Raw genomic sequence first — 280,866 nt, forward strand, 5'->3', positions numbered from 1 at the left:
GGTTACTGCATTTGTATGGGAAAATATGAACTCGCTTTGTCGGATGGATATACACCCAAGGTCGTGCAGTATTCCATCCGAAAAACTCGTTCATATTTTCCCAAACAAATGCAGTAATCTATAAATATTAGACTCTAACTCTCCATGTGAAGCACACTTGAGTATGTGCTATATATTAGACTCTAACTCTAAATGTGAAGCTTCAGCATGTGCTACATATTAGACTCTAACTCTCCATGTGAAGCGTCAGCATGTGCTACATATTATACTCTAAGTCTCCATGTGAAGCACACTTCAGCATGTGTTATATACTAGACTCTAACTCTCGATGTGAAACACGCTTCACTATGTGCTGTATATTTGACTAGAACTCTCTATGTGAAGCACGTTTCAGTATGTGCTATATATATTAGACTCGAACTCTCAATGTCAAGCACGTTTCAGCACGTGCTATATATTAGACTCGAACTCTCCATGTGAAGCGCACTTCATTATGTGCTATATATTAGACTCGAACTCTCCATGTGAAGCGCACTTCAACATGTGCTATATATTAGACTCGAACTCTCCATGTGAAGCGCACGTCAGCACATGCTATCTATATATTAGACTATAACTCTCCATGTGAAACACGCTTCATTATGTGATCTATATTAGACTCTAAGTCTCCATGTGAAGCGCACTTCATTGTGTGCTATATATTAGACTCGAACTCTCCATGTGAAGCGCACTTCAGCACGTGCTATCTATATATTAGACTCTAACTCTCGACGTGAAACACGCTTCATTATTTGATCTATATTAGACTCTAAGTCTTCATGTGAAGCGCACTTCAGCATGTGCCATATATTAGACTCGAACTCTCCATGTGAAGCGCACTTCAGCATGTGCTATATATCAGACTCAAACTCTCCATGTGAAGCGCACTTCAGCATGTGCTATATATTAGACTCGAACTTTCCATGTGAAGCGCACTTCAGCATGTGCTATATATTAGATTCGAACTCTCCGTGTGAAGTGCACTTCAACATGTGCTCTGTATTAGACTAGAACTCTCCATGTGAAGCGCACTTCAGTATGTGCTATATAGTAGACTCCAACTCTCGATGTGAGACAAATTTTATCTTCGGTCCACAATGCATATGAGCAAGCATACTTTATCAGAGTTTATCAGATACAAGTCACGAACTCTAATTAGAGTTTGGGGCCCCGAGTGGCCGAGTGGTCGAAAGCGCTCTCTCTTACGGATCACTGCCATCTCACCTCTGTCTGCGTGGGTTCGAGTCTCGGATTCGGCTAATGTGGGTATGAGAGAAAGCTTGCCAGTAGCTTCTCGTGGGTCGGTGGTTCTTTCCGGGTTTTCTCGGGTTCTTCCTCCACCATTAATACTGGCCGCCACGTATAGCCTATCGTGTGCTGAAAAATGGCGTTAAATTCTACAACAACTAATTTGAGTTTTATTAAATTCCTGTAAAAAATATCGTTTCATCAAATTTGCTAAGTGAAACGAATTAAGAATGAAGAATCGTGTTAAAATTTCTGCAATATCACCTTTGCTCTCTTCTCTCTATGTTCTTTGAAAGCATTTTGAAATGTATCGATTTTTTCTTCAAGAAAATTCATTAAAATACAACACTTTCAGAAGGCTTACCAAGTCAAATCAATTTTCATTTCATTTTCTCGATACTTGAGGTAACGATGCATTAAGCATGTATATTGTAGGTCCTGTGGGCGATATAAACTGTTATGATCAAACTCTAATCGCTAAGTGCTGTATTTTGTGAGATTTCTTTTCAACTTTCCTGTTTCAGTGATGTTTTCAACTTTAGCTATAGGGAAAGGAATATGTATTTTGAATGTTACAAGTTTAGACATTCTTTCACGCAAATGTAGCACAGAAAATGGCAACACTATAGCTGTCAGAATTGCATGCCATGATGCACTATACAAATTGGCAGGGAATATACCAAAATAGCGGCGATGGTGCAGAATGAGTTATTGTGATAATATCCGATGCGATCGGCACACTACTTGCCTTTTCTAGCAAACTTCATGTCGGAAATACTTTGAGAAGCGATGTAAAAACGGGGGAAATCGCTATAAAATGGCCAACAACTCAGTCGCATGCTGAAACAGTTAGGCAAAATATAACTGTGTCGTACTTTATGAAATTATTTGCTAAAGTACAGCGAAATAATGTTCTCTAGTGAGTTCAAATTTTAAAAAAAAAAACGCTGAGAATGTTTCGGTCAAGAAAGGTCATCTCAGTCGATAAGCTAATATAATGGACACTGCAAAGGTGTGTCATAATCTAATCTAGTAAACATGATATATGCATCTGTTAAGGCGTCTACTGTGCATTTCGTACATGTTTTTCCAATCATCGACGAAAAGAGTACAACGTGTTCCATTTGTATCCGATATTATTGACAATTACTGATTTGCATTGGCACGGGCGCAATATTTTAATTCGGAGCAAAACAGTGTAATAAAAGTTATCATGCAATACGTTGCATAAATGTGCATACAATTTGAAATTATTTCATAATTGGCATAAGGCAGAGTAGTGTCATGATTGGCGTTTTAGAGCTACTACCTGAGATAAATCACACATATAGAAGGACCATACCCCATGAATTTACCTCGAATCACACTCAGATGTATTATTTAAACCAATGGTGAACCTCTACCAAAATATGAGCGAGAATGTTAAATTACTATGCTGTAGATGCCGCAGTCAGGCCGATGCACTGTCAGACTGATTAATACACATTGGCAAACAGTTACTTAATATATACTATCTGTAAATACACTACCTGTTTTTGCCCGCTAACGCCTGGTTTAGTATTTGAGCGTAGAGTCCCGGTTGTTTTCTATTTCTACCAGCACAGTCTCCTCGAACTATACCATGCGAATTAAGTTATCCTCAAAAGAGATGGAGTAAAGTATATTACAAATACTGAGACTGCGTTGTGCTTCAGCGAGAATTTCAGATTAAATACGTATTTGTAAATGCAGTTATTTATCCAGCACCTCCCGCGACCCGGTTACTATCGATATTGCATCATCAACGATTCCGATTGGTGTACCAATAATAGCTGCAGTATTTGCGAATCCCGGCACACCCGACCAACGGTTGTTGCCACTGCGATTCCACAAATCCCATCAACAAGCCACACATGCTTGTATTTCACAAAGAACGTGGTTCTTTTGGTGATTTCATCTCGCAGTTGTTACTCTGCTTCAATTATTTTTTCACGCCAGTAACAGTGAGTGTCAATTATAGGTCTTCTGTTAGTATGATCGCGTTCTGTAATTGCTCGACAGGCTGACATTGGTCAGGTGCAACACGCAAACGCACTTCCAACCAATCACCTTTATTACTGGTACAACTGTGACGCAGTCATAGAAAATATCTACTGGGAGACTATCTGAATTTCCTTCGATTATGTTGTCCTTTATGTCTGGCATTGCTTTTGTGTAAAATCATTCAGATGCACCAATGAATAATACTTGAAGTATTGCTACACGAACAGTCGCATCCTTTATTGAATAACATTCGAGATATTTCTTTTCTCAGTTGAATTAATGTTGTTAAAACAAATTTGTTGGGAATTCAGCTGCTAATTCCACTAACTCGTTGTCGAAGTGTGATTTCATACCTGATTGTGCAGTCAACGTTTGGGTCTTTTCACGTGGTATTGCAATAATGCCAACCTGGCTTCGAGTTGGTAACGGACCATTAGGGTCGTCGAAACTGCGGATTTCTGTTTGGTCCTTAGTAAGGCTATTTTTCAGTGTATAATATCTTTTTCACACAGATATGCAGCCATAAATGAAACAAAATCACTATTAATATTTACATTATGGGTCAGCTGACACAACACCAAATTCCGCAACCTCATCACCGCGTTCAGAATCCATTACTTATATGTAAAATAGTAAAATCTAATCTTAAACATAAACACCAAAGATGTTAACAACGCTACGGTCTCATTTATCCCATGAATTTCTATTCTTTCGTCCTTGTTAATCTTAACGAGTCTGGAGACAAATAAGTTTGAAATGAGTCGTCAGTAGTAAATGTAGTATTTCTTGGTTTAATATTTCGACTTTGTCATTTGGGATCCTTCAACGAATATCCCGATTCTACTAACTGAATAGTAAAAGAACACCATGTGGCAGTCGACGCGTAACCAATAAGGAAAGAATATCCAGGTCTATCAGCAACAGGTCAAAAGTCACCACTGTGATGAAACCCATGCAGCTTTTCATATTTAAAAAGAGTTTAATGTCTCAAGGCCAATCGTCATAATCTTAATATATTTATACACCAATTTAAGGTTGCCAGTCACCTAGTATTTGATAAAACCGGAGTGATTTTGCCCGAATGCGCCTCTCAGTCCCACAACAGAATCAAGAATATCCACGTTAAACGTTTAAAATTGTCTAGTTTTATCTTGTGAAAATCACAAGTTCGCCTGCGTCAAAGTCAGTAACATCCCGGCTGTAACGTGAGCTAAATTCGTTTCAGTGGAAAACCTGTTCAGATCTGCATCAGCGCCGCGTATAGTTGAGTAGCAACCATAAATATTAATAAACATTTTCTATGCTGGTAAACGTACTTTAATGTAAAATCGATAATTCTTTGCGGGCTTAGGCTTGGCGAAGCTTTGCTTCTCGCGGATACATGCAACCCTATAAAACAAGATGACCGCAGATTACCCCGTCCAACCAAATTTGTAAACGGTGCAGAGACAAAGAAAACTGTAGTAGACAAATCTGCCCTTCTCGGATTAAATAATCGACAACTCTAAGTGGTGGTGCAAATCCGTAAACTGTTGTTATCATGTATACGACCCATCAAATCCAAGTTGATGATCCTAGTTTTCCTTGTAACAGAAATGTTCGATGCAAGTTCATCCCTCATAGAAACATCGCAGAAATGCTTGACTGACATGATTATCGCAAGTAAATCAAACTTTGTTTCGTGGCGAGGCCTTCTGCGTGTTGTTCCATGCGGTCAAAAGGCTCTGCCTGATGGCAGTTTGCGATACCTCTTCCTTTTTTATTCATTTACGAGACAACAGAAGTCATAAATTTTCCACCAGTCGCTATTTTTTCAGAGCCATTGCAGATGCAGTTCCAATGGCCCATAATGCAGTTGCTTTTGCAACCGTGGCACCCTCAGCTGCCAAAGCCGCTGGAATTGCTTCGAGGTATGAAAATATTACACCGGTATTTTTTTTCTTCCACGGTTGCATAACCTCTGCCTTGGATAATTTTAATATCACCTAGGTGTTCTTTCATTTGGTCACATTAAGCTGATTAAGCACTGTTTGAGTCAACCATACGGGGCCAATTCCAATTAACATTTTGTTATTTTTCATAAGCTAGTTTTTGATAAGGCGAACCTTACTTCGTGATAGGAAATTATTATTTAAAATACGTAAAAGATCTAAGTACTATCTTACAATTTTATCAATTTTCCACAGCGCATCGACTCACCCACGCCCTCCAATGGCAGAGTTTTGGCTGACCTGATCACATCTTAATATCTATAACCACCGGTGTCAGCCGCACCTTCACGTGCATGAACGTAAATGTTGACCACAGACTGCCGAAGCAACTATAAGTATTCCAATGAAAAGTAATAAATAGGGTACAATGTAAGTCGTGCTGGGGAATTTGAAATACCGTGTCTATGTTTTGATATCTATCCAGAGACGACCATATTGGGATTTGATTTTCTGTGAATCCAATCAAAAAAATTTCAGATGGTTTGACGATGACCGTTTAACCGCAAAGAAACGTCAATCACTTCTAAATCGTCAATTATCATCTTGCTACAGGTTTGTTTATTATCTCGATTTGCATTTTAAACACTACAATCACGCATTTTGGTGTGGTAAGACCGTGCTAGGTACTCATTTATCATTAAACCGTATCATAATATTAGTTACGGGTGTGCGTTGTAGTGTGCGCGAGATACAATAGCGTTGACGCGGTTTCAGACTTCATAAATGGTCTTGTACTGTCAGCGTGGGTGTTAGCACATACATTCATAATGTCCATGTTGACAATCTTTACCGTAGCGCCAAATTGCAGAGATGTTGTTCTTATAAAATAATGTGACTGTGTGTTTGGCCCCAAAAACAACATTGTGGACATCTACGTAAAGTTATATGAGTGAGACGAATCGCACACGAAAACTTTGATGACCCTCAACATAGCTGTGCTTGATGCTTCACACAGAAACCTTTGAAACAATTATTAGTGCCCATGAATACGTATTCTTAATCTTAATCGTTAGCATGGGTGTTTCGTAGTTTAGGTTGCCTATATGTGTACGGTTGAGAATCTGCATTACAGGATGTATCTTTGATAAACATCTTATCTTGGTCAGCTGATCTCGCGTTATCAGCGCTCTATCTGGTGATTCCAATGAACGTAATGGCAATGGCAATTTTGTTAAGAATAGCTTCCATTTCCTTACGTCGATGGAATAATGTGCGCTGTTGACTTACGCCATAACACTATTGGTAAAAGTTCCAACTGTGGTATTGATGGGATAATTGTCGCCGAGGGCTTCGTTTTGCGTTTTCCCTTAATTTCCCTAAAAACCTCACATGGAAGAAAAAACCTAGACGTCTTCTGCACTTGTGATTGTTGTCTTCATATATTAGATAGCCTAGGCAGGTACGAATAATCCTAAAAATATATTTTCTTCGATCTACCAACACAGCCTTTTTCAGTGTCAAACACGGGATCGGATATATCTATGAACTGTGCCATGGTGAAACTTTAGTTCCCACTTATGCATTATTGGTTTTGTTATAATACCTTTCTGCTTGTCAATTTTGCCGTCCACAATCGTAATCGGCTCGCCGTTGCCAGATTTGAAATCACCAAATGGGACAGACGTTGTTGAGCGACTTCATTGATAATTTTACCAGGGATGGCATTGTCGATGGCATTGTCGCTGTCTATGGAAGTGTATTCGGTTTTGGAGGTGCTCGAGTGTCAAATCGTAGTTGATCTTGAATCGATTGAACTATTTGCAATCTCAGATTTTTTAACCGATATGCGGCAACGTTTTTGATACTATCAACGACTCGCATCGTAACGTTTATAGCGGTTGGTACAGCGCACGAATATAACCCGCAATAACATTTGATGCGCCTCTAAACAGTCCATGGACAACAACATAAAGGATAGTTCTGTCATGTAATCGGGTTTCCTTTAGTTATCAACACGCACTGGTATCACAGATCCATGTACATGTATCATTTTATTTAAATATGAGGACGATCGGTAATGTATCGCTATATTGTTAAGGCCACCGCTCAAATATGTACCAACCGATCATTATAACATGAAAGATACACGGGCTACGCAGGGGTAATTGACATCAAGTCACCTGGTTGTACAGTTGGTCAAATCCAAAGAGTATGTAAATTTGAGCAGCATCATTAATAATTTCAGATGTGTTGCTGCCACCGCGAACCGATCCAACAATTGTTTTCAACCGATCCGTAAGGTCGTTGGGGTCACACAGTCCACCAAGACCTGTTTGTTCCTTTGGATATTGGTTTTCCAACTTTGTATTTGTTCTGTTATACATTCGGATGCAGGTTGTAGCTCTATCAACTTTGTATTCGCTTATAAATTTGGCTTGTTCCATTTTTGTATGTCCGCATGTGTTTTATTCCCGTGTATTTGTTCTATTAATATGGCTTGTTTTCTTTAATCGTAAATGTTTGCACTGCATGCTTGTCTTGCTTTGTCTGTCCTCGCGACCGACGATATTGTCTTTCCGATTTTACTAGTTTTATAAAATATTAACGATCTTCATAGGATCAGGAAATGTTTCCTGACTGAGCGAGAGCAAATATTTCCTTCCAAAAATCATGTAGTCGGTCAGAGGTACGTCCGTCTCTAGTTATTTCCCTGTATACCCACTTGGTCATTACATCAGTTATATTCACTGTTGGTCATTTGGTTACTACTTCTTGGGCATATCAATATCGAGATACGTAGGTTTGTTAAGGATACACTGGCGAATGAGGTCATTAAATGTTGAGGGTCTGTTTGCTCCGTTAAACCATGGGTGAATTGTGTTGGCATTGGAATCTTTGTAATTAAGCATTTTATGGATTTGCTTCTGTGATCTTTTCAACTTCTTTGATCTTTCCTTTGATTTCCGCAATCGCTTCTGACAAGTGTACTATATTATCCGCAGTTGCCCTCGTGGTTCGCTTGTTATCTTTCGCGAATTTGTTATCTTACGAACTGGGTGCAACCGCTTCGGTGGCCTAGTGGTTAGAGCGTCCGCCTTGGATGCGAAAGGTCGTCGGTTCGATCCCCGGCCGAGTCATACCAAAGACTTACAAAACTGGTACTAACAGCTGCCTCGCTTGGTGCTCAACATTAAGAGGTTAGTGTTAGGACTGGTCGGCCCGGTGTCAGGATAATGCGACTGGGTGGAACATGATGCTACATGTCTGCGGCATGATGCTCCAGCGCTAGACATCACTATAAACTACCACATTGCAGACATCGTAGCGATATGACTGAAAAATTGTTAAAGCTACCTTAAAAATCCAAATCACACACACAGACACACACACGAACTGTGTCTGGTATATCTTCTTTTCCTCAGCGCTACCAGCTGTTCCATAGGTTTTATGGCTTTTATAAATATCATCAACACGTTCCACAGTTTCCCCTATGGGTTTAATCGGTTGTGCAAATGTTTGTTCAAACTCTTCTGTGATATCTTCCCGTGCAGCCTACATCGACTGTAACATATCTTTGACACTTTTGCGGCTGGCTATAACAATAGGATTCAGTTTCTGGCTTTTCTGTTTCGGTCTTCATGCTTTATTATGTCATCACTGGCTATTTTTTTAAAAAACACTTTGGCCCGATATTTTCCGGAAACGGGTCTGATACTTTCCGGAAGTTCCGGTTAAGTGTGTTGTTCCAACGACAGGTCGCGGATGGTCGCCAGAATTTTATTAGGGTGGCAAAACTCATAAAAATGTGGAAACGGTATCGTGAGGGTCAGAATAGCTTTATTTTAGGGTCGCAGCCAAAAAGGTTCAGAACTACTGGGTTAGGTCAATTGTGAGGAAACTATACGGTTCGTGGGTAACCTCCGCAAACATACTCTGAAACTCATTCCAAAAAACGTCTGCGCACACCAAGTTCAATGAATGTTTGCGAGACCATGCCTGTGAATACCATGAAATATGATCAACATGTTATAGTTGTCTCTGACTTTTTTAGCCAGTCCTGCGTGGTGGTGTAACATAGATCACGTCTGTAGGGGGTGGGGTGGGGTGTTGGCGACTGGAAAATATACTCGAGGAATAGAGTTGGTTTTCAAGCATCACATCGTCGTATTCGCGCTTGTATTAATGCTGTATTGTTTCTCAATGATGACTGAAGTCCTTTTTTGAGAACATCAAAACATGATTTGTCGTCTACGCAATCACATACGGGCAATCCCAAGTTAGACATCTCTTAATCCGATTCAACAACAGTTGAGTTTCTCCTGATCCAACTGGGCTAGTGATTAACGTGCAAACTGAGTCTGGAGATGCCACCGTACTTGTGAGGTTTTCGCTTTGCCTATGCAGAGAATACATTGACAGAAAAATCTTTTTACTTTTTTCAGATCGGATCTTTTTCATTTTTGTGCTGTCATGTCAATTTCTGAATAATAAAGTTTTTGTATAAAACTGTGGTATAAAAAAATATAATTTTCATATTTCATTCGATAATATGAATCTTTATATCCATTTTTCCCGCCGTAGAAGGTGATTTGCAATCTTACATCAGGCTATCAGACTCTAGTAAATAAACAGATTAATCTCATATGATCCAAATAGGTAACTCAGATATAAATCCCGCCAAGATGCGATCAAGATTTAGTACTCATAATTCTCCAGGGAAAGCTCGTATACCAACTACTATAATTTGAATTTACATATTTATATCTAATAATATCAAAACGTTTTGTAAATCTGACCGCTCCAGTGGCCTAGTGGTTAAAGCGTCCGCCTTGGATGCGTGAGGGCGTGGGTTCGAACCCCGGCCAAATCATATCAAAGACGTACAAAAATGGTACTAACAGATGCCTTGCTAGGCTCTCAGCATTAAAAGGTTAGTGTTAGGACTGGTCGGCCTGGTGTCAGGATAATGTGACTGGGTGGGACATCGTACTGCATGTCTGCGGCATGATACCCCAGTGCTACACATCACTATAAACTGCCACACTGCAGACATCGTAGCGATCTGACTGAAAAATTGTTAAAGCTACGTAAAAATCATAATTACACACACACACACATAATCTATGCTGTACATTATTTTTAAAATATATTATCATTGGTCAATTTACCACATGGAGCCAACAATTTTGCGTCAACCTCGTTGTTTATATTTTCTAATTCTTTTCGCATGCGGTAACTCTGTATGCCAGCGTGATATTAATACTAAAAACTTCTCTCTAATTGATATATCCTTGGTGGTCTTCACTACTCAGGCTAATATATTCGCTTCTGGTTTCATTGACATCATCATCATCATTACAATATTCATTTATTTCGTTATTTGTACTAAGTGGTCTTGTAATCGACTTCATTGTTCCTTGCAAAATATCATTTAATGTTTTTGTTTCAGTTTTTTCCTCATGATATTTACCAAGTTTACATCGTTGCTACTCCAAGATAATCCCTGGTCTGATTAATTATTGTATCCTCCAAATATGTGTTTAAAAAGTCATGCAACATCTTTTCGGCCTCTTTGACAAATCTGAATGATGCAATAAGCGAAACATGGATGCAAAATGTTCTGTTCATTACGCGCACTCCACTGAACTGGCATAGTTACGCCACAATTGGATATATCCATAAATGCTTTTGCAATAATATAACCAATGATCTCTTAATTCCTTGTCATTTGTATGCACCGCAGTAATTGTTTAATAATAAAATATTCTCACACCAGTTCTTTCTATATATGGTACCAAATATTCTCTAACTATGCCACAGTAAAAAATAAGTTCAGTATAATATCTTGCACAGAGTATCTGTGATCAATAGTCATATTCGTGAAGTAGTGAAGTTCCAGTTAATAATATTGGCCTGACTGTGGCACCTATAATTTAGTAACGACTTTCTCGTGCATAATGGGCAAAAGGGATAGGGTATAGGAGTCTACCCATCTCCGTTACCAAATCTAAACCGCCCATTATAACACTACTAAAATTCAAGCATGAACACTTACTTGTTAAGGAAAGATAAGAAGTTAATTTATTGTACTTTTCATATGTAGAATTCCATTCAATGTTAGAATAAATCGATGGCGGTGTTGACAATGTATGACTGACTGACTGACTGACAGACTGTATGTATGTATGTATGTATGTATGTATGTATGTCTCTATATATCTATCTATGTATGCACGTACGTACGTATGTATCCATCAATCGATCCACCATTCTCTTTCTCTGGTTATACATGCACCGATATATCTATCTTTGCATATTTTACATTATTTGCGTCCAATTTACTGTAATAGATTTACGGTACTGGTGACAAGGAGGAACCAAATTGGTCTTGGTCTCATACGGGAGATGTCGATCGACACCAGATAACGGGAGATGTTGACTGACACCAGATAACTTCATCAACGTTCTATTCAACCATTAAACTAAAAACGGAAATACTCGTGGCAAATTAATCATTGTTGGATGGGATAGCTATAACAATTTCTTTACTGTTTGTGTCATGATTATTTTTAATAACAGGATTAAAATTGTGTAATATAGGGCATAATAATGTTACCTCAGATTCTACTTTAGCATCAAATTGATGCCTAACAAAGCAAACGCATCTCTATTATTTTGTATACTATTGTAATATTTTTTTCCTTCATTTTAATATTTGACAAAAGCCAATATTTTTGTAAATAAAGAAACTATTTAACAAAAGATTTAGTTAACTTGTACAGAGATTTACAGGAAAATTTTGGATATTGAAAATAACATTGATGTACACATGTATCCATTATGATCCGCATGGACCAACATATTTTTAGATTGAATTATAGTGATAAACACGTAAAGTATGTCATAAAGATCTAGGTTATATACGTTTCTATACGAGCAAGGATCTATCTTGTATACGTATGTGTACGAGTAAGGCTCTATCTTGAATACGTATGTGTACGAGTAAGGCTCTATCTTGTATACGTATGTGTACGAGTAAGGCTCTATCTTATATACTTATCTGTACGAGTAAGGATCTATCTTGTATACGTATGTGTACGAGTAAGGGTCTATCTTTTATACTTATGTGTACGAGAAAGGATCTATTTTTTTATACTTATGTGTACGAGTAAGGATCTATCTTTTATACTTATGTGTAGGAGTAAGGATCTATTTTATATATGTATGTGTACGAGTAAGGATCTATCCTATATTCGTATGTGTACCGGTAAGGATCTATATTATATACATATGTGTTTGATTAAGGATCTATCTTATATACGTATGTGTACAGTAAGGATCTATTTTATATATGTATGTGTACAAGTAAGGACCTATCTTGTATACGTATGTGTACGAGTAAGGATCTATCTTGCATACGTATGTGTACGAGTAAGGATCTATCTTATATACGTATGTGTACGAGTAAGGGTCTATCTTTTATACTTATGTGTACGAGAAAGGATCTATTTTTTATACTTATGTGTACGAGTAAGGATCTATCTTTTATACTTATGTGTACCAGTAAGGATCTATTTTATATATGTATGTGTACGAGTAAGGATCTATCTTATATACTTATGTGTACGAGTAAGGATCTAACTTAAATACGTACATGTAGGAGTAAGTACCTAACTTACATAGGTACATGTAAGAGTAATATGTGTGTGTATAAGTTAGCGTTTATATAAGTCTATGTGCGTGAATTAAAGGATACTCTACATGATGTCAAATATTTCTGTTGGTTATTTCAGTGTACAACAATAAATTAAAACACACTCTCAATAAATCGACTAGTGGGTGTTTGTTATTTTACTTTCAGCAGTTCAAAACTGTCGTGTTTCTTGATGTCTCTCTATGTGTGTATGTATCATAAAATAAAAGCACATTCATGTATGATTTGTATCAGTCTGTGTAAGCCTAGATTTGTGAGGGTGAAAGCATTAAACATTACCAATGAAGTCAGCAAAGTCGTGAGTTAAAATATGTTTCAATGCAATCAAGAGTCAACCTCGTTAATCTGTGTACAGTTACATTGCATAGACCATACGTTAGTACCAGGTTTGCCTTTCACATGCATGTTTATCTTGTACACGGTTTCACATGCAATCGTTACACTGAATGAAAGTTTGTTAGAAGAAGTTGGATTTGTTTTGTGATCTCCCTCAATGAATATGAAAACAGACAGGCAAGCATTTAACTACATGCATTTATAAGAAAGACATCGATCATTACACCATGTCTCTCAAATGGGATGATAGTTATCGAATATGCCACTCACAAAATGCAGGTAGCTGATTAGCAGAGGCTTCCATTATCACACTGATCAACATAGCTTGCATCGTATCGCTACACTACGGCCAATACACTTTATTTTACACTCTCGGCATGAGCAAGAGACATCTGCTACGTAGTTGAGTTAGCAGATCTACAGCATACAGTGTGCTTATATGTGCACTTTTTCGGGGCCATTTGTCTTCGGCTTAACACTTATGGTGACGGACATGTCACGTGATCGCCAAAACATGGTTATGGGCGGGCCTAATGCCTGCATGTGAGAGACAACAACGGAACACCTTGATTAACTGAATCGGCTCGGGTAAAGGTAGTCAGCTAACTGAGTAACTCACTACCCTGCTGCTATCGGAGAGAAAACCTATTGTACACCAGGAACACCATACACATATTCAGTGATTTGAAAGGGTAGGAAATACGTGGGGCATAGTTTATCAGCAAAAGAATTTTGATGCATCGTTTTTCATCGAAAGAGTTCATAACGAAATATTTGGAGGTATTTCCTTCTGGAAATAGATTCGGAGCTTGAGATGCTATAACCAAAGTTTCGCCATACTGTTAATGCAACTTTTTATTCAGAGTTTGCGAAAGTGAAATATCTTGAATATATCATAGGAAACTAGATATTTGGAGCTTAAATTTTTTTTTGAATTGCTACTTCAGATAATAAATTGTAAAGGAAGCAACAGCAACTGTTTGCCTGCGTATATAGACGACATTTATTTAATTTTTTGCTTACAAGGGAGCCTATAACTGAGTGTACCAGAATTAATTTACAGTGAAAATATTGTTTACTTGAAGGATAAGTTTCCAGTCAGTTCATCCGCATTCTTCAGAGAGTGAAACCAAAGCTTTGGAAAAGTGGATTTCTTGAGGTGCACAGCGTGTCCGAATATCTGTGATTAAGTTCATTTTATTGATCTATGTTTGCGCGACAGCTGAATCATGAATCAATCTCTTAATAATTTATAGCTAATGAGATCAGGTGTGATTACGGGTGGATTTGTTACTCAATTCTCATGCAGGGATTCGCATCGAGTTCAGAGACAATACATGCATGTGATTTGGACACAAGAGGGTAAGTTCAAACTTCCTTTCATTGTAATTTTGGTCACTAAAGCTCAGTATTGGCAATATGATCATGGTTGTGCTGATGTGTAGCATTCCTCGCCTTACAGTTTCATCAAACTTTGAGTTAAGCAGCTGCAAAAATAATTTAATCGGTAATATTTCACTTTTGACAGGTTTTATCATGTGCGATTTTGTGACGGTACGGCTGATATTAATTAAGCAAAGTGGGAGAAGCTCAGGCCCACAAAAAAACATAGCTGAATTCTTCATTACAACTTATCATTTTTCCACCTAATTGAAAAGACATGTGTGCATATCTGTACAGATATGTCTCCCCATTATCATTTGTGTGCGTACAAATTACTTCTTTATCTGTTTTAAGAGGGAACCTTTCTTACATATTTACATGCATGTATGCAACCTTTCATCCCTAACTCAAGCCAGCCGTACATACAGTTTACATACGCACGTACATATGCACGTTCATATGTCTAACGGTAAGATTGTTGGGTGTGTGGATGGGTCGGTGAATAGATGGTGCACAAATTGATGCAGATATGTTACTTTTGGTTTGTTGATTTACGGAATAGCAACGCATGTTGGTTAATTAGTATCGACGCAAGGTTGGGGTAAAGTGATTTGCCCAAGACAAAAGGTAGCCGACTTGGGCTAATTTGATGGTAGAATTCAAGCCCGAAAGATGCCGGGAAAATTCCTCTTTCGCGGTGACTCTGTTGTGATTATTCTGTAATGAGGGACCCCTGGCCGAATAGTTTAAAGTGCTCGCTTTCACAGGTCACTGTTATATCACCTGTCCACGTAGGTCCGAGTCTTAGGCTCGGCCAATATGGGTATGTAAGACAGCTTGCCAGTAGCTTCCAGTAGGTCAGTGATTCTTACCGGGATTTCCCGGGGTTCTTATACAATTTATACTTGCCGCCATGTATAACCTGCGCTGAAAAATATCATTAAAAAACACACCAAAAAGCCCCAACGAAAAACAATAAGAACAACAAGCAACAACTCTGAGACGATCCTTAACTTTACATACTAATTCTCGAAATTAAGTACAATCTTCTAATTACGGTAAATTTTCTTCGTGACACATACATGTCTTCATGACACAGACATTTCTTCATGACACTGACATGTCTGCATGACACAGACATTTCTTCATGACACATACATTTCCTAATGACAGACATTTCTTCATGACAGACTTGTCTTCATGACACAGACATTTCTTCATGACATACATTTCTTAATGACACATACATTTCCTAATGACAGACATTTCTTCATGACAGACTTGTCTTCATGACACAGACATTTCTTAATGACACATACATTTTTTAATGACAGACATTTCTTAATGACACATACATTTTTTAATGACAGACATTTCTTAATGACGCATACATTTTTAATGACACAGACATATTCTCATATTACGGACATTTCTAATGACATTTGATATTGTATCAAAGGGAGGAACAGACTGAAACACGTTCAGTTTTCTAGCTTAATCGGCAGAGTTCATAAAGACATCTGGATTATCAGCTGTGTATATGTTAGGAAACATCAAGTACAGTTTAGTGAGGTGTTTAAAACGTAAGTGAATACCGTGTAAGACCCTTGATTGCTATCAACGCCATTAATAAGCCATGATTTTTATGCAATAAAAACTAGATCGATAACCTCGCCGAATGAAAGCAGTATTCTTCAGTTCATAAGCCATTCTTTTTAAACTAGGAATCATAGCGATCAGTCGGAGAAGACGAGGATAATACCGTAGACTTTTATCAGGGTATTTTGGAATGTGACATTAGCGATAACTTTTTTCACCCCTCACATACCGATTTGTAAACAGGTAAGATAGTGAATGGGGTATGAATTCCATAACTAGGCAAGATAAACCACCGTTCACATTCGGGTGAGAAAATGAGAACACTGTGTAAATAGTTGTATTCAAAGGCGTGGCGTGTTTTTCATGTAACAGACTGTCACAATTTTAGTGGATAATTTATCGTGTTACAAAGCAGTTTACAACAGAGATTTCCCGCTTGCGGACATGCAACAGACATATCTATGTCTGTTTCTTATTTTGTTTTCTTTTCTTTTTATCTTTAACATTGCGTTATTTTTTAATACTAGATCACAAAGTTTATTTTAACTTACATCTACCAGTCTCGTAACGTCATCGATATAGGAATCGAACGGTACGGGGGGGGGGGGGGGCATAATGGATATAGTTGGACTTATTTGACACATTGACTTTCAAGTGGGAGAAATTTTCCTCACCGCTTACAATTTTATTTATATTATGACAAATGGCTCCATTTTTGTCAATTCGGGGCATTTTCATTCAATTTGGGCCATTTTCATTCAAATCGGACCATTTTCATTCAGTTCGGGCCATTTTCATTCAAATCGGACCATTTTCATTCAGTTCGGGCCATTTTAATTCAAATCGGGCGATTTTCATTCTTCTAAATCATTTCTCCTCATCCAAAACTCCTGCTTACTTTTTTATGTATTAACTTCCTTTTATAATATAAAAAAGAGATTAAGGTTATTACATTTAGTCCAAGCCATACACGTTCATTAACATAGTTACACCCACCACCAATTCATTGGTGTATGTACACTGAAGTTTCGTTTATTCCAAAGAGAATTATGACAATGCACTGCTCAGTTCACAGCTGTTTCGTAGGAAATTATGTTATTTCCCATGGGATTCATCCATGGTTTTGCAAAGAGATAATTTGTGTTCACACTGTGAATGCTGTACATATCATTTACAGGTGAATCATCGCGGGACTTTGTGAATAACATAATAAAATATTTCGTGAAATATATTATAAACAAAACAAATTGCAGATAATCCGATAATTACAGTAACTAATATAAAACAGGTTGAAGGGTTTATAAAATATTAATTAAAGGTACTTTATTCCGTTCAACATAAACAGAAGATCCAAATAGACAAGTATTTTTCTTTTTCAAGGGTGTATGTAAAATTAATTTGGGTTGTTATATTCTGTATACTATTTTAGAAGTGGATCAATCCGTGTACAAAGGACATCTGACAGTAATATGATTAATTACGTGAATATGCATATAAAAATCTAGCTTTACATTATTTTCTAAAAGCGTTTACACCTAACTGAAAAGACGTGTGCATATATGTACAGATAAAGTATGTGTCTCCCCACTTCATACATATGAAGATCAACGTTTTTCACAAATAATGCAAATGTTTCTTATCGTATTCAAAACACACACACATACATATATATATATATATATATATATATATATATATATATATATATATATATATATATATATATATATATATTTGTATGTATTTATACATACATACATACATGGTTATAAATACAACGTGTTAAGATTGAGACATGAAACTGTGTTGACGAAATGAGTGAATTCTTCACATACAGGCCCAGTGTCCCGGCCTAAATTTGTAGTTCTGTCTCGTTTGCGGCTATTCACAGTCATCTTTGCAAATTGATAAATTGCTTCTCTGTTTGTTTTACTTTGTTTAGCTTCTATTTTAATTCATATTGATTAAATAAATATAAGACGCGTATTATTTAAAACTGAAAGATGGTTGAAATGAAGAATGTAGAGCACCACAAACACAGCAGGGTTAGCAGCTTGACCACTGAACGCGCAGTCAGTCACCGGCGAGTATATTTAAAACAAGTGAGAATATAGACAAAGCGAAATGATTTATCAGCAAGATGTAATTTAAGCTTTTAATTATTTATTTTATTTTACAATTTGTCTAAGTCATTATTACGCTTTAATTAACATTGCTACCGACCGTACGATTGTTTTTATACTCCACCTCTGCCTTTCTGTTTCCGTTGGTCGGCTTGTCCCTAAATTTTACCATCATGTATAGGGTCAGAAACATGGTCACGTGACACTGGTCAAAATCCGTTAAGCGTGCTTCTCAGGGATTTTCGCCCGTAGCGTGTAATGACGGTCCAGAGAGAGAGAGAGAGAGAGAGAGAGAGATGGTGGTAAACTGTGGTAAATGGTAAAACTCATATGCCGACATGCCAACCTGCAGGGAGAGAGAGGGGGTGGGTGGATGGTGAGACTTACAATGAGGTTATTTTTTTTTGCTTTTGTCAATTCCGAAAGGTTACGATTTTTATCAAGCTCAACTTCTTTTAAAATCACACCATATATTTTCATGTATTTTGTCTATATATATATATATATATATATATATATATATATATATATATATATATATATATATATATATATATATATATATAATTACATACATGCATACTGGAATGCATAGGGGATTTCGAGTATAACGTGTACCATGCTCAGTTCCCTTAGAAGATGGGGATTATTAATATCTTTTCGTCCTATTTTCTTTCTTCGCTAATGATTGATCGGTAGAAATTCATCACTCATGTTGAAAATACAGAAGCAGTAGCCTGTTGGTGAAACAATATTTATATATACGTATTAATGCGCCATGCATGGCTCACAATAATATATACCAACAGTATTGGTATATTATATTACTTTATACTAACACTTTAACAGCCGATATATATATATATATATATATATATATATATATATATATATATATATATATATATATATATATATCCACTTAAGTTCAGTGGGCCACTAACTCTTCTTTGTCAAAACGACCTATTGACTTTGAATTAATAGTTCTCAAATACATATATTCTGAAAATTCCGCAGGGATGCAGTTTACCACTTTATCTCATTGAGGGAGTTAATCAACCCATTAGAAATGGCAGACAAGCCAGCTTGCAATGCTATCGCTATCTGTTATGGCTGGGTTTCTACAGAGGTCCTGGCAAAAATTCTATTCTTCCGTACAAGACCTGCATTTGCTACTAACTAATAAGCACGTGTTTTATGGGGCAAATAACCGTATGCTATCATTAGTTTAACTCTCTATAGAATGCCATTTTTATCAGTGACTGTTGAAGTCGATGCTGCAAAACGCGTCGGCCTGGATGAAGACATTTACACAACGCTGGGATTGCTAGGAAGTATTTAATCAAAGCCACCATTCCTGTGGATAGAAACATCCGTTCCCCCTTTGCTTTTCATGTATAAATACGGTCAGTGGATGCAGAGAAAATGCACTTTGGTTTTTTTAAAGCCAGTAGGAAACTTTAATGGGACGAACGAGAATTGCCTTCTGTATTAATCGATCAGCAACAAACGTTTCAATCGCTCTTATGGGGATGTGCTAATATATATTATGTACGCTTACATTCACTCAGTATCAGGCACAAAGTTGATTGGAATCTGATCTTATTTAGTTTTTTGTGAACGATCGAGAAAGCATAGTGGTGACTCACTATTGTGTCAGGTTTTCCAGTTTAAATTTAAACATTTTTAAAATGGTATCAATTCCATGATGTGCGATCAGATGATTTTTGTCATGTCGTATTCACTGTCATAGGCCTGGTCTTAAATTGATTCAAAGGTCAAGACCCAGACTAGGACTGTATTCACTATGTCATGTGCCTGGTCTTAAATGGATTCCTAGGTCAAGACCGATACTGAGACTGTATTCATTATGCCACAGGCCTGGTCTTAAACTGATTCAATGGTCAATATCGAGATACTATATTTTAGCTTAATACATAATACAGCAATCGTATGATATGTGTTATTTGTATTTTCGTCTCCGTTTATTGTGTTGATGGGCTTGAGTGACTATATGTTGGATTATTTGGAATTGGTGATGGGACGACAGTTCGCCGAGTTAATAACATTCTGAGCCTGTTTACTTAACTTTTATGAGAGTGTTGGTTAGTTTCGTTAAAATGAGCATTGCTAAAAATTTTAATATTTGCATTCATTTAGATATTTTGTTTATAAGCGCTTTGGTATTTAGACATAAAAGTAAGTCGGTGGCATGAAGTACCGATCGATCTACGGCATAGACGCGTACGACATAGACGAATACGGCATAGACCCGTACTGATCAGTGACACTAATGTGTAATAAAAGAAGTCCGACAAGTGTAAAAGTAGAGTCTCGTGAATGTGTGGTCGTTAATTAGGTGACACTTCGACATTGTTTTGGGTGGGTGTGTTTCCTCTCGGTTTTGATATAAACAGATGACCCAGATTTTTTTTATACATCTGACGTTTTACAATATTTTAAGCCAGTTCCATTAATGCTGCATTAAAGTAACTATTCATTTATTCATATTGAACAAGATATGGTCAACTGTAGTCTGAGTTTTGCACGAACCATTGACAACGATAGGGTTTCTTTTGTTTACATAAAAGAAGTCATCCGGAGACGCCGATTGAGAATAGAACCAGGCACGGGCCTTATAGCCACTGTTTCGAAGAACACATTGGAAGTTCCGCACAAGCTGTCATTGGCATAACATGTACCTTGTTTTTATGTTGTTGTTGTTGTTGTTGTGGGGTTTAACGCCATTTTTCAGCACGATAGGGCTATACATGGCGGCCAGTATTAATGGTGGAGGAAGAACCCGGAAAACCCCGGAAAGAACCACCGACCCACGAGAAGCTACTGGCAAGCTTCCTCACATGCCCACACTGGCTGAATCTTAGACTCGAACCGCCGCAGACAGAGGTGAGATGGCAGTGATCCGTAACGAAGAGCGCTTTAGACCACTCGGCCACTCGGGGCCCCCCCTTGTTTTTATGTATTTTTATAAAATGACCACACACTTGCATACTAATCATCCGAGATGACTTTTTCTTGCCTGAAGCATCCCAGAGCACTTTCTCTTACTCATTACGAGCAAATTATTCCATAAAGATATCATAATGCTTCTGACATGATTCTGTTTTACCTGTATGTGCCTGAGTTCTCTGCCATTTTCCAGTGGTTTCCTGCTTTATCTGCTGTACACCACGCCATAGAAAAATTTCCGACATGACTTTTGGTAGAAAAACCACGAGGTGCTCTTATTTATTGGCCGAGGGCAGAATAATCAAAATCACAATAATTGAGATTTTAGAAGACTTTTACGATGCATTGAAGATATGTACAGTATAACAGCCATTTCAGGTAAAAGAGATGATTATGGTGATGGACATTGTAGCCATGTTGGTGTTCATTTAGCTAACAAAAAGTAAATCGCACAAGCTGGTACTGGATTGAAAGGACAGAAGAATATGCTGTTTTGTAAAATCTGGAGTTGACTTTGTGCCCAAAACAAGAGATCCGTTATTTGAAAGCAAAACAAATATTCAAGGAGACGCATAATTTCTACAGAAACTTAGATGTTTCCTGGACAAAATGACAAGTACTAGTATTTTATCCGGCATGAAAACTTTCCTCGCGATGATTTAAAATAACGTTTATATCACTGATTGTGTGACACTGAAGAACAAAGCATGAAATGGGAATAATTAATTTATGATTGGCGGGATCAATAAAATTTTCTTGCGAAGATGCAGAATCACATAATTAATTCTAACACACAGCTTCGGTTAACATTTCGAATACGTTTTGCAAAAAAGAAAAGAAAAGAAAACACGTATTTGGTTAAAAGTATACACTAAATAGGTTCACTCAGATTTCGCTGAATACTGTTTTGGCTAAAATATTTCGCCCACACGCATATATTTTCAATACAAATCTAGTAAATCGTACAGTTTTAAAGATTTCTCTTACGTAAGATTATTGTTATAACTGCCTGAATTTCAAGTCGAAGTTTACTTTTGTACTTGAATAGCTTTCCATACGTCATATCAACAACTACTTCTAAACAGTGGATTAATCATGTAGATGATTTAATAGTGCACGTCGTAATATGAAATATAAAATAAAGTCATTTTCTAAAATATAACAAAAGTGGCATCTTAAGCTATATTGTTTTAAAATAATATTATTTTAGGTCAGGAAACAACAATTTATTTTATTATTAAAAACGATAATATAGACTAAATGTGAAACTGCATAAAACCGTCCATCCTTGTCTGTCTATGGTAACTGTGCACTGTTTCCGTAGCCGTTCAACATAGTCCGCCATCTTTTAGAAAGGCCTGGCAAGATAGGTGCACGAGCTGATGGACAGGGCCTAAAACTAGATTAGTCTGCAGATCCCAGTCTGGATAATTTGGTTCGTTATCTTGTCAATCTACCTATATTCAATCAAAAGTTGCCAAAATAAACCTTCTCGTGGGTCGGTGGTTCTTCACGGTTTTTCCCCCCTGGGTCTTCCTCCACCATTAATACTGGCCGCCATGCATAGCCTATCGTGTGCTGAAAAATGGCGTTAAATCCCACAACAACAACAACAACAACCAAAACAAACTATCAATCTACAAGTCATCAACAATCAGCGGTCTATTTTAAAGTGGAAATACATACATACAAAGGATTGCTATTTATTTAGGAAACGTCATAATGTCGACAAATTGCAGAAACAATTAATTTTACAAGCTACTAACTCTCCTCTCCGCTAAATTTGTAGAAAGGAAGGCATAAAACATGCCGGGCCCAGAATGGGCGATGATATATATCAAAAGCAAGAGTATAAGTAAGTAGAGTTAATGAAGTTTTAACGATCGTGGTGTCGAATTATGTTTCATTCCGCTTATTTTTCGCAAGTCTGATCCGCTACATATTTACGAGCACGACAAATGGCAAAACACGTAAGGAAATCCGAGATGAGAATAAGTTTTAACATCTGTTTGCTTTCTCGTGAAAATCAAGGAAACTTCTATGGCAGAGTGTGGTGTACAGATTGGGTTGTACAACCATCCGTAATCTTAGCCACTACGCAAAACAAATCGTCCCACAAATGCATCTGATCCGCCAATTAAAGATCAACACGCGTTGAAACGTATTTTAAAAGTTATCAAACGAGGTCATTCATAATTACGAACCAATTTGGGATCAAATGGTGTTAATAATAATAATAATAATACCGGAAAATATGAAAGTATCTGCTTTGATGAACGATTGTGTCCAATTTATAACGGTGACATAGAAAATGAATTCCAGTTTTTATTACTGCTTGTCCGCTGTATGGAGAAATAGGAAGAAAATACTTACCCACCTTTCTATATAAATATCCAACTTTAGAAAAAGTTAGGTCCCTTATACACAATGATACTAGTAAAATTTTGATGACTAATTTAGAAGTTTGCAATAAAAGCCTTGTGGATTAGAGAAGCCGTTTTATCAACGACTTCTGCTACATAAGACTTTAGATCAATATCACAAATCTTGCACCACACAAGTTTTAGGGTTACCCTTACATCCGTTTGTTTGATTACTGTGCAGTATATACTTGTATCTCACCTATATCCGAAAAAAGCAATAATTATTACTTTCATGTATATTACTTCTTATAAATACGATGATCTTTTGTTTCGCACTATAACATCTTTTTGTACCGCATGATGTATGTTTATGTATCATGGCCAGTGGCCTATATTACAAATAATAATAATAATAATAATAATAATAATAATAATAATAATAATAATAATAATATTATTATTATTATTATTATTATTATTATTATATAAACCTTTTTCAACACTTCCAATTTGTATACAGTATTCCTCTTTTATAAATCCTTTCAAAGAGCCATAATAGTGATCCATGCTTCGAGTCAGGCCACTTGATACTGATGGAACCATGGTGACTCGGTTGAGAGTCTGATTTGTATTCCAAGGGTCAATGGTATAATACCCGCCTGGGTCAACTGCCTCTTTTTGTTCTTGGGAAAGGCACTTAGCTCCCATTTCTTTGGCATGATACAGCAAGCAATGTGTTAAAAGTGCAGTTAAAACAAACAATCAAGCAATCCATATTGAACTGAAGAAAGTTGCGATGATGTTGTCTTATGACAGTGTAAGGCAGCGATATCCGACATACTATATCTTGCAACCAAACACCATTTGTACCTCTCATATAATCATGCCGAAGTAGAGACGATAACCTGGGGCTATCTCTCTCTCTCTCTCTCTCTCTCTCTCTCTCTCTCTCTCTCTCTCTCTCTCTCTCTATATATATATATATATATATATATATATATATATATATATATATATATATATATATATATATATATATATATATATATATATATATATATATATATATATATATATATATATATATATATTAACAATCTTTCATGCTACCGTCTCTACCACAGAAGAATTTTTCTAACTAGTTTCGTTTATCAAATCACCGGAGAAAAATAATAATTTTACAAAATGTTGGCAGAACTCTTCTTCTTATTGTTATCATCATCATCATCATTATCATCATCATCATCATCATCATCATCATCATTATTATTATTATTATTATTATTATTATTATTATTATTTAGGTATGTTAACTCCTGCATGACCAAGAATCATATATGTATATGTACTATGGTAGAAATGTGCGTGTGTGATCAAATCGCTTTACGCTAATTATATTTTTTAATGTACTGCTGTAACTCCACGTTATTACCAAGTAATTTATTTCTTTTAATTTTCGAGATGCACTGCACCAAAATAACTATTCCTGCTCCATTTTGTTGACCCTATAAATTTAAATGCCTATAAGAAAAGTATTATGCTTTATTTTAGAATATTTAACTTGACTTTCATCGTATCAAAATATAATAAGATAATCTGTTTGTGCATATATATGTGTCTGTCTTTCATTTGCGGATCTAGTTCTCTCTCAGTTACACAACTTTTGATTAGTTTATACATTTTCACGGCTCCGGTGGCTTAAGCGGTTAGAACGTCCTCCTCGGATGGGGGACGTCACGGGTTCGAACCCCGGCCGAGTCATGCCAAAGACATAAAAATGGTACTAATAGCTGCCTTGCTAGACGCTCAGCATTGAGAGGTTAATGTTAAGACTGGTCTGCCTGGTGTCAGGAAAATCTGACTGCGTGCGGCATGATGCCCCAGTGCTAGACATCACTTTAAACTGCAACGCTGAACAATGTTTGAAGCTACGTTAAAAATCCATATCACACACACAAACACACACACACACATGTGCGCGCGCGCGCGCACGCACGCACTCGTTAAGACAAAACATTGAAAGCCCGTAAAAAAGCCGCTGGAAAGTTTCATACTTTCTTGCACGTGATTTTTATGCACCGTAGTAATAAGAAATGATAAAAACCAATTTCCAAGAAAGAGGGAACTCAGTCTACCATTTGCCGTTTTAATTATCACCAAAGGATTAAGCTGGTTCAAGAGGATGCTAGTGAACATGTAGTTAGTGGTGGTAAATAAAAAATAAAAAGATTAAATTAAGTGTAATTATTCCTTTACCAGCGATAGTCTAGCTGTGTTAGGTCAACTATGACTAATTATGTTAACCACAGTTTGTGACCAATTCAAACTCGTGACTTGGAATTAATTAACATCCACCTGCACATTTTTTGTCGATAAATAATTCCCAATTACAAGCTAACAATGTCTATAAATAACGCGCAATGTATTGTCGGGATAATACAGGCATTCGAAGCGATGACCATTATACAGTATTCATTGGGTAATTACCATTACCTGGGTTTTCCTTGATTTTAGGTCCAAAAAAATCAGTTAACGTCCGTCATGGGCAATTAACACATTAACAGGATATATAGTTTGCACATGCGCATATGTATCACTTTCTCGAAGCTAATGATGACGACGGGGGTGGGAGTCAGGGTTGGAATCTGCAGTAAAAGGCGCGAAGATCTGAGTTTGAGAGCAATTGCTTGTTCTATTTTATTTTATTTCTTGTTCGAGAAGTTCTGACAAACATATTCCCAAACAATGAAACATAGATGCCATTTTAGTGGAATGAGTAACTGATCAAAACAACCCCTTCCCCTATAAAAACCACAAAAGACAACATATATGGCGGCATTTGGGATCAAATCCTGGACCATCCGCATCACGAGTCATCAGTCACTCAACACTCTACCATTCGGGTGATAAACATGAAATGATAATCTGGTTTCCGCTTTGGTACTGCTTCAAACACGTTTACATTCTACCCAAATTTCCAAATTAAGTAAGTGCTGTTTCCTTAGTCATACCGATAAAGATTCAAATTTCCGGCATGGCTAATAATTAAATCTTGTATCGTATATACCAATTATAAAAATACGCCCTTTTCAATTTTTGACTCGAATATTGGTAAATAGAAACAATTTTACTTGTAGAACTTGTACTATGTTAAAAAAAAACGACGCAACAACGGCAAGTCATATAATGGGAAAAAATGTTGATTTCAAGTTACATCTCTGTTAAATGATCTAGGGTTTTCTTGCCATTGGAACAATGAACTTGATATTGTGATTCCAATGAGTAAAATAAATGATAGTTTTACTTTTATATCAGCTTTAGCAAAAATGTATATTCTCTTTAAGGTCATCAAACAAACTGGAGTATTATTGCTTATACAAAGACTATTTATCATTCAAAGATTACTTGATGTGATAAAGGAAGTTCGTTGAAAAGTACTTGGATGTGATAAAGGAAGCTCATTTGGAGAGTAATTGGATGTGATAAAGGCAGCTCATTTGGAGAGTATTTGGATGTGATACAGGAAGCAGTAGATTACTTGATGTGATAAAGGAAGTTCGTTGAAAAGTAATTGGATGTGATAAAGGAAGCTCGTTGAAAAGTAATTGGATGTAATACAGGAAGTTCGTTTGGAGAATGCTTGGATATGATACAGGAAGCTCGTTTGGAGAGTACTTTGATGTGATACAGGGAACTCGTTTGGAGAGTAATTGGATGTGATACAGGAAGCTAGTTTTAAAATTGCAAGAAGTAGATTTAAAGCAGTATCTCATAGCTTGAATACAGAAATGGGTCTTGATGAGGGCGTACCAAGGAAAGAGCTGCTGTGTAATGGGTGTAATTTAAGAGAAATCGAAAATCGATTATCATTTGTTGCTTGTATGGTCCGTTTCATAGGGAATTAAGAAGAAAATATTTGTCACGATATTATTGTTTACGGTCGAATATCGAACAATTTGAAGCCAATGTGTATGCAAATTCAAAAATAATCTTACATGCATTGTTTACATTTTATACTTTGCGCAACAGAAGAGGTCAGAAAAAGCAAATGGTGTACAAGTAATTATGATCATATCATATTCTAAAACTAATACGATTAATTATACTTTTGATTTACATTTATGTTTTTTTTTTCTTTCTCTCTCACTAAATAACAACAATTATGTTGCTTGTCCTCTCTGGTAATACATGTTTGAATCATCACGTCTGTAACTGCAAATTGATTTTGCCTTTGAATGCTAAACAAATAATATATATATATATATATATATATATATATATATATATATATATATATATATATATATATATATATATATATATATATATATATATATACCAATTAAACTTAACCCACGCCAATCACTGAGTTATTTCTAGATGATTAACACATCTGGTAAGTGCAACAAATGTTAGTACGGTGATCTTCTATCAGATCTGAAGCACGAGCTGTCGTCTGTAGGCACAGCGTTTGTGCTGAAGAGGATGGCGTCAGTGTCTAACAGAAGCTTGCCTTAATAGCAAAATCTGACACTGTTTAATGCAAACATAATGAAAAACGAGGAAAAGTACTACGATAGAATGTTTCACAGTAAATTTGGGTTATTTGCAAGAAAGTGCGACGGTTAGTATCTTCATCTTGTGACCTTTACATCAGACATACAAAGTGTATATACATTAAAATTAAGCATAAACGTCAGTATATGTTTTCTACCAAGCGTTGAAAAAGAAAACAGCTAGGAAGAGAAAACCTAGAAAGGTAGAGAACTTGGAGAAAGCCATGAGAATGAAGTCAAAACAAATCCCTCATCCTATGAACTGGTTTACTCACATTACCGTTGTTTTTGTGCTAGATCACATTCTGTATTTCTTTTATCGGTGTAAAGTCGGCAGATAGTGCATGTGAACAAGTTAGAGTTTATGTTCCAAATCAGAATGTTTACAACGTCATTATTGTATATCCCGGTTCAGTTTTATAGAGTACATTATGGTTTTCATTTTAGGAGCTCGTCAGTTTTATTTCTATTAAACGAGAACATCAAAACCATATTTAAACAGCCTGTGTATAAAGTTGCATGTTTTATATTTTCTGATCACCTGTATGTATTGACCCTTGACATAGAACAAGTGCCACCCATATGTCACTGAACGGTTAAGGGTGCAAGAGACAGCATTTATGCACAAAGTTTATGCTACAGTCACCGGCCTAATATAAAAATCATCAAAAAAAAGAATACACAAGTGAGGTCAAAAAAGTCCATATTTTTGGATAGCTATATTAAAACAAAACATAAGAATACTATTCACTTGACGAGAGAAGTCAATCAAAAGTAGTTTATGCATCCCAACCCCCAAATTGTTACTTGCATTTTTCACGTTCGAAGGTCACTTTTGACACAATGTGATACTCATGGTGCAAACACAAGGCCTTTTCCTAGGTGATAATTCAGAAAAAACATTGTGTACTTAACAGGCTGATGCAATCGAAAATAGTTGTTATGCAAGCCGTTTTTGAGATATTCTACTTGCCCTGAACCATGAGTTTACTGCTATGGGGGTGGGTGAGTGGGATGGCTCTTCTTCTAGCCGACTATTGGTACATCACTATCTACATACTGCAAAGCAACTATGGGAGGTGTACATGCCTTAGATAAATTTCAAGACCAACATAAGTCTGAAAAACCTGGTCCACAAATATATAAATATATTTAATTAGTAAACAATAATAGCTGAAAAAGTCACACCATAGCTTAAGTCAGTGCTGTCCAACCTGCGGCCCGCATGATTTTAAATGACCCGCCAGATCTCGAACATTTTTTTGCATTTATGTTTTTAAAAAAAGTAAATGACCTACTTTCATAGTATATCTTCTTAACCAGGTAAACAATTGTGAAGAGTTTTTATAGTCGTTGCTTTTAAGTTTTCTGCTGCGGCCCTCGGCTTCAAGAAAACTTTGTTAGTGACCCATGGTGTCAAAAAGGTTGGACAGCACTGGCCTAAGTTAAGAAGTTTGACGAGGACCAATTTACGAAAGTATCCGTGCCACCTAAATGACTTGAGCTCTTGGCCATAAATCAACTGCCATTGTTATGCAAAATAGAACGGGATATCGGCCATGGGATCGGAAATCTTGCATGAATCTCAGTGCAATATACACTTTCACGCTGCGCATGCCTGATGCCATATCGAGTTACCAGGTAAATAAACCGTTACCTTGCATCTTGTCCTTGTGGTTGAATAACGTAGATCATAGTTAAGATTATTTATAGCATGGAAACGTAAACTAGCATATGACTCAGTCCGGAGATCATTAGTCTTCAGGTTACTATTTTCTTTTGGGATTAAATATTAGTCTCTCAAAAATGACATTACATACGACACATCATCACAATCAAGATTATTTAGCACAGAAAAACATTATCATCCCCCAAAAGGCAAATAAAACAAAGCCTATTTTCGCTGCACTCTTTTGAAAAGGCCAAGACCTTCTGAGGTAGAAGATCATCACGGGGCGCATCCCAGGGCAAACACGTTGCCTTCATTCGTCTCCTCTTATGAGAAGCAGGAGGACGCATCTGGACTGGTCTGCATTTCCAAGCCAGCGGAGAGGAAGAGCTCATGTAGTTAGATGAGGTTCGAACAATAGCAATTCCTTTCCCAAAAAATAAAGAGGTCCCAAAAAATAAAGAGGGGATATGCACAAGGAAGAAAATAATTTCGCCTAGATTGATAACACTAAAACACACAACACTGTGTGCATGGATAAGCATCTAAAACCTCATTACGTGCGTCTTTATTTATTTGCATCGCCCGCCATCCGCTGTTCAACCAATCATAGTAAAAAGTTAACTCCATATCCATGCACACAGTGTCGTCTGTTTTAGTGTTAACTCTATATCCATGCACACAGTGTCGTCTATTTTAGTGTTAACTCTATAGCCATGCACACAGTGTCGTCTATTTTAGTGTTAACTCTATAGCCATGCACACAGTGTCGTCTATTTTAGTGTTAACTCGATAGCCATGCACACAGTGTCGTCTATTTTAGTGTTAACTCTATATCCATGCACACAGTGTAGTGTATTTTAGTGTTAACTCCTATTTGGTAATGCAACCAAACCTAGCAAACGCGCAGGAGTAACTCAAACGCATATGGATTGTAAGCGCACGACGCACAATATTGATCCAGTAATAACCAAGAACCTCAGTAAGACAATATGACCAAGAACCTCAGTAAGACAATATGACCAAGATAACCACATACAGGGACACTAACAAATCTTGATTTTTGTATTCGTAACAAGGATTCATATTTGTCGATGACGACCGCATTCCCCTCTTCCCATTTTTGTACTGGATACCTCAAGGAAACATTGCTACACACACACACACACACACACACACACACACACATTCATACGTCGAGGATAACAATATGAAATGTATCTCATAATCTGCCTTACATATGTACATCTCCGTGCAGCCTGCCAATATATTGTCCTTGAACACACACATTGAATAGATACCATGATCGCATATCCATCGGGATTAAATGCAAATGCATTCTTCCCTTTTTCTTCCTCTTCTAAATGCCAACAATGGTCAAAGGATTCTTACAAATTTCAGTCGTCATCAAAACATACTTTAGACATATATTTCCTGAAAATTGTAATGGATTCATGAAGAGGCAATAGGGAAGATTTTTTTTTTTTTTTTAATTGAACACACTCCTATGTTAATACAAAGATATTTGGATTATGTCGATAGAGCATGACCAAACATAAAAAATGTTCAGTTTGCGTATTTGCAAGATTGTCATTTATTATAACCAGAGGAAACCATAATGACGTTAAAATATATCTGTCGGTATATTTATGTACAATTCTGAGTAATTTTTACGAATATGTCTGGACGCGATGAGTGTGATAAATATGTATGTACACGATCTGTATGATAAATAGGTCTGTACACGATACGTGGGTGGTGCCTTTGAGCAAAATCCAGATACGTTGGTAGACAGCATTGATGATAGTCTAGTTCCTATGACCTTGTCTGTATGTGTTAAACATTTAAAAGTTTGAAAATAAATTCTTGCCGTGATAGTAACATTACGGAATCAAATAAATATGCAAAACGATTGATTATTGTCAAAATCAAACTATATTATCTGGACAGCATGTGCATCAAAAGTGTTTTGAAACGCTGCAAATGTTTGGTAAATTAGTGCACGCACATGCAACTTGAACAGTCTTTCATTTCCACTTGTCAACTGTTAGCTAAATTGTTTCGGACTTTATCAGTCAGACGATGATCAGGCTGTCAATAGAGACTGCAAATCAATTCCATGTTTGAATCTCACTGCAGCCAAACTATCGCTGAAAAAGAATTGGTTCCATTTTAAACTTGGAAGCTGTGATGTTTTCACTTTTCTCTGGATTTTGAAGTATTTCCCCAGACTTCCAAAATTTACTTTCTTAACTGGAGACAATAAAGCCACTAATCTGATTAAAACGAGATCAACTAACAATGAGCAAATCGGACAGCTATCGATTAAATCGAGATCAACTAACAAAGAGCAAATTGGACAGCTATCGAATAAATCGAGATCAACTAACAATAAGCATATCGGACAGCTATCTATAACGGTTCATATTCTACCGACCCGTCCACATATTTTTAGTAATATGTACGTGTATTTCGTTCTAGGGTTGTTAAAACCAATATGTTCCGACATAAGATGTTTACTATCGTTAGTGCGGATGCTGTAATTTGACAGTTGCCTTAATAGTTAATGGAACACTGCCTCGTATAAATGCCCGTATGTCGGAGATCTCGATTATAATCGCAGAGGAAAGACACACGTGATACCCCCCTACCCACCCGGCAAAATAAGACTATGGTTTATTCTATGTGATTTTTCCTTTTTGAAAATGGTTCTTGTAACATTCTTAGTCATCAATATTTTAGCAATATATATTTTGACATACAAACCTGGTCTCGGTTTCACCAGCAATATATCTATTGATATACAAACCTGGTCTCAGTTTTACCAGCAATTTATCTATTGACATACAAACCTGGTCTCATTTTCACCAGCAATATATCTACTGACATGCAAACCTGGTCTCGGTTTCACTAGCAATTTATATATTGACATACAAACCTGGTCTCAGTTTCACTAGCAATTTATCCGTTGACATACAAACCTGGTCTCAGTTTCACCAGCAATTTATCTATTGACATGCAAACCTGGTCTCAGTTTCACTAGCAATATATCTATTAACATACAAACCTGGTCTCAGTTTCACCAGCAATATATCTATTGACATACAAACCTGGTCTCAGTTTCACCAGCAAAATTTAAGTCTATATTTAACTAATAGCTCAGAATGTAGCAGTCAGTTTAAGTCAAGATTTAACATAAGACTTGTCTTGTTGAAACTGAGGTCTGGTTTATTTTGTTAATACAACTGTTATTTTACATTGATTGATAACAGTATAAGTACAGTTTGTGACTTCTCATTAGGCTTAGCACTATTTTGCACATAAATTGGAGACAAATCGTGTGCTTCTCCTGAAAATTGCCTTAGGATCCAGGCCCAGGGGTATTGTGCAACTATCGGAGACATTCATTACAACGTGGAAGATGAAAATATTTTGCACCATCATCATAGTTGACATAAGACCATGATCATTTAGGAGGAAGTATCTTTCAGTATTACTAGGCTGTCTTCGGACATGTAGCTTATGCATCACATATTTAAAGTAGTCAACGAATATTCGTAAAATCATACTATGAGCAACAACACGTTTTATGTGTGCATACATTCCAATGATTTCTTCTTGGTTATCAAGTTCTAGTCATCACAATTATTATTATTATTATTATTATTATTATCGGTACAAGTCAATTTAATGTTAATGAATATTTTGCTAAATACACGAATAATTAATACTAATGAATAAACGTAACAATACATCTAAATACACTGATACTGTTGTACACTAATTCCATAACTGTCTTATCACTGATACTGTTATGCACTAATTCCATAACTATCGTATCACTGATACTGTTATGCACTAATTCCATGGCTATCGTATCATTGATACTGTTATACACTAATTCCGTGACTATCGTATCACTGATACTGTTATGTACTAATTCCATTACTATCGTATCACTGATAATTATTATGCGTTAATTCCATGACTATCGAATCAGAATTTACTGTTATGCATTAGGTGCATGACTATCGTATCACTGATACTGCTATGCATTAGGTGCATGACTATCGTATCACTGATACTGCTATGCATTAGGTGCATGACTATCGTATCACTGATACTGCTATGCATTAGGTGCATGACTATCGTATCACTGATACTGCTATGCATTAGGTGCATGACTATCGTATCACTGATACTGCTATGCATTAGGTGCATGACTATCGTATCACTGATACTGTTATGCATTAGGTGCATGACTATCGTATCACTGATACTGCTATGCATTAGGTGCATGACTATCGTATCACTGATACTGTTATGCATTAGGTGCATGACTATCGTATCACTGATACTGCTATGCATTAGGTGCATGACTATCGTATCACTGATACTGCTATGCATTATTTCAAGCTACATAGACCATTACTTACTAGATCTTAGTGCTGACCTTGACCTTTATTCCCATGCACCATTATGTATCTCCGTCTTTATAGACACGTCAATGATAAGTTCAAACAAAATAATTATGTACATCTTTAAGCAAATTCGCAGAACAGTAAAAATATTGCTGGAGATATGAGAATTATTTTGGGGGGGGAGGGTACATTGTACCTCCAAATGTGACCGTTACCTTTCAGTTAAATATGACAAAAATGTTTTCAGGTTCTTTATGACATAAGCTTTCAAAAGTTGTATGTTGCTAACTTTCCTCATCAACATCGCACACGTGAGTGCAAATGACCCTCAACTACATAGGTACTATATATATATATATATATATATATATATATATATATATATATATATATATATATATATATATATATATCTGTGTGTGTGTGTGAAACAAATATTATTCAATTTCTATTTCATGGTTTGCATAAATAATACCATCAGTGACTTCACAGCCCTGACTTTGTTGCTACTTTGTCATTAAATAATATTCTTTACACTTTGCAGATTATCTGCATATACTGATATTGATATGGAAAATGTATAATTGACTCAATTAGTTTTTACGAAAAGTGCAAGAATATGAAGAAGCCCTGCTCTATAAATAATGAATGCCTCTAACTAACCGTTTTTCCACAACCTGTTGTAGATGTTGTATCACCTGCATCATCAACATCACCGAATGTTCCAGTTTCCTATAACTATAGCCCGGAAACTGGAGCTATTTTTGGACGCCAATTGAAATTACTAATACCCTATCCCTGTTGACGAGAAGGTAATATTTTGTTATGGATTCGAAGCAATTGCATTATTTAAATGATTGTGGATAGTTTCGAAAGTCAGACATCATTACAAGTCCAACAGTCATTTTGGCAGTGTTTAAAAGAACGGTGTAGTATCCACCAGGTGTAACGTGCAGATCGTAGTCAATCTTTGAATTTCCAATTGTCTGCGTCCAGTTAATATAGTGAAAACGACGAATTTCCGCTGTGCGCAAAGCTGATGAATACCAAAATCAGTCCATAACGTGCATTAGCAAAATTCTTCACAACGATAGGGTTCAAGTCATTGACGCTGACGATTAGAAAATCCAAGGTAAACACGCTCATGAGAATACATATGCGTAACCTGTACAACAGTATATCTGTACACGTTATGAGGCGCATCACCATTACTAACCTTGTTACGTTATGAATCTAGTTCCAATAATTATTGAAAATAAATGGCTGTTTTTAACGGATGTATAATAAGGCATAAGAAGTACGGTACTTTCATCGGTAGAGCAGTGTCATCTCTCATCACGAACATAAACTGATCATACTTGATGCTTTGCCTCTTGTGATATTGACGCATTTTGCATTGAAAGGTTGTCCGCCCCCTTTTTGTTTTAAAATTAATATTTTGCACAAGTTTCCATTTATATTATTCTTTAGTTCGTTTTGTTGCTACCCGTTTCAGGAATTTTCCTCAAATATGGTTTACATGTTTATTTTATGCCAAGTTAATAATATTATCCTATTTTTAAGAAATATAGTTTTCCCTCTGTTCCTTGAAAAACGTTTCCATCTCTGAGAATATTATATCCAATCTGGAAATATTCAACATATTTTGCATCCAAATTATATTTTCTTTGAAAGTCTTCAAAGTGAACAAAATGACCATTTTGTTACATCACGTCATGGAAGTTTGTGATTGCATGTCCATTCCAATTTTTGTCGTGCGATTTCTTGGGATAAAACATAAGTTTATAACGAACCTTAAAACATTTTTGAAGCTGTCGGTTTGTACAGATCCATCGTCGTATATTGTAGGATCACTTGCCACCAGAAAACACGATGCTAAAAATACATCTTAGAAAAATCGATTACGTTTATTTACTATGTGACGAAGTCTATTTCGATAATAAGTTAGTACATCTATACCACCTATCTCGTAGAAAAGAACAGCATTTTACATGTGGATTTTTCAATGTGTCAGATATTTTACTAATATAAATTAAAAATTGTATTGGATACATCAATATTCTGAGACAAGCCTCACCAACATAAACTGTAATTATGGATCTTTTATTTACACTCCTTTATTAACTCAGCATAAACTGCAAGTAGGGAGCTCCTTATTTTATACCCATTTATTAATTAATCCATATAAAATGTTATAATGGATCTTTTTTACACCCATTTATTAACTAATCCGTATAAACTCATATCATGGATCCTTTACACCCATTTTTTTAAAAACTAATCCGTATAAACTAATATTATGGATCCTTTTCGCACCCTTTTATTAATTAATCCGTATAAACTGTTATAATATATATTTTTTACTCCCATTTATTAACTAATCCGTATAACCTGTTATAATGGATCTTTTCTACACCCATTTATTAAATAATCGGTATAAACTGTTATTGTGGAGCTTTTTTACACACATTAACTAATCCGTATAAACTGTTATTATGGATACTTTTTCCACCCATTTTTTAACTAATTCGTATAAACTGATATTATGGATCCTTTTTACACCCATTTATTAATTAATCTGTATAAATTGCTATTATGGATACTTTTTCCACCCATTTATTAACTAATCCGTATAAACTGTTATTATGGATACTTTTTACACACATTTATTAACTAATCCGTATAAACTGTTATTATGGATACTTTTTACACCCATTTATTAACTAATCCGTATAAACTGTTATTATTGAGCTTTTTTCACATCCATTTATTAACTAATCCGCATAAACTGTTATTACGGATCTTTTTTTTTACACCCATTTATTAACTAATCTGTATAAACTGATATTATGGATACTTTTTACGCCCAATCATTAACTAATCCGTATAAACTGTTATTATGGAGCTCTTTTACACCCATTTATTCACTAATCCATATAAAATGTTAATAAGGATATTTTTTGACGTCCATTTATTAACTAATCCGTATTAACTGTTATTATGGATCTTTTTTACACCCATTTATTGACTGATCTGCATAAAATGTTATTATGGATCTTTTTTTTACACCCATTTATTCACTAATCTATAAAATGTTATTATGGATCTTTTTTTACACCAATTGACTGATCAGTATAAACTGTTATTATGGATATTTTATTTACACCTATTTATTTACTCATCAATACAAACTGCAAGTATGAATCTTTTTTTATACTTATCTATTAGCTTATCAGAATAAACTAAAGAGCTTTACACCTATTTATTGACTCGTCATTATAAACTGCAATAATGTAGCTTTTATTTACACCTATTTATTGACTCATCAGTATAAACTGCAATTATGTAGCTTTTATTTACGCCTATTTATTAGCTCGTAAGTGTAAACTGTAACTATGTAGCTTTTATTTACACCTATTTGTTGACTCATCAGTACAAACTGTAATTATATTGCTTTTACTTACACCTATTTATTAGGTCATCACTATCAACTGGAGCTTTTATTTACACCTATATATTAACTCATAAACTATAAGATGTAACTATGAAGCCTTTAATTACACATATTTATTAGTTCATCAGTATAAACTGTATTTATGGAGCCTTTAATTACACCTGTTTATTAGCTCATCAGCATAAACGGTATTTATGGAGCCTTTATTTACACATATTTATTAGCTCATCAGTATCAACTTGAGCTTTTATTTACAACTGTTTATTAATTCATCAAGTATAACTGACTAAGGAGCCTATAATTACACCTGTTTATTAACTCATCAGTATAACTGTAATTACGCAGCTTTTATTTACACCTCTCTATAATTCATCAGTAGAAACTGTAATTATGTAGCTTTTATTTACACCTGTCTATAACTCATCGGTATAAACTGAAATTATGTAGCTTTTATTTACACCTATCTATAACTCATTATTTACACCTGTCTATAACTCATCAGTATAAACTGAAATTATGTAGCTTTTATTTACACCTGTCTATAACTCATCGGTATAAACTTTAATTATGTAGCTTTTATTTACACCTGTCTATAACTCATCGGTATAAACTGTAATTATGTAGCTTTTATTTACACCTGTCTATAACTCATCGGTATAAACTGAAATTATGTAGCTTTTATTTACACCTGTCTATAACTCATCGGTATAAACTGTAATTATGTAGCTTTTATTTACACCTGTCTATAACTCATCAGTATAAACTGAAATTATGTAGCTTTTATTTACACCTGTCTATAACTCATCGGTATAAACTGAAATCATGTAGCTTTTATTTACACCTGTCTATAACTCATCGGTATAAACTGTAATTATGTAGCTTTTATTTACACCTGTCTATAACTCATCAGTATAAACTGAAATTATGTAGCTTTTATTTACACCTGTCCATAACTCATCGGTATACACTGTAATTATGTAGCTTTTATTTACACCTGTCTATAACTCATCAGTATAAACTGAAATTATGTAGCTTTTATTTACACCTGTCCATAACTCATCGGTATACACTGTAATTATGTAGCTTTTATTTACACCTGTCTATAACTCATCAGTATAAACTGAAATTATGTAGCTTTTATTTACACCTGTCCATAACTCATCGGTATACACTGTAATTATGTAGCTTTTATTTACACCTGTCTATAACTCATCAGTATAAACTGAAATTATGTAGCTTTTATTTACACCTGTCCATAACTCATCGGTATACACTGTAATTATGTAGCTTTTATTTACACCTGTCTATAACTCATCAGTATAAACTGAAATTATGTAGCTTTTATTTACACCTATCTATAACTCATCGGTATAAACTGAAATTATGTAGCTTTTATTTACACCTCTCTATAACTCATCGGTATAAACTGAAATTATGTAGCTTTTATTTACACCTGTCTATAACTCATCAGTATACACTGTAATTATGTAGCTTTTATTTACACCTGTCTATAGCTCATCAGTATAAACTGAAATTATGTAGCTTTTATTTACACCTATCTATAACTCATCAGTATAAACTTTAATTATGTAGCTTTTATTTACACCTGTCTATAACTCATCGGTATAAACTGTAATTATGTAGCTTTTATTTACACCTGTCTATAACTCATCAGTATACACTGTAATTATGTAGCTTTTATTTACACCTGTCTATAACTCATCGGTATAAACTGTAATTATGTAGCTTTTATTTACACCTGTCTATAACTCATCAGTATAAACTGAAATTATGGAGCCTTTAATTACACTTGCATATTAACTCATCAGTACTTTTCATTATGTCGTGCAATTATGATATTAACCATTGAAAGAAAGAAAAGTAGACCGTTCCCTTAAAATCCCGATATTTTGGGGTTCGCTATTAAATCAATGCATAAACTAATTTAAAATATTTGTCTAGGCAGGATTTGCGTAGACAGATACAGGATGTGTATAGATTTCAGCGAATAATGCATACAATATTCGCTGAGAGAAATCCATTTTATATACTCACTGATAGTTTTCAATAATTAAAGTTTCAGATATGCTAATTAGCTGTTTACAAAACCCCTGTCTGCTTTCTCGTGTCGGAATCGACTAAAACTTGTGTGTCATTGTCGTATAAACGGACGGAGTACTAAAGTACCGTCATGGCTATATCAAATGTTATCCCACTGTAGTGTTTTTCTTTCTTTTAAGGTTCGTGCGTCTTTTTTTTTTCTTATTTAATTTAATTTTCTTAATTAATTTATCAACTACGCGTTCTTGTGCACTTATTGTTATTGTAAGTTTTCACGTACCTCACGCAAAACACTTGCTTACTGTGGTTTTCAAAGTGTAGGAATTAACATAATGAATCTTTATCCATCTTTTACCGAGGACGATACATGTGGATGTTGCGATATATTTGATTGTCTGTTTATGTGCCAAACTTAACGTGTTTTGAAGCACATGTTTTACAAAGAAAAGAAGAACTCTAAATATTTTTAATACATCCAACGTTTCCGCCCATTATTATTATTATTATTATTATTATTATTGGTTTGTGGGCATCCGCGGCGAACTATGACTTACCCCCCCCCCCCTTAACTTCAGTCTAATCTGTCGCCCCTTAAAGTCTGGCTCCCTAGACGACCATCTAGTTCGCGTATATAGTCAGGCCGGCCCTGGTCATAGCTTTAGTGGCCGTTGACCTGAACAAGCTTATGGAATGGTCTGTTGTCTTTCGTCTATCCGACGTCCATCCGTCGGTTAACACGTTTGTTATCGCTACTACTCTTAAACTATTTGGATGGTTGTCTTAAAACTTTAAACACAAATTCATCCCATGGTCTAGTTCATTGGTTTCCAAGCCCAGGTTGCGACCCTAATCAGGGTCACGGAGGGTCGCCAGGATTTTGTGTTTGTTGAGGGTGTCAAGTTTATCAAAATTTGGAAACAGGATCTTGAGGCAACGACAAAATCTTTGTTCGGGTTCGACCAAAAGAGGTTGGGAACTACTGGTCTAATTTGTCCCTAATATAAATTGTGCTGCTCTGATATCCATTATGGCCCCCATAGCGGATATTTTGAAAATCTTGTTATCCATACTCCCCCTGAATGGATATTATATCAACATGGGGTTTTCACTGAACGACTTCTTATAATGTCTAGTTGTTCTCCAATGAACATGGTACCAGTCTGAAGTCCAGTATGACCGCCACGACAGCCTGCTTGAAGATCACACCGACCATCTTGAAAAACTTGTTACCGCTAGTCCTACGGAATGTATGGTCATGTCAACATTTGGTTTCCACTAAAAGGTTTCTCATGAGATCTGGTTGGTTCTGAACGATAACGGCGTTGATCTGGGTCCATCTTCAAAATATTTTTTATCGCTCCCTCACCTGAATAGACTGTCATATCAACATGGGGTTTTCACTAGAAGACTTCTTATGATGTGTAGTTGGTCCTCAGTGAAAATGATGCCGATCTATCGTCTAATATTGTTTGCAGAGCAGACATCTTGAAAATTTTGTTATAGCCACTCCATAACATCATGGGATTTTCACTATTATTCTTCGAATGATGACAAGCTGGTCCTAGATAAAAATGATGCCAACCTGGTATCCACTATGGCCGTCATATTAGCCATGTTAAAAATACTGCTGCTACAACTCTACTTGCACATATTAGTCATATTGGCGTGAAGTTTTCGCCAGAAACCTTATTATAATGTCGAGTTAGTCCTAAGTGAAAATGGCGCAGATGTGCCGTTCATTATTGCCGCCATAGCAGCCATCTTGAAAGTCTTGCTGTTCCAGAATGAATGGGTGGTATTTTTGGAAAGGAGTGTTCACCAAATGACTTATAATAATATCCACTTTGTCCTAAATTTTTCAAGGTTCTGACCTGGCATCCAAAACTATTTACCACAGCAGCTAATTTAAAAATCTTGTTATTGCTATATAAAAAACCCATTAGAAACGGTTTCAACACTCAGCAGTTAAAAGGATGAAATGGTCTTATCTTGAATTCCTATCAACTCCAACTCTCTCTCTCTCTCTCAGGTATTCTTTTGTCGTCGTTTTTATTAAGTAATGGTGAAAATAATTTCATTTTTAATTCAGTCGGGCCTCGCTTCAAGTTTATCTCTTTAATTTAAATTCGAAAAAAATAACTTAATATTAGTTAATGAGTAAGATTATTTCTAAAAAATTAAACAGAAGACAAATTAAACAAAGGATGCTGACAACCACACCCACTTCCCCAGTCCCGTGTATTAAGTGTATATGTTAGTACGTGATACAGGAGGAATGTACAGAAAATAGTAAATTCTCGATCTTTTTCAGGTAACAAGTTAGAACCATGCATAAGTACACCACCACTTCTAAATTCACAGTCTTTCGCGCATTTAGTGTAACATGGTTCCATTTATATGTAAATGTATTCATTATAAGGGAGAGTTAAGCAATATCATGTACATATATGCTACGCACCGACAGCAATTATTCCCCAATCTCAATTTTTTTCTCGCCATGGCAGTACTACTACTACTACTACAACAAGTACTACTACTACTACTACTACTAATAATAATAATAATAATAATAATAATAGCGTACTGTTTCTCGTAAAGGAAAGAAACACGTATTTTCCATTAAATGATTTACTTCATAAAAATAAAAATAAAATTACATTTATCAGTTGTATCATTTACCTCGTGTAAATTTCTCCTGAATATCAAGTCTTTGTTACCCCAACGGTAGACATATTAACTAGGGAAGACATTCTAATTACACTTTTCCCTTAGAAACCAACTTCTCACTTGCAAACTGATTAATTTAAAACAGCCTTTAGGTGTCTAAATACACGTAATTGGGAGCGTCTAGCCAAGATAGCACTAGTTACACACATATCGCACGAACGCATTCTTCTCATAGTTATACAATGTTAGAAGGTTGATAAACGAAACAAGGGGGTATTACGTACTGAGATTTTATCTCTCTCGTGTTTGAAGATAAATGAATTTGTATAAAAGTGAGAGCTGTTTTGAACTCTGTTGCCTATGTCGTACTACAGTAAATAAAAAGTTTTATTCCGTAGGGGCTATTATATTCTGTGTTTCTCTAATGAGTTCCTTGTCGACAGATCCTAATTTAAATTTTAAATGAAAATTATGTCACCACAGTAACCAGATCAAACATTCCAGTAGCTTTGTTGATTTCTTCGGTTTATCTCAAGCATGTCAATATTTGTTTCGCATATATTATATGTAGTCCAGCATTGTTTTTTGGAGTTTTTTTTTTTTGTTACATGTATAATCAAAATGCCGTAATCCATTTGTACTGTAATCCATTCATACCGTAATCCGTTCATACTGAAGACGTGTTACATTCAATCGAAAGGAGACTGAAAATCTCTCTCTCTCTCTCTCTCTCTCATTGCATTTGATGTTCATTGTTACATGCGATGTTGTAATGCTATATTGTTGTAAAGCGCTCCTATGGCGTGGAACCCAATTTGTGCCGAAAATATATGTGTACGTGATGATTCGTCAGGGGGGTATTACTACACACGTAATAGTGTGTGGGTCTGGGAAGTGATGACACTTTACTCTGCACCATGGGTGTCCTATTACAAGGCAATTATGATTCGACAAAATGCATTTAAGTGAAACGGAACACCTGCCTAATGCACGCATGCTGACATAAACATTCGATGATCAAAGCTTACGCCTGACGACGATTACCCGGATGTTGAAATTAGGCTCTCAATTTATTAGTCTTGAAAAATTGATACTGACTTTTTCAGCTGTTAGGCACAAGACGTATTCAATTAATACTTATTAATATTAATGTACTTAACTGAGTATTGATGCATGCATGTTACTGATTCATTAATCAACTTTTCGGGGTTACTCTTTTGCATATTTCGTGTATGGAAGTTGGTCCTGCATGGATTTTTTGTACTTGCTTCATTCATGCTTGGTTCATTCTTTCTTTCTTTATCTTCAACGCGTCCACCAAATCGAGAGAGCCAGTAAGCTTAATCGTGCACTATGACTTCGTCACAGGCGTAGCAGATTTCAATCTATATCTTTTTATAAACGAGTTATTTGACTTTTCAGTAGACTTTATTTACCATAATAAACCATTATTGTAGCGTTAATTTATTTGACAAAGCAACCTGTCATTTTATGCCGTTAACGAATGCGTGTTGCAAAACTGTAAACATTTTAAGTTTTGTCAAAGTTTTGAGAATCATTTAGCAGAATGAGTAAAGGTTAGTATGTAAGGAATTCATATATCACAGATTCACTTACTGATATTATTCGGAAGAAAAACTTTAGAAATGGTTGTGTTTTTATGAACAGTGTTTGAATGAGGTAACTTTAAATGTTGCATTGCTAATTAAGGAGAACTTTAAATTCAGCATTGTTAATTAAAGATAACTTTAAATTCAGCATTGTCAATCAAAGAAAACTTATACATAATGTGACCTGTATAACCATTAACTTGGCGTTAAAACGCTGTTAAATGTTTTAATTTGATTTCTGTTTAGTGGTAGCAATTTTTTTAATTTTTTTTTCTTTTTTTCTTCAAATGATAGAAAGGCATTTGAAATTAAAATCATATATTTGCAAAACAAATGTTCTGTGCATAGTATAAAAGGTAGGGCGTGTGTTTAAACCACCTGTGGTTTGAATCAAATTTCGCCTGTCATTCTTCACATTGCTGTGTTAAATTATTACAACAACAACACCCAACTAAACTACAGAATTTGTTTAAGAAAATACGCACCGTGTATCGCAATAATTGCCAGACGTAGATGAAATCTCGGGTTTACTCGTTGCTGATGATATCGTTTAGTAAGGAATTCTTATCGGAACAGAATCCAAGACATTCGAATATGACACTTCATTCTTTCTTTATGACATTTAAAATCTTTTTCTTTTTATTTCTTCCAATCCATTCTTTCTATTTATATCACTCTTTCTCATCTATTCTTGTTCTTGTTGTTGTTGATGCAGAGTTTAACACCATTTTCAGCACAATATAGGCTATACATGGCGGCCAGTATCAATGGTGGAGGAAGAACCTGGGAAAAACCCCGAAAGAACCACCGACTCAAGAGAAGCTAATGGCAAGCTTTTTCAAATAACCATATTGTCCGATCCCGAGACTGGAACCCACGCAGACAGAGATAAAATGGCAGTGATCGTAGCGGTGAGCGTTTTAGACCACTCGGCCACTGGGCACCCCGTTCGTCATCTGCAAATGTTAACCAGCCATCTTCTTGGCATCCGTCTGTCTAAGGGAGACGAGGATGTAGCTTCAGAGCAAGTTATTGTTTCACCTTCTTCCTGACTCTCTTTTCAGCGTGCTTTATGTTCCTGTCTTCTTCGGCTTTTTGAACGCCCTGTCTGACAGCTAGGCGCTAGGTGGAGCGGTCGTTAGCACAACTCTCCCAGTCTTTGACGTTGATGTTGGCCGTCTTCATTTCCTTCTTGCAGACATCTTTGTAACGCAGACGTGGCCGTCCAGTCGGTCGTGCACCTTCTGCTAGCTCGCCGTATAGCAGGTCCTTGGGAATGCGGCCTTGGTTGATTCTCTTGACATGGCCGAGCCGGCGAAGGCGCATCACGCTGAGAATGGAGAACATGCTGTTCCTGTTAGCGCGTTCCAGAACCTCTGTGTTGGGTACTTTTTCCTGCCTGTAACAGTTCACCAGCTATACATACATACATACATACATACATACATACATACATACATACACACATACTTGCTCCTTGAATCCACTGAAATCTTGTAATAGTTTGCAAAAAGCATTTCAGAAAATAAGCGTGTATGCGTGTGTGATTTGGGGCGTCATGCCGCAGACATGTAGCATCATGTCTCCACCCAGTCACGTTATCCTGACACCAGGTCGACCTTTCCTAACACTAACCTCTTAATCCCTAGCGCCAAGCAAGGTTGCTGCTAGTACCATTTATATATGTCTTTGGTACGACTCTGCCAGGGTTCGAACCCGCGATCTCCTGCATCCGAGGCGGACGCTCTAACCACTTAGGTCACCGAAGCGGTCAAAGAGAGCAAAAAAGTGTCGAGATAAGTCTCCAGCATGTCGATGAACACATTAGTGCTTATACATTGTGATATGAAACTGGCTTTTTCCCCCTTTCTTTTTGCAATGTTTGTGCTTATATGTAAGTCACTGCGACATGAATTCAGTTATAATAAAGTAATTACTTTATTTATTTGTTGACTTATATTGGTTAGCCAATTCGCTCATTCGTTCCATTGCTTCCTTAAGTTATTGGACTTGCATTATAGTACGTTCATTAATTGGACAAATGGATACAGATGCAAAATCTGACGACGAAACAGATGAACGCCGAAGCATAGTTGGATCGGCTGTCAACGGATTCCATTTTCTAGAGCTACACTTTGCTATTATGGACTCATTTTACAACAGTCCTGTGGGACTCGTAACCCAATGGTCGCTGGATTCTAAACCCGTCCGGGCCAGTTAATGTCGTCTGGCTCGGTGTTACTTTGAGAGAAAAAAACTTTGCTCTCATTTCTTCGGCATAATATAATCATGTGCCATTAAAACCAACAACAACAACAACAATAAAACATTCCTTAAAGCAAGTTAAGTTAATTTGCTTCAAAAGAAAACACACAAGCAAACAGCTGTTGTGCTATGTATTGTGTCATTGCTCACCCTGCCGCACAAAACTTTAAACTAATACTGTATGCAGTAGTGTGCCACGGTCACGTCAAATCCGGTAGTAATTAATTTTAATAAACTACGCATAGGCAGTTCTTTTACATGAATGTCACTGATAGTGTATCAGCCAGACAGATACTTAACAGCCGGTGGCCATTTTCATCAACATTTGACCCGGTCTTGCTTCCCAATTATCATTAATTTCACTCAGACGTGTTCCACTTACTGTTGTGTTTCCTCTGGTGTTGAGAAATGTTCAGCTCTCAGAGCAAATATTGAAAGTTTTATTTTTTTTTTATTTTTCCAATCTCTTACCAAGGCTGGACTGCTAAAATTAAATGTTACTATTAGAAATGCGTAACTTTCCAAAAGACTGCCAGGATCTTTTGAATTTCAGCCCTGTCAGACACATACACGACAGTAAATCAACTTCATGTGCTTTCATGCGCAATAACCAAACTCTGTACAATACTGGTAGTATTTTAGGACAGGTGTACATCATATTTTGACAACGTTACCTTGGATCACATGCAATAGTGAAGTTGCTAGAGGGGTCAAGTAAACCGGTGAACCCGTGCAAAACTGCCGATCTTAAATTATTGATCACTCTTTCCTCTTGCATCTGCTGTTACTGCAAAGCTAACACGAAATTTGCAAATGTACAAAAATGGCATCATTCTGACTTATGACATAATGTGGACACGTTTAAATTACACTTAAATTATGTACTAAAATTTATTTTCATTCCAATCTATACATTCTTGCTTTCTCTGTTATTACTTAGCAATAAATTTGTAGCTTGAGACTGAATATACATGTACTGTATATTACAACTGTATTAACAACATCTGTTTTAAAGATGCTTCTGATAGATAGTGTCTTCAAAATGCTCGTGCCATTGGCGAGTACTTTTCCCTTAAACATCTAATCCGATGTGGTTGTTAGCCTGTTACCAGCCTACAGATTTTTATTTCCAAGACGGAAGAGGGACAAACGCTTGGTACATTGGGAAGTTAAAGACAGTAAAAAGACTACTAATAGAGGTATTTCAACAGAAAAGCACAACGAAAAGACATAGGAAACGAATGCCGATCTTGCTCACGTTGATAGTTTCACAATTAACTCGATAGTTAACAGTTATGTTGCCTCAAGGCCACGTGGCAACTGTTTAATAAATCATGGTTGAAAGCAGTTGACGAAGTTAAGGAATACATTATAGGGATAGGAAAGGTAAGGATGTTTATCTCTTCTCACATAAAACTGTAAGATACTTCATGTGGTGACATCTTTGTCAGGCACTTATGTCTCATAAAGAATGTCTGAATGGTCGTATTGTAGCATTTGTCAGGACTCGCTGCAACACTCGTGTTCATAGCTGCGTTGTCGTAGCCTACGAAATGAACCTAAACCTTACAGTGGAGCAAATAAAACTATTGTCAAAGACAAAAAACTGACTAGTTAAAATCTACTACCTAAGTAGAGCTATGTTTTTCAGGAAGCTTGGCTAATGATAAAGTTTTTGAGCCATTGTCAGGTGAATTATATTGGTATTAGGTTAACTGCCCATCCTAGGACGGAAATTTAAAACAAAGTTTTAAAACATTGGGATTAGCGAGTTTAAAAGAAAGTTTGAATGTAAAAAGAAAAAAGCATTAAACATTTGGGATGCCGCCCAAGTTTTGAACTTGCGACCTTTTGTTTTGCAGCTGGGACACACATAAAGAAAGACAAATGTTGGTGTTGATATATAAGATGTGTACGCTAAACGTACATTGCCCAACATGACAGATAACATGATATTATGGCGGTAATTCGTTTTCCAAATAATGCATGCTTCTAAACTATATTTTTCACGCATTTCTACAACAATATGCAGCAATTCTGGTATTAAATAAGATGACTATTTTATTTGTTTCAATATGTGTAACGAACGTGTCCACCAAGTAGAGGTACTTGTATTAGTATTTTCTGTTCACAAAAACTGGTACTAAACAAACGTCCCTTCTGGTATAAAATGGATATTATTAGTTCTTGCTTATTTAAAAAAAAGCAATCTTTCCTAAATAAAATGATGTTTATTTGCCGCAAAAATTAATTTAGATACAATGGTTTGAACGTGTAAAATGTAACCATGCTATGACGTAGTAAATTGTTCTTGAAAGAAGGTAGAAATATGTATATGTAAGAGGGGTTGATAAAGGGAAGAAGCTATATTATAGTATTTTTACAAGAAACGTGTGTGTGTGTGTGTGTGTGTGTGTGCAGGAGTTGAAAATGGGCGGTAATGTTTCCAGGGAAAAACTTCATGCTGCGATAAATGTTGTTTTTAGTGGTAAGTTATCACGAGTTTAGTTATGAAGTCAAGCAAGAGTTTAGTGGTAAATTCAAGGAAGAATTATGTGGTATACTTAATTATTTGTTCAAGTTATGAGGTAATATTGTGGTCTGGCATTTATTGGGGGTTCATTAGGTGGAGTTTACTACCTGAGTTTACGCTCGGAAACATTTTATCCGTTGTGTTTTGTATATCTAAATTGTTTTTAGCATCTGGTACGTGATTTTGTCTAATTTTTTAAATATTTAATAATGGCTATAAATTGTAATGCTTATCTATATCTAGCTTATGAGCGCTCGTAGAGTCAATTTTTAGATATTAAAGAATGTAAAATTGCATTGGATCTATAACTAGCTGCATACCTAAAAATATCTGTAAATATGCTTACGAAATTCAGCCTTTTCCCATTGGACAGATCTGTGAGTCGGTATCTTAGAAAATTAAGCTAATGTCCATTGGATGGGTTTGGTCATATGAATAGGTATTTTGAAAGATTAGATTGAGCAGTATGATCTGTCACGATGGGTATATTGCGACATACAGTCGTACTTGATTATTGAAGGTATATATAAAAGGAGAGAACTGAGCAATTAGATTCATTCCTATTTTTAGTCATTGTTATTTCTTGTGTTTGTATCGAACTTTATATTATTTGAGAGGAAAAACATTTGTTTGGACAGTTCAATGGAAATAGAAAGTGCTAATTTCTTAATTTTTTTTACTATAATATTGTTCTACAGCTACTGTGAATTACTGAAAAGAGTTCTGGATAACGCCATTTTGACAACGTCACGATTCTTAGTGGATCAATACATTTTCGGTTCTGAAGATTAAACAGAACTTTTCATTCTTTTGGACTTTAACATAATTTTCAGGATTATTTTGGATTCATTTCATAATACTGTAAGTTCCTCTCACATTTTGATTTGTAACTTTGATAATTCAATTATTTATTGAGTTTTACCACTCTTGTTGGTTTTGTTTCTTTCTTTACTTTGTTTATGACCATATAGTCGAAACTGTTGTCAAAATGGTTCTTCTACCTATTGCTAAATAAGATAATTTAACGTATTGAGTTCTGAAAATGCTCATAAAGGGTTCTTTTTATTGGTTGTTAAATTTGAAGCTATAGCCCCGAGTCAAGTACAGCTAAATGGAAAAATTTAATATTTAAAATCGCTTACTAGCTTTTCTCCAGTTTTCTTGTTTTTTCTTCAGTGCGAATGCTCAATTCAAAAGTAGGGACACAGAAATAGTAAGCGGAAATTTAACTGAAATGAGCAAAACACATCATTCTTGCAATTTAATCTTTATCTTCCACAACAACCATTAAATCAAACTGCTGGTAACAAATGTTTATATGTAACTACATTAAACCTATATTCCTATAAATAAGTTTTAAAATTACAAATTTTTTTCCCCGTTAAGTTATCAAGTTGCAAGTAAAGCTGATGATGAAGTATAAAGTCAAAGCGAGTTAAGTAAGCGTGTTAAATATTGCAAAAACGATAAATGGTTGGTCGAGTGGTTTCGTTATTTTAAAAACAGAAACATTGGTATGGCATAGTCATCACATTAATAGCCATATTAAACCGAGGGCAGCTAAGTGCATTTCCCAAGGACAAGACAAGACAAGACAAGGCAAGATTACACTCATGTTGTAAAGTCTACAACATACGAGGTATATAAGAAAAAAAAAAAACATGATTATAGCGCATGATGTTATAACATAAATATAGTGTGTGATATCATAACATGAATGTAGCGCATGATGTCATAAATATATCGTGTGATATAATTACATAAAAATAGCGTGTGTGATGTAACGTGATTGTAGCAGGTGATATCATTACATGAATATAGCGTGTGATGTCATTAAATGACTAAAGCCTGTGATATCAGAACATAAATATAGCGGGTGATGTCATAACATGAATCTAGCATATGGCGTCATAATATAATCCTTAACAAGATTACAAAATTCGGAAAATGCAGTCCAAGAACCTGCAATACTTTTCGAGAATTAATTTTATTTATAAACGTTAGACCTGGAAAGGTAAAAGTGTGTAAATAAATTGTCGTCTTTCGTCATGAAAAATAAGAATACGAGAGGAGATCGTGATATCGTTATGTATACATTTATTGTGTGCTCAACTCTTGTCCGTACTTTAAGATTATGGTCATTCGTAAATAAGATGATTGCATAACTATCTTTTGTCTATAATTGTAAGTTGTAAATATGATGTTGTCATTGATATTTGAGTTCAGAATATCCTACAGACAGATTTTTGCACAATTTGATTGGAATTTTCCATTAGAATCGCTCACATCTAAGTAAAGTGAAATGAGTATAAATAAGGAATTGATAAAGAAATGATTCATTCCATTTTTTAAGATCAGTCTGTGGAATCGATTTGTTATCAAGGTTTACAGTTTTGTTCCGAGATAATATGGGAGGAATTATTTTTTCAATTATTAATTGGATTTACTAAATGCTCATTGACTTTGGATTAATACATTTGGGAATTGTTATGAAACTCAGAGGCGTTTTGGATTGCGTCGTTGTGGTACTTAGGACATTCAAGACTACTGGAGTTCATTCGGAAAATTCTATACTTTAGGTTTTGTGATAGAACATTTAGAAATGTCTGTAATTTAATTCACAATACTGTAAGTGCCTCTTAAATTTACACTATGTATTGTAGAGAAATAAACAGCTTGTTGATTCTACTCAACTTGTGTACTTTCTGTTGCATAGTTTATGAACCTAGAATCGTAACAACATTTTTCACTTGTATCTTATTACTGACAGTGTATAAAATCTCTGTCGTTATAGGAAACATTATTAGTCCATCTACCGTTTCAACGGGATACCTGTGATTTGATGTTCTAAACTTAATTAAGCTTTTATACATGTTTGGTGGTAACTAGAGATCTTTTCTAAATTCAGGTTTTAAATAACTTTTAATTAAGACCTTTAGATGACGTATTGATGTTAGCTGATCGTTCAGACGTTGTTCTACAGAGTTTGGTAACCATCTAACTGATAGAAAGGTTTGATTTCTCCATTCTTAGCTCAAACCGACATGATCTAATATATATTTTGCTTCAGTATTCATTGACTGTCATAGGAATTATCCCAAAAAATGTTTGCATAAGAGAGAATACATACGATAAGACATATGATAAGCCATTTTCTTCTTGACCACCAACTAGCCTTGCCCAATAGTTTATAAAACGATTTTTGGTGTTAATAATTAAGCACCTAACACCGATACCGTATATAGAGGGGTATGTTTTTTGACATTCAGGACACTTTTATGGAAAGAATGATGAGTTTTTCAACTATATCATCTCTTACAAATCCCCAAAATTTACAACTGTATGTTAAAATCGGTACCTTTATTAGCTATGGATACTACATGTGTGAAATATAAGGCCTATTTGTGAAATATCAGGCCTATTTGTGAAATATAAGGCCTATTTGTGAAATATCAGGCTTATTTGTGAAATATAAAGTTATTTGTGAAATATCAGGCCTAAGCATTTATATTCATATACAACATCAGTATAGGCATTTTTACCTTAAAGTTGCATGTCACATCATTCTTTTTTGACCAAATACAATTTGTAACAAAAAATCTGAATTGTTGTATCTTTTCAGCTACCGCAAACTCTACTAAACATATCAAGGATATATTGCATGTAGGCAGGATTATCTGCGCCAATAAGTGTCATCAACATCAGTATGTTTGTAGGGTGCAGGGTAACCTATACAACCATATACTAGTAATACGAAAGATTCAAGGTCATTTAGGAATAAAGAAAACAATAATGGAGGTAAATTTTTCTCCTGCCTTTCACATTTTCCACACGAGAAACAAACCGGAAAATGCATTATTTACACAGACACATGATTTTATATCGTTATAAATGCATGGTATAACATTAATTCATTTTCTCCTGACGGCTACCGACTTCAATTTATGACACATTCCAACTCTTCATACATTACTAAAGACAATTTTAACATCAACAAAAGTATTTTAAAAAAAGTTTCTTTTTGCAATGTCTAATAAATTTGAAAAGGCTGTATGGAAGAAAATACGTGTTTTCCTTTACAGTAATTCTTTATAACGAGAGTAATGATTTTTATGAGTTTATATAATCTGTCTACTAGCTGCTAGCATAGTAGCTTTACTTTATGCGGTTTTTCTAATTTGGTGAATTTTCATCTACAAGTGGTAATATTTTCTTGGAAGAATGTTACTTCTATCGTTGATGGTTCTTTTTATATCATCTCGTGTTATATTATTTTTAAATAAGTTCCCGCAATTCACAGCCAATATAGTTTAGATTTTGAATATTTATATTTGCCAGTTATTCATTTTTTCTTCTCAAATCACACAATCTTCTAGTTATATTACCTGCGATAGACATCCGGTACGTGAAGCTGATTAGTTCTAATTTAGTATGCTTCAACTCAATCAATGTCTGAAAACAAAGGATTAAATTCAAGCACCTAAAAATGTTGTAATAATGGGAAACCACGTTAAGTCGTGACAAAAGAATCACTTAGGCTCTTGTCAGCGTATGTAGATAAAATATATACATAATATTATGTATACAAAACTTAAATGTACAGCGTACCTATTTCTGTATTGTGAATATTGGACCTGAGTATACTTTATTTGTCAGGACGCTCGGACCCCGCTAGGAAATTCCTTTATCGTTATCCAGACTGAACATTTCAGCTTGGTTGTATTATGAAAATTAATACAAATATCTGAAAAATTGGTAGTTCTGGCATTAAAGTCTCCAACGAGAAAATTCTAACTGGATCCATTAGTAAAAGGTAGCATTTCATTACATGCTTCGTCTGAGTTCTACTCCAAACGTTAAGGTGGCTTTTACAATGACCCTATTATGACAGGATCGCCATCAGATATTTCTCTATTTACGTTCCAATGAGTATATTCTTATTCAGATTCTCCAACATCCGCACACTGAGAGAGAGAGAGAGAGATTAATAAGAACTGCTATAACTGCTGAAGACACCAACGTATTTGCTTCCTTCTTGTAACTATCTTGAAACCACTGACACTGACAAACCACACACACACATTATATATATATATATATATATATATATATATATATATATATATATATATATATACACACACACATCCTTATGCTTACTTTCAACAATTTAAACAATGTCATAAGAATGAATACATTCAAAAACGTAATGTAATAATAGTTTTTGCATCAAACCACAAACCTTTACAAAAGCAAATTTCAAATAGTTTGGTTGTGCATCATCATATTACACAGGTTCGTATTCCTGACATCTACTCCCTCAACACAGTCAAGCCTTTACTGGATCAAATTCCGGGTTAATATTAGCTAATAGCTAATAGCGATTGTCCTTGTTCAGGTACATGCTGACCTTTTGTGGGACAACTATATGGTCACTTAGCTAGTTCATTCTTGACGATCCTCGAGAGGTCTCAAATGGGATATTTTAGTCTGGAGCAGAAATAATGTAGGTACTGTATACATGTAAGCTGTCGGCATGGGGTGGGGGTGGGATGGAAAATTAGTGTGTCCATTCACATATGTTGCTGCTTGCCGTTCGTTAATTAGCTTGCCATTAATGTAAATGCTGTCCGCGATACGTTTAACTCCTGAACGCTGTCAAAAATAGTTTTCGTCTTTCTACAGCATGTTTTGGAAACCGTTCATTGTGCCACATGGTTTTAATTTGAGATATGCAGCTCGTGCTTATCTTGCAGCCTCACGATCATTCTAGCTAGAGAATTTAACAACAATCTGTCGAAACTTGGGACCCTTCCTTGCCTGCGTATCTACAGATGTTCCCTTTATCTACGTTCGAATTCAGTGTTTTGTGGTTAATTTGCATGTCTTGTTTGATGAAATCTTTCAGCACCTCATCAATATTGCGATCCTCATTTTCCTTTTCTGCCATTCAAGTAAATACCAAATTGTCTCTCATGCTTATGACATACATATCACTGATCTACCTGTTTTATCAGTGTAGTGTAGCTAGTGATTGTTCATTCTTGTCTGTTCTTTTGTGATCTTTCTGCTGTGTGACTCATAAAATGCAGAGATTGTTCAGAAGTTGTATATTGAATCTTCATTTTTATAAATTGTTGCATAACATAGTAAAGTTGTTTTTGTATTTTTCCATAAAATATTGTGTGACAAATTTCAAGTTCATAAAAGCCTGTTAAGATTGTCCATCTGAATGTCGATTCAGAGGTGTAGCTTGGGTAAGTATGGGTGAAGTTGCTAATGGCCAACATTCGGGTAGAGGCGATGGTGTGTGAATTTGTATTGCATGGCTTTTTTTTTTTATTCACAGAAATGCTTGACTACTCCATGAAAAGGTTGGTGGAGAAGCGAAAGAACCAACAGTATTCACAATTTTCTGAGTCGTATTTGAGATTTATGAGTGGATGAGATTGTTATATTGTTTTGGTTACAATTTTATACACCACTACCGCCAGTTGAGCTTTTCGATTTCTTACGTTTGTTTTGCTTTTTTTCTAGCAGGTACTTGAAAGTCACTGCTCATGCATGGTCATACATATTCAAAAATCGAATACAAATATTTGAGAATGATATCTCTAAACATCATAAATCGTGAATTTTCTTCTTACACTGCATAGATGCTGAGAAAAACAAACTTTTTTTCTTCACATATGCCGACGTATTTGATCTGATATGGTTATGGTTAGGTACCAAATTAATTCTGAAAAACTCCTGAAACCGGGGGATGCCTCTTATTATACAGGCTTATATGTTGGACAGTATTCATGGCCATGTTAACTGGAATAGATTAAATTGCCAAGTCTTCTGCCAAAAAGGACCCGGTCGATTTTACTCAAAATGTATATCTTGTAAAGAGAATGTGAGATACAGAGAAACAAAAATCATCGTTCCAGAATATTACCCATGGCGGATGACACCCTGATCTGCCAGTTCATTCAGTTACATTTTATCTGCATTATCCTTTTTCATCCGTTAAAAAAATCCGAATCGTGTCCGTTAATAGCCAGATTTTTGTGGTTTATATATATATATATATATATATATATATATATATATATATATATATATATATATATATATATAGAGAGAGAGAGAGAGAGAGAGAGAGAGAGAGAGAGAGAGAGAGAATTTATTTTGGACAGGGCTTGTCCTCTAACAGGTTGTAATTTACATGATTATAATTGTCTTCTAACAGCGTTGTCATTTACCTGATTATAACTGTTTTTAACAGCGTTGTAATTTACATGTATATAACAGCATTGTCATTTACCTGATTATAACTGTTTTTTAACGGATTTGTAATTTACACGATCATAATTGTCTTCTAACAGCGTTGTCATTTACCTGATTATAACTGTTTTTTAACAGCGTTGTAATTTACATGTATATAACAGCGTTGTCATTTACCTGATTATAACTTTTTTTTAACAACGATGTAATTTACACGATCATATCAGCAATGAGTGATCCATCTTCTGTTACATTTGACCAATTCTTCTTTCTTGAAATGAAACCTTATCGTTCTGCCTTACCTTAAAACCAATGTGTCATGCCTTGTTTAAAATAGAAGAAATGGTGGTTGCAGGGGGTCCTGACACGATGCCATATTGTAGCGGCTAAAGATTAGTTGTCGAATTAACTCAAAAAAACGGCCCAGAGCTTTGCAATGTGATAAGATAGAGAATATGTTAATCCTGTCTTCAGACGTAAGTTAATCCACCCTTAAGTAAGCAAAAAGCCCCACCACTACCATTTATAAAAAAAACTACAAACATTACGTAAAGATATTTGATTTAGACCTGCAACCGTCAGCTACGACTTAAGACGGGGAGTGTTATCGAAGTATTTCCAGAGCGAAAATATGTGCTGAATGACTGGATCACGAAAAATGGGGCCTCCGTATATATTTGCAGGTGCGCCGCCATAAAGACTATCTGAGTTGACGTCTGAGGCAGGCATTGGCGATAAATTTACCCCAACCACCGTCTCCTTTGAAGTCTGAAATAATTTGAAACAAATCTCACTGTGTCTCGGGCAATTAATCATTCCCCTTTCATGCTCAAGTCGAGACGCGGTCTCTCGGCAAGAGCCATGAGGGAAAGGCTGCACGACGGTTTCGAGACTCTAACTCGAGAAAGGTATATTTAGCCTGGCGTTTATTAAATATAACGGTTCAACTTAAGCCATTATTGGTAACGGTTTTGACAAAATTATAGAATTACTGGAAGGGAGCGATGGTATCTTGTTGTTTAGATTAATTAGACTTAATTTTGCTTTGCTCTGACTATGAATATATTTCATTTTTGATGTTTAGTTGACCGTCCGTTTTGTTTACCAATGAAGACACACGACGAACAAGATATCGCCATATTTGTTTTAACTTGACTGTTTTCATACGATACATGTTTGCTCCAGACAGACGCATTTGGCTAGGATGTCTGAAAACATCGTTGATTACGAGCATAATTTGTTCTCAGATTACTGTAATCATTACAGTAGATTGTCATATTTTTACAATAGATTGTCATATTTTTACAGTGGATTGTATTGTCCTTTCGTATAAAGTCGCCTCCTTGGTAATCATGTTATCACTTCGTCGAACTATTGTATTTCTTTACTCTCAATCATTTTGTTTTTGCGTGTTGCATGAACATAGGGACAGCGGGTGGCTGAGTGGTATACAACGCTCCCCTTTACCGATCAGGGACGAGGGTACGTGAGAAAGGTTGCCAGTTGCTTCACGTGGGTCACTGGTACATCACAGGGGTTGCCGGGTAGTTTCTTCACCAGATATGTAGACCGCTATGTTTATCCTATTATATGCTAATGTTGTTGGTTGAACGCCATTTTTCAGCACACGATATGCGATAAATGGCGGCCAGCATAACTGGTGGAGGAAGAACCCGGTAAAAACCCCAGTAAGAACCACAGATCCACGGGAAGCTACTGTCAAGCTTTATTACATCCCATACTGGCAGAGCCCAAGACTCAAACCCGCGCGGACAGAGGTGAGATGGCAATGATTGGTATAGGCAGGCGCTTTTAGATCAGTCGGCCACCTTTTGCCTCTGCCCTCCCCCTCCCCATGATGTGTTGCAAACGGCATTAAACCCACAACAACGTGGAAATAAATTCATACCAGATGAGACTGCTGTATGAAAAGTTGTGCATAGTTATATGCCAACATTTATTATCAAGCGACCGTCAGGTATAGTTCATAAGGAGTTTCGCACTAGAAACTAAAACCACATAGAAAACTCTCAGAAGCATAAAATGTAAGGAACACAAGGGGAAATCTTGTTAAAATATAAGCAAAAGCTTTAATCGAGGCTTCCGAATTATTATTTTTTGTATTGCATTTATTTATGTCCACTATTAAATATCTGAGCGAAAATAACAAATTAGTCAAAATATTAGTTGCTTGTAATCTATAATTAGTTGGTTTTTTTTTGTTTTTTTTTTGAGTAACTGGTTTTACGTTAACGGAAAGCCTTCACAAAATGAAGTATCTTTTACTCCCCATGGGGGCATGAGATCATCCCGTCCTCCGTTTATCAGATCATATGAACTATTTTTGGTGCTATTCTCGTACGCAGCGACGCCGATGGACAAAGGACTTATTTAAAATGCAGGCTTGCATGCGTTTCAGGGTGTCCAGACGACGACTGGATCTGACTAAGGCAATCTTTGACTTTGATATATTGATGTAGTTTTGTTTTAAAACGACTAGGTTGGAGACAGAGAAAGAAAATATGGAATTACTACAATTTGGGTTTCTTAGGAGACGTTGTAAGTCTAATTATATGAACTGACTAAATTATTTCTGAATGTTTGAAATTTGAGCACGTGGTTGTGGCACAGCATGAGCTGGACTGAATGGTTTGAATTGTCTGGCCTAATTTTATGTTGACGGGATATGGGGGTGGGGGTGGAATATATGTGTGAAACGTACGACTATGGTGGGTACATGGCTAGCTGCATGAACCACTTCAAATCAAAGATGCCAAACTCGCTAACAACGTAGATGCAAATCTGAGTGCATACCGGATTAAACCATTTACATTAAACTTGTATTCTTGGGCACTGTAGTGTCTAAAGTACAAGATATCCAATTTGAAACTTCAAGACTAGAAAATATGAAACAGTTCTTGGAGTCATTTGACATCAGTGAAATTTGATAAAATATTTAAACCCCAAACTACTACCCGCATTCTGAGATGTATGTGTGTCTCTAGGTTTTTTTGTAATCTGTATTTAATCATGGTATAGTAATTTAGATGTGTCCGTATTTATTCAGGTTATAATAATTTTTTTGTGTTCTGTATTTATTCATGGTACAGTAATTTAGATGTGTCTGTATTTATTCATGGTATAGAAATTCAGAAGTGTCTGTATTTATTCATGGTATAGTAATTTAGATGTGTCTGTATTTATTCATGGTATAGAAATTTAGATGTGTCTGTATTTTATTCATGGTATAGAAATTTAGATGTGTCTGTATTTATTCAGGTTATAGTAATTTAGATATGTCTGTATTTATTCATGGTATAGAAATTTAGATGTGTCTATTTATTCAGGGTATAGAAATTTAGATGTGTCTGTATTTATTCATAGTATAGAAATTTAGATGTGTCTGTATTTATTCATGGGTATAGTAATTTAAATTTGTCTCTGTTTATTCAGGGTATAGTAATTTAAAGCCTGTATCAAAGAGCCTATCACCCTCTTTTTCTTGGGGGGGGGGGACTGAGAAGTTTACTTAAGTAAGAAGAAGTGGATTTAATACACTGCGTATTGGACATGAATCTGCTTACATAATTCAAGAACGCATGATGTGTCAACCTATGTCTACATTGTATTGTTATTGACATATAACCATGTGAAGACAGAAAAATATTTTGACTGTGCGGCTTCTGAGAATTTTGCCGAATACTGTATTTTCGTGCATACTGTACGTCGGCACGCACAAATGTACCAGCATGTGGGGGTGTAGTGGTTGTCTAGGGGTGGGGTTCTTCTTATAGACTTTAACGAATTATGAGAAGTTCCCCTGGTCCTTATTCAGAAGGTTAATTCTGGACACTATATTATTTATTGACTAAATATATTTATGGCTACGAGCCCCCAGTCAGCAATGCCGACAGTTAAATTAAAAGAAATACAAAGATGAAATTTAAACAATAACAATTTAATAAATGAAATTTAAAAGAATTTAAAGTAATCAATGTCTCTCTTTCACCCAATGATCCCTTTGATCATCATTTGAGTTCACAGTGTGAGGAGATTTTTCCCTTCTTGAGTGCTACTCATCTAAATCTCTTCGTTCCCTTGTCTTTCTCTCCTTTCGTGATCTCCACTTCCGCTTCCTCTTCTATTATCCTTGTTCCTTGCCGTTATCTTGACTTCCGGTTCCTCTTCTAGTATCCGGAACCCTTGACGGTATCCCTTGAGGTCACCCGAAATTCACTCGGTATCTCTCACCGTCACCCGAAATTCTCTGAACTTCTCTCGTCCCCCGAAATTCTCTGAAATTCTTTCGTCCCCCGAAATTCTCTGAGATTCTTTCGTCCCCCGAAAGCTTCCTGTTGAAAGGTATAATGCATTAGCATAGGGTTATAAAAATCTTCCCTCACACTACGTCACTGAACTGAACCATCAGTTTAAGGCGGGACATTTGGGTCGCGCATGCGCACACATCGAAATTCCCATACACTTCCGCCGCTTACAAAAATGGCGCCATAACACAATCACACAAAGGATTCAAATATCTACATACTGAGCCCTATCAGTATATACATACAAAATATTTCAAATATGATTGTACTAAAATATTACTACGATTAGTAATATGACTATCTATATATTTATATATATTTATATATTTCCTACACAAGCGTACCAAATCCACAATATTCACATTCAAATGGTGATAAACGGCAATCCGTTACTCAATGGCAAAATCTATCATTACGTAAACAAATTTCTTGTCTACCAAAATATAACTACGCAAAGAAATATTAATTCTTATAGCGGCTAGCGAGCAATACAATTCTTCACAAATACAAATCGTCCTTTCAAAAGGGCGTAAACGTAATAATCCACGAAATAATATGCACACATATTACTAGCGAAAGAAGAGAACATTTTCGCCTCACAAAATAAGGTGTACATAGTAACATTATGAATAATGATGCAACGAATCAACATCGTAATCAATCGTAAACAAAAGTACTAGCTAAAGTCATGAAAAAAATGCAAAATATTAAGGTCATAATTAACTATTCATACTTCAATACAAGTAAAATGTATACATACGACAAATTCTCTTCAATTAACAGCAGTCGTATCAAGCAGAATCAACGTAACATCAAACTTACCTGATCGAAGCTATTTCATGAATTTCCTAAATTCCGCCAATTTTTACGAATGGCTAACGGAGTGTGTGTCACTGCGACTCTTAAACACCAACTGACGAATTTCAGGCTTGTACAAGTCTTATTCCAGCTTCTCGAATCAAGTCCCACCTACAACGCATCCCGATTGGATGGCGACGGACTCTGGTCATTTGATCGAACTGTCAATCATAAAAATGTCAGTCTGTGTGTCCCCATGTACTGTCCAGCCTACCATTGTCGGCTTCCGGCTCTTTGAAGTTGTCTACGTCACGTGTTCCCATGTACAAAGATTCCCGCCAGATTTCCACTCAAGAGCTCAAACAAAGACTGGGTTACGTAAGAGGATTAGCCAACTTAGGCACTTGGAAAAACAAAGCTTACCTGGCTCCACTTACAGACTTATAAATACATGTATAATACAAGGGGTTGGGGTAAAACATCACATCCCCCCACGCTTGAGAATAAAATCAGGATTTTATTCACTCAAACTAAAAAAGCAAAAGTGTTACACGATATAAAGAACAAAATCAGCAAAATGAACTAAATGCTAAACTGAGTATGAACACGAAAATATAACAAATGATCTATATCATTTCGGCGCTTCTACTCATGAAATCTGCGCCTACGTTTTCAGATCCTTTCACGTATCTGATCTGCATCTGGTACTGCTGTAAAAACAGCGACCATCGCATCAATCGACCATTGGACAACTTTGCCTGCGCCAGATAGGCGAGTGGTTGGTGGTCGGTCTCCAATATGAACTTACGTCCATATAGGTATCGCTCGAACCGTGATATGCCGAACACGATTCCGAGACATTCCCTCTCCGATACTGAGTAATTCTTCTCGGCAGCAGACAACTTCCGGCTGCCGTATGCGACAGGAAAAAGCGTCTTGTCATGCTCCTGGAGCAGTACTGCTCCCAGTCCCGTGTCGCATGCATCGGTGCGCAGAACGAATTCTTTATCCAAGTCCGGTAGACGAACAACTGCGTCGGATGTAAGTCTATCCTTTAGCGTTTGGAATGCGTGCTCACACGCATCTGTCCAAACGAACTTACTCGGGGTCCGTTTCTTGGTTAGGTCAGACAACGGGCCCGCAATCGCGCTGAAATTAGCGACATACCTCCGGTAATATCCGGCCAGTCCCAGGAATGACCTCACTTCCGTTTTCGTGGTGGGGCGTGCGGCGTTTCTCAACTGCTCCACCTTCGACTTCTCTGGAGACAGCGTGCCTTGGCTCAGGGTATGTCCTAAATAGTCTAATGTCCTGAAACCAAGGTGACATTTGGAAGGGCGGGCTGTCAAGCCCTCCTGACGTAGCCGCTCCAAAACGTCAGCTAACAGAGCGAGGTGTTCACCCCATGTCTCTGTAGCTAACAAGAGGTCATCCATGAAGTTGTGGACACCCCTATCGCGCAAGGGCTCCAACAACTTCCGCATCATTCTGGTAAAGACGCTGGGCGCGTTTTGTACCCCGAACGGCATCACCAACCATTGGTATGTCCCGTCGGGAGTAGCAAAAGCAAGCTTCGGTCGGTCTTCTTTCCTTACCGGAATTTGCCAATACCCCTTGGACAAATCCAGTTTGGAAAAATATTTCGCTTTCGAGACCGAAGCGAAGATATGTTCGGGGTCAGGTAGCATTTCAACTTGAAATTCTGTCACCTGATTCAGCTTCCGGTAGTCGACGCAGAACCGATGGGTGCCGTCCTTCTTCTGCACTAAGACTACTGGTGAGCTGTACGGAGAGTCGGCAGGTTCGATTACTCCCAGAGCAATCATCTGCTCGATTTCTTCCCTTACAACTTGTCGTTTCGCGTGGGGCAAGGGGTAGGGTTTACGCTGAACTGGTCGGTCGTCCACCATCTTTAACCCGAACTCGACAAGCGTCGTCCTCCCGGGTTTTTCTGTTAGCACGTCGGAATATCCGGCCAGCAAGGTCTCTATCTCGTTCCGCTGCCCTTCAGTTAACATGGGGTCACACTCCACGTCCGACGGAGTCTCGGCCCTCGTTAATGGACAGCTCGGGACAGTGTTAGCACCTTCCGTATCGCCTTCGATATCCTCGGTGACTATCGCTGCGACAACAAAATCGCTGGCGGTCTCCCTTTCCCGGTACCTCTTGAGCAAATTGGCATGGTACAATTTCTCTTTCGTCGGTAGCTGTATCCGGTAGGTTTGACCTCCGACCTTCTTGGTGACGACGTATGGACCCCTCCAGGAAACTTGCAACTTGTTGTGTTCCTGGGGCAACAACAACAACACTTTGTCCCCTACCTCAAACTGACGTGGTTTTGCGCGCTTATTGTAATTTTTCGCCTGTTGCGCCCTAGCTCGTTTGAGATTTTCTTGCGCGAGAGAACAAACCTCTTCCAGTTTGTTGCGCAAGTCCGCGACGTACTGGTAGGTAGTGCGTACTTCCTCTACAGCGTGGTCGTCTGTCCACAGCTGTCTCAGTACGGCGATTGGGCCGCGTACGGTTCTCCCGTACAAGAGTTCAAAGGGAGAGAACCCCAAACTCGCTTGCGGTACTTCCCGGTATGCAAAAAGCATGGCCGGAATATACCGGTCCCAATCCTTGGGGCGGCCTTCGCACAATTTCTTGAGCGTGTTTTTCAAGGTCCCATTAAACCGTTCGACCAATCCGTTACATTGGGGGTGATACGGTGTAGTCGTGAGGTGTTTAATCGACATGAGACGATTCACCTCCGCCATCACACGACTCATAAATTGTGTTCCTTGATCGGTCAAGATCTCGTCGGGCACTCCGACTCTTGACCAGATCGCAAACAGAGCTTCCGCGACGGTTTCCGTGTCAATGTTACGCAACGCAACGGCCTCCGGATAGCGTGTAGCATAATCGACAACCGTTAAAATATATCGATTTCCGTGCGCAGACGCGGGTTTTATCGGTCCGATTAAATCCATGGCAACACGTCTAAATGGTTCATCGATAAGGGGCGTACTCCCCAAAGGGATGGGTCGCTGATCCGTTTTCGGTGCCATTCTCTGGCATTTGTCACAGGAGAGACAGAACCGTTTTACGTCTCCCTGGACCCCTGGCCAGTAAAACTCTTTTACAAGACGGTCACGCGTCTTAGCAATTCCCATGTGTCCACCCATGAGACTCTCGTGTGCAAGTTTCAGTACTTCGCAACGCTTTTCCTTTGGCACGACGACTTGCTTGAAGTGTTCGTTGTGTTTCCTGGCGTGGCGATACAAGATTCCCTTCTTGTAGACAAACTTCACCGCGCCGTTCGGAGTTTCCCTTTCTGTTCCCGCTTCTGCGTGTTTGTGCAACTGCGCCAGAGTTGCGTCCTCCTGTTGCAGCTTCCTTAACTCCGCTGGAATAACATTACTAACCGGTGTCGATGTAACTTGGATTGGCTTTTGTTTCGGCTGTCGACTCATGGCCCTGGTTTCAACAGCACTCACTGGCATAGGTGTGCAGGTTTCGGGGTTCGGCTGGGGTAACACATAACGGCAACCCAATATGACGTCATGTGATAGCCCCTCCAAGCAAGCAGCTTCAATTTTCCCCTTCACGTATGGTGAATCGAGGTCAATGACAGCTACTGGTAATGAGTCACGCGCGCAGTTCGCGTACTGAACTTCTATTACCTCCCCTGTATAGTCCTCCGGCTTGACATATTTCTTGTCGACAAGCGCGGGGACGCTGCACCCAGTGTCATACAAGATGGTGGCGCCTTCACCATTGACAGTTGCGGCCGCAAGGTTGGCTGGGTTGCGACTCGCTTCCGGCACACATTCCTTCTTAGCTACGACATTCACCTGGGTCTGCCTGCCCTTGGGACAGTCCCTGGCAAAATGCCCCAGGCGCTTGCAATTAAAACATGTCGGCGGCCCTCGCCGACTTGCAAGTCCTGGTTTCGTGGGTGAGGCCTGTCCAGGTCGATAGGCGGCAGCCCTACCTGTAGGTGCCCCTCCGACCTTCCCGTCGCCCTGACGGTTACGGACAGCCGGCTCAACCTCCCCCATACGACGCGACTCAGAGGGTCGGGGTCGGTCAGCAACCCCGGAACCTCCACTCTTCGAGTGCGCCTGCTCGTATCGCTCCGCCATGTTAGCGATCTCTTCGAGCGTCCGGTGTTCTCTTTCTGCTAAGAAAACTGTCAACTCGCGACGGTAAGTACCCAGGACATGTTCCTTGAGTATTACCTCGCGTAGCCCTTCGTACGTGCGTTCGACTTCGGCCATTTTCATCCACTTCTCAAATAAACCTCGAACACGGTTGTGGAATTGAGAGTGGGTCTCTGTTACCTTTTTCACCGAGTCCCGGAAAAGTTTCCGGTAAGTCTCGGCGGTCAGCCGATAATGGCAGAGAAGCGCCTTCTTGAGGGCAGTGTAGTCATCAGCCTCTTCTGCAGTTAAGCCGTGGTAGACTTCCCGAGCTGCACCTTGCAAAAAGGCTGAGACATTAATGGCCCAGTGCTGTTCAGGGACCTGATGAGCGCGTGCGAGTTTCTCAAACTGGACGAGAAAATCGTCAATAGCCTCCTCCCTATCATTGAAGCGTGACATGTTGATCTGGACTATCCGGTGGTCGATGAAAGGTCGGCCGGTTGTTCCAGAGCTTGTACTGGCGTCGTCCCGTCCGTTGGTCCTAACTTCAACTCTGACCTTTTCCATCTCCAGAGTGTGAGCGAGTCTGGCTAGCTCCAGCTCTTTCTGGGCGTCTCGGTCCGCTGCTTCTCGGTCCGCGGCTATCTTGGCTTGATCCGCTGCGATCTTGGCTAACTCTTGGTCCGCTGCTATCTTGGCTAGTTCTCTCTGGGCTTCTCTTTCCGCTGCTTTTTCGGCCTTCCATTCCTTGATCCTTTCTTCTATAAAGGTTGCCAGGCGATCTCCCTCGTATCCAAGATCTTCCGACCCCATGGCGCGGTATTCCTTTATCATTTGTCGTTCGGTAGCCATTATACTAATGTAAAGTGATACCTTGTCTCAAAATTCAAACAGTATACAGATATTTGTAATACCAGTTTAAATACTTACCTGTCGACAACAACTAGTTTCGTTCAGGTAAGATATTTGTTCGATATCTGCTTCACACGTACTGCTATGAATGGAAGATCTACAAAGCCTGCACATATGACAATAAAAATACAAGATGAGAAAATCACAAAATTTCAGATACAAAGAATGGAAAATATCTCACACTGTTCACTAATACTTCTACCAATAACTTTAAGTCCCAAAATAATATATATGTCTAATTCATATCCCGGACGAAGCGCCCACTGTGGGGGTGTAGTGGTTGTCTAGGGGTGGGGTTCTTCTTATAGACTTTAACGAATTATGAGAAGTTCCCCTGGTCCTTATTCAGAAGGTTAATTCTGGACACTATATTATTTATTGACTAAATATATTTATGGCTACGAGCCCCCAGTCAGCAATGCCGACAGTTAAATTAAAAGAAATACAAAGATGAAATTTAAACAATAACAATTTAATAAATGAAATTTAAAAGAATTTAAAGTAATCAATGTCTCTCTTTCACCCAATGATCCCTTTGATCATCATTTGAGTTCACAGTGTGAGGAGATTTTTCCCTTCTTGAGTGCTACTCATCTAAATCTCTTCGTTCCCTTGTCTTTCTCTCCTTTCGTGATCTCCACTTCCGCTTCCTCTTCTATTATCCTTGTTCCTTGCCGTTATCTTGACTTCCGGTTCCTCTTCTAGTATCCGGAACCCTTGACGGTATCCCTTGAGGTCACCCGAAATTCACTCGGTATCTCTCACCGTCACCCGAAATTCTCTGAACTTCTCTCGTCCCCCGAAATTCTCTGAAATTCTTTCGTCCCCCGAAATTCTCTGAGATTCTTTCGTCCCCCGAAAGCTTCCTGTTGAAAGGTATAATGCATTAGCATAGGGTTATAAAAATCTTCCCTCACACTACGTCACTGAACTGAACCATCAGTTTAAGGCGGGACATTTGGGTCGCGCATGCGCACACATCGAAATTCCCATACACTTCCGCCGCTTACAAAAATGGCGCCATAACACAATCACACAAAGGATTCAAATATCTACATACTGAGCCCTATCAGTATATACATACAAAATATTTCAAATATGATTGTACTAAAATATTACTACGATTAGTAATATGACTATCTATATATTTATATATATTTATATATTTCCTACACAAGCGTACCAAATCCACAATATTCACATTCAAATGGTGATAAACGGCAATCCGTTACTCAATGGCAAAATCTATCATTACGTAAACAAATTTCTTGTCTACCAAAATATAACTACGCAAAGAAATATTAATTCTTATAGCGGCTAGCGAGCAATACAATTCTTCACAAATACAAATCGTCCTTTCAAAAGGGCGTAAACGTAATAATCCACGAAATAATATGCACACATATTACTAGCGAAAGAAGAGAACATTTTCGCCTCACAAAATAAGGTGTACATAGTAACATTATGAATAATGATGCAACGAATCAACATCGTAATCAATCGTAAACAAAAGTACTAGCTAAAGTCATGAAAAAAATGCAAAATATTAAGGTCATAATTAACTATTCATACTTCAATACAAGTAAAATGTATACATACGACAAATTCTCTTCAATTAACAGCAGTCGTATCAAGCAGAATCAACGTAACATCAAACTTACCTGATCGAAGCTATTTCATGAATTTCCTAAATTCCGCCAATTTTTACGAATGGCTAACGGAGTGTGTGTCACTGCGACTCTTAAACACCAACTGACGAATTTCAGGCTTGTACAAGTCTTATTCCAGCTTCTCGAATCAAGTCCCACCTACAACGCATCCCGATTGGATGGCGACGGACTCTGGTCATTTGATCGAACTGTCAATCATAAAAATGTCAGTCTGTGTGTCCCCATGTACTGTCCAGCCTACCATTGTCGGCTTCCGGCTCTTTGAAGTTGTCTACGTCACGTGTTCCCATGTACAAAGATTCCCGCCAGATTTCCACTCAAGAGCTCAAACAAAGACTGGGTTACGTAAGAGGATTAGCCAACTTAGGCACTTGGAAAAACAAAGCTTACCTGGCTCCACTTACAGACTTATAAATACATGTATAATACAAGGGGTTGGGGTAAAACATCACACAGCATTTCCTTTTGTCGCCATGTTCTTTCACAACGGGTTGATTCATTTCAAGGGAAATGTTATGGCGGAAAGGTTTGTCTGGTTTAGTGCTTTAAGCTAATGCAACACATGCTGCTTAGTTAGTGACAAGGCAATTGGAATAAAGTGCCTATCCGGTGGACACGCCAAGGTGGCCCAACCCAGACTGATCCGATGATTGGATTAGACAGTTTTCTGTGTTTAATGCCATCTTTAAGCACATGATAGGATATAATTGGCGGCCAGTATATACGGGCTCCTCTCTGACTGAACCTTCCTCCTCGCCACCGCCGGACATTAATAAACGTGCATAGCACATATTAAATACATGAAGGGAGAGGCACTTTTCCCTCTCTTCATGAACAATTAATTAACCCTCCACATGGGAATAACAACCTAGGTGTCCTGATGTGACGTCATAGTGGCGAGCAATCGCTACAGGCGTCACATACTGCTTGGTTGACACCTAGCGCAGCTAATGCAGACTGAACTCGAGTGTGTGCTGTGTCTATCCCCACTCGAGTATAGCCTTACATTCAGGTCGCTAGGGTCTATGAAGCCATTCACATTGACCCAAGACCTGACGGCTCAATTAAATAGTGCCTTTTATGCAGAGTAATGACTGGAAGATGAGGCTCTAATTCCTTCCCCCGGGATCAATTAAATAGTCCGCTTATGGACATTAACCAGACGTACATGCCCGTATGGGCGAAAACGTCTATAATTTAAATGATGATGAGAAGATAACGGAGAGAACTACTAACCCCACGCGGATAGAGATGAGATGTCGGTGATTGACAAAAGCAAGTGTCACCCAGGGTCCTTGTAGGATTAAAACCCGCGCCCTTCCCATCAATATTCTTGTTTTGTTCACTTTGTCAAAACTGTATTGCAATCTAGTTGAAATAAAATGTTTAATTTTTAAATCCAATTTGGTCACCATTAACTGAGACCAGAAGGGCGTGACAATTGGAACAGATAGACACTTGTCTATGTGAATATTACTTGACACCAATATTTCTATGTTGTAAAATCTGAGCTAAGGCAAATCTATCAATTTATTTTATAATATTTATGAAATATACACCCAAGTATGGATACTACTTGCAGACGAGATTAAATTGATAAAAGAGTCCAACTCTCAAACGATAGTGGTGCATTTAATATTACGAAATAACAATGTCTGACTTTCGACATAACAGAACTAAGTCCTGCAGAATATTAGAAATAACCACCAATGTCAATGTAAGTCAAGTCATTCTGTAGTGTTGTCGATGAAGTGAGTACATGGTACGTGTTAAGATCTGATGTACCCTCGAACATATTTTTCATCAATTTCTCACAGTAGAACAAGCGCTGACGTCATACGATGTCACAGGAAACTGGATGGGATATATAAATTTCGAGTTTTGGTAATTGTTTTGTATAGGGCGAGAAAACTTATATATATATATATATATATATATATATATGCAAGTTAATTAATAGTGTTCAACTACTGTGTAAATATCAGTCCGACTATATATTTGTTCAGAACCACGTGCAACATTAGAGATGTGTTTGTCTAAAAAAAATTGCACAAAAATATCAACTGCTCATTATACCGGCTGTTAAATCCGCAAACGACATTTCACTTCTAACAACGTATCAGGATGTCAGTTTATTAACAAAACCAGTATTTCTCCTTAAAACACACCCTATATATTAGGATGCCAGTTTCATACCTAAACCAATTTGGTTCATTAAAACGTATCGTATGCATTAGGGCGTCAATTTAAAACCCTAATATGTATTACGACGTCAATTTAAAACCCCAATATATATTACGACGTCAATTTAAAACCCCAGTGCCGCCGAGCAAACAGTCGTATATGTCAAATCATCTGAATAATGCTGAATCTTTAAAGTAATTGGTTTTAAATGTCGTTGGGTTACATTAAAAACCAGACAATATCAACATTTCATTGCAGTATGAGCCATGTAATGTCTCCCATAAACCCTGCCATTTTTCACCTGTACGAATTGATCCAATTTTGATCGGCGACATCTGTGGGTCAACCCATTTCAGTCGAAAGCTGGAAAATAAGATTTTATGAAGTTAGGGTTGTATACATAAAAATACATAAGAAAGACACCACCACGCTATCCTGGATTGTCTTCAGCCAAAGTTCAGTCATCATAGTGTTCCAGAGCACCAGCTAACCACCAAGATTTACCCGAGTCTTATTCTTATCTGATGCGCACGTTTTCTTCTCCGATGAGCTTAAAAAAGCTGGCTTTTCTCTCTTCATTCCCTTTCAAATCAATTTGTGCGTCACTTGTGAATGTTGTTAGTCACTAACGGAATTTGTCTAGTTTATGATTACTACTTTTGGAACACTCCGGAAAACGAACGGAATTACAACCACTTCGTTGACTGAACTAAGGGGTGGCACCTCTTAATTCTAAGCTGAATATTTGAACGTTGTTTAAACATAACATCTTGATTATTTCAAAGAACCGTTCATGTCAGATAGCTTTTTTGACAAATCATTTTCTTCCTTCAAAACTTTGGTTTGATTGGAAGAATGGTGAAACTTATGATAAACGGCAGCATGGGGGCTTTAATACCAAAATCGTTATGGCTTCTTTAAACATACCATATGCATTACGATGTCAATATAATAAAAAAGCAATATTTTAACAGACTAGAAACCGAACGAATTTGGATCAAGTGAAAACACCTAACACAATGTATGTAAGTGAGAAGAAAAAAAACACACTGACATGAAGTTCGCGAGTCTCACAACTATCACCATGAATATTAAAGTAACAATCGCCATGAATATTGATGTAACAACCACCATGAATATTAATGTAACAACCACCATGAATATTAATGTAACAATAAAATGGAAATAAATACGTAACAACAAATAAACACGTCTACTCTAATAGTGAAGTGTTTTGCACACTGTGACACCGTCTAAAGCTGAAACGAAACTCATAAATACGTAAGAAATAAAATAAAAAAGAATTATTCACCAAATGATATGATATCACCATACTCTGAGTATGCAATAAATAAATCAGTGGGGCCCCGAGTTGCCGAGTGGTCTAAAGCGCTCTCCGTTACGGATCATTGCCATCTCACCTGTCTGCGTGGGTTCGAGTCTCGGATTCACCCAATGTGGGTATGTGAGAAAGCTTGCCAGTAGCTTCTCGTGGGTCGGTGGTTCTTTCCGGGTTTTTCCCGGGTTCTTCCTCCACCATTAATACTGGCCGCCATGTATAACCTATCGTGTGCTGAAAAATGGCGTTAAACCCCACAACAACAACAACAACAACCTCTTGATCCTCTATTCTCTTTTCAGTAATACCACTGTTATTCTGTTGTCAGCTCTAAGTCTATACTGCCACTAAATACGCCATCACGCTGCCAGCTATGATATCATATTACCAGCTATTCTGCCATATTAACAGCAACTCTGCCACACTGCCAGATATTTTACCACATTAGCAACTATTCTGCCACACTACCAGTTATGCTGCTACATTAATAAATATGTTGCTATACCAAGAGCTATGCTGCCACACTACAGGCTATGCTCCACGTTAAGAGCTTCGCTGATTATGCTGCCACATTAACAGCTACTCTACTACACTGCCAGCTATGCTACTACACCGCCAGCTATGCTGCTACACTGCCAGCTATGCTGCTGCATTAACTGCTATTCTGCCACACTATCAGCTATGCTTCCACACCATCAGTTGTGCTACCTAATTAAACGCTATGCTGCCACACTGACAGCTATACTACACATTAAGAGCTTCGCTATTATGCGGCTACATTATCAGCTACGCTGCCACACTACCAGCTGGGGGCCCCCGAGTGGTCTAAAGCGTTCTCCGTTACGGATCACTGCCATCTCACCTGTCTGCGTGGGTTCGAGTCTCGGATTCAGCCAGTGTGGGTATGTAAGAAAGCTTGCCAGTAGCTTCTCGTGGGGCGATTGTTCGTTACGGAGTTTTCCCGGGTTCTTCCTCCACCATAAATACTGGCCGCCATGTATAGCCTATCGTGTGCTGAAAAACAACAACAACAACAACACTACCAGCTATGAAACCACACTATAACTTTGCTAATACACAAACAGCTACGCTGCCACACTGCCAGCTATGCTGCTCTACTCCCAGCTGTGCTGCTACCATACCAGCTATCCTGCCACATTACCAGCTACTCTCCCACACTACCAGCTACGCTGCCTCACTACCAGCTATGCTGTCTCACTACCAGCTATGCTGCCATACTCCCAGCTGTGCTGAGACATTACCAGCTGTGCTGCCACATTACCAGCTATGCTGCCACATTACCAGCTATACTGCTACACTACCAGCTATGCTGCCACACTGTCCGCTCTATGCTGCCACACTGTCAGCCCTATGGCTGTAATACATTATATAAAGTAGACACCTAATCGTCATTACACATAGCAAATACATCCTAAAAGTACTTTAAGAAAATACCTGACAGACGCAAGGATAAAGTACAAGTGCACAGCATGAAATAAGAGTATCTCGTTGCGAGCGTTCTGCAACGAGATGCATCTATTTACTCAGTCACTGTTAGTCGAGGGAAAAAAATACTCCCGGTAACGCTGGACGCGCCAACAAAATCAATTACACATAATAGTTCTGATGCATTACCAAGTTATTTTATTGCCATATTTCGTGACAAATGACTCCTTAAAACGTACCGCATGTATTAGGGTGTAAATTCAATACTTAAAGCAACATGTGTCCTTAAACCATAAGAAAAGTCGCACATACCTTTTATGTCTCTTGCCTTATATGTAAGTTACTGATTAAAGGAACCCTGATCAGTCAAAATCCCAAGGTACCTACCGATCCAAACGTTTTGTTTATGAGTAGTTTTCGAGATCTAATCTGAATGTGTAATGTAGGTTTGTGCATTATTCTGCACAAAATAACTATTTTGTAAAAGATGCCTTTCTCCCTAACCGCTGATACTTTACGCGAAATTGGATTACCGAGGACACAAAGACCGTTTTCTTCTTCATATATGTTCGTTTTCTCTTCAGATATTGTTTTTGTTTGATTTATTTTTCTTTTTAACTTTTAGATTTAATGGCCATATACCAGAAAAGCTTATATGGGAGTCTTTTATACATTGTTTTACGTCGGTCCTCCTCGGCTAGTGTGGGTACGTGGGAAAGCCTGCCAGTAGCTTCTCGTGGGTAGGTGGTTCTTTCCTGGGTTTTCCAGGGTTCTTCCTCCACCAGTTATACTGGCCGCCATATATGGCCTATCTTGTGCTGAAAAATGGCGTTAAACCCTAGAACAACAACAACAACAACGTCCGTCCTTCGGTTGGCACACGTTTGCGTTTGTTCTCGCTAAGCCTCCTAAACTACTTGGAGGATTGACAAGAAACTTCACACACACACACACACACACACACACCATGATCTAGTTAGTCCTAAATGAAATTTTAGTGCTACTCGGACATACAATAATGCTGCCACTGCGACCATCTTGAAATCTTGTTATTGCTAATCGTCCTGATAGCGTGCTCATACCATCATGGGATTTTCACTAAAAGACTTCCTGCGATAACTAGTTGGTGAAAATGAAATTGATGCCAATCTGACGTGCTATATCGCCGCCAAGCAGCCATATTTAAATTTTTATTTTCGCAACTCTTTATGAACTAAAAATTTTATTGATATGGAGTTTTTATCAAAGACTTATTTTGATATCCAGTTGTTCCTAAATCAAAATGGTGCCTATCCATTCTGGCCGCCAAGCAGTGGCCATCTTGAAAATATTTTTACCGCTACTCCTTTTAAACTAATGGTGATATAGACATGTAGCTTTCACTAAAATACTTCTTATGATATGTGGAAATGAAAATTGGTTCCAATCTGACATCCAATATGGCCAATACTTCAAAATATTTTTTTTCGCTATTTCTTTCTAAAGGAAAGTCATATTGACATGGAAATTTCAATAAATGACTTCTCATGATGTCTAGTTGATCCAAAATGAAAACAGTGTCAATTTTGAGGTCCAATATGGCTGCCACAGTGGCTAGTTTGAAAATATTTTTATCAGTGATTCTAAAAATTGGATGGTCATATTTAAATAAGATTTTCACTGAAAGACTTCTTATCATGTTTTGGTTGACGATGAATTAAAATGGCGTGGATCTGACATCCAATATGTGGCCATCATGAAAATCTTGTTTTCGCTAGTCCTCCTCGGTTGGAAGTCATTTTGACATTTGGTTACATCAGAAGAATTCCTGTGGAGTCTAGTTGGTCCTAAATTGAAAATGACTAACCCTCAATGTGGTCACAATAGTATTTTGAAAATAGTGTTCTGTCTTTTCATCTCAAATGGATGGCTGTATAAACCTGGCGTTTTCACAAATAGGATTCGTATGATACCCAGACATATGTTAATTTTGCCTGTCGGTAGGGCAACCTTTAAAATCGTGTTGTCACTATTCCCTCTTGAATTAATGTTTACCACACAAAGTATAATATGTCTGCGTTGTCTTGAATGAAAATAGCACCAGTCTGACATCCAATATGTCCACCACAGAAACTAATTTGAAACTATTGTTATCACTGAAAAATATCAGAGATGGTTTCAACACTCGGCAGTTTAGAGGAAGAAATATTCTTATTTTGAATTGTTTGAACATTGGTGCGCCTAGTACAACTCCAGTCTCTTAGACACTTTTTTTAAGGTCTTTTCTCTGGTGTCATGATAGCTTTGGTTTACATTGACTGATTCAATGTACAAAGTAATTTAATGCCAAGAGATAGATTTATTGCAAGCAGAATAATGAGATGGTTTCCGTAACATGGTACAATTAATAGAGTTTGCGTAACGTGGTGCACTTAATAGAAAGATTTCTAATGAAAATTGATTTTCTGCAAGAGATAGACCAATGCCCCCCCCCAAAAAAAAACAACAACTAATCGCAAAACAAAACAACAATATGATAAAATGCCACGTGAATATAATGATTCCTAGCTTCGTTGTATAATAGTAGATGCAGCTTTCAAAAGCCTCCAGCTTTCTGTATATGACCTCCAATGAAGCTTGAAATAAATAATTATTGGGTTTTGACAGATGAGCATTTCAGTTGCTGACCATTCTTAATAATAATATACTTATTAGCATTCATTTAATACGAGACCAGGCTAAGCTTGACAGTTTGGCAAACAAACCAATGAGCAACACACATCATTCACTACAATGTAATTAAAATCAGACTGTCAGGGTACCACCACTCACACTAACATGAAAATAAAATGCAAATAAACAACGTACTATTATTAAATATTTTGTTCTTGACCATTATCCATGATCAAGGATAGTTGTTGTTGTTGTTGTTGTTCTAGGGTTTAACGCCATTTTTCAGCACAAGATAGGCTATACATGGCGGCCAGTATAAATGGTGGAGGAAGAACCCTGGAAAAACCAGGGAAGAACCACCGACCCACGAGAAGCTACTGGCAGGCTTTCCCACGTACCCACGCTAGCCGAGCCTTGGACTCGAACCCACGCAGACAGAGGTGAGATGGATGATCAAGGGTAGAGTTTTGGCGTAACTTTCTATTGTAATGTAATGTCTTCTTGACGTTTGTCATGATCCTAAGTGGTAAGCAAGACGTTTTTATAAAATGAAAGTTCAAGGCCTAACCTTGCTTAAGTGCAATGTTCCAATAGTTTTTCGTAATATCTATTGTGTCATAGGTTAGGTGACAGTTTGTATGTAAAGAGATTAGGTAAACAATTGTTCATTCCTGTTTCGCATGAGTGTCTGGGAATCTATGACCAGAAGTTTTAGTTGTGTTCAGGTATAATTTGAGAGGAATAATTTATTTAAATTATTGATTGGAAGTACAGAGTACAACTTGACTTTTTGGACTCAAACAAAACTTGGGATTATTGTAAATTCATTCAAAGACATTCTGTATTATATCATTGTGATATATCAAGACAGTTGGTAGATCAACACAATAAAGACTATTTTAAATCAACACATTCAAAAGTATTGTTATTTATTCGGAACATTCCATACTTTTGGAATTGTGATAGAACATTTAGGTTTAATTGGGTTTTAAGTTTCTTTAGAATTTTTACTTTCAATTCAAGGGAAATAATTTGTTTGTTGAATTGTACCTAAATTGTTGCTTTCGCTTATTTCTGTTACTTTAAGATCATAGAGTCGTAACTGTACGAAGTGCTGAAGTAGATTTCGTAACGATTACTAAATGCAATTTTCATGGTCTAATTGATATGCTTATTTATCCCTTTATATCATTCATGATATATGTCCTTACCTGTCAATGCACCACATGTATGGTAAGTATTAATGACACTGGTATTATTTATATTCCGTTGATCTTTAACTGAATGCTTTTTTAAAATTTTCCAATGAGTTCATACAGATGAACATGCACTAAATGTTTCCTTCAGTAATTGTAACATGACGAGTACGATATCGCAGAGTCGTATACGTTGTGTCTCTAGGTACCTCAAGTTGTAGGCGAGTTTAACTTTATCAGGGCAGGCAAAATTAGCACAATTCTACCATAACTTCAGCTTGGTGCAACGCAGAAAAGGCATCGAAGGTTTCTTGAATACAAAAATACACAAGGAATAAAACGAGCCATAGATTATGGCCGAGTGGCTTCACGGACAGGGAATAGCATACTGAGATCGAGGGTCGGGTGTGGAACGAAGTTTTTGGAACATATTTATCTTGTCTCGTATATAATATGATAGAATCCGGTATCAGAACAGGTCATAAGAGTAATTCTGACACGGTATGATTTTATTCCTTTTGGTTATTGCAACATGTTCCGTCAGCTACCCGTGGCGAAGACCCGCAATTAAAACCAGATGGTTACCAGTAATTAAGACTGCCATCTATATAAAGCAAAATTAGAAACCTGTGGATGAAATGTATTCTTGCACGGGGAGCTGGTTTCGAGCATGTGATACTGTGATGTCAGTCGCTTGTAACAGACTGACGTGCTATTTAGAACTACGTAGCTTGCAGATGCGTCTTAAAGCAAACCATCTGTGATGAATTGCCACAAACGACCTTGAACAGAACAATAATAAAACGGGCAGAAATCTTGTTCGGGTGAACAGATTTCTCTAAAACTGTCAACATATGACATTCAGTAACTTGTTAATATTTGTTTCATTTGTTTCATTGTTAATATAATGAAGTATGCATACCGATTATACAGCGTTTTCAGCGTTGACAACATCTACTAGCACAAGTGAATATAGTTTATATCAATTTCCGCGTAGAGGTTCAGAAACTTTGTGTTTTATAGTAAAACGTTTAAGCCAGCAAACATATATGACACCTCTCTCTCTCTCACACACACACGCACGCACGCACACACGCACACACACGGATAGATAGAAAGTCCCACATTAAGTAACCTGTCTTATATTGGCCCTGACAATTGCAGAAAATTTGATCGATGTCCTTCAATCAGAAACTTTCTGTGTATTATAGTAAAACGTTTTAAGACAGCAAACATATATGACATCTCTCTCTCTATCTCTCTCTCTCTCTCACACACACACACACACACACACACACACACACACACACACACACACACACAAGGACCGATAGAAAGTCCCACATCAAGTAGCCTATCTTACATTGACCCTGACAATTGCAGAAAATTTGATCAATGTCCTTCAATCAATATTTTCTTTAGAATTAGCGAATAAAACACGCACTTTTTTCGTACCATATATTTGCCTCTCGTCAGTATAGCTTTTTTCTTCTTCAGTGTTACCAATAGTCGAATGATTAGTAACACAACAAATTTGGTATATTTATCAAAGACATTTTGACTGCTTTTCGTACTATGATGTTGCATCCACCAGAGGTGTTCAAGCTATTTTATATCAGAGGATAACGTAGATCCATGGCCTTTCAACTGGGTCTTTACGGTATTTGCATCCATTCTTCATCTTTGATTGGCATTCTAATTTGTAACGGCATGCTGGCAGAAGCAAGGATGATATGTTGAATGTCAACTTCTCTTCAAATCAGCTCGCAAAGGAGTGGCTTCGAGAGACAAGAAAACTTCAAAACAATGCCGGCAGTTGACTGAAGAAACGTGATTATATCAATTACCATATTTGCTTACCTAGAACTTGCACCTAACTTCAAGCAGCATAATGCTCCGACAGCCCAGCATTTACCTTTTCTTATACTGGACATTATCATTAAAATGGGCAGAGACGACCCTGATCTGGCGGCTTATTATGGGTCAGCTTTATGTAATCGCAATTTAGTTGCCGTTATGCACGGTGAAATGAGGCAAAAGTGCTAATAACTCGATTCCAAGAGCACGACAGTATGCTGTTAGCTGCAACTTGTTCGATTTCTGTGATTCGTTATTTATACCGTTCTTTACTATTGCTGGGCTGTCATCACCATAATGACACTCATTCCAAGGATGCTGAAGTGAACCAGAAGCAAATGGCAGACGGAAATAAATAGGACCCTTGAAAGAATCTTAACTAACTTTTGTTTTTGTTAAAGTCTTATATAACAGTGGAAACAAATATGACAAAGCACGATGCAAGAAGTCGGAGAAACTAATAAAGTGCTTTCGTGACCTAGAAATCTAGAACAGCCTTTTCAAAAAGACGACGAACGATGCTAACAAATAAAAATTAAAAACATACAAACACCCATTTTTCGTTCATGTTAGCTTTTCTTTGCAAGTGTTTGACATTATCCTGACGGGAATATCTCATTGTAAAAACTGGAAACTAGAAATCATAACAGAAAAGAAAACATGGGATTCGCCATCTCAGCAGTCTCAACCCAAGCGGCTTCAATCAAGAAGAATATACATGTTTTTCACGTATGTTTACATTCATTTGGACGAGTTTAATGTCCCTGGGTTGGGAACTTTTTGTTTTAAGTAGCACAATATATAGCCATTACTGTGCGCATGTGCCGTTACACAATAATACGACCTAAGATAGCATTTCACTCTATAAAGCTTTTGGATGTATGTTAGAAGGCCATTACCATTTAATTGTATACATGAGCATTTGTTTAGAAGGGTTTTCCTTTCTTGAGATTTTGTATTAGTCTTGGTTTGCACACTTTAAAAACTTTACTTTTGATTGACATCATATGGACTGTGTTGTGATGGCGTGCCGTTGGGCGCTAGTGCATGCATGCATATCGTCTCCTTCTTAATGTATTTAATATGCACATTTAAAACCTATTCCCCTCTTCATGTTTACGTTTGTTTTGAAGGGGGTATCTTGCTCTGGTTTTTTAATTTTGATTGACATGGTTTGCCTTCCTATGGTTTTTGTGTAACTCTTTCTTTCACATGTTTTGAACTTTACCATTACTGGCAACATATAGCCATTACTGTGCTAATGTGCCGTTAAACGCAACATACGTATCAACCGAGTCTTCATTTTGAAATCGTGTTATCTTTACTTTTTAGATTTTAGCTGTACAATAAATTTTATCCGGGAACTCCGTGATGGTACGGTTAGCCATTTGAAATAAGAATTCATGCAGTAAAGTTTCTTAGTCGGGGAGACAGGTGGTGGTCACTTCCTGTATGTGCATATGTTTGTCTGTGCTGCAGACTGTTTTTGTTTCCTTCAGACATAAAATAAACTATGAAATAAGAAAGAAATATTATTTTCAAGATATCTTATGTACATATGCGTTTCTCGGATACAAAGACAACATTATAGGTTTGCTCAAAAAATATGATCCATATGGAACAGGTGCATGGGGAAATTTGTACGAGTTTACCTATTCGTACAAGTTAATGATCCCAACACTCGTAGCATAGAGATTTATTGCATGTTTTTGTTTTTTTCTCCTATCAGATTCGTAGTAAAAGAAACTCGTTCTATCTGATCGCTGCAAATGCAAAATAGTTGATGTCAGGGCCTTGCGAAATTGCAGCCTATTATGTTGAATGATTGATAGCATGGTGACATGGAGGCCGCCTTGTTGGAAAAAATTTAGAGCTATTTTTAAATGAAAATGCTATTAAAAATGTTAAATGGTCACATATGAGAAAACGGTTGATCAAAAGACTTTATTGGCCCCAGGTGTACCCATTAGTTAATTGTCACATTTGCATGGCTAAGTTACTTAATACATCCTTAAAGAATTTAAAACATTCCGGGGTGCCTACAGGGTATATTATTTATTCAACATGTTCACAGATACAATACAAAGAGGCAAACAGTGAAGGAAAGAAAACTAGTGAGAGGTAAAAAAGGACGATAAGTTGTCAGACTACCTCTTTTATTATGTAAATAGTGTTTGAAGCCTGAAATATTCAGCATGTCTTATCGGTGTCCTCAAGAAATACGTTACATGAGTGTTTTCGCTAAGGACGTCACATCGATGTCCTCAAGAAGTACGTTACATCGATGTTTTCCATAAGGACGTCACATCGATGTCCTCAAGATGTACGTTACATCGATGTTTTCCATAAGGACGTCACATCGATGTCCTCAAGATGTACGTTACATGGGTGCTTTCCATAAGGACATCACATCGATGTCCTCAGGAAGTACGTTACATCGATGTTTTCCATAAGGACGTCACATCGATGTCCTCAAGATGTACGTTACATCGATGTTTTCCATAAGGACGTCACATCGATGTCCTCAAGATGTACGTTACATGGGTGCTTTCCATAAGGACATCACATCGATGTCCTCAGGAAGTACGTTACATCGATGTTTTCCATAAGGACGTCACATCGATGTCCTCAAAAGTACGCTACATTGGTGTTTTCGATAAGGACATCACATCGCTATCCTCAGAAAGTGTATTATATTTTTTCGTGGAGCTGATTTCTAATTTCAGTGACTACTCGTGTTTAATTTGGCCTGTGTTCATCAATAAAAATGTACTTGTGTTTAATTGGGCCTGTATTTATTAATAAAAATGTACTTGTGTTTCATTGGGCCTGTGTTTATTAAAAAATGCACTTGTGTTTAATATTTTTTTAAAGCATTATACAGATTATTGTCCTAGTTGCGCGCGTGTGTGAGTGTGTGTGTGTGTGTGTGTTTGGATTTTTAACGTACCTCTAACAATTTTTGAGTCATATCGCTACGTCTGCATTGTGGCAGTTTATAATGATGTCTAGCACTGGGGCATCATGCCGCAGATATGTAGCATGATGTCCCATCCAGTCACATTATCCTGACACCAGACCGACTAGTCCTAACACTAACCTCTTAATGCTGAGCGCGAAGCGAGGCAGCTGCTAGTACCATGTTATAAGTCTTTGGTATGACAGAGCCGAGGTTTGAACCCGCGACCTTCCGCATCCGAGGCGAACGCTCTAACCACAAGGCAATCGGAGCGGATTTACGCTTTTTTTTTTTATCTCCTGACTCTTCTAACAAAGTGTTCTTTTTAAAGTTTCATTAGTATATGAAAATATTTCGAGCTGCAGGAATAAACAACAGAAAGACTACATTAAGATAAATACATGTTTTTGCATGTTTATTTTGCTGATTTGTTTATGATATCTTATGACTGCTGATTGTATTCCTTGACTGCGGACAAATATAAAGATATATTTCTGATATGTGTCGTAAAAATGGATGGTAAAACCGAGAGGTATGAGCATTGCAATAGTTCTTGCTAATCGGTATTGTTGACCAATTGCATGGTAGTTTTGCCTATTCGATGCACACGTTTAACGCCATTTTTCAGCACGAGATAGGCTATGCATGGCAGCCAGTATAAATGGTGGAGGAAGAACCCGGGAAAACCCCGGAAAGAACCCCGACCCACGAGAAGGTACTGGCATGCTTTCCTACATACCCACATTGGCCGAACCCGAGAATGGAACCCACGCAGTCAGAGGTGAGATGGCAATGATCCCTAACGGTGAGCGCTTTAGACAACTCGGCCACTCGGGGCTCCCATACGATTACATAAAGCGAATAAATTCACACATATATGAACAGATGGAAACATTTTGTTTATGTTACAGAGATATAGCGAAGCTTGTAAAATGTACAAACTCTGTGATATTATGTGTATTGCACATGCTATTTGCACAATACATTCTTGAAATGCCAGTGTTTCCAATTTAGAAGTGCAGATACACGCAGTTTCATCATACGCATTGCACGCTCCAGATCAACGACATCACTTTGAAGGTGAGTCGGTGAAGGCGTAGACGGGAACTTGATATGAAAAATGTTAGTGGCGAGCAATATCGTGTGATAGCTATTTATTTCCTTTGTATGTAAATCGTCTGATGACCTCCTTTCTTTCTGCTTCGTAACATATATTTCCTCCAGCTTTAATCAATCACATATTGTTTAATCACTGAAAGAGATTTGAAAATAAATGTGCCTTAAGCAACATAATTAAATGCCTAATGCTCACTGAAAAAAATATTAGAATTATGTCTGCTAATCCTGCCCCTCCAGTCTCATAGAAAATAAAAAATGACACTTCTTCCGCTGTTTTTCAATTTAAGTGATTAGGTTCGTAATTTGGGAAACAATCAGTGGATGCAGTCATGCTGGTTTATTTGAGAAATAGAGAACACTGCTGAGTATTTTGCCTTAGGTGAATATGTTTGTTACCATGGTGTCGTCACGTTCAGTGAAAGGCTGAAACTAATGCAGTAACAAAGTTATCAGTTTGTTTATTTACATCTGTGCGTTAACTCCTACAGTGAGTGTTAATTGTGTGTAAACATTCTTTACACAATTTTTCACAGCTTTTCATCAATGGATTCGGCATAAATAAATATTTTGTTTAGTGTTCTCTCCATATTTCTTTCGCAAAAGAATGTGTTGAGAAAACTATTCAAGGACACGGACACGAATTTCCATCATGTCTCTGCAATTAAAAGTAAACAAATTCGGATTAAACAGAATTTAATTATGTCTGTTTTATTTTCACAGGTGTGCGTCAAGCCGTTTGATCAGCAATTGACAAAAGCAAGGCAGGCGAGACAGGGTCATTGACAATACAGTGACCAACACGAAAACAGAGACGGACAAAAGCGGGACGACATAGGATTTACCTTAAAATATTGGATTTGATGTCTAATTCTGTCGTGCTTTATTGGAACTATTTTCTTCAATATATTGGATAAAGAATAGTTTATTAATTAACTCGGATTATTATGAGGAAATACGAAGAGCTTGTATCTTGTAGATTCGATATCCATCAGAAAATTAGTTCAAGCTGAAATGTATAAATAGGCAGTTTGATTATATTTTTATTCCTTGGATTTTACGAATGTTACACTCTAATGTGCCACACCCAGTATGACCTGGGTTTGAAAGTTATCTCTGGGTCTCATGGAAAAACGCTGGCAAGCGTAGATTACCTGAGATGAGCAAAATGGGGATGACAGTCCTCGTGTTAAAGTTATATTTCCTTATTACCCTCCCGGTCACAGTTTGGGGACAGATTCTAGTGCGGACAAATGAGTTGACAGTGAAAATTGGGAAGACAGTGTACCTAAATAAAGATGATATGGTATTCAGAAGGACTAGACGAGGTGAAATATGCCGTGGTGAAGTAATGCAAAATGATCCAATTTCTCAGAGAGTTGGGGAGTTAGAACCTAAGGTAAGACCACCTGTAATATTTTATTTGTATTATTTATCATGCCTGTTGGTTTGTATGCTTTAAATTCAATCTTTAGGGACTACCAGAACTTATATTTGCTAGATATTTCGAGCTAGAAGCTCGAAATCGGATTATGAGGCCTACAGCTTGGAAAAAGTAGGGCTACCAGAATATAAAATGAAATTTAAAAAACAAAAAAAAAAAAACAACTAAAATTAAGTAAGAACCTTGGGACTTGACGAATCATCTTATCTTTGATTGATCTGCTTTCCTCTGTAACATACCGTCAGTAGCTTGTCAGACGTGGGTGTTTGGGTTTTCGAGATAAGCGCCAAAAATTTCGACTTTATTAATATAGAGCAAGCAAAATTAGTTGTTGTTGTTGTTGTTATTGTAGGGTTTAACGCCATTTTTCAGCACACGATATGCTATACATGGTGGCAAGTATTAATGGTGGAGGAAGAACCCATGAAATCCCCGGAAAGAACCACCGACCCTCTAGAAGCTACTGGCAAGCTTTCTCGCATACCAACAGCAAAATCAGTAGTTCGTGTTAAGAAAGGGTTTATAGCTGGAGGAGATTAGCAGTAATAATACTAATACTAATAATAATAATAATAATAATAATAAGAAGAAGAAGAAGAAGAGGAGGAAGAATAGGAGTCATCTAGGAACAAATCGCTTGGCAGAGATTATTTTGATTTGTTTAAAGAAACCTCTTGATGCATCACCCTCTGTTTCAGACAAACCTGAGCTCTTAAAAACGTACATAATTTAGCACTGTTACCTCGGGAATATACACAACATAAAAACCATATTTAAAAATTGTTTCATAAATTTATTTGCAGTGATAATGATACCGTTTTCAGTGATCTTTTGCAACAAAAATAACTGAAAGATGAATTATTTGCATATGCTGAAAGTTAATGTGTGGAACTTTTCTAAAAAAAAACAATCGATGAATCCAGATGTGTCAGTTCTTTTCGTCATTAATCAGTTTTACACATTTTCCTTGAATTACAGTTTTCATTTTTGTAAGATATTGGTATTTATAGTTGTGAATACTACCTTTGCACATGGTGTCGACGACGACTGATCCGTGTGTAAACTATCAATGGAATTAAACATAATTTGTTTTCGGTTAGACCATGGAATAGCTTTCATATGGAGCAAAGGTATGCTTGAAGAACAAAGAAAAGTACCACTGAAAAGTGGTTTACACTCTATTCTAAAGGCTGTAAGAATATTATGATGTATTTATCATATTACATTTGAGATCTTTGTAATCTGGCAATTGCTTCGTCCTTGTTTTCGGACAAAGTTGTATAGTAGTTTTGATGGTATATATTGGTTTTTACTTCTTCTAAAGTTCCAGTTGTTTCACTTACCCAGCAGTTTAGGATTATCTTTCTTTCAGTATAAGCGATTCCTTGACATATTGATATTGCACAGGATTTTACCAAGTCAGAATCTCGTGTATCCTTCCGCTGCACGTGCAGTATCTGTTTTATAGATTGCTTGTATCATCTAAGTACCGTAGCTCCTCTTTATATCGTACGATACAGATTTTCATAAAATATCTTCCATCCAAACTGCAGCACATATAAGCACTTGAAATTACGTAATTCTCATTTTTTTGCAATATATTTTGATTGTTCAAGCCTACCAAGACCTTCCAACAGTGACCTAAATAGAACATCCATTTAACAAATCCTCGAGATCAATTCAAAATCTTGTGGATATATATATATATATATATATATATATATATATATATATATATATATATATATATATAAGGAAATAGATCCGTACCAATCAACACTTTTAAGTCTTTTAGAACGACCCACACGTTTAAGTCTTTCAGAATAGGGTTTTAAAGGCAATAAATCAGTACCAGTCAAAACTTTTAATTCTTTCATAATAGTTATTTTAAAGGCAACTGATCAATGCCAGTCAACACTTTTAAGTCTTTCAGAATAAGTCAAGACTTTTAACTTTTCCAGAAAAGAGTTTTAAAAGGCAATAGATCAGTACCAGCCAGCATGTTTAAGTCTTTCAGAATAAGTCAACACTTTTAAGTCTTTCAGAATCGGGGTTTTAAAGGCAATATATCAGTACCACTCAAAACTTTTAAGTCTATCAGATTAGCGTTTTTAAAGATCACTACCAGTCAACCATTTTAAGTCATTCAGAACAGGGGTTTAAAAGGAAATAAATCAATACCAGTCAACACGTTTAAATCTTTCAGAATAAGTCAACACTTTTAAGTCTTTCAGAATAGGGTTTTTAAAGGAAATATATCAGTACCAGTCAATACTTTTAAGTCTATCATAAGTGAACACTTTTAAGTCTTTCAGAATAGGGTTTTTAAAGGCAATAGACCAGTACCAGTCAACCCTTTTAAGTCTTTTAGAATAGGATTTTAAAGGCAGACAATATCAGTTAACACTTTTAAGTCTTTCAGAATAAGATTTTTTAAAGGCAATAAATCAATTCCAGTCAATATGTTTAAGCCCATCAGAATGTTAAAAACACGAGATACAAACATATTTTCTCCGCAAGTCACTAGTCTTAAATTGCGGATTTTGATCCAGATGTTTCAATATTGTTTTCATCCTTCGATAAAAATATATTGCGTCGCTGGACATCTAAACTGGTTAATTTAAGTATCAGATGTCCACAGATTTCAGCCAGAGTTAATTATAATAGACTTTAGATGTGTATCGCCACTGGTCTTACGATACGATGGACAGCACGATACGCAGATCATGATACGATAGGTATTCCGATACATAAAATGAGACAGCTGTAATGTAAACAACATAAAATGTGTTATCTTTTCATGACAGATTAGTGCTACGTTTGTATTTTTAAACACTCAGTAATAAACACAACCTGTTATCATTGCAAACACGAGCCTGTGAACCGCCGTAGCTCAGTGATCAAAGCATTAGACTCTGAACCAGAAGAGTGTGGATTCGATTACCACCATCAAATCAGCCAAGTTTGGCTTCCTTGGTACAATATACCCTCTAAGTGTTGGTGTGACGTAAATCACAGACACCAAGCTCCCCCCCCCCCCGAAGAAATAAAAAGAAGAAAACCATACTAACTATAATATTACAGAATTTAGGAGAATATCAATAATGTTAGAGCTTGACAATTTAATAAATCGTAGATATTGTCCACATTCAGGTATTAGTTAATTTATAAAATTACACGATTGTCTTAAAGTCTCAAATTAAGTCATGCGTATTGCGACACAGGCTTTATGAACCATATATCGTCACGAAACATATGTATTTCTTATAGGTATTCATTGTATCATTACGTATTCACCGTATCCGTACATTCATGTGCTGATACAAATTACATAGTCACTGTATCAGTACATTCCTATCCTAATTGAAACTCACCAGATCAGTCAGCAACCCGACAAACCGAATACAAATGCAGCAAATATTACATTTGTAAAATGTAGAACACTCAGTTATAAAATCAATATCCATCTGATTTCGACCTGAAAACTTTAACATGAATTGAAATAGCATTCGTACACTGTATTGAGTATCCCACTGGTTGGCTCTTTAAACAAGATGCTCTCATTCTTTCTGACCGCTCCAGTGGCCTAGTGGTTAGAGCGTCCACTCCGGATGTGGGAGGTCGTGGGTTCGAACCCTGGCCGAGTCATACCAAAGACTTATAAAAATGGTACTAACAGCTGCCTCGCTAGGCTCTCAGCATTAAGAGGTTAGTGTTAGGACTGGTTGGCCTGGTGTCAGGATAATGTGACTGGGTGGGACATCATGCTACATGTCTTCGGCATGATGCCCCAGTGATATACATCACTTTAAACTGCCACGCTGCAGACATCGTAGCGATATGACTGGAAGATTGTTAAAGCTACGTTAAAAATCTAAATCACGCATACACACTCACTCATTCTTTCTGCTCTGATATACTTCGTTTTCCTCCATGAACGTGTCGAACACTACGTTTACAAATTATTTTGGGCCATGAAAAAGTAGTCCACAAATGGTGCGAACGTCCAAATGATTGCACACGAGACTGACTGAACCATGTTTAAATTCATCATTCCCCTGATGAGACCAGTAATGGCCCCACATTTATAGCAGCACTAATTAGTGTGGATTAGTCAACTATCCGGAGTAGACAATTGATATATCTGCTAGAAATAGCTTGAACATAAGAACTATCCCCGGGAGCATGGATAATGTTTTGGACAACAATACGTCATGGTGCTTTGAGATTTGTTTAGGTGCCAAGTACATGTCATCTCCATCATCCCTAAAGTAAGGGACTTATTTAGAGAAAAGACTTCGTATCACTGATTAAATTTTATAAGGGATGTCAATATAAAGTCTACACAAATTCCCAACTGTTTCCTGGCATGCGCGTTCGGTTGGTCTCTATGAGGAGAGAGACCAATCCGTGACCATGCCGAGTCTATGAATGGATTGGTTTGTTTTGGATTTTTTTCTTCCGTTTTAACGCCATTTTTCAGCATATGATAGGCAGCAATTTGTTTGGTGGAGGGAAGAACCACCGACCCAAGGGAATGTTCTGGCAAGCTTACTCGTCTATCCTTTCATGGGTCTTTCAAAACAAGAGGGACTAAAAATACCTCCAGAATACTTGATTTACTCACGCACTGTTCATGTCAGAATCCTAAAAAGAACAGCACAGCATACTAAATCAAAAGTAGCATGTGCTTGATGTAAATTAACCACACTATTTTCCATTTGAAGTGGTCGTACATATTCATTTATAAATGATCAAACATAATTATAGATGAAGAATTGTCTGAACCATTAAATTCCGTTATAAAATCTCAGTTCTCAGGGTTAAAAAATAATCGTGGATTCTCTGCAGCTCGATTGTGCAGAAACATAGTGACCATTGTTATTCAATGACCCAGTGACATTATCGAGCAGTCTTAAACCATCTCTCTCTCTCTCTCTCTCTCTCTCTCTGCGTAGGGACCATATCAGAGGCATTCGGAAGGCCAAAGTTGCTGCAGTAAGATCAAAACAATCGGAAAGAACTGGATTGCTGTGGATGATATTAAGAACGGTTAATATAACATGTTTGCTTTGTGCACAAAAATCTGTTTACCAAGGTGGCATGCCTTTCCTTTAAAATAAGTTTGTATCTTGTATTTTGGTCACGTGGCAGGATGAACGTCTTCATTAAAGGGAGGTAAAAGGCAATGGAGAGCAATGATTTGGATTGGTTTGGTGCTTTACGTCATAACAACACAAGTTGGTTATTTAGTGCCGAGGCAGTTGAAGTACAGTGTCTTGCCCAAGGACATACATAGATAGATGACCAAGTCTGATCTAATGGTAGGATTCGAACCCGTACCCTTTTGGTCGTGAGTCTAGCATGCAGACCACTGAGCCACCGCAGCTCCGATTCTTAGTGGAAAATCCGACGATAGCATATGTTATATTGGTTTTAAAAGCATTTTAAAGACATTATGGGCTATACCATGCCTAGGAAATGAGAGCTAAGTGGCTTTCCCAAGGACACTACAAGGCAGCGGAAACTGGCTGGTCTGTGTAGGTATCGAATCCGCTGCACGTAAATTACGAGTCTGCTGCTCTACCACTAAACTACCGCGCCTCTCCAGTATTATCAAATTTAAGGTAAATTTAATCATATTCAATGAAATACCTTCCCGAAGAACAGAACCCGTGAAAATTAAACTTTATCCAATTATGTATACGTATTATTATTAATGGACAAGCACTTAAAATTTGATACAGATGACCAATATAATCCTTGAACTCCGCCTTAAATTCTGTCATTGCACCTTGCAGGTAGCTTCAAATGACTATATACAAACTGCATTCGAAACCTGTCAACGATTCCTTGTTCCCCACTGATGCTAATAAATCAGTTATGAGATGACCCGTATACAATATGGCATGTATGATGAAGAACACGGGGGGTGGCCTCAATATAACAATATAACAGGAACACGCACAACAAGTAAGATAAACTGTATACATAGAGGAGAAGAATGGACTTATAATCAAAAACTGGGAGCATTTTAAAACCCAGCTGCTAGTACCTCCATTTTGCAGGTCGGACATAAATTTGCCAAGCATATCTACTCCCAAAGGACGTTTTCATTATAAATGGCATAGGTCTATCTTCACCGAACTTTAAAACAATTAATGTTATTTGTTCAACCTCACCGTTTATCAGCTTAATTAATTTTTTTTAAAAGAAGCAAAAAGCTGCTAATATTCTAAATCCGACCTTGAATAAAGACTAAGTTAATCTTATTCATTGACGACTACTTTGCAGATAGCAGTTTGTATTTGGTCTCTCTCGGTAGGCAACCTTTAAAATACATACAAAATTACAAATGAAGTGCTTGTAATGATTCGCTCCCTTTAGAGCAAATTTTTCGTATAACCCAAATGTATAAAATTACATGGGCACAAAGAGGTATTATTTGAAAACGCTGACACATGCATCATTTAGTGCTTATGGGATCGTGTTCAATTCATTTCAGCTAAGTATTAAACGGATATTCAAAACAAATTTATTGATTCCCGATGTTGGTGGCCACAATCCTGTTGATATCAAATAATAGAAGCAATAAAAATTAGAACAGGTGTTTTATTAATTTAATTAATAATTATAAATAAAAATTTGACATTTGGCAAAGTCATGCCAGGTGCATGTTCCTCTTCCGATTAATATGTAACAGAACCCCATCTTTTTACGTAGAATCTGGATAAAAGATTCAAATTTATGGCTTAATTGCATGGAAAAACAGTGTTTCCACCACATTCGAAATGGGCCTGTATAGTATCAATACGGAGGAGGGGTTGCTTCTTTGGTGTGAGTAAAACATTAAAATATACTATTAAAAAGTAAGTTTGGCAATGTTTCAATAAATCATAAAACACCATATGCTGTGATACAACGTTTTGTATTCATAAAACAAGAATATACAACGATAACTTAGTCTCTAGTCTTTATAAAAAATAAAATTTTAAAATTTCGTATTTTTGTGTTTATTACACACATAAAGGTTCAAATTTGTAATAAATTTTTCTTGAATTATTCAAATGTTGCGAAACATGTGGTCACTGGAATGGTATCAAGAGTTTATTCTCATCATAATCAAAACTTAATATAAAACTGAATAGCCAAAACTATTATTTTAGTCAAGTTTTACGTATTTTTACAATCATTATTAACCCTCACACCGGCGCCACCAAGACGTACTGATCAAGTAGAAAACTCAGCTCTACGTGTGTCGACATTGTCACCTTCTCTCCTGGCTTAATATCGTGCTGCGCAAAGCAAACTCGTTGTTCGGATTTCAAATGTACATTTTTGGAGTATTCCATATTCATATCATGTGTTCAGTCTATCCAAAATATTGCATGAAAAATGCAAATTTGGTGGTGGGGATCTATTTGAGTATTCGGATAGGTGTCTCCCCTATGGTTAATGATATGTAATTGGTGTGACCTTTGACCCGAAACTCTTGTGAACCTACTATACGGCCACACTTCAGTCTAAACTCCTCTTTTACCTGTAGCCATACAAATTTTCAGTCGTTATTTTCTGGTGCTAACTTTTTCCATAGAAGACAGTCACAGTTTGGTGAGCATTTACCGCTTCACCCTCCATTAAATAAGCATTAAATTTTGATTATATCAATTTCGTTTTATGGTCTGAGCGTCGTGTTATTAAATAAAATGACTGGATATAGCCAAACCATTCTGGAAATTTAGTACATGGCAATCATATACCGTATATACTCGCTTATAAGATGAGTCTAGCTGCAAACAACAAAGATCCTGGTCTGCCGTATCATAATGTAACTGCAGATCAGGATCTGTCTTGTTTGTTCTACTGAATACTCCAAACACACTGCACAGACCCAGAACTGCCGGTGCAGATTTGGGTCTGTGCAATTTGCATTGGACTCGTTTTATAAGCGAGTACATACCGTACTTACATGAGCGATAAATAAGATCCATTATATAAACATACATCATCAGCGCACGACTAAAGGCAGACTTAGAACGGCAACAATATTTTTGACATATGTTCCCAAAAGTGCCTGCTCAAAATATAAAATTGATTTCCTTCTTAAGTTTCTTACATGACCTGTATGCGCTCAAACATTATTTCTACTACCAAACATTTTTGGCCGAGTGGTCTAAAGCACTCTTCGTTACGGATCACTGCCATCTCACCTCTGTCTGCGGCGGTTCGAGTCAAAGATTCAGCCAATGTGGGCATGTGAGAAAGCTTGCCAGTAGCTTCTCGTGGGTCGGTGGTTCTTTCCGGGGTTTTCCGGGTTCTTCCTCCACCATTAATACTGGCCGCCATGTATAGCCTATCGTGCTGAAAAATGGCGTTAAACCCCACAACAACAACAACAACAACCAAACATTTTTATAAGGGACGTGTGGTAGTTCCTTTCTTCTTCTGGTCCTTGTATTTTTTTAAAACAAGATTATCGTTGTACACGACCTTTGAATTGCAGACATTATCATATACATAAAAATCCAAAACAAATACACTTCTTATTGTCGTACATTGACAATGAAGCACAAACTTAGTCCAGCTGATGAAGACGGTCAAAACTGATAGTGTTAAGTAATAGCATTTTTATTTTAAAACTGTCTAGTGATATATAGTTTATGAGGGAAAGTATTATCAACGGAATCATAACGTTTAAGCCCGGCATCAGGTGGACATTTTATGTGAGAAAGGGCAAGCAGAATCAATGGAATCATGACTATCAAGATTGCCACCTCGTGGAAATTTGATGTTAGAAAGAGCAAACAATATTAATGGAAACATAACTTCCAAGCCTGCCATCTGGTAGAAATATTATATGGTTGTAAATATATCACAGCCTAATGCAGCAGGTGAATGCATGTGGTATGTAAGCTGAGTCTTTATTGGTAGTGGAAATATGCAAAATTTGTACATAGCGATGGTACAGTATAATGATGCATGATGGGAACATGAGTTGTAAAGTAAAATGTGTTTACTCTCTACAAAACTAGTGTTGACTGCTTTAAAACTGATTTGACCATATTTATACGACAATCTAGCTAAATACGAAGTACATTTTGATGTGTGCCAGATATTACGATACATATTTTTTCTTTCGTAGGAAAAAGTTATTTGATGTAAATCGGTGGAAATTTGAAAATTGACGCTCACCATCATGACATTTTATTTCAGGGAAGACTACTCTAAAGCCTCTTATTTAAAACATGAACTCACTCTTAATGATACAATAAATTAAACGAGCTAGATATCTGAAAGAAGAAAAAAACGAGCACATGGGTGTCTAAGCAAATTTAAGAACGGAAGACCGCGATCCCCCCCCTCCATTTGGAGACAAAAAAAAACAAAAAACATATTGATATAAGGTTAAGAGCGTTCATATTGTGCCTGGGTACGAACATAAAATCCAGGGCTTTAGTAATAATATGTCTGGTCAAACGCTTTTGAAATGGGATTTTAAATGCAAATCGGACTGCTCCGGTGGCATAGTGGTTAGAGCGTCCGCCTCGGATGCGAGAGGTTGAGGCGTTGAACCCCGGCCGAGTCATACCAAAGACATGAAAATGTTACTAACAGCTGCCTCGCTAGGTCGGCTTGGAGTCAGGATAATGTGACTGGTTGGGACATCATGCTGCATGTCTGTAGCATATTACCCCGGTGCTAGACATCACTATATACTGCCTCACTGCAGACATCATAGTGATATGACTGAAATAATTGTTAAAGCTACGTTACAAAATAAAATCCAAATCACACACACACACACACACACACACACACACACACACACACACACTTAAATGCACATATGATAAATCACAATGGCACGCAGGGCAGGAAAATCATAGACATGTTTAATGAAGATTGCAGACAGGTAACTAACAAGCACAACTCTTCCATGTCACTTTCAACAACAGTATCAGCTGAGCAAATAATGAAGTTAATTGCTGGTCGTATCACAAATGCCCTCACAATTTATTATGAAGAGACGGCTATGAATTTTCCTAGATCTATTTCCGATAAGATACCATTGCTCTAGCTGTAAAATTTACCTTGTTTCCTATGAACGATTCATGTCGGATGATCACCGGAGATAAGGAAAGCATGCGAAGTCTGAAAAGGAATTGTACTTTCTGCTCGTAAATCAGGTTTTAAGCAGTTATTTCGAGATAATAGTGCACACATTGACCTAGGAAGAAACAGTATCCCCATGATGTTGGATACCTGAGTTTATTTCCTAAGCGCACTAAATTATACATTCAATAACAAATGGATTCAATATTCAAGCATTTGGCGAAAGTGAAATTCTTAGGATCAAGTGAACCTGGACCTGAAGCTATTCGAAAGCTTCGTTTATGTCGTCCAAGTGCACAATAACGAACCATTAAAACAACTACAGCATTCATTTCAAGCATTCGCCGAAAGCGACATTTGAAGGGCTCAATGAACCCCCATCTCATTCCCTTGTGCAGAATTCCATGATAACGAACTAAGAAGAAAACAAATTAATTTTGAAATAGGGCCTGCCTTACTTTCTTGGGCAAATGCAAAAGGTTTATCCCTCAGGATGGAATTTAGAAAGAAATTAATTATATCTGGGCTTCGTGGTCACTATGCAGAAAATTGGCTTTTCAGAGACGTGCTTTTAAGGTGTGAGCTGGCAATTCGTCAATTAGAAGCAGTAAAACTAGACTCTTTCACTGATTATAGGCTCATTGTTTGTCCCACGATATCACGCTGCGGTCCGTAAAGATGTTGCGAAGGAAGGGTGGAGGGCGGAACGAATCTGTTAAGCACTTTTGTACTGTTGTCAGTTGCTACGTAAAATATTTTCTTTCGTCACGGAGTGATCACTGTCGTTCTGAAACTGCGAACACGTGAACTACGGTATTTTATTAGAAATCTTAGCTTCGTCAAAGACTAAAAGCCGTTTAAGTCAGGATGAGTACATATCTCAATTGTTTCCAGACGACATATTCATTAATTAGAAAAAAGCAAGACTAGCTATGATGAAATGTGAAATTATAACCGTCTGGCAATATATATGCACATTGAAATGGCATTCATATTAGGCTACACAGATTCATCCATGTATAATTTTATGTATGAATGGATTTTAGTATAGTCTTCAACGTAAATTCTTTTTGAATTTTTTTATCACTGCATTAGTTGCTGTGTCTGTTAGCACTAAATGCCTACTCTTCCCTTTTCTTCTTACGTTTTAACTTATTTTATTTCTTTTCTTTATCACATCGAGCTCTGAAAAACTTGAATGGCCTTGTTGGCAGATCTTTGAAAAACTTGACTGGCCTTTGCTGGCAGACCTTTAAAAAACCTGACTGGTTTTGCTGGCAGACCTTCGAAAAACCTGATTGGTTTTGCTGGCAGACTTTTGAAAAACATGACTGGTCTACTGGCAAATCTTTGAAAAACATAACTGGTCTTGCTGGCAGATCTTTAAAAATCATGACTGGTCTTGCTGGCATACCTTTGAAAAGTTTGACAGGTCTTGCTGGCAGACCTTTGAAAAGCATGACTTGTCTAGCTGACAGACATTTGAAAAACCTAACTGGTCTTCCTGACAGACCTTTAATAGGCTTCAACAAATCCATGCAAAAAATACCTGCGATCACAAGAGACATCGTTTAGGGAAAGCCCCCCCCCCCCCACACACACACACACCAAAAAAATATAAAATAAAAAAATAATTTGGATACATTACAAAGAGGGTTTGGTAAAGTTATAAGATTTCATAGCTGAGCCCAAAGTTTTATATCTGTAGAGCAGGCATATGCAACTTCCTCCAGAGCGTGACCATTCTTAAGCGATTTTAAAAGCCACACTCTATGTTATAAATAAGCAGATAAAACATGGTCGGAGGCCGCAGTTTGCTGTAAAGGCTAACCGCCTGTTCCGAAAGTAATAAATGTCCCCAGCCTACTTTATATAACACAAACGACAGTGTTCATGTGCATTTTGGCAGAAGTTATATAAAAACTCGTTAGTTGAAATCTCTTGACAGAATTTAGGACCCGCGATAGTATTTAGGGTTTCAGTTTCATAGGCATGCTCAATACGTCCTATTCCAACCACCTCATTATAAGTTATGGTCAGTTTATTCCTGGTATTTTCATTTCATTTCAATCGTGATGACTCCTGAAAAGGGCATGGGAAGCATGAAAATGACAAGCTAAGCGGCTTTGAATATAAACTTCAGAAGGTTTTGCAACCTGTCAAAGAAATAGTGCGGATAGCAACTGCAACAAGCACCACGCTGACAGTTGTACATCAAAATTCTCTCAATCCACTAAAATACCTAGATTATACGCCCTTCTTACCAGACGCCGTCTATCAACGCCACTAATGGTTTTCCTTGTTAGTGCGAATCTTTGGTGGTTTCTTGAAGACCACAAAATGCATTACAAATTATAGACCACATACAATGATCATAAACAGTCGTCAGTAGTCTGGGCAGATATAATGGTGGGTTTGAAATCGATCTCAGAAATTATTTTTGTGGCTTCATAACATTTTCGACAGAAAAGGTTAACTCAATAGAGCTGTATGCTTGCTTCTTCTGTTTATGATAAGTACAGTTAGTTTATATTTACGTACATAATACTTATTTCTCGGTTGCTTGTGATAAGTACAGTTAGTTTCTATTTACGTACACAATACTTATTTCTCGTTTGCTTGTGGTGAGTACAGCACAGTTAAAGTTGCTATTTACATACACAACACTCTGATTTATCTTCGACAACCAAAGCTTTATGCTTGAATGACAAGAGAAAAATGTCTTCATCCAATTTTTAAGGAGTTTTGCAATTTGAATAGAAAAGTATGAGGATACATTATTTGGAGAGAAAATAGAGTACTAACCAGTATAAACATTTATGGTATGTAATTCCATCCCCCGAATTGAAGAGGATTGTACAAATGCTAAAAGTGACTTACCACAATCTACATACAGTAAATCTGACTATATGATGGAGAAATATCTTTCTTGTTATACATTCATCAGGTACATTGAAATTAGGTGACTATCATATTGCATTCTGTTATTCACTGCTTGCTGTAGACAACTGCCTAATACTGATCATTGTCGTGATAATCACCATAGCACTTGAGACCGTGGGGGTTGTGGGGTTGCGGGGGGGGGGGCGATCATTTATCAAAGGCTCTTGGACAGTGGGATCACTTTCTCGAATCACCAGCTTTTTCGAGCTTTGTCTTTTCAAAGAAAGCAACGTTCTTTTAAAGACGTGGACACAGTCTACTTCTAATGACCTGAACACAGTCTAATTTTAAAGACCTGGATACAGTCTACTTCTAATGCCCTGGACACAGTCTAATTCTAAAGACCTGTACACAGACTACATACCCGTGATCCTGATAATTCAGTGGATTTTCGTTAATTTGATTGTAAAAATAGATATCATTTACACTTATTTCGATGTCAACTGAATTACGTTTCATTTGAGAAAAATAAGAATAATCAAATTACGGGTGGGTTAGAATCGATCACAATATTGCTGCTAAGAATTTTTTAAAGTTCCCGTAACTTTTGTCTGAAGAGACTGGGTGAAGGATTGGTCTTGTCAATTAAAAGAAGGTATCGCCCCGTTTTCTTCAATACCACTTATCTATTGCTTTTGAAATGTAAAGTTGAATATCATCAGAGCGATTAGTTTATTGTCTATCTTTCAATCGAGTTCAGGTGCATTTATATATATTCTTGATGATCGTGTTCTGAATATTTTTCATGCAAGAAAATGAATTCCTATCAAAGTTATGTGGTTCAATTTCAGTGACATCAAAATATAGTTTTACAGTGCCCAAAAGATTCTAACTGATTTAGAGTTTTATTAAAATACCAAGACACGACCCTTTTTACATTACCAAATTATAAATTGAATGGTTGCCGTAATTGTATATGTTTAAAAATGTTGATTAGATCAGTAGGACTTCAATTATATTCCCATCATGCATCAGTGCTAACCGCCATCATAACTTGAAAATTGGGGTGATTAAGAGGTATCTATGTAACACTTGCTCCATTGTTCGATAAAAGCCATTTTAGAAGAATACGTCTGACAGAAGATCTGAGCAAGATTTATAAACGGGACATTCCATCGACTATATATTACATAAGGTCTTGCAGTTGTGCTGTATCAAGGGGTCAAGAGAACTCTTGTCTAGTTAAGCACAAAAAGTTGTTACCTACAACACACAAAGGAAGAAATAACCTTGCATTCAACACCTGCCGATTCGATTCGCACACTTGAAATTGCCAATGGCGTCAGACGAATAGCATAAAGAGTTACAAAACAAGAAACCAGTCTAATCTTTTCGAACCTGAATAATTACATTAACATTTGATTTTCAAGATACTCTACGATACATATAACTTTTGTTTTACGTAAAATATCATTTAGGTCGTGAATCTATTTACATAAACAGTTTTATATTATTGCTAAGTATTCCAAAATGACGCGGCATTGTCTTAATTTATTAAAGAAACAAATCTCCGGGTTCTGTATTTGTACAAAAGTTAAATTTCTGATTTCAAGCTGTACAGCAACAGTGGTTGGTAAAGTGAACGATTGTCCATATTTGCCTTCATTGACAGAAGCTTTTTGTCGCATCACACTGTAACATCCGTTAAAAATCAAGAATCGTGCAATGCGTGATTTTTTTGAGCGCCTTTGAGCGTTCTGTCATTCAAGAAAATATAGGACCGACGTAATATTTTTGTTGTTGTTGGCGTGTGTTGGGGAGATGGGATACTGCCCAGTCCACATAATTCCATACAGGTAGGGAGATGGGATACTGTCGGTCCATACAATACGATACAGGTGGGGAGATGGGATACTGTCGGCCCATACAATACGATACAGGTGGGGAGATGGGATACTGTCCGGTCCATAAAATGCCATATAGGATCTCATATTTTCAGATACATTAAAGTGAACCTTGCGAATGATTTATGTACAAAAACGGAACTAGCGGTCTGTACAGCGATATATTGACAGTAGATTGTTTTGCTTTTGTTGGTTTAATGTCACTTTAAACAGTTAATGTCTGTATCATACCGACGAAACGGGAGCTAAGTCGTTATGAACAATGAAAAACGTACAATGAGGTGGATATTACCAACATTGGATGAAGAACTACGTATATTTACACTTGATGGAATTGTTTCTCGAACGCGGAAAAACGGAAGTCCAGGTCAAGCGTGTTCCTGTTACGTCACACCCTGTTTCGCTGTTATCTTTTAAAATTCTGTTTGATAGATGCTAATAACAATAACGTTCGGATTCCATATCGTGTACAGGACACGTTTTGCTAACCTATTTCTTCTCTTTATCTTCTCGAATGTTATTCAATTTTGTTGACCTTTTATCTTTCATTTGCTACAGTAGTGGTCCAGTCAGTTATAATTGTTCCCGTAACACCTGTGTCGAGATCTTTGACGTGATTTATAATTATGCATCATAACACTTGCCCGAAAGCTAATGTATTTTGTAAGGTTGTATGGTTCCATACAAGTCAATTGACTTTGAACGTGACGGGAATATCATATATCATGCCTGTTTTGGAAAGTGGGTTAGAATATAAAAGAATATTGTTAGAGATACGTTATCTGCTCTTTTGATAAGATTGCACCGCGTGTTAGTTACAAGTGTAACCCTTTTCACCTGTTATTGTATCCATAAATAATATGGATATCTATTGTGTAGTCAACATGTTATAATGAGAGAAAATAATCAATCATGTTAGATAATGCCACAGAAATATATGTAGGTGTTCTAGTGTTAAGGCAATCTGAATGAAATGTTTACTCTAAGGCCATACTACCGTAGCCGGATAACTGGGCTATACCGATCGTAGGATTCGAACCCGCACCATTTCAGTCGCGAGTCTAGCACATTAGCACTGAGCCACCGCTGCTTCTCAGTCGTAAAGATGAGATCATATAAGGCTTCTTCAATGTGTATATACTTTAAATCATCACTGTATATATACTTTAAATCTGCAATGTGCATATCAGTGGCGTCACTGGGGGGTGGGGGGGGGGCGGGGTGTGCGGACCGCGCCGGGTGACACCATCAGAGGGGGTGACACCCAAAGGACTGTCTATAAAATTTTCGACTTTTGTGCAGGAAGTGTTCCATGGGGGTGACACCATGAGTTACTGTACATGATTGTCTATAAAAAAAATTAATTTTTGTGCAGGAAGTGTTCCATGGGGGTGACACCATGAGTTACTGTACATGGCTGTCTATAAAAATTTAGAATTTTTGTGCAGGAAGGAGGTCCATGGGGGTGACATCATGAGTTACCGCACTGGGTGACACCAACCCTAGTGACGCCACTGGTGCATATAATGTTAAGACCCCAATGCGTATATACTCTAAATCCTCACATTGTATATACTTTATATCCTCACTGTGTATATACTCTAAATCCTCACTATGTATATACTCTAAATCCTCACTGTGTATATACTCTAAATCCTCACTTTGTATATACTCTAAATCCTCACTGTGTATATACTTTGTATCCTCACTATGTATATACTCTAAATCCTCACTGTGTATATACTCTAAATCCTCAGTGTCTATATACTTTAAATTCTCAATGCGTATATACTCCAAATCCTCACCGTGTTTTTATTTTATATCCTCACTGTGTATATACTCTAAATCCTCGCTGTGTATATACTTCAAATCCTCAATGCGTATATACTCCAAATCCTCACTGTGTTTATACTTTAAATGTTATTTGTATATGTTTTTGGATATGCAGTATTGCAGTGTTGTATACTCAGAAGATTGTGTTTGGTATTTTTCTTGTATTCATCCACCTCCACGTAAAAGCGTGTATTCCTTTCCTTGTGTTATGTTTAACGCCATTTTTAACCGTTAATAAATGGCTATACATGGGGACCAGTATACTGGCTGGAGGAACAATCACAGTAAGAAACATCGACCCACGGGAAGCTAGTGTCACGCTATCTCACATTTGCACAGTCCGAGACTCGAACTCATGCAGACAGAGATGAGATGACAGATCTGTAAATGCTTTAGGCCACTCGGCCACCCAGGGTCCATCCTTCTCGTACATTTATGTGCTTGTGTTGTTCATGAGTACATGCAAAATTGTAAATACTGACGAGTCATGATCCAAATGTAGATACAAAAATAAAATAAAATCAACACTAACAATGGCTATGCCTTATAAATTTTCATTTGGTCTTGTCATCCTCATAATGTGTGTGCATGTGTGTGTGTTTTTTAGCGCGTCAACACGATACCCTGCCATGGCAAGGAAATTTAAATGCATTGAGCAGGAACACTGGCTAATATAATACAAGGGTTTGAGTCTTTACCCATGTTGTTGCAAGTCCGACACGCGAGCGATACGAAAAAAATAACGTTGCTCCCCGGCCTCGAAAATGCTATTGGCGGCATGCATATTTTTTTTTTTTTTTCGGTTGGATCATTAGAACTCATAATGGAAGGTCAGACGGCCATTTCATCCATACAGTCACCTCTATCGTCTTTACATGAAGCACACTGAATAGTGTTTGTATCCAAAACGCTGTAATCAAACGGTGCTAGGTTTCATGGAAAGCAGTTTAACTTCGATAAAGCAAACACCATTTATTCGAATACTCAGCATCACTCGTATGAATTGCTTAGTTCTGCTGTATTGTTTTTCTCGAACAGAAATACTCGAAGAAAATTTTAAGGCCGATTTATTATTTGGTTTGGACTGTTGTGGGCTTGTGCGAGCACGAGTTTTTATGTGCATTGTTGAGAGAGAGAGAGAGAGAGAGAGAGAGAGAGAGAGAGAGATGGGTTGGTGGAGGGGATTGGAAACTGCTGACACCAGATCTCATGAATTTTAGAATGACATGATGAAACTTACCTGTATAAATAAATCTCTGATCTAGACTTCTTCATTTATCCACTGTATTTTACCACTTTTTGTTTTATATAAGAGTTGAACTTGTATTAGACCTATAAAAGTAATTTCTTAGAAAACCACCCTCACACCTTATATCATTTCAGTCAACATCCTTATGATACAGTCAACACCCTTATGATACAGTCAACACCCTTTGAAACCAAGGAGAATATGTGGCAAACATTTTTCTTGATTTAAAATCCATCTTTCAAAATGAGTTCCTTTTGCTGTCAAATCTCAGCATTTAGTGATAAAATGATTTAAGAATAATTTCCCAGCTTAATATAAATTTAATATTTTCTCTGTTTTTAACAAACCCTGCAATTAATGGGACAGTAGAATCACACTCGTTCACACATAAAAATTATACACACACGTACACACACACACGCACACTCGCACGCACGCATTCTCGCTCTCTCTCTTTTAAAACCGAAAATGTGAACGATACCTTCTTCCAAGCTATCGCGAGCCGAATAGGCTGTCGCCATAACATTAGGTCTAAATATATAATTTTGATCATAAATCTCCCCTCTCCATCCAAAGGGTGTCAGCTTTTATTATTGTGGGAAAACAAGTTATAAAATTTATTGTTACGTTAATTGATGTAAAACTAATGCTACAAAAACATAATAATCAATAGATTGTTTGCAAAATTTAAATCACCAATTACTTTTGCCTCATGTAGTCGATATGAAAAATAGTACTATTTTAGCACACTTTTATCTTATCATTTATTTTACCCGTGATGCGTTGCGAATTTCCGATAAGATCCATTCACCCATAGTGAGGAAGAGTAACTTAATGGTTGGACTTTTGACAATCTGTGCGCATTATATTCAAAATATTAGAAAATTCCATCAACCAAGTCTTCAAGAATAAGCGTTTCTAACGAGATCAACCATGATAAACTCTGGTCTCTGAGGTCATTATCAATACACACCACCAAGAGATAGTTGCTAAATAGAGTAATAGTTGAATTAACGTATTTTATTTGTGAATTATCGTCAGATTTCAAATCGACCTCAAAATAGTACTACAATAAAATAAAGCCAGAAACACTAGCACATGCCAGTATAAACAATCTACCCGTTTCTACGCGTGGGCCACCAAGCATTAGGGTAAGGGAGACAACTTTTCACAGCAGCTGCAATGGTCGTATAAAGTAAATTTATTACTACCACTGTATCTAGTTGGAAAAGGGACTAATAACACCTGCGTAAATGACACAGTGATTCAAGCTTTCTAAATGATATCGAAGGTGTGCAAAGTAAACTTATATAAGGTCCAGAAGCCATAAGTACAACGAATCTAGGTGTGAAAAGTACACTCACTATAATGGATAGACGCCATGAGTACAAGTCTAGGTATTTAAGTACACTCAATATAAGGGCAAGAAGCCATGAGTACAACAAGTCTAGGTGTGTAAAGTACACTCAATATAAAGGGCAAAAGCTGTAAGTACAACAAGTCTAGGTGTACAAAATAAACTCAATATAAAGGCCAAAAGCTGTAAGTACAACATGTCTAGGTGTGCAAAGTAAACTCAATATAAGGGCCAAAAGCTGTAAGTACAACAAGTCTTAGTGTGCAAAGTAAACTCAATATAAGGGCCAAAAGCTGTAAGTACAACAAGTCTAGGTGTGCAATGTAAACTCAATATAAGGGCCAAAAGCTGTAAGTATAACAAGTCTAGGTGTGCAAAGTAAACTCAATATAAGGACCAGAGGTTATGCATACAACAAGTCTAGGTGTGCAAAGTAAACTCAATATAAGGGCCAAAAGCTGTAAGTATAACAAGTCTAGGTGTGCAAAGTAAACTCAATATAAGGGCCAAAAGCTGTAAGTACAACAAGTCTAGGTGTGCAATGTAAACTCAATATAAGGGCCAAAAGCTGTAAGTACAACAAGTCTAGGTGTGCAATGTAAACTCAATATAAGGGCCAAAAGCTGTAAGTATAACAAGTCTAGGTGTGCAATGTAAACTCAATATAAGGGCCAAAAGCTGTAAGTACAACAAGTCTTAGTGTGCAAAGTAAACTCAATATAAGGGCCAAAAACTGTAAGTACAACAAGTCTAGGTGTGCAATGTAAACTCAATAGAAGGGCCAAAAGCTGTAAGTACAACAAGTCTAGGTGTGCAATGTAAACTCAATATAAGGGCCAAAAGCTGTAAGTACAACAAATCTTAGTGTGCAAAGTAAACTCAATATAAGGACCAAAAGCTGTAAGTACAGCAAGTCTTAGTGTGCAAAGTAAACTCAATATAAGGGCCAAAAGCTGTAAGTACAACAAGTCTAGGTGTGCAATGTAAACTCAATATAAGGGCCAAAAGCTGTAAGTACAACAGGTCTAGGTGTGCAAAGTAAACTCAATATAAGGACCAGAGGTCATGCATACAACAAGTCTAGGTGTGCAAAGTAAACTTAATATAAGGGCCAAAAGCTGTAAGTACAACAAGTCTAGGTGTGCAATGTAAACTCAATATAAGGGCCAAAAGCTGTAAGTACAACAAGTCTAGGTGTGCAATGTAAACTCAATATAAGGGCCAAAAGCTGTAAGTATAACAAGTCTAGGTGTGCAATGTAAACTCAATATAAGGGCCAAAAGCTGTAAGTACAACAAGTCTTAGTGTGCCAAGTAAACTCAATATAAGGGCCAAAAGCTGTAAGTACAACAAGTCTAGGTGTGCAATGTAAACTCAATATAAGGGCCAAAAGCTGTAAGTACAACAAGTCTAGGTGTGCAATGTAAATTCAATATAAGGGCCAAAAGCTGTAAGTATAACAAGTCTAGGTGTGCAAAGTAAACTCAATATAAGGACCAAAAGCTGTAAGTACAACAAGTCTTAGTGTGCAAAGTAAACTCAATATAAGGGCCAAAAGCTGTAAGTACAACAAGTCTAGGTGTGCAATGTAAACTCAATATAAGGGCCAAAAGCTGTAAGTACAACAAGTCTAGGTGTGCAATGTAAACTCAATATAAGGGCCAAAAGCTGTAAGTACAACAAGTCTTAGTGTGCAAAGTAAACTCAATATAAGGGCCAAAAACTGTAAGTACAACAAGTCTAGGTGTGCAATGTAAACTCAATATAAGGGCCAAAAGCTGTAAGTATAACAAGTCTAGGTGTGCAAAGTAAGCTCAATATAAGGACCAGAGGTCATGCATACAACAAGTCTAGGTGTGCAAAGTAAACTCAATATAAGGGCCAAAAGCTGTAAGTATAACAAGTCTAGGTGTGCTAAGTACACTCATTATAAGGATCAGAAGCCATGAGTACAATGAGTACAACAAGTCCAGATATGCAAAGTAAACTCAATATAATGGTCAGAAGCCATGAGTACAAGTCTAGGTGTGCAAAGTAAACTCAATATACGGGCCAGGAGCATTAAGTGCAAGTCTAGGTATGCAAAAGTAAACTTAACATAAGGGCTAAAAGCTGCAAGTATAACAAGTCTATGTGTGCTAAGTGCACTCAGTATAAGGGCCAGAAGCGAGAAGTACAAGTCTGCTGTGCAAAGTACACTTATTTAAGGGCCAGAAGCCATAAGTACGAGTCTGGTGTGCTTTGGTAGCTGATTTTATTATTCCACCAATATCATCTGTCAAACTAACACATATAGTGGTGTATTGGCAAAATAATCACTGCAAAATTATCTGTTCATGATTTTCTTGTGGTTAACATATACAGTATATACAAAAACTTAAGTGGTCCCTGCGTTTTTTTGTTAAAGACAGGTTACACTCCACTATTATTCATTCGATTTTGATTCTCTTTTCTTACTTTGTAAAATGCATTTTTGCGTAGGAAGAATGTTATTTCCTTTCAAGTCAACCTGTATAACAGCCTTTGTCTTGCTTCGGCTGCTTTTGTAGTCCTCAGTATTGTAAATTGTTTACCTTCTCCAAATATGTATCACCAAAATATTACTCGGCTTTCTGTATGTCAGCAGTGAACAAAATTTGAAAAGTTTACTCTGTGAATGTGGTTTTGTAGATGAAATTCGATAAAACATTTATCAAATAAATTTTGTTCACATGTCAGTGGACAAAAGAAATTACTTTCTTTTAGAGCATTTTAGGATCTTCACATAAGAAGTTTCTGTAAGACAACCAGGGCGTAACTTTCACTTATATCAAAGATAAACATTTGCACAAGACCACCTGTGTAGCGAATTCCTAATCGAAGGTGGCACAACACGAAGGTCCCCAGCAAATATTGCAAACGTGCACGTCCATACAGTTTCTTTGCGAGTACCGCAGTCAACCGGAAGAATTCGTCTCCCATAATCTTATCACTAGATGGTCGCTTTTAAGGTAGGGTATTCGTGATTGTCTTCATTAGCATGTGCCAGTATTAGTGAATTTGCTATCGATTTTTATTCTTGCTAAACAACATTTTGTGATGCGGAAAGAGTAATAATGAATGAAATGAGTGACTTAAACTGCACGCATTTCCGATATAAAAAAAAAACTATTCTGAACAAAATTACATTCTTTTTTAATGGATTGCACGACGGACCTTTAACAAAATCTCGTTTAGTTTCATAAATGTTTAATTCTCGAGGTTTATATCGCGAGCATGTCTTTTTGTTTGAAATGCGGTGCCTAAGTCACGCAACTCATAAATAAGTTCTTTTTCTTCATTTTAGGTAGATTTTGACCGTTCGTTTGACTCACGACCGATACGTAAACAAAACACTATTTCGTGGGAGATTTCTTTGTTGTTATTTCTGTCTTGCATATTCTATTTTGACTGGTTTTTCTTTTCGTTTATAACTCTGCCTCAAAACAACCAACGGGGACCAGTCTAATATGAGGAACAACGATCCTCTATTCGAGGCAGCTGATATGTCTTTAATGCTGACCGCAATCCTTATGCTGTAAGGAACAGCCTGTTGACACTGATCACGGTCTTGGTGCTCTAAGGAACATCCTGTTGACAATGATCAAGGTCTTTGTGCTTTGAGGAACAGCTTGTTGACACGGATCACGGTGTTTTTGCTTTGAGGAACAGCGAATTAACACTGGCCGTAGTCTTTATGTTCAGAGGACAGCCTATTAACCCTGGCCGTAGTCCTTATTAGAGGACAGCCTATTAACGCTGACCACATTCCTTATGCTCCGAGGAACAGCCTATTGTCACTGATGACGGGCCTTTTGGTTTGAGGAACAGCCTAATAACACTGACCGCGGTGCGATACTCCGAGGAAAAGCTTTTCACTCGAACTGAAATATCAGAAATTAGCATATATTAAGGATACCGTGGAGAAGAAACAAATCCATTATACGTCGTTAAAAAAAAAACAGTTTTGCAAAACGATAAAGTTATAGTATTTTAGAATTGGAGCTTAAACTTTTTCTTAATGTATGAATTAAGCTTCAGAGTGTTAGTATTTTTGTTTTTTGTTTACCAAGACTGAATGGTCATAGACCTTGAATCATTGAATTCCGGTAACTTTAAAACTAAAGGTGTGAAAAACAGAAGAATAAAGACGTTTGAGCGGTCCTTTGAGACAAATTTAACTCTATAACGATATGGTGTTCAAACAACGGAATCAACCAGTCCTCAATTTACGCCTTAAGTAAATAAAACTTCCAAAGCCAAGACAAGCTGGATTGTGTAGAAGGTGCGAAGTTTGCTGAATGGGCAGAATTATTTCACGAGATTCCTTATAAATATGTTTACTTACTTTTCTCTAGTGGATTGCGTATTTGATCCCCGTCAAGAGTGTAATTGACAATTCCTAAGCGTTGTACGTTAAATACATACGTGTCTAGGTTACGCAGACCCAGTAAAATTGTAAAGTTTTATATCACGACTTCCTACAAATAGATATTAAGTACAGTCTTTTTTAATCTTCAGTCGTACATGCCTTTTAAGTACGTATCTAAGTTATGAATTGTTTTTGGCGTGGAAAAGTCTTTGATACAATTTCAAAATTAATTTGCTCTTCTTTACAATTTAAATATCTTGTGCGAGATTGGAAAGAAGCATCGACGTTAGGTTAAACCAGTAGAAAAACATAAAAAGGCTGAAGTCCAAAAACCGTCCGGTAGAGCAGGAAAGGGTATGTACCATATCTGATTGTTGTTGTTGTAGGGTTTAACGTCATTTTTCAGCACACGATAGGCTATACATGGCGGCCAGTATTAATGGTGGAGGAAGAACCCAGAAAACCCACGGAAAGAACCACCAACCCACGAGAAGCTACTGGCAAGCTTTCTCACATACCCACATTGACTGAATCCGAGACTCGAACCCACGCAGACAGAGGTGAGATGGCAGTGATTCGTAACGGACAGCGCTTTAGACCACTCGGCCACTCGGGGCCCGTACCATATCAAACACAGAAGCTGCTACTGGTCAGCTGACGAAGCTTTATATTCAGTGTCATGCAATGTGTGCAACCATGAAACCTATTGTCGGAAGAGTTATGCGATAATTTTTGTTGTTGCAAAAGTTTTAAATATTAGTGCGCCGTACATAAAATTTCTTTATTAGTAAACGGTACATTAGTGCATTCCCTCAAAGTACTCCCAGTGTACCTCTACACTTTCTCGTCCTGCTAAACCAATAGCACCAGTTTGTATTCACTTTTTTGGCATGTCGTTCATACACTGGAAAACTGCACGTCTGTGCGCAGGTCGTTTTCGAATCGTCTGCCTCTCAGCAAATCCCTTGTAACAGAATTCATCCCGAATTCACATGGCGCTAAATCAGTTGTGTATGGAGTATGTGGCAGAGTTTGGATGCTTGCTCATTCAGAAGTCTGCCAGAATGGCGGATTTATGCACAGGTGCGTTGTCATGGGGCAGATGGATATCTGAACTACCGGGACTGCTCCGGTGGCCAAGTGGTTAGAGCGTCCTCCTCAGATTGGGGAGGTCGCGGATTCGAACCCCGGCTGAGTCATACCAAAGATGTAAAAATGGTACAAACAGCTGCCTCGCTCTGCATTAAGACGTTAGTGTTAGGACTGGTTGGCCAGGTGTCAAGATAATGTGACATGTCTGCGGCACTATGCCGTGGTGCTAGACATCATTATAAACTGCCGCACTGCAGACATCATAGCGATATCACTGAATAACTGTTAAAACTAAGTTATATTTCCAAATCACACACACACACACACACACACACCTCAACTCCCTGTGTGCGGGCGAGTGGCTCGGTAGTTTTCCACCACTTTTTCTAACACTTTGGATTCATACAAATGTCAAGTGACACTAGTCGGGAACAAGTACGTGGCTGACTGGATCTTTTGCTTATACAACTCTCTTGACAGTCAAACTTACGTCGAACAATTTGCGATCTTTTTCTCTGATCTGAACTTTTGTATTGTTTTGTCGGGTTCAAAAGAGTAAATCCACGTTGCATCACATGTGACAGTCTTACTCAGATGTCTCTGGTCACTCTTTTTATATTTGGCGTGTAGATTTTTTGGCGACTTCAGCCTGAGTCTGTTTTGGATCAGCCGTCAATACATACTAGGCTTATCTTGTACTAACCTTCTGTGCTACAAATAATTCACAAATATATATATATATATATATATATATATATATATATATATATATATATATATATATATATATATATATATATATATATATATATATATATAAAACAGACATCTGACAAGTAATGCATATAATAATACAACTTTTTTTTCTACAGTGTATCGAACATCAATATCAACTTCCCCCATTCACAATTCACAGCAGCCACTTCCAGCTCACCAATCTCAGACAGTCTTGCTTGGACTCCTGACTGTCTTTACAACAATGCAACCACCGCAAAATTGTAGGAATTGAGAAAAAATTGCATACATAAACTTATCCAAGTCTGCTTTATGTCAGCCAGAGCTCCATGATTTTATAATATGCTATGTGCTCAGTATAAAATTAATTTTCCTTCTCCAACAATTTAACATCAATGTCATTTACAAATGATGCGTCACATACATATATCTTGAAGTGTCTGGCGTGCCGCACGTGCAGCTGCACACCATGCTATGAAATATCCGTCGATGGGCATTAAATATACTGAAAAAGACACACACACACCCCAAAAAAAACATTACAAGAAAATATTCCGAACTTTTTGAATATATCTCGTATGCTAATCAGCCCAGTGATAATTTATAGACAGTTGTCAAAAGCCACCTGTCTATGGCTGCATAAGGTTATATGGTAGACCGAACAGCCAGTAAGATCCATATATGGCGTAACATTTCAAGTCGGATTCTTTATGTGTGTGTGTGTAATTAGGATTTTTAACGTAACTTTAGCAATTTTTCAGTTATATCGCTACGATGTCTGCAGTGTGGCAGATTTATAGTGATGTCTAGCACTGGGGCATCATGCTGCAGACACGTAGCATGATGTCCCACCCAGTCACATTATCCTGACACCAGACCGACCAGTCCTAACACTAACCTCTTAATGCTGAGCGCCTAGCGAGGCAGCTTTGGACTCTTTGAAAGCCCTGGTCTATAGGACTTTTATGATGGAGTCTTCGCCTATAGGAGCTCAATTAGTGTTAAGCTAGCACCATTAACAGCGTCTGTGATGGAATATGGGATCATGAGCATGCAGAATTAATGTTTCAAAACCGTTTAAGTATGCGTTCCCTCTTACCGAAAGTACCTTCCATCTGAAATCTCTTGCAAAAAATTAAGATATTAATATAATTAATTTTACCATGGCATTAGTACCCTATTTAAAAACTTTGGTACAGTATTTGTCAATACGACCGCTGCCCATCCATATGGCACATGGTGAAAGTGTTTGCTTCTTGGTTTCACCACACTGAAGCCAAATTCATAGGTTCTCCCATAGAACAATGGTTGGTTACACTTTGAATCGGATACAATTACCCTGACTGTATATGTATTTATCTGAGGGGGAGGGATGATTAGAATCGGCCTGATATAGTTGTTCATCCTTTTAGTTCTGTCAGCATTTTTAAGAGGTCACTTAAGGATGCTATGAACACCAAACTATGTATTCGTTGCCAAAAGTAGGATAGCAAATCAATGCCTGATAAATTTACGTTAGAGAGATATCAGACACAAGTCTGGTTTGATATGCCAAACGTTTTCCAGTACCAAGTGGCAGTCTTGTTACCGACATTTATCCATGAAGGAGTCTGGTTCCGTTCTGGTTTTTGCTTCTTTTTGGTCTGGTTTGTTAGGTTCACTCGTGTAGGATAATATCAAGTGATGGTAATTTTACAGCAATTTTTTTACGTAGAGAGACGTAGAAGATGATAATACAATCCTTTGGATGGTAATTCGATAATTTTAGATGCACTGAAAATCAAACATTTAAATGTTTACTTTTTTCAATTCTCGGCATTATATATAACGAATCTTATTAATGCTTATTAGTCACGTTTGAAACTTTAGCTCACCAAAAGTATTTTTAAAAAATAGAGATATTTCTCATTTATTGCTACAAAACCTCAATTTAACTTTAAATAGTTATATCATTTGCAAATGTATTTGTCTGAGAAAGAATATTATTTTGGTTGCATTTTATTGATAAATCAACAAATAGAGTGTAAAGTACCGTTAAAGAAAATTTTAATTATTTTAAATTGGCATTCCTCATCTATGATGACATCAAAATGAAGAAAGACATTACATTTTTGAAGAATTATTTCGTAAAAGTACTGAAATATTTTAAACTTTAAAACTTCTTTATAAATTTCGATTGAAGTTTCGCCTTTTCTTGTTTATTTTATGTCCTCCTTGTTTATTGTAAATTTATTTCTAAAATTAAGTTTTACTTTCATTAAAACGAAATACAACGGTATGCTTTTTCATTTCTAACTTCTGAGACTTTGAACTGGTACGGATCTTGAACTGTGGAAATATTGTAATGTGTACAGATAAAAGATGTTTAAGATGTGTTTTGGGCAGAAGAGAGGAAACCAGTTTGAATTTTCCATGTTACTGTAATGGCCAATTCAGTACTAAATTGTTGCTGTAAAATATATTCAAGTCCCGTCCAAAAATCGTTTGAAAAATCTCAACTATGGAATTACCCCATCTTCGCTAGCCAAGGTTCCGATATTATAATCCTATCTACACACTGGCGCATCGAGTAGATATTTCTGTGCTTAGGGTCTGTGAATTTCATTGAATGCGACGGCATTATGTTTTTGCTGGTCCTACTGAATGCAGCTTATTATATCTAAATGGTCCTAAATGAAAAGAGTGCCCACACTATATCCAGTATGGCCGCTACGTTCGCCATCTTGAAAATCTTGATATCGCTACTGCTTCTGAATCGGTGTTTATATCGACATAAGGTTTCCACAAAAAGACTGCTTTTTAGTCTGGTTTGTCCTGAATAAAATTGGTACCGATGTTGTGTGTGTGTGTGTGTGTGTGTGTGTGTGTGTGTGTGTGTAAATCTCTTGTATTTCTCATGTATTACAGGGGAGACGGGTGGACTTGGTATATTCCGGCCGTCTGATATGTTAAAAAATGATTCTTGCTCTTATTTATACAGCAGTAGCATATAGTGTATCTATTTTAATAGTTAGAAACAAAATATATTGCGGTAAAAGAATAAAATATTTCAGAAATACCACCCACCCCACCCCACCAGCAAGAAAATGAAATAATCACTCTACCAGGTAAATTATCGGCGACCCTATCTTTCTGAAACCGAAATTTACATATATTAGGGTATACATGGTTTTTGCCGTTATTACTAGTCAAATTCCCCATTGAATATAATATATATATAAATTCAATAACTGAAGCTCAGAACTGGCCTTGGATCCCTGTTAAGCCCTTGGTCTAAAAATGGTTCACTTCATCTCAAGTAGTTTAAAATCCTATCACCGCGAAGAAGCATGCCTTTGAAGTACATGTGTAATAATGTTAAATCAATAGAGTGGGAGCACGTAGCATGGATACTGGGATTACAAATATCTTTTTCGGTGACGAAATAATGTGAATTTGATCTGATTTAGTTAATTCCTTGAGCGTGTAATCGATCAAAGACACCGGAATGGGATATATGACACCATCAAAGCTGAAAGGATTAAGGTTTGTGTAAATTTTTTACACTTTATAATTCCACTTCTATATCTTGAAAACTAATATTAAATTAATTTGAAATAAGTTTTACATGATAGGAGAGTTTTTGTTGTCAATGTTTTGGAGATAACGCCATATTTCAGTACATGATAGGTTATACCTGGCGGCCAGTATATCTGGTGGAAGAACTCGGAAAAATACCAAGAGCCACCGAGCCAAGGGAAGCAACTAGGAAAGTTTTCTCACGTTCCCACGCTTGCAGAGCCCGAGATTTGATGGGAGATGTCGGTGAGATGTAAAGGCGACTGCCTTAGACCACTCAGCCACCCGGTGACCCTTGGTGGGTGGGGGTGGAGAGAGAGTATAATAATTGGCTTTTATACTATGCTGAATTTAATTTAATACGGACTATTTAATCTCCTTAAATACGCGTTATTATTACCAATCATGAAGAGAAGCTTCATACTTTTGTTATTTTGGTGAAGTAGGGCTTTTGTACTGATGTGTAATACATGTAATAGGGCTCTTGTACTGATGTGTAATATATGTAAGTAGGGCTCTTATGCTGATGTGTAATACATGTAAGTAGGGCTCTTGTACTGATGTGTAATACATGTAAGTAGGGCTCTTGTACTGATGTTTAATACATGTAAGTAGGGCTCTTGTACTGATGTGTAATACATGTAATAGGGCTCTTGTACTGATGTGTAATATATGTAATAGGGCTCTTGTACTGATGTTTAATACATGTAAGTAGGGCTCTCGTACTGATGTGTAATACATGTAAGTAGGGCTCTTATGCTAATGTAATACATGTAAGTAGGGCTCTCGTACTGATGTTTAATACATGTAAGTAGGGCTCTCGTACTGATGTTTAATACATGTAAGTAGGGCTCTTGTACTTATGTTTAATACATGTAAGTAGGGCTCTTGTACTGATGTTTAATACATGTAAGTAGGGCTCTTATGCTAATGTGTAATACATGTAATTAGGGCTCTTGTACTGATGTTTAATACATGTAAGTAGGGCTCTTATGCTGATGTGTAATACATGTAAGTAGGGCTCTTATACTGATGTGTAATACATGTAAGTAGGGCTCTTGTACTGATGTGTAATACATGTAAGTAGGGCTCTCGTACTGATGTTTAATACATGTAAGTAGGGCTCTTGTACTGATGTTTAATACATGTAAGTAGGGCTCTTATGCTAATGTGTAATACATGTAAGTAGGGCTCTTGTACTGATGTTTAATACATGTAAGTAGGGCTCTTATGCTGATGTAATACATGTAAGTAGGTCTCTTGTACTGACGTTTAATGCATGTAAGTAGGGCTCTTGTACTGATGTGTAATACATGTAAGTAGGGCTCTTGTACTGATGTTTAATACATGTTAAGTAGGGCTCTCGTACTGAAGTGTATAATACGTGTAAGTAGGGCTCTTATGCTAATGTAATAAATGTAAGTAGGGCTCTTGTACTGATGTGTAATACATGTAAGTAGGGCTCTTGTACTGATGTGTAATACATGTAAGTAGGGCTCTTATGCTGATGTGTAATACATGTAAGTAGGGCTCTTGTACTGATGTGTAATACATGTAAGTAGGGCTCTTGTACTGATGTTTAATACATGTAAGTAGGGCTCTTGTACTGATGTGTAATACATGTAAGTAGGGCTCTTGTACTGATGTGTAATACATGTAAGTAGGGCTCTCGTACTGATGTGTAATACATGTAAGTAGGGCTCTTGTACTGATGTTTAATACATGTAAGTAGGGCTCTTGTACTGATGCGTAATACATGTAAGTAGGGCTCTTGTACTGATGTGTAATACATGTAATAGGGCTCTTGTACTGATGCGTAATACATGTAAGTAGGGCTCTCGTACTGATGTGTAATACATGTAAGTAGGGCTCTCGTACTGATGTGTAATACATGTAAGTAGGGCTCTTATGTTGTTGTTGAGTTTAATTATAGTAGCGTTCGCACAATTGTGCATGTGCCACTTTTTTCTGACTGCATCGCAGCCTGCTAGTTGTTCCTGGGGAAGGGATGGTGCCACCTCCCCCAGGCTTTTATGGATTCAAGGAACCCTGATAGTTTGGCCTCAATCTGTGGGTCCATAAAGGTCCCTACAGTTGAATGGTTGGCTGTCATTAGTGGGAAGGAGAGCTCGGGAACGGTCCTGCTTGCTTTACATCGCTGTTTTTATGCTAATGTGTAATACATGTAAGTAGGGCTCTTATGCTAATGTGTAATACATGTAAGTAGGGCTCTTGTACTGATGTTTAATACATGTAAGTAGGGCTCTTGTACTAATGTATAATGCGTGTAAGTAGGGCTCTTGTAATGATATGTAATACATGTAAGTTTCTCGCTAACAAGAAACATTGAAAGTAAAACAATCAAATGTATCGTTATGTCAAAACAGTTTAGTTTCCGCAAACCAAACAATTTTTAAAATGTATTTTTCTGCGGTTGTTTTAATTCGTTTACCTTTCGCGCATACTTGCAATTACACTAAGTTACGCGCTGAAATGATGTAAATAATGAACCATTTAATCTATTCCGTATTTATTTACATCTTTCGCAAGATGCAACATAAATAATTCACACGAGATATTTGAGTCGATTTTTTGAGCTGGTAAAATTTGCCAAAAAAAAGTATAATTGACTACTTTCTTTCTTGTCTTTTCAAAGCACCATCTACTGATGTAGGAAAATCTATGTAACCGAAACATATAAGCACGAACGGTCAAGAACAATTACATATGGGACCATTAAACTGAAATTGGTCGTGAGATGAAAATGACTGTTCCATTTAAAATGATATAGTTGATTACAATTTGAACCAGTTTTAAGAGAAAGAAAGAGAAATAGATGGAAAGAAATGAAGAATGATCCGTCTGAAGATTCTTCAGCAAAATGATATATATTTAATCCCTTTGAACTTTACATAAACTGTGTGTGTGTGTGTGTGTGTGTGTGTTGCCGTTCATTATCCTACATACTAGTATGCGTCGATACTTTAAGTTGGCCTTGGGAAGTAATTATTTGTACATCATTGTTACTAGTGGCGTTTTTTTCAATACACATATTTTACCCAGACCCTGACGGTGGGCGGCTGATTGGTATGGTCATTCTACAAGCGCTTTATTCTTGGATTTGGGGTTTTATTGTTTTGTCTTGTCAAAGAGCTTTAAAAGGAATCTTGAAAGTAAAGTTGATAGATACGCCAAGTGAGAAGACCAAATGGGAACCCATTTTTACACACACAGTCTCTCTCTCTCTCTCTCTGCTTTTTTAAAACACATATGCGCTGGAGGATGTTCATATTTATTATTGGAATAAGGGAGTATCTGTTCTTTTATGCGGCTGTGGTTCGTGTATTTGTGTTCTACCATAACCATGTGTTTCCTTTGCCTTGGCAATGTTACAAGACACTGGAATCTGCTTTCCACCAAAGTCTCTTACATATTTGGGGTACTTTTTCTTGTCCACTTTTCCCGTCTTTCGTGTTACATTCAGGCGTTACAAAGATTACAGTGTCTTCATGTCTTATGTCTTTTCCATGACCATTGTTATTACAACAGATTACAGTCTTCGTGTACTGTCTTTTCCAAGACCATTGTTATTACAATAGATTACAGTCTTCGTGTACTGTTTTTTCCAAGACCATTGTTTTTACAATAGATTACAGTCTTCGTGTACTGTTTTTTCCAAGACCATTGATATTACAATAGATAATAGATTACAGTGTCTTCATGTACTGTCTTTTCCAACACCATTGTTATTACAATAGATTACAGTCTTCATGTCCTATGTCTTTTCCAAGAACATTGTTATTACAATAGATTACAGTGTCTTCATGTCCTATGTCTTTTCCAAGACCATTGTTTGTACAACAGATTACAGTGTCTTCATGTCCTATGTCTTTTCCAAGACCATTGTTTGTACAACAGATTGCAGTGTCTTCATGTCATATGTCTTTTCCAAGACCATTGTTACTACAATAGATTGCAGTGTCTTCATGTCCTATGTCTTTAGCAAGACCATTGTTATTACAATAGATTACAGGGTCTTCATGTCCTATGTCTTTTCCAAGAATTTATTACATTATATTACAGAGTCTTCATGTCCTATGTCTTTAACAAGACCATTGTTAGTACAATAGATTACAGTGTCTTCATGTCCTATATCTTTACCAAGACCATAGTTATTACAATAGATTACATTGTCTTCATGTTCTATGTCTTTTCCAAGACCACTGTTATTACAGTTGGAAGCAATGAAGAGACATGCCTTGATTTTTTTCTTATTTTTGTGTGTGCTAAATTGCTTCCCTGCTTATTCCGACTTTGTCAATTTAGGTTTTGGCCAGGCGTTGTTAACATAAATTTTCCTAAATATTTTATTCAGGATTATTTATTTAAAAAAATGAAGAAATAAAAAGGTGGAATTTATTTCACTGCTATTGAACACGAATAACTTTTAGCGGTGAGTTTAAGCTACGTCTGGACGTTCAATTACACGTATCAGTTGTATATGTTTATGTGAGATTGGTAATTACATAAAATAATTATCTCATTTTGAGAGACATCTCATGCAGTATTGAATGATTTACTTTTCATCTGAGATCCTTTCCCTGATAAATTCTAAGATATTTTCCATCAAATTAAGATATTTGCATCTGATATCCTTCCGCTGATAAATTGTAAGATATATTCCATCAAATTATGATACTTGAGATGCGCTGTGTTAGAAGCTGGATCTAAACAAGTGTCAGCAGTGATACCACATTTACTGCACCCTCACCACGAGTCGAACTTTCATTCGTAGAAACCTTTCTACTTCTTACAATTTTGGAATAATCTAATAACCTTGCTTGGATTTTTCACTCAGACAAAACATACGACGAGTACGATCTAGTTTGTTATTGTATGGTGTTTGGAAGTTTGATTTTCAGTCGTTCGTCTACTGGTATTCATTAATTCTCTACTACTAGTATCTACCATATCTGAGTATGGCTTTCTTCCGATATTTTCCTATCCCATTATTCCTTCCTTAGTTTCACATCTGTCCTCTTTCTTTCATTACTCATTTAGTATCCGCTCACATACTAAATCTAAATTATTTTCCGATTGTTCATGTACACAGTTTTTCTAGCGCTTTGGTGAACATCGACTTTTTTTAAAATCACACATCGGTCTTGCCGTGTATCCAATAATCCATTAATACACCCTATTATCACTCCATTCGTTCCAATTTTTAATCACTTTCTCTTTATCCTTTAACTTCCGTTGTGTTTGTCTCTGTTTTAAAATATCAGGATCATCAAAAAATGATCACAGCCAAATTGATCTCTATTTACTGGTGTGTTGGTCCTTACAGTTCTTTTTGAATAATCACGGGTCATTTTGTCTCGGTAATTTGATTATCGACTCTGACATTATCCGATATGAGTCCATGTTAGCTTAGAATGCGGATTGACTTGAAATCGGCTGATGCGATACGATCTCCTTTGCCACTATAACTTCATGGCTGTCATATTAAATAATGACGAATTGATGCAATTAGAGAGATATCTAATTACGCAAATAATCAAAATTGTAATAGATTAGGTCCATACCATCTGTACATTGAGTACGCAAACACAACAGTTTTAAAGAGAATAAAAAAATCTGTTTGAAGTGGGAGGATAGGAAGGCGGTCGTCTCAAATTCACAATCCTTATCAAAGGCTTCAATAAATAATGTTAGCTCTTTGACTGGCTTATAAATACACAAGGACAAAGAAAAGACAAACTTAGGGCACGATTTCACCTCAGATTGATGATATTCATTTCTACAATTAATGTTCTTCTTTTTTTTATCAAATAGAGGTAAGAAAATATTGGAGATATTTTCCCAAAGATTTAGGATAACTTGCTATAAATTTACTTCCATGCTAAATTAATCTCAACCGATCCAGAAGCTTCATCCCTTTTTAAACAATTTGATTATTTTAAATGTCGCATATTAGCTTTGAATTTCTTGTTTATATGTGCATACGAATATAAAATAAATGAAATTTTCTGTTTTTGAAGCATCTAGTTTGTCTCACTTGAATTACTGTTTTTAAAATTAAAAATAATTTTTATTGAAAACAGTCACACAAGAGAGAACATCCAACAAAGATTCAACGAAATCTAAGCAAATAAAACATAATTAGATAAACATGGTTGATAATGTGCTGTAAAATAAACATAGCACTTAATTTTGCTTCTTATATTGATCGCTAATTTGACGTTTCAATAGAAAGGAAGGAAGTTTTGGAAAAACTGCTGATTGTGTTCAAACTTATTTGTTTAATTTTGAAATGTGTTTATAGCTTTACGAATTAATTGTGGTATTCAGATCTTATCGCCTTTGTAAAGTAAAATTGTATTCAGTCATTATTTATGTTAATTTTTATTCGATTATTATATCTAGTCTTAAAATAAGTAACAGAAAAAATCAAAACAAGCAATTTTAGTAAAATTCAACAAATACTATATTTCCCTGGAATACAAAGTGAAAATTGAAAAGGAACTTGTAGTAGCGTGAATTAAATCCCAAATGCTCCTAAATGTTCTATCACATGTCCAAACATATTGAGTGTACCGAACGAATTCCAGGTCTTAAATGTTCCGATGTGCCAGTAGTCTCTAGAGTAATGTTTTAGTTCAAATGTCCATGAACACTTTGTAATTCCAATGAATAATTTAAATAAATGATTCCTCTCAATTTTTAACTGATCATAACTAAAAGATGGAATAAGATAGGAATGAATACTTGTTTGCTACTTCTTTCTTATATACAGACTGTCACCGGACTCGAGACACAACAGACATATGTCATTTCTAATGCAAATTTCCATGAAGTTCGTAAACAAGGCCAAACCTGTTTACTTAACGTTTAGCAAACAACCTACCAGATATCAGGCAGACCATGTTTCCAAGAGAAAAACCAATATTCTGAACTCAAATTCGAGTGAACATGGTGGTTACAAATGACCATTACAATCTAAAGTCATGGTCAAACCTTATACACACGCACACACTATAGATATACATAACAATGGGAAAGCTATTATTACATGGATTTCAGTTGGTACAATTGTAGGAAACTATGTATATTGGAAAACAACGACCTGCAGAAATAAACATTTACTTTCTGCATTTTTTTCCACAGTAATTTTGCCTCAGTGACTGTTTGAAAACATCAGATGCATATATAGAAATGTTTCAGTGAAGCTCCTAAAATGTTTTCGTCTATTTGGACTTTATTTCTTGCACACTATAAACCCCATCCAACAAAAGAAGATATTGGTTAGAGCTGTCCGTCATTCAGTCATACTGAGTTTGGAAGCACATTGTTTCTGGTACTGTTGAACCAAGCCAAGCCTAATTGGATATTAAAACACTTGAAAGAATACATTGTCGAAACGTTTTTAGAGGAAGAAATTACAGTTAAACCCAAATCCATTTTAGACATAGACTGTGAAAACGTTTCGAGAAAGCCAGACTGGGATTAATTAGATATGTGACCCTAGCCAACTTTTCAAGGTCACATCAAGGTCACGGACGACATATTGTGCTTAGAGAAACGTTAATTTTTGTGAGCAAGCTATCTCTAATGTTGTATGACCATACCGGACCAAATTATGTCTAGAAGCTTCCCAAGACTTAGTTATCTTTTGATGACCCTGACCAAGTTTTCAAGGTCACATTTTAATAATTTGTACGGCTGGGGAAACTTCTGTTTTCCTGCAAAAACACTTACCTTCTGGTATGATATCTATCTACTAATATTTATCTAAAAGTTAGGATATCTTTTATGGATACATGTAAATTGCACTGGAGGGGGAGTGCCGGTAAAGAAACTATATTAATAGTAGAAATTGTTTGCAAATTTCTCATTTTTGTGAAATCCTCCAATACTTCTGAAAGTGTCGACGAACTTAATCCCTATTTATGGTGTCTGAAAAAACTGCAAGATATATGCCATCATTGAAGACTTTTGGAAACGTTTCAGATATTTAAAAATGTCAAAGAGTGTGGGGTGGAGCAAAATGGACGTTTAGCTGAGGCGTGACACGTTTGACTGTAATTCCTTCATTTATGCCACTAATGAAAAGAAATGCGTTTAAACTTTTGAAAATGGAGACAGAAATCTTAAGTAATAGACATTCCCAGTGCAATGTATTGGACTCCGATTTACATTTTATTATTAATTATTGTTTCCAGTCAAGAAAAAATTGTTCCAGTTTTCTATCACGCAAATAGGAAGCACAAAGGTTGGCAAAGACTGAGCATAACAAAGATCGTGCGAATAACGTTCTAGATTTTATTAAAAATACATCTCATTTCTCATGACATTTACCCATCGAAACAAACATAACGTGTTTTGAGCCGAAAGTTAATTTATGACATTAATCCTCTATTAAGATAATCATTTTCCATCCACGCTGTATTTATTCATCAAGGGCCTTTAGCGTTAAATTCGTTTGATATCAAAGTGAAACATATATTATTTCATTCACCAATATGGCGGGATCGTTAACGGCGTCTCTCATATGCTTTTAATTAAAGAACACAGGCGGGAAAGATTTCTAGCGTTGAGGAGCATAGTTTCATCACAAAAGTGATCAGTTCCATCGAGAATAGAGCCCAGACCAGGAAACCGTGGCATCACATAGTTAATTTTCGTGAAATGTGGAGAAATTCAAGAATATACGCCCCACCCATGCCATGGCACAGGTGTTACAGAAGCTGTTTGTTCTGACTTTAACCGTTTGCGGTGCTTTTACTAATGAATTGGGGGCATTTCCCATGCGAATTAGAGTGGTACTCAAATATATTAATAAGAAAATAACTCTGCAAACAATTGATCTAAAGTAGGAAATATAACTGAAAGCATCCTTAACTGGCAAGTATCCGACCATGCATAAAAAAAAATGTTTCATCTAATAATCTTGTAGACTATACGATTTCATTCTCTCAGACGGAATGAGAAAATTACGTTCCTTATGCCATAATCTTTGCATTAATTCCTTCTCAATTATTCCAGCAAGATTTACTCCCCTTTGATAGTCCTATTAAAATAGAACTCGTTTCAGGTTGCTCAAAATATTTGCTTTATTACTGTGAAAGGACATTTTTCACACTTTTTTGAACATCAAATATATTGATATCATTTATTTCATTTCAAATGAAATTAACGCGGACCACTGTTGCTATATTTTTGTCAGTTGCTATGCTTTTCCCTCCCTATTTTAAATCCCATCGTGAGGCGTAGGAGTAAAAATATGAATTCACAAATTCAAACATTTTTGCGTGCATCCCGTGAAAGTAAAGGTTACATAGATTACATAACGGACGTACTGGGTCTGTTACATAGATTACATAACGGATGTACTGGGTCTGTTACATAGATTACATAACGGACGTACTGGGTCTGCCCAGTTGTTCGTATACCGACTATTTTGTTTGTGTCTCCTTTCTGTTTAGGTTAGATGAGTTGTAGATAAGTGTGTCACGATCACGCGGCAGAAAGAGGATTTAGACCAACACATAGTTTTCCGCTATTTTTTTTTTCTTCTTACATTACCGGTGGCGTAGACCAGCGGCTTCTGGGCACTATTTGTCATGGAGATTTCAGATTCCTGCGGTGTCATACTAATGGCCGCTAGCTATAAATTAATAAATTTATTTCGACTGACGTTTGGGAAGTAAAACCCCGTCTTCTTTTCATCCATGGCATTACATCCTTTGGAGCATTCACGGTTTTAGTTGTGATCGCTCTTAGAACAGTAAACCGATGTATTCATCAGTTATTGACAACAAATTTAAAATTGCTGACACTTGCGTGGAAGGCAGCATAACCCCAAGGCAAGAGTAACGCGTGGAGACCGTCAATATTCCTATTTATATTTACATATTCCTTAATCGACGTTCTCCACGCATTACTCTTGCCTTAGGGCGAATATGCCGTCTACTCATCAAAAGAAGGATTTTATCATCCGCATACAAGGTCAGTCGATATAAATGTTTTAATTCTTAGCGAGCGGTGAATAATACGACAAAGCAGGAGTCTAAAAACTCCAACGCAGATAGTGCCAAACACCGCCAACGGTAATGTCTAGAAAAAAAATAGGCGGAGAACTTCTGGTCGAGTAGAGGATGAGGAACAGTCTACACAGACGGAAGAAATCATTTCATATATCTTAGTTCAGTCCCTGAAGTTGCTCGTAATTCCGTTCTTTTTCGGGAGGGTTCCAAATGTAGCAATGTGATTCATTCGACTAATTCCGTTAGTGACTAATTTATTAACAACAGCAATCGCACGTGGGGGACAAATTGATACGAGAGGGAATGAAGAGAGACAAATCTGAAAAGAAGATACACGCATTAGATAAAAATAAGACTCCGGTGAATATTGGTGATCTGCCTGGACGCTGAAATACTGGAATACTTTGAAGGGCGAACTTGGGCTGAAGACAAATCCGCTGTTGCTGGTTTTCTTATTAATTGGTAAGCATACGCCAAGGACTTGAAAAAAATAATGTTATGTCAGTTATGCCAAAATACTCGTAAATGTTGGGTCGCGTACTGCATGATATCAAACACAAAATGAGAATAGCATGTCACATAAGGATCACATACAGTGTCCGACATACGGTGGTGTTGGCTTCTTTAAATAATTGACGTCTTCAGATTTTGTGTTCCAGCTTTCGCTAAAATCTGTTATCCCACGAAAGTCGCCGATCAACATCGGATTAATTCGTACAAAGTTGAAAAATACCCGGATTTCTGAGTTCGATGGAAATTTTTTTTTACATGACTCATAATGTGATGAAACATCAATATTATCTATCTTTAATGACACCCCATGATGTTTAGGTCCAGTATCTTTCAAGATTCAGTATATTCAGACGATTTGGCATATACGACTTGTATACGTAATAGCTGCATTTGGATGTTAAGAGACTCATTGTTTGCCGAGTCTATATCTTTCGTATTTAGAATCAATAAGAAACGTTTACTTCAGAAAGTATTAGAGCGGCAAATTCAGTTCATTTTCAACATGAAAGTATTTTCAGACCATGCGCTACTTTGCTTATTTAGCTTGTCTGAGATAAGAAGAGTTGTGACGTATTTAATTGGAACGGTTTGTGATTAGTGAGAAGACTTCTGGTGTAGATTTTTTTATTTAAAAAAAATCGTCCCAGTGATTTAATTGGAACTTTTATGAAGTACTCTGTCTGAATTATACTGAAAAGATTTCCAGTTCCTATTTGATCTTATTGTCGTCTGCGTCATGCAAGAATTGCTGTACTAGGCTGAATCACACGCCTAGTGACATGTACTTTGAAGAAGACCAGAGAGAGAGAGGTTATGAAAATCTAATAAATGGAGCGTATATTTTTGTCTCAAAACAATGACATCTAGAAATACAATTTTCTTCTTTTGTCTTCTGTAATTATTATACACACTATTGTTCAACCAGCAGCCCGAGCTTCAAGCTGGTTATCACAGAACAAGAATGGATCAAAAGAATACATGACGACGAACGCACGCTTTTCCTGGACATCTGTATAAAATATCATTAAACAAGCATTTGTTACCGTCGTTGTTGCCATGACGGCAAACGCACGCTTTTTTTTCAGACATCGGTGTAAAATATCATTGAACAAGCATTAGTTACCGTCGTTGTTACCGTGACGGCGAACGCACGCTTTTTCTTGACATCTATGTAAAATATAATTGAACAAACTTACGTAACCGTCGTTGTTGCCATCATAATCATATGTCAATTTATGTCTGTGTATGTCTGGTAGGAGAAAGGTAGGTATGTAGGTAGGCTGTTAAAAATAATTAGTGCATCAATTTATGTATGTGTATATCTGGTGGAAGGTATGTTGGTAGGCTGTTAAAACTAAGTAGTGTATCAATTTATGTATGTGTATATCTGGTAAGAGGTAGATAGGTAGGCGGTTAAAATATGTAGTCTATCAGTTTATGTATGTGTTATCTGGTGAAAGGCAGGTAGATAGGTAGGCGGTTAAACATAACTGGTGTATCAATTTATGTATGTGTATATCTGGTGGGAGATAGGTAGGTAGGTAGGTAGGTAGGCAGGCGTTTAAAAATAACTAGTGTATCAATTTATGTATTAGCATATCTGGTGGGAGGTAGGTAGGTAGGCGGTTAAAAATAAGTAGTGTATCATTTTATGTATCTGTATATCTGGTGGGAGGTAGATGGGTAGGCAGTAAAAAATAAGTAGTGTATCAGTTTATGTATGTGTATATCTGGTGGGATGTAGGTAGGCAGGTGGTTAAAAATAAGTAGTGTATCTTTTTTTAATTCTTATTAGTATCTCTAGGTAACTTCGTTATTTAATCTTTTTCCCAGTTTGTACTTTCAAACGTCTGTGAAATTTGATTTATTTCCTAGACACCAAATTTTCCTAGATACCCCATCAAAATACAATGCTAAAGTTATTTGTCACACTGATTTAAGCCTTTGTTTGGTTAGAATTTACCTAATAAAATGATTTCTTAATTTTGTTGTTTATTTTAACTAATGATGTAGGCAGCATACGAGTTGAATTTGATATGCATTTGGGACAGTTATCATCTAACTGGATAACATTTTATTATGCTGTAACCTCTAAGGCCGTCTTAATCGTCGTTATTTTACCTGGTTAGTCTACCGTGAGAAATTGAAATACAACTTGAAATGTAACGAATCCGACAATTGCTGCCACACTAAACTGATTTTGATGTGAATTGACTCTTGGAACACTGTAACCATTCAAATGTCAAACGGTTTACGTATTTTTTACGTAAGAAAATTGCAAATTGTTTCTGTGAAAGGAAAGTGTAGGAACTAATTTATCCTTATCATAGTGACACCGTAATGGACATTACCGTTTAGTTGTAAATCATGCTTGTACTCATATAATGCTTATAACCGACTTATATCACGCGTTCTATTTTTGTAATAAAAGTTTGAAATGATGAAATATGTCTGGAGGCTGTTCTAGTTCGAACCCCGGCCGAGTCATAACAAAGACTTATAACAAAGTTGCTAACAGCTGCCTCGCTAGGTCGGCCTGGTGTCAGGATGATGTGACTTAATAAATGAGACAAAGTCTGGAGCATTAAAACAGATTTATTGGAGCGCAGTAGCAGGCAAAAGCTGGTCCAATGAGAAAGTTGTAGTTGAATTTTCATCTGTTGAATTACACGGCGCTGGTTGAAAATTATATGTCCATTGTCGAGTTTTTAGACTGTATCTTATGAATTACACAGCGGTTGTTGAAATTTTAATGTTATATGTTGAATCACATTGATTGTGCTGAAAGTTCAATTTTCTATGTTCAGATTTTAGACTGTATCTATTGAATTACACAGCGGTGGTTCTACATTTTATCGTGCTTGTCAGAATTTTTATTGTTATATGGGGAAATGATGTGCTGGTGTTAAAAGTAACAATACACAATGTCCACTTGAACAATTCAAAATAATATCGAGTATTAAGATACATCATTCATGTATTCGATTATTAGGCGCCATTACATTTCATGCAATTACAGTTTGAAAGTTAACATTCACAGGTCGAGAATTACTATGAATTTATTCGCTAGAGGTCGATCCCATGAACGGACCGCGTTATTTTTAAACACGGAGGCTGCTTTTCGTTGCTGTGAAATTCAACAGATCAAAATCAAACACACGCCATATGAAATGGAACTTTTATCACAAACAGTTACATACAACGTGTGAATTAAGGATTCTCGACATGTGATATTGAAATTTCAATCACTGCTGTGTAATTAAAAATATACACTAAAACGTCGACATAGGAAATAGAACTTGAAACCACCACTGCATAATTCCACATTTAAAATCTAAAATCTCGATCTAGAAAATGGAACTTTAAGGACATGCAATTTGATCCAACACGTGATATTGGATTTTTCGACATACGACATCGAAATTTCAACTGCAACTTTCTCATTGGACCAGCTTTTGACTGTTACGGCGCCTCATATTGATCTTTTGATGACATTGTTTCAACTCAGAAATTAGTCCCATCGCGGACTCTTAGTCCTATCACGGACTCTTTTCAGTTATTGGCGTTCACAGGTAGATATAACCCTTGTTGCACAGTTCCTTGAAAAATGTTTTGCATTCAATAGAAATTATATATAAATAGACAGAGCAAATAACCTGAAAACTACCATACTAGAAAAAGTATTTGACAGACAAACAAAAAATCACAAGTGTTTGTTTAACCTGTTATCTTCTCAGCCGGAAAACAAGACATACTTCCCTTTTTTTCGATTGTAATCTTCTGATTCCCATTTTGAAAGTCACTTTTTGCGATGTACAACTATTTGGAAAGACTACTTCAGAGTTTGGAAATACAAGAAACTTTGAAAACTGGTTTTGTTTTTAGGCCATTATTTACATGTTTATTAATTTAACTTGACATATATTGTGAATGGATAAAATCTAACTTGATAATCTCTCCTTCTTGAAAAGAATGACCTCTTGTGTTATCATAATCCGCATTTTTTTTATCTGTTAAATTTATGGAGAGAAATTTCCAGTTATAGTAAAACAAGCTTTTTAAAAAGTAATCAATCCGACAATTTGAAACCGTGTCGCAGTAAAATGGTTACTAGTGTATTGCCTCCCAGATCACCATCACAATGGAAAGGTCAAACAACTGCCATATTTTTAATTGAGTAATACTAATTCGTTTCCCGAAAAGGAAAGTATAGGAAATATTTTCAGTTAGGTCATATTTTGACATTATTCTTAGCCAAAAAGTATCGGTCGGATGGTGCATATTCATAAAGCATGCCCTCTGAAAGGTATATTTGGCGTTCAGATCTCGCAATTAGCGTTTCAAATCAGTCTGAAGGCGGACATTTGGTTTACTAAACTGTAAGAATGCATGTAGCCATCAAAACAGGTAAAGAACTAATTGGAATGAACTCTAGATAAGATTGTTTGGACTCAGGAATTAATCTTACCAGGAGTTATTCTAAGATATTGACATTTAGAAATAGCTCAAGCGTTCCTCGCAACCATATATGGGTTGGAAACATCGATAGCAAGAGGAGGAATACAGGTTTTAGGATCTCAAGCGTTGTGTAGTTAAAACGTACCTGACAAAATAATTTTCAGTTACCGTTAAAATAGAAAGAAAAAAAAATCAAGAGAATTTTTTCTTCTTTTATCGTATTTCCAGCCTCCTCTGAGTTCTTGGAAGTAACGCTATTTACAAATGTTTCACAGGAATACTACAAAAGGTGAGGATGAAATACGAAAAATATATTTTCTTGAACCAGACAAATAGTATATCCATTTAATTTAATAGGCATTCTGAAAATATATAACTATATATAATCTGCCGCTATACAAGAAGAACCCTTAATTCTATTTAGTTCAAAGAAAATGCTTGTCTCGTTCAAGTCTTCCAAGACGAAAGTATATTGTAATGGCTGCCTTCTAAAACGTAACCCTTTGACGATTGCGTTTGTGTTAGAATAAAATACAGGTATATCCGAGTCTTGAATTACCATGAAAATGTCAAATCTGTATGCATTTTTCTAAGAGAATGGGGGGGGGGGGCTTTTTCCGGACGGGGAGGCAATCTGACAATTTCAATTGAGTTTCGCTATATTTTGACATTCTAATATATAAAAAGTATTAAAAAAGATAAATACGGCTCATATGCCTACATGTCTAGATGCCATTAGAACTACATGTATTCGCATACTGACACTTTTTATTCCTCTCTTTACCTTACAAGCTAATAAAACGTCCCAGGCAACATTAAGGTCACCATACAGAAAAACATGTCTGACGTCTAATGGAGTGGCAAAATTAATGAAATAGCACTTTAAATTATATGGTTTTCGTTGACCATAGTACTGTATATTACTGTGGAGTGTTTAAAGTTAATGACATTAAAAATGCCAGCCATCTCTCTTTTTAGTGAGTTAATGCATCAGAAAAGTTTAAAATATATCAAAGGTGATTGAGGGGTAAAGTGTGTTTGAAATAACGTAGTAAAACAAATTCTTGGATCTAAGAGTCGTTGACAACAGTTGAAGTAATTAGTGAGAGCCTTTTATAACGTTTGGTTATGTTTTCCTAGAAATTAATTGAAATATTCCTTGGTTGTCATTTTTCTGACAGCATTCACATCATCAAAATGCTTTTTTTCCTTTCATCGAATAATGAAAGCCTTTTTGTTTTGCCTCCTTATGGGTTGAACTCGTCTCTGGTGTTTATATTTAGTCAAGTTTTCAGTTACTACGATAAATAGCATGGAATAAAGCATATCTCCATCTCTCCTTTAATCTTTTGTTAAACCGTACATTTTGTTTAATGTGTTCCCTGTTCAGATTTTATGTCGGTAAAAGAGGTTTTGAATTCATACACCAATTCACTCTTCTTAATACAGCTCGACATGTTTATGTACATTGTATGCAAATAGTTTTTATATTTTTATTTTGCAGATATTCGATTGTGATTACCAAGCTGAGACGATCAAGTATGTACATGGTGGATCTCCGTTACTGACCCAAGACCAAGTAAAGATACGAATCCACAAATTCTCTGCAGACGACACGACCTCGCAGACCTTTTACCTTCATGTCAAAATAGTAAATGCCACCAACGATATTGTTGTCACAAGAGGTCTTCGCCATGTCGTAGTACCAGAATTCAACGGACTATCCAATCTTATTGATTCGTCCGTCATACGATTTCAGTACAGCCGTTCGAGGAATGCGTCGTGCACCGTGGGGTTTGACCGCTATAAGATGAACTGGCCGCTTGTGGGTCAGATAGTCATGGGTGACAATAAACAAGCGATTGAAGCAATCAAAAGAGACTGCCAGGAATTCCTGTTTATGAACCTATACTATGAGCATCTGGGTTCGCCTTCCCCTGATATCGACTATCTTCCTCTAAGTATCGAGGTGTACGATCCAGAATCTGGCGAGGAAACCATTACAGAGCGATTTTATATGCCAATTTACATAAAGGGAGCGCTCCCAAACTCTCCGCCCAGGTCTTCCTTTATGAGCATGTATATGATGGACGTTGATCAATTCATTCTGTCGACAATTATTCCCGGAATACTCTCCGCGGAGGACTATGAAACTCCTGAACCGTTGTTGGTATACAACATAAGCAAGCCACCTGGTCCAGGCAAAGGCTTCTTCGTACATCTTGATGACCATACAGTTCCAATTACGTCCTTTCGACAAGATGATTTGGAAAACCACAAAATAGGTTATCAGCCACCAAATGTGAGTTATCCGGAGCGAAGAATCTATGAAGCCGAATTCGCGGTCTTCGACAGCCATTTTTCCTCAAGTATGCCCATTGTTCTACACATTGCTGTGCGCACTTCATCTACCAACTCTCCGAGAGTTTCCTTCAACACCGGACTTGTCCTTCTCGAAGGACAATCACGTGTGATATCAGATTACAACCTCAATATTGTTGACAAAGACAATCTGAGTAATGTTCGAATCTATGTGACTGGCGGTTTGAAGGTCGGACAGCTATACCTTGATAGAAACCCGGCAGTACATTTTACTGTGTCTGATCTTAGTCGAGGAAGACTGCGATATCAGCATGATGATAGCGATACTGTTAAGGATAACATAGCACTGCGTATTTTTGATGGTTCAAACACTGTTTATATCAATTTTCCAATACATATTATTCCAAAAGATGACAGTCCTCCATACATTATCAATAACATGTTGCTGAGACTAAATGAGGGATCTACCAAACGGATAACCGATAGCATGTTGTTGGCTCACGACAGAGACTCAGTGGACAATAATATCATATACAATATTTTACAGCCTCCAACTTCCGGAGAAATAATAAAGAAGATCCGGCCATCCGACACAGGAACGAGAATTAATAGATTTTTTCAAAGAGAACTTGTCAAGGGACAGATATACTACCGTCATTTTGGTCACGAGAGCTTCGAAGATAAATTCAAATTCACATTGAAAGACAACCAGGATCCACCCAATGACTCTCCAGTTGAAGTATTCCACATTCAAATTGATGCTGTAAACGAAAACATTCCTCAGTTGGCTCCCTCAGCTACACGTCTTATTCGTGTTCTCGAAACAGACATTGCCTTCATAACAAAAACTGAGTTGCAATACACCGACGTAGAGACCGATGACACTCAGCTAACCTACATCATCACCTCTACTCCATATTTTGTGTACAATCGAGGAAACGAGAATGCAGGGCGAATCATCGCCACACATCATCTAGTAACAGTCGTTAAAGGCGAAAGTCATCCAGCTATTCACACGTTTAAACAAGAAGACATCAACCACATGAAGATCGCTTACATGCCACCCTTGGCAGATATTGGCAAGAAACCTAGATTGGTGCGATTCATTTACACGGTGCGAGACTCGAATGGAAATGAAGTACCAGGTCAGTATTTTGATATTGATGTGCAACCTGTGAACGATAAAATCCCCGAATTCATAACATCAAAACTATTGGTTGAAGAAGGGGGAATTCTAGCAATCACCAAAAATCAGCTCTCAGCCGTTGACGAAGATACAGAGGACGAAGATCTCGTCTTTGTTCTTGATGTCCTGCCCCAGTTTGGGACTATCCAGAAAGGAGAAATCAACATGGACGAAGACGAAACGTTCGGATTGAAAGACTTGGCACAAAGAGATATAAGGTAATTTTTATACACAACATAGGATGTGTGTGTTTTATTTCAATTCGTACTTGAACACTTTAGGTATCATAGTCGTAATTTATGATTTGCTAATTCCTTTCTTATTATTCATGTTCACTCACGAACGAAGTAATTTGCTTGAGTTTCATCATGAGGGAATTTATTTCACTTTTGTGTTTTGTTTGTTTAGTTTTCTGAACATCTGTTGTCTCAAATTTCCACAAAAGAGCTTTTGGTGTAAATGCAAATTAACTTGACTTCAGGTGTTTTGTACTGTAAAGATCCATTTGAACGATCAATTTAGGTGTGTTAACGACTCAAAGCATATAGAAAGCATAATAGGAAATGTGTTTTCTGGAAATAGTTCCATCTGAATTAAATGACGGGACTTATTAATGTAGCTGACCTTTACGGATGTGGCCGAATCACATTGGTTTGCTTTGTCATCCTACGCAAAAGCTAAGAGGATGGTCTCAATAAGCATTTCATTTTCTGTCTGGGCTTTCTCTTGAATGCCGGTAACACCCTTTTCTAGACAGCAAATCCCAGGATAAATCTGAGTATCTATTGTCTTAAGGATAATATAAGCTGAACAAGGGCTCACGTGCCTTACCCGTCAAAATATGACATTGGCAAAAATACTCATTTACAAATATGTATTTTTTACATTTGTAAAATTAAATTTATTCAGTTTTAGGATATTTTAAAATATTTAACTTAAACAAATGAAAAATTGTCGGACATTTTGGTCATACATCTACCCAGGTTGTTGATTTAGAAGGAAAATATACCAGAGAAACTTACAAAGGAACTTTTGATCTCTCAGAAAATGAATATAGTGAAAGTATATCACTTGTATGTACCTCTAGTGAAATCTGGAAAGATCTGAGATCCATCCATAGTCCATTTCGGGAAATACAAAGCTGAATAGTTATTACCCAACCATTGGAATACACACGCTGAAATCGAAATGAATACCATCATCTGATTTGTATATTGATCACCAGTTGTCACACGATATTTGAACTGTTGAGAATGGTAAATTTTAGAATTCAATGACTGTAAAAACCAGCTATTTAGTATATTCAACACAATTAACCCAAATATATGCATTACCACAGCTCTTTTTGCATCAAAATCAATCACATTGTTAAGAAATTTCTTAGTTCATTTTTCCTGTCAAGAGAGACTAAGCATTGCTCCATTTATAGCAACAATGCTGAAAAACTTAGCATGGTCCAATCAAACTGGAAGAACCGAAACAACCGAGCATGTCGTATACACGCTGTTGCAAAGTATGGTCCAATCAAATTGGAAGAATCTAACCAGCTGAACCGTGTCGTATACACACTGTTGCAAAGCATGGTCCAATCAACCTGGAACAACCGAACGTTGCATATACACACGATTTCTGAGCATAGTCCAACCAAACTGTAAGAGGGGCCCCGAGTGGCCGAGTGGTCTAAAGCGCTCTCCGTTACGGATCACTGCCATCTCACCTCTGTCTGCGTGGATTCGAGTCTCGGATTCAGCCAACGTGGGTATGTGAGAAAGCTTGCCAGTAGCTTCTGGTGGGTCGGTGGTTCTTTCTGGGGTTTTCCCGGGTTCTTCCTCCACCATTAATACTGGCCGCCATGTATAGCCTATCGTGTGCTGAAAAATGGCGTTAAACCCTACAACAACAACAACAACAACAACAACACAACTGTAAGAACCGAACCAACCAAGCATTTCATGCACACACTATTGCAAAGCATGGTCCAATCGAATTGGAAGAACCGAACCAATTGAATGTTTCATATAGACACAGTTGCAAAGCTGAAGAAACACTGTAGAGAAATTACTATTGGATATGAAATGTCCAAACAATTTAAAGCTATGCAGCCATGTAGCAAATTATAATGTAGTGTAGGTGGATTGTAAGGAAAAGTCTCATCTAAATCAGATGCTTCCCTCCTGGAGAAAGGAAAAAGCTTTATTTTTCAGCATTGCATTTTGTAAATATTCGCTGGATTAGTGATTTATATATCTTTTTTATTTACATGAATACAATAACTGTCAATGGAAGCATCTGGGTTATTATTAAAATAATTTTTTAAAATGTTCGCCTTAAAGTTTCACCATTATACTGATCAAAGTATGTCAATAAAAAGTGAGTTCTGTATACATGGCAATCATTTTCCCATATTTGTCATGAAATCCATTGCATTATTGTCATATTCAGGTCGGGGACGGAAATAATATGTTGGTTATATGTTGTGTTTGAAATAAATGACTGGAATGTTCAGTACAAGTAACCTTTCCGATCCGCTCCGATAGCCTTGTGGTTAGAGCGTTCGCCTCAAATGCGTAAGGTCGTGGGTTCGATCCCTGGCCGAGTCATACCAAAGACTTACAAAAATGGTACTAACAGCTGCCTCGCTTGGCGCTCAGCATATAGAGGTTAGTGTTAGGACTGGTCGGCCTGGTGTCAGGATAATGTGACTGGGTGGGACATCATGCTACATGTCTGCGGCATGATGCCCCAGTGCTAGACATCACTATAAACTGCCACATTGTAGACATCGTAGCGATATGACTGAAAACTTGTTAAAGCTACGTTAAAAATCCAAGTCAAACACACACCTTTTCGAAGCGGCCGAATCACACGTTTACTTTGCCATCTTATCCAAAGCCAAGACACAGAACTCATTAAACCTGTGTTTTCTCTTTAGGCTTTATAGTTGCTTTCTATTAAAATTTCAGTATACAATTAGAAATAACGTTAATGATAGTCTTGGGGACTGTCGTAAGATTGCCTCGGGGACTCCATTAGGATCCGATAATAGGTGATTGTCTTGGGGACTCCATTAGGATCCAACAATAGGTGATTGTCTTGGAGACTACAATAGGACCAATAATAGGTGATTGTCTTGTAGACTACAATAGGACCAATAATAGGTGATTGTCTTGGGGACTACAATAGGACCAATAATATGTGATTATCTTGTGGACTACAATATGACCAATAATTGGTCAATGTCATGGGGACTACAGTTGGACCAATAATAGGTGATTGTCTTGGATACTACAACAGGACACTTGATTGGTGATTGTCTTGGGAACCGCAGTAGGACCAAATAATAGGCGATTGTCTTTGGGAATACATTATGATAGGACCAATAATAGGTGATTGTCATGGGGACTACAATAGGACCAATTATAGGTGATTGTCTTGGGGAATACAATAAGACCTAACAATAGGTGATTGCGTTGGGGACTCCATTAGGACCCAGTAGGTGGTTGTGTTGAGGACTCCATTAGGACCCAATATATGATTGTGTTGGGGACTCCATTAGGACCCAATAGGTGGTTGTCTCAATAATTGTAGCGACATCTTACAAGCTGAGACGCCAAAATCTCATAACTCAACCAATAACTGACAACCTACAATATTCTTCTGAGCTGGGAATGTGACTGTTTCCAACTTCTCACTGTTTCGAGGTCAACATGACTACACATTTAGTTCACGATGTGTACTCAACGCTCTTTGTGTCGATTTAATTCTCTTGGGAGACATTTATTCTCTTGTTTAATTTATTTGTCTCAATTAACGCTGGCATTAGTGTGACTCCATATGTCTCAACACTTTCGACCCATTCTTTTGGCAATTGTCATTTCATTTTTAAGGTGCTCCAGGTAAACAATTTACAGTGGGATTTTTTTCACATGAGGACCCTGTACAGGAGGATAATATGCATATTTCAAAGATCTGTAGTAAAAAAAGAAAGAAAAAACCTTTGCGTTTCTTTATTTCATAATATCCACTCATTCAGAAATTTTCAGACATTTGTCTTATGGGGTTTCAGCGCAGGGTAGATTCAGAATCGATCATGCTAATTACAGAATGGATTCCTGACAGTCGTTGTGAAAAACTAACTTTGCTGCCATGTTCAAGATTGCCTATCTAGTTGCGTTGTTTACGAGTTCTTCAGAATTCATTTCATAGCCTGAATGCACCAATATAAGTTCAGTGGTGGAAGTAATCATTGGTTAAATATAAAATTACATCATTGATGACAGTCAGTGATTTTAAGGAAACGTTACTGTGGAAATAATTGATACTAATTGATTTTACTTGTCAGTTCCAGGAAAAGAATCAAATTTGGATTGTGATTTAGTTGTATAAATGATTATTGAATCAAACATAATTTAGTGTAAATCGAAACATGTACAGGTGTGTCTATTAAAATTTCAGGATACAGTCAGAAATAACATGTTAATGATAGTCTTGGGGACTGCCGTAAGATTATCTAGGGTACTCCATTATGATACAATAATAGGTGATTGTCTTGGGGACTCCGTTAGGATTCATTCATAGAGAAGGTCAATTAAGTCAATCAGTCAGTCAAATAGTCATCTGGTAAGCCCTTTGTTATTTAGTTCAATCACAGGTGTTAGCAAGGCAAATCGTATCATGTGTGATCCATTTTCCGTCCTTCCGTACATCTGTCCACTGGTTTCGATTTCCTTTGACTTTGGAATGAAGACTTTCAGAGTCTCAGGAAAAATAAATACATAAAAGTAAAATCTTTGAGAATATCGTATCAGAGATCTTATAAGCTGAATCCAGTTCCATTTTAGATGCTGCTTGACTTGCATACTTGGCTTGATACTAAACTATATCAGATCTCAGATGGGTTCAGAATGATAAGAAAAGGTCTAGTGTTGTATAGTCATTGATTACCTACGTAATTGTGTCGGTCTTACTCTTGTGTTTTTTTTTATAAAAAAGACTGGTGAAAATCAATGTTTGTAATCAAATTGTTTTGCCCATCCTTTATTATGAGCCGTGTGTATGCTAGGATATAATGTTTATATGAAGGAGGTGGGTGGGGGAGTGACGCTAAATTCCTATGAGTGTTGTTTATACAATCATTTTATATTTTCTTCACTAATGATGCAGTACATATCTATGAATTTTAGTCATTTTAACTGAACAGTTTTCATCGAAGGTAGTCATTAAATTTGATTTTTCTCTCTGGTCTTTGAAACCCAAGTTTCATTCACGCTACAGCTCTATACGCTTCATTAATTACATAGACTGCACAAAGCTATTCAAGAATTAAGGAAATTATTGGTCCATAATCATCTTGTCAAAAGTTGTGGAAGTATTTTATGAAGTTGAAAAATGAGGTTTTAACACGCGGACTTGCACCAAATACTTTGGCAAAACGACTTGTTGCTTTCATCAGATATTCGGTTGTATAACAGCTTAGGATATCGGAATGCACTGTGAATGTAATTTGTATGTTCATAAAATAAATATTACACAGAATGCTTTTGCACAGATGTCGAAGAAGAAAATTAACGAAATCATCTGCAGAGTACTGCTAGTATAGCACACCAGTTACTTGTCAGTTACCGACCTTAACTGTATATTACAGGTCACAACGACAGTTTACTTAACTTCAGTTATGAAATGTTTTTTTTTTCTCTCTGACCTTTGGCACTAAATGTCGTATATTTAAGTACTATATTTGTACCAATAAAATGCGTTTTAACCTTTAAAAAAACCACACATAATAAACCAACAGGACTTCAGTTTTATATCTCATTTTCATAACTTCACTCTATGCTGCTCAGACTGCAATGGTACCTTTGATCCCACTTAAATATTTATTGAACAAGAACAATACAGTAGTATTGATATCAGTGTATATGGCACTTTTTGTCAATTGTAGGTACGTTAATGGCACTTGTTGTTAATTGTAGGTACATTAATGATGGATCTGAGGTCATCTTGGATACATTTACACTAATGTTGACTGATGGTGTGAGCCGTGTCAGCAAGGTCATTTCAGTAGATATTGTCCCGGTCAACGATGAAATACCAAGGATTGGAAGCAACGTCATCCCCAATCTTATTGTGTCAGAGGGAAGTGAGACAACATTTACATCCAAGGTGCTGGCTGCTACAGACGATGACACAGACGATGATACATTGATGTTTCTAATCATTAAGCAGCCCAAATATGGCATTATACAACTACGGGGTGACCCAGCTACGAAATTTTCCCAACAAGACGTTAAACATGGATTGGTCAGGTACCTTCATTCCAGCGGAGAGATCGGATCAACCTCAATTCACGATTCTGCTACTTTCATAGTTTCCGACCAGAACTTCTTGGCGACCTCCGAAGCCCCTCAGTTTCATTTGAACGTTACCATTACACCGGTTGACAATCAGAGACCAAATGTGATCACTGGAGGTCCAGTACGTGTTAATGAAGGAGAAAAGTTCACTTTCTCGCCAGATGTTATCACAGCCAAAGACCCCGACTCAGAGCCTGAAGAAATCAAATTTCTTATAACCAAGCAACCACAGTGGGGTTACATTGAGAACATCAAACCGAATCCTGGCTCAGAAAAGAGCAATGCTGGCATTAGCATTTCCACCTTTAAACTTAAGGATATAATAGACAAATCTGTTATCTATGTTCAGGCAACACACAAAGGAGTGGAACCTATCGCGGATGAATTTCAATTCTATGCTACTGACGGAAAATTGAATTCTCCAGTTGTGACGATGCCGATAGTTATTATCCCAGTGAATGACGAGGAGCCTGATGTTATGTTGAATGACTTTCACGTTTCTGAGGGAGGCAGTAAAATAATAGACCAGTCGATGCTGGATGCCATTGACATGGATATGCCAAAAGATTCTCTTGTGCTCTCTATATCTCAGCATCCTGACCATGGAGACATTGTCATAATGCTTCATACGAAAAATGGTGATGTGGAAGCAGCCGTACAGGATTTTTCCATCAACGAACTTCATAGTGGAATGAGATTAAAGTATCGTCATGATAACTCAGAACATTTCACAGATAAGTTTGCCCTGACAGTTTCAGACGGTAAGCATGAAATTAAGAAGGTGTGTAATATCACTATAGAACCCATGAATGATGCCAAACCAGAAGTCATAAAAAATGCAGGGCTTCGAGTTGACTATGGAGGTTATGCTCTAATATCGGGGGTGACGCTTCAGTCAGACGACGAGGACAACAGCGCTGAAGAGCTTTTCTATGTTATAGCTTCTCTGCCTAGAAAAGGTTCTCTGCAATCCTGTACTGATCCCCTATCACCAACCTTTGTCTCAAAATGCTCCGATCTTGAGGTTGGTATGAACTTTACACAGGAGGATGTTGATAGGAACAGGATAAGATACGTTCACACAAGAAGTATGGCCGGTACAGAGACAGATAGCTTCCTTTTTGTACTTACTGATGGTGTCAACAAAAGGCATGTTGAGACCTTTGAAATTCGCATTAAGAATTCAAGAAGGGCAAATATTGCAGTGTATAACAAAGGTTTAGAGGTTAGGGAAGGCGAACGGAAAGTTATCACAACAGACAATTTAAGCGCTTCCGATGAAAGCACAAAGGCGGAGGAAATCGTATTTGCTATTATTCATCCTTCTCGGCTGGGTCAGCTTGAGTACATCGGCATGCCACTGGTAAGCATCAGCAGCTTTACCCAACTTGATCTTGCATCAAGTAAAGTAGTGTACAACCATCTAACAAAAACGGATATTGAAGAAGATTCTTTTACATTTACTGTCACCAACGGCCTTAGCGAGGCTAAAGATGGAGTATTCAAGATTACTGTAGATTCTTTAGACAAAATCACACCATCACTTGTTGTAAATAGTTTACTGGAGGTCCTGCAAGGTGCTGAAGTTCCTCTGACTTCGAAGTATTTGCGAGCTGATGATCCTGATACTCCATTTAGCAATGTGACCTTCATTATAGCCAAGACTCCTACTCATGGTCACCTATACAACAGAGGAGTCTACATTACCCATCTCTTTACGCAAAGTGACGTTGATAGAGGGTTCATAACTTTCGAAAGTGATGGAAACTATGCAGGCCTCGATAATTTTCTGTTCACGCTCACCGATGGACGCCATGATGGATTTCTTGTCAATGGCACCCTTCAGATTCAACCAGCAATATTCAGCATATTCATCAAGCCATTGGTGAATGATGCTCCTAAACTTCTGGTTTTGAAGAAACCTGATTTTATCGAATCCTTCTCCGAAAATCGCTATGGATTTAGACTCAACAGTAGGGTGCTGAAGGCTGTAGATTCAGATACGGAAAATTCCCAGCTCGTTTTCATGATTTCACAGCGTCCTCGTCATGGCAATATAGAGAACAGTATATCACAAAGGTACGTTAGAAGACGTTTCACACAGAGGGACCTAGATGAGAATTCTTTGCAGTACATTATCAGCAGCAGGGAAGATGCGACCAATGACAGCTTTGCCTTCCGTGTGGAAGACAGTCGAGGCAACAGTATTGATGAACAGAGGTAAAATTATTCTTGTAAAACAATTCTTCATCTTGCTTACATTTATTCTTTCATTACTTTTTTCATTCTTGGAAATTGCCATTCACTGCAACTTCGTACATTCAAAGATAACAAAAGGCCTTTCAACATGTAATAATATTATCTCATTGAGGAAATAAAACAATATACATTTATTATTATTTCTCAAAATAATGATTAATGTAATGTCTTTAAGTTAGGAAGCAGGAGTCAGATTTTATGAATATCTTCGTACTATTTTCTTGTTTAGTTTTCTTTAATTGTTTTGGGGCCCCATGTAGCCGAGTAGTCTAAAGTGCTCGCCTTTAGCTATCACTGCCATCTCACCTCCGTTGGCATGGGTTCAAGTCTCTGGCTCAGCCAATCAGGGTATGTGAGAAAGATTTTCAGTAAGCTGTACTGGCTGCCATATATCTTGCTCTGACAAATGGCTTTAAGCCCCAAAACAAACACAGACTTCATCGTTTCATTTTAGATTTGTACTCTCATGGTCATCAATTCAATTCACGAGGTCGGACTTGGTGGTATGCGAAAATATTGGAGTACTCTCGCTGACTGTGACTCGAGTAGGCTCGTTAGAAGGCTTGGCTTTTGCCAGTGTGCATGTCCACGGACTGTCTGCAAGTAGAGGAAACGACTTCATTCCAAGCACGGCGCAGCAGATCCAGTTTGAACCAGGTACTACGTTGTGTTCTTACAGATATTACACTAGTGAGGATAGTCTAACTTTCCTTTATTTCTCAGAGCAATGATAGACACAACCTGAGTGCAAGGAATGTATAGTATAGTAATGTGAAAATGTTTTTAATGTCAGTTTTTTATAAGGTCCCTTAAACAAATATTGATAAAACTTTCAAAGCTCACAGATGGCTGAAAATACATTTTCTCATTCTAATACAGAAATATTTTTTCACCCATAACATAGAAAATCAGACTATGAATTTTATCATTGAACATTTTGAAGCAGAAAACTGTGATAAAGGATATGGATGTAAAATTAAGAAAAAATATAATTTCAAGCATCCTTAAACAATGACACAGTTTACAGCAGGAAAAGAACAAGTACACAATTCAAAGAACAATTAATCTTCTCAGATTTTATTGTTTTTTATTTATTTGACTATATTTTAATTTATAAAATTATTATTCTAGCAAATCAGCTGTTTTTCTGGATACAAATAATGCCAGTCTGATGATCATAGCAATTGAAACGGAAGCTTATTGATTTATTCAAATGAAAGGGAAGCTTATTGATTTATTCAAATGAAAGGGAAGCTTATTGATTTATTCAAATGAAAGGGAAGCTTATGATTTATTCAAATGAAAGGGCAGCTTATTGATTTATTCATATGAAAGGGAAGCCTATTGATTTATTCAAATGAAAGGGAAGCTTATTGATTTATTCAAATGAAATGGAAGCTTATTGATTTATTCAAATGAACTGGAAGCTTATTGATTTATTCAAATGAAAGGGAAGCTTATTGATTTATTCAGATGAATGGGAAGCTTATTGATTTATTCATATGAAAGGGAAGCCTATTGATTTATTGAAATGAAAGGGAAGGTTATTGATTTATTCATATGAAAAGGAAGCTTATTGATCACCAAGATCTCGGAAACGTTTGATTACGCGTATTTGGGCGTATCATCCAACAACTGACACAACCTTCAAGTGCAGCAAGTGCAGCAGGGACTGCCACTCCCGCATTGGACTACTTAGCCACAGCAGACGCTGCACAACCACCAACCGGGACATCTCTCATGAGCGCAGTTCCATCGTCTCTCGAGACTAACGGATGCCAACAACAACAACAAATGTGGGCGCCAATGTTTGATCTGGGATGCAGAAATCACTGAGGCGGGAGTCCTCCGTACGCATGTAATAGGTGTGCGGCAAAATTCAAAGACTTGCCAGTCCTGCTTCAGCCACCTGCTTTGTGGGAAAATGTGTTGATCAATTAGCTGTGCTGATATTTAAAATGACAGAATTCAGTGACTGAAAGACCCCTTGATGTACATACATGTTGCCATTATAAGAGTACATCAAAAAGAACATGACGCAATAGTTGGGCGGCAAAATCAAAGGCTTTGACTGGCGGCCGGACGCAAAAATGTACTGATATTTACAGTGATTGAATTCAGATTCAGAAAGACCCAGAGATGTACATGTGGTCATTTATAAAAGTACATCAAATAAACAACTTTAGCTTTCGTTATTGTGTTCATTTCCGAATGTATCGGAATAAGTAGTGCACGTGACCTCAGAATCAAAACATGTTGAAACTTAAACAAAATGCCATTCGTAAATTTGGATAAGTATTTTGGGGTTAAACGGCAAACTCAAGAAGATTGTAACGAGATTCAGAAGAGTGCTAAAGCTGCTAGAATTGACAGTTCGGATAGGACAATAGCTGAGTGTAAGAAAGTGTGTGATGCCTAGCATAGTCTTTGGAATAAGTCCTTACTTGGATTGACAAAATTTAGTATCACTCTGATGGACGAACAAGAGTTATTTAAGATGTACATTGACTGACCATACTTTTTTTTAAAATGCCCGGTTAGTTCTTGTGTTGTAGCAAAATGTATTCATCAAGACATCAGTAGCTAGGCCTAGTTTTGATATCAGTTACGTTGACAAACTCTTGCCCATTCACAAGCATATGTTTTTATAGCTGATTGACCATTAACCCTTTTCCGAGTAAGTTAGCAACTATCAATTTCCTGCATGATATCCTTTGATGATCAAAACATAATGCTTGTGAATGGGCAAGAGTTTGTTTGTCAACATAATTGATATAAAAACTAGGCCTAGCTACTGATGCCTTGATGAATACATTTCGCTACAACACTAGAACTAACCGGGCTAAGGCGAGGGGCATTTAAAAAAATATGGTATGGTCAGTCAATGTACCTCTTAAATAATCACATGGCAAAGTCGTTTTTGCTTTCCTAACAGAAGGCAAAGTTTACATTTTTAGGCGACTTGTCACCCACTTACGAATGGCATTTTGTCTAAGTCTCAAAATGTCTTGATTCTGAGGTCACGTGCACTGCTTATTCCGCTACATTCGGAAATTAACACAATAACGAAAGCTAAAGTTGTTTATTTGATGTACTTTTATAAGTGACCACATGTACATATCTGGGTCTTTCTGCCTCTGAATTCAATCACTGTAAATACCAACAATTGCTACCCAACAGCCAGTCAAAGCCTTTGAACTTGCCGCCCAGCTATTGCATCATATTCTTTTTTATGTACTCTTATAAAATGACAACATGTATGTATCAAGGGGTCTTTCAGTCACTGAATTCTGTCATTGTAAATATCTGCACAGCTAAATGATCAACACATTTTCCCACAAAGCAGGTGGCTGAAGCAGGACTGGCAAGTCTTTGCATTTTGCCGCACACCTATTACATGCGTACGGAGGACTCCCGCCTCAGAGATTTTCTGCATCCCAGATAAAAAAAATTGGCATCCAAATACGCGTAATTAACCATTTCCGAGGTCTCTGCATATTACATGTAGTAATAGAAGCTGCAGCAGTAGTGTCGGTAGTCATCTTAGTAACAGTATAAGTGATAGTGGCACAAGTAGTAGATTTGTTAGTAGTAACATAAGTGACAGATGCAGCAGTAATAAAACAAGTAGTTAAAGAACGAGTAGCATCGATAAAAGTACTAGCAGTTTTAACAGCAGCAGACGAGAGAGTAATAGTAATGTGGGTGGATGGCATGATCCCATTGTGGTTATAGATCAATGGGATTGTAGGCAGATTACATGATCCGACTGGTTGTGGTTATAGATTAATGGGACTGTAGGCAGATTACGTGATCAGACTGGTTGTGATTATAGATTAATGGGACTGAAGGCTGATTACGTGATCAGACTGGTTGTTGTTATAGATTCATGGGACTGAAGGCTGATTACGTGATCAGACTGGTTGTGGTTATAGATTAATGGGACTGAAGGCTGATTACGTGATCAGACTGGTTGTGGTTATAGATTAATGGGACTGTAGGCAGATTACGTGATCAGACTGGTTGTGATTATAGATTAATGGGACTGAAGGCTGATTACGTGATCAGACTGGTTGTTGTTATAGATTAATGGGACTGAAGGCTGATTACGTGATCAGACTGGTTGTGGTTGTAGATTCATGGGACTGTAGGCAGATTACGTGATCAGACTGGTTGTGGTTATAGATTAATGGGACTAAAGGCTGATTCTCTTATCCCACTTGGCTGTGGTAATAGAGTAATGGTACTGTAGGCGGATTATGTGATCACACAGGTTATGGAGTACTGTAGGCAGATTATGTGATCACACAGGTTATGGAGTACTGTAGGCAGATTAATTGCCCCACTGGCTGTGGTTATAGAGTAATAGGACTATAGGCGGATTACGTGATCCCATTGTTTGTGGTTTTAGAGTAATGGGAATAGGTGGATTATGCGATCCCTGTTTGTGGTTGTATAGTAATAGTTGTAGGAGGAGGGAAAAGACTAATAGCAGTGGGGTGTGTGTGTGATTAGAATTTTTAACATAGCTTTAACAATTTTTCAGTCATATCACTACAATGTCTGCAGTGTGGCAGTTTATAGTGATGTCTAGCACTGGGGCAACATGCCGCAGACATGTTGCATGATGTCCCACCCAGTCACATTATCCTGACACCAGGCCGACCAGTCCTAACACTAACCTCTTAATGCTGAGCGTCAAGTGAGGCAGCTGTTAGTACCATTTTTGTAAGTCTTTGATATGACTCGGCCAGGAATCGAATCCATGACTTATCGCTTCCGAGGCAGATGCTCTAACCACTTGGCCACTGGATCAGTGTTGTAGTAGTAGTATTATTAGTAGTAGTAGATGTAGAGTAGTAGTATTTATAGTAATTTTGTTGTTAATGGTGGTTATAGTGGTGGTAATAACTGCAGCCAAAGTAGTACTAGTTCATGTAGTAGAACATGCAAAAGTAGTATTGTTGTTGTGGTGGTGGTGATAGTGATGGTAGTAGTAGTTGTTTTTCTTTGTAATCAGCAGAAAGAACTGACATTACCTAATTTCAGGTATGAGTAAGACCTATACAAAGATACAGATTATTCAAGATGATATTGAAGAACCGAATGAGAAGCTAAGAGTCACACTTACAGACCCCGTCAATGCCATTCTGGGACAGAATACCAAAGTCAGCATCCGCATTGTTGATTCCAAAAATGGTATGGAAATAAGATAGTAAACTCATCTGGTGTTGAACATTTTCAAACAGCGTTTGTACCCCTATATTCAAAATAGCTGAAAAGGAACTATTTCATGTTAAACATTTTGAAACAAGCATCCATATTATGTATCCAGAATAGATGCAAAAGGGCAAATATATTTACCTGATGTTCAAAAGTCTTTATCAGTGGGATCTCAATTTTAACATTGATGTTCATATCCACAGTTCAAAACCAGTTGACTTAAGTTTATTTTTAATTTCAAATCAAGATTCACTCTAAATCATCGAAAATGTTCCTGAATATCTCTCTCTCTCTCTCTCTCTCTCTCTCTCTCTCTCTCTATATATATATATATATATATATATATATATATATATATATTGCATTTATGATCATTAATCTTTTAAGAACAAATAAAAATCACTTTTTGTATCTGCAGGGGAGTGTCCACAGTACCTTGGAATGATCAGTAAACACCAGCCCAATACCGATTTTGTGGATGGCTACTTCCTGCAGCCGCAGACCAATGGAAATACAAATACCATAATTACTGTAAGTCATGAACATATATAAACTGTACAAAGTTTACAGTATTAAATGTCTAAGTTAGTTTTTATCACTAGAATTAAGCAATAAACCTAATGCAATTTTGTATGCCAAATCCTTTTTTGTCAGTGTGGAATAATATGCACATGATCCTGTTAGAAATATTTTGGGTTGATAAGGTATCTTAGAGATGCAATTGTCACTGAATTATTTGGTTTGGGTTCATTCCCAAGACTGACAGGCCTATCAGTGTATGAACTTGTCTCTCATGATAACAAATCAAGCTAATTTTAACCTTAAAGCAAAAGAAAATATATGTCATTAAATTAGTATATCATTAAATGATAATACATGTATATAATTTTACAATGTTTCCTTACATTAACTGTACAACTTAATCCTTCTCATGTCTCAATGCTCTTTTGAACAGTGTCCCACGGATAATAATAAGAATAGAAAGGTTTGTGTCAATGTTTCCTCACCATCCTCTGTATATTTACTTCCTCAAAAGGTGTTTCTTGTGTATGCTTCCTGGAGGATGAAATTAACTTATGTTGCACCAAATTCTTTCTATGACAGTTATTTTTAGTTTGTTCCTTTTTGAGAATAAGTATGCAGACGAAAGGTTCATATGTCCACAAATTATACATTGAAATGTCACCAGCTTGTCCGAAAATGTCAGGGCTACTCCTGATTCTTCATGAACATAAAGTGCAAGTCTCTTATAAAAATCAATGACCACTCCAGTGGCCTAGTGGTTAGAGCATCTGCCTTGGATGCAGCAGGTCATGGGTTTGATCCCCGGCTGAGTCATACCAAAGACTTACAAAAAATGGTACTAACAGCTGCCTCCCTTGGCGCTCAGCATTAAGAAGTTAGTGTTAGGACTGGTTGGCCTGGTGTCAGTATAATGTGACTGGGTGGAACATCATGCTACATGTCTGCGGCATGATGCCCCAGTGCTAGACATCACTATAAACTGTCACACTGCAGACAGCGTAGCGATATGACTGAAAAATTGCTAAAGCTACATTAAAAATCCAAATCACACACACACACAAATGAATAGTAAATAAAAATGTTATTTATATTTTCCTAATCAAATAGGTCATTAAAGGTTTTCTCATATGCATTCGTTTTTATCTAAACAGGTTTCTGAGAGTTTCTCTCTTCGATTTCAGTATAACTCATTTGCCAGGATTCCTCAAACCGATAAAGATCCTTTCGATAATACATATAATACCGACCCCAGTCAAGGTGACGGCGACAGTCATCCTAGAGTATCTGCTCCTCAACCTGACATCACCCAGCAAACCACAAAAATATCCGGCAAAAAGAAAAAGAAACCCAAAAAGTCTATAAATGGAAAACTGTCTGGGAAAGGAAAAAAGTCAAGGAAATCCCAGAATTCCAAAGACAACAGCAGGAACAATGGAGAAAGTTGGAGCAAGAACAAAGAAACAGTGATGCCGCCACAAAAGGAATCAGCTAGCACATTAAACACAAATCAAAATCATATATCTGCAAATGTTAAGGTGAATATATACTTGTGTAGATCATCATGTGTTAGTTCTCTTCTAAAAGTATGAATGTAAGGTCAACACTGAAATACATACCAGCAAAAAGAAAAAAATACTTCCTTTCACATGAAAGTAAGTTACTGTGGTGATATGTCATGAATTGTAACAAAAATATTTCAATATTGCTTTGCATATACAATGTGACCCCGCTATAGCCCACTCCATTATAACACGAATTCGGATATAATATGGTCTTGTTGTGGCTCCCGAAATTTCCTATACATGTATTTTTCTTGTGCAAAAAAATCTTTCTTAAAAAGTACGAAAAAAAGTAAAAAGTTTTTTTTATCATTTTGGGGAAGAGATTGCGTATGAATAATACAAGACAATCGTGGCTTGCCTCCTGAAATTTTATATGTATTTTTCTCGTACAAGAAGAAGAATTTTTTTCTTCTTAAAACTACGAAAAATAACGCATTAAAAGTTTATTCTGGAATTGCGTAGGTCTTTGCCAATGTCGCAAACTTAGATTGTTTTTCTTTTATTGGCTGCAAAACATACCATGTGGCGAATTTTTCGCTATTTAAACTTTTATATATAACCATTGGTTTAGAGTGCAGAAATTCAGAGGCCCCATGAAAGGAAGCTGCAAACCGGATATTAAATCCACTGAAATTTATCTATTGTTACATAAACAAATTCTTTGTCCATATTGACAAACCATCTAAACAGTGCATTGTTATATCATAAGCCGCCTATCTTGACATCTAGCATGAGTTCTGTATGTTGTGAAATATCCGCTTTTTTGTTGTTGACTTTCTGGTAAGGGAGATCAACCCATACGAGGCATTGTCTCGTAATCTATCTTTCATTGGATTTTCAGCCCTCGCTAGTAATTAATATATTTAAAAGACTGACATTTGTATGTGGACGGTAAGTAAAATTCCTCTTCTTTTCACTCATAATTAAATCCTTCAGAACACTCACAATTTCTGAAATAATCCCTGTCATCAGAACACCTACGACTCTATCGTCCGTTGACCCTTTGTTTATTTTCAGATGCACGCTGCTACCACAAATGTAAAATTTTTTTTTAAAATACGTCTTACTTATTGGTTTATTCAATAGGCATGGAGGGACAGTAACTAGAATAGTCCAAACGATGGCCAATTCCTTTTTAAAAATGTACCCAGATACAATAGTTTGCTGAAATTTCCAAGGATTACCTTTGAAGCACCGATTGTTATGAAAATGTATTCGGCAAATGGTAAACATACCAGTCTCAATCATGCAATACAATTATTTGATGTTGCCGCCACAATAAGAAATGGGCATTTGTTTGGTTCTCCAAAGCTGCCCTTTAGCGGTGACTTCAAAAGCGCATGCACCCTTCATCAAAGAAAGACGACTACAATCTGTCAATAACAACAAAGAACCTTTTTCAAAGGAAGTCAGTACCAAACTTAAATAAAAGTGATGGAATCTGATAGATTTTGCATTTTCCAATGTGACTGGAACACGTTAACTGTTCTGTGAAAATTTCCTTTTCGTAGGAAAAAAGTGTATGCTTACGAATGCTACCAACAGCAGCTTAAAATGCAAACTACCTTTTATCGACTTGGAACGTACTGAAAAGTAAATGTGCTTTGTCATTCGTTACGTGATTATGCTATGTTTTTCCACTGAATTCAGACCAATATGATCTTTTACAAAATTATTGAATATTTTAAAGCTCTGTGTGTGTGCATATTTTCGATGGAAGCACTTGTATTGTGGATTCAATATATATGATGAGGTTTGTGGGCGAGTACACGGTGTTGATACTCTATTCATGCTATACAGTAGACATTTATATATAAACAGGATTCACGTATGTGTACCAATTTGTGGTTCTCTAAATAAAATAAACTATTATATATGTCTTTTCTGTTTTCACTACAGGTGTATTTCTCATTTAATATGTATCAATTTAAGAGGGTAACTGTGCCGATGAAGCACGTATTTTAGCGCCCGCATTTATTACCTACACTCCACCATCCCCACCACCCAGTTTTTTGGGGGTACATTTTCTTCAGCTAACTGACCTGGTTGCTTATAACACGGTTCGGTCTATAACACGGTCGGGTTCTTTGGCTCCCAACTACCGTGTTATAGCGGGGTCACACTGTAGAATGAAACTGAAGTATACAAAAAGAAATTTAGTTTCTCAAGAATATGTTATATTGGTTCACTGTTTCTGCCATTATTGTCATTTTTATTATGCTTTCACTATTATTACTGTTAGTAGTATGTTTTAATATTATTATTATTAATTATTAATATTATTAACATAGCCACCATCATCATTAATAACATAAGAAATTTGTTAACGCAAAGAGCACACAATGTTTTCCTCCTGGGCCAAATCATTCTCGTCGAGGATATGTGGTCAGTCATCCTACTAAAGCTGACCAGTGGTGAGCCTGAAAAATTAACTGAATAATAAAATGAGTAAAAGCACAAAATCTTCTTTATAAAAACAACACTTGAGCTAACCAACAAACTAACGCCATTAGACGAGAGCTTTGTTTTTACATTGCTGTGTATCTTCTTATTTGAAAAAATTGGCAAATCCTTTTCAAGATTCCATTGTTTGAACACTGTTTGTTGCTACATGCACTGCAGTCAAATCCACCAATTAATGATTGTACTTGACTGATTTGATTTCAGGCACCGCAGAAGTGTATGGAACTGACAAAGGGGCTTCTTCACTTTGACCTGTACTCCCAGCAGATGTTTAAATGTGATGGTCGGGAGTGGCAAGTTTGGAGTCCCGTATCCAGCAAGGACCAGCAGCCCGAAAGTGCAGAGTGTCATCAAGGTTGGCCACTCATTTTTAAGATATTAAATCATGACTCATAATTCTATAAAAAATATAATGCATCTTGTGTCTTTATCTTGGGCTTTTGTTCAGGTACTATATTGTCAAAAGTTTTTGAACATAAAACCTACAGTTAAAACGAAAGTCAAACAATTTTACCAGTCCATAACATCAGTAGTAATATGGTTAGAATTATTGAACTTTTAAAATACACTTGAGAGCCCCTCCAAGATGTCTAAATGTCATGGACTAGGCCACTCCATTTTTTATATTTAGTCATCTAGGCCATGATCATGTGTTTGAGGTTAGTGCTTCAAAAGCTTTTAGAATGTTGGGTCAGGTCAGAACATCATGTGTAAATGGGAAATATTCATCTGATCTTTGCAAATATATATAGGCTTATCAATTGGTTGTTTTTATTTATATCCTCTGAAAGACATTTATGGAATAAAGAGTATTTATTTCACATGCTCATATATGCCACACAAAAAACACCCCTCCCCTCAAGTTTCATTTAACAACAAAGTATTTATCAATAAATTATTTGTCCAAAAGATCTTCAAAATAAAAAATAGCTCATCCATTGTAAAGTATGATTGACATGTCTGTGTAACAGAGCTTTAAGATTTTTTTTCTGTCACATTGCTTCAATGTCTGCAGTGTTTAAGTTTATAGTGATGTCTAGCACTGGAGCATCATACCACAGATATGTAGCATTATGTCCTGCGCAGTCACATTTTACTGACACCAGGCTGCCCAGACACCTTATCCTGACACCAGGCTGACCAGTCACATTATCCTGACACCAGTCTGGCCAGTCTTACAACTAACCTTTTAATGCTGATCACCAAGTGAGGCAGCTGTTAGTACCATTTTTATAAGTCTATGACATGGCTGAGGTTCAAACCTGCAACCTCCCACATACAAGGCAGATGCTCTAACCACTTAGGCAAAGTGGTGTATGATAGATGAACTTTTATTTAATACAAATTCTTAAACATGATTTAAAATTCAATAATCCTTTTGTTAATTTAATTCCAGCTCATTTATTTGTGATATTCCATTATAGGCTGGTCTAAATTTGAAGGCTTTTGTTACAAGTTTATCAATGAGAGACTGACATGGGAAGTAGCTGAGACAGTTTGTGACATGTCGTATGGAGCACACCTGACAGCTGTTCACTCAAAGAAACACATGGTCTGGCTATGGGACCTTTCTGGCAAAAATTCATTCTGGATAGGTAACTTCATCTGTATTTCTTCCATCTGATTTCTTCACTTGTGTTATAAGAAGAAATGTTTTACCTTGCATAGAAAGAACTTTTTTGTACAAATGTAATTTTATGTGTATCTTTGCTTGAATTGCTTTATCTTCTGTAATTGTTCACCACGTTTCTGTTGACAAAAATAAGTCATCATCTTAAATTTCACATAACTGGTACCTCTTACTTGAAGTGTGTGCAGTTTAATATTTTCTATATGTCAAAATCTTAACTATCACTTGATGTGAATCAGATGGGTACAAACAAGACCATGAAATTCTTGTGCTGTATTCTCATTACTGAATTGACAGCAAAAGTGAAATTTTCCTTTCTCTGTCTTTTGAAACCTTTTTTATTAGTATTATTATCAACATTTTGGGGATCATCTTTACAATCAATTGCTAAGGAGATAATAGGAAAATGGTCACATCTGTCAGAATGTGGTCAATTTACCACACACGGGCTCATTAAAAACAAAATTAAGGATATAAGTGAGTGACTAGATGGTGCCAAATCTGTTATCTGGCACCCCACCCCTATAAAAATCATGATTTACATGTTAACCAGTAGGAGTTAATAGACTCGCCTTCATTTAAAAAAGAATGTCAACCAATGCCAGTCTCCCAACTGACAGAAGGTTACCTAATCACAGCATGCCTCCAAATCAAGTAATGCAAATTTCCGGCCACAGATAAATTAAATCTGGAATTACTCAGCAGCATCTTTAGTCTTGGTTTAGCACAGTTTCTGCATCAAGCTATCATTTCTTCACATGAATATTCAACAACTGGAATGCTACTTTTCCTGTGATTACAGTGCTGCATGGAATAGTAGTGGAATTGATACATTTTAGGTGGAAACATTGTAAAGATTCTCACTGAAATTAATGTATATGGCTCATCTAACCTGATGCGACATCACACAGGAGTTTTCATCCAGCATCAAAACTGAAGTCTTTGTCAAATGTTCTTTTGATCTGGAAAGACAGTTGCTCATTGAATTTGTAAAAAAATATCTATTTTTAAATGTTACAGAACTGTGCATTATTAATTCAGCTAGCACCTGTGATTACTTTTTATGCAAAGCAATTAAAAAGTGCTAAGTCCGAGCCAGAATAAATGAAATTATTTCTTTTTTTTCTCTCTAAACTGTTTCCATTAAAATAAAACCTGTGTGATAAACAGAATCTCAAATGCAGGTACAGCTTTTGTAATCACTCACAATCACTATTTCTCTGAGAAATCTCCATATTTCACACTTTGCTACCTAATAAAAAGATATAGTTTTGAATACTTAAAAGACTGGAATAAAAACCAACAATATTCAAATTAAATAAAGCACAAATTTCAGTTGTTTTATGACCCTTTACTCAAATCCTGCTCGAGGTACTTGCTGTGTTTTTGACAAGTTTGTTGTACTGTGTCTATTTCTAAATGCTTTCAGTGTTATCTTTGTACACCATTATATTCACTGATATCATGAAGATCTTTTACAAACAATTAAATGTCAATTACTTATTCCTTCTTCAGGTCTAAATGACAAACAGGAACCTGGAGTGTGGACGTACACCAGTGGAACACAATTGGTTTATTCCAACTGGGCTAAAGATGGACCCCGTGTGAAGCGTATGCTTCACAGGAAAAACTGTGTTCTTGTAAATAAAAAGAAACAATGGAAAAATAAGATATGTAACAAACCGAAATCTAGACTCATCTGTGAGCAGAGACTTCAGGGTGCAGGTATCAGCAATTCGCCGCCTAAACGGCATATTCCATCACGATCAGGAAATTATAGACAACAAGGATTCTTTTTTGGACCCAGGGATTAACCAAGAATCTGAATTAAATATTCAGTTGGTTTTCTTTTCCTTTAAAAATAGTTCACTTTATTGCTTGGAATTTTACTGGCATGAACATCACGTGACTGTGACTGAGACTTCGTTGTTCATTTTTCAAAGGTCGCATCGTGCAATTGTAAAATTGTACTGTGAAGGTATTATTCAATTGAATTCTTGGAAGACGTTAAGTGTTGAAGATTTGTGTTCTTCATTATCCAATTCACATCTAGTACAGTATTTTCTTGTATTGATACAATAAAAAAATGGCACATGTATGATGAACGGATATTATTTGCAAGCATGTTCATTTGATAGATGTGTCAGTTGTTGGTACTAGGTTTGCGTTAGTTAAGACATTAAATGTATATACTGAAACTTTCTCATATCTAATTAAATTATGATAGAAATATAGTCTTGTTAATGTGTCATTGTAAACCATCTGCTGGCCTGTGATTACTATCTATAGTACATATACATGTATTTCAGATAAATACATGTATATCAGTACTCAGCGTAAGTTACCATAATTATTTCCAGATGGAAACCTTGAAAGACTCTCATATTTGTAACTATATTCTTATGACAGTGAAATTCTCTGTAAATCCTGGCCATTTTGTATTACCTCTGTAAATCCTAGCCATTATGATCATTATCGTTAGAGCTTTTACATGTCTTTTAATTAAGCTACACGTTGCCATCTTTATGCAGCAGGGACTTTCATTCTGTTCAAAAATACTGAACTCACTTCATTCGTGATTGTTGCTAAGAACCAGACAAAGTGTTAAAATGAATATTAATTTAGAAGAATCTGCAGTTTTTGCAGGGGGGCAGGACATAGGTTTTGTACATGGGGACTGATCAGATTGTTAACACCTTGGGATATATCCACAAAGCCAAAGAAAAACAACAATTTTAACCAATTGTACATAAGACTTGAATAGAAAAGGCAATTCTTATACATATTAAACTTCTTAATGTGCATACACATTTAGCACTGAGGTGATTTTTATCGTCTTTTTGTGTTAGACTGAGTAATGGTAAAGAAAATGGACCCTGGATAAATACATGTAGAATTATTGACGCTGTACTCTGGATATAAAGTGTCTGTGAATAAACCATAGGTTTCATCTTTGAGATTTTCATGAGAAACCTGAGGTCTAACTTAGTACAGTTTTAGAGCAACTAATATTCAGAAAGTGCCCTTTGATTTTCTTTGCAGACATGAAACTTGTTTTCACATTCTTTTGTGTTTCTGTGTAGAGGAATCACGTTGCAGGCAAATTCTAATATGCATTATTTCTCATAAAAATGCCATGATGGCATCTAGTTGGGATTTGTCTAATTTAGCATTATAACTCCAGGAACGATTCTAGTAGGACAAAACAAAAGTCTCTACAAGTTAATGCATGAACAGTGCAGGTGAAGAAAAATGATAAAGTACTCAGTCCCAGGTATACTTGAAAATTAAGTTCTTGGAGGTTGCGGGGGGTCTTTGCTTGTTTGTTTATATGTTTATTTGTTATATAAAAATTAAATTCTCAAAATGCTGTACCAAAAGGCTTACTACAAGACCAGGAATAAAAAGTTTGATCCTTCAATGATTGTACAAAATTTACTCCCATTACCTATTTCTATTTCCAAAAACTTGTCTGGAACCTATGGAAAATTGAAAGCGTGAAGTCAATACTGCTGTTTACTGATTAAGGAAAATGTTTCAGTTTTGTAAATATATCTGTAAGCTTTTATTTCCAAAGCAAAACTATTAAGAAAATTTGTACAGTCCAAAAGTGATCTTTTTTATTTCTTTTGTTCTATTTAACTTTTAGGATCCAATGTTACATGCAAGATGCATGGTCAGACAACTAGAATATATTTGGTCAAGAACTAGTTCTGGTTTAGAGTTGTAGGTTTATTCAATTTGTACATAGATGTACTTATTTGTACAAAATTAGCACTAGAACAGGTAGCTAATTTCATGGCTTTAGTATACAATATTAGTATATTGTGATTGAATATGTCGAAAAAAGCATAATATATCTTTAAACCATCAACAGTCTTTGTTATTTAATATTCCTTACTTTCTTCATTATTTTCTCTTTGGTTTTCTCACATTTCGTATAGGTTACATCTTGCTTTGATTTATTGCACCCTACCCTTTATTGGCTGAAAAAGGTTACCTCTTGCTTTGATTTATTGCACCCTACCCTTTATTGGCTGAAAAAGGTTACCTCTTGTTTTGATTTATTGCACCCTACCATTTATTGGCTCGAAAAGGTTACCACTTGTTTTGATGTATTGCACATTAACCTTTATTGGCTCGAAATGGTTACCTGTTGTTTTGATTTGTTGCACCCTACCCTTTATTGGCACAAATAGGTTACATCTTGTTTTGATTTATTGACCCTACCTTTTATTGGCTCATAAAGGTTACCTCTTGTTTTGATTTGTTGCACCCTACCCTTTATTGGCTCAAATAGGTTACATCTTGTTTTGATTTATGGACCTTACCCTTTCCTGGCTCAAAATTCAGTCATACCATTTTGGTTGACCTTTCATTAACCTTATTTGCTGTATTACAGTTACAGCTAAAATACAATGATTCTGGTAAAGCAAAACAAAAACACTTTACATTTCCATGAGTATGTTGAAATGCTGTTCAATGACTGAATGGTATTCATTTCTGCAGGAAAACACGATAAGGTTTATGAGTTTACAAAAGAGTTATCTTCAAGGATACGGTTATGAGGGTCAGCATGGCTCTGAGAAAGGAAAAGCATTTGAATAGAACTTGAAAGATGAAAATGAAGTGTTCACCTGGAAGAAGCCCATCAGAGACAGGTTATGCGTATATAGGTGTGGTGGGGGTGCAACCTCACAATTTCAAAGGTGATATAAACTCTTCCTTTTAACCTAGATTCAATATATGCTGATTTGGAGTGGGGTGGAAACCTAGATAAAAAAGGGCAGATAGTTATGGTGGTTTCCATCTCTTAAGTACTTTCAAGCACTCTTGCACTGTCTTATGCACATTGTTGAAGCACTCTTGTGCTATATCATGCACATTGTTGAAGTACTCTTGTGCTGTACCTTGCACACTTGTTCTGTATCATGCACATTGTTGAAGCACTCTTGTGCTGTACCTTGCACACTTGTTCTGTATCATGTACATTGTTGAAGCACACTTGTGCTGTATCTTGCACACTTGTGCTGTATCATGCACATTGTTGAAGCAATCTTATACTGTCTCCTGCACATTATCTAATACGAAATAGGAGCAGGAAAATAAACACTGTCCGGTGTCTGTTAAAGGATTCAGTTCTATTCATATTTCGGTAACTTTAATCTGTAAAAGACACTATCTCGCATGACTGATTGCATGTTCACTTTAAAAGGTGTGCAACACTTTTAGATGTCCTGCACCAGCTGTTCATTGCTTATTCCTGACTGTGTGAAGTTTATGTTTAACAATTGCTATACAAAGTTGGCACTAAGGGTTGGCAAGAATTTATACAGGTAGCATGCCAGCAGTAGTAGGTAACGATTGTGAGATAACTGGTTCAATACGGCAACTTGCGCCGATATTCTAGATGTGACTGATTTATTTATCTGATAATGTCTTGTCCTCAAATAATAGAATCTAATGAGATGTTGTTTCTCAAGTACAAGTGGCAGTTCCAGTTTATTTTCCTTTACTACTGTGTCACATGAAATGTTTCTCAAGTGCAATCAGCAGTTACAGTGTTTTCCTTTATTACTGTGTCACATGAAATGTTGTTTCTCAAGTACAATCGGCAGTTACAGTGTTTTCCTTTATTACTGTCACATGAAATGTTGTTTCTCAAGTACAACCGGCAGTTGCAGTGTGTTTTCCTTTCCTACTGTGTCACATGAAATGTTGTTTCTCAAGTACAATCGGCAGTTACAGTGTGTTTTCCTTGACTACCGTGTCACATTGATATTTAGCAGAATTCAGTATCGTATAATCAGCCAGTAAGATCATAATTTTGTTTTCCAGTCAGAATGTTTATGTTTACAATTGAATTAAAACAATTTGTAGTGATCAAATTTTCGCATTTAAATTTTGAACAGGAAAACATTGGCCGGATACAACCTATATATCCGAAGACATCAATTCAAATTTAAAGCTGTGCCATTTGATATCATTGTCGTCACAGACAAACTCCCATATAAGATCTATACAACGATTATTTTTTGATGTTTCAATTATCAGCTCGCCCTCGTATTGTTTTTTTTTCTTTCTTTCTAGTGAGATACAATTTCTAGGTGCATGTTGAGGGAACATTTTTTGTCAAATATTTTTAATGAATAAATTTAAATTTACAACAATAAAAACGATATTCATGTGTGAGTATGCTCCAGAGGAACCCGCACATTATTGCAAGAAGAATAAAACATTACAAATATATATATATATATATATATATATATATATATATATATATATATATATATATATATATATATATATATATTACTAGAGTGTTCATTCTGCAACAACATAAATAAAATCAAAAGTTGTTAATGCAATCGGCCACCATGGCAAGTTTTACAACACATTCTTTGAAAATATTCTCGATCACAGAAGCGGAACTTCAGTACCAACGGGCAGTAAGCGACCTGGTGTTTGTCGGCACATTCTGTAATAGAAATGGAATATTGAACATTCACAAACACAAAATATACTTTATTTTAAAATATAAGGTAACTGAAAACTATCTTCACAGAACTGAAAGAAATTCTGTGTGTGTATATATATATATATATATATATATATATATATATATATATATATATATATATATATATATAAAAGCGAAGATTATCGTTATGTTGTTATTTCAGCATTGAGCATAACATCAGAATTTATATTTGCATTTTATTTCATAACAGTCGAATATTTATGTTATATATACCTCTTTCAACCTAAAACATTTAAAAACAAGTTTATAAATGTTAAAAATATCCTCTCAGGTGTAGCACTAATTTGATAAATCAGCCCAAAACATACACTGATAAGGAGTGACGCTTTCAGGGTTAATCCTGCCTATCTTTTAAATGTGAAATGGCATGCAGACATTTATGTTTGCACACCTCGGTGTGCATTTTATCCACTTAATGGTGTTTTTCGCAGCTCATGCGTTACGATCAGCTGAAGGATCGTTATGGTACAGTGTACAGAATATATCTTGATCAATTCTACGTTTGAAAAGTTGTCAATGCATGTGGAATTACACAATCCTACCTGCTGCGCCCATTTCAAATTTCGTGTTATATTTTGGATGACAGCTTATAATAGGCCTTGTCTTGGAATACCGAGCTGTTGCACTCTTTCTCGAGATGTCACGGGTTAGTTCGTGAATATGTTGACAACGGAGAAAGTCAAGGAGAATTGTTTTTTTATTTCTTTATATGCGTATTTTGCAGTGACAAATACACTGACAATTAAACCACAAACAAATATATTCCTTGGAAATGTTATGTGAAAAGTGTATTTAATATGAACAACATAAAGAGGTTTTAATTTTATGTGCCAATTTGTGGCCGAAGCTGAATAAGTAAAAACACACAGTACTTCAGTTTTTATTAGTTTTACATGACTTAAAAATATGTTGCGAAATTGGATCTTAAAATTTATTTATATGAATACTGATATTTGCATTTCAAACCCCTATCAATACCTTGTTAAATAAGACAAAAATGATCAAAACTGTTTTCTATTAGTCAAATTTTGAAATAACTATTTTAAATTCAATTTGATCTTGACAATGTATGTTTTGCATATCAGTACTATTAGAAACACGTAAGTAGTTATGGGGGATAAGATGGCATGGAGGCACTCTATGGTGATCTAAGGAAATTAACATTAAATATGACCATAAGGGAATCGTTGGGTCTTTAACATTAAACATGACTATGTGTAAATGGGAATTTAATAATATAATTAGACCCTCTGTCCTATGTTTTGTATGGAAGATGTAACATTAAAAGCTTCAATAGCTAAATAATTAACACGATCTTATTGACCTTATTTGAATTTAACATGGTGGAACTCCACGACTCAGCGCCTGCATTGACTCACCATGACTTATCCTAACTCACAAAAATACACCTATAAGCTAAAAAACTACAAACAGACACGTAGGGGTGGGAGCGGGTGGAGTAAAATAAGTACAGTCATGAAGAATGTCACTTATTGACCATGCACATCTAACTTCACCATGGAACAAACAGCCTTTAGAAACTAACCAGAGTATGGACGGTATGGATAGGTAATGCTCTCTCGCACACTCGTGCATTATCCAACATATCATGTCACAACAATACAATTACTATTTGACATGTGTTTGCTGAACCAAGCACAGTTTGCCTCACACTCTTATAATAAATCCATCTGGAATCGCTTACGAGATCTAACTATAACGAAACCTGCACCTCTAACTCCATGTGAAATTATAGTAAATGACACAGTTATACTGATGAGCTCGATATTGCAAACCAGTTTGACCTTTTTTTTACGAATATATCCCAAACTCTTGACAGGTCTAATTTTACAGAGCTTAATATAGACAAACTTGCTAAATTTTTTAATGAAAGGGTACCCGATCATGTTAGTTTCATTATTTCCTTAATAACAAGAAATGACACTTTTGATATTCTCAATAAAATTTACACAAACAAATCAGAGGATCTTGAAGGAATTTATCTGAAAATGTCATCTTTATCAATCTCAGAGTTGTTAAAAGAAATACTTAACTTTAGTATCACTTGTTTAAGTTCCCGGAGTCAATGAAGATAACAAATGTATTCGCAATTTATAAAAGAAAAAGGGTGACCCATCCAACTATCGACCCGTATCTGTTATATCTGAACTTTCCAAAATTATTGAAAACATGACAGAAAGCATATTTTCAGATATCATAAGTACCAACTACTCCATAAATCACAATCAGGTTTTCAACAGAATCATTCATGTCAAACTGCACTGACAAACTTATAGGTCAGTGGCAATTAGCGATTGAATCAGGTGAACTTTGTGGCGCAATCTTCATCGATTTAAAAAAAAAAGCATTCGATTAGGTTGACCATTCGTACTCATTAAAAGTCTTACAGCCTTCATATTTTCTTCAAACTCAGTTGCCTGGTTGTAAGCATACTTCCGAACCAAGTCATACCTTAAGTGGTGTTCCTCAAGGATCTATATTGGAGCCTCCTCTTTTTCGACCATGTATCAATGACTTAGCTTTGTATCCAGTGTACTCTAACATAGATCTTTTCACTGATGACTCTACATGGCATTTATCTGATAAATCTCTTGATTCATTTTGGTGTCAACAAAACAAAATGTATATTAATATCTCTAACATGAAATGTATGACAATCGGAGCAAGGTAGCGCCTATCTACTAACACGGATTTACTGGTAACTCAAAATTACATTGACGTGGCTTTGTCAAATAAACCCCCAAAACTTCTTGGTACCTATATTGATTAACATATCAGCCGGAACTTACATGTCAATCACCTATGTGCAATGTTAGTCAAAAGAATAACTGTTAAAATTGCTGTCAAGATTTCTGCCTCCCCAGTAATTTGAACTTTTATTTTCGGGATATATACTACCACTGATTAACTACAGCTGTATCATAGATGGAAATACATCAAATTATAATCTATCCAGAACTGATAAACCCCGGAAAAGGGCAGCCCAAATAATAATGAAACTTCCTATTATTATGACTCTCTCGAACGTTTGTTTTCACGTCTACAAAATGGCCACTCATTCAAAAATGTATTATTTATTTCAAAGGAATTAATCGTGTAAGTCTAAACATGATCTTTATCCACATTATATTTCTAACCTTACTGAACTAAGATCATCGAATACTGAGCGTAATCTACGATCAACGACGAAAAACTATCTTCAGATTCCGTGTCGAAAATTAATCATTACAAAAGCTCATTTACTGTATCAGCACCTACTGTATGGAATTCCTTACCCTTAACAGAGCTGCCAGCACTCCTGACTCGCAATTAATGAAAAGAGGGGGAAATTAATTTGGAACACAATTAATGAAAAATTATATCATGACTCTTGCTCCATCGACTTTGATGGTCAGTACTGCATCATATGAAAATACCCAAATAAAACTAAAACACATTATTTACACTAATTAAATATACACATTTATCTGCAGCCAACTTTATTGATATACACAAACTTCACGCTATTTATCATGAAATGATACTGTGGCAGACTTGAACTTCCTCAATCGGGCTATGCTAAATTTGTTTTCAAAATTGCTCAGACTTCTTGCCTGGTGGTTTATGTTGGTTACTAAAACTGTTGCAAATTTTCAGCACCTAAGGAGGCCCTAAAGACATATTTTCCCTCACGATACAAAATACTCTTTCACTGTCCCAGTTGCTATCTCCAACAGCGAAAGGCAGAATATGTTCTGCAAGAAAACTCACAATCAATGCTTCAGCTTTGGTAGCTTGCAAGATTTGAATTGGTGGTTTCAAGTATTCCAGAGCTGAAATCTCCTTCCTGGGTGCTCTTCATTTTGCCAATATTTATATGCATTTTTCTATCAGTACGCTTTTTTCACATCGTCTCTGCCACATGCCTACATGATCTGGTATTGTTGCTTACAATTTATCTGTCATACATGTACTATATAATAAGTTTTGGTGTATTCCAATCTGTACTTCACTTTTTGTGGAATATATTTCTTTTTCTTTAGAGGGTGAAACATTTTAACTGTAGTGTAGCTTAATTACGAAATGATATTAATCCAGAAGATGAGACGTTGAATTTGTGATTAGTGGGTCGGTGCATGCGCGGAAAAATATTAACCCAATCAAATTACAATATAATGTAATCTTTCAATATCTCATCAATAACTACACTCGAAAAAGCTGTCTTTATTTAGTGGGGTTTTTTTAATTATTTTTTTAAAATTACAGTTGATATGAATATGTACATGTGCCATTAAAAACAAAATTCCAGTTGGGCCCTAGTTTTCTTCACAAGTATTTGTAAAACCTCTGTTCTAAATGTAGATTAAATATTTTAAAACGCTTGCTGCAGGGCAAACTGTAAGAATCGGAAATAGTTCTGCTAACATCAATAATAGCAACCGTTATTGGCATCAGTGACCACTGTTGATATCATGACGAACACTTAACGGGATAAATGATTTTTTTCCCCCTGATTTAAGCCGATTAATAATTGGGGAATTCGTGATTTTTTTAATGTGGCGTGAAACTGTCAATCGCTATCGAGAGTCGTGCAATTCACGCCAAAATCGCGAGGGTTGGCAGGTCTGCCAAGGGATACGTAATTAAAATTCCTTTGCTTCGTTTAAAATATCATTAAAGAAATTCTTTCTTAACCATCATTTATTAAAGCCTCTTGATAGAGAACCTTGTAATGCGTCCATAAATAATAGGTCCATGTCTTATTCTATGTACGTCTATATAAGAACACCGCCCAGGGCTTTGCAAATCCACTTGCCCAACGCTTGGGATAAGCTAAGATTTGTCTAGGGTAATTTGCAAATCCACTTGCCCAACGCTTGGGATAAGCTAAGGTTTGTCTAGGGTAATTTGCAAATCCACTTGCCCAACGCTTGGGATAAGCTAAGGTTTGTCTAGGGTAATTTGCAAATCCACTTGCCCAACGCTTGGGATAAGCTAAGGTTTCTCTAGGGCAATTTGCAAATCCACTTGCCCAACGCTTGGGATAAGCTAAGGTTTGTGTAGGGTAAATTCAAGTTTGAAGAATACCTGTAAGCGGGAAAGTTATTTTAAAAAATGGATAGAGGTATAGTCAGTGAGAAAGAGAAAAGTCGTGTTCAGCAAGTTTTTACTCTGCGATATCGCCACAATACAGATCTAGCATTTTTATTGTGCTTTTATGAGAACCACATTCTTTTTTCATGTAACTGACCATAGTTTCTTTCAATGTTTGATCATAAATTTCACACCATACACTATCAAGTCTGTATTTTCCATTTTAAAGTCAGTATTACAACTAGTCTCACATTATCTCGCACAGCAATACAATGTTAATTGTTTTGAAAATACATTTTACTTTCGTTTTATTACACAATATTTCACTGGGCATGAGTTGTCTTAAGTCCTTTCCCGTAACATACAAAAATGATCCAAGGGAAACAAGTTCGTATATCAATGCTCACAAGGCATTTCAAAGGCGAAGATAATAAACATATAGTTACGTAGTTAATTATAGAAGCAATTAATGAGACAGAGAAGACATTGCACTTGTTATAGTCACTTTTGTCCATTTCATTTGTTTAATTTAAGTGTTAAAAACGCCCAGTTTCTTTGATATATATCTGAACAGTTAGGAGTATGACAAAATTTGTTTGTTTTCTGAGTTATTCTTCACATTCCAGTACTATATCCAGAGCATGACAACATGTGTGTTAAAAGATGGAGATAGAATAAATATATTTGGCTATAAAAAAGGGGCAGTAGAACAAACAGTGCTCATCACCGTCATTGTCATAACCACAGGCATACATGGGACAATAAACTAAACTCACTTTGTAAGAATCGGATTTCATGAGACAAAATGAATGTCTAAGTTTAGTATGAAGGATAGTAAGGTGACCTTGAAAATATCATAATGCGGTGTTAGGTCCGTTCGTTGAATTAGATGAATGCTTCAAAGATATAAAGTTTAGGAGCTTTTTGAACATCTTTTGGAAGAGAGTCCAAAGACAAGTCGTATTTGGGGGAAAAGGATGTCTGTGAGGAAAAAATAAACTGAAGTCTAGCAGAAATGGATGTGATGCTTTGGGAGTTAGGTAGATGATCATGAGATAGTTGATATCTCCTTCGTGGAATGTCGGATTAGTTAGGTACTTGAGTATTTAGGATCAGATACAATGATCTCTTCTTCTTCCTTCATTGTGCAAGCGTTACCAACGAGTTTCTACATAAAAAATCGCTCTAGAGTAATCAGCGGGTCATCTTCTAATTCAACTGTTTTCTCTGATATATCCGAATCTTCAATACATCAATTATTCCAAACCTGACAAACGTATTCTAAAATTGGACATATGATTAGTATGCATAATTTGGCCAAAGCTGTCTTGCGAAAAGAGTTTGTAGTCGCACACAGTATTGTTATTTGCATCCATTATGAATAATCATACTAGCATCAAAGGATTATCTTATAATTGTCTATGATTTGTAACGAGAAACAAATGCGTATCGTCAAAAGATAACTTCGGATAGGAAAAGTCATTCTGCCTCTGTGCGATTAAAAGAATATCTGTTTTGGAATTGTTAAAGTGCCCGACATTAAGTTTTTCAAGAGCATTGTTTATAATCCTTTTGCACCTGTGAAGAGTCATTAAAAGAAATCGCAAGAGAAGTAATATATGCAAGTAGCGTTGCAAGCAATTTCAAGTTTTCTGCTATTTCGCTGAAAAAAAGCGTAATAAAAAGGTACTAGCACGGAACCTTTGGGAACCCCAGTAGTTACTGGACGTAGTTACTTGACATTTTGATGACACTGAAGTCAGCCCCCCCCCCCCCCGAACAAAAACCAAACAACAACCCCCGACCCCAACTCCCCAACTCAGGTAGTAGTTTGATGCGTAGCTTTTGAGCCCTGATAGAAGCTTACCAGCAATTACAGATTTTGAAAGTGATAATATAACCATTACCTATACTCTATCAAAATCGTTAAAGACATCAAGGAAAGCTGAAAACTTCAGAATGTAATTTCTCGAGAAAGACAGCAATAATTTTGAGTTTCATGTTGTTGCGCGCACTTTCTCAAGAAGAGACTTATTCCAAGTTGTCGTCCAACAAATACGAAATTCATAATGGTCACAGTTGGTAGGGTTGTGTTATTCAACATTTGTTTACAACTTATCCAGAATATTCCGCACATATTAGCGAGGTAGATCGTAACTCAAGAGCCGCTAGAAATAAACATATATCGACGCATGCAAACATAGAATTTTCCACGCAATTTCACACCTTAAAGAACAGGGGAATCTAGCCCCTAAATCATCAGTCAGAATCAGTACAGCTTTGGGGCTGATTTATCGGACTAGTGTAATACATGTTAGATTTCTGTAGAATCCATTGTGCATGTACTGATATAGACTGGTACGACATGTATTATCGACCAGATCGGTAGGTCTTACCGTCGTCCCCACTTTCCTGATCGCACGGCACATCACAACGCTGGCTGACCGCTGGCTTATCCCTTTTTGGACAGAGATCACTTGGTTTACCGTCGAACGTCATGCACTCGACGCTGCGCTCATGCCACCCCTGGCCACACTCAGCACTACACTGTGGAAGATACGATGATAACAAGCATGATACAGTGGTTTTCGTATTTATTGGACAGTAATTTTTCATGTATTTTCACGCACTAACTATCATTATCACATAAAATCAACCAATAAATAAAAGAAAAAAGTTCTAAAAGATTGCATTTACAGCTAAATTCTGAAAAGTATCCTTTATTAAGATGAATTGTTGTAAAAGTTAGAAACTTACATCTTTATAACGAAGACAGCCAGAGCTTCAGAAACACAATAAAACACCACGATTTTGGTAAGTTTATAACGATTTCCGTAACGTTCGTGAAGCACATCGCATGTTATTACAAGAATAATATTGGTATATAAAGTATCAATATGCGAATGGAATTTAAACAAATAGAATTGTTATGTTGCTGTCCATCCATGAAAACATTAAAATTAAAGATTTTCTCTTCTTCCACTCGTATATCTTATACAAATATGAATTTTTGTGCAATGAACGAACCGACAGGATCGTGTAATGTACATCTCGCCTGCTTATTTGTTACATGGTTCAAAACCGTATCCACTGTAGCAATAATTATTACTCATTACATCCTAAATTCACTTGTAATATATTTGAACGTACGTGACAAAGGTGAATGCACATATCAAATTTCGTCACAACACATGCAACAGTATCTCGGAAATAATATAAAAGATAAGAAAATAAGAAACTGTTTCATGGAGCGTCAATAGTACATGTGTGTCACTTCGATTTACCTTCTATCGTCATGTCAGGTTGAACTGAGCCAAACGCGGTACATACGGAGATAAGATAAGGTCTCGAAAGAGATGACATTTGTTGGAGAGAGAACGATAGAAGGTCAGGAACAGAAAAAGGTCAGGTCACTGGTTCATCCATTTTGTTAAAGAGGGACAAAAGAAATTAACAACAAAGTATAATGATGGAATATTCCATGAAGCAAAGTCACGGGAGATGAGAGTAGACCTGGGATAAAAGCTTATATTCCCGGATGTTGTGAAGACTCCTATTCGTCCAGACGTTATCATATGGTTCAAGATTGCGAAGATGCTCGTCTTGATGGAACCGAACAATGAACGGAAGAGACGTATGAAAGAAAGACAGGGAATTACCAGGAACTGGTACAGAGCTGCAGAGAAAAAGGTTGGAACACTTGGCTCCACGTGGTGGGAGCAGATGCAGAGGCTTTCCTGTTCAGTCCACCTGGAGGATGCTCAATAGGGAAATACTACTTTTACTTTAGAAAATAAAACAGCCTTAAAAAAAAAAAACGTATTTGTCAAATGAAATCTAACAAGGAGGACGATGTGGCGTTCTCTAATGAAGAAATAACTACAAAACAATAGGAAGGCTTAACATTGGCATAGCGTTAAGCATCGTTACCTCGCTCCATTCTCCGATGACCCACGTGGGAGGTGGACAGCTTTGTTTTACACAAGTTGCTATCGTCTCAGGTTTCTTGCTTATGTCACATTGTGACTCGTCAAAATACATCTGCCTATCACTCGTCGTGCAGTATACATGACGAACCATCTCTCCACGGCCACATTTCTTAGAGCACTGCAAAATATAATGGAGTTGAAAATGAAATTGTATTCAGTATTCCTAATAATAAAGACTTACCGACTCTTGACATGCTACACTTTGACGTATCTTCCTTTTTCAGAAAAGAACGTAAACTGCGGGATTACTTCTTTCAAATACGACTACTTTTAGTGGGTTTTAAGAAGTCGTTGAAAGTTGTTTCGTTCTCTTTTATGTACGGTAGCAATACGTCTGCCGTAACTAATAACCGTCCCCCGCCAAAAAAAGCTAGAGAAATAAATAAATTCATAAAATTTAAAAACCAGTCGGTGGCAATGATATGGCCATAATAGTCTTATCACGGAATAAATTTATTTTCTGTTAAAACTGTTTAGGGTATATTTTTGAAAGATTTTCTACAGACATAAAGTTCCTTCTTATATCAAAATTGCCTAAATATAATTTCAATATTCATCTATTAGCTATATTACAATAATTATACACATGTTTTCAAAATTTATTTAATACTTCTGGAAGTTTTTTTTAAAATCCAGTGGTATCTCTTTCAGATAATAGGCAGTGAAAGAGCATCTGAATGAAAGTTTCGTTATTATATACAGTGGTCATAAAAGCTAACAAGTGCTTCATCTGTTCGAGTATTAAAAATTTTGTCACTGAACTTCCAGACACACATTAGCAATCCTGAAGATTTACCTCAGACCAGTCTTCTGCCATCCACACAGGGGGACAATTGGCTTTTCTGCACGTCCTCTCTGAGCTTGGCCGACTTTCTGTGCACTCTGACTCATTTAAGATCACGTCCTCGTCTGGGTTAATCAACTGCTTACACACTACTGTACGCATTTTTGTGCCTCCACCACACGTTTGGCTACATTCAGTCCACTCACCGGTTTCCCATCTGGTTAAAAAGAGAGCATAAACACGTGGCAAGTTATGTAAACCTTGATCTGTATACAACGAATAAATCATAGAAGTAAGCAATATTTGTCACGTGACCGATATCGAACTAATAACAAATGCATGAGAAGTTGTTCAATTAATCTGGATCAGAAAGGTGTGTTCTAATTCGTTAGACGATTTTAAGAAAACATCATTTATTGATTTTTTTATTTGGGTGAAAGAGGCTATATTTTAAATCGGGTCTGCATGATATAAATTAAAACAGGATGCTTTCTATTGGTCTTTGAAACAAGTGGTTTTCGAAAAGTCAAGATTTGTCTGTTTTCAGTAAAAGCTGTAATAAATGGAAGTCAATCCTCAATATGTATGTATGTATGTATGTATGTATGTATGTATGTGCCAAGTGGTTTTTCAGAAGAATTGGATATCGTAACAGCGGTACAAACGTTGAAGATATTAGGAGCAGAATCTTTTCTGTAAAATGTTTTGGTAAAGTCGTTGCAACTACCCTATTTGATGGCGGATCCTCGATATTTGTCCAAACTTAAGAGGCTTCTGTCAAGGATGACATCCATCTTATCAAATTCTGACCTATTCAATAACGAGAGCCATATTTAAACGCTTCTTTTGTAGGATCTTTAAAGGTACCGACGCAAAAAAGTTTATTATAAAATCTGAACACAAATTGGTTGTTTTTGTTTAAAGAAATTGAAAATATCCAGTACAGACTGACGATACACGACGTACCACAGTCTCCCTTGGACTTAAAAGGCAGAGGCCGTAGTTAACATTGGAGTGTGTATCGCATTTTTACAGTTTGAATTCGGCTGTGATCAAGAAAGAAAGACCCTATCGTAATACTATTAATTGTTAGACATAGGAACTTACCCAACAAAGTGATAAATATATGAGACTTAATACTTTATTGACCACCTGTCAGTGTTCCTTGTCTCTGGAGAGAGAGAGTATTTAATAAATACACCATAAGACTGACCCTAAGTTATCTTCTTATCTCACCTTGTTTCGTACTATTAGGTAAGCAAGCTACATCTACTCTAGCAATCATAATTCATACGTAGTTTATTGTACCCACCTCTTAAATACAGACTGGTTTAGAATTTCAACTTTTAAAGCTAGTTTAGCTAAACACATCTGAAAATATTTAAATTGGAAGGCCTTTTGTCAAACGCCAAACTCATCAACACATGACTTACATATGTCTTGCTACATCCAGACCTATTATCGCTCTACCATCTGAGATGATAAAAGAAGTGATGAAAAAAGGCGAAACAAATGTAAAACACTGAATAATGGCAACATATTTAGACGACTGTTGAACATAGTTAATCTAATATACAGAACACTTATCGAGAAAACGCTGCTATTCTATGTCATGACCCCATTGTTCGAGCTATAATTAGATCTCATGCATGAAAAATTTGTAAACATATTTGCATAATAACTGATCTAAATTACGACTTGTGCATTATGAAGCAACTATACATGGAGAAAATGGGGCAATAACACGAGAAGGGAAATGTGTCGGAAACATGAAATATTTTTCTATTATAGCCACATACATTTTAAATTCCTTATATACACAGTTTGTTTTCCTTTGCTAACAGTGGAAACCAAGATGTATAGGCATAGTATATACTCGAGAAAATATAATATTTTGTTGATATAGCGACGAGAGTCCGGTCACCCTATGTTTATGTTATGCTTTGACAGCAAATAATTTACTACACAAGCATTCTGTCAAGCAAATGAATTTTAAACAAATAGCAAACTTGTACATTAAAGGACATTAAACTTCTTTTTACAGAGTACAGTCATTCCTACTGCAGAAAAATTAATAACGTCACACAAGCTGCTTTTTCAAACCACTTGCCCACCAGTATGCTATATTGGTACAAATTCAAACCACTTGCCCACAAGTATGCCATATTAGTACAAATTCAAACCACTTGCCCACCAGTATGCCATATTGATGCAAATTCAAACCACTCGCCCACCAGTATGCCATATTGGTAACAAATTCAAACCACTCGCCCACCAGTATGCCATAGTGGTACAAATTCAAACCACTCGCCCACCAGCATGCCATACTGGTACAAAAATTCAAACCACTTGCCCACCAGTATGCCATATTGGTACAAATTCAAATCACTTGCCCACCAGTATCATATATTGGTACCAAAAATACATGTCGATTGAGCTGAGGCAAGGAATTTGCTAGAGCACTGCACCCACTGAGGATATCGAGGATATCGAAAGTTAAGAGCAGCAGCTATGTTGAACACATTAAAAACCCTCGTAGCACCATCTTACGTCTTGGAAAGGCTGCACCACTAACCAAACGCCTGTTTACGACGATGTAGGAGAGGCAGCGGAACATAGCATATTAAATAAACCGTAATGTTGATTGGAAATAAATGAAGTAAAAATAGTCAGGAAGGCACAAATGTTGAGCAAGCACTGAACTTGTGTGCTTGGCACTGAATTGTGTAATTAATACAATGTGGGTCCTACTGCAATTTTGTAATTAATACATAATTAATACAATGTGGGTCCTACTGAATTGTGTAATTAATACAATGTGGGTCCTACTGAATTGTGTAATTAATACAATGTGGGTCCTACTGAATTGTGTAATTAATACAATGTGGGTCCTGCTTAATTGTGTAATTAATACAATATGGGTCCTACTGCTGTTTTGTAATTACTAGAGCTTTTATGAATATGGCTTTATTTACTCAACTGACCGACTTACTACATCACGTGCAATTTGTCTGATTCGTGATCTCATTAACGTCACTGCATGTTTTATTTCCTTCCATCGTTTGCATTATGTACGTGTATATAAGGTTTGTTCTTTCAGTAGAGTCACCTAACATGATGCGTGTCAGGATGGTGTCTCTGCCATGACAGTATTTAGTTTTCAGCTGCTGAGGTAATGTAATATTCATAGCAGTTCCTCTTTCTTTCCATCATCTGTGTCTTATAGAGCATTTTATTTTGTTCAACTTCGAATATTTCCTACATGTCTGTTATGTCAGTCACACATCAAAATACCATCCGATTTAATTATGTTCGTTTATTTGTTTACAGTAAGATTATATATCAACTGACATGGTGGTATGAATTATGAAGATTGTATATGGCAGACGATGAAAACTCGTTCCAGCTTCTTGGAATACAGTGCTAATTATTTTTTGTTATAAATAAATTCGATAGTCATTCTTAACGTATAACATTTTTGATGTTAAGGGTTGGCCTTTTCGTTTACATGCATATATTTTGTACAATGGTATTTGTACAATAAAGTACCAGAATATTATATTCCATGTCTTACACAGTTCAGTGGAATGTATGTAAGCTTATTCCTATGGGCGTTTGGTTTAAAAATATTTGTTGTGTAATAGTAGCTTTGTGTATGCTGTTCGGAAGCCATTGGTTAACGCAGGGGTCGGTAATCTAGTTTACACAGCGTTCCATTGTATCCGGATTAATTACAAAATGAACGAGAGCGTGCCACCAGTAAGAGAGTAACAATGTTAAAATCGAGATTTTTGGCTGCCCTTTGCGTGCCACATAAAACCTCTTGATATGCCACTTTATGGCACGAATGCCGTAGGTTGCCGATCCCTGTCACGTGATGACCTGCTCCAGCATTCATCTGCGCATAAGTGAGACTCCATCCGTGTTCTCGAGCAGATGGGAATGGTTGGGGTGCTTGAGTTCATTTCTCGATTTTCTGGCCTATTAAAGGTCAGTAAGGTATTTTCATGCCTGTTATGTGAACAGAATAATTTCATATCTCATGGGAACATAATAATCTTATACTTGTTGCATGCAGAAAATAGTTTCATCTTGCTGGATATGCAACATATGGTCTTTCTTTTGTTAGAATACATACATTCATCAGTAGCATGTGAACAGATACAATCATCAATAGTATCTATAAAAAAAATTTCAATACGTAATTGTGTTGTTAGATGTCAAACATTGTTTTTAATAAACTAGATCGATATTCATTTTCTTAATTACCGTTTTGCAGATAATTTGAGACTTTTTATAATGGTCCATCGTCTTAATTACCTATCCATTTCATGCTCGGTCCATCCATGTGATAAGGAATCGAATTATTGTGCTGGTAGATATTTGCCCATAATATCCTCCAAAACACCAGATGCAAGCTGCATTATTTATTAGAAAACTGAGCAGATAAATGTTGCATCTCAAATACGGTAAACACTAGAGATGTGTCAGCAATGGAATGGCCAGAAAGAAATATCTTCTGCTGCATCTTTGGGCTCAGTGGATAAAGATGTGGGTTTGATTAACACCCCAAGATCACCCAGCATCAGCTACAGTGTTGTGTCCATGCGCAAAGCACATTACTTGCCTGAACATGAAATAACCTTCGACGTGTTGTGGTGCCGCAATGCAGCGACTAGACAAACTCAAGCCAATTCTTTGCAATTTCAAATGAAATGCAGAGTTCGAAGATGAAAAATCATACAGTTCCTATGAAGATGAAAGCAAAATTTAAATGTAAAGCAAAAATGAAATGTCATTATGAATTAAACTATGTTCGACACCATACGAGTATGCAACGCAAATGTAAAAATACAATGTAAACATTTACAAAATACGAGTGGATCTTTACTTATGAATAGTACTAAGTCTTACAGCCTTCAAAATTGCGACACTTACATTCTACTGAGATTACCACCACCCTCTCCCCTTACAAAACAAAAAAAAATCATCTGACTTTGTTAAAATAAAAAAATGAAGGCGAAGACTTTATATCCATGATATTCCAAATAATGTCTCAATACCTTGGGGGGCACGGCTGCTCATTACAATGTCTGAAATGGTGACTGGGTTTGGGCTGAGGAAAGCAATATCCGTCATCTGATACTATCTTCGTCACCTTGTTCATGCACATAGCAGTTGAAGTGCTCATGCCTGGAAGTAAATTGGCAGATGGCTACAAAAAACCAGTTTACTCAGTGATAAAAACATGAACATTATTTTACGTGGTTATCTCCACATTGATATAGCTTTTTAAAATATATGCCTGGTCCTCATCATCAACACGTAATGTCGACAATCATCGAAAGCAAGTTTATCTTCAGTGCTGCATTTTATTTGTATCCTATCCAATAATCGGAAGTCATTTGGGAGGGAGTTCAAGGAGACATCATTTGAGAGGGCATTCAAGGTTACAATTTGTTTTATTCATCAAGCTTCTTATTTTATGCATTTATTGTATTTTCCCTAACGATACCAGTTAAGGACAAATATGACGGTGTAAATTTCACCATCTCTTCCATAGTAACAAATAAGTCACAAATTAATTCAATCCTAGTCATAAATGCACCATATTCCCCATATGAAAACCTTGTTGAAGTTTTCTTTTTATAGCCTAATTTCTAAGCTGTCTTGAGGTCTACGGCATAACATTATCTAAAACCAAACATCAAGGAATATGATGATGCCGTATTATTATTATTATTATTATTATTATTAGTTGCTATAAACTGAATTTAGTGTGTTAGACACGTTGACATTGTGAAAACTTTAATCAAGGTCGTTAAACAGGTAAACTGGTCGATTAATATCTACAAGAAATCTCAAGTGCAAAAAGGTATAATGAGTTATTCGAGTGACGTACGGTGTAATAAAGCATCAAAAGAGGCAGTCGAGTGGGGTATGGTGTAATAAAGGATCAGCGGAGTTAGTCGAGTGAGGTAAGTGTAATAAAAGATCAACGGAGTTAGCTGAGTGACGGTAATGTGTAATAAAGGATCAACAGAGTTAGTCGAGTGAGGTCAGGTGTATTTAAGCATCAAATGAGTTTTTCGAGTGACCTACGGTGTAGTAAAGGATCAATGGAATTAATCGAGTGAGGTACTGTGTAATGAAAGATCAACGGAATTAGTCGAGTGATGTACAGTGCAGCCTGCAGATGTATACATGGTAGAAAATAAGTATAATTTGACCAAATGTTTAAATATACATACATGTAGTTAAATAGGATGCCAACAAAAGATTTCCCACACTACAAATGCAAATCCTGAAACAACTTTCACCTCGGTAAGCAGGTTGAACGAAGGCATCCGGAACAATTCATTTTATGGACTCTAGGAATGCTAGTTTTCCAGCACTGTCAGGAATGGTTGTTTACCTGTACCCTCAGGAATGTTAGTTTACCAGCACTGCCATGAATGATAGCTTATCAGCATTGTCAGGAGTTGTTGTTTACCTGCACTGTCAGGAATGGTAGTTTACCAACACTGTCAGGAACTGTAGTTTACCAGCACTTAGGAATGGTTGTTTACCAGCAGTGTTAGGACTCGTAGTCGACCAGCACTGTGAGGAATGTTAGTTTAACAGCCCTGTCAGGAATGGTAGTTTGCCATCACTATCATAAATTGTAGTTTACCATCACTGTCAGAAATTGTAGTTTATCAGCACTGTCAGAAATGTTAGTTTACCAGCACTGTTAGGAATAGTAGTTTATCAGCACCGTCAGGAATGGTAGTTTACCATCACTATCATAAATTGTAGTTTACCATCACTGTCAGAAATTGTAGCTTATCAGCACTGTCAGGAATGTTAGTTTACCAGCACTGTTAGGAATAGTAGTTTGCCATCACTATCATAAATTGTAGTTTACCATCACTGTCAGAAATTGTAGCTTATCAGCACTGTCAGGAATGTTAGTTTAACAGCCCTGTCAGGAATGGTAGTTTGCCATCACTATCATAAATTGTAGTTTACCATCACTGTCAGAAATTGTAGCTTATCAGCACTGTCAGGGATGTTAGTTTACCAGCACTGTTAGGAATAGTAGTTTATCAGCACCGTCAGGAATGGTAGTTTACCATCACTGTCAGGAATTGCAGTTTACCAGCACTGTGAGGAATGTTAGTTTACCAGCACTGTCAGGAGTGGTAGTTTACCTGCACTGTTAGGAATTGTAGTTTACCAGTACTGTCAGGAATAACAGTTTACCAGCACTTAGGAATACGAGACATTTGCCACCATCGTCTCAAAATCTCCTAAGAGTACAACCCCACCACCACCACCACCTCCAAGGAATAGGACGCCACCGAAAACAAGTACGCCTATTCACGCTACCTGATGTCAACAGGTAATACCAGAGCAGGTTTTAGAAGACATTAGACTGCAATCACCAGGCTGCAATCACCACAACAACCGAGTATAACCCTGCCGGATAAAACATTCCACATTGCCACTGGGAAAGGGTCAGCAGAGGGGACAGTAGCAGCACACGAGGACAGCGACCGGGCATTGTTGTTGTTTAGTTTAATTATAGTGACGTGCGCACAATTGTGCATGTGCCACTTTTTTCTGACTGCACCGCAGTCTGCTAGTTGTTCCTAGGGAAGGGGATGGTGCCACCTCCCCCAGGCTTTTATGGATTAAAGGAACCCTGATAGTTTGGCCTCAATCTGTGGGTCCATAAAGGTCCCTTACAGTTGAATGGTTGGCTGTCATTAGTGGGAAGGAGAGCTCGGGAACGGTCCTGCTTTACATCGCTGGTTTCTTGTTGCATTTGCCTGGTGTTTCTTGCGATTTTTTTTTTCGATTTTTTTTTTCTTCTTCAAAATGTTCTAAAAGGGGGGGGATGTTCTATGCTGTTTATAGAGGTTCTTAGTAGAAATCATGTATGAAGAGAGATTTTCAAGGTTATTATGGTATTACTAGTCGAGGTGTTATGGGTGTGTTTCCTACGTTATGTTATTTATAAGTTTTTAGATATTACCTCTTTAAGTTATTTATTAATTAATGGTTTTCGAGATCAAATGTTATTTATACTTTATTTAGCAAGAGACCGGAGTCCTAGCCGATTGCACGGTTCGTTAAGGACATCTAGGACCGGAATCCTAGTTGATTACTCGGTTCGTTAAGGACGTCTAGGACATCCGATTTTGCGGTTTCCTTAGTTTTTTATAGGTGCTTTGTAAGTGAATTATTTATGACCGGGCATTAAAAGGCTGAATGCACTGGGACTTCAAATGGCACCTGCAGACCTCATGTTATCTAATGATTTTATTAAATCAACTGCTTTAGTAGCCTGGAGGTCACTAAAGGACAAAAAACTCACATCACAGCAATAACATGCCGGGAAACGCATCCCTCGAAAACGATTCAACACTGCATACTCAAAACACCCGATGTCAACACTGCTAGACACCGCAGAATTCCTTGGCGACTTCCATGGGTACGAGGCATTCCCACCAAGAAAGCGGAAAGAAACTCGGACGGTGGAGGAAATTTGCGAGGAAGACGAAAGCCGTGGCACATTCCCGCCTGGGGAAAAATAACAGCCCTTTTTAGGGCTTCCAAATTGCCTCTTATTTTAGGGAACCATTTTGGCTTGGTTTCCCACTTCGATAAAACCACATTACTGATATGATCTTTTCGATCCCCTGCATCAAAATTAAAACTATTTTACCTAATGGTCACTCAACCCTTTATATGTAGCTAAGACATTTAGCAAACTGAAATTGTTAGGGCGACTATTATGTACACTTTGTACTAGTATTATTGGAATTGATAGGAGATAGGAAAATTACTAGACTTGTTTGGATTTGACTCAATTGCACAGGTGGATTACAAATTATTAATTATGTTGTTAGGGTCCATTAAAAAAAGATAACTGGACTAAAATTTGATTAAATACGGGCTGGTGTTCAGAGACGTTCTTGCGGATAGCATTCTTGCCGGACCACTTTCCTCCCTTCCAATACCGGACATTTGTACACAAAAGCGGAGATGTGAACGATTTTCACCCGCTAACAAATAGGTGTGCCGAGGTGACGTCATAGTCGCCAACCAATCGCGACTGGCGTTACATACTGCATTGGTTGACACCCCACTGGTTGGTAAACCAGAATTTCTTTTGAAACATAAATGCGTGGGTCCAGTCCTACTCATGAAAGCACTCCATTCAGACCGTTAGGGTCTAACTTGGACTCATGGCTGAGGCCAATTAACAGTGTACTTTGTGCATATAAATGCCTGGGGGATGAGGCTCTAATTCCTTCCCCCAGGATACATTATCAGGCTGTTGTGCAGTCATAAACCCATGGTATATTTACAACAGTACGAAAACCACGTTAATCCAAACAACTAACTTAGGAATGGTAGTTTACCAGCACTATCAGGAATGGTAGTATACCAACACTGTTAGGAATGACAGTTTATCAGCACTGTCAGGAATGGTAGTTTACCATCACTGTCAGGACATGTAGCTTACCAGCACTGTGAGGAATAGTAGCTTACCAGCACCGTCAAGAATTGCAGTTAATCACCACTGATAGGAATGGTAGCTGACCAGCACTGTGAGGAATGTTAGTTTAACAGCCCTGTCAGGAATGGTAGTTTACCATCACTATCAGAAATTGTAGTTTACCATCGCTGTCAGAAATTTTAGTTTATCAGCACTGTCAGGAATGTTAGTTTACCATCATTGTCAAGAATGGTAGTTTACCTGCACTGTTAGGAATTGTAGCTTACCAGGATTGTCAGGAATAGTAGTTTACCAGCACTTAGGAATTGTTGTTACACACACTATCAGGAATAGTAGTTTACCAACACTGCTAGGAATGGAAGTTTACCAGCACTGTCAGGAATAGTAGTTTACCATCATTGTCAGGAATTGTAGTTTCCGCACAGTCAGAAACGTTAGTTTACCAGCACTGTTAGGAATATTAGCTTACCATCACTGTCAGGACTTTTAGTTTACCAGCACTGTGAGGAATGGTAGTTTACCAGCACTATCAGGAATTGTAGTTTACCACCACTGCTATGAATTATAGTTTAATAGCACTGTCAGGAATTGTGGTTTACCAGCACTGTTAGGGATTGTGGTTTACCAGCACTGTCAGGAATAGTAGTTTACCAGCACTTAGGAATTATAGTTTACCAGCACTATCAGGAATGGTAGTTTACCAACACTGTTTGGATTGTCACTTTACCAGTACTGTCAGGAATGGTAGTTTAACACCACTGTCAGGAAGTCTGGCTAGTTTGGAGAATACCAGACATGAAAAAAAAGAAAATTCACAAACTGGAACTAAAGGGTGTTGTAACGAAAATTTGTCGACGATTGACGGTCAAATATGACATAACAACTTATGAAATTCTACCAAGCTTGATTAAAGGTATGATACACAGGATGGACACGAAATTCTATCAAACTTCATTAAAGGTAAGTAACACAGGCTGGACACAAAATTCTATCAAACATTCATTAAAGGTAAGATACACAAGATGTACCCGAAATTAGAGCACCTAACAGGTGAGATAAACTATTTAACAAATTTAAGTAAAACAAAACCAAACTCTGGGGAAAAACCCGAAAACGTTAATTGGAAAACATACCGCTAATTACTTCCCATAATTCTGTCACAGTATGAGGTCTATACATTAGAAAGTAAATAGACAGAGGAAAAGGATTACAAACAAGCAAAAGTTAAAGCAAATGTCAATGTATTTCCAGAAACACTCCAAAACAGAATTTTAAACAAAGCAACCAGAAAAGAAAAAGAAGAAGAAGAAAAAACGAAAATGAAAACAATAACAGATGTTTACGGTCATTAGCCATTAAGTTTACATTATGTGGTCGTTGTCCCAAAAGTCTAATTGATATCTTCTTGATATTATCTTCAGGGAATATTCTGTTGGATATTATCTGGTAAATATTATTCTGAATATATAATGTCTTACATATTATCTGTTAGGTATTATCTACTAGATATTATCTGTTGGGTATTATCTGCTAGATACTATCTGTTAGGTATTATCTACTAGATATTATCTGTTGGGTATTATCTACTAGATACTATCTGTTGGGTATTATCTACTAGATATTATCTGTTGGGTATTATCTACTAGATACTATCTGTTGGGTATTATCTACTAGATATTATCTGTTGGATATTATCTACTAGATATTATCAATTTCATAATACTTTGTGGATATGTTTCCATATATTTTACAGCATATTATCTGCAGGATTTTATCATCTCTATATTTATATGCTGGAGATTATTTGTTTTATTTGCTAGATATTATCTGTCGGGTAGTATCTTTTCGACATTATTTGTTTTGTATTTTTTCCTGGATGATGTCTTTCAAATAATATCTGTTGGATCTTATCATCTGGTTGTTATGTGCTTGATATCATCTTGTGGTCTTCTGAATATTATCTGTCGGACATCATATGCCACATACGACGGCCATTATATGCCATATATTATCTGTCAGCCATTATATGCCAAATATTATCTGTCAGCCATTATATGCCACATATCATCTGTCAGCCATTATATCCACATATTATCCGTCGGACATCATACACCACATATTATCCGTCGAATATTGTCTTCTGGATATTATATGTTTGATAGTTCCGTCTGGATTTCTTGGTCTGTCAAACGCAATAGCTGAAATAGCAGAAATGGCCCAATAAAGTGAGCCAGTGCAGGATATATATCATAGAGAAGGACTGTTTAAAAAATAGTTATCGTGGCAAATGGGTGTGTTGGGAAAAATATTAATGTCGGTGAGACGTGTTTCTTAATCTTTAAAAGACGATATGTGAAATAACTGAAATAGCAGAATAGGTGAACTAGTACTTTTTGTGAAGATGTATGATCAGATTCGTGTTATGGTGGCCCGTGCTTTTCTCCACAAAAGACTTTTTATTTTTATCTTTCGTGGAGAGGGTGGAATTTCCATTCATGCGTAAAGTTTTAATAGCCAAAAGAAGGTGACAGGGACATATATCCATGTAATTACTCTTGTAGCATAGAATTTTCTTCTCATTCATCAAACATCCTTTTTCACATAATATTTCTATTTTGGCATGGGAAAAACAATTTATGATACATACAAATGCACAATGTTAACTATTCAATTTAAACTAACAAACAAGGCACAGATTATGTTCAGTTTTTGGGATGTCGTTATCATAGCAAACTTTCATTGTGTTGCCTTGATGAAGACATTCTTGGAGTTTGTCTTCATAATAGACTGATGCATTCATTACAGTTGCCACTTACCGTGATTTGAAACTTAATCGGAAGTGAGATTATTATTTCAAGCTTTAAGCAGACTCTGATGTGTAAGAGATATTGGCATTTTGAAATTACGTCACGAAGGTCGTCACACTGATTATGCAAACATATAAGAACGTCAAGAAGAAATCTCAGGTAGAGTAGTTTGTGAATTTTTTCACAAGAATGAAGTAGGAAATATCCTTCAGTCGCGAAGATAGTACAGAAATGTGTCGATTGGGTCAATTGAATGAACCAACGTGCAACCTGCATATGTACTGCATGGTAAAACGATATAATATTCAAACGATCTTTAAAAAAATCAATGTCATTAAACAAACTTTGAGTTGTAAAAAGCAGTAAATGAAAGTCAGAAAAGTGTCCTTGTACTAGACACTCTCAAAACAAGCGCCTGGACAAAACGGATGAACCACTTAACTGATAGGCATAAGGTAGTTCCCAGCCTTTGACAATGGGGAAATTGTTTGAGGTGCTTTTCAGTTTGGTGACTTTCTCCAAGAATGATTGGATACCAACACGAAAACTTTTATGTATGACGATCCGACTTAAATATCAAGAATAAACACGCATTTTACAAACTCTCTTCTTTATATGTCAAGTACTGGGAAAAAGAACGAACTTATCACATTGGGAACACTCAGTTTTGAATATTTACTCCTTTCCATTGTTTATAAACGCTACTTTTTATCAAGTCTAAATTAATCAAGCAGTAGTGCAATCGAGGTGAAAACCAACCTCGAATAATAGTCTGTGGTCGCCACTTTCATGCATTCAAGCATTCTAACTACATCCCACAGTTCAGGTAAAAACTTGTGACATATGTTTGAATGGGTTATTTGATAGCAGTACATGACGCATAATGTGTAGTTAGCAAACGGTTGAAGTTTACAGTTTATATTTAGCGAAATGTACTAGTAACTGTGTGTACTACTAACCTTTTCCACAAGAACGCGAACACTCGGCCCAAGCTGAATGCGTCCAAATATACCTAGATACATCATGAAGACTGGAACTGCTGTTATGTGGAACGTTATACTCATATTCTATCCCAGTTCTATCCTCTTGCAACAGTAACTGCTCGAAACAAAAAATGTGACATACAAATGTTTGGTTCACTGAACTGTGCAAAACTCAAATCTAGAACAGATAAATAGTCAATCACGTTTATGTCAGACACATAAATCATCGTCTATTTAAAATTAGGGTGGATAAGGAAACATATTGTGATGAACTTAATATACAGAGATGACTAATGAAAAGAATTGAAACTACGTAAGACAGATGAAACGCTTTGATGAATAAAAAGGTCACAAATTATATCAACAAAAAGAATAAAATGGCATAAGAAGCGACGATCACGATGATAACGTTAAAACAAACACAACTGCAACGAGAGAGCTTGAAAACAGATGTAAACAAGGGTAAAATTGTATTTGAAAAATACGACACAATTTTCATCAACTTTGCAAACGCTCAAGTACGTGATCCTCAAATGGGACTGGCCTTACCATAACAACTAGATCCTCGTCTGTAGGTCCTATAGCTTTAATAATCTCTGGTTCGTCTTGGATTCGTTGGTAATGGAATACTGTCCCTGCAACCGGGAATTTTCGAGGCCAATCTATTGTCCAATCACCGTTGATGTAGTAGGGACCATTTATGCTTTTCAATGCTAAGCAAGAAAACAATCAATGAAAATTGTACTTCCCTTGTAATCAAGTGTTACAATAAATAACGGGAAGGTTTGGAAATGTGCATATCAAAAGCAAACACGTGAAGCAGTCTCAAAGCTAGGATTCAGAGTTAAGAACCTACTGCATGTATTGCATATAAATACATTATTAAATGAGAAGACTCTTGTAAAGAACAAATTCTGTTAGAAAGAGTAATATTTCAGCTGGTGGTCGATCATCAAATAGCTTCTTAATCGAGCTCACATAAAAAATCGTCAAACTAGGTGGAGGTCAATGCACTTGACAAGAATGTGTTCAACAGTTATTAGACACTTCCATGCTATAAACTCTGAGGCTTGGGCTGGTTACTTATGTGTGGTCCAAAGCGGGTTAGATATGTGTGGTGTAAAAGCGGGTTACTAATGTGTAGTCCATAAGTGGGCGAAATAATATCACCTCATATGCACTAGATGACGAATGCCACTTTCTAGTGCCGATTTTGGTATTGCTGAAGCATGTTTACTGAGTTTGCATTACATATATTTTGCGAACTATGTATAACATGCCGATTTATATATTTGAAGTAACAGCGTGAAATCTTCTATTCAGTTGACTGCTGGGTAGCTTTGGCTGCTTTATCTGCACTTTTATTATACTTAATCACTCTGCGCCATATTCACTGATGAAGCGACTCTGCGATTTGGCGATTTACTATCCAATTTTGGATATTATCCATACGCCTATCGACTATGAGGTCACATCTGTATGTTAAGAGCAACAAATTAGTTCCAAACGTAGCCCCATTTCTTTGTTAATTTTCATGATTGCTTCAGACAGTCTAATATATCTCTTGGAAGTAATTTTAAACCAAGCACAATACTTTTTTTTTAAAAAATGTGTGTTAATATGTGTTTTTGTAAAGTGTAAAATTGTCGATACTTATTGGAGCAATTCCGTTGTCAAAATCTTCATTTCCATGGGTGCGTAGTTTTGAATGCTGTAAAGTTCTTTAATTTCGGAGGTAAGGAAATCTTGGTTGTAGTTCGCAATCCTATAATGCCTAAATAGAAGTGATCGGTTTTCAAAAACAATTGTGAAATTTGACACTTAATCGGAACGTGACTAGGCAACTAACAATGCAGAATACCTTTATCCAAATTTTATGAGCAAATCATATTTCTGCAACACCGGAGATCAGAACGGATTGTCAAATGTAAGGTTTAGCAAGGGTCTCTGAATAGAATTTTGTTTTAAAGAAGTTTCAGAGACTTGAAAATGGCTGATATTTCTACGTTAAAAATGGAGGATTTTATCCGGTATGGGATGGTGCCGTGGAGTGTTCCAATGGCAGCTCCAACCTTGTTTCTATCTTTCAAACCGTTTGCATTACAGGGACACATGTCCATGGTAGGAGGCTCTGATTTCATTAATTTACTCATTAAAACGAGATGATTGGAAGAATACATTTTAAATGTCAAACATACATCAATGGGGGACGGGTAATTTTAATAATGAAGTTGGAAATTAGGAAACAAAATTCTCCAGCATTGGCAAGATTTAGTTTTGCTGCTTTTATCTGAAATGGAGTTTAGTTTCAGATTGTCAAAGGGTTGGTATTTTGAGCTAAAGACGATATATGCGGAACAAGATGAATTAGATTATAGTTTGATAGTAAACTGAAAAGTCAATATTGTTCGTCTGAGATCAAGTGATGATTTATTTGCCTCAATATATATAGGCTTTTTACAAGAAAGAGAAATTGATACCTAATATATGCTACTACAAAACACGTTTATATCATTACTTTATCGTTATACATTTTTTAATGCAGTTTGTGTGAAGTATGCGTACCTAAGTAGTTTGTAGACTTGTGTAAAATATGCGTACCTAAGTAGTTTGTAGACTTATGTGAAGTATGCGTACCTAAGTAGTTTGTAGACTTGTAAGCCTCCTTCACCTGTATATGCATCGCTCCCTTTGGTATCTTCAGAACCTCCTGGTAAGCTAGAAGAAAAATTGGGTTTTCTTGTTGGATTTTTTGTTTTTGTTTTCTGCAAATGTCGATGTAAGGCTTTATATTTCCATCTATTGTATATATTTTAACCCATTTCAGCATTGCAGGTTTCCTCAGAAATGTGTTGTTAGAAAACTAATCTAAATGTAATCCTTGATATTCTTGGTTTATTGACAAATTAGTGTGGTAAAATGATGTTTAAACCGTTATACATTCACTCCTTTAAAACGTAACGTTTGCTTTTCTTTTCATAGTCTCCAACGAATCCTGCGTAGCACACTTTGTTTTAATGTGGGTTACATACATGTCAGTAGTTAATTGTGCCCCCAAGTGCCAATCATAACTACTGACGTCCATCTTATTCGTCTCATTTTCCTGTATTTTGTAATAAAAATAGAAAACTTGTACAATATACATAAGTATCAATAATAGGCTTCTTTTGCCTGTTGTTACCTCATTGTGTGAATTAACACTTTTCAGAAGCTTTAGGTTTCATTATTTCTGCAAAGAAACTGAAATCGCGAAGCTCCCGTTACATGTGTTAAGTTCATTATATTTTAGGGAAACCTCCATATTACGAATATGCCGAATATTGATTTAAAGAAGAAACAAATAAAAACGTAACACTAAGATAGTATGGTTTGCTATAAAGCAAGAAAAGAAATGCCCAGGTCATACCTCCCTTGGCTAACGACTTTTCTATCAATCCAGCTATTTTGTGGCAAGCGGTACTATTACCATTACACACACGACACTTGTCTTCGACGGCTGCAGATCCCAGAACGTTATCACAGCCCACATCCTACATAAAACAAATGAAGATATCGATATCATAGATATAAGTAAAATTGACCTTAAGGGCACTGGATGCTGTTGGTCAGGTCTACAAAATCCAACTAAATATGAACTGGAAACAGTTCGTAAGTGCACAGAGCACGTCTGATATTATCACGACTCTATGGTCTTAAACTACGTAACAGAAAAAAGCGAAAATCAATGAATTTTGTAAAATTCAACAAACAATTTATTTCCCAAAATATACAAAGTGAAAATTTAAAAATAATTTACAGTATTGTGAATTAAATGCTAAATAGTACTAAAAATTCTATCACATGTCCAAATGTATAAAGTTCCAATTGAATTCCAGTGGTATTCCAAATAGGGTCCATTATGGAATGTGTTGATGTGCCTGTAGTATCGAATGTGCTAATGCGTCAATGTTCTGGAATGTGGTGATGTGTTGTCAGTCATTTCATGTATCTCAATAACATAATCAAAAATCTTTTTGTCTAAATTCACTATAAATCCAAATTAATGTTCGAGTCCAGAACATTACTGTATGAACACTTTGTAATTCCAGTAAATAATAATTTGAATAAATAAATCCATCCAAATAAAAAACAGAACAACATGATTGTTTCTGCTTCAGATGTTTATGCAAGAATGAGAAATTTTTAGATTATATATCTCTCTACTTGACCTAGGTCACAATTACCATTCTCTGGAAATACTCTGTCACTTGCTGAAACTTTCAGATCTAAAAGATTCTAAGGTCAGAATCAAGACTGTTTTAATGCAAATTACAGTAGACATAATTATATTAATAAAGATTTGTTTATTTAATCCACAATCACAGAGACAACAAAATAAATGTCACTGGACAGGTACACTATGAACTTGATTTTGGACATGATTAAGTACAAAATACAAATATACATAACATAGTCACTAAGAAAAGTCAACAAATAATACAAATTAGTTAGACATAATAATATCAAGAAGTTGTATGATAATATTAGTCCCAGATTTATATAAAAAAATAAATTTAGTGGCATCTTTTCCTTGAAAATATTTCTCATAACTCCGTTTAAGGTTTTAATTTTAAGATTTGCTTTAGAGATGGAATCACAGTCAACTTTTTAATAATATAATCATGCCATTTGTTAAATAAAGATAAAGATATGTGGGGAGGTTAAAAAGTTTGTATCAAACGCTGAAACTCTTTTGCATTTCCCTATTAGTTCGTCAATTGAATTTGAACAAATTGCACGCATTGGAGTGAGGATTATAAATTCAAAACAAAGCATCAAAAGATGAAGACAATGTCTTGTACGCATGGAAATTCTTTGTACGTTTGTTACAGATTAATTTAATACGTAATTAGCAGGAAACGTCAAATACATTTCGGCATCCATTTATTTGCACGCAAACTATTTAGCTATGAATCAAGAAAAATTTCAATAGAAAATTAATAAAATCGAAGTATTTTTACACACTCTTACTGGGCAAATGTGTGATCAAAGTTTAGAGCTGAAAAGACGAAAGGCAATACACAGTCGGACTACATAATCGAGATGTAGCTTGTGAAGGTTTACATTATGAATATAACAAGAGAAGGACAGTATAATGTAAATACCGATTCAATAGCCAATTTATTTAGAGAGGGATATGTCGATAAACGTTTACGAGAAAGACAAATGTAAATAAAACTAAAGATAATAAACCCACATGCCCTAATGTATAAACTCTACAGGCTGCAGTTCGAATTCAAGTTTACAGATTTGTAGTTATAGTACTTTAGAAATGTATGCTTGATCAAAGAAATGTTTGAAGCGTTATTTTTGATAATGACACCGTTAAGCCTTTCTTCTTACATGACACTCCCCGTTGATACACATGTCCCGTTTGTCGGAATAACACGATGTACCATCTATGACTTTGCTTGCTCTCTCAGTATAAAAGTTGTATCCCTTCGCCATACAGTTCAGTGCACAAGGTTTATCCTGTACTGAATGAAACATTATTATTATTATTATTATTATTATTATTATTATTATCATTATTATTAATTTTCCGCAATGGAATATGCCAGCATATAGATTTGGAAAACTTCAAAGTTCGGATATTTTCATGTGATTCTGTTTGGTATTGCATAAATGTGAATCTACCATTATTTGAACATTACTGTCTTTAGTCTTCCTTTCAACTTTTTTTTTATCACGACAAAGGCATAGTTTTCATGACGACAAGGGCATAGTCTTTATAACGATAAGGGCACAGTTTTCATCACGACAAGGGCATAGTTTTCATCACGACAAGGGCATAGTTTTCATCACGATAAGGGCATAGTTTTCATCACGACAAGGGCACAGTGTTTATCATGACAAGGGCATAATTTTCATCACGATAAGTGCATATTTTTCATCACGATAAGGGCATAGTTTTAATCACGATAAGGGCATAGTTGTCATCACGACAAGGACATATTTTTCATCACGATAAGGGCATAGTTTTCATCACGACAAGGGAATAGTTTTAATCACGACAAGGGCGTCGTTTTCATCACGATAAGGGCATAGTTTTCATCACGACAGGGGCAAGTTTTCGTCACGACAAGGGCATAGTTTTCATCCCGACAGGGGCATAGTTTTCATCAATTGGTAAGCCGCATTCGGTTGTCAAAGAGACATCAGAATACCAGAAAATACCAAGATTCATAGACTTATAATGATAGATACCCTAACGCTAATATAGCATAGACAATTGGATTCTCAATCAGGGTTTATGATCCCACTTGTAAATAACACTTTTTGAGTGAAAAAAGTAAACTATTTAGATGTGAGAAACGTCTATCTTTAATTTTGTAGCATTTAGTCCATACAAATGTTCTTTGTCAGCAGGGCAATGCTATCTCTCTACCTACGACACACTTTACTGTATTTTCAGTGATAAGTCTTAATTTTTTGTACAAATGTTTATTGAAACATTTCTGTAGAAATGAGGATGGGCGGTGTTTATAACAAATAGGTGAAATATTAATTTATGTTTATTTTGATATTGGAAATATTTTACTGTAGAAACTTCGCGCCAGTGCAGCTTTGCAATGAGACTTTACCTCCGTTGTATGGAACCCACTCGAAGTATCTTCCCCTGAAAGGTACGTCATTGAATCTCGCACACTGCAGTGCTCTAAAATCCAAAGACCCTTTAGGACATGGCTGAAAAATATAAATTGGTATTACTTGAGAATATGACTTTTACCTTTTAAGCACAAAACAATGTGCAATGTTAACCTTTAAAATAAAAAATCCAACAATATATTTAGTGATTGTTGTATATCTTAGCTGAAACATTGTGCATCCTAATGGAAACATAAACATGCTCCAAGACTTTCTATATTTATTTCTTCAATCCAGTTTCAAATAGAGCGCTTGCTCTAATGGAGATTGATTTTACCATCCACTGACATCTCAGAGTGAGAAGATTTAAAATTTAAATCACAATACAGAGACAAAGAATTCACGACGTAATCCATATTTCCAGAGACGGGAGTGATATTTGCATTCATTTACATACACTCACACTGCATTCAAATGACGGACTGCTTATAAATCTAACTACGATGATTTACTGGTCTGTTAAAGGACACTCAATCCTCATTTCTTCACAACTGAATGCCAACATGAAGATGCATTATTATCTCTCTCGATTTATTGTACTTCATGATGTTCAGGTATATTTTAATCATCTGCAGTATATAAAAAAAAAATCAGTGAAATTGCTAAACATGTTATATCATATGAACGCTAATCACGTGTATGTCAATTTCCTTCCTGTTTCTCAATATGATGGATGAGTCAGATATATTTTGTTTGATGTAAAAGGACATTAGGATTATCGAATTGATCGACACGTTTGAAAAGACTTTATAACCTGTAAAACATGATGATTTTGTGCGGGTGAATTATATAGGCCCGGCCTTAGGATGTGCGGGGCCCAAGACAGCATGCGGGGCCCCAAGACAACAAGCGATGAGCCGGGCCCCTAACAAAAATGTTGCATTGCGGAGTTGATTTCCTGAAAGAGCGGGGCCCAAGGCGGTGGCCTCGTTTGCCTTGCCCTAGGGCCGATCTTGGAATTATATGTACAAACGCTCATATTTGAAAAATTTCGTTATCTTTGTCACATGTTTTAATGCTAATTTGTACATACCAGAATGACCTACAAACTCAGTTCTATTTACCTCCATGTTGCAGGATCTGTAGCGTTTTCTGTCGCCAGCACAGTACCTTCCCCCATTGAATGGTCTGCGATGGAAAGATTATATTTTCATTTTATTGAAATAAAACCCACAGATCTAGAAATACATATTTGTTTAACACTGATTTATGGAGCATAAAATATACTCCACAGTATATATAGGTCCATCAATTTATCTTCTCGTAATGTTACTGTAAAGGATATAAAAAGAAGGCATAAATGATAATGGGTTGTGACCGATGGCTCAGGTACTGATGAGGTGGTGTGGTGGGGATGAAGGGGACCTAGGTTAAGTGTGTACATGTAATTAAAGCATAGGTATTTCCTATACGGAGCTTCGAAAGTAGTTATAGTTCCTTGTTGTCTTTTTCCGTACTGACATTTACTATATATTTCATAATGAGGTATTGAAATGTATTAATGGGAAAAAATTGGTATAGCCACGTTGGCGAAACCAATGTTATCGCCACAGTGGCGATATCTCTTGGAGTTACTTTCTTTACCCATTTAAGAAATATATCTGTTCTTTTGTATGTCATTGTAACTTGTATTTCCATATTTAGGCGTATTTCATTTTTCTTCTTCTGCTAAACAGATCTTAAAAGCTGACAAGGCTGGTGCATACATTTATGTAATAAATAAGGAGGTACAACTTCGTTATAACAAAATGCCAGAAAAGAACAACAGAAAAAGGTAGGTTTCCAGTATTAGCTTTTAAATAATTAAACAAAATACTTTTCTGCAAGAATCGTGCAAAACGTCGATGGCTGAAGATTGAAGAGCTTACCATCAAACCGGTATCTGACGTCGATCAAAGTGCCTTAGTCCCGAAAGAAATCAGTAAGCATGCAGAAAACATGACTGTGTATATGTTTGAGCCAACACGCAGTCTTGTTTGACTCCAGTGGTGACTGGTAATGGTTCTAGTGAGAATGCCATCATAGAATTGTTTAGCCATTATTAAGAATTTTTCCTGGCAATTAAATGTAGTTATCATCTTCCATAGGTCCTCTTTATTCACCGTGTCAGATGCTTTTGTCAGGTCGATGAATGTCGTGTACAGGTTGCAGTTCTATTCCTGGAATTTCGCCATGAGTTGACGAGTTATAATACACAGTACCTGTGGTCCACAGTCCCTTCCTAAAACACCTTTGACTCTCAGGCAGGAGCCCTTAATCGATATGATGTATAGGATGATTCTGCCGAATCTGCAGGCTAATAACAGCAAGAAGATGGTTCTCGCAAAATCTGCTGTTGCCCTTTCACTTATACTCCTTGGGTATTGTTCTTTGAGTTCGAGTCCAAATTAACTTGAACAGTTCATTCAATTTTAGTTATGTGGAAACCTCCGACTTTGTAAACCTCAGCTTTCATAGCATATGTCTTGTGTGCCTTGCTATGTAACAGTAGATCAATCAATTGCTTTCTCGGTCTCAGTTAGCGTTGGAGGATCAGTAAATAAAATGTTGATATCAACTTGAGGCAGTCGATCATTTGTCTCCTCAGTGAAAAATGACTGATGATTTTGGATAATGTTGAAGTGCTCGGCCCATCTTTGTAGCATCTTTTCTTTGTGGGTGATCAGTGTAAGGTTCTTTAGCAAACGGTCGTGTTCAGTGCATTTTTTTTATTGATTAACACTTGCAAAGCACATTTTGTTGGGTATTTTAGTTGGGATCACAGCATTTCTTGATGTCCCAGTTTTGATCACATACATGTATAATGGAGGTAATACAGTCTTGACACATTGTAAGGTGTGTCCATCCTGCTGGAGAGAGAGAGAGAGAGAGAGAGAGAGAGAGAGAGAGAGAGAGAGAAAGAGAGGAGGAGGAGGAGGAACTGAAGATGAAAAAAATGAAGAAAAAAAACTAAATTTGGAATACAAGTTTGAATAACATACCTAAAAGAAGATATATTTTCTAAATAGTAAAAGAAAGTAGTTTCAAAAGTGATATCGCCACAGTGGCGTTAAAATTTTTCTTCCACAAATATTGTCACGGAATTGTATAAATCCTTTCATTTATTAAATACGTGTATTTGGGTTGCAGTGTGTGTGTGTGTGTGTGTGTGTGTGTGTACAACGATACCTGAGGGTGATTTATGTATATTCTACAAAGATTTCTAAATACTGAGTTCGGTTCATCTTATGTCACAAGTGCGAAGTGCTTTCCATGGGAGGAACCGAATACTTCCAGCGCACAGATGATGTATTGCGGAATCGTCTGTGCATGAATACCTTACCGTATGTGAAAATCTTTACATTTTAGAACGTCTTGTCAGTGAGCGGTCTACTATAGTGATGCAATGAATTACTAGTACTTCTAACGAAGTACTTCTAACTTCTAAAGAAGAACAGCCAAAACAAAACCCAACAAAACAACACATTGTATCGGAACAGACTTGGAATGAACAATGACTCTGATTCAGGATAATGGAAAATGGAAATTCGAAAGGAAATGGACAAACAAAGAAACGTACACGGACTCTGATCCAGAATAATGAAAAGTAGAAATTCTAAAGGAATGTACTTCTAAGGAAATGAACACACCATAATTGGAATGAACATGGACTTTGACTCAGGATGCAATGAACAAGGACTGTGACTTAGAATAACGATTTCAGATACGGGATTTTACTAAAAACGTTACTTAATACTTCTTGTGAAGTATAAAGAAAGTTCTAAAGAAATGGAGCCAGTTTCATGACTTTGGAATTGAAAACTTTGTTCAGTACTTCTTCTGAAGTACACCCCGCAAAACACAGATTATGTAACGGAGTCACGCCATGAAGACAAAGAGAAACCCAGGAAAACAATGGTGGTTAAAAGGGCAGGAGCCAGATGGATAGAAAAAGGAACTAGAGAAAAGAAGAATCATTTGGATGAAGACTTTGGTGAATCAATTTCAAAATTGTCCCAGGTTCAACTTTTTGAGTTTGATCATTAATGTGAAACTGATTTAAATTACTTCAAGCTGCAAAAAAAAAAACATTGATTAATAACTCAAAATTTCAATTTACTAACTCAAACTACTTGGTTTTGTTTTAAAATTGCTTAGAAAAATAGCTCTCCCTCCTAAATGATTGTTTCTTTCGTCATACGATTCAAAACTACGAATTGACAGTGTATAACGAATTAACGGTGTTTTCCATCACGTTCTCGTGATCGAAGATCTCGATCCTTTATTTCGCACCAAGGTGCAATAAGAAAACTAAACACAATTGGTTGCTAGGTATAACTTTCAGTTTGCCGAAGCAATGCTTGCTAACTATTTACAATGTTTTTTTCTTTAATTTTGGATTTTATTTAAATTGATTAAGGGAATAATTCTCCCTTCAAACTTATTGTAGCTCTGTATAACTTTCAATTTGCCGAAGCAACACTTACCAATTATTCCCAATCTTTTTAGATACAACAACTCAAACAAAATGTATTTTACTATTAAATAGCATAAAGGAATAACTATCCCTTCTAATGTATTGGCATTTTAATATATAACCATATACCAAGAATTGATTTTGTTACTATATAAACTATAACTACATACCAACAGTGTTTTCCACGTCCGCGTGATGGACAATTTAAATCCACTTTTTGCGCCAAGGTGCAATAAAGTAACAGAACACAATTTGATCACAATATGCTAGGCGTATAGACCAACCAAAAAGCAATTAACAAAATACAATACATGCACTCACTAAACAAAAACACAAAACACCTAGACACCTTATTCTTTTTCAACAGTAAATACTGTATTTTCTGCTCTTATCTCATACATTCAAAATGTATTACAACACAAATAGATGTAGATAAGGAAAACAACTGTAATAGATTTGATCTAAGTAGAGCTGTCCTTACAGATAAAGGGAACACTTGCAACAAAGTACTCACAATTGCATAACACAATGACAAAAAATACTTTGGCAGAGTTACTCTTAATATACAAAACTATTGGGACCAAAAGGAATGGAATCCAACCCTTGGACTTAATAGTCCTTGCGCGAGGTAGTACAATCCTAAGTTCATAGCAAAGGAGGTTAGTATCCAGACCCACTGCAAGCCCAGGCAAAGGGAAGGAAACATAATGCCTAGCTTTTTTGGGACAATTTGAACTCTATGATTTGATTAACAGAACATAGAGAAACCCTGACAAAATTACACTTATTTTACACAAATTTTATTATTATTTTAAACACAAAAACACAGAATGGGTGTATAGAGAAACCCACACAAAAACACAACTACTTCAGAACACTAGGGTGTCACCTTAAAGGTCAAACCAGCTAACATGCTGGGGAGAGCTAAAGGTGTCAACACCTACTTTAAGGACTTGCACATCTTCAGCTGTAGAGGTATGTGAGTTATTAATTTCTTAAGTATAAGTTATAACTATTGTACTACCACGTTTATTTTTGTATATTTTCTATGTAGCTTCGGCTTACGTAGTATCATGCAAATATTTTCTATTCTTGTTTGTGACTTAGCAAGAGATTTATATTAGCAATATATAAAGTTGCATTTTTAAGAAACGTTTAGTATCGTAGGATTCTTGTTCGGGCACGGTTAGGTTTAGTACTAATATTAGTACCCTTACTCGTTCCTCGTGGACAGGGTACTAACATGAGCATATACGTGTTAATGGAGCAAGCCGGGTGTGATTCACACCCGGCGCTCTTTTAGCCTAATAATAACACTTTAAACATATTCCTCGCATATAATCCAATAAATTGAGTAGTCCTCTTATTTAATACAGGAAGTATCGAAAATCATTGTAGAAATAGTTGTAAAATCTCGTTTACCTTTTTTAGCCGATATTTTCGTTTAGATGTCTGCCATATTATTTCAAATAATGATTACTTCCATTCTCAGCCTCGTTTGTTTGTGTGCCATATAAGGACATTGACGCCTTATTTGGAAATGTAAACAAATCGTAGTAAACATTTGGCGCCGTTTGGATCAGAAATTCTGCGCATTAAAAGTAAATACGGTTTATCGGCAACTTTGAAATTCCACCAAGAAGCGATTATTCGCACTTGATTCATAATAATATAGCGTAGAATATCCAAATATGATCTGGCAAGCTTTACGTAGAAAAGAGGTAACGGTGAGAGTCTCGCGTTATCTGTCATGGCGGACAGAATGAAGTTAGTGTAACCATGCCAATTTATTTTATCGTGTACGGGCTTAATAAATTCAAAATAAGCCAAACTTCTTTCACAACATGATTATAATTATGTAGTTGATTTCTACACTGTTTGTTTTTCTCACTTTAGTGATGATTTTTTTTGCTCCATTACATGATATGGGATCAGTTCGTAGCCTCAACCACAACAAACCAAGTTGAGGCTACGACATCGTAGCTAGGTTAGGTTCACTTCTGAACTTGTGTATTGTTTTGGAATTATTGTGACGATAATATAATCTGTGTAGCTTACCGTATATAACGTCATTACGTTTTATCGTATATGCCCGTGTCATGCATATAACACAACGTTAGATTTATTTTCAGCTGACCAGGGTGATCGTAGTCGCAGCTTTATAGCTGATCAGAGTGATCAGAGTTATCGGAGTGATCGGAGTCGACGTGGTACCAGCTGCAGAACTAACCATAGAAGATGACCATAGCAGCTGTAAAGCTGAACCATAGCAGCCGTGGAGCTGAGTAAACAGTGTTGCTGGTCGAGTAGCAGGTGATCCGGCATTGCTGACCGAGATTGGTGGGCGCTGATTGCTTGACTGAACAATCTGGAATACTGACTGTTTGATTAACCAGTGTGACTAGTAGCCAAGTGTGCTGGTGACGGAGTGTGTAACTCCATATATGTAATCTTCTAGCCGTGGGCTAATCTTTTGGGGTTTGTAATACCCAGTGTGTTTTGGGGACTGTAAATATATTTTGTACATCTGTCCTTTTGTTTTCATCATTTTCACCATTTGAGTGAATACAGTTTTACTATATGAGTAAAATACCACAGTTTTACTATTTGAGTAAAACACACCATTCTTTCGTTGTAAAATCACTGCGAATAATTCACCCATTGTCCTTTTACTATGTAAGGTCATTTATTTGTATTTTCATTATTTAGTTCGTGCGGATTATGTTAATGTGAATTGATCCAATATTTGGATATTATATGCACGTATTAATCATAATTCTTTTCTTATTCAAGTCATTCGTCATTAAACATTGTATTTGTATCACCATCAAAAGTGTTATATTGCAAACCGAAATCCAACCCGGTTATTTTGTTACAAATTATTCCAGTATCTTATCATGAGATCTCTAATTTACAAAATTATATTCCTTAGAACTTGCTTTAAATAGCAAATATTCATATTATCATGTCTATGCGAGAAAATGCGAGACGTACTTTGATACTGGCTAGAAGACAGAAATGGCAGACTTTCACTGTGTATCTTGTGAAGTAGAGGATCGATTGATGAAAGAACTGAGGGCAGTTATGCGTTTACGAAAAGATACATATAAGCACGAAATAAATGTGCTGATATTTGAACTGAGGCGAAATCGTAGAGTGCAAAACTTGCTGAACATAAATTATTACGAACAGAACACAGTATCTCTCTATCACTCTTTGTTTACTAGCCCGCGGGATGCGTACCTTGCAATCATGAGCTTTCCCGATTTGCGCAAGTGGATTTATATTTCAGTGTGTGTGTGTGTGTGTGTGTATGTGTGTGTGTGTGTTGTGTTTGTTACACAAGAAATATTCACTAATTAAGTAGATCTCATTCTAATACGAGAAACTTATTTTCCGAAATGAGACAGTATCTACAAGCATATGACGAATAGCCAATACAGATCATCTTGGCACAGTGAGATCTACTTCTTCTCGGCGAAGTAAAAACAGAGTTTAACAGTATTGAGAAGAGAACTTTTCCCCTACCCAATTTGAGAAAACGGGCTCAGACAAAATGAACCTTGTCCTCATATTATTAGACAACACGAACTTTGTCCTCCACCCTATCAGACAACACGAACTTTGTCCTCCACCCTATTAGACAACACGAACTTTGTCCTCCACCCTATTAGACAACACGAACTTTGTCCTCTACCCTATTAGACAACACGAACTTTGTCCTCCACCCTATTAGACAACACGAACTTTGTCCTCCACCCTATTAGACAACACGTACTTTGTCCTCCACCCTATTAGACAACACGAACTTTGTCCTCCACCCTATTAGACAACACGAACTTTGTCCTCTACCCTATTAGACAACACGAACTTTGTCCTCCACCCTATTAGACAACACGAACTTTGTCCTCCACCCTATTAGACAACACGAACTTTGTCCTCCACCCTATTAGACAACACGAACTTTGTCCTCTACCCTATTAGACAACACGAACTTTGTCCTCCACCCTATTAGACAACACGAACTTTGTCCCCATACCCTATCAGACAAAATGAGCCTTGTCCTCCACTGAATTGGACAACACGATTTTTGACCTCCACCCTATTCGACAAAACAAACTTTGTCCCCCGCCCTATAATACAAAACAAAATGTGACCCCCACCCTATAAGACTAAACGAATGTTTGTTCCACATCATATTAGACAAAACGAACTTTGCCCTTAACCTATCAGACTAAATCAACTTTTTCACACGAGGGACAGGGATCAGGCAAAAAACGTTTGTGCGAAACTGCTACCGGCCGAAGTAACGATCTTGTTCCATCCTTATTTTACATTTAACTTTTTTCAGTGAGTGTTTTATTATCAACTGCTTTATTCAAGTTCGGTTATGCCTGTGTTCTATGAAACGTTCACTCTTTTCCACTGCGGACAAATTACGACTTTTGAGCACCAGCAGTACGATTTGTTTCTATGTTATGAACGGTTTACTCTTTGATTTGATTATGTGATTTTCTTTATCTCCTTGCTATTTGTTATGTGCGGTTCTTACGCTTTCGATCAAAACGTTTATTTCCCTAGGCTATTAGGGAAGAACAGCTTTGAATGTGAGTATGCAGGATGGTGGTTTTATTGTAGATCTGAATACATATATATGGTGTATTGTCTGTTTCTTTGTAGCAAACAGTTGTATTGTCGCTCGCACGCGGAGAGGACAAATCAGATATTTCCCTAGGTTAAACCATCAATGAGCTCAAAGCTTCATACACATGAATAATATATCCGTTCAAAAGCATTTTAGAAAATAGTTTTGAAAGATAACAAGCAGAAAATGAACTACTATTACTGTAATGTCACAACTTAAGAGGGAGAGTCATGGTGTTTTAATGGTCCAAAATCTCTGATACTTTATCCTATTGCTGCTCTACAGTCATGTACTCTCCAAAGGGTTTAAGTTTTAAAGAAAAATAATTTCCCCGCTTTTCCTCACTGGTTTTCCTGCCTGTTTTATAAAGGCCTTGAATGTATTAGGTCTTGTAAAAATAACTTTTAATTCCCTTTACTTTGGTAACTGGGATGCATAGTATATAGCTTGGCTTTAATTCAAAAGTGCTCCTATAAAAAAACGGCTAGCTTCGCTTGGTCATTTTGACTTCCTGGACTTCAGGGGTAAGGCGTAAAACAAGCAGATGACCTTTTTGCTGTTTGCATGTTTTGAAAATGATTCATTGCACTTTGCGAAGCTGGTAGTGCCTTCTGTGGCAAATTCGTTTTCCCTTTTTAAATAACTTCTAAAGTTAGTGTAGTTTGGGGTAGTTAAGATTGGTTTTTCTAGCACATGGAAACAGCCATTTAAGTCAGCAATGTGCTTAGATCATGTATAATTTACATAAGCACAACGTGGAAAACAATTTCAGCCACAGTACACCAAAGTAGCATACACGTATACCAATATACTCTCCACTGTGCATGTTGCCAATGCAAACAACTTCACCTTACACTTTACACCTGTATCTGCAGAATACCCCCATAAAACTACATATGTATTATTATTGTATGATTTAATTTTGGTGGTATAGCTGAAATATTTAAGTCGTAAGCATCTAAACAGTTCTTCTGAATAATTCTCACGTAGTTTTTCCACATGAAGGTGTTCATTAATAGCACCACTACCAACACCATCATCACCACCCTCCTTGATGGAATTTGAGCTGTTTAAAAATCCGAATTGCATTTTCTCAACATAGCAAGCAATGTTGCGCTAAAATACAGGAACATGAAATTATTATAAAAATTATTAATATTTTAATAATGAAACCATTATAATTATTCTTGAATTGTAGCTAATAAATTTACAGTGTGAACAGGGATGGAACATATCCAGTTCACGGTCAAAATGTAACAAGTCTGCTAATTCTTATAACACCAGAATATGAATGAGAGATAATCTGCGTTGGCATCCTATTTTCCTTCATTTTAATACAATTTAATGAAAAAGAAACAGTTTATCTCTCATGTAATGCAACAGTTTTATATTGAAGTTGATTTAACTTATGTGTTTCTTGACTTCTAATATCCCCATAATGAATGTCATTTCACACACAATACTGTCACAATGTATATTTTATAAGCAAGAACAAAATAGGCATAATTAACTTATTCTCATACATAACATGAATGTTAATCTACCATTTGGTGCACAAACTCATACATGTTGATAAGAAAAAGAAAAAACCGATTTTGCAAATTTTTATATTTGTTTTAAGGTGGCGACATACATTTTCGTACTTTGGACTAGTTCAGACTGATTTTTCGAACACATGGGAGCAGACATTTTGGTTCGTTGTGTACTAAGATCATATACATTTTATACAAGAACAATTTATAAAGAACTTTCAGTCACAGTACATGAACTCAGCATAGAGGTATGCCAATATTATCTCCAATGGGCAAGTTGCAAATACAACGTTACCTTAATCTGTCACTCTGTCAGAAGTACGCAATGTCTCTAGAGCGCCACCCCTACATTTTACTGCCGCAAATTTCTTTGGTCGACCAATCAAAAAATGGGATACATTCGCAGGTTTTCTAAATTGTAGTACTTACTGGGGACTGTCACATATCCGTTCCTGATATTCTACACCTCCGCCACACGTTCTGGTACACTCAGACCAACTAGACCATACTCCCCACTCACCGTGAACAATCAAGGCATGGAAATTGAATGGGACACATGAACGTCTGTAGCATTTCTGGCAAGGAGGGGGAGATGACATATTAGTCTCGATTAATAATTAAAACTATATAATGAATGCAAAACCTGGTAAACAACGAAGATTATGATTACGTCAATATGTTGCACAAGAGCAGCTCAATGATAAAAGACGTTTGCTGTAATAATGGAAATGGATCACTGTATCAAAATAACTCATTTACTTTCAAAATATGAACAAAAATATTTTATTTCTTACGTTCTAGTTATGTTGACTTTGAATATCCATCATATACCATCGAAATGTGAAAAAATTAAAATGTAAAATGGTTTTTATTATTACGCATCGATATATGACAACGACATGTTTATAGTCTTCGACTTTTTAATGAATCGCAAAATTAAAGATGCGGTATGAAATAATCCAAACAGTCTATACATTAACATATGCCAATTGCAAGAAACTGCGATAAAAAACCTAAAGCTTAAATGAACACACTTAAGTTTCAAATTAAACGACATACCCCTATGAGGGAACCGTTTCTACATGTGGTACCTTCTGCCACAGGGATGCTGTTCGTCACGCATTGACCCTCGCTATTTGTACACCACAATTCGCTACACACTTCCTGAATTGACATATAAATTTGTCTTCGTAAACAGAAGTACACCAGTGCATTATTTGGTGATCTTAACATAAATATTATGATTAAACAGATGAAAATATATGACAAGGTTTTTATTTCTTCGACGGAAACGTAGAGATTGCGATTATACCGCAATTAATGAGAAAATGTCCCTTGCAGTACCAATTTGCAGAAAATGAAACCGAATACCATTTAGATTTCCCTTAGCAGAAAACAAAAGGAAACACAATTTAGCGTTCCCCTAACAGAAAACTAACCTGAACACTATTTAGCGTTCCTTTATCAGAAAACGAAACGGAACAGCATTTAGCGTTCCTGCAGTAGAAAATTAAACTTAACACCATTTAGCATTCTCTTCGCAGAAAATGAAATTGCTGCCCATCGCCTCTCAAAAAGTATGAAAAACTTGCTTCCAAAAACAATTCGAATGTATATACAAATTGAAAGTTAAACTTGGTTACAGCTTTATATGAAGGAATTTCACATGATGGGGCGTCTAGACCTATGCGATCAGTATGCGGTCAGTATTCTCATTTTCGTTCATTTTAGGTGCAAAAGCTTTTCTAACTTGTTGAAAATACTCAACCCAGACTGTCACGTGACAGTTATATCTAAGTAAATACTGAATACTTCCAGATTTTATATGGTTGTGCAAAACCCTATCTATTAACTTAATTTCTTGCATAATCTATATAGGCCTTTTACTTGTAGCAACAAGTGTGACGGTAAACCTATAACCCCATTTCATAATAGCATGCATTTTTCAATTTCATAAAAACTACTATAAGCATACAGTATTTCAATACCTCTGATCTACAAGGATAGGAAGTATTCTTGAACTGCAGTTGGCACTGTTCCTCGACACTGCTGTCTGTGCCTGGCATATCCTCTATAGCATCAGGACTTTCCTCCTCGTATAAAGGGCGATTGTCCAAACAACCGCCCTTTCCAGATCTGAAACAGCACGAAACATCAAAGTAAGATAATTGACTGGTCTGCTCCACTTAACTCCTCCATATCAATTACAATTTTGTTCTACTCTTTGGTAAGAATCACGTGATCGAGGAAAGAACGTCCATTTAAAACCTGGTTCGAATTTTCTTTTGTTTAACACTGATGTCTTCGTCTGATTTTGAGTAGTCTTGTCTAGTCTTGTCTTGCCATGATGACCTCGAATTGAGATTAATCTGGTTTGATACAGTCCGGTCCTCGATTCTATGCCCTGTGCAGGTCAAGGCAAGACTATTTCATCAGGTCAAGGCAAGACTATTTCAGCAGGTCAAGGCAAGACTATTTCAGCAGGTCAAGGCAAGACTATTTCATCAGGTCAAGGCAAGACTATTTCAGCAGTTTAATCTAATCTGACCTGGATGACCAGAATTTAGTGATCCAGAAATTATATTAATGTTAAATTTATAAGAACCGTCAATTCTACCCTAGGTTAAAAGAAAGTGTATATTCTTATTCTTGTAAATGTATACACTATAGCACTTATTTATACACACTTTTATTTTGAGATCCATTTTAAAATGGTGGAGTTCTTTTCCATTTTAACAATAAAAATGCATAATTGTAAACATTCAACTAATGTTAACGGATAATGAAAAAGCATGTATAGAAATACTGGGTACGATACATCAATGTTTCGAAACGACCTGTACCCGTTAAGACTACATAAAACTAAGCCTAAGGAGGTCTGATATCCCTCGCCTCGCTCACGTCTGTATAGTTGTCGAATGCAGCTGGCCAATAAGTATGGGCCAGAAATGCAGCTGGCCAATAAGTATGGGCCAGAAGGATTCTCTCAGTAGAAATCTATGGTAATGCTGATGATTGTACATGTTACGAAAAATATCTTATTCAATATTTCTAAAGTTTTTGTACCTTCATCTAAAGTTAATGGAAATCAGCATCCTTTCTCTAACAAGAAAAGGCCTGAATGCCAATATGATATCCAGCAAAGTTGGTAAATTTCTCCTCAGCAGTTTATTTAAGAAAAACATCACAATGTTTATCTAGTTTTAGTATCGTTGGCTATAGTCTACGGTGAATTGGAAAATTTGTGTAAATACTCGAAAGACCTTTGAGCTATGACGCTTTCTATCAAGTTTGGTAAAATTCTGGAGGGGTGTTTCATTAAAGGCTTTTGAGAAGTTCGACTACGCTTAGTAACAACGGCTCCTGTATTTGACGGGCCGGCATTATTTAGTACAACTTTGAAAGGCCTAAATGGCGGCAAACTTTCTGACAAATTTGTTCGAATTCTCTCCAGCGGTTTGTAAAAAGTCTCTTAATTTTTCTTCTATTTTTAATAAATCATATTTGATGTCGAATCGGAATCAATTATATGAGCTTCGTCCTCCAAATACCATATTTCTTAAGTCAAAATGGGTGTTTTAGACGTCGTTTAAATGTGTTCCTGTTTGTAGTAATATCAGCCATCTTTAATTTCGGATCGGCCCCATTTTTACAAAGTGCCGTCTCTATCTATATGCCCAGATCTTTTTCATCAAATTATGTTGAGTGGTGTTGTAGAAGAAAGTATTCAATAGTTTTTCCGTTGATAGTAGCATCAGTCATGTGTTTACAGTATATGGGCATATGTTTTATAAAATTTAAAACATTTCATGTTAGCAAGTTTTCTTTCAAATTAATCACCGAATTCCGTTGAGCTTTTCTTCACTGAAGATGTTTAAATTTTTTTATTTATTTTTTTAAGTAACGGCGGTTTTATTTAACAGTCGATTGTCATCATTTGTATTCATTAAAAAAAACCTCAAAAATAATAATTTTTCTTAAATTACGTCAAATTCTGTCGAGCGGTCTTTGAGACAAGTTTGTGTTACCGTTTTTCTCCTTGTGGTAAGTGTGGTCATATTTTATGTCAGATCAGCAGAATTTGCACACTAAAGAAAAAGCCTTCTATTGTCGCCATCTTTTTCCGTAAAATATCGTAAAATTCTGTTTTGAGAAATCAGTTCATGTTTTTGCTACTTTTAGTAACGGTGGCATTACTTAATGACTGATCGGCTTCATTCGTGACGTTTTCTAGAGGAGGTCACTTCATATTTTTTCTTTACTAACGGCGATACTTCACGGCGAATCGGCATCATCTGTATACGCACTCCAGGATGCCATATGTGAAATTTTACTGTTGATAACTTCTGGAGAAGCAGATATAATTGTACATGACGGTCGAATGACCAAATCTTAAGCCACTAAACCTAACTACCAGAAAATCTAAACATGGACACAAAACTAAAACAACCTACTCCAGAAAGTCAGTGATATACTAATACAACATCTCTAGAAAGTAAGTGATATACTAAAACAACATACTCCAGAAAGTCAGTGATATACTGCCTGCTACAGTTTGACCAGAGAAAAGGATCTGACTCCTTGGTCAGGCGGGCGGCCATGATGCGTGCTGGCTCATACCCCGGAGTGCCGCACAAGTTTCCAGCTCCGTCATGCTGCATGGCAAAACTGAAAATGAACACAGCATAAAGATGGCATTAAATATTCCGTGTGAAAGTCCAGCGGCAAGTACGGACAAAATAAAAACATGGGTGGGTAGGTAAAATTAAGTAAGTATGGAAAAATACAAGCATCGTGACATGTATATACCTGCACAAGATACAAGATTCAAAACATTCATATCAACGTTACTAAAGGCTCGCATATGAAATTGTTTTCCAGGAAGAAAACAAGCAGTGAACATGAAAACAAACATAACTCATTATACAACGTGAATCATATGCAGCATGATACTCTAATAGGTAATTTAGTACTTTTTCCCATTAAAAATGAAGATACAGGAACAATTCTTTTTTGTATTTATACTAGGCAGTGGCTTTCAGATCATATCAGCCAACGATATGTCTAATGTTGTTTTTGTGACAATAAACATATTATTTTCGATTTCAGCGTACCTTTGACAATGACATATTGCAGTAAATAATAGAGAATGAACACTCAGATGCAGAGCGGCCGAAAAAAAAAAAAAAACAACCTTTGAGATAACCTGACCTATATACCCACTTGTGTCCGATTTCATGAGCTATGGTGAAGGCGGACGCTAATCCGATGTCCTCGTTGATACTACAGCTTCTTTCTTCCTCGCACATGCCTGCCACGGGGGCGAGACCTGTCAGAGAATTATGTTCATGAGAGATAGAGTGATCATCCGTCTTACGCTACTTGGGTTGTATATATCAATGCATTTTGTTCCATATTTAAATATAACTGTTTGCTCTGTTTTCCTTCTTGGATTTACTTTTGAAGTTTTTAGTTTGTCATTATGCCGTTTAATACTATTTAATATTTACAGACTGTCTCATCAAATATTGAGTCTCATCTTAATAATTTAACCATACGATACGTTCTTAAATCTAGCCTGTAATTATTTGTCACCGGCCCTTAAATATCGCCATGTTCGGGTCTTGGGACTTACTAATACATGTCATGTTCGGGTCCTAGAACATTACTAAATTTCGCCTTGTTCAGGTCCTGAGACATATAACTAAATGTCGCCACCGTGCTCAAAATGTCCCAACATTGTTGCTAAATATTTCCACCCTATAAGTTTATCATGTTGGAAACTTGCAAAAAAAATAATTGGTTCTCTTTATATCGTAGATATTTCTTGTTTCTCTTTCTTTGTAACGGCTTACTTGGTGCACAAAACCCGATGGGGACGGAAATCAGTATGAGGAATAAGAGAGGAAAGAATGACCCCGCCACCACCACCCACCTCCTTGTTTAACTAATTACGCCACACCCATATGATAAATATATCATAATTTTATGACGTTTTCATTCTTTACAATGTCTTGCATATCACGTTCTCCACGTGAATGTGATTTTAATGTCTTTTGATTACAGTGCAGGACTAGATTTCGCTGACAGAACTAACTGGTCTGGACTATATATTCCGTCTTGTATCAAGCAATCTGACTGAATCAAATTGATGTCTCATAAAATTAGGACAATATCTGAAACCGAAAATCAAATATTGTCATTATCATTGCTAATTGTCACCGTACTTATTTGTCACCAAATCGTTACCAAATGTCTCCATCCTTTAAATGACGTGTCCATAATGTTTTAGACGTGCGTGAAGATTTGTTTCCTAGCAACTCTCAGCTTTATCTTTCTTTCTTTTCACTTATTATTTTTTGCACAATATCACTAGCAGTTCCGTTACTAAATGCTGTCGTCAATATCAACATCATCGTGACTAGATTTTGCCGTCCTTTAAAAGATGTCTTTCTTATGTTGGATATAAGCGATAATATTTTCCTTTTCACTTACATTCCTTTTGACATATGAATTCTGACATCATATTTCTTAAAAATGTAGATACAAATAAGAATTACCAAGAAATAAAATGATATAAATCCGCAGACTTTATCTTTTCCACTCCGTGTTTTCCCCCGCATGTTATGAAAATTTCAGAATTCAATAAATATGCTGCCTTTTTCATTGTTCTATGTATCGTTACCGGATGATAAAAGCATTTTAAGAATGCACAATTTAGTAACTATTTCGGCGACATTTATGAGTGCCCTATGACTCAGCCGACATGAATGGGCGGCCAACAAATATGCACAGGCGTTAATTAATAAAATGGCACCCTAGACGAGTTCTCTGTAAATATCTCACGATCACCCGTATTAATGGGCTCTTCAACACACCGCATATTCTTGAAATGATAAAACTTAGGGAGTCTTAAACAACTTTTAATATGAATGAGACTGACTGATTGACTAACAAATTGTTTTATGTTTAACGTCAAAATCAGCACACAAGAGACTATACAATCAGGGGGGCAACTGGAGTAAAGTGCTTTGCCCAGGGACACACCACGGTAAGCCGACCAGAGCTGGTCTGGTCAAGGTTAGATCCCGCAGCATACTGATCTTGGCGTTCGTCACTCTAAATAAATAGAGGCACCGCAGCTACCAATACTGTTTTATTTATATATGCACACTTTAAAATTATGACAACGCTTCAGGTCTTTTATGATTCCTTGTGACAAATGCGATCTATATTTGAGAATTCATCAAAGCAATAGAACATAAAAGATAGAGTTATTTTCTGCTGATCGTTATATTACTTACCCAAAGTTCCACATGGTGTGTTCTTGTATGTGCAGATGTCATACCTACAAATGTAATACTTGTAATGTTTAGTCCTGTATACTAATTCATCTTGAAAGAGAAAGCTTAAAGTTTACTTCGCCAGCGCAGAGGGTACAATATTTTATAAATTTATAAAGTCGCTTGATTGTATTACATGAAAGTATAACCCGTACAGAACAAAACCATCAATAAAATAAATAACTTATTAATCTACTATTATGTTAGTATGTTCTCTCTCAGTTCATAATATATATATATATATATATATATATATATATATATATATATATATATATATATATATATATATATATATATATATATATATATATAATAATAATAATAATAATAATAATAAAGACACAAATTGAATCATATTATGTACGATTTCAAAGTCCGCATTTGTTTTAATAAAATCAGTTTCTTCGAGTGGTTAATTCTTATCTTATTAGACATTTTATAACTTTAGCATGATTTTTTTTTTACCAACAACAATTTGAGAAGTTTCTCGGGTTTTTTTCTTCTCTCGAATTTGAAATTTGATACCCTTAATATTAAAAGTACCTTGTAATTAGAACTGCGTTATCATGTGTGGGATCTCCTGATTGGTTGAGTCGGTTTTGCCACTTACAAAAACTATCCAATGATCGGTCTGCGTGGTGGCTGATTGTAAGATTTGTCTGGAGTTGACAGTTATGAAATTAGAAAGAACATTGTAGTTGAAGTGCAGTTGATTATACCAGTAGTACAGTCTAACACAAACTCGCAGTATTATTTTTGAAGAAGTGTAACGATACATGTGTGTGTGTGTGTGTGTGTGTGTGTGTGTGTGTGTGTGTGTGATATTTGGATATTTAACGTAGCTTTAACACGTTTTCAGTCACATCGTTACAATGTCTGCAGTGTGGCGGTTCACAGTGATGTCTAGCACTGGTGCATCATGCCGCAGACATGTAGCATGATGTTTCCACCCAGTCACAATATCCTGACTCCAGGCAGCCCAGTCCTAACATTAACATCATAATGTTGAGCGCCTAGCGAGACAGCTGTTTGTACCATTTTTTAAATAAGTCTTTGGAATGACTCGGCCGGGGTTCGAACCTGCAACCTCCCCCATCCGATGCGGACGTTTTAATCACTAGGCCACCGGAGCGGTCCTGTAACGACACAATTCTTATAGATCGAGTAAGAACAAATCTTGAACGAGACCAACAGAGCCAAGTATCTTGGTGTCATCTTGGACAGCAAATTATCTTGGAACTCTCACAAAGACGCCTTAACCAGAAAAGCCAATCAGACGACGTCTTTTCTACAAAGAAACATGTCATCCTGCCCTAAGCACATCAATGCTTGCTGATACAAGACGCTCGTACGCCCACACCTCCACAGTACGTGACACACAATTCAAAACAAATGCAGCCAAACTAGATCTAGTCCAAGAGCGGGCAGCAAGATTTTGTCACAGTGACTACCGACGAACCAGTAGCGTCACAACTTTGCTGAAGGACCTTCAGTGAGAAGACTTGAGAACCCGACGTCAAAAGAACACTGTCATCATGATGTACCGAATCATTAACAAACTGGTTGAAATACCAAAGACAGGGCACTTCATCCACGTAATAACATCAACCAGAAGCCATGCCAACATATATAGGGTACCCTACTGTTCCGTGGACGCATATAAGAACTACTTCTTTCCCACAGGCATACGTCTTTGCCAGCGACAGCCTTCCGTTCATACCTTTAAGGTCCACATCGGCGCTGCATGTCCCACGTCTTAGCATGTACATCGTGGGTTATTTTATCCTGTTTTTAACTTGTACTAAGAGCCTTCCTTCACATATGTACATACTTCACCACAGTGCGACTATGCCTTTGTATAGACCAAGCACTTAATTGGAAGAAGAGACCGTTGTATCATTTAGAACTGGTATGTTATATCGGTGCTGTATATAGATGGATCTCACGAAATACAGAGCTTCATGTTCGGTCCTTTGGTATTAAATACTAACTAACGGTAGTACTTATTTCACGATGAAGGCACTATATAGATTGTGTATTTATTAACAGGAAATATCAATTTAAAACTAATCAAAGTTCATTTCTTCTGGGTCACTGTCAATAATTTGAGCACTCGTTTGATTTGGATAATTTTATGGATATACGTGTTTGGATAATTTTATGGATATACGTGTTTGGATAATTTTATGGATATACGTGTCTGGATAATTTTATGGATATACGTGTTTGGATAATTTTATGGATATACGTGGTTGTCGGTGATATTGATATATGTGGCTGTATGTTATATTGCAAATTGCAAATTTTACGCTTAAATGCATCTTATGGGAGGTTTCACTTAGACGCAGACAACGAAGAGTTGAAAATAACTGTCTCTTCACTTGACGAATGATAGGTAGTTTTTATGCCTTTTAACGCTACCAGTGACAATGTTGGGAATATGTTACTATTATCCCATATGCTATGTTATGGGTGCCTGTCTAGAGGCAAACAGAAAATGTGATGTTAAAAGTGTCCATAGGTGTACCTGAGGCTAATTACGGGGACAAATCATGATGTAGCCTTATGCCATCATATTGAATATATATATATATATATATATATATATATATATATATATATATATATATATATATATATATATATATATATATATATATATATATATATATATATATATATATATATATATATATATTTCTTAATTCAGAATGTCATAATTATCTGAATGATTGTCTCTTTTTAGTCTTAATGTTCACTCGTGTTGATAATTTGGTTTGCTTTGGTGTTTTACGGCACAACTTCATATACAGGTTATATATTGCCGAGGTAATTGGAGTAAGTGTTTATTATGTGGCAGGATTCGAATCCACACTCTTTTCGTCGCGAGTCTGGCAACATCCTCAGTTGGGAAACGAAGCACATTCTCGTTACATCTTAATCTTATAAAGATGTTCATATCAGATTGACGGAAAAACAACTGATTGGTGTTATATTAAGTTGTAGGTATGTCATAAAGCGTATTTTACTTTTTTTTGTCATGTTCTATCTTGAGATAAAAACTATAGGCCCCTCCATTCTCACCACCGTCACTTACCTGTTCTCCAGTCAGTATCACAAGTTTGGAGACCACGATGTTAATAGGATTTCCAATACTCGGGTCACGGTAAAGTTTGGCAACCTTGTGAAGGGAAAAGGAAATTAGAACAAATTCGAACATAAACTTATAAGAGGATATTAATATAAAATGTTGACCTAGTCGAAAAGAGTAAAGAATTGACATAGCTATTAAATACATAAATAGATCGTAAAATTTCGCTTTTTCCCCTGTGGTAGATCCTGATTCACAATTGTTTCTGTATCATTATGTAACTATCTCACAAGAGATCTAAATTTTATTTAGGTTTTCAAAATACATTTTCATTAATCATATAGGTCTTTAGTTGGATTCATCAACTTCCAGGTTCTACGTAATTAATTTTTCACCTTGAATACATCAATGCTAATCGATGAAACGGACTCATTTACTATGCTGCATGTTTATCACTGAGAATATTTGGAAAGACTAATTAATCTTTTTTTTTTCCTTCTTCTTTTCTAATTTAAAGTTTGAATGATTAAAAGAGCTCCTACGACCTTAACTGATAAGGAGAGCATCGTAACGTTTAACATGCAATCCGCAAATAATTATTCTTAACTTATTAAAACAATATTTTCTTTTTAAATTTCACATTATGCATGATGATCACAGAAAAATGAGTCATTTATCTCACAATACCCACGAAATATGCGGACTATATTTTTTAAAATGAAATCGTTTCTTATGGTGGCAACTCCCTCGTTGTCATATCTTGCGTTATTTATCGTAGTTACAACTCGCAATTTGTAACCTTAAATGATGTGACATGATTCTTGATCTTACAATATTCATAATAGTGAGGATGTAGGGTTTCAGAAGCTCGTGTGATTTATGGAACTCCACCATTTTCTGATCTACTACCACCATCGTCTCCACGTTTCTCTCCGCTAACTCCACCATAACCTCGCGCCTCCTTCTTCCCTCTTGCCGTTGGGGAAGTTCGGATTCGTTTGGTTTGTCGAAAGTTTTCAATGGTCTCAGCTTGAAAATGATGTCGGGATTACCTCTCTTCGTACCCGTCGTATCTAACTTGGAATTGTATCTATTGAACCAGGGTGATGTAGGTAAAAACCAGGGATTTTCCACGTCATTGTGCATGTCTGTTGATCAGAAATAAGAACGTACACGTACGTGCGTACCATATCTATCTATCTATCTATCTATCTATCTATCTATCTATCTATCTGTCTGTCTGTCTGTCTGTCTGTCTATCTATCTATTTATCTATCTATCTGATTAAATTTATATCTCAAAGCAAGTTTACAGTCTCTCTCTCTCTCTCTCTCTCTCTCTCTCTCTCTCTCTCTCTCTCTCTCTCACACACACACACACACACACACACACACACACGTTTTCTCAAGACTGGCCATAGCAAAGTATCCCTAGAGTTCAGGAAATCTTTATGTATTACGTAGTAAGGATTTCAGTAGAGTCGAGGAAATCTTTGTGTTACATAGTACTTAATTCCATAGAGTTCAGGAAATCTTTATGTATTACGTAGTAAGGAATTCAGTAGAGTTCAGGAAATCTTTATGTATTATGTAGTAAGGATTTCTGTAGGGTCGAGGAAATCTTTATGTGTTGCATAGTAATTAATTCCGTAGAGTTCAGGAAATCTTTACGTGTTACATAGTAAGGAATTCCGTAGTACAGGACATTTTTATGTGTCACATAGTAAGGACTTTCGTAGTTCAGGAAACCTTCATGCGTTACATAGTGAGAAATGAAATCCATCATTGTCCACAAATGAAAGATGCAAGGATCATTTACTAGTCAGTAAGTTGGTCATTTCTTCTTGAGCTTTTTTCCCTTCAGATATTAATGTGACATTATTAAACGTACAACTTAGATATTAAGAATTGAAGTTGTTTAGAAAATCTGATGCTAGGTGTTCTTCTGACCGTTTAATACTAGAAGAAGATTCTGATGAAATTACGGAGGTCATTTGCTAAAGCACTGGACAAATAACCAATTTTTTGTTTAAAATATAGATTAAAATTATGTTCTGTTGTTGTTAGTATTACCTAAGACTCCGCAGTGAGATAACCCTTTGGGAAGCTTGAGCGAAGAACGTTTGTATACGATGTGTGGGTGGCCACCCTGGTTTACGTCATTTGTGTGATTCCACAACGGCTCCACAAAGTAGTCTTCTTCCGCCGTGGAAAATACTCCGAGCTGTGAAAACAAATGCGTACTCAAAAGTAAATTACCGACAAAGTGAATATTTTAAAAGGACATACAGTATTGTGCATTAAATCCAAAAAGTCCTAACTGTTTTATCTAAAGTCCAAATGTACGAAGTTCCAATTGAATTTCAGTGGTATTCCAAATAAATTTCAATATTGAATGTGTTGATCTGCATGTTCAAAAGGATTAAATCCACACTGATTAGAATAAAGAGAACGAGGAGTAAAAAGAGGATCACTGTCAATATCTCTTGATTGATCCACACAAGGAGAACAGTTGACCTCATCTAAAAGCTGAGTAAAAATTGTGCCAGCTAAAGGAATAATTTCCTGATCATCATCCTTCTCAACAGCCTTTTTTGTTACAGTTCTAGTAACTGCAGAAGCTGGATATAAATCAGAGATTTCCTTTTAGATAGGATCGACTGTCTCATCTAGATAAGTCTAATCAGCTACAAGTGGATTAACCACAACCTTATGATATCTCCATCTAGGTGAAGACTAGTATTAAATGATTCGATAAAGACGTCACTGTCCGACTATCATGGGTCCGGATCCTAAGTCGAATGACACATTTACGCAATGGAAAGGAACATTAACAAAGCCTGAATAAGACCACTTTCAGTAGAGGAAATCTTCTCAGAAAAGGGCAAAGTACCTGATGATAAAAGATTATTAGAAGCTCATGTTTCCAGTAAAATTTTAATCGGGATAGACTCGGATGAATCAACAATAAGTGATGAAGAACCTTTTGAATGCTTATTAATATAATAAAACCAGAATGGGGCTTCTTTGCCTCAACATATATGTTACTTTCGTTACATAACCGTGACTCTTACCTCGTAGAAATAAGAGCATTTGGACTAGGTCTGTCTTTAATATACTGCTTTTTTTCTAATCTGTAGGAATAACGCGCCCTTTCTACTTGCAATAGGTGCACGTAGGAAGAGATAAGGATTTCTGATCAGTCTTATCAGAAACTTTATTCCTAAATGGTGTGCCAGACTAAGATTTTGAAGTCCTCGTATGAGACTGAGACTTTTTTATACCAAAAACATGCTGAGTGGAAGACTTATTGGCACAAGAAACTTCGTGAGTCAAGGAATATATAGTCAACCATACAGACAGCATTTTCTAACAGTTCCACGTTTTACTCACCACTATGGATGCAGATATTGAATTCTTCAGATAATATTAGTTGTCTGAGGTTATTGTAGTCTTCACCGACCTTCTAGACTGCGCACCACCTATCAACTAATTGTTCTTTTTCTCTTGCAAATTTGATATGAGTCTGTCTGGAGTTTTTTTTTTGTAATAAATATTCTTAAAAAATTATTATACAGTTCCTGAACCTATGTCGATATGCGTCAGGTACCAACTCAACCATTCACGATACATTTTTGTAATCAGCACCTTGTTGTCCTGACAGTAAAGGAAGTGAATACTTTACGAGCATTGCCAGTAAATACACTTTGTAATAATTGAGTCCAATGCTGTCGTGGCCATTTTAAACTTCAGCATTATTTTCAGAAGGATAAAAATATTTATCTACTTCTTATTCTTTCAAAGGTGGGTACTAACCTAATATAATTATATAACATCAAAAACTGAACTTGTGTGTAAAGTTTGGGATCCACCATTCGCCCGTTCTGTATTTTTTTAGTCTAAAGTACATTTCCCTTTCATCTTTTTTTCTTTCTTTCTGCATCTGTATTTTCATCACTTACTGAATTTCACTTTCTTCTTTCTGCAATTCATTTTTTTTCAAAGATTGTAACCCTTTATGATGAGGATTTAAATACAGTTCTCCACTTTAGATGATATTGTGAAAGCTTGTTGGTAGCACTACAGATTTCTCATATATGTGAAATAATACCTGGGACTAAGAAAATTCCGAAACAAAGTGAATTTAAATTTTAAAGGTTTTGAAATATTTTAGAGAAATTCAGATCCTGAAAAATGCCTCGAATTTTCTCTTACAATTGTATGGTATTAAACTAAGTAACAGAAAGAGTTAGAACCAACCAGTTTTGGAAACTTCAAGAAATAATTTATATTACTAGAATACAAAGTAAAAACTTAAGAAAGAACTTACAGTATTGTGAACTAGATCCATAATAGTCCTAAAAGTTCTTTTACAAGTCCAGATGTTTGAAGTTTAAGCTGAATTCCAGTGGCATTCCAAATAATTCCAATATTGAATTTGTTGATGTGCCTGTAGTCTCGAACGTGCTAGTGTGCCAATGGCTTGGAATGTGGTGATGTGTTAACAGTCTTTTGAAATATCACAATATTATAATCCAAAATGTCATTATTCAGTATAATTCCAAATTAATATTTTAGTCCATGACTATTACTGAGCACTTTGTAATTCGAGTGAATAATAATTTGAATAAATATATCCACACAAGTAAACAACTGAACACAATAATACGACTGATTCTGCCTCTGACGGTATGGAAAGAACGAGTCATTTTTCAAGTAAAAAAATTTATATAAAATGCCAAGACACAATAAAAGAGCCAGGATGTAGGCCAGTCTCCTTTCTAAAACATTCAAAGTTGTTGACAAGTTTAGTAACTTCCAAATACTGGTATCCTATATTAAGACAGAAACAATCATTTAATCATTTCTACTATTTTTGATAATGGTCTGAATATTTAATCTGTATTTATAGAGAAATATTAGCTACGTATTATGTTACTTACAAATATAAATATCACTGTTATACTATTAACTTGATTTTGGACAAAGGTCAAGTACAAGATATAAATAAAAACAACACTATAAATATATATATATATATATATATATATATATATATATATATATATATATATATATATATATATATATATATATATATATATATATATATATAGAAGAGAGAGAGAGAGAGAGAGATTGATGATACTCGGCGCACTGCTTTACTGAAATCTTTACGCAATGTATTTATGACAATCACGAATTATTTTGGACAGTGTATACATGTTATCATGAAAATATTTTGGGCATTGCATACATGTTATCATGAATTATTTTGGACAGTGTATACATGCTATCGTGAATTATTATGGACAGTGTATACATGTTATCATGAAAATAGTTTGGACATTGCATACATGTTATCAGGAATTATTTTGGACAGTGTATGCATGCTATCATGAATTATTTTGGACAGTGTATACATGTTATCATGAATTATTATGGACAGTGTATACATGTTATCATGACAATATTTTGGACATTGCATACATTTTATCATGAATTATCATGGACAGTATATACATGTTATCATGAATTATTTTGGACAGTGTATACATGCTATCATGAATTATTTTGGACAGTGTATACATGTTATCATGAATTATTATGGACAGTGTATACATGTTATCATGAATATCCTATCGCTACATTATTATCATAAAAAGCACAGTTGTTTCTCTCCAATACCAGCGGATAATTTGACTTAATGCGTGGATATCACCAAATATCTCATATTTCCAGCTAAATATGCTGTTATAAATTGAAGAGACGTGGGGTAGGGGAGACAGGCAGACATGAAAACATAAGAACGGTCTATCGACAGAGACATATATAATAACAAAGTCCGACAAGCTGACAAAAGGATATTAAAGGAACGTAATTTCCACAGTACAAATTGATCAATTAAAAACCCAATAGCATTCAATTAGTTTTATTTAATTTTATTTTTTGGGATTTTCAGTTTTAACCTATTTGTGTTGAAATTAGAACTACCTAGGTACGCATCTAAATAAAAAATGCCCAAAGAGATAGAAAATACTCAAAGATAGATAAGAAATACTCTTAAATAAACAAATACTTAAAAGACAGATAGAAAATACTCATAGAGAGATAAACAGCTACTCAATGAGATAAACAAGTACCCAAAAAGATAGATAAACGAATACTCAGAGATAGAAACGATACCCAGTGATAGATAAACAATACAGACTTACCAATCCAAAACAGTTGCTGATAGCAGCCGTCGATAAGTAAGGCTCATTACTGTACCCGATGTAATGACATCTTGAAATGTCCTTATAACGTTTTGTCACTTCATTCCCATATCTGTACTCCACCACAAAGTTCCGCGACAACAGCTTTGTATTTAATTTGAGGTCAAAGTGAAACTCTTTTCCAAAAGCAGAAAATTTATAAAATATCCTGTATTCAGCTATATCTGAATTGGACATTATTTCTCGGTCTTCCTCTTTCCTAGGAATTTCATTCCAACCGGATAGTCGCTTGAATCGATGATGTTTTGCAACACTGGAATATCGGGTATCGAAGCTTAGGAAATTTCCTTGATGGTCGACTAGCTTTGGAATGGTCATTTCGTAATGCTCTAGTTGTTGAAAGAGGTAATCTGAAAAGAATGGAACAAAATACTATTTTGAGCTATATTGACAGAAAGTGATTGCTAGAACTATAGATCAAAATATGTTGTTACAGTTATATGGATTGAATTATGCTCTTACAGTCATATATAGAAAGCAGCTGCTACAGTCATTTAGATAGAAAGCCTCTGCTACTGTTATATATAAAGTCTCTGTTACAGTCATATAGAATGCCGCTATATTTATAAGATTATTCTCGCAGCCATAGATAGCAAGTCGCTGCTACAATCATATGGATAGAAAGCCTCTGCTACAGCCATATAGAAAGCCGCTGCTACAGTCAGTCATACAGGTAGAAAGCCGCTGCTATATAGATAGAAAGCTGCTGCTATAGTCCTATAGACAGAAAGAAGTTGCTACAGTTATATAGATAGTCGCTGCTACAGTTATATAGATAAAACGATGCTGCTACAGTTATGCTAGTACTAATATTAGTACCCTTACTCGTACCTCGTGGACAGGGTACTAACATGAGCATATACGTGTTAATGGAGCAAGCCGGGTGTGATTCACACCCGGCGCTCTTTTAGACTAATAATAACACTTCAAACATATTCCTTGCATGTAATCCAATAAATTGAGTAGTCCTCTTATTTAATACCGAATATAACGAAAATCATTGTAGAAAAAGTTGTAAAATCTCGTTTACCTTTTTTAGCCGATATTTTCGTTTAGATAGTCCGCCATGTTATTACAAATAATGATTACTTCTTTTCTCAGCCTCGTTTGTTTGTGTGCCATATAAGGACATTGGCGCCTTTTTTGGAAATGTAAACAATTCGTAGTAAAATTTTGGCGCTGTTTGGGTCAGAAATTCTGCGCATTAAAAGTAAATACGGTTTATTGGCAACTTCGAAATTCCACCAAGAAGCGATTATTCGCACTTGATTGATAATTGTATAGCGTAGAATATCGAAAATATGGTCTGGCAAGCCTTACGTAGAAAAGGGGTCACGGCGAGAGTCTCGCGTTATCTGTCATGGCGGACAGGATAAGGTTAGAGTAACTATACCAATTTATTTTATCGCGTAAGGGCTTAATACATTCAAAATAAGCCAAATTTCTTTCACAACATGATTATACTTAGGTATTTGATTTCTATACTGTTTGTTTTTCTGATTTTAGTGACGATTATTTTTGCTCCATTACATGATATGGGATCAGTTCGTAGCCTCAACCACAACAAATCAAGTTAAGGCTACGACATCGTAGCTACAGTTATGCTTGTTGATAGAACGTGATTTGTTTGCAAGTGCAACCGCCGCGTGCTCTGGAGTCGAGGTGGCAAGAGGCTGCGATTACTTTCTCTCTTCCACCACATGTTCTTTGCTTTTTATTTCTCTATTGTATCTTTCTGCTATTCGTCTTCCTCTCTTTCCATCCTTTCTTTCTCGGAATCCTGCTTTCGATAACCGTTTTCTGTTGGTTACGTTATTGGTATCGATGTACTGCTAGGTTCATTGGTAGCGGCACTCGGCGGGTGTGCTGCGGGTGCCCTGTCTTGTCTCCCCTGGGGTCTTCTCTTATTGCTTTGTCTTGACTCCAACATTAGAGTTCTCCCTTCTCCTATGCTCTCAAGCTCCACCCTGATGCGATGATCAGGTCTAGTCCCTTGAGGGCACATTTTGTTGCTGTTGTTGATTCCTTTTGTATTCGCTGATTCTTGACAAAACAACTGCATGGTTAGTTTGCATGCTTCCGCCGTTTAATTAGAGGCGGACCATTTAGTGTTAGAGATGCAGTGTCTTGGGTTTTCTTTCCACCAGAAATGTTGGGGTCTTTTTGCCTTTTTCAAATATCAAGATTACATTTTTTTGGAACTAACATGATGGATAGAGTTAGTACTTTGCAAATCAGCCCAAAAGTATATCTCCAAGCTATTCGAGGGCCGGAAGTTTATTTTGCAAATACAATCCGGTTTCTCCACACAGCCTCCCCACCCCCCAAAGAAAATTAAACAGCGGGTCACCGCTCCGGTGGCCTAGTGGTTAGAGCGTCCGCCTTGGATGCGGGAGGTCGTGGGTTCAACCCCCGGCCTAGTCATACCAAAGACTTACAAAAATGGTACTAACAGCTGCCTCGCTTAGAGCTCAGCATCAAGAGGTTAGTGTTAGGAATGGTTGGCCTGATGTCAGGATAATGTAACTGGGTGGGACATCATGCTACATGTCTGCGGCATAATGCCCCAGTGCTAGACATTACTATAAACTGCCACATTGCAGACATCGTAGCGATATGACTGAAAAATTGTTAAAGCTACGTTAAAAATCCAAATCACATCACATCACATAAACAGCGGTTCGGATATGATAAAAAAATGAAAGAGGTGCCTGGGCCTGACTGCGTTTGATTTTCGCTCTTTTTATATGCATATCGGCAATTAAGCAGCAAATATAAAACTGGCATTTTGACATGTTTGATGGTGAGAGTGCTTTTATAGGGGATAAGCACGATAACTTTACATATATAACATCTGATGCTTTATTGAAGGGTTATGTTTCTGGCTTGGTTATTGACTGGTTATGTGTCTGTTTTGGTTATTGCGCCATGTTTTCGCTTCACAACGCATTTATTAAATCACGTGACTTAAAATGAGCAAAACAGAAACTGTACGTTGTAATTAATTCTAACTGATAGGGGTTTATAGACAACATTATTATAATTAAAAGTTGACAAAGCTATTTAATCAACTGCACTAAAACAAGCAATGTATCTTGCTGTTTCGCAAACATCATCAAGATCGATCAACTCTAAAGATTTACATTCAGTTTTGAATTAACCCGTAAACAAGTTATAAAGTTGATGTTACTCGTCTATACTATATGTCGCCACTATGGTTTTAACATAGGCGTTATTATTATTATTATTATTATTATTATTATTTATATTATTATTATACGGCCACTATGGTGTGAAGACATATCTGCATATACTCTCAAGTACATTTATATGGGTTATTTCAAACTAGTTTAGAAATGTTTTGGACTCAGTCGTTTTTTATTTTGATGTTTCTTCTGTGCTCGTTTAAAAGCATATGGTCCAGATATGTGGTGTAATGATCAAAATGGGCACATAATAAGAACACTGTTCACGGGGAATAATGGGACACAACTCGTACAATTCTATTCTATATTCAGTTTCTTATCTAGTCCTCATGATCCTACGAGATACTAAGGTATGAATTTTATTTAGATTGCATGATAAAGTGCCGTATAGAAAATAATAATAATAATAATAACGACAACAACAATCATCATCACAACAAGAGCAAAAATCTTGATGCTACTGGACGGGAGAGCGAGGTTGTACACACTAATACCAAAGAAACTATATAATATGCTAAATGATTCAAGTTCGTAAACAGTTTTCTTCGTTTGTTAACGTTATTTGCTATGTGCTGTAATCCTGTGTATTAGGCTGATCGCTGAGTAGAGCATACGCTTTTTGGAGTTTTTCTATTCTACTTTTCTTAGACGTATACCATACCCATATTGTCAGCATCGTCCCTAAGCCTTGGACTCTAATCACTGGCTTAATATTCCCGTGTACAACTTAAGACCACACAGAATGTTGCAGCCACTGGCTTCAAGTGCTAGCATACCTAAAAGCAAATATCCAAAGGATCTGCATTGTCCGCATTAACCATTCGGCATGTGTGACTACATAATTATAACCAACGTGCAGATTTTATCTTACAGATGCATTATTACCAAGGCTCTTCCTTAGCTGTCATTTATGCTCATTAAAATGGTCTGACAGATTGAGTATTGTCCCCATTAAGATGGTCCGACCCAATGAGTACATTACCAAGTTTCTGGAAGTAGGGATGCATACTTACAAGAGAATCAAAGTATTCCTGGGCATTCATTCTCGAAGCTTTGAACACGAAACTCGAGCTTTGAGCACGAAACTCAAGCTTAGTCTCACAACCCTTACATGCAAATTAATACTAAGGAAACACGTATTTACGATAATCAAATTTAATGTACAAAATAACACAGAGAATAGAAGAATAGAAAAAGGATACTGAAACGTCAGTTGTAGGGTTTGAAAGTGAGTTTCATTCTTAAGATATATTGAGGACAAGGAATTCTCAGTTACTAATTTAGATACCATACACTTTCGTGACTTTTATGGACCATATCTGAATCTAAATGACACGTAACAGACGAGGTACGGTACGGTACGGTAAGTTACATATTTTACATATATTGTCTCGTAAAAATTTCATATTGTTCATATACTTGCCTGCTCGTTTTTGTCGCGTCTCGTGAATATCTGTATCTGTTTCCATAGTGCACCCTAATGTTACGAAATAGACAATGCAGAAAATATGCCATCGAGAGGGAACGCATAACATTTGCATTATACTCCAGTCTGGTCAGACACTGATTTCACCCAACAAAAAAACACCACCTAAACAGTTACACAAATTCTTCTTTCTACGGATCCGTTGGTGTGAAAACGTGCTTATCCTGCAAAAGTTTAGCACTGAAGGAAAATAAGTACCCTCCAAGCTGAACTAATGAAATACTAACCCACTGATCTCATTTTATTTGTCCGATATTTTATTATTCTTTCATTAACACTAGACGTCGGATATCATCTATAATGACTCCTGTTACGTCATTGCTATATACGTTCGCTGGGAATAGCAATCTTGTCAGAGGGCAACGGGAGCGGATAGCGACAGGGGTCCACGAAAAGAATTCATCAACTATCGAGTTTCGGCCAAATGCTCTTTCCAGACATAAGACATTAATACAATTTTCCTGCTTGACCCCTCAATAATAAGATTGTAAGTTATTAAAAGTGAAAACCACAAGCTGTGACTCCTACGGGCTAAAAACCAAACTTGCCAATCATATTCACTACCTGGAGCGAAACTGAAAAATTAACCGATTATTTTTCCTACTGGATTCCTCGTGATAAAACCTCATCTCACATTCAGGGCAAATAAGGCACTTAGCGCATCTGAACAAAAATAAAATAAAATTTTGGAAAATGTCTTTTTTCACTGATCTCTTTTAATATATATATATATATATATATATATATATATATATATATATATATATATATATATATATATGCCAGGAGGAGGCGTCAATGTTGTTTTTTGTATTTTGTTTTATCTCTTATCGCACTTTATAGCCTTAAATGCTTGTTTTGTTTAGTTTTTCTCCTAAGATAAAAAAAGTCATTGTCTCGATATAACAGAGGAAAGAATAACTCAAAGCCATACCTTTTGTAAACTGTGGGGATACGTTTTCTTATTTAGTCCGTTAGCATGTCTAATATAATGAACAGGGAGGCACGTACCTTATATCAATGGTTTTCTGTATATATTCTTCTCTCTTTTTTTTCTGATCGGCCATCACAAACTTTAATAAAACCTGAAATAGAGTGTCTGCTTTTGCAAATTTAAATAATCATTGGCTAGTTTGGTTAGCTTCAATTTGTGTTTTACGTCACAACAACACACGTAGTTTAATTAACTTGGAATGTAGTATTTTCACATTTCAGTGAGTATGCGAAGTCCTATTTTACTATAATGCCCCGTTTATGAATTTAATCATCCATGTTGTTCTTTCTCATGTATGTATGTATGTATGTATGTATGTATGTATCTCATTTTGACTTGAGCATAAGTAAACACACACACACAGACATACACACACAGACACACAGACACACACACACACACACACACACACACACACGCGCGTCATCTATTTGACTCAAGGACACGCACATGTGCCTCAAGTAATCCGTGAAAACTGTAACATGTTGTGGATATTTCGTGGCATTGACGCGCATGGTCTTAGAAATATTCATTGGACCTGTGTGCCGAATTTATTACAGGTGGCCTAATATTCGACCACAACCGTTTGGTTGTCTGCCCGCAAATAACTGGTCATGGAACAATTTGGATTATCGTAGGACTTCCTACAGTTGCGTACGACTTTACCGCAATCAATGACAAGGTCCGATGAAGCATTTCGGTGTTGATGGATGGTGTTGGTGGACGAATGAGGGTCATCAAAGCATCTGTGGAAAATTCGTAGAATTTTCTCCAGAACAAAATTGACAGTGTTGCGTATTTAAATAATAATGTCTTATCAAGAAGTGAAGGTCGGTCTTAGTGAAAATCAACTTGCAAAAAATAATAAAACGCAATAAAAACAGTTGTGAGGTCACATAGAAACTTTTCCGGCAAAGTTAACTGGAAAGTCCCCATGTGGTCGAAACAGGCACAACTCGCTCAGCTTAATGCAGTCAAACAAAACAATAATGATATTTTAATTATCCAAGTCAGAGGTGACACAAATACAAAAAAAACTGGTGGAATATTTCCATTCCTTGCGGTGATGCTAGCGCTGTTTGCAACAGGATTCCAGCGGTTGCAAACGCTGAGGCGTTAGGGACTGTTAGAAATGCATCTTAAATGGCGCTGAAAAGGAGGTCGCATAAAACAGGAAAAGGCATTCTATTACCAGGAACAAGTCGTTGAATGGCATAGGGCAGATGTCTTCGATTAACCAGCCGCAGAAGATCTCGCCTTTGACCTGTTCATTGACCAGTCTTGATTTATTTGCGATGGCTAAATCAATCAAACATCTTCTAGATGACTTTATGCGAAATAAACTTTCATCGATGGTACCACGCATACGTGAAACCGATAATGTCAACCTGGATTTGACAACACGACCTGGCACTCACAGAGTTGCACACGTAGTGACACCTCAACACCATTCGAATTTTGACTTGTTAGGACTTGCACTACCTGTTGAAATTGTTAATTATTTAATCAGTCACGGACGTCAATAGCTATTTTAGTCACTATACTAGTACAAACTTGGTTGGATGGCCCCTCATGCGATTATCTTGTTGTAGGACTTTTTAGTGTTAAAAATCATGGAGAATCTTCGTAAACTGGTTCGAGTCGACATTATCTGTGACAGTGAACAGGAGAGGCTTTGAAGCCTCAACGCTGATCCAGCGTTTGAATCCAGAAAGATCTTTGATGGTGCACTTATTGCCGTTCTCAATATTTAAAAAATTCAAAACTAACGCTGATAAAACCAATCTGTGTTGGCTCGTCCGTGGTGGACTTGTCAATGTTACTCATGTATGAGTTCTACTATAGCAAAATTAAAACATTGGGTCAAGATACTATACACCGACACTGACCCGCTGATGCTGAATATCACCATCAACCATGTGTTCGTGGATATGACTGAACCAAGTTTTTTCAATGAATTTGATGCCAGCGATTGTCCAAAAGAACTTCCGTTGTCTAGTAACACCAATACAAAGATTGTTGATAAGCTGAATGACGAACGCTCGGGTAGACCAGTCGAGAATGCGGGACTGTGGTCTAAAATGTATCAATCGGGTTGGACCACATGCCTTTGAAAATAAAAGGAGCGAAATGTGTTTCACAGGTTATTGTCCAAAAGGATCAAGTCATGAAATGTATGTGAAATGCCTTCCATAACGAGATGAAGGCACGCACACTGCAAATATGATATGATGTGAGAAACATCGCATAGGTCTTTTCCGATGCACTAAAGTGAGTTTGTCCCCACCTGACACAAGCGATGGATACTCCCCGGTAGAATCACACCTACGCATTTGGCCATCACACCGTTGTGAATGACACTTCCACTAATGCATCAATGTGTTAAGATAAATCTTGGAAGCAATTCCTTATTTGCTTGAACAAATTGTAACTCCTCTCGCGCAAATTTTCGCCTGGGAGGCTTTTGTCCACACGTTTATGGTCCCAAGAGATTACCTATTGGTTGTCTTGAAGTATAAATCCGTTCTGAGATCGTAATTACATCGACGGACCATATCGGGTTAGTAGCACGATGTTGTGTCCACCTTCTAACTCTCCAGGTGCATACAGATACCGAACAAACTTACATCCGAGTGATAGTAAGGGAGCAGGCCGTGAGATCATTCTCTGAGTACACGCGACTCTTTTGTCGAATCATACTCGCTGGTTTTAATCCAATCGTGCGTGTGACTTCACTATTTAATGCTGCTATGATTAGAGGAAGTCGTGTTACCAATTCATGCGATCGTTCTGCGATCCGAGACCGCTCTGGTCTCATTATCAATTCATGCGTAAATAACAGTCTTGCAGAAACTCGCATGGTGTTTGGTAAACAGCTCAACAACAGATTCGTGAAATTCTTTGCAAAGATCCACTTGTAACAACTTTGACTATGTAAGTGGTCAGTGTGCATAAATTCGATCCAGTGCATCTGCGATACTTGCAGATTCTTTTTCTTTCTGCTGTCAACATCGACAATGGTTACGGCTTAATCCTAGGTGTGCTATCGACCTTGTTGATCACGGACACCATCGTGTGGAAGAAGCAACAAATCCGCCTGATGAACTTTATTTGATATTTGGACATCAAACCAACCACGTGAAATTTTTCTTGGCACTGATATGTAAATTAGCCACAACGCTTATTTGACCAACCACGTTCGAACAACCGCATGAGTAACCTTTGCCGTACTGGCTAACCTTTCCACTGAGGCGCCACCTCTCCACTATCCGCACGGACTGTAGGATATCTTTGATACTTTTAGGCTTTTTGTGACTAATGTTAATATAAATATAATTTACATTTATGAGACACACAGGGGCAACGCCGCCAAGTTTAATCTTGGTCGTTATACCTCCTTTGACGACCTCTCTTGCGATTCGCTCTCCACCATCTGGTTTCGCAATCGTATTTAAGACATGGCTAAGATCGACGTCGGCAAGTTGACGTGTACTTAGATCGCTTGATACCGCAAGGTCATGTCAGTAATAGACAGCATCAATGCTATTTACCGGTACTTCACCAGGATTTGGGTGGTTTTTAGAATCGAGTCATATATCCAGCCGCGTACCAGGTCAACATTAATTGTATCTAAGAAGGTGCTTTTCACCGGGATATTAACTTGGTGGTGTTTCTGGTTGCTTTTTTAATGCACCCGCGATATCACCGTCAACTTTTTAAAAAAACCAGCCTCTTGCGGGTGAGACACGTTCGTGTCCACCACGGTTATTTCCTATAAACATGAACTTCATTGCTCCACATCGAACTTTCATCTTTCGTTGAATCGAAGTGAATTGGAAAACGTTTTTTTAAAACCAAGTTCTGGTATTATTGTTCGCTCCGTTTATCACTGACACCACCACGGTAAAAGTCATGGTCGGTGAGCAGTTGTTGCGTGCTAAATACACGCATGCAACATTCGCATGGATATTTCGTACCATGATGACTGCTGTGTGGGCTAAGCAGCCGGGCAAGATTCTTTGCCCATACATGGGTTACGTGTTTCAAAGTTTTTCTTTGTGATCTTAGTAACCTGCACACGAAATTCGATCTTACCAAAGTTGGGTTCACCGAGGTGCTGCCGGTATTTTCGAGGCATGTATTGGTTATCACCAGCCGGATATACCGCCGACCAAATCGCCCATTCAAAATATATGTTGTCAAAATTACATGTGTTCATCACTGGCCTTGGCAGAATCCACTCTGGTGTTAGTATGTAACTGGATCCATGAAACTGGTGAGAGATTTACCTCGACTTTACAACATCTTCTGATAGTCCATCCCGATCCTGCATTAGTGTATTTCTTCAACATCTCTAAAGTCTGTTCAATAACTTTGTCAATTTCTACATTAATGGTGCTGGTGTCATTACGGTTCAGGATTGTGCGGGCACCGCTGTGAATTCACGGTGTTGTCACTTTAAATCCATCCTTATCCCGGCTAAGCGATATAACCAAATGCGCATCCAGAATAATATCAGCAGGAATCATATTAGTTAACACTTGTCGAACTCCTTTACATGGTTTGTAGATGGGTGGGATAACTGCCACGTGATTTTCTTACGCAACACTTCGCTTGTGAAATTTAAATTCGGGTACTTGTGATTGATATGCTCGGTCATGAACATGCCCAGCAGCTTCATTAGCGATAGCAGATGTAGGACAATTTTGTTCATAATGACAGATCCACATGGCCAGCAGAGCTGATTACATGATTTGACTCCTATGCCACATTTAAGACATGGGTCAGTACGTAACAGTACCATATGTATGCCGCAGAGCTAATTGTTTCAAGGCATACACTTTGTATTCATTGCGTCCCAATACAATTTAATATATATGTACTTTGTATCATTCATAAGATTTCTTCTTGTGTTATTTTTTAAAAAATATAAACTACGTGTATAATTCACCTATAGTAAAATGAAAGCTTTATTATATAAGTCTTTCTTTTTCTTTTATGGGGGGAGTGTTATGTATATTAATTTAATTATTTGTTTGTTAGTTTTTAATTTTTTTAATTCTATTACATGCTATTGAAATGTAACTTTGTTTACTGGATTTGATATTGTCTAGAATAGAGTTCACTTCTGACAGAATTTTTCCCCTATATTTTTTACCCAAACAACTAATAATAGAGACATTGTATCTAATGCCGACCTAGTTTCCTGACCTTGATTCAGAAACAGTGGCAGTTCTGGTAAACAACCTTTTAATTTTTTATTTTAATCCTTTCACAGAGTAAGAATTATTGATTTCAGTTAAGGCCATACTGGGAGTACATGATGTTAGACATGTAAAAAAAACTTATATTTTGTTATAGAAAGATGACCATGTGACCCTCATCCGGGAATCTGTTTTGCGTCTTAAGTTAGCCTTATACCTAATGTTTTGTATAGAAGTAATCAGTGGGTTTGAAACTTTTGACACGTTAAGTTTTGTTGTGACCAGTTTGGGCTGAGATTTTATTTCCTTCAAATTATTGGATTTCAAGTGATTATTTTCCCTGGAAATACTAGTAATCTAAATTAATTCTTGGACAAAGACCATTGTCGAAATTTAAACAGAATTCAAAAACTGGAATAATATTTTCTGTGATTTAACAAAAGCCTGTTGACACTGCAGCACTTCGCAGGTTACAACATACGTCATCGTCTTCCATTTTGGATTTCATCGAGATTCGAACTCAGTTTCATTCAGGACTTTTTATTACTAGGACTTCTATTTTTTAATTCCTGGATTATTTTTGGATTTGATTCGTAAAACCGTAAGTTCTTTTTTTCTCATTTTTCACTTAATATTCTAGGGAAATAAATTATTTGTTAAAATTTACAAAGTATGTTGTCAAATATATATATATATGTATGTATATATATATATATATATATATATATATATATATATATATATATATATATATATATATATATATAGTTATATTGTTTGCCATCATCTCTTCCTCTTACGAAATTGAAGGACATTTATCCGTGTATACTCCGACTTTGGCCGTGAATATCTGATGAACAAGATAATTTCCAGCGGCCATAATGAAAGAAACGGTCTGTGCTCACGCTCACACAAATTTATAAATACGTGCATGCAAATAGTAGCACAAAACCCACGTGTGCACGCAAACACAAACACACCCACACACTGACACACACACGTAAGCACTCCCCCCCCCAAAAAAAAAACCCCGCTGAAAAATAGTTTCCAAAGTAGTAGGCAAATTTGGGGTTTGTGAGTAACTTTATTGAAAATGAATCGTCTTTGGGTAAAGAATCAGTATAAATTTATTGTCATTACTCTTCATCTTCGTTGTCACTGTCTTCATCTTCAGTGTCTCAGAGCCTTCTGACGTAAGATAGTTGATGACATTTTGTTCGAAACTCGTGGAGCGGGTTCCGACCAGAATAGGAAACCAAAACAGAAGATAATTCTCTGTAGCGTATCAGCAGATGCATGGTACTTCCGTACGTTAACCATCATATACACTTGTTAGAATATATTAATTTCTACCAATGATTTGTCTACATATAGTTTTGATATCTGCTTTTTGACCGGAACCAGGATGGTTGATCCTCACAGACTGTAATGAGATAATATATTGTATGAATAATCAGGCTTGTCAGAAGACCCATTGTACTAGTTCTGAACCATTTTCTGAGCTTTCGTAGCTTGGGGTCTGCTTAAACGCATAAAGTTTATACGAGATTAGATTAACCTAATCGGAGAAATACGTGACTTGTTTTTTATTCTATATGGCAAAAGGTTTTATAGACGAATTGGTCATGGCTTCTGGCTTCGGTGACACAGCACCTGGCTAACTTTTGTTAGATCCGTATTCCAGGCAAGTCCGTGTGTGCGGTTCGGTAGCGGACGTATGAATGACACATGCAAGATACATCATAGTCTTGCAGAGTTTCACTTTCGGATTCAGTAGGTAGGTATGCGTTGTACAGATAGAAGAGGTGTATTTGGAAAACTTAGATAATAATAGGCAGAGTATGTCGGTAGAGTGCCATTGTATAGTTAGGGAGTTCCCTTGTTTAAATCCCAGTCCGACCGCGAATGTTTCCCTAATGATAATTCATGACATCATTGAGAGAAGCCATTACGACACCTCCCATTTGTGAGTGTCTTTCATTCAAAGTTGCAAAAAGTTGCGTGATATTGGGTAAAATACGAGGACGCGTCTCCTAAAGGCAGGGAAAATGTTCCACGGATACATGCATTGGACACCAGTTCAGATATCTTTGTTCTAAATGAGCACACTCTGTATTCAGGAGATACTGGTTCCATAAACGATCTGACCGTGTACATGTCCACTTTGTCAGTTGGTGGAAGCGGTTGCATCAGGCAATATAAATCTGAGAAAACAGTTTGAGCTTTAGTCCACGTACTTAAAGCTGCATGACACGGGTGATGAAGACAGGAGATTGTCTTCGAAAAGGAGAGAGAACATTGCAAAGGAAAGGGTTGGGTTCGTCAGTTTGAATTGCTCGTGTAGTAGAGCGTCCTTTTAGAGTTATAAAGTTTCGAACCCAGATCTGGCGGCGAAGTTTTCTCCAGTGGTAATGTGGAGATCACGCACACAACTGCCTTTCTTACCAACATGAAGCAGAAACCTGTCTGATTTCCTAACCTTACTCTTCTTATCTCTGTCAAGCAGTCTCACTTATGGTATCAACACGTACGCGCTAAAAAGTACTTTTATTAAGGGAAGCAACCCTTTTTGTCTTCTGTTGTGCCTGACGGAGGTGTGTTCCAAGATCAAACAAACACCGACACTTTAACAACTGTTTATGCCCCCCCCACACACACACACACACTGGCTATATACAGCACTGGCCAAATAAAATCCTAACTCTCTCAATAACTACTGCAAACTTAATAGCAACCAGAAATGTGGTATATCACGACTACTTTCTTTTCAGTTTTCAAACTCACAACCCTTCTGCTCTAAACGAATCAAACATGAACATGCAGTAAGAAATGAAAAATTCCTGCTCTTACCAACTAGGTAGGATAAATTATCAGTCCACATGTTAATCCACAAGTAGATTTACCTGTAGATTTAGTATTTTCTATATTTATATGGCTGAAACCATACATTTCCAACAAGGGCGTTTAGTAGAAATTTCCAAATAGCTATCATCAGGGTACTGTGTTTGAGGGATTTTTTCATACAGAGGGTAATTTTAACCAGTTTCAACACTTCTACAAAGGAGAGTTGTTTATGATAATGGCAAAGATCTGTAATTATCAATGAATTGTCCAAGAAATGGTCAACCGGTCTACATTTTATTCTTCGTTATAGTATTTGCCTACACTACCGGCAGTTTGTACCCCGTAAAGATTTTAAATTTAAACATCAACAAAAACATCAAAAATGTACACAGAACTGAGTCATTTCATTTATCAATGTAACATTTCTAACCTGATTATCGCCAAGGAGACAATAACATTTTCATCTTATTAGCGTTTCAAGCCAAAAGAAGCTGTCAGTGTAAACAACCATTTAGACCATAAAGATCTGTCCTTTTCCGGTTACAAGAACAATCTATTTTCAGTAAAAGCTGCGCCTTCTTCTTCCAATATATATATATATATATATATATATATATATATATATATATATATATATATATATATATATATATATATATATATATATATATATATATATATATAATGTCTATTCTGCCACTTTTATATAAAACTAAATAGAACAGAATAAATATACAATAATTTCATTTCCTACGTTATTACCGGATATATTTCGTTGTGTGGTACAAAAACCATTATGGTTTAACGAGTGGCCAAGCCACGAGTTAAAATATATTGTTTTTGGTACCACAATATGAAATATATCCGGCATTAACGTAGGAAAGGAAAATTTTCTTTTTATTATATACCAAACTTGCTTCAGAATCGAAGATTATAAGACTAAATTCACTCTTTGGCACAAAACGCTCTCACCAACACACCCCTTTTCATAAATTCACCTCACTTTCATAGGTTGGTGATATAAATATACTTTACTAAAGAAAACGGTAGGATCTAGTTGGCCTAATCTGTCGCATTAAATTACATTTTTTTCCTTCATTTTGCAAACTATTTGACCCTATCTGAAAACAAAAACAAGTCCGATTCAGCAATGCATCAAAATGTGTTCGTCGTCGTTGCCAAGATAGTAAGGGGAAATAACTTCATAGTGACGCGAACGGCGTCTGGTCTAATTTCTTTATCAAAGATTAATTTTCATGATTGAAATGCAATTCAGTCTCTATTTATTTGGTTTAGCTCATAAAGTATTCGTTTTGTTGCTGTAGGTACAACTTTTGTAGGCGCACAAAATAAGACGTCTCATTGCATGATGGGAAATCGTATATTTTCACGTGTGGAAATAAGAGGATATATTTTTCACATGTAAAAATATGTTTTAATTTTAACATGCGAAAACATAGGAATTAAAAAAAAAATGGAAATTATTTCGCCAAAAAGTCTCTTAATTTACACTTAAGTATATCATAAAAGCTGTAACTCTTAAACGCGTGTGCAGTGAAATGTAGCTCTGAAAGTTAAAGAAATGTACGAAGTTGTTTGGCGTTTATCGAGGATGGCGAACTATAATCACCTCTATCTGAAAATAAAATAGACTCGTCCACGCAAATGCGGATCGACAGGTCACGAAACAGCCCATATTAACATTTACGTGTTCATGTTCTGTGTTTACAAAACAACAGCACGTGGCTCGAGACACTCGGTGCGCATAGATGACAATTAAAACTGTTAAATTGTTGTTTTGTTTTTGGTTTGGGGGTTGGGGTGTAGATTTTGTACAAGCGGCATCTATAAATAGATTCGACTGAGATCATTTTTTAAAAATTCAATAAACATTACTAGATCAAGTGCCCTAAAGAATAATGTGAAGGAATAATACTAATGCATACTGTAAATATTATATGCTTAAACTACATTGCAAAAAAGAATAATTTAAAATGAAAATATTGAGCGAGAAAATAATGTATTTTGGGGTTTACAATGGGACAAAGAAATCCCAGCCACGGGGTTACATAAATTGTGTTCCCACACTGTAGAATTTCGCAGGGAGACAAATTATGTAGTCTCTCGACTGGGAGACAAAAGTAGTGAAGCTGGATACTTTACGGACAATGGGAATTACCATTACAAGACCCCGTAGGACAAGATTTATATGGACACAAAGTTGGGACTGTATACGGACAAGGGAAACTTTAACATAGGTTGGATCTGTATACGGACAAGGGAAATTGAATGGATTCGGTCTATATAGGGACAAGGGGAATTGAAAATAGAGATGTATAGTGATGTCACGGAATTGTATAAATCCCTTTATTTATTAAATACATGTGCTCGGGTTTCGTTTTTTGTGTACAACGATACCCGAGGGTGATTTATATACATTGTACAATATTTCGAAACAGTGAGTTCGGTTAACGTTATTCATGTGCTGTAAAATATAAAATTGCTGTTGCCTATATACGAAAATTAACAAGCCCGTCAAGTTTTGCCCCTCCCCCCCCACCAAGAAAAGTTGAAATGACGTTCCTGATTCTATGCCGCACGTGCAAAGTGCTTTCGATGGGAAGAACCGAATACTTCCAGCGCAGAGACCATGCATGGCGGCATAGTCGTGCAGTATTTCCATCCGAAAAAAACTTGTTTATATTTTCCCATACAAATGCAGTAACCTATAGTCATTGTATGCTCATTTTTTCTCCGTTAATTTTACATTGTCAGAATCGCTCAGTATTTTACGATATTGAACTCAAGTGTGCCCAATAGTGTATTAGGAACTACTTTGTAAACAAATCATGTACGCTCACGTGGTAGGCGCTTTACCTTGTGGTTGATTAAATTTGTATCTGAATGACCCAAAGCAGATGTTCGTGGACTGCCACATACCAGCTGCTTTGACACATTCCGCCTTAACTTTCTTGATACAATGTTTCGGACAATAGGAATGATGACGTCACGGTACTGGACACTGGCAACAGTGTTGCAAGTGGCTGACCTAAATCGGGCCATAAAGTGATAGCGGAGAAAAAAAACCTATAACGCTTTTCGGGGCGGGAACGAAATTTCCGCGCGGTACTGACCAACAAACACAAACCTGGCGGGGCAGGCTATATAACTTGATAGACATAGACTAATAAACAAATACACAAAATAGATTTATGAACATAAATCTACTAGTGCGTTTGTTAAGGGAAAAAAGACCAATACATACAAATACGCGAACGCACACAAACAAAAACATCCCCTTACACCAAAACTTACAATTTTGATTGATTGATTGATTGATTGATTAAATTATAGTGGCGTGCGTACGATAGTACATGTTTCACTGAATTATGTCCCCAAGGCGGACTGATAATTGTTTCTGGGGGAAGGAATTAGAGTTTCATCCCCCAGGCGTTTATGTGCTCAGAGAGCACTGTCGATTTAGTTTTAAGGTCGTGGGACTAAATGTCCCTAACGACCTGAATGCAGGGCTTTCATGAGTGGGAATGGACCCAACACACACTCATGTTACAATTAGATGAATTCCAGTCGCTGTCAACTGGTCTAGGTGTCAACCAAAGCAGTATGTGACGCCAGTTGCGATTGGTCGCCACTATGACGTCACATCGGGACACCTGCATTAGACGGGTGGAAATGGTCCACATCTCCGTCTAGGTACAGGAGGTCCGGGAGTGGCAAGGAAGGAAAGGTAGCAGGCAGCAGGTGCCAACGCACAGAGCCCTGAAATGCCAGCCCGTACTTAACCAAATTTAGTCCAGTTATTTTAATGCACAACAAAAATCCCAATTATGTGTAAGCCACCCGTGCAATTGTTCAAATCAACTAAGTTATAAAAAAAATTGAAAATGATTCATTTATAAAGTTGGAATTTGGTAGACAAAGTGTACATTCGATAAACTAGTTAAATAACAACCAGTAAAATCGGAATGACTTACGAATAGTTTGTATCACTCATAATAAAAATTGGAGGATAAAAATGTTGGTGGTGGTAACCAAACGGTTCAAATTAGGATATTGAAAATAGAGATATTATCAAAAGTAGTTCTCAAGCCAAAATGATAACCATATACATTCAACCAGGCAATATGATTTTTGCTCGATCTTTTCAAATCGAAATCAGGAACGTCGTCCAGGCAGGTCCGGAAATGGTTTACACTGCTACATGGGTTGGCGCGTTCCTCATCCGTAGGCAACAACAAGTGTGCACTTCCTCCAGATGAAGTCCGCCATTTCCTTTTCGCAATCATGATTTCTTTTCGGTCTCAGCGTTGATACTGGACTGTTGGGTATACCGGTCACTGATAAATCCGAGCTTAAGTCTTCGGACTCGATGGCTATGTAGTTGGGTCTTCGTGGGCTGCTACACCTGTTTATGGCTGTGCTCCCTTTTCTTCTATTTTGATGGATAGTCACGGCCCACATGCAGCATGCTTTCTCCGCTCCCTTCTCCTTCCTTGTCGATTTAGTGACCAGCGCTCCGGAGTATTTTTTGCCCGTGACATTCTTTGTCTTGCAGTGAAGTTATTCTGCAATGTTCTTTGCTGTCCACTGTTAACCCTTGTCCTTGTTTGGCTGGTGGCTCATCATTACTCCATTCTTAGTGGTTAACCCATAGCCGCACGTGGACGCTCGGATACACTGCTCTACGATGTTCAATGGACAACGTTCCCTGGTCGAATGAATGGTGAGATGATCATGATGTTGATGTTGAAAACTTACAATACCACTCCATTATCCATAACATGGAACGCGCGGACCTAAAAGAAACATTCACGTCCACGTTTTAACTTACAAACACATACAAGACAGGGAAAGGAAGTGCTTATATGCACACTTCTACCTTTTGACATAAAACGGAAAAACGAAATGTTTATAGACACACTACTATTTTTTCAACGTACAGACAAACACAAAGACAGACAAATATGTTGGCATTTTGACTTATATCTCTTGTCTAGATTGTTGGGGTAAGCTTGAAAAGTGCTGTTTTGTTAACGGGGTTATGGCAATCTTTTATTGTCTCGGATTGCGTCCCCGTCTGGCTGCAGGCTTTCTTACAGGATAGGGTCTGCTTCTTCGGAAGAGAAGGACAACTCTTTCGTGTCCACATGGCAGTCCACAAAACCTCTGTCTGGCTCCTGCCGTTGTTGCTGCTGATATTCTCTCTGCTGTTTCTGAAGTCTGTACTCCTCCGTCCATTCTTCTTGCTCCATCATGATTTTCTCTCTGAAGTTCTCTTCTATCAGGTCTTCGACCACTTTCAGCATCAGGACATTCTCTATCTCATCAGGCTTAGGTATCACATGTTGCCTGACACAATGTAAATTCACGAAGGCTTCGTTCAGTTTAGCTTGTCTTGAACACATCTTCATAAGTGGATGAGTCAAACAATGGATGGCCAGACTGGAGACTCCCCCGATTAATATGGCTCAAGCGCGGACGCGATAGGAAACACACCTACAAGTTTTAGGGTAGGAACACTATTGAACTTTTTTTATGGTGAGGGATAGAGAGAAGTCAAAGATCATATATTCACAGTGTTTTTTGAAAACAAACCACCAACGCTTTTTTCAAAACACACCATTTTTTTCAGCCAACAAATAACCAACAATTTTTCCAAACAAACAAGCTATTTTTGACAAGGTTGACACCATCCTGAAATCATGTTAAACTTCTACGGATGAAAATCCTTGGGTCATTGATGTACACTACATTTGCTAGCTAAAGACAAGAGATATCCATAATGGTCACAAAACCATCGATCTACTTTTTCATTGTTTCTAGAAGAGTTTGGATGAAAATAAGTCACTAAATATTCTAAGGGATATCCAAGACTACGCTGGTGAGTAAAATGCACACAATATTGTCCACACACCATGGAATTTGTGCCTTGAAATTTCACAGTATTGAATCGTTTCTTCTGGGCATTTCTTTTCATAAGGTCAATGATGTCGTCTTCCAGAGGTGGCAATCCATACGAATCAAAATACTACCAACAACCATCTTTAGGGAAGTAGACGGCTACCCAGTGGGTTCCTGTGAGATGACTGGCGTCCGTGTTTATGACATAAGCTTGATGATCTTGAGGTTTGCGATGAGGCAGTTCATCTTTAACACACACGACAGGATTCCAAGAAGCAGTGTACGAACTGTTGTTCAAAAGGTAATAAGGTTCCCAGGTATCCATTTTTGCTTTCTTTTTTATTTTTTCACATGTAATGATGAGTCATCAAATCAATCCTAATTTTTGTCTTGAAAATCTCTGACAAGTAATGGTTTCTTCGCTTCGTCTCCGCAGTCTGGTCCAAGAGAGCTTCCATGTAATGGCTCTCTAGAGCAATCAGTGGGGAGAAGGGATGATCACGCAAGTCTTTATACCACTGATGCAACACTGCTTCTTCTGAGATGAGACCCCAAGCGTCCTCCAGATACTCGTCCAGCTTTTCTTCTTTACTCATCATCAGGCATTTATCGTGTTGAATTTGATTGGGATGATCGTTTTGAAATCCATAGCAATCTTTCTTGGTCACTTCCGTAATTTTTTTGCCAGGTGTTTGGCGAAACAGGCGACTGTTGTTCTTGTTCTAGTCATCTGGACTTCATCACTATGTCTCCCTTCGCCTTTCACGGCTTCTGCGATATCCGCCCATTCCATTTCCAAAGAGTCTCCACCATTCAAAGTGGGACACGTGTCTTCCATAGCTTCTAATAGTCTAGAATGACTTCTCTCAAAGTGTTTATTTCTATCGCATTATCAAATTCAGCATACAGGCTGACGTTCACAGTGTTGTCTTTGGGTATAAGTTTTGCAAACTGAAGTTCTACACGAATCTGACCTGAATGTATAGGGTGGAAATGTCTCTCGTCGCTGCTTTGGTCTGGAGTGAAATCAAAACCCGAAAAAGTATAGCCTCCTGAATAATGGTCGTACAAAATGCCATGACTGGTGTTGGTCCCTAACTGTCCGGTGGCTTCATACAGGGACAAGTACGATTTCAAGTAATTCTTCTCCTCAAAGTTGGGTTCGAAGGGTCTGGTACACAAGGTCTTGCTATATCGACTGACTTTGATTTTGGACACGTCGAAGTGATGAAAGTTGAAAAAAATTTCCGTTGAAGACTGCATGATTGACGATACTAATGATTAAACGCTTGGATAACTGTCCTTGGAACAGATGATCTTCGACCATGGATTGCTGTTCAGCGGGAATGTTGAAAGGCTCAAAGTGTGACTGATGTCCTTTTCTTACTTTAAGTAACACTTCCACGCGTCGCACGAAGAGTCTGACTTCTTTGATTTCAGTCTTGTAATAGGCAGCAATAGCCATCAAATGAAAAGCGACACTGCTTCGATTCAGTCTCAGGCGGATATCCAAGCCGTTCAATAAATGCTTATCTTGCACGCACATGTCCAAATGCAAACGACCCATCATTTCTAAACCTTGATCTTTTAGGAGTTTGTCTCTACGTTCTTTTCCAATGTTATATCAAACTTGCCTGGCGTGTCAGGTTTCCGTATCACACAGGCATCCATATGGTTGTTTTTGGCTTCTTTTCCGTACGTCAAGAGATTTTCTAGGTACGCTCGGTAAAGGTGAGTATCCATGCTACTGCTGACTAGTTTGTTAATCAAACTGAAATCCACTTCGCTGAATAAGGAATGCACGAAATTGTTGAAAGGGGATACTTTATCTTCGTCCTTTAGCTCGGGAGCGTCTTTCGATGTATCGATCACTTTCACTTTCAAGTACAAGTAAATGCTATCCAGATCGATGTAATCTTCGGAATGTCATTTTATTTCAAACTCGATGGGAGCTGAATCCTTCAAAAGGGAGACGGGATGAAATTCTACCCACTGGGATTCTTGCATCGTCATCATCGTGGGTGGTATGGCAAATAGATCCAGTTCCGACTTGGAACTTGAGCAAGACTCTCTGTGCATCATTTTCTTTCTTTCTCTCTGTTATTTTTTTAATTATCAAAACCGTCTCTGACAGTTCTTCTTTTCTTGATCGTCTTTCTAGCTCTGGGGGTGTGAAGGCGTCTGGAGGGGTGTCTGAGTCGTCGTTTCTTTCTGTCTTGTCCTTGCTGAGGTGTCAGGGAAGCAGGAATGCCTGTCTCGGCATTGTCCAGTGTATTTATAGGAGCTTCTCGTCGGCCCAAAATGTGTTTGCCAGTTTGAAGCAAGACATTTTTGCCAGCTCTCAAGAAAGATTCTTTGGGGTTTTGTTTGTCGATGTGACATTTTGGAAAAATTCTTTGCCTTGCGTCATCTTTCAAGGCGTGCAATCCTCGTGTCACTATCTGTTTCAAAACGGCAGCTACCGAATGAAACGATTTCAACATATCTCCGAAACGATGTCCTCGCTGTTTAATCGGTACACAGGATACATGACCTGCAAGTCATCAGAGAATCATTTCGAAAATGGAGTTTCACTGTGACTTTCCCTTTGGTGAATGTAATATTTTGTCCCAGATCTCCTTTCATAGTAATGTTGATAGTGTCCGAATACGACTTACTGACGGGAAATAGTGAGGATTTACAAATTTGAGGTGAATGGAATAGGTGTTTCCACCTTCCTCGTCAGCGTTCGTGGCAGAGTCCACCTTGAAAGGAAAATCACGCAGCAACGGAACGGATGTATGTCCCACTACGTTGTACTCCACAACATCGGAGTACACAAAGATCAAAATTAACCCTTGGTTTAGTTCTACCGGGTAATGAAACCACGTTTAAAACTCGAGTTGTCGCTAACGACTTCTAATTTGCCTTTTTTCTCTATTTTCTTCCTCATCTTCACTTTCCCACCTAAAATCTCAAACAATACAGGACAAAATAAAAAGAACAACACTTTGCTATCCGTAAATTTGATTAGCAGGATACGAGCCACTTTCTGACACTCAATGGTGATACTTCGATTTAGTCTCTCCAGGGCTTTGCCAAACACGACATTGAACCTAGCAGCAATCGTGTTCACCAGATGTTGAGAGCTAAAATAATAGCCTGGGCGAATTATAATGTTATAGGTCCACTTTTGAGTTTGTTGGTTCTTTGTTTTATTATCATAATCTACATTTGCATCCAAGTATTCTTACACTTGTTTCTCATGAACTTCGACCTTAAAATTATTTTGATTTTCGACGATGTTTAGGATTTGTGTAGGGTGAATGTTTTCGACCAAAGCCACTTCCCAATGGGCTTCGTAATCCAATTAGTTGGCTTGAGGTAATTTAGCCCTGAAACAGCACCATGTGTTTTTGGGAAACACATTCATGGAACTGTCACTGGGTAACGTTAAGTAAAATCGGTTATTTATAATTCCAACGTTCTGCTGTCCGAGGGGTCGCTGAAGATCAGAATAGTGTACAAAAGCGGCTTATTGTCGTGGTTGTTATTTGAATTGTGGCTGTTGGAAGGGTGACTGACGTTTGACGCAAAGACTCCCGTTGTGACCGTTAGAGAATTTCATGCAAGGACGAGAGAGAAGGTAACCGATGCAACTGCTTAATAAAATGGTCCACAATTGTTTGTCTCCTTGATGCAAACTCAAATTGACAATGGCAGCACCGATGACAAAATACACCACAAAAGATTTGGCAGAAAAACACGATTTGCATTTTAGGCACACGTTCTCCACACCACACCCACAAGGGTTGCCTTTATAGATCTTGCACATAAGAACTCGGTGAAGGATTGGTTACCGCTGTGGTAGTTGAGGCTGTGTTGAAGGACATGATGTTCACTTCTATATATAGTCAATGACTTGCGAAGCGTCGATCCAAGAATCAAAACTGGGAGGATATCCTTTCCAACGTACTTTGACTTCTTTGACACGTCGTTTTCCCACTTTTCGGGTTCTTATATCTAGAACGCTTTCGATATCGTACACTTCGTCTTCTTTTTTGGTCAAGCATTGTAACTCGGGAAAGTAGAACATTCCTTTAACACTTTCTCGTTCATGTCTTCCAATTTATAGGCGACAGGATGACGGCCACGCACTGGTCCAATGACATGAAGCAATTCGGTGGTCCAGTTGGGTAAGTAACCTTCGTCGAAAGTGCGTTCGGTTTTGCCAGTGCGCACCCAGTCTCTTGCTCCCAACAGTCCACCATTCCTGGGGACAGCCACAGACGGGGACGTACCAAACAGACGTTCAAAGACGGTCACTGCGTTGTCGGGAGTCACTTCTTGTGAAGCATATCCGATGCTTCGATGGCAAGATTGGTTGTACGCTTGGACCAGGTGCGATAAGACGTCGATGTACTTGTGTTCATGCGTAAAATATATCCACATGCGTTCTTTCAGGGTGCGTTGAAAACGTCCCACGATGCTGGCTCTGGTTTCGGGATTATCAATGGTGAAAAAATGAATGTCTCGTTTCTTTAATTCTTTTTGGAAAGCTTGGTTCAGAAATTTGGTGCCTTTATCTGTTTGCGATCGAAGAGGGTGACGACCACTTTGTTTCAACAACTGTTTGAGGGCTCGCACTAACTCAATTTGGAAGTCAATGGCATGACCCAGGCAAATTTTTAAAAGACGTCGATGATACAAAACAACGATTGTAGGTGATCAAATGAGAGACAACGGCTAAATCGGCTTGCCATTGATGGTCGATATCCTCCAACTGGGTGCGAGTTCCGGAAAATTTTCATCGAATGGGTTCGTGTAAGGTATACGTGGCTTGTTCTTGTAACAATCGTTGCATTTGAGGTAAACGGACACTTTTGAGTCGGGTTTTGGCAGCACGATGCAATTTTTCTAACTTATCCATAGCCCGTTGGATGGGATGGATGGTACTAAATACTGGCTAACACCTTCTCCATCAGGACTTTTTAACAAGTCACCCACTCTTCACTGATGCTACTCTAAATGGGATGAGATGGTGGTTTGGAAACGGCTTTACATGTCCGATGTGCCACAGGAGTAGAAGTCGAGGGTAGTGGTGGTGGTGGTGGTAGTGGTAATGGAATGGCGTGCGTCTTCCTTTCTTCCTCACGTCTGGTTTTCCTTCTTTCTTTTTTACTTCTTTTGAAGCAGGAGTGGGCATTATCTTTTCAACCCAAGCTTTAAGTTCTTCTCGTTGGGGTGTGGGGGAAGGGGTCCACAAGGACGCTTGAATCTTTCTAAGGATGGGAGCTGCTGACTGTGTTTGAAAGACTTCTCGTGCGTCTTCTTCCTCAGTCTTCCGTGTCTTGGTCACTGGGGATGGTGGTGGTGCTAGTGGTGATAGACTTTTCATCAGAGACTTAAAACCTTTGAGAGTTGGTGGAGCTATTCCGTCTAAAGCTTTCTGGTAAAACAGTTGAAGTCGTTGTAACACTTGAAAGTACTGTTGAAATTTTTCCGTTTCTGACAAATTGCTTTTATCCATCAACGATTGCAATTCGTGTTGTAACTGGGACCTCTCAGTCAAATGAGGATTGGGAGGTAAATGCGGGGTCCGTTCTTCTTGCCAACGATGGAATTCCATCCATCGTTTGTAAGGCACTAAAGGCAGTTTTCGTCCTTCCATCAGTTTCTAATGGTCACATCTGAGATCTTTTGACCCTAGAGGCCCTTTTATATTCTTGGTCCCTTTTTATCTTGCTCCCATGAATCCTCCCGTCATTGTTCTTAATACTCCTTTCAGCAATGATCCTAACAACATGGACAAAATTCCTCCGCGTTGTACCAACATCTTTTTCATTTGACGAATGTGTATTTTCTTCTTGACCATTTGGCGAAGAACGTGTTGATGCTTGGCTAAGCATTTTTTCTGATTTGGAGACTAAGGTATCGTGAGTAGTGAATAGGGACGATATAGCCTCAATGGGAATTAGCATTAAAAACACCTCTGGGACGATATAGCCTCAATGGGAAATTTAACATTACGGAAACCCCTGGGACGATATAGCCTTCAGGGCTTTGCCAAAGGCTAAGTTGAACCTATCCGCAATAGTGTCCACCAACTGTTCACCACTAAAATAATAACCTGAAGGAATTTTCAAGGTTTAGATAATGAAGGCTGGATTGCTGGCTGGTCTTGTGTCCCCTAAAAACCCGATTTTATTGATTTCTTCTTCCAATTTGGCATTCCGGATTTCCACCTGGAAAGTGTTTTGCTTTTCGGTGATGTTTTTGATTTGTGTTGGGTGAATGATTTCCACTAAAGCCACTTCCCAATGGGCTTCGTGATCTAATTTGATGACCTGAGGTAATTTGGCCGTGTAACAGCACAAAGTGTTCTTGGGAAACACCTCCATGGAACTGTCACTGGGTAAGGTTAAGTAAAATTGGTTGTTATTACTCATAATTCCAGAGTTCTGTGGCTGTCGTAGGGGTTACTAGAAGTCAGAGGAGTGTCTCCGCCTAAAATGGGGTTGTTGTTGTTGGAGTGGTGACTGGCACTGGCACTGGACGCAAGGTTCCCGTTGTTCCCGTTCGAGGAGAATTTGAGGCAGGGATTGGGAAGCAGGTAACCGATGCAACTGCTCAATAAAATGTTTGTCTCCTTGTTGCAAACTCAACTGGCAATGGCTGCACCGATGACACAATACACCACGAAGATTTGGCAGAAAAAGACGATTTGCGTTTTAGGCACACGTTCTCCACGCCACACCCACAAGGGTTGTTTTTGTAAATCTTGCAGAGAAGAACTGGGTGAAGGAGTGGTCGCCGTACCTGCGTCTGTGTGAAAGGGCATGATGGTCACTTCTTTTTATAGTCGATGACTTGCGAAGCGTCGATCCAAGAATCAAAACTGGGTGGATATCCTTTCCAACGTACTTTGACTTCTTTGACACGTCGTTTGCCCACTTTACGGGTTCTGCGTTTGAGAATGCTTTCCATGTCGTACACGTCTTCTTATTTTGGTGACACGACTTGATTTGAAATAAGTACGGGCTGGCGTTTTGGGGAGTACTTAACATCCATGGCTGGCTTGCTGAGCACCTTTTCCTCCTTTACCATGCTCGGATATCGTACACGTGGCAGAATGTGGAACGATTTCCACCTGCCACACGCCCATGTGTCCTAATGTGACGTCATCGTTGCCGACCAATTGTAGCGGGCGTTACATACTGCTTGGGTTGATACCTGAGGCATTTCAATCCAACTAAGAAAAATGAGTGTGTGGTGAGACTATTCCCACTCATGTTTAAAGCCTTTCAGTCAGGTTGTTAAGGACTAGTTAGTTCTACATCTGAGTGGCTAAATTTAAAAGTACTCTGTGAGTACATAAAAGCCCGGGGGATGAGGCTCTCTTTCCTTCCCCAGGAGTAATTAAAAATCACACGGTGCGTGATTAAACCAGTGATGCATGCTCCATTGGAGCGAAAATCACTTTAATTCAAGTAAGCAAGCAAGCAAGTTCGGTACCGTCTCTAGCACTCTTGATGACACCAACTGCCTGAGTTATTTTCTTTCTTGCAAGCCCCTATGTTCCACTTCTGTTTGTGATAATAACTTGTGATACCTCACATTTTCTAAAGTGGAAATCTTTACAAGCCGTACAAAATACAAAAGTTATATGACTTTGGCTTTTGACACTTGCACAGACTCTTCACTTTATAAGTGTCACGAGAAAATTGTATATCCAATTTTTACCATTTTCCAAAACACGCACACACTTTTGGCGCACAGCCTTAGAACAAACCAATGCATCACCCGTTGTAGTTGTTGTTGTTGTTTTGGGGCTTAACGCCATTTTTCAGCACACGATAGGCTATACATGGCGGCCAGTATTAATGGTGGAGGAAGAACCCGGGAAAACCCCGGAAAGAACCACCGACCCACGAGAAGCTACTGGCAAGCTTTCTCACATACCCACATTGGCTGAATCCTAGACTCGAACCGCCGCAGACAGAGGCATCACCCGTTGTAAGCCATTTCATTGGCTATACTTATTTTCTTACCGCGTTCACTTCGAATTGACTTGAGTAGCTATTCACACAGTGACGAGAATGGTCATGCTTTACTGGGTCTATCCTATAGACTATTTATAAAAAAAAAAAAAAAATATTTAAAAAAATTTAACTAATGCACGAACAATCGTACCATGGGCGATCCCATGGAAATTGTGTCAGTCTTATTGCAAAATACATGAAGGAATGATGTTTAATCGTACTATTCTGTGAGTACGTTTTAGTCGCATTTGTCAGCAGTTCACTCTGGTGATATTTTACAATGGTGGATTTTTTCCGATGGATTTTATTTTCTAAGTGTAATGTGTGTTTCCTTGAAAATTTCTTAGGGAAAATATGCCATAAAAAAAAACAAACGTAATTGTCGTAATTCTTTTTCAAAGTAGGAATAACATACTCTCTCTCTCTCTTATAGTAGTTTTTATTGAAATCTTAATAGTATTTGGTCATTTTGAAAATACCTCTCCAAAAAATAGTTGCCATAAATAGGTGAGCTGTTCCGTTTGTCATGTCATTTTTTTCCAAAAACTTACACCCTAACAATTGTATAACGATGAATTTTTTATCAGTAAATCGTTGGATGAAGTAAAATCTTGTGTTGATGAGCTTGGACAATTCATGTATCTTAGCTTTATCCTTATTTTGGCACCGCAATATGTCACGGAAAAGTTTACAACATTAGTTCTACCGTTTTTTTTTCTCAGAAAGGCAACAAACACATGACTTTTTAAAGAATAAAGCGAGTGTCATTGCTCTGTATAACCCTGCCTATGTTTAACTCTGAATTCAAAAACCAAAACATGCGTTTAGAAACAAATTTACCAATGTTCGACCTATTTTCTTTCAGTTTAGACTGTCGATAGAGAACACACTTACTAATAATATGGAAAAATGGGAACCAGCCTGCCTAAAATAGAGTATTTATATGGGTTAGGCTGACCGGGATTGGTTAATAATGTAAGTTATGTTGTAGGAAAAAGAATCTTTTGAAAGCTTATCCTAGTTGTAAGTGAAAAAAAATAGAGACATTGTTTTATTGATGGAATTTCAGTCCTTTAACATTCTTGAGTTTGGAACACTCATTACTAAAATTAGCACCTGACTCTTTGGTGCAGAATTGAAAGCACATGTTTCAAACAAAATGCAGGTCCAGAAAATGCCGCGGCTCATATCCTTTCCTCTACACAGAAGTTGACATCCAGGTTTCATCTATACTGATAAATATAGGTTTGATCATGAGTACTCAAATACTGTAAGTTATTGTACTTTGAAGATCATGGGGTTTGCATAGGTTTACGATGGGGACTGAATTAGTACCGTGACTCCTAGAACAAAGCGCGTTTTGGTGCTGCTTTTGTCCCTGCCTTAGATTTGTGAAAGCTCTTCAGCATTGTTAGTCGCGTGTGCTACGAAACACAGGACATCTCTTAAATTTGAGATATACAGCAAAATGTTAAGCAGTCAGTTGACAATAGATATCACAAAACCTTTTTTTATATATATAAAATTGGTGAATGAATGAAAACAATGAACATTTCTCACATAGAATGTGAGGTTGTCTTAGTTATCTTTGTCCTATAATACCGCAAAAAAATAAACCAAAAATGGTGACCTACGTTTTTTCTTTACCATTCTTTCTTTCTCTCTCCAATTTAATGTTAAGTCTGCCCATTTCTCAAAATACTCCAGACTAAAGTACTGCCCGTTCTATTGTCACCCAATGCAGTAACATGTGTGTGTGTGTGTGTGTGTGTGTGTTAGCTTTCGCTTACATACATATCGTTTGTACAAAAATTTAATTACAAATAGAAACCATTGGCGTAAACCATTTAATTTAACCGTGCAGATCGCTAGAACAAACCTCTAATAATACATTTTGAAAAGTGTTGTGTGACACGGATCGCCATCGTCACTTGGTGTCTGCTTTCTTCTTCGAAAATAGATCGTTTTGTCTAGACTATAAAAATTTAATTTGACTAAGTTTTACGCACTACTTGAACTCATACATTTCACGTTGTAGGTGTAAGCCGTCGTTCTCAGTTTTCTGGAAGTTCGTTTTTGCGTTTCTCAAATGTGATACTATTTTTTATGGACCGAACGAAATTTCTTTTCGGCGTGAATCAGGACTCGTGGTTTTGTGGCATAATTGGAGAGCATTGATTAAAGCTCACATATGTCGTCTTCGAAATCGCAGACACGGATCTGAGCTAACACTTCAGCTCTTGTGTGAGGCGACACGGCACGTCATTGCCTTTTACTTTCTCAATGAAATCATTTCATCTTATTGCAAAATTACATTTGACTAGGTTTCATACGCAGCAGGTCCCTGTATATATGGAGAGTGTCTTAGAGTCAGAGCATTCATTCCACTCTCAAACGATCAAGAAGACGGAAGAGTCAGCACAGATCGACCTGCTGGTCAAATATTTGCTAAAAGTCATACGAAAGCATAATTCACAGGCGAAAGTGGCAACAAAACTTACTCTTTTGGTCGTTGATTTGATGAGAGTCATACGAAAGTGTAGAAGTGCTGATGAAGTTTGCTATATCTGCAAAGGTAAATGGGTATTTGTCTCCAGAATACCTGCTTCGTCTAAGAAAGAGAAACAAAAGTCAAGATACCTATAATCGTTGTTGGGAGAAAGGACACGCGGATTCAGAGTGCCCTAAGAGAAAAGAGAAGAAACAGAAACAAGACGAAAAAGAGGAGAGGGATTCAGAAGAAGAAGAAATTGAAGATAAGGAAGAACTTGTGCCAGTGAAGACATGGAAATTTAAAAAATTGACAATGTGAGCCGATGCGTTGGCCTGATGTGAAATTTCATACTACCTTCTAAAAGAGAATAGACCAGAAAGAAAACGTAAGTGTCTCTTGGTCTTGACATTCTATAATAAGGATGGCGTGTTTTGTTTTTACTCACACTTCAAAAAATTGTGCTCTTCCACCTCTCTATCCCTCTGGATCATGTTTTAGTTAGAATTGAAATGGAAGGATGTTTTCCTTCACTCACGCTGTTTAGGCATGCAAGTCGGTAAACAATAGTCAGTCTATTCATCGATCATTTTGTGTCTTGATGTTTCATAAAATCACACACTGATGCCATAAAATAAGGGGTTAAATGGGTTTTGTAGTGTTGGGGTGGGGGTGGGGTGTAGGTGTTTGGCAGAGTTGGTCATTGCAGGTGAGGGCTTAGGTGCTTTCAAAAAAACTTTTTCTTCTTCACTCTGTGTTGATGAAATATAATGGGTTATTTCTTCACTCTATTTTGATAGTATATATAAAGGGTTATTTCTTCACTCCGTGTGGATAGTATATAATGGTTTTCTTCTTCCCTCTGTGTGGTTAGTATATGATGGCTTTTTCCTCTTCCCTCTTTGAGGATAGTGTATATTGGATTATTTGCTTCTTCTCCCCTCTACGTGGATTTTATGTATGGGGTTTGTTTTTAAATCTCACCTCTGTGTGGATAGTAGGTATGGGATTTATATTCTTCCTCTTCCATGTGTAGATAGTATATTTGGGGTTTGTTTTTTTCCTCTTCCCTCTGTGTGTGTGTATGTGTGTGTGTTCGCGTACGTTGTGAAGATAGTATATTTTGGGTTTGTATGCGTTAGCGACGTTGTGTGGATAGTATATTTGGGGTTTGTATGCATTCGCGTACGTTTGTATGGATAGTATGTTTGGGTTTGTTTTCCGCTTCCCTCTGTGTTGATAGTATATTTGGGGGTTTGTTTTTTTCCATTTCCCTCTGTGTGTGTGTGTGTGTGTGTGTGTGTGTGTGTGTGTGTGTGTGTTCGCGTACGTTGTGTGGATAGTATATTTGGGGTTTGTATGCGTTCGCGTACGTTTGTATGGATAGTATATTTGGGTTTGTTTTCTCTCCCTTCCGTGTGGATAGTATATTTTGGGTTTGTACGCGTTAGCGACGTTGTGTGGATAGTATATTTGGGGTTTGTATGCGTTAGCGACGTTGTGTGAATAGTATATTTGGGGTTTGTATGCGTTCGCGTACGTTTGTATGGATAGTATATTTGGGTTTGTTTTCCCTCCCTTCCGTGTGGATAGTATATCTTGGGGTTTTTTTTCCGCTTCCCACTGTGTTGATAGTATATTTGGGGGTTTGTTTTTTTCCTCTTTCCTCTGTGTGTGTGTGTGTGCGTATGTCTGCGCGCGTACGTTTTGTGTGTGTGTGTGTGTATTGGTCTCTGTTTGTCCCTATAAAACTCACTTTATCCCTATCAAATACACTCTACCTACCTACAGTAGCGCGTATTCAGGTCAGCCACTTGCAACACTGTTGCCATTTATCCCCTAGTTTCCAGTACATTGACGTCACTGACGCTGGAAATTTTGAGACTATAAATATGGACTTGGGGTTTTCCACAGGTTGTAGCTATGCATATGTACTAGAGTTCATAAACAGGAACGTCACTCAAGCTGAGGCTATAAAAAGATAGTGGGGTTTTCCAAAGGAATAACCCACAAGTTGTAGCTATAAATAGATAGTGAGATTTCATAGGAATTTCAGCTGATTATAGCTATAAATAGATACATGGGTGTTTATCCACGATCGTCACACAAGTTGATATTGTAAGTAGTTACTAATTTTATCCATTTTAGTCTAAACCATTGTAACTTATTTTTCCGGGATATGTTTGAAATTATGGGACAATTTCGTCATTTTAGCTTTACTTTTAGTCACATCCATTTTGGGGTTGAGCTTTTCCTTGATTATAGCTATTTATAGCATCATTACAATTATGCAAATTTTTTAACACCCTGGCAAAATTTCAGGTCTTGGTAATGCTTTATATATAAATCTCAGGCTTGTACTAGTGTATGTCTGTCTCTGTCTCTGTTGTGTTTGGCCCTCTACCATCATTGTCCCTAGACAGGCCCTGTACAATTTCCCCATTGTCCCTAGACAGTCCCACCATGTTCAATTTCCCTTGACGCTATATAATCCCACCATGTTGAAATTCCCTATGTTAAATTCCCATTGTCCCTCAACAGGCCCTTTCCCCATGTTAAATTTCCCTTGTCGCTAAACAGGCCCAAGATGTATTCCCATGTTCAATTCCCTTGAGGCTATACAGTCCCAAGATTTTTGCCCATGTTAAATTCCCTTGAGGCTATATCGTCCCAGGGGTTTCCGTAATGTTAAATTTCCCATTGAGGCTATATTGTCCCAGGGGTGTTTTTAATGCTAATTCCCATTGAGGCTATATCGTCCCTATTCACTACTATCGTGCCTTTTAAGAAATTCAGGCAACATTCACCCACGGTATCGACGACGTCTTTGGAGCAGTGTGAATGACTTGTTTTCGCATGGGTGGAGAAGTTTTGGACAGAACGGATAACAAGTCCCAATGTTTGGCTAAACGAGGAGACAGTGCTTTCCGTTTCTTTCCTCTGGGGGTAGAAGAGGGATGACTTCGGGGGGGGGGGGGTCGACATCGTTGTAGTTCCGGAGCACACACAAAATACACTGACGTCGATGACTTGGCCTACGCCCTTCATGTCTTATTTAAGTCGACAGGGACGTGTACACGACAGGGCCCTCCGTCTTGGCATCAGTGGTGAAACAGATGGGTACAACATTGCAAATAATCGGGGATAGTAGGTTTTAAATCCACGAGTAAATAGGCGTGTTGGGGTTTGAGTGGCATCGTCGTACGCATGAGTCAACCAATGCGTTCCGAAATGTTTGGCTAAGACTTGCGCTTGCGATTTATCTCTAGGGCTTTTAAACAAAACCGCGTAATGAGCATTGAGACTAATGGTGCGATGGGCTTTACTTTGTTAAAACAAATTTTGGGTGATGTAAATGACACTCGCATTACAATGGTGCCCTTTGCGCTTAAACCACAGTTTAATTTCTTCTTCGTCTTCTCTTAACGTGTCGTCGAAGATGACCAGATGAATTTGACTGGGGTCAGACACGATCCCGTTGTCTTTGCCAGGAATGCCTTCCACAAACACGATGGAATCGCCTCGACTTTCTCGCAAGAGACTGTACGCGGATTGACACTCTTTGTAACATCACACGATACGTTGAAGTGGTCGATCGCTCAAATGATGTTTATGTTCCATCAATCGTTTGACAAATTCGGTTTTGCCTGAACCGCTAGGTCTAGCAATGAGCATGTTAAAGGGATGGCTAAGATACAAGGCCTCCCAAGTGGCACGATCTAAGTGTTCGTCAATGACTTTGAAAGTGGAGGAAGAGGGAGCAGAGACAGCAGAGGTAACCATAGTGTAGGGAATGTCAATTTTGAAACGAAGACAGATAAGACAAGAGTTTTTATACATTTTTCAGGACACGTTTATTTCAAAAACGTTTTTTAAACGGAACACGAAAGACAAAAATGCATAAAATCCGAAGGGTTAAGTACATCGATAAAATACATATCAAAACAATCAAAGTGTAATATAAACAAGTCACGGTACAACATATTTGTTTTTGTCTGTAAGTTCAAAAATAGAAGTGTGTCTATAAGCTCTTCGATTCTCTGCCGTGTAAGAGAGAGTGTGTGTTTGTGTGCGCGCTTACGTTTGTTTGTGTGTGTGTATTTGTGTTTGTATGAGTGCGCGTACATTTGTTTGTGTGTATGTGTTTGTATGCGTGCGTGTACGTTTGTTTGTGTTTGTATTTGTGTTTGTATGCGTGTGCGTACGTTAGTTTGTGTGTGTAAATGTGCGGGTGTTTGTGTGTTTGTGTGCGTACTTTTGTGTGTATGTGTATTTGTGTTTGTATGCGTGCGCGTACGTTTGATTGTGTGTTTTATAGAGTGTACGTACGTTTGTTTGTGTGTGTGTGTTTGTATGAGTGCGCGTATATTTGTGTCTGTGTTTGTATGCGCGTGCGTACGTTTGTTTGTGTGTATTTTTGTTTGTGTTTTTGTGCGTGCACGTACGTTTGCTTTTGTTTGTGTGTATGTGTACTTGTTTTTTCTTAGCAAACAACTTATCCTTAACAAAGTGTTTGTACGCGTGTGTTTATGTGTTTGTGTGCGTTCGCGTACGTCTGTGTGTGTATTTTTATGTGTGTGTATGTGTGTTTGTCTTCTTCCCTTAACAAAAACGTGTGTGTGTATGTATGTGTTTTTGTATGCACGCGTTCGTTTGTGTTTGTGTTTGTGTGTATGCGTGCGCGCGTACGTTTGTATTTGTTTGTGTTTGTTTCTTTCACTTAACAAAACGCTTATCCCTTAACAAAAAAGTGTTTTTATGCATGCATTCGTTTGTATGTGTGTGTATTTTGTTTGTGTGCGCACGCACGTTTGTATGTGATTGTGTGTTTGTTTTTTCTCTTAAAGAAACCCTTATCACGTAACAAAAAAGTTTGTGTTATGTGTTTTTGTATGCACGCGTCCGTTTGTATTTTATTTGTGTGTGTATTTTGTTTGTGTGGGCGCCTACGTTTGTATGTAGATTTTTTCCCTTAACAACCCCCCCCCCCCTTGTACCTGCTCAATGTGTTTGTGTTGTGTGAATCTTGAGTAGTGTGACGTAGTGAAATGAGCTAAGAATACCTTGATACTAGGTCCGCGAGACAAGCTCTTTTGGTCGAGCGACCAGCTAGCATTTAAAGCGGTGGGGGGTGGTCAGGCTGTGATGCCTGCTCCGACCGAGTACATTTTCCCCTGCTATCATAAAACAAACAAACACCAAAAAAAAAGAAGAAGAAGAAGAAGTAGAAAAAAAACCTTGAAAACAAACGGACGTAAAGGAATGTGTGTTGGAACTATCTATGGTTCATCTATATTTTAAAAAAAAGAACTGAATCAGAATTTACCTACTCTTATATACGACTTTAGTTATTTATGGAACGACGAACTGAGTATTGGAATAGATATAGATATAGATGTGTGTGTTTGTGTGTGTGAAAGCAGACGAAGACACACAATCATCACAGGAATATAAATATCATAAATAGGTGGACATATATGTCTAAAACTCAAAGTAACTGTACAGACGTACAAAACTAAATATAATTCCGAAATAGATGAACAATAGCAACAGCGACAAAAAGCCCAACAAACAAAAACCTCTAAGGCTAAAGAAGACCTTCGACAGCGTAAAACAAAAGTTAGAAGGAAAAAAAACCAACACTTGCTCACATGTTTTGTGTTTTACGATATATATTGTTGCCAATACACTATAATTTGGCTGTTTTAACAGCAGTAATCACAAGAAATGTAACGTGAAATGGACGCAAAAGTTTTCATGGCACAAGATATTACTAGGGTCATGTAAAAAAGGATTGTTGGATGATAGTGTTGATCTGAAACGGCCTTAAAAAGAAACGAAATGAACAATATGAATCTAACTATCTTCCATTATGGATCTAATTATCTTCCTCTATAGATCTAATTATCTTCCATCATGGATCTAATTATCTTCCATTATGGATCTAATTATCTTCCATCATGGATCTAATTATCTTCCATCATGGATATAATTATCTTCCATTATGGATCTAATTATCTTCCTCTATGGATCTAATTATCTTCCATCACGGATCTAATTATCTTCCATTATGGATCTAAGTATCTTCCATTATGGATCTAATTATCCTCCGCTATGGATCTAACTATCTTCCATTATAGATCAAATTATCATCAAATATGGATCTAATTATCTTCCATCATGGATCTAATTATCATAAATTATGGATATAATTATCTTTCATTATGGATCTAATTATCTTCCATTATGGATCTAATTATCTGCCACTATGGATCTAATTATCTTCCATTATGGATATAATTATCTTCCATTATGGATCTAATTATCATCCACTATAGATCTAATTATCTTCCATTATTGATCTAATTATCTTCCATTATGGATCTAATTATCATCCATTATGGATCTAATTATCATCCACTATGGATCTAATTATCATCCATTATGGATCTAATTTATCTTCCACAATGGATCTAATTATCTTTCATTATGGATCTAATTATCTTCCACTATGGATCTATTCATATTCCATTATTGATCTCTCTCTCTCTCTCTCTCTCTAACCATGGGCAAAGACGTTTCTAAAGTTATGAATATTTCCTTCTCATAGCAAGAAATAAGAAGGTTATGATCAAAATCTTTTCATAACATATCTAGTTGTCTTCCACTATGGATCTAATTATCTTCCACTATGGATCTAATGATCTTACATTATGGTTCTAATTATCTTTCATTGTGGTTCTAATTCTCATCCATTATGGATCTAATTATCTAATATTATTCTTATGTATGATATGTATTATTGGAAAAGACGAATTCGCTACCAACTTCATATTTAGATTTCATTTGGAAATTAAATATTCTTTAAGTAATAAAGAATAATGTTTTAGTAACCTATTCCAAGTCAGTATTCTATTTTAAACTTAGTAAAATACATTTCTTCAAAATGATTGTTGCATTACAAATTCAGCTTTTACAATCAGTGTTTCCTATTGCCTATTGTATCAAAACAATCACTTCATTCGTATGATAATGAAGAGATTTCATTTTTGTTAACGTATTTCATGCACGGAGTGTTACTGTTGGGGTAGGGTAAGGTAGTGTTATGTATACTGTATCTATATTAGATTTTCAATACAAACCATGCTGTATAGATTATCAATACGAACTCTGCCCTAGAGATTATCAATAAATACCATGCTGTATAGATTATCAATAAAAACCATGCTGCATAGATTTTCAATACAAATCATCTGTATAGATTAGCAATACAAACTATGCTGTATATATTATCAATACAAACTATGCTGTAGAGATTATCAATACAAACCATGTTGTATAGATTATCAATACAAACTATGCTGTAGAGATTATCAATACAAACCATGCTGTATAGATTATCAATACGAGCCATACTGTATAGATTATCAATACAAACCATGCTGTATAGATTATCAATACAAACATATCTAGTTGTCTTCCACTATGGATCTAATTATCTTCCACTATGGATCTAATTATCTTCCATTATGGATCTAATTATCATCAAATATGGGTCTAATTATTTTCCCTTATGGATCGAATTATCTTTCATTATGGTTCTAATTCTCATCCATTATGGATCTAATTATCTAATATTATTCGTATTTATGGTATGTATTATTGGAAAAGACGAATTCGCTACCAACTTCATATTTAGATTTATTTTGGAAATTAAATATTTTTTAAGTAATAAAGAATAATGTTTTAGTAACCTATTCCAAATCAGTATTCTATTTTAAACTTAGTAAAATACATTTCTTCAAAATGAGTGTTGCATTATAAATTCAGCTTTTACAGTCAGTGTTTCCTATTGCCAATTTTATCAAAACAATCGCTGCTTTCATATGACAATAAAGAGATTTCATTTTTGTTAACGTATTTCATGCACGGAGTGTTACTGTTGGAGTAGGGTAAGGTAGTGTTATGTATACTGTATCTATATTGGATATCTAATTCATCTAGAAAGCAAATTATAAAATATGAGTACTTGATGTCTATGTTTTGTTCTTTTTAGTTCGCTTTTAGGCATTTCTTGATGGTATCTCATTTGATTGCATAAATTACACAGTTGACAAATTTTAAGATCTGTATGTCCTAATGTGGAGAGAGACAGACAGACAGACAGACAGAGAGAGAGAGAGACAGAGAGAGGGAAGGGGCAGATTAAAACAACACAGAAATCTGACCCGTGAATAGTAATTATATTAAAGAAATTAGTGTTTGCGGCTCTCTAGTGGTCTTACAAAATGCAATCTGGCCCTTGACCGGAAAAGGTTGTGCACCACTACTGTAGAGATTTTGTCAATAAAATATCATGATGTAGAGATTATCAATACAAACCATGCTGTACAGATTATCAATACAAACCATGCTGCATAGATTATAATTAAATACCATGATGTAGAGATTATCATTAAATACCATGCTGTATAGATTATCAATACAAACCATGCTGTATAGATTATCATTAAATACCATGCTGCAGAGATTATCATTAAATACCATGCTGTATAGATTATCAATACAAACCATGCTGTATAGATTATCATTAAATACCATGCTGTAAAGATTATCATTAAATATCATGCTGTATAGATTATCAATACAAACCATGCTGTAGAGATTATCAATACAAACCATGCTGTATAGATGATCAATACAAACCATGCTGTAGAGATTATCAATACAAACCAAGCTGTATAGATTATCATTAAATACCATGCTGTAGAGATTATCATTAAATGCCATGCTGTATAGATTATCATTAAATACCATGCTGTAGAGATTATCAATACAATCCATGCTGTAGAGATTATCAATAAATACCGTGCTGTATAGATTATCAATAAAAACCATGCTGTATAGATTATCAATAAAAACCATGATGTAGAGATTATCAATACAAACCGTGCTGTAGAGATTATCAATAAATACCATATTGCATAGATTATCAATAAAAACCATGCTATATAGGTTATCAGTACAAACTATGCTGTAGACATTATCAATACAAACCATACTGTATAGATTATCAATACAAACCATACTGTATAGATTATCAATACAAACCATGCTATATATATTATCAACACAAACCATGCTGTAGAGATTATCCATATAAACTATGCTGTATAGATTATCAATACAAACCATGCTGTAGATATTATCAAAAAATACCATGCTGTATAGATTATCAATAAAAACCGTGTATAGATTATCAATACAAACCATGCTGTAGATATTATCAAAAAATACCATGCTGTATAGATTATCAATAAAAACCGTGCTGTAGAGATTATCAATACAAACCAATCTGTATAGATTATCAATACAAACCATTATGTATAGATTATCAATACAAACTATGCTGCATAGATAAATCCATACAAACCATGCTGTAGAGATTATCAATAAATGCCATGCTATATAGATTATCAATATAAACCATGCTGTATAGATTATCAATACAAACCATGCTGTATAAATTATCATTAAATACCATGCTGTAGAGATTATCATTAAATATCATGCTGTAGAGATTATCAATACAAACCATGCTGTATAGATGATCAATACAAACCATGCTGTAGAGATTATCAATACAAACCAAGCTGTATAGATTATCATTAAATACCATGCTGTAGAGGTTATCATCAAATGCCATGCTGTATAGATTATCATTAAATACCATGCTGTAGAGATTATCAATACAATCCATGCTGTAGAGATTATCAATAAATACCGTGCTGTATAGATTATCAATAAAAACCATGCTGTAGAGATTATCAATAAAAACCATGACTTAGAGATTATCAATACAAACCATGCTGTAGAGATTATCAATAAATACCATATTGCATAGATTATCAATAAAAACCATGCTATATAGGTTATCAGTACAAACTATGCTGTAGAAATTATCAATACAAACCATACTGTAGATTACCAATACAAACCACGCTATATATATTATCAATACAAACCATGCTGTAGAGATTATCCATACAAACTATGCTGTATAGATTATCAATACAAACCATGCTGTAGATATTATCAAAAAATACCATGCTGTATAGATTATCAATAAAAACCGTGCTGTAGAGATTATCAATACAAACCAATCTGTATAGATTATCAATACAAACCATTATGTATAGATTATCAATACAAACTATGCTGCATAGATAATCCATACAAACCATGCTGTAGAGATTATCAATAAATGCCATGCTATATAGATTATCAATACAAACCATGCTGTATAGATTATCAATACAAATTATGCTGTATAGATTATCCATACAAACCATGCTGTAAAGATTATCTATATAAACCATGCTGTAGAGATTATCAGTAAATATCATGCTGTATAGATTATCAATACAAACCATGCTTTATAGATTATCAGTACAAACCATGCTGTATAGATTATCAGTACAAACCATGCTGTACAGATTATCAATACAAACTATGCAGTATAGATTATCCATACAAACCATGCTGTAGATATTATCAAAAATACCATGCTGTATAGATTATCAATAAAAACCGTGCTGTAAATATTATCAATATAAACCAATCTGTATAGATTACCAATACAAACCATTCTGTATAGATTATCAATACAAACTATGATGCATAGATTATCCATACAAACCATGCTGTAGAGATTATCAATAAATACCATGCTGTAGAGATTATCAATACAAACCATGCTGTATAGCTTATCAATATAAACCATGCTGTAGAGATTATCAGTAAATACCATGCTGTATAGATTATCAATACAAACCATGCTTTATAGATTATCAGTACAAATCATGCTGTATAGCTTATCAATACAAACTATGCTGTATAGATTATCCATACAAACCGAACTGTAGAGATTATCAATAAATACCATAATGTATAGATTATCAATAAAAACCATGCTGTATAGATTATCAATACAAACCAGTCTGTATAGATTATCAATACAAACCATGCTGTATAGATTGTCAATACAAACTATGCTGTAGAGATTATCAATAAAAAAAAAACATACTAGCATAATAAAAGAACGCTATCTTCATACTAAATGACGGAATTTTCGTGTTTTAGCTGTTCTCTTAAAATGATTTTCAGCTTGTTATAGTAGAAAGTGTTCATTAATCATCTGTTTCAATCAAGTGCTGCAGACGTACTGTAAATATGTCTAGTTTATTAAATTGTTTATTTTTCAAACTCACAAGTACAAAGTTCTTCTCCATAAACATACTTTCTGGTTAAAGATAGATCTTTCCAATTTCTGTCTTTATCTGCGCATATTTTAATAATAGTTCTTTCACTTAGATTCTCTATCAGCTTTCTCAACGCAGTAATATTCATTAATTTGAAGAAAAAAACTTTTTAAATGTTATTTGTCAGATTTTGTCGTTAGTGTACATTCATTTAAGTGCAATTTTTAAGCAATTATTTCTCAAAAGTGTGGCTTTGTGTATGTTCGGCTTAAACTAATTATATATATATTATGAAGGTGAACAACGAGCTAAGAGTGATAGTTTTATGTCTTTGCTATCAACTATTCCTTTCTTTTGTGACTCGGCTAAATCGCTTTCTGGGGGGATTAGTTGCTTTTGGTGCCTACGGACACTTTTAAAAAGACATGTAAATGAACTGACGATTTGTGGTCAGCTTCTAAGTGGTACCCATTTTTTTAAAATTGTGTTTTCAAGATAATAACATTTTTTGCTACTCACGTATGTTTTATTTATGTTAGTATCCGAAGTCTTATGTAGTCATATTTAGACACATCACCCACCATACAAAAATGACAATCTAAATACATCTGAACGGATTGTGACTTTGTGTTGCCATACTCTTATTTCGGATACATCTGAACGGATTGGGACTTTGTGTTGCCATACTCTCATTTCGGATATATCTGAACGGATTGGGACTTTGTGTTGCCATACTCTCATTTCGTATACATCTGAACGGATTGGGACTTTGTGTTGCCATACTCTCATTTCGGAACTCCCTATTGTCACCCATATACTATTTTAGTATTAGCTTTACAACATTTTGTAGCTCTTATGCCCTAATTGTGGTGTTCTGTACCAGATTTTAGTTCATATATTTGCAAAAATACATTTCCAGTTTCTGCAGATGTATCACATGACTTCGACATATCTTTCGTAGCAAACTTGTCATATAAATCTAGAGGTATTCTAGGTTTAAAGAGTTTAATGATATTTGTAATACAATGATCTTTAAACAGCTTTAAATCGTCCAATCTTGAAGAAAACTTTCAACTGGAAGTTCCCTTTCGTTCAATCATACGCATCATGACATTTGACTATACAGTTTTAGAGTATCTTGAATTGTTCTTGTCCTTTTGTTTTCTATAACTTGTACATGTTCTAACTATTTGAATGAATTTGTTATCATATTTACTTTTTACAAGACATTTAGCTTGTTGTCAGAGTGTTATCACATTCCCAAGACACTTTTTGCTAATGATTGTCGTTGCTTCGTTTCCTCCATTACTGGCCCAATATGGCTTCACTGCATGAGAGTAGTGAATGGGGCCACCCTAGCCTCAATGGGAATTAGCATTACAGAGACCCCTGGGCCACTCTAGCCTCAATGGAAAATTAACATGGAGAAAAATCGTGGGCCACTCTAGCCTCAAGGGGAATTTAACATGGGAAATAGTCTTGGGCTACTCTAGCCTCAAGGGGAATTGAACATGGAGAAAAAACCCTGGGCCACTCTAGCCTCAAGGGGAATTGAACATGGGATTTTTTTTTATAATTTTTTTTTAAATTTAAATTTAAATTTAAATTTAAAAAAGGAGTAGGCAATTGAATAAAGTCATTCTCTTTTCGAGAAATATGGCTGGCCCTGAAAAGGGCCTTTGGTTTTTCTTCTTCTTCTGCTTCTAATTTCTTCTTTTTCTCAACCAACTTCTTATTTTCTCTCCTACACTCTTTCTCTTCTTTTCTTTCTTTTTTTTCTCCTCCTCTTCTTTCTTCTTCTCTTCCTCCTCTTCTTTCTTTCTCTTCTCATTTTCTTCTTCTTTTTCAATTTTTTCGTTCCATTTGCGTATTCTTATCCTTTCCTCTTCATCCTCCTTCTCCTCCTTTATCTCTTTCATTACACCACTTATCTTATCCTTTACCTTTCTTAAGTTATTAATTTCCATCTTTACACGATGGGGACTATAGGAATAGTGGTCTTCAACGAGTCTTATTAACATCTGCTCCATCATTCCTAAATTGTCCAAAACGTCTTGCAATGTTTGCATTTTGTCAATTTGGTTAGAAGCCATCTTCTTTGTAGAATGGTTTGAACGACGAATACTGTGGGTTCTTATAGTGAAAGCGCGTACGTGATGGAAAACATCCCCCTAAAACATAAAATTGATATTACCTAGATCATGACCTAACATCGTGCGGACGTGAAAGAAAACATCCCCTACTTTTCTCATTTCATATAATATACTATCCACATAAGTGAAGCAACAATAAACAAACCCCAAATCTACTATTTACACACGCAAATCATTAAAACAAAATCCATAATCTACTATCCACACAATCGTACGTGAGCGGTTACAAAACCCAAACTATACTCTTCACATACGCTAAGAAACAATAAAGAAACCCATAATCTACCATTCACACAAACTTACGTGAGCAGTTACAAACACAAACACACAAACACATACCCTCGCACTATGAAAAAAGAGTTAGTGTTTATAATCACACTACTCTACCTACACACACACACACACACACATTGGCAAATCGATAGTTATTTCTTTTCTAGAGTATTGGGTAGCCCTGAAAAGGGCTGTTTTTTTTTAACTCCAGATGCAACTATCTAATGATTGCACCTTCCTGGCCTGGCGCCACACACGAATCTTCTTCCCCAGTCTCCTTTCATCTTTCTTCTGGGGAGCGAAGAGGGAGGATGATTCGCTTCAGCACCCCAATCCTCTTCCTTCTTTATTCTTTCTTCTTCTATTATAGCCTCCGCAGCCAGTTCATTTACCAGGCGCCTGACATATTCCAGATGTATCTGGAGTTCAAGAAGTTTGCTTATTCTGCTACTATTCATTCTTGTGTTGATCAATCAACAAGGGTAGCTAGACTGCCGAACGAGTTTCAATTTATAGTGAAAGCGCGTACGTGAAGGAAAACATCTCCCTAAAAACATAAAATTAATCTTACCTAGATCATGACCAAAAAAAAAACAAAACAACGCGCGGACCTAAAAGAAACACTCACTCACTTTTTTATTCTACCCATCACTATTTTAAAATTTTTTATAAATCACTTCAATTGACTATCCACATACTCAAAGCAATCCAATCTAACCCCGAAATTTACACCTCAAACACCAAATAAAGACATCATTTTAATCTACTATCCACACCAACGTACTTGATCACTTACAAACACACAAACTCACAAACACATATCCTCACATTTTTTTAAAAAGAGTTAGTGTTTATTTTCACACTACTCTACCTATACACATTGGCAAATGGATAGTTATTTCTTTTCTAGAGTATTGGGTAGCCCTGAAAAGGGCTGGGGTTTTTTTGTTTGCTATGGCAATCTTTTAGTTTCTAAGAATGCGATGTCCTCTGAGGATAGACTTTCTGGCGATAGGTCTGCTTCTTCGGAAAGAGAAGAAGAACTCTTTGGTGTCGATACGACAATCGACAAAGCCTCTGTCAGCTTCAGGTTCTTGTTGCTGCTGTTGTTGTTGTTGCTGCTGTTGCTGCTGTCTCTGAAGTCTGTACTTCTCTGTCCATTCTTCTTTTTCCCTGTTCATTTCTTCTCTGAAAAGCTCTTCTATCAGGTCTTCAGTGATTTTTAACATTCTCACATTCTCTATTTCTTCTGGCTTCGGTATCAGACTGTGTCTGACCCTATGCAAATTCACGTAGGCTTCGTTGAGCTTAGCTAGTTTGGAACACATCTTCTTAGGAGGATGAGTCGACAATGGATGGTTAGACTGGAAACAAACCGGTTCTTAAAGTCAAAGCGCGGACGTGAAGGAAAACATCCCCCACACGGTTTTCGAGTCGCAATGTACAGTGAGTGTCATGAGAGGGATAGTAAGAAGTCAAAGAGCATCAATCCAACATTCTTATAGCTAAACAAAAGACAAAGGCATTTTTTTCAAAACACAACATTTTTATTCAAAAATCACTTAACACTAACCAACAACAACTCTAACATTTTTAACAATAATCCAACACTATAACATTAAACAATTTTTTCAAATCACCAACATTTTTTTCTCAATTCACAATCTACTTTAAACAGGGCTGACAACGTTGTGAATGAAATTGTGATTTCCACTGTTGGAAATCATTAGGCCATTGATGGACACTACGTTTCCTAGCTTGAGACAAAAGATAAGCATAATGGTCACAAAACCATCGATCTACTTTCACATCATTTCTTGAAGAAGAACGAGGATCAAAGTGAGTCACTAAATGTTCTAAGGAATAGCCCAGGCTTCGATGATGCAGAAAATACACGCAATATTGTCCACACACCAAGGAATCTGTGCCTTGTAATTTCACATTATTGAATCGGGTGGTCTGAGCATTTCTTCTCATAAAGTCGATGATATCGTCTTCCAAAGGGGGCAATCCTTACGAATCGAAATATTCCACACATCCTTCTTGAGGAAAGTAGACGGCTACCCAGTGGGTTCCTGGGAGATGACTGTCGTCCGTGTTGATCACGTAAGCTTGATGGTCTTGAGGTTTGCGATGAGGGAGTTCATCTTTAGCACAGACGACAGGATTCCAAGAAGCCGTATACGAACTGTGGTTCAAAAGGTAATAAAGTTCCCAGGTATCCATTGATTTGTGTGTGTGTTTTTTTTTCTTCTTCACAGGTAATAATAAGTCGTCAATTCGATCCTGACTTTTTGCTTGAAAATGTCTGACGAATAAACGGTTATTCGTTCTGTTTCCTCACTCTGATTCAGGAGAGCTTCGATACGATGGATCTCTTGAGTGGTTAATGGTGGACAAGAATGTTTACGCAAGTCTTTATACCACTGATGCAACACGTCTTTGTTCGAGATGAGACTCCAAGCTTCGTCCAGATACTCGTCCAATTTTTCTTCTTGACTCAACATCAGGCATTTATCGTGTTGAATTTGAATGGGATGATCGTTTTGACATCCATAGCAATTTTTCTTGATCAATTCCGTCATTTTGTCGACCAAGTGTTTGGCAAAACAGGAGACTAAATGGGCTTCTTGTTCTGGCCATCTTGACTTCATCATGATCACTTCTTCTTTTTCCACGGTCTCCTCACATTTCATGTCCAAAGTTTCTCCACTAGGTAAAGAGGGATAACAGTCTTCCATGGTTTCTAGTAATCTAGGATGACTTCTCTCAAACTGTTGATTTCTATCGTATTATCGAATTCTGCATACAGGATGACGTTCACCGTTTCATCAGCGTCTCGGTCTTTAAACTGAATTTCCACACGAATCTGGCCGGATTTTATAGGGTGGAAATGTCCCTCGTCGCTGCCTTGGTCTGGAGTGAAATCGAAAGCCCACAAAGCATAGCCTCCTGCATACTCTTCGTACGTAATGCCGTGACTGGTGTTGGTTCCTAACTGGCCGGTGGCGTCGTACAGGGACAAGTACGATCTCAAGTAATTCTTCTTGGTAAAGTCAGGTTCGAAAGGTCTGGTACACAAGGTTTTGCCATCGCGACTGACTTCGATTTTGGACACGCCAAAGTGTTGAAAGTAGAAAGGATTTTTTTCGGCAGCTCCGTTGAAGGCTGTATTCTCGACGATACCAACGATCAAACGTTTGGGTAACTGTCCTTGGAACAGATGATCTTCGATCATGGATCGCTGTCCCTTGGGAATGGTGAAGGTTTTCACTTCCACGCGTCGTATGGGATACTTGGCAGTCGTTCTGCTCAACGTCTGATTGATGTCGTTTCCCACTTTAGGTAACACTTCCACACGGCGTACGTAGAGTCTGGCTTCTTGGATTTTGGTTTTGTAACCGTCACTATCAGCCAATAAATGGAAAGCGGCACTGCTACGATTCAGTCTCAGGCGGACATCCACCCCGTTCAGCAAATACTTTTCTTGCAACCACATGTCCAAATGCAAACGATCCATCAGTTCTAAACTTGTGTCGACTCCCGTGATTCTCTTTCTTCGTTCTACAAATCCATCATTGTTGTCTTTCTTTTCATCAGTTTCCAATATTTCAAACTTGGTAGGTTCGTCAGCTTCCCATACCACACAGGCATTGAGATGAGTGTTCTTGGCATCTATTCCGTACGTCAAGAGATTTTCCAGGTAGGCACGATACGGGTAAGTATCCATGCTGCTACTGACCAGTTTGTTATTCAAGTACAAGTCCACTCCACTGAACAAGGAATGCATGAAATTGTTGACGGGAGCTACTGCTTCATCGTCTATAGCACCTCCAGTCTTATCTAGAATTTTGACTTTCAGGTACAAGTAACTGCTATTCAGATCGATGTAATCTTCGGGCTGTCCTTTGATTTCAAACTCGATGGGAGCGGAATCGGCCAGTGAGGAGACGGGACGAAATTCCACCCACTGGGATTCTTGCATCGTCATCATGGTGGGGGGCATGGCAAACAGATCCAGTTCCGTCTTGGAACAAGCGCAAGACTCTCGGTGCATCATTTTTTTTTTGTTCTTTCTCAATAATCGAAAACGTCTAAGTCTCGAACGGTTCTTCTTTTCTTGGCCTTTCTAGCTTGAAGTCTGGTGAAAGGGTGTTTTCTTCGTCGTCTCTTTCTGCCTTGTCCTTGCTGAATGCCTGACTCGGTAGCGTGCAGGGCATTTATAGGTGTTTCTCGGTGACCCAAAATGTCTTTGCCCGCTTGCAGCAAGACATTTTTGCCTGCCCTCATGAAGGCTTCTTTAGGGTTTTGTTTGTCGATGATGACATTTTGGAGAAATTCTTTGCCTTGCGTCAGTGCCGCATCTTTCAATGCGTGCAATCCGCGTGTCACCATCGGTTTCAACACCGGGGCCACCGAACGAAAGGCCGATTTTAACATATCTCCTAAACCGTGTCCTCGCTGTCGAGCAACCCCTCGGTACACTGGATACATGACTTACGAATCGTGAGAGAACCGTTTTCGAAAATGGAGTTTCACCGTGACTTTTCCTTTGGTGAATGGAATATTTTGTCCCAAATCTCCTTTTGTAGTAATGTTGACCGTGTCCAAATACGACTTACTGACAAGCAAATAGTGAGGATGTACAAATTCGCGGTGGACGTGGTAAGTGTTTCCACCTTCCTCGTCAGTGTTCGTGGCAGAATCCACTTTGAAAGGAATGACACGCAGTAACGGTACGGAGGTGTGTCCCACCACGTTATACTCCACCACATCGGAGTACACAAACATCAAATTCAGTCCTTGGTTCAGTTCTACCGGGGCACGAAATAACTTGCTAAAAGACTCGTTGTCGTAAACGATGGGTAATTCGCTTTTCTTCATCATGCTCATTCTCAGGTTCATGTCTCCGCCCAACATGTCATACAATTCAGGACAAAATAAAATGGACAGGATTTTACTCCGTTCAAATTTCATCAAGAAGCGACGAGCTGTTTTGTGGTACTCCATGGTGACTCTTTTGTTAACATGCTCCAAAGCTTTCAGAAACACGACATTAAACCTGAAGGCTATGGTGCTGACCAAATGTTGACCACTAAAATAATAGCCTGGGGAAATGAACAAGTGATAGGTGGTGTACTTTTGTGTACGGGTTTTCTTGTCATATTTGACATTGCTATCCATCCACTGTTGCAATTGTTCGTCATGAACTTCCACATCAAAAAAATTTTGATTGGGAAGGACATTGAGGACTTGGGTCGGGTGAATCATTTCTACTAAAGCCACTTCCCAATGGGCTTCGTGATATAAGGGGATGGCCTGAGGTAATTTGGCCGTGTAACAGCACAACCTGTTGTGGGGAAACACCTCCATGGAACTGTCACTGGGTAAGGTTAAGTAAAATTGGTTTTGGTGACTCATAATTCCAGAGTTGTGTGGCTGTCCGAGGGGTTACTGGACGTCAGAGGCGTGTCTCCGCCCAAAATGGGGTTCTAATTGTGGTGATTGGAGTGGTGACTGGCACTGGCACTGGACACAAGGTTCCCGTTGGAAGAGAATTTCAGGGAGGGATTGGGAAGCAGGTAACCAATGCAACTGCTCAATAAAATGGTCCACAATTGTTTGTCTCCTTGTTGCAAACTCAAATTGGCGATGGCTGCCCCGATGACACAATACACCACGAAGATTTGGCAGAAAAAGACGATTTGCGTTTTAGGCACACGTTCTCCACACCACACCCACAAGGGTTGTTTTTGTAAATCTTGCACAGAAGAACTGGGTGAAGGAGGAGTGGTCGACGTAGCTGCGTCTGCTGTGTGAAAAGGCATGATGGTCACTTCTTTTTATAGTCGATGACTTGCGAAGCGTCGATCCAAGAATCAAAACTGGGTGGATATCCTTTCCAACGTACTTTGACTTCTTTGACACGTCGTTTGCCCACTTTACGGGTTCTGCGCTCGAGAATGTATTCGATGTCGTACACGTCGTCTTCTTTTTTGGTGACACGTTGTAACTCGGGCAAATAAAACGTTCCTTTGAGCACTTCTCCGTTCATGTCTTCCAATTTATAGACGGCAGGATGACGGCCATGCACTCGTCCAGTGACGCGAAACAATTCGGTCGTCCAGTTAGGTAAGTAACCTTTGTCGAAAGTGCGTTTGGTTTTGCCCATGCGCACCCAATCTCCTACGGCCAAGTCTCCACTTTTCATGGGGACAGCCCTCGTCGGGGACGTACCAAACAGGCGCTCATACAACAACACTTCATTGTCGGGAGTCACGTCTTGCGGGGCACGTCCAATGCTTCGATGGTAAGATTGGTTGTACGCTTGCACCAGGTGCGGTAAGATGTCGATGTACTTCAGAGTGTGGTGATGCGTAAAATATTTCCACATGCGTTCTTTCAAAGTGCGTTGAAAACGTTCCACGATGCTGGCTTTGGTTTCGGGATTCTCGGTGGTAAAAAAATGAATGTCACGTTTCTTTAAATCTTTTTGGAAAGCTTGGTTCAGAAATTCGGTACCTTTGTCCGTTTGCCATCGAAGAGGGTGACGACCGCATTGTTTCAACACTCGTTGCAGGGCTCGCACTAACTCGCTGCTCGATTTGGAAGTCAAGGGTACGACCCAAGCAAATTTGGAAAAGACGTCGATGACACAAAACAAATATTTGTAGCCACGATTGTAGCTGGCCAAATGAGAGACATCGGCTAAATCGGCTTGCCATTGATGATCGATGCCTTCCACTCGGGTGCGACTTCTGGCAAACTTGCGTCGAATGGGTTTGTGTAAAGTGTAGGTAGCTTGTTCTTGTAACCATCGTTGCACTTGAGGTAAACGGAGACTTTTCAGTCGCGTTTTGGCAGCACGATACAATTTTTGAACTCCTGCGTAACCTGCAGGATGGGAGGGATCGTAGTAAATGCTGGCTAAGACTTTTTCCATTTTTTTGTGTTGGTTGGTGTGTTAATAAGGCACCCACTCTTGGAGCATGCTACTCTTTTTCTCTTGGGGTATTTTCTTGGATTGCAATGCTTTGCGTGTGCGACCGGCAATAGGTGTTGAAGAGGAGGAGGATGTCTGAGCGGGGGATATCGGTTCTTGTTTCACTTCTGTCTTCACTTCTGTCTTCACTTTCTTTTTCTCTTGTGATGAAGAAGGGGTGGTCATCATCTTTTTAATCCATCCAATTCTGGAGGTAGGTGGTGTTGTTAACTTGCGTACTTTTTCTGGTGGAGTTTGATACCCTTCCTCTTCTTCTTCTTTTCCTTTTTCTGTCTTGGTCACTGGTACTGGTACTGGTACTGGTGATGGTGCTGAACTTTTCATCAAGGTCTTAAAATCTTTCAGAGTGGGTAGAGCTGTTTCGTCTAAAGCTTTCTGGTGAAAGAGTTGCAGTCGTTGCAAGAGTTGACCGTACTTTTGCGATTTTTCTGTTTCGGACAAATCTTGGCGATCCATCAAGGACTGCAATTCGTGTTGTAACTGGGACATCTCGCTCAAATTGGGATTGGGAGGTAAATGCGGGGTGTGTTGTTCTTGCCACCGATGGTATTCCATCCATCGTTTGTAAGGCACTAAAGCTAGTTTTCGTCCTTCCATGGGGTTGTCAGGGGTCGATTCTGAGATCTTGGAACTTCCGAGGCCTTTTTATCTTGCTCCCACCAGTCCTCCCAACATGGTTCCCAAGACTCCTTTCAGTATGGGGCCTAACAAGAGAGGTAAAATACCTCCACGTTGCACTAACATCTTCTTTTGAACCATTTGGCGAAGAACGTGACGATGTTTGCCTAAGCATTGTTTCTGGTGTTTGGACAAAGGGATCGTGCCTTTCAAAACGTTCAAACAACATTCGCACACGGTATCGATGACCTCTTTGGAGGCTGTTTGAATGAGTTTTTTTCGTAGGGGTGGAGAAGCTTTGGACAGGACAGATAACATGTCCCCATGTTTGGCTAAACGTGGTGGCAGTCCTTTCCTTTTCTTTCCTTGGGGTTTTCTGGAGGGTGACATCTTTGAGTCTTCAGGAGCACCAAAAAACACTGATACCCGACTTGGTCACAGGCCTTTTTTATACTGGAACGCGTCGCCACTGATTGTCTTTACGTCGTATTAGTTTGAGGACAGGCATGACACGTCGTGCAGGGGTACGTAACGGACTAAATCGAGCCAGTTCTTGCTTGGACAAATCCAGTAAACTTTGTAACATGCCCGATCTTTCTTGAACTTTGATTTTGGGAGAAGGTACTTTGTGAGCAGCAGCCACTGCCACTAAATGGGAAGGTCCTGCCACTGGGGAAGTTCTTTTGGGGGTCATCAACGGAGAAGTTCTTGGTGTGATCAACGTCTCCAAGTACTCTTCAGTTCTGGGTGTCATTAACGGAGAAGTGGACAAACGTGAGGCTGCCGGAGACGCAGTCACCGCCGTGGTAGGTCGTGGTTTGCGAGTGTAAGGTTGCGTCCTGGCCGAAGTGCCTCTCTTGCGACTAGTTTTCTGTGGACTTTTCTTTTTCTGGGGACATTTTCTCTGTTTCTTTTTCTGGGGGCTTCTTTTCTTTTTCCTGGGTGGTGTCTGGTAAGAGGAGGGTCCTGCCACTGGAGAAGTTCTCCTTGGGGACCTGGTCTTTTTCTTCTTCGGGCTTCGTTGGACTTTTGTCTTGGGTATAACTTTGGGGGCATTAGGATCCCATCTTAAGAGTGAGCGAATGATGACCCCTCCTAGGGTACCGCTCCCTCCAGGTTTCAAAATGATTTGTTTTTTGGTTTGAGTGTCGATGCGGGGATCGGCCAGTTGGACCAAAGCGACTTTGTTTCGATCAAAAAAGCGTTTGGTTTGATGATGAATCTGAATGATTCCTTGGAGTAATTGACGTGCCGTCACCGTGAACCATCGTAAGACTTCTTTGAGACTAGCTTCTAAGACACGAGCTCGTGTTTGTGGATCTTTTTCTCGACTGATGCCATACAAGGCACGAATCAATTTGACGGGAAGATGCGACTGAAGGGACGTCATGTTCGCACTGAGAGTGAGACAGACGAAAAAGGGTCTGAGGTTTTTATAGATTTTTTTTTATGTGGAGTGAAATGAAGTCGAGGACGGAGACGTGTACAGGACAGGCCCTCCGTCTTGGCACCAGTGGTGAAACAAGTGGGTACGAAATCGCAAATACTCGGGGGTCGTAGGTTTCAAATCGACGAGTAAATAGGCGTGTGGAGTTTGAGTGGCATCGTCGTACGCCTGAGTCAGCCAAGGCGTTCCTAACTGTTTGGCTAAGACTTGCACTTGCGATTTATCTCGAGGGCTTTTAAACAAGACCACGTAATGCGCATTGAGACTGATGGTGCGATGGGCTTTACTTTGTTGAAACAAATTTTGGGTGATGTAAACGACACTGGCATTACGGTGATGCCCTTTGCGCGTGAACCACAGTTTAATTTCTTGTTCGGCTTCTCCTAACATGTCGTCAAAAATGACCAAATGGGTTAGACGGGAGTCAGAGACGATGCCGTCGTCTTCTTTAGGAATGCCTTCCACAAACACGATGGAATCGCCTTGACTTTCTCGCAAGAGGCTGTACGCCGATTGCCACTCTTTGTAACACCACACGATTCGTTGAGGGGGTCGATCGATCAAATGATGTTTATGTTCGATCAAACGTTTGACGAATTCGGTTTTGCCTGAAGCGCTAGGTCCAGCAATGAGCATGTTAAAGGGATGGCGAAGATACAAAGCCTCCCAACTGGCACGATCTAAGTGTTCGTCGATGACTTTGACAGTAGAGGAAGAGGGAGCAGAGACAGCAGAGGTAGCCATAGTGTGAGAAATGTCACTTGTGACACGAAAACAAAGAAGACAAGAGTTTATATACTTTTTTTCAGAACGCGTTTATTGGATGTTTTTTTCAAACATGAATACGAAAGACAAAAATACATAAAAGCCAAAGGCTTAAGTACAAGAATAAAAGGCACATGATAACCATGAACGTGGAATAAAAACAAGTGTCTGTACAACAACCACATGTTTTGGGTAAAGTTCTAACCAGTTCTATAGTAGGGGGTAAGGTCACACAAGTGTCCTCCCGAAAGGGTCTTTCAGGCCTGTCCACGACAGTCCTGTCCTGGGTGACGGGTTCTTCTGGCACCGTCACTAACACAGGTTGAAAAGTAACTTTTTTCCTTGAATAACTCTCGTGCATACTGGGCTACCTCTTGTGTCCAAGCCTCAAAACCCTGGTCTCGGTGATGTCCAACATTTGACTCCTAACCAATCTGGTTTCTTCTTCGTCAACGACATGGTAAGTTACTTCAACGAACAATGAACTATCGATCTTGCCTAGGGTTCCTTTTTATATACAGACCAATACCGACGTGACCGTACGGCAACGTAAAGTGATTGGGAAGTTGCACTCGCTTCTGGTATACAATTTGATAGACTTTTTCCAAGGGTCGACTGACGATGTGGTGAGTGGGTAAACGTACAATCTTGTTCGGTTGATAGGTGGTCACTTTAAAGTTTCCATCCTCTCCCGATTGCATGGCTTCTTTCAATACCCCAAAGTTGACCACTCGACTGGTACGATAATTCAGAGTCAGTCCTTTCACTTTGCACGTCGTGTGCACTTCTCCTTGTTTGTCCCGGTATTCGTAGCCGTAATTTTTGGGGCCGCCACTGACGAAACTTAGAATCTTGTCGTCGGGATGCTCGTCTGTCCAGGCTCCTAAACGGTCTCCTTCGATGTCAGGGTGCTGTTGACTCGGGTGATGGATGTAAATGCAACTGTCCGTGTCAAAGTACAGGACGCGTTCTTCTAACAGTTCTAAAGCTTCGTACAATTTTAAGCGAGCATGAGCTGTCACGTAAGCCGCAATGATGACATTTCCAAAAGGGTCGTCTTGTACAAAGTCCAGATCTTCTTCGTAATTGACCAAGATCAAATCCTCTCGAACGACGTCCACGTGTTTCATGTATTTGGTTTTGTCGTGAATCATCTGGAAGTAGCGGGAATGTTCTGTCAAATATTCCGTCTTGGGTAAACACGGTCTTTGTGCCATTTTACCCCACAAGCAATTTAACATCACTTTGGCAAACGATCGCCTGCCTTCGTTTTTTTCGATGTGGTCTAAAGAGATGCCTTCTTGTTCGTAGTATTTCTCTTTGAATTTTATTTGGTCTTCGGGAGTGTGACACCAGGAAGGATAGCCGCTGGCTTCTTGTTTCAGTTTCAAAAAGGCATCCACGTAGTCGGCGAAAATGCCTTTCTGAGTAGGGTCACCCTTGTGGTACTGTTGTGTCTTGGGAAAGTGGCAAATTTTGTACACTTCTAACAGTTGGTATCCCATGTCCAGAGCTTTGAACAATTCTACGCTGACCCAGGTTCCCGTCAAGGTCCGTTCTTCCTGGGTGTGCTGACAAGGCTGATCTTGGTTGCACGTTTCGGCACAAGTACGGCACAATGGAAACATCAGTTTGCCTTGACAATGGTGAGGTAAGACGGGATGGTATAGGTTCGTGGGAGGCAAAACTTTACACTTGATCAAGCCTTCGTATTGTCGAATGTTTTTCAGGTAGATGTGTTCCGTTAACAATTGCGGGTGCCCTGCGGGAAAGCGACAATATTTGCACACGTAGGGATACAGCGAACACACGTCCAAGTATTTAATTTCTTCTCCTTTCTCTTCGTCGGCTTGGTACAGCAAACAGGTGTCATTGGTCCTTCCTCCGTACAAACTATCCCTCGGGTTCAGCGGGTCCATGAACTGGTAACCTTCCACGAGGCGTTTAAACTCGGGATCGGTTTTCATACGGTGATCGTACTCGTGTTCCCACATTTCCACCACTTGGTATCCTTCCTGTTCTAACTTTAGGCGCCGCTGACAAGTGTCCTGGTACAAGTCTTCCATGGTTCGTTGCAAAAACTGATTTTTAGTGTCACGGTCAGGGTAACAGACGGGACATCCGTGAAATAAGCAACCGTTAAACTCGTACACGATCTTGGGGTTTTCTAAGTCCCAGCCATCGACCGAATACGTTCCGATGGTCTTTTCGCCCTCTCCGTTGCGGGCATGCTGAATCCACTTGTCTTCCTTGTCGCACAAGTAATGTAACCAACGTAGGGCTTTGACCGAGTATTGACGTTTGACAAAGTGGGTCGTTTGAGCACTGATGACAGCCACAGTGTTTTCAGGCATGAATCGTTGTCGACACACTAAGGAACACGCTTTGGCAATGGTGCAAGCTTCTTTCAAAGGATCGACCCCTCCGTGTTCCATGAACAGTTCTCGAAATTTTCCACAGCAACGCCGTAAAATGTCCACGTCGGAACGACAATACTTTAGCATTTCTTCCTGAAAGTCGAAAGGGTCCGAGGCGTGAGCTTGGTACCAAGCGTAGAAAGCTTCTCGTTGTTCGGTACGCATGTTGTCGGGGTCGTAATAGTGAGCCTCAGGTAAATGGGGTAGAACGGCATGTTGATTGGCTTCCGTATTGAAAAAGTGAGGAAAGTACCGTTTAGCCATTTCTGTCATTCCAAACATTTTAGACATTCGACTCAAAGGCATGGCCAAGTAACTCATCGAATCTTTAAACTGCACTTGTCCCACTTGCATGAAAATGATTTTGGCTCCGTTCAAAGTCACTTTAGGACGCTCGGTGCCTTGTTCCGTATAGTATCTGAGAAGAAACTGTCCATCGTATCCGGAGAAATTGTGAGCCATCACTGTGGCATGACGATGACAATCTCCGTAACGTTCGATGTCCTCTTGGCTCCACGTCTTGTCGATGGGATCTAAGACCCATTGGGCAAAATCGGCTAACGTGTTCGGTCCTCGAAAGATTTTTTCACGCCCTCCAGGAATCTTGCTGCAGTGAGGGCAATGACTGAAGATAGGTTCTTGAATGCACTTCTCGCACGCTCGATGAGCCACGCAGAAATTAGGAATGTGAATGCCGGTCTCTTGCATGCATTCGAAATCGAAAAAGATGAAATTGCCTTTCTTCTTGTGACCGTCCTCTTTCTCTGGTGGGGGTTGGTATTTTTGCACGTAGCATTGGTGTTCCAAGTCCACGATGTGGTGACAAATGTGACATTTTTTCTTTCCTCGACATACGTGTGCCTTGGTACTGTTGGTACGTATGCCTTGTCTACACGTAGGGCACAATCTCAGGAGTTGACAAGCACATTTCTTCTGTGAACCTTGTGTTTTCAAATGTTGTTGATAACAGGTAGGGCTGACAAACGTGCGCAGACAAGTCGAACAAGGCACTGGTTCTTCGCTCAGACAGGGTGGAGAGGCCAAACATCCTGGGCATTTCCATCCACAATGCTTGTGTTGCTCTCGATTGTTATAACCATAATCACATTTATCTGTATCCCAGGAATCCGGTGATAGTGGTAATGGTATCGAAATGGTCATTGTGATAATAAACATGAATGTATTTTCCGTCCTTAAAGTCTTGGCCTCGAAACAACAGAGGTTCGCGCATTTCTTGAGGGTGCACTTTCAAGGTGTAGCGTGGAGCTAGGGCATCTTGCAATTTTTGCATCTCAGGAATGCCACAGGGTGTGTCTTTGGACAGACCAGCTTGTTGCAACAGGAGTTCTGCTTCGTTTCGTTGTTTGGCTCGGTCCGATTGTCGAATAGTTTTCCAGGCTCTTTTCCATTCTACCGTGTCGTTCTTGTTGGCATACGTTCGTCCCACCACGATGGCTCGAGCTAAACACATCTGGTCTTGAGGGTTGTTAATTCGGACGAGACTTGTTTTGGTGTTGCGAAGGTCGTCCACCAATAACATCTTTTTGCGTCCAGTCCCTTGAGGAGGAGAGAAGTGGGCCATTTTCAGTGTGGCTTTACCATCGGTGATGTCAAACTGGTCATTAGATTGTTGTACGTATTGAATCTTGTCCATGACTTTGGAAGGGGTCAGTTCTGCGGGTCTGCTAAACTCGATCCAAACAGGGGATTTCAAACCGTCGTGATCTATGGATAGTGTCAAGCGATCGTCTTCTTTGGGTTGACATTGTCACTTGAGTGCGGTGAGCAAAGAATCCCACATCTCGGTGATAAACCCTTATGCTTTCTCCAATGGTACGTCGGCCTTGAAATCATTAAACTTCACTGTGTAGGTGTAATCGTGGTTCTAAATTTTCTAGAGGAGCGCTTTTCCGTCTCTCGAATGGAATAGTACTTTTCAGGGTTGACTAAGGGTGGTGAACTTGGTTTAGAGGGTTCTGATTCTGGTTCACTCATGTCCTCTTCAAAATCACTGGCATGAATTTGTGCCAAGATTTCAGCCCTGGTACGAGGCGATAGATCACGTTTCTGCCTCTTACTTTCTTCTTCTTCTTTCTTCTCGAATGAATAGGATCGTTTCATCTTGAGTGCAAAACGTCAAATGACTCAAGTTTAAACACCATAGACTAATTTATTGTCATGACAAACCAGCGTATATAAAAGGGTGTGTGTCTTGTCCTTTCACTATTCATTTCACTCTCACACCGAGCACAACGATGGAAGAGACTACCGAGATGGTACGTTTCGTCAGAGCTTTGCGAGGGGTCATTAGAAAATTCTCTTCAGACCAGCCTACGGACTACTCTCCTTCCTTTCGAGATAAAAGTCAGGATACTTGCTATATCTGTCAGAAGAAAGGGCATTGGTCTTCAGAGTGTCCAGACCGTCAAAAAAGAAAAAAAAACAGGGGCTAAAAAAGACAAAAGTCAAGATACCTGTTATTATTGTAAAGTAAAAGGACATTGGTCTCCAGATTGCCCAAAAAAGAAACAAGAGGAGTCAGAAGAAAGGAAGGATTCTTCAGAAGAAGAGAGGGATTCTTCGGAAGAAGAGAGGGATTCTTCGAAAGAAGAGAGGGATTCTTCAGAGGAAGAAGAGGAAGAAAGAAGACAATTCTATTTAAAAGAAGCAAAGAAACAGGAGAAGAAAAGAAGAAGGGAAGAAAATGAGGAAAAAACGGTGAAGAAATTCAAAAAACAGAGAGACTAAACAAGGAGAAAGAAGTAGCCAATGAACTTTTAATTAAAGTGTTCTGTTGTGAATTGTGAATTGGATTGTAACTATGGAGAAAAGAATACATTAATGATATAAGGTAAGTGTCTTTGAGTTTTGATTTTAAAATAAGAAGCTACACTCACGCACTCATACACAGACACGTACTATAAGGGTAAAATGGGTGGGGTTTATTTTTGAGTTATTGGCAAATTGAAATTGTATTTCTTTTCGAGAAATGTGGGTGGCCCTGAAAAGGGCCTTTTTTCTTTATGGTGTAGGAGTGAGTTTAACCAATCAACTTTAACTGCCTTAAGCCTTTGCCACGGCCAAGGCCTACTTCTGATGATTGGGTTGAAATCACTAAGGGTGGTACGATAGGCTTAGTCACAGGGTTGGCGTGTTTAGCTCGGGAAGGTCGTATTCTCTTCGGTCGTGATAAAGAAGTCTAATACATTTGTTTCAGACTTCTTAACTCCGCTAAAATGTCCAACAGTACCGTAGCCGTTTGATTTTCACCCTCTTGTTTCTTTGCTGCTACTTCTTCTTGCTGTTGTTGCTGTTGTTTTTTTCTTACCTCTTCTTCTTGCTGTTGCTGTAGGAGAAAAGCTTGTTCGCTTCCTTTTGTCGTTGCATAAATTTCTCCAATTCTTCTTTCTGTCTCTGTCTAAAATTCTCCACTTGCGGTAATGAAGAATGAGACGAAGGTTCCGGAACAAATTCTTGCGAGGTAAGAAAATCCACAAAATCCCAATGTACCTCTTCTGAAAGTAAGTCCGGGTTCCCTTGGGCGGTCTCCCATGCTGCTGCACCCCAATGGATCGTTTTCTGAATTTCCGTCATGTTGAATCACTGTCGCATAGATTGACTGCACACAAGCGCTAGCGAATCTATATAGACCAACTGACGTCACAGACTAATCGCTTCGGATTGGATGCGGACTGACTGAATTTTGTAACGCGTGTTTGGATTGGTGAATGAACTCAATCCGTTTCAATCCTACCTCTACCTATAAATAAGCGCAGTTCAGTGCATTGATTCACTTGTTCTCGTCGCTTCAAGATGTGGACCGATGTGCAATCTTCTACGCTTGTGTCTTCCATGATGTTCCGGACGGACATACCCATGTATGTCCGATCCAAGTGGACCGTTGTCCACAGGACAAACACCAGTCTGTGGATACGTAGGATCTACGTAGAAAGACAAGGATGCCTCAAAAGAGTCCTGATTTACGGTCCTACAGTGAAAAGCAGCCTAAGGACAAGAAGAAGACCAATGCGGTGCCCTTTATGTTAATGGATACATTAACATAAACCCAAAGGCCCTTTTCAGGGCCAGCCATATTTCTCGAAAAGAGAATAATTTTATTCAATTGCCTACTCCTTTTTTAAATTTAAATTTAAATTTAAATTAAAAAAAAATTTAAAAAAAAAATCCCATGTTCAATTCCCCTTGAGGCTAGAGTGGCCCAGGGTTTTTTCTCCATGTTCAATTCCCCTTGAGGCTAGAGTAGCCCAAGACTATTTCCCATGTTACATTCCCCTTGAGGCTAGAGTGGCCCACGATTTTTCTCCATGTTAATTTTCCATTGAGGCTAGAGTGGCCCAGGGGTCTCTGTAATGCTAATTCCCATTGAGGCCTGGGTGGCCCCATTCACTACTCATGAGTATACGTTGTATAGTTTTGATATTTTTATATATGTTTTTAAAATTGACTTTGACATCTCACATGGGTACTATGCATTTCATAGATTTAAAAGTAATATTACTTGTGAAAGTTTTATTTAGATCTGTACACATAAATAACTAATATTTCTGGTTTGTAGTGATGACAAGGGCTTAAAACAAATGTGAAAATCTCCCTTCGCTCATTTTAAATATACCATTTTCAGCAGGGTCCCAACTGTTAAATGAATTGAGACACCGTCAGACATAAACATAGTCATTCCATTTGACAATTTAAGTCAATAACATGTTTTCTATGATGTTCGAGTCATCTTGTTTGTCAATGTCATCTTGTTTGTCAATGCAGTGACACATTCATATTCTCATTATGTTATCTCCATTTAAATCGTCTGATTTGTAAGCCAATGGACCAAAAGTTTGTTAAAGTTTTTAATATTTTTTCAAAATGGGTAGATAAATATTCTGCTTCAAAGACGTATTAATAGTCAGAATTTCGCATCTATGATATATTTAGGGGTTCTATGGGTGCCAAATTGTTAAGTATCCAAAATAGTTGATCCATTCCATATATTTCAATCACTATGTTTTACAGGATTACTGAACATGGATCTGTGTGGTAGGTGCTGTATTCTTCGTTCTGCGGACCGCTATTGCTATACAGAGTGAATAACAATGACCAGTAGATGGCAACTTCATCGATTAGGCACTGAGTTGTTCCGGTTTAATATCTAATTTAAATGCATCCTTTTTGTAATTTTTTTCAGTGGGCAGGGGCCAGTTTTTCTGTACAAATTTAATGACGCATGCACTTGCCTAATATAAAAATTCATTAAAAAAATAATACATGAGTGAGGTCAAAAAGGTCCATATTTTTGGATAGGTATTATGAAGCACAGCAAAATCATATACACACTTTACATGACAAGTCTACTGAAGTTCTTAGAATAAATTGTTTATGCACCCCAACCACTATTGTATACATGCAGTTTTCACATCCGAATGCCATTTTGACAACATGTGGTGCTCACAGTGCAAACGCAAGCCCTTTCCCTGGGTGATACTTTTGTAAAACATTGTCTACTAAATAGCTTGATGCAATTCAGAATAGTTGTCATCCAAGCCGTTTTTGAGGTATTCAACTTGCCTTGAACCCGTGTGTATACTGCTATGAGTGGCTGGCTCTACTTCCTAGCCGACAATTTGGATTTTAATGGCTACATACTGTGCAGTGATTATGGGAGATGGACATGCCTCACATCAATTTTAAGAACAACACAATCCCGAAACACCTAGTTCACAAATATATCCATCTCTTTAATCATTAAACAATAATAGCTCAAAAACTCACTCCATACCCTAAACCTGAGAAATTTTCCAGGGGCCAATATGTGACACTAGCCCCTGCCACCTCATCGTTTGTCAGTAACCTGGCTGTTCGTAGGGCGCCGCTGATGACTTTGCGACAATCTCTCTCTCTCTCTCTCTCTCTCTCTCTCCATTTGTCCCTTTTCTCCACTGCTCTTTTGGGACTCTGAAAAGTCCATGACTGTAGACTCTTTGACGTTATCTTCTTATCACTTCTTCTATCTGCCTTTCTTTCTCTTTCCTCTCACTATGCCCTGTTGGATTGTCGTGGACAGGCCAAATGAGCGCGAGACATGACCATACCATACTTCTTTACAGTGGTGAGAAGATCTTCACATTATCCAATTGCACTTTGGATTCTAATGCACACCTCCTCATTATAGCCGAGGTCTAAATATGAGACATTCATGATCCTTCGATAAGATCTCATCTCTAAGACATGGATTCTTCTTTCTAGATCGGCTGCAAGGGTTCGTGTCTCACATGCATATAGGAATATGGACATGACGAGGGAGCGCAAAACATTGATCTTGGACCAAATTCTTAATGTTGCTGTACTTCCAAAAAATATGCTTCAGCCTAGCCAGTGTAGTTGTTGTGTTCAGAGCACTTTACATGTGGTGAAAATCCAAACTGTGATAAGGCAACATTCATGTTACCTGCACTATTAATTCCTAATGCAGGATCATTGTTGCAAATATTTATTTCACTGTTGCATCTAACAAAGCGTTCCCTATGTTCAATCATGTATGAGATTCAGGAAAGAGATTTGTAGCGCAATGTTAAAGACTTTTCTTTCACCGTTGACGTAGTAATGTATGATCGGGTAGCCCAGGATGTCCATCCATCTGTAGTAATGTATGATCGGGTAGAGCGGATGTCCATCCATCTGTAGTAATGTATGATCGGGTAGCCCGGATATCCAACCATCTGTAGTAATGCATGATCGGGTAGACCAGATGTCCATCTATATGTAGCAATGTATGATCGGGTAGCCCGGATATCCATCCATCTGTAGTAATGTATAATCGGGTAGCCCGGATATCCATCCATCTGTAGTAATGTATGATCGGGTAGCCCGGATATCCAACCATCTGTAGTAATGCATGATCGGATAGCCCGGATGTCCATCCATCTCTAGTAATGCATGATCGGGTAGCCCGGATGTCCATCCATCTGTAGTAATGTATGATCGGGTAGAGCGAATATTCATCCATCTGTAGTAATGTATGATCGGGTAGCCCAGGATGTCCATCCATCTGTAGTAATGTATGATCGGGTAGCCCAGGATGTCCATCCATCTGTAGTAATGTATGATCGGGTAGCCCAGGATGTCCATCCATCTGTAGTAATGTATGATCGGGTAGAGGGAATGTTCATCCATCTGTAGTAATGTATGATCGGGTAGCCCAGGATGTCCATCCATCTGTAGTAATGTATGATCGGGTAGCCCATATGTCTATCTCTATGTAGCAATGTATGATCAGGTAACCCGGATATCCATCCATTTGTAGTAATGTATGATCGGGAATCACGGATCTCCATCCATCTGTAGTAATGTATGATCGGGTAGTCCAGGATTTCGGGTAGCCCAGGGTTTCCATCCATCTGTAGTAATGTATGATCGGGTAGCCCAAGATGTCCAGCCATCTGTAGTAATGTATGATCGGGTAGCCCAGGATGTCTATCCATCTGTAGTAATGTATGATCGAGTAGCACGGATGTCCATCCATCTGTAGTAATGGGTGATCAGGTAACCCAGGATGTCCATCCATCTGTAGTAATATATGATCGGGTAGCCCAGGATGTCCATCCATCTGTAGTAATGTATGATCGGGTAGACCAGATGTCCATCTATATGTAGCAATGTATGATCGGGTAACCCGGATATCCATCCATCTGTAGTAATGTATGATTGGGAATCACGGATCTCCATCCATCTGTAGTATTGTATGATCGGGTAGCCCCGGATTTCCATCCATCTGTAGTAATGTATGATCGGGTAGCCCGGATGTCCATCCATCTGTAGTAAGGTATGATCGGGTAGCCCGGATATCCATCCATCTGTAGTAATGTATGATCGGGTAGCCCTGATGTCCATCCATCTGTAGTAAGGTATGATCGGGTAGCCCAGGATGTCCATCCATCTGTAGCGATTGCAATCCGCTGTGCACATTTAACATCATACAATGATATAGATGCACACTCTTCGTACATTTTTGGCATATCTTCTTGTGGAAAATTGAATCTTTCCGGCATAGTGAAGTGCTATTCTCAAACTAGTTTTTTGTGCAAAATTACGAAATAATTCATTTTCCATTGCCACATATTTGGGCGAATTTCTATGCAAATTTTGCTTGAATGTTTCTGGAATTATCAACTGATCATACTTGGGGTATCTTACATTTGTGCTGCCGATTCGACCACCTGAGACTACACAGACGCTGTCGTTTCTGCATTATGCCTCTGACCATAAAACGTCATAGTGGTTGTGTTACCACTTTATTCTAAGACAGTTTTGCATTTTTTGTAAAAACACTTTTCTTGAAATTCTTTAATAATCAAAAACTTGTCCAAACATCTGGTTTGAATAAAGTTAGGTCTTCAAAAATATCGATTTTGTCGTCTCATAGGTATGACATAGACATTTCGCAAAAATGAGCAAAATAAACATTGCATATATCCTTGCTGAAATCTATTGTAGAATAAGCTAAAATGCCATTATGAATAAAAATAGTCCAGTTTTTCTGTCAGTCTTTCTTGCATATATGTTCAGGTATGCTAGCATGATTTTAAAAAAAAAAAAAAACATTTAAACGTAGTTTTAGTGGTGTCGGATTAATTAATTCAATCAGTACGCGTACAAACGCAAGAAAGGAAGAAAAACAACCAAGACAAATCCCATGTAATATTAACAAGTGTCGCCAGTGAGAGACTAAAATTCATTGTAAAGCGAAATTAGACAAGATTTTATGTTGCACTTTCTTGCAAAGATATAGAATGTATAACAAGACAGATATAAGAGCCGCAGAAATTGATTATAAACTAGTGGGAGGTTCTATTTATGGTTTAAGCAACTTCTTTGTTACGAGAATGGAGATAAAGACACGAATAAAATATTCATTTTCATACAGTTGATCCATTAATTCACGTGTATTGACAGCGTGTCTGTATCGCGATGAGTGAACACTTTTAATATCATGATGTATCGATGCATAGACGATATCGAACGAGCTTGCTTTTTATAATGACAGTAAAAAACTAACTTTAAATTACTGTCCTATGCGCACTATTGACTTTCCGTC

General features: G+C 37.2%; 3 protein-coding genes across 3 annotated transcripts; 1 reads left to right on the forward strand and 2 right to left on the reverse strand.

Moving 5' to 3' along the window:
* The first annotated feature begins 13,667 nt into the window (after window positions 1-13,667).
* Window positions 13,668-155,786, forward strand: LOC149806570 (FRAS1-related extracellular matrix protein 1-like). The gene is made up of 11 exons (XM_089954802.1): window positions 13,668-14,652; window positions 83,538-84,213; window positions 129,894-132,115; window positions 137,870-140,470; window positions 140,964-141,166; window positions 145,559-145,708; window positions 146,151-146,263; window positions 147,439-147,792; window positions 150,487-150,637; window positions 151,707-151,877; window positions 153,428-155,786. Exons 2-11 carry the CDS (start codon window positions 83,974-83,976, stop codon window positions 153,724-153,726), a joined length of 6,504 nt encoding a protein of 2,167 aa, XP_089810928.1. The 5' UTR covers window positions 13,668-14,652; window positions 83,538-83,973; the 3' UTR covers window positions 153,727-155,786.
* LOC149806571 (uncharacterized) lies at window positions 59,988-68,470 on the reverse strand. The gene is made up of 3 exons (XM_089954791.1): window positions 68,057-68,470; window positions 61,381-67,261; window positions 59,988-60,585 (listed from the first exon to the last, which is right to left on the reverse strand). The coding sequence occupies exon 2, from the start codon at window positions 66,333-66,335 to the stop codon at window positions 61,983-61,985; it is 4,353 nt and encodes a 1,450-aa protein (XP_089810917.1). The 5' UTR covers window positions 66,336-67,261; window positions 68,057-68,470; the 3' UTR covers window positions 59,988-60,585; window positions 61,381-61,982.
* A 2,464-nt stretch (window positions 155,787-158,250) lies between the features above and the next one.
* Window positions 158,251-217,660, reverse strand: LOC149806572 (A disintegrin and metalloproteinase with thrombospondin motifs 6-like). Its single transcript, XM_089951387.1, has 23 exons — window positions 217,486-217,660; window positions 215,596-216,005; window positions 211,454-211,604; window positions 210,213-210,529; window positions 209,388-209,471; window positions 206,834-206,949; window positions 206,249-206,292; window positions 204,168-204,273; window positions 203,466-203,612; window positions 200,933-201,080; window positions 199,374-199,519; window positions 189,376-189,439; window positions 188,248-188,350; window positions 187,007-187,140; window positions 185,031-185,154; window positions 184,262-184,342; window positions 182,174-182,337; window positions 181,601-181,739; window positions 173,387-173,516; window positions 168,336-168,540; window positions 167,481-167,657; window positions 165,947-166,097; window positions 158,251-158,393 (listed from the first exon to the last, which is right to left on the reverse strand). Exons 1-23 carry the CDS (start codon window positions 217,658-217,660, stop codon window positions 158,275-158,277), a joined length of 3,435 nt encoding a protein of 1,144 aa, XP_089807513.1. The 3' UTR covers window positions 158,251-158,274.
* Between the last annotated feature and the right edge of the window lie 63,206 nt (window positions 217,661-280,866).

Source organism: Sinohyriopsis cumingii, chromosome 1, assembly GCF_028554795.1.
Source record: "Sinohyriopsis cumingii isolate HCF-2022 chromosome 1, ASM2855479v2, whole genome shotgun sequence".
Lineage (NCBI taxonomy): Eukaryota > Metazoa > Mollusca > Bivalvia > Unionida > Unionidae > Sinohyriopsis > Sinohyriopsis cumingii.

Bases quoted from the DNA above. Each gene is read 5' to 3' on its own strand.
- LOC149806571 (XM_089954791.1), bottom strand. From the start codon at position 66,335: ATGGCTACCGAACGACAAATGATAAAGGAATACCGCGCCATGGGGTCG.
- LOC149806570 (XM_089954802.1), top strand. From the start codon at position 83,974: ATGAGCAAAATGGGGATGACAGTCCTCGTGTTAAAGTTATATTTCCTT. The intron at 84,214-129,893 runs GTAAGACCACCT...TTTATTTTGCAG, and splicing joins TTGGGGAGTTAGAACCTAAG to ATATTCGATTGTGATTACCA. The intron at 147,793-150,486 runs GTGAATATATAC...ATTTGATTTCAG, and splicing joins ATATATCTGCAAATGTTAAG to GCACCGCAGAAGTGTATGGA.
- LOC149806572 (XM_089951387.1), bottom strand. From the start codon at position 217,660: ATGTGCCCTCAAGGGACTAGACCTGATCATCGCATCAGGGTGGAGCTT. The intron at 206,293-206,833 runs GTACTTTTAATA...TTACATTTGTAG, and splicing joins AACGCAGTTCTAATTACAAG to GTATGACATCTGCACATACA. The intron at 173,517-181,600 runs GTTAGTAGTACA...ATTTACTTCCAG, and splicing joins TTCGCGTTCTTGTGGAAAAG to GCATGAGCACTTCAACTGCT.